The sequence below is a fragment of the Trichosurus vulpecula genome, chromosome 4 (genome assembly GCF_011100635.1).
Source record: "Trichosurus vulpecula isolate mTriVul1 chromosome 4, mTriVul1.pri, whole genome shotgun sequence".
Taxonomy (NCBI): Eukaryota; Metazoa; Chordata; class Mammalia; order Diprotodontia; family Phalangeridae; genus Trichosurus; species Trichosurus vulpecula.
Genome location: NC_050576.1, coordinates 60,761,071 through 60,986,019, shown reverse-complemented (window position 1 = coordinate 60,986,019; position 224,949 = coordinate 60,761,071). Strand labels below are relative to the sequence as shown.

The window sequence follows — 224,949 nt, the reverse complement described above, 5'->3', positions numbered from 1 at the left end:
CAGTGACACTTAATGCTCATGTGCCAGTCCTTGCCTATACACTTCAAAGGCCAGATGTGGTTTCTGGGTCAAGCAATCATCAAGTGATTCCAGTTTGTACTTTGTTTTGCTTGAGTGTCTTCTGGCTTTTCTCTTAGTTTTTCCAGATGTCAACGTACCATTAATTTTTTCACTGTGTTGACTCTCAGAGTGGTCTAGCTGCACATAAATGACTGAGCAGTGCAAACAGAAGAGAAACGGGATTAAGGTTTGGAAAAACACACAGTCCCTTGTATTGGTACACCTTCAAAGACAAAGATAAGTGAGAATACCAAATTCCAAGGCAAAGATTATTCCCCTTCAAATGTCTTTTTAAAAGTAAAATTTCATTCCATATTATCACCAAAGAGCCTTTTGCTCATGTAATGGAAAATAAGAACACAAGATCATGGTTATAAGTGACTTGTTATAAAACAGATAAAAGAACCATCCAACACTAATAGAAAAAAGTGTTATCCAGAGGTACAACCAAATGAATGAACTATGAGTCATTTCATCCTCAAGGTCACCTAAGAAATTCACAGAGGGCTCTATCACAAAGACTATGAATCTGGCTCAAATCCATTTAAACTGGTATGATTATAACTCACAAACACACTACTTCTTTACCAAAAGACCTATGATTCCCGGTTTTAGACTATTTTGTTTCTACTTTGAAAGAGAGAGTTAGCAACCTCAACCATCACCAATAAGTTAAGAGGTTGAGGATACATGTGGACTCTTAAATGCATTATTATAATCAATATTATTATTGATTATTATTAATCAATAAACCTTTAAGAAAAAACATCCTCTAATTGGAGTTACATTCTGAATATCTATTAAAAGGTAACGTAAAACAATATGAATAGCCAAAAAATGTATGAATAGCTATGATGAACAATAACAAAAAAGACTATTTTGTCCAGTAACACACTATCCTGTTTCCTGAGAAATCCCTCTCAAAACAAATCAGTATAGACTTGAATTTTGTTTTTCACTAGTAATCAATGGTTAACAATGAGTTTCTGGTTGAAAAGAAACCCAATTCCAGATATCCCATCCTTCTGCCCATCCTCATTTCCCCCACAAAGAAGCAAACAAAAAACCCTGAACCCCTCATCTTTCTATATCAAGTGACTTAGGGGTCTAGAAAACACAGAATCGTGATTATAAAGAATCCTTTAAGTTGTCATGGAGACATCTGTAAGGAAAAAGATGGTCAGAGAAATTCCACATTTCTGGAGCAAGTGTCACACTCCAGACTAATTTTAACGTGCACTTATTGACACATTTTAAACATCTCGTAAACATAAGATACCTTAACATATCTTTTCAAATGAAATACCTACCAATCAGAATTAGTAGTCTAAGTAGCCAAATTTAGTAGTTTGGTGACCACAACAAACATCACTGTTTAAGAGATCTTTTACTACCAGCCTAGAAATCATCGAGTTAAGTGCTAACAGAGAAGAAAGTCAAACATGAGGAACATTAAATATAATACTTGCTGATAGTATCAGACCAAAAAACCTGCTGCTATATGTACTAACAGGCAGGGATGGGGTTGGGCATGGGGGAGAAAGGAGGTATAATTTTTAAAATACTAGGGGGACATCTCATGGTCTTTCATGACAAAGAGCTACAATGATCTGACAGATGCCACTGGAAAAATGTGAAGGAAAAAGATGCTCTGATTTGCAAATATATTTCCAGAAGCCACCTGGTGGTATGTATAGATCTGGTTTAGATAGGAGATCAGTCCAAAGGACCCTAAAAGACATAACATAAAGTTTCTGGTTCTCTTTAGAAAGTGCCTGTGGGAAAAGAAAGCTACCAGACCCACTCTTAATCCAAGGCCAGTCTGGGAATAATTATCAAGTTAACTCTAGACTATCAAGATTCTGGCCCTTAGGTTTGCTTTGGAAGCAAAAGGCTTCAGGATTCATTGTGAGTGAGAAGGATATAATTTGTGAAGACTTCACAGGGTAAGAATATAAGGGCTACTCTCTTCTCATATTTCTGGAATGGGGAATATCTGAGGGAGTAGGAGAGGCTTGGAATTTAACCTTGTAGTGACTTAGAGATAATGGACTACCTGTGAGATATTTGTTCTCTGCTCCAGGAAGATCCCCCTTTCCCTCCTCATTCTTTCTCTTTGCCCACATTAGTAGCCAAATAAGGAGTCACTGTGACCTGCATTGAATGAGGCCGAAGGAATTGATCCCCTCCCCTCTCCTCATTTCTTCTCCTAGACTTTTGGATGCCACCAGTTGAGTTCCAGATAAAGAAAGCATGAATAGACCGGCTCTACCTGGTTTCCTAGTTCTCTGTTTTTGCGCCTAGATTGTAAGCCTGCCTCCCAGCCAATGGTGAGAAAGGATAGAGGTGGGCAGGAATCTTTGTACTAACAGTATATCTGTCCCTGCACTTCCTTTTTACTTTGCCTCCCCCACTAGTTTCCCTAGAGGAGGCAACGCCCAAATCTTGCAAGGTTTGTAAAATAAATTCATTTTGCTTCTCCTAAAGATGTCTCTCCCATTATTTGAATTTTCTGTCCCATACAATTGCAAATCTTCAAATTCACCCTAGTTCCTAATAAGAATTAAAAATTCCAAATAAAACAAAATTTTCTAAGTAGATTTCTGGCTCGTTTTTTTGTCAGTGGTTGATTGCACACTCATTGGCTTTATGTAACTAAATGTACACGTAACTCTAATTTTCCTGGTTTACATAAGCATGCTACTTCAGTTCTACTTGGGGGGCATGGGGAGGGGAAGGCCCCTCAGGGTGGAGAATTATCCCTAATATCTCTGACTCTGTACTGTACTTTGCTGTCCTAAGAACAAAAAATCAGGAAGGTGAGAAACAAGGAAGAACAAAGAAAAGGAACCATCCTATGGAACATTTGGATAATCCAAAGTTACTGTATAAAAAAAGCTAAAGAAGACACAAGGCATGTTAAGACATGTATAGAATGCATTCTAGAAAATCTATATGGCCCCAAGTGTTATAAGCTTAGAATTCTCCAAGCATTAGAGGAGTGATTTCCATCAGTCAACTAGCATTTCTTAACCAGGAAATTGCTAAGTGCTCAACATACAAAAAGGTCCAAAAACAGTTCTTGCTCTCGGAGAGTTAATGATCTAAGGAGGAGATGGCACGCAAACACCTAACATTCAAACAGGACACATACAGGGGAAGTTGGAAATCAACTCAGAGAAAAAGCCCCCAAACGAAGCAGGGCTGGGAAAAGCTTCTCCTAGAGAAGGGGAGATGGAAGTTAAGACTTGCAAGACAGACAAGCTCTACTGCTAGCACACGACCCTCCACAATCTGGCAAGACCTTATCTTTCTAATATATCAACTATAATTCACTCCCATATACTTTATGCTTAAAGCAACTTGGGCTAGTTTGTTCCCCAAACACATCTTTAGTCTTTTTCTTCTTCAAGTTTAATACCCTTCTTCAGAAGTTCCTAATATAACATCATCATCCACAAGCATTTATTGGGTGTTCACTATGTGCCAGGCACTGAGCTAAATGCTGGGGATACAAAAAAAGGTTAAAACTCGGCCCCTTCCTTTCCTTCAAGGAGCTCATAGTCTAATGGAGGAGACAACATGCAAACACCCAGGCACATTCAAGAACTACAGAGTGTATGGGAGATCTGTGTTGTTTGTACTTCATTTTGGAAGAGGACCAATGACATCATGGGGTGATTTCTTGACTTGAATGCGAGTTCCATTTTAGTGAGGCAGAGTGCACAAAGTCATCGGTCTCACTCTCTCCTGAGTCATCAGAGTCAGCAGCAGGACACATAACAGTTATAAATGCCAACTTTATGGCAATTCTTTTCTCTTTTTTTGGATGGGAATATTGTTTATTTGAGACAGAATTGCAACTGTGGTGATATAATGTGAATATGTATATACATAAATATACATATATACACATATATGTGTATATGTGTGTATGTATACATACATTTTTTGGGGTAGGGCTATCTCCCCAGGTTTTTTACCAAGTGCCTTGGCATACCATAGCTCCCCTATTAGTTCACAATAAACCTATGCTTACATGTACATGTGTGTATATGTATACATACATACATATATTTTATATACATGTATGTGTGTGTGTCTGATAAGCATATATTGTTTCCTATTCCCCAGGTATTCGAATTGCAACAATGGCCAAACCTTTACCACTCTGGAACTCCGGTTTCAGCCAGCTTGTACAGAGAGTTTTATGATTTTTTTTACATAGGGGTGTGGGAGGAGGTTTTTGGCTCTGAAGTCACACAACCAGGAGGAATATTAACTAGATGATCTTTCCAGGTCTAAATCCCATGCAACTCGTTTACTGTACAAAATCAGCCCTGGCATCACATATTTCTAGGGGAAAAATGATAAAAACCAAGTCAAATGTGGTCACAATTTTTAAAAGTATCAAAGCATTTTTCAGGCATATTTGGTTACATTTGGAATGCAATGGAGAGCAGCTATTATTTAACAAAATTTGTATAATTCTGTCACATCCATGTTCGCTGAGATTTAAATCTGTACAGGTAGAGTATGATAAGTGGTTGTGGTGACTAGTTGCTCCTCATAAAATGAGGCCTGATGCAGTTACAAATCTGGATTAAAATGTTAAATCTTTTCAAATAAGACTTGGTTTCTCCATGCTTTTCCCAGAGCCAGTGATGATATTTCTTGGTTTCCAAGATGGATCTGCTTCCATTTCTTGATACAAAAAATTCTTTAAGAGTCATTGTCATATTTCCCAATTCCATGCAGTTTGATTGGTTACCTCCATTGTTTTATCAGACAGTAATCTGAAAATTTGATTTTTTTGGCTCCAAGATCATAAAGGCCGAGAGGCTTGAGGAGTTCTAATCCTTCCTTCCAGTCAGCAGTTCTTGCCATGTCGGCAGAAGGGTACTTCTCCAGAAACTCCCAGAGCATAGGCATTGCCACCTTGCCTTTAGACCTATTTAGAAACTGAGTCTTTGCACAGCCCTCCATCACTTAAATCCAATTCATCTGCATGTTAGAGCATCACCTCCCAGATGTCATGGTCCTCTTCAAGAACAAAGAACAAATAGCAGCAGCAATGAGGAACTTCCATGCAACAGGAAAGAGTGTTTCTTGGATAACATTAAAATGGGATTGAGGTGGAGTACACTTTTTAAACAGTTTCTGTCATGGTGGACTAAGGGCTTCTTAGTTCTGTTTGTTCAAGAAATACTGTCTCGTTTTCCTTTTCTCTACTTGTGTTCGTTGGATGGTATTTTCTTGAAATGTCACCACAAAAATCAAGTCTTTTTCACCCCCGGGAGCTGCTATTGTCTATTTCAAATTACATTTTAAAATATAAACATACAAATGCTCCTTATTTTCTCCAGTTTATATAAAGGTGTTTTTAGATCCTACAGAAGTACACCCACCTTTCTCTTTATATTCTGAAACTTCGCTGGCATATAAAGTATTTTCTGTGCAAGAAGTTACTTGCACAGTATGCACTTGGGAATATGAGCCTAAAGTAAATATTTTATTTATCAGTTCCTTTTCTTCTTCATCTGTCACCATTACATTCTTTGTCACCTTTTCCATCATCAGAACAGCACAGGGATCTCTTGAGGTGATTGTCTTGTGCAACGGAAAGAGCCACAGGAGCTTCTTTACTAGATGTTGCCCTCTTTTGTCTTTGAATGCAGCCAGAATGATTTTTCCTGTCTTTTTCTTAGCTCCCTAAATGTGACTCCTCTGTGCAGTTGTTGCCTTTCCAGTGGGATTTCTATGATTCTGAGAGTCAAGGACATCAGCACTCTTCTGGAGCCTGTGGCTGAAAGTGAAGAACAATAGTTCACTATTCTGATCCTGCACCTGTGAAACCTTCATGGGGGAGGAATTCCACTTCTTCTCCTGTGAGAGGTCCTAAGCTTTTGCTTTGGGCTCAGGCATTTCTGCTCCACCTGGAACTGTGCTGCCAGAGCTTCTATGCTGTGATGTGGGTATCTTGATGGAGTATTACTCTTGGGAGAGACCTTGAAGTCAAAATCTTCTGGCTTAAAAAGAAGTCTTTCCACTTTTGTGAAGGTAACATGCAAGTGTTACAACAATGCTGTCTGCAGCTGCTGTGGAGGTGTAAGACCAACACCAGCACACAGAAGGGCTGCTAGCACAGGTTCTTTGATCTGCTTTTCTAAAGAAAGCAACTTTAAGGGGTTTACAATATCACTTTAGTTAAACATATGTATGTCATTCACTTAGTTCAGGAGAAAAAGTCAGCACCCTGAACTTCAGAGAAAACATAAACAGAAATTACAAGCAGAAATTATATAAACAGAGCAAATAAACACAAATCAACAGACAGGCTTCTAAGTGTCTGCTCATAGTAATACCACCAGAGAGAGAAGCACCAACATGGGTTTTCAAAGCTGGGGGGGCTCCTTAAAAGCTACCCAGAGTCTCACCTGGCCAAATCACAGGAATGTTCTTCCAATGAGTGAGCCCCGAAGCAAAATGCTAATCTCTTCAGGGTCAGAGGGTATCACAACCATGTGACTCAAACTCATGTGACTTAGGCTTTCTTGTGACTTGCAGGTCATCAAAGACTCTTGATTCAATCAAAGACTCAATCAAAGGCACTTGATTGCCTTAGTGCTGAGAAGTACTCCAAAAAAGAAAAATAGTAAAAAGTCCCACTTTGCTTGCCATTACAGCAAGTAAACTTCTAGACCTGAGCTTCATTCCTTCAGGGCTCATAAAATAAACATCATATTTTCCAGCAGCTTTTCTAGGTAATCTTTGTTTCACAATCCTTTCCTATCCACAAGGGAGAGACTTATGAGTGCTCCATGACAGCACCACCATGGCACTGAGTGCTGACATTAGGTTCCTGTAGCTAGAGAGCTATTTCTTCTCTTCTTTCTGTCACTATATCTCATCACCTCAAATTTTTTCAACTCCTGGGATTTCAATTTCTTCACAGGTGCCCCTAGGGTTGTGCTCTTAGTTCAAGATTATGGGGAGGCAGCTGAAGAGGGAAGCAAATCCTGCCGCTAGCAAGCCCAGAGGATCCATCAAGTGGGGAAGAAGAGGGACACAAAGAGGAAGCTCCAAGCAGGGCCAAGGACCAGGGGCATAGAGGACAGCTGTGCCCACTGGAGTCATGGGGGTCTGGAATCACACTTCTGCCTCCTGCTGAGACACCCTCCCACATTCAGCTGGGGGGTAGTCTGCCTGTTAGTTCATCCTCCCTCTTCTTGAGGGGCCCCTGGGAGGTGCCATCTTGAACCACCTCACCAGTCAACTTGATGGCAATTCTTAATGGTCTAGAAATCTGCTAGTATTCCTCTTCTTGACTACCCTACTGCCTGCTCAGTCTCTAGGAATCTGATTTCCTATTTAAGAATGCTTAGATGTTCTATTTCCTCAATTCTTCCTATTTCACTACCAGCCCAACCCATTCAATTCTGAGCCAACAATACTGTTCATATGTAGTGCCCATCCAAGATATGGGCACTCATGAATAATCAACAATCTCTTAACACACTCTTCAAAGAATGGGAACTTGTGAATGAACAAAGACAACGAAGAAATGCATGACAGCTCTAAGTAGCCTGCAATATGTGTGAAACAACAGATATCAAGTAAACATAATCTGAATAGAAGGTGGCCTGGTAATGTAAGATAATCAAGAGATTTACATATATAGTCTACTGCCTTGGTCTTTAAAAAAACATTGAGGGTTTCTAGCATGTTTGATAGATGTCTTTGTAGGTTTTATGGGGGAACATGGACAAGAATCAGAAAGGATGAGAAAGAAACAATGAGATGCAATCTATTTTGGCAGTAAGGTGGCAGAGTGGATAGAGTGCTAGGCCTGCAGTCAGGAAGACTCATCTGGCCTCAAACACTTACTAGCTGTGTGACCCTGGACAAGTCACTTAACCCTGTTTGTTTCAGTTTACTCATCTATAAAATGAGCTGCAGGAGGAAATGGCAAAGCACTCTAATACCTGCCACAGAAACCCTAAATGAGGTCACGATGAGTCAGACACAGCTGAAAAACAACTGAACACCTCTAATAGATTATGGTTGAAGGTATACCCACATCAATGACCAGTATAGCTGCGTCACAGATATGTATCCCTAGTTATGAAGAAACTTGGACGAAAACATAGATGGCTCAAAACCACAAACTACCAGTAATGGAAAAACAATTCAAGATGTATAGCCTGACGATAGATCAACAGTTCTTGTTGATCTGTTTTCTAAATACATCTATTTGGAAAAAAATAGCATTAGTAGCAAAAGTGAAATTACCTGCCCAGCAATTCTAATCTTGGAGTAAGCCCCAATATGGTCAAGAAAATGTATACAAATGGGCAATAAAAAATTACAAAATCGCCACTCAATCAACTAGACAGTAACTTAATAAAAAGGCTTTTTACTGTCATAGACAAAAAAGTATCAAAAGGCCATATCTTTCAGTTTTGGTAAGACTTCTGGCAAAATACTTCACACAGCCAACTTCTCTGTTTGCTCATAGAGAAGACCAAAATGTCAAGGACTACTTGGACTTCCTCCTAAAATGTTATAAAGCATTGTTATCTTCAGGCATGATGCAAAGGGGGGTGGGAAAGGAACGAGGAAAAGGGATAAAACAGGAAAAAGAATACTACTTAAGCAATATAGACACATACCCCACTTAAGCACAGTAATAGCTTCCACAAAAATAGGACTTTAAGTGAAACACTACAGGGGGGAATTAGTTCCATTGAAACAATGTTATAAATGAACAACCAGCTGACCAATATTATAATGGGATTTTTGACTTTGCAGATGAATTCAGTCATAATATATTAATTGTATCACTGAGTACCAAGTTCTACATGATAGGTAAGAGCATGTGAAATGCTTCTAATAAAGCTTCTTTGACTGGGTTCAAGGCAGAACTGGGGAGGGAAAAAGAGAGGGGAAGAGGGAGAGAGAGGAGTGGGGAGGAAGAGGGAAAGAGAGCAAGAACGCATGAGCAAACCAGCAAGGACAAACTGGGCTCAAGTTCCTTTCAGACATGCTGGCTATGTGACGGGGCAATCACTGAACCTTTTCTAGGGAACGCTCTAAGGCTGTAAATTGCTGTTAAGTCGTAAAAATAAGGAGGTAGAAATTATCTCAAGTTAATGAGAAGTTTATTGATTGTCACATATAGTACCCAAGATGTATATATGTATGCTGAATACACGTACGTGGGTAATCCATCCAAGAGACTACAAAACTCCCCCAAATTATCCCAGTTTTTACACCCTCAATCAAACAACACTGGCTTCTTCACTTTACCACTTATTGTTCCCCAGTTGACATAACATAGATGCAAATTCTTTTTCTTATCCTGAAGACATTCTGTTTTTGAGACCACCCAGAAGTCTCCTGTAAGGCAAAAGGAAATTACCTCAACAATCAGTCCCCAGTTCCTATCCTTTTTCTTTATCATCATATTCATATTCTCTAATAACCCAATGATCTTGCAGATAGCAACTAAGACAGAAGAAAATATACATTTCTTCCTTAGAGAATTCAGATAAAAAAAAACAAAGACAATACATACACATGTTTAATAAAAAAACATGGCTTTTTAAAAAGACTCTCCAAAGTACATATGCATAGCACTAAAAATCAAAGATAAGAGCAACGACATGGTAGCTTAAAGCAAGGCATGCTTATGTGGAGAAAACTTAGGGCATTTCGATAAACTTATGGGATAGGAAAAGGATGCAACAATGTTCTTCAGAGGTTGCTTATACATCACCTTTTTGCAAATAAAATCATAATTTAACATAGGGAGAATTGTTGTTTAAAGAAATTACTAAGGTTTTTTTTTTAAAGCACATAAATGATCTCTCCCTAATTTATTTTCTGTAAGTACAAATTTTCATATGGCCTATATTGGATTTTCTTGACATAGAAGATTTTCTACATATTAACATAACCACTACCAAGGTAGAGTGCAAAGCATGTAGTAAAAGGCTTAGGCTATGCAAAATGTTTACACAAGTCCCTTTTTTCCTAAATTTTCCATATTTATTTTAGCAGCAACATCCTTCTCTAAGTGACAACCATAATTTATGCCAAAACACAGGTGAGAGAACAAAGAACACTTCCCTAAAACAACAATCAGAAAAGTATTTTGCTATTTTAAATAGTGAATAAGGAATTAGTAATGAGTTGGAGAACATTTTAGCCACATTGTACTGATCGATAAGGACCAAGAGTTATAGCCAGTGTTCCTAGAAAGCACTTAGTGCCCGCTATAGCAAGTAAGCACAACATGACCGATTTAAATATGTAATAACTGAGCTTCCAAATCCAAGGTCCTTACAAGGAGTCAGCAAATGTTAGCTACATCTCTGAAGAGCGGCTTCCCTTTAGAGAAAGACCATGGCAGCACAGATACAGGAACTTCTGAGAGTCCCATCCCCAACTGGCTGCTAGATCTGTGAGAGCTTGAGCATCACAGAATGTCGGGGCTGCAAAGAGACCTTAGAAATACCCTAGCCCAACACCCTCCTTTTGCAGATGAGGAAACTAACATGAAGAGAGCTTAAGTGACTTGCCCCACACCACCCGAGGCCAAGCTCAAATTCTTCCTGATAGTACACTTAAAAAAGGCATCTCAACTTTAGATAGGAGGAAGAAAAGGTGAATTGAGTTTAGGGACTGCCATTAAATTTCTAGAGTAGGAGACTTTTCATTAAAAAGCAATGTCTGGAGGTAGAGCCATGATGGAAGGTGTGGTAGAACTAGTAGGGCCCAACTTCCTCCACGAAACACCTCTAGACGGATCTAGAAAAGTCACCAGACTAAATTCCAATGGAGAAATCCAGAAAAAATCACAGGAAGTCACGGGCTCCTCTGCATAGGTAAATAGACAAGGAAGCCTGTGGACGCTGAGAGACAGGAGTATGTTGTGCATGAGCACTCCAGCAGCCTGGGAGAGGCTGTGAACCAAAGACAGGAGGAGGTTCCAGATCCATAGCAGGGTGCAGTGATAAGAACAGGTAACAGCTGACAACTCTATCACCTATTACCCAGTTTCATATCACAGACTCAGGCAGGGTAGGGAGGCCTGGATGATGAACCAAGAAAGGAAGAAGTTCAAAAGCCAGAAGCAACAGAAGCATCACTCAGACCCCAGACACAGAGCAGGGTCTTCCAACATCTAGCCCAGCCTGCCAAGGAATAACTGGGGCAGGAATTCCAGACCTAAGGGGAATCTATAATTCCCCCACTCTGAACTAACAGTTTTCCATTTGGATGATAAGGGATGCATCCAACAGCAATCTACTTTTGCTCAGACCCAGACCCATTTCAGGAACTTGTAGAACTAAGACCTGGAAAATAGCCATCAGTCTTTGTCCAGGATCAGAGAACTGAAAGCTTGTGGCGCTCTAGCCTGTCGTTGAGATCCTAGATAACATAATACTCAATACTCTTAAGAAAGCAACAACAGAACCATTGCAGACATTTCCTCCAGAAGTGCACAGAGCCAAGCCCTGACATAGAATCCAAAGCCAGGACATAGGCTGGAATGAGAAAACAAAAAAGGAACCCCATAAGAAAGAGCTACTATGGTGGCAGAGAAGCTCAAGACACAAAATCCAAAGAAGAATGACTCAGGGCACTTAGGTGGCACAGTGAGTAGGGCACCAGCCCTGGAGTCAGGACAACTTGAGTTCTAATCCAGCCTCAGACACTAGACACACTAGCTGTGCGACTTTGGGCAAGTCACTTAACCCCAGTTGCCCAGCCTTTCCCCCTCCCCCCCGCCCAAAAAAAAAAAGAATCATTCCAACATATCTACAAGCAAAGCCTCTAAGAAAAACACAGCCTGGGCAAAAACTCAACTAGAGTTCCTGAAAAAGATGAAGCAAGAGCCAAAAAAAAAAAAAGCTTCAAAACAAATTTTAAGTGAAATGGGAGAGCTCGAGGAAATAATCGAAAAAGAAATGAGAGCTGTGGTAGAAAGAACTGGAAAGGGAATTAACAGCTTGGCACAAGAGATACAAAACTGTACCCAACCAACAAACTCCCTCAAAATTAGAATGGCTCAAATGGAAACCAATGACTCCATGGGGCAACAAGAAATATGAGAACAAAGACAAAAGCATGGAAAAATAGAAGAAAATCTAACATACCAAAAACAACTGACTTGGAAATCAGGTCAAGGAGAAAAAATTTAAGAATCATTGGACTGTTGAATGCTATGACCAAAAAAGAGCTTAAACATTATATTTCAATAAATTTTAAAAAGAAAATTGCCCAGGCCTCTTAAGACTCAGAAGACAAAGTAGAAACAAAAAGAATTCATCAGTATTCTGAAAAAAACCCCAAAATGAAAACTCCCAGGAACACCACAACCAAAATTCAGCATTTCCAGGTCAAAGGAAAAATACTGCAAGTAGCCAAAAAGAAGTCAAGCACCAAGGAGTCAGTTAGCAACATATATGATTTAGCAAGCACCACTATAAAGAAGCAAAGAGGGGGATTGCTAGGTGGTGTAGTGACTAGAGCACTGGGATGGGAGTCTGGAGGATGTGAGTTCAAATCTGACCTCAGATACTTGACACACACTAGTTGACACACACTAGTTGTGAGACCTTGGGCAAGTCACCTAATCCCAATTGCCTGGCCCTCCCCGCCTCCAAGGGAGAAAAAAAAAACAAAACAAGAAACAGAGGACTTGGAATACATTACTCCAGAAAGCATATTTCTTTTATTTATATTTCTTTTCCATTCCTTACAGTGGAACCTAACAGAGAACTTAAGATTTACATGGTAGCATTCCGGAAAAATCCAGACAAAACATCTAGAATCTAACTGATCTGGGGCATTTCCAACAGAAGCAGTCTCAGTGCCTGGAGGAAAAAACGTTTTGATTCTGCCAATTAGTGGTCTCCTGAAGTTAAAGAACCATCAGTTCATATCATTACTCATCACATTACTCACATCAAAACAGATTTAAATACTAAAGATCCAAATATGCGGAAGGGTAACAGTCCCTTTAATCAGCTGCACCAATTTTTGTGGCAAAGCTGTTAAAATGCGGTACTTGGAATCAGGAAGAACAGGATCTCAGAGAAAGGTTGGGAAAATGCCCCTCTCTCCCTTTAGTGGAGGACTGAGAGGAGAAGGTGGCAGACTGAGGGTACAGAATATCACACATGCTATCAAGGCACAGCCAATGGGCTGACTGGGTTTTGAAACTCCTTATGTTTTTCTTTTTCATTTTAATCCCTACTACAAGGTACTAGGGAGGGCTTGCTGGGGGTGGAGGAAGGAAGGAGATGGAGTATTATTTGTAAATGAATGAGATTTTTTTCTTAAAGTTATCTGTGGGAAAATAAGATAAAAAGATTTCCTGCTAGTTCCTACGCAAGTCACTGGCAAGAGCTGGACAAACCTGGGTTCAAATCCTTGTCTCAAACACATACTAGCTACACGACATGGGGAAGTCCCATTAAGCAGTTTCCTCATCTGTGAAAAAAAAAGATGATGATTATTATCTGTAGCACTAAACTCAGAAAGTGGTGTGAGGTTTAAGCAAAGTAATTTACCTAGGTGCTTTACAAATCTTTAGGTAATAGATAAAATCAACCATTCTTATGATTTCCTCATCACTAGAGGATTCTACAATTTTACTCAATTGGCTGCCTATTGGTTCCTACTCAAGCAATTGGTGGGAGCTGGACAATCAACCACCTAGGATGTTGTGAATGGGACTTATGCTTCAAAAGGAGTTGAACAAGATAGTGTCTAAGGCAGAGGTTCCCAAATTTATTTGGCCTACCGCCCCCTTTTTTAAAAAAATTACTCAGTGCACTCTGGAAATCTACTTTCTTTAACTCCTTAACTTTTTTTTAAATTTGTGTCATTTCAAAAAATATATAAAATATTTTAAATGATGCCTCTTATATTTAATAATTTATTGTAAATTTATGGAGCTTTTTCCTGCATTGAAATTTTGATGATGCAATATTTCATCATGTAACTGTATAGCATCATGTTGTAAACAAGTCATTACATGCACATATTCCTGCTGATGCATGCTGGACTTTGCAAAAATTTGAGACATGCTAGCCTGCAAACACTTGCTTGTTGTCTGACTTAACCATTGATAGGTTATAACTTGCATTTTGTGTGTTTATTTGGAAAGTAATGTAATCACTATGACTTCAACTCTATTACACAACAGATGAAACATGTATGAATGGTTTTTCAAAATTTTCTCTTCTCTTCTTTCCTTATGCTTCCACCACCTGAAGCTACTACCACCCCACTGGATCAGGCCAGAGCTCCACAGGGGGCAGTATTGCCTACTTTGGGAACCTACTCTGGGAACCTACTCTAAGACCTCTTTCAACTCTAGCATTCTAAGCTACTTCCCTGAAACTAATTATTACCACTCATCATATGCAACTTTATCATCCAAGTCCCACAGTTCCTGTCTGAAATACAAACTTCTGATAAATTATTGAAAGGGTATAGATCACTTAAAAAAAAATCAATTTCAAAATGGAGTCAGGGCTGTTCAAAGCAGCCTCAAGCACCTTGGAGCTTGGCAATCTGAACTGTAAGTGAACTCCTCCATCCAACCCTGGAGCTTGGAATCAAAGTGTACCTCTCTATTTGTACAACAAATGTATAACATCTCTGAGCTAGCAAATATTTTGTCTAGTTTGTTACTGAACCCTGCTGACATCACAGCAGATGTGCAAAAAACTGCATTTGTCCATAACATTGCTTTTTGTTTGAGCACTTGTTCTTTGTTCAAAAACTATATTTAAGTACTGAAAATGGAAGAGAATTTTGGAGACTCTTAAAGTCTACCTATGGGCTCACATTCTGGGTGATTGCTCTTGCAAAAATCTTCAATAAAACTTTCATCTTTTTTCCTCAAATATTTATGGTGTGAGGTTTATGAGCCATCACTACCATTACAGGCTACTACTAAAGGTCACCTGGAGAGAAGGATTGAAACATAACAACCACCAGAAGAACATACACTAATTCTTCATTGTCAAGTGACAGACAGTCATTCCCTGATTTATAGTCAATTTGTACAAAGTATCTTATCTTCATCAGATTGTCAGTTTCTGGTGGGCAAAAAAAGTGTCCAAAATAATGATCAACATTCTGCATATAAACCATTTGCTGTCTAAAATTTAGATTAATAAAGTTGAAGAACTATCCAATTTAAATATTACAATGATTTATTGTTACCTTACTGTTGGCTTCAAAAGTTGTTAGATTTCACCAAACTCCTTTCAATTACAGATCTAACTTAATTAACTCTAGAACTGAGGTAATGTGATATAAATGATACTTTGAGAAATAGCTGAATAGGAAAAAAAAAGTCACTCCATTTAAATAATTTCTTACCAATTAACTCCCTTTACATCAACCAACTTGAAGAATGAGTGCCATTAGAATTTAACGTTAGAGAAAGTTAAATTAAGTTCTCAAGAAATTCATTGCCTGACTAAGTCCTCTTCATCCCAACTCTTGTCTTTAAATTTGGGAACTTCAGTATGGATGCTGCAGCTCCTTCAACCACCAGTTAATCTCCCAGTTGATATCCTCAGTTCTCAACACCTGCTTGTCTTCACGCCAGTTCAGCTTCCTTTTGGGACAGTTCATACCAATGATCTTTTCATCAGCTACAAGTGTTCAATCTAATTCTCTCAGCAGAGTTCTAAAATCCCCTCAACATCTCTCCTCCTCTGCTCTAGTCTCTGAAATGGTGGCCCTTCTTGGCAATGGCAGCACTCCTACTCATGTCTTTGATCCCATTCCCTCCACAGTCTTCTCTAGGAGTTTGCCTGTTCTATCATGCCCTATCTCCAAACTTCAATCTCTATCCACTGTCTCCTTCCCTGCTACAAAACAGCATGCTTAGATCTACATTATGGTTAAAAATCCAATATCAACCTAAACCTCTTCTCCTTTTCACAGCCAAGTTCCTCGAAGAAGCCTTTTACATTCCACGCTTACTCTTCCTCACTTCTCAACCCCCTGCAATCTACTTCTGACTCTACCAATGGACAAAAACTGCTCTCACCAAGGTTACCACGGATTCAATTGCTGAATCCAGTGGATTTTTCTCAGTACTCATTCCTATCAAGTCAATCAGCGTTTATTAAACACCTACTATGTGCTAGAAACTGTGCTAAGTGCTCAGGATACAAAGAAAGGTAAAAGTCTGTTGTCTAGCTCACATTCTAATAGGAAAGACAACATGCAAACAATTGTGTAGAAATAAGATGCATACAAGATGAATTAGAGATACTCTCTTCAGGAAAGCTCTAAGGTAGGAGGCCTGGGAAAGATCTTTAGCAGAAGGAAGGACTTTAGCTAAGACTTGAAAGAAGCCAGAGAAATCAGGAGGGAGAGAGTTCTAGGCATGGGAGGACAGCCAGTGAAGATGCTCAGGCCAGAGTGTTAGGGTCAAGGAAAGACAAGGGGGCCAGTGCGACTGTATCACAGAGCACTTAGAGGGGACCAAGGCACAAGAAGACTGAAAAGAGAGGAAGGGGCCAAGTCATGCTGTACTATAGTTATGCTAGAGATTAGGATTTAAACTGACTGGCATTTCTGGGGTGAGCAAGGAGGATGTGAGAAAATACAAACTTAGGTCCAACTATGCCTCTTTGGAGAAGCCACATCCTCCACCAGTGATCCTAGTGTTCCAGTTAATTTGAAGGCATTTCCTAAAGAGCCATTCATTCAAACATTAAGCACTTACCATGTGCCTGACACAGTGTTCTAGGTGATGGTCTGTCCTTCACTTTTGAGGTGAACCAATAACATCGAAAGTGATTTCCTGACTTGTGAGTGAATTGAATTTTTTTTTTTTTTGCAGAGTTGCACAAAGTCATCAGCCTCACTCTCTCTTCCTGAGTGATGTTAAGTCCAATGGCAGGACAAAAGTCAGGACAAGTGGTGATGGCCCAGGATGCCCTTGGCATCTTCAATGTCTGACCAATATCTAAGCCCTCCACGGTGCCTTGGAACAAACTTTTCATCTACTTATGGGGGGGGATCTTCACATGTTTGGGGTAGATATCCCCCAACTCATTGACAGGTTTGAGACCCGTAGATTACCCACAGCCTGGTTTAGCCCATCTGCCCAGAAGTTTTACTGGGATGTGGCCACTGCACATGCTACAGCTTCTTGGAGACGCAGGTGAGGGTTGGGTGAAGGTGGACACCAATGGTGGATAAACAGCCCTATAAAGGGCTCAGCAAGCCCCCACACTAGAGATGCTAGTCCTCCCTGAACACCCCATACACCCACGGCGCTAGGTACTGGAGATTGAAAGACATCCTTCTTGCCCTCTCTACAGCATAACCTCCCCTCCCCCTTAATACTCTCCTCAGCCACTCAACGAGCACCTACTGTGTTCCGAGGAGCCACAGTTCCTCTCCTCAGCCCTCCCTGGGTTTTAGCGGCATTACTCTTTCCTAGTCATCCCTTTTAACTGACTGCTCTTCAGTCTTCAGATCATCATCCATTTCCTGGCCCATAAAACATCAGTGCTCCCAGGGGGCTCCATCTGGCTTTCCCAGGGGGTACTGCATCTAGCTTTCTACTCTCCCTAAACTCTCTCAAGATAATCTCTACAGTTTCTGAGGATTCATTATCTCTATTCAAATAACTTCAAATCCACTTAGCCAGCACACAACTTTTCTCGAACTTCCCGCTGATTTCTCTCTCCACCGGAATGTCCCACAGGCATCTGAAACCCAACTGGTACCAAAAGGAATTCATTATCTCTTCATTATCCCTTGCCTCTCCCTCCCTTGCACCCCGCCCTCTCCCAAAGTGTCAGAGACAAACACCGGGACGCCAAGCTTCCCGACTCAGGGTCCAAGGAGCCCTGGTGAGGACAAGGGGGAGAGGCGGAAGGAAAAGGGGAAGGAGAAGACTAAGAGAGAAAGGAAGTATGGGGACCGGGAGAAAGGGCGGGGGGCAGCAAAAAGAGGGAGGGGAAGGGGGAAAGAGACAGGGGGAGGGCATACGACCTCAGAAATCAATCGAGTTTTCAGGCTTCATCCCAGCTCCGCTCCTTAAGGTCCGGCGAGAAGAGGGGGATCACTGTCCCCAGAACCTCGGGAGGATGAAAGGGGAGCACGTGCAGACTTCCTCGACGGCGGGGTGGGATGGGGCTAACACAAGCTGACCAGCCTCTTTCCTCGCCCCCTCCCCAAATGCCAAGTTCCGGGTACTGTCAGGACAGTGGGGGCCCTTCTCCGGCCCGCGGTCATTTACTGAGCCCCCGCCAGCCGGAAGCCCCAGGGCAGTGACCCGAGGCGGAGCGGGTCAGCGCCCTTCGCGCTGCTGCCTCCGGGGCTCCTTCAGCCCCTCTCAAGGTCCCCCAGCCCCCCGTCCCAACTTCTGCATCTCGTCCCGTCTGGAGCCCGGGCCCTGGCCAACGCCCTTAGTGGGCCAGCAATTGGAGGAGAACGGTCAAACATACCTTATCCCTGGGGATGGGACTCAAGGTCGTGTTGCGAGTTCTCGCCTTCGCTTAGTCTTTCGTGTCTTTTTCTGAGTTACTCCTTTGGCACTGTTACCTCTCTCCGGGAGCCCCTCTTTGGATATTCGCTCGCTTGAACGTCTTAGAAAGACCTTCTTGCCTCTGCTCAAATATCGTGACCCGCAGCCCCTCCCAGACCCGGCCAAAGTACATTGTAAATACTTTGTATTTACTCTGTGCTAGCTGTCTTTTCGCCCCCATAATCTACCTGTCTCTGGCTCATAATCACTTAACATATACTTGTTGAGTGAATGAATGTTGAAGACGGGGGTGGGGTGCGGGATGATGGTCAGACTAGGTGCCCCATCCCCCAAGGCAAGCCATAGAGAGAGGCAGAATGTCTATGATATTCAGCTCCAAGGCTTGTTCACTATGACTACAGAAAGTCATGAAATTCCTCAGTACAAATTCATGTGTGATGAGATCCCACATGTCATAAGGCCCATACACAGTGAGGGCTGTCCCCTCCACATGTAGCATAGGGGTGTCTACATACATCTTTAGCCTCTTCTCCCCTCACTCTTCTCCTAGGGAAATATTAATTCTTGCTAGGAGGGGAGGGAGAAGTTGGGGCCAGAGGCTGACCACTCTGCTCTTCTCAGAGACAGGGTACTAGGTCAGAATTATATCTATTCCTTTAAATATTATTTGTCTATAAGAAGTGATTTTCAGGTTCAAGCTAACTTCTGATAACTGTTTCAATACTGAAGGGAAAGCAGGACCCCAAGCTTCATATCTGAGGCTTGAACCCCCTACCAAATACCAGTTTCACAATGAATAAACAATAAATAGCAATTTTATCCAAATCATACCAAGCAAAACAAATCAGAGAAGGTATACAAATGAGAATATATACCAGACAATACAGAGTAAAGCAGCTTTCTAATTGGGAAGAAGCTCAACCAAGAGAGGGAGGTTCTAGTTCTCACCAAATCAGAAGTTCTCCAAAGTCTCTAGTACAGCAAGCTGAGGATAGGGACATGCTGGAGACTGCCAGCTCCTCTCACATTGGCTTCTTCCTAGAGTCTTTTCCTTCAACAACCTTAAGTGAAATTGGCCCCATTTATCTTCTCTGAAAACTGGAAGCCAAAAGCACCCAAAGTTCACAGACCTAAAGAGACGAGACTAGAAGCCTGAAGAAAACTGAGGAGACTCTCTCTCTCTCTCTCTCTCTCTCTCTCTCTCTCTCTCTCTCTCTCTTTTCAACCCTGCCTTGCTTCTGACACAGGCATTGGATATTGATCTCTACCATTAAGGAAAGAATCCTCTACCAATAGGCTTTGGGACTGGGGTTACATTCCTCCCCTAGGAGAAAACTGTTTGCAATCCCTTGCAAAGATCAGCTGGGGCAAGTTAAAACCTGTAACTATATGGTATAAACACAAAAATCAGTGCTTTAAAACAACAAAAATTATTTTCATGCTGTCCTAGGTAACCAACCTTTGGTATTATTAAAATTGAAAGAAAATAAATGTACACTAACAGTACATGGCACTATGCAGAGCATCACCTGGGAAGAAACTGCAGTGACAATATGCCTAATTACATACAGGTCTAAAACATGCACATTTCAAACACACAAGCATATCCACAGTACACAGCAATCAATCAAAAGTAATAATCATGGCTAATTAACAAAGCCAAGCTAGCTAGTTACAACAATAACACTATAAATAGGCCTACTTATAAAGTATAACTTACTTATAAACATTAGTATATGCACAAAACAATCAACAGACACTATGGTATGAACATTACATAAGACATACTAAAATGAACATTATAGCAAAATTAAAAACAAGCATGCTCAAACATGCAGTAATTCACATGGATAGCAGTAACATATCCAGGTACATGCATGGCACTTTTCACATGGTCAATCTCTGTTGCCTAGATATTCAGGTTCACCTGTAACATCATATCAGTCTAGTGACAGGTCTAATATATCTAATTCTCTTGTCACCAAATGATCTCTCTGCTCTTATGATGGAGCTAGTCATTGGTATGGGCTGACCATCAGGATCAATATAAACTTGTGTGTCTACACCTGGGCTGGCTACCATGTCAGGTTGGCTATCAGTATGTTTGAGTTCTGTGGGATGAATATGTATCCTAAGGAGTCTCTGTAGCAGTTTTGGGCATGAAAGGAGTTGCCTCTGGATTCATTTCTCCTGCACTGTAATAATATACAGTTTCCTTTCCTGGAGGCATAATTTTTAGTGCCCATATCTGGTTCACAAAGTCTTTATATAGCTGGTAGGCTGTCTCTTTTCCTCAGCCTTTGCCTAAGTGGATGTCGATCAGTTCTCTCCACCTGCTCATTAGAAAGTCCAACTAACTCTCCCAGGGGCAATAATAGGTAATTGTGGTGAATAGTCTTGATAGAGCTCCCTCCATTCTCTGGGGCAATTTTGTAAAAGGGCAAATTGTCCAGTCTCTCAATTAGTCTGTATGGGTTAGCTATTTTCATCAGGCAGAAGCTGGAGATAGGGACAACTGCCAGCCCTTCTCATGTCTTCCCAGAGTCTTTTTCTTCAGCAACTTGAAGGAAGATTGGGTTAGTCCATCTTCTTTCTTTAAACTGGAAGCCAGAAGCACTTGAAGTCCAAAGAGACCTGAAGAAGCTGGAAGTCTGAAGAGAACTTTCTCTCTCACTCACCAATTCCACCCTGCCCCTGATACATTGCTCTCCACCAATCAGAAGAGAGTCCCATCCCACTGGGCTTTGGATCTGGGGTTAGACATAGTAGATAGCTGGTGCCTTACTCAGGATTCATAGGATTTAGAGCCAAAAAGGATCTTTGATGGCATCTGTTTTATAAATTGTATAGATAAACTGTAAAATTCTATAAACCCAAGACTTTATAGATGAGAAAATTGAGTCCCAGATGAATGATGTAACTTTTCCAAAGTCACAAAGGTAGTGATGGAAGCAGAATGTGAAGCCCATTCAACCCAAAATACACAGTTTCCTTTTGCCTTTGGACAAATAAGACCAATTCTAACAACCCCTTTATTTGCCTCTCCAATGGGAATCTGTAAGCCATTCTTCCATTTAGCTGCAATTTCCTTTTGTCTTCTAGTTTTGTTTATGGCAAACATTTCAAGATTGATGATGTTATCCAGGTCCTCCAGTAGTATACCTACTCATTGGTCACTAGACAAGGATTTCACATTTGGAATCCCAATAGGTAAATTCATGTTTATCGGCCATCTAAAAACTTAGTGATTCTTACCCCACCCTTTCTGCCCTTCTCTGCTCTACAAAGGCAGGCATCCCATAGGAATGAGGGCTATTTCATGTTTTCTCTCTGTTTCATGGCTTGCCAAGGCCAAAGGTTTCATCAGAAAGTGGCTAGCCTAGTGGAGCTAAGCCTCTTCTTCCTCAGCTAAGCTGAGCTTCATAAAGGAGAGAGTCTGTGGTTGGGATAACACTGAAAGCCTTTTGAACGGGGCTAGTGTTCTCTGGTTCATTTCTCCGCCTCAATGAAGGGTCAGAATAAGGCTTTGTCATCTGGATCTAAGATACCAATTGGCCATTTTATACTTCATTTATAAAAAAAATAAAAAATGAGGGAGAAGGCAGGGATTCATGGGGCACAGAGAAATCAACTGGCTTTATCCACCCATAAGAAAAAATGGACATTATCTCTCCCCTACATCTTATTTAATATTTTAAAATATGACACCCTGAAAGTGCATCTGAGAGAGACAGAGTCAAGACAGAAGTGAAGAGAAAGGAGGTTTATAAACAGAGGTGGCTTGTGGTACAGTGGAAAGAGTCCTTAGATCTGGATTTTAGAAAACTGAGGTTCAAATCTGGGCTCTGCTACTTATTATATGCAGATAGATGCATACCTACATGCCATTTTGACTACCTATTTTTAAAAGTATCAGATATCTTTTTGTGTATAAGGAATCTCTGCAAACATGTTAGCTAGGGCCTTTTGATGCAGTGTATTTCTCTACACTAAAAAATACTACTCACCATACTCAGCCTCTAGTTCCATGCTTTGCACACAGTGAATATTCAATAACTGTTGTTGACTTGCTGGCAGGAATTTGATTTAAGAACACTACAGGATTTTGCAGCTTCAGAAAATTCTTTTTCTAATGCAAGTATGGTGAGCGACGCTGAAGACAAACAGGAACTGGCAAATAAATATGAACTGTGGATTTTTTTTTTTTACAGAGAATCAGGAGAGGATCAAAGGAGTTGTATAGTATCAAGTAGCTCTCTGTGGATGCCATCATCAGTGGGGATCTGTGAGCTGGGTGAATGGGCTAAGCCAGCCTCTCTCACTTCCTCGATTCCTACCTCCCATTCTGGATCTGCAGAATCTGCTGCAGGAGGAAAAAGAATGCCAGGACCAATGCTTGGTGGTGGCTAGGAATCATGGAAAAGCGTCCAAGACAAACAACAAAAAGCTTTTTCCTACTTTTTAATACCTAAAAAAGTAGCTAAAGAAAAAGTATCCTTAAAAGCACTGTAGCTTTGTTGAATTTAAAAGAAAAAGAAGAAATCCAAGCATTTAATTTTGGTCATCCATCTGAGTCAGTAAAATGATCATCACACCTAACAGGCACTCACTCCATTTGATGGCAGGACTGAAGCTGCCTAGACATATGAGAATCCAATTTTTAAAGGTCCAAAGAACCTGGCTTTTTTTTTTAATTAGGTTTTGTTAAACAAAGTAATCTCAGATCTAGAGCACATTAACATCTCTAAGTTTGTTCTATTATTCCTGCACAGAGTGGAGGTTTATGAAAGAATGAAGATTGCATTTACTTAAGACAGTTTTCAAATAAAACACAGAAGGGTGGAGACAGAATACTTTAAAATGCTAGGGCTCCCAAACTATAATTTACTGCTTGTCAGGCTAGTATTCATCGTTGGAAGATAGATGAAAAATCCCAGCTGGAAGCTGGCCCACCCAGGCCAGGTTCTTCTAACAGGCTTAGGTATGGCCTATCATGATCATTCAAGTAAACACACACATTTATCTGCACACATATGTTCTGCGTGCAGATTGCAGGGCTTGGCACTAGCAAGACTAGTGAGATACAAAATTTAGGGGGGAAAACAATCTTTGCCCTCAAATAGCTTATAGACTAATAAGCAATTATACGCAACCACCGGAATGCCCCAGTAGCAGCTGACTTCCCATTGTCAAAAGTTTGGAACAAATACTCATCAAGCCTTTTTAAAAAGCTTAGCAAATTCCAGAAAATAGGAAGGGAGGTTCCCAACTCTCAGCTTTTGATGCTGGTACTTTTTTAATTGATCTCAATTTATTCCAAAGAACTAACTGTTCCTTCTGCAGAGAGAGGGTAGGGCTGGGGTTTGTGTATTTCAATGTGAAGAATCCATTGGTTATAGATGGGTCTGAAGGCTGCATTTTGGACAGCTAGGCCATATCCAGGAGATATTTAAAGATTAAGGAATCAGTTGAGGGAAGAGGTATTAAATGAAAAAACCCAAATCCCTGCGATGTTCCTTGGTATTGTCCAGTGTCCACCTCCGGAGCTACCTTCCTTATTCATTCAACAAATAATTATTCTGAGGTCTACTTTTGGGTAGGAAACAGGAAAGAACCCTGGAAAAATGGGTTCTAGTGCCTGTTCCTTGATCTCGAGCCAATCAGTTCCCTTCTTTGAGATGGGTTCTATAATCAGTAAAATGATCATCTGGGAGCTAGACATCTGGGAAGTCCCTTCTGCTCTGATATTCTAACTCTAAAACTGAGTGAGGTGCACACCATAGAAATGGTACAAAACACACTATGACAAATTAGAGGATGGAGAGCTCCCTTCCTACCTGGATTAGTCCTTCTTTAAGGAGGTAAAATTGGAGCTACATCTTTGAAAAATGGGTATTTTGGTCATAACTTAGAAGATGGAACAGAGGTCAGCATACCAGGTGGAGGGAAAGATTAGCCCAAAGAAAGGCATAATGGTTGAACAGCACTTTTGCCAGGAGGTGAAAGAGTATGAGTAAGGCGGAAAGGCAGGTAGGAAGCCGATTTTGAAGAGCTTTGGACAGCAGTTTAGTTGTGATGCTGTGTTAAGACGACATGTTACTTTAGGAATGAATAAACCAAAGAAAAGTGGGAGAATTAATGCCCCCCATTAAGACAATAACCAATCTTGACTCCAGTGGCAGAGCAGTGGGTTATAGGTACAAGAACACGTACTCTACTGAGCTGAAGCACCACCTTTTACATGAAACGTTCTGGATACCGCCCCCAGCGGTTAGCAGTCAGTGAACTAGAATTCATAAATACTCTACTAAATTCCAGATACCATGACAAGCGCTGGGCTAGATACCTCCCTCCATCCTCCCCGTCACTTTGCATTTATTTTTAAATTATATGATAAATAATTATGTACATATTGCCTTTCCTATATAGAATGTAAGCTACTTGAGGGATAGACAAATGCTGGCTGATTGACTGTTGAAGGAATTTGCTTTGCTTAATTGTAATTATTTGCTATAGGAGGGTTGGGGAGAGAGAGGATTGATATTGGGAAATAATAACATTGTAAAAACAATCCCCAAAAAGCTTTAATAAAAGTTCTTTTTAAAGAATACATGCTCTTCTGCAGATCTAGAATTCAATAAGGGATGAAGTTTGCAGTCTGGCAAAGGGTCAGAACAAACTATCGAAGTGAGTCCTACCTAACCAAAAGACTAAGTGGAAAGAAATAATAGCTCAGTTTTAAAAACGTTAGTAATTGCACCTTGGCTGTTCTCAAGTCATTAGTCTCTTTTCTTTTTAATCCAGGGGGGAAATAACCCTTGTTAAAATATTGCTTCTTTAGAAACCTGAAAGAGAGAAGGAAGGATTTTGGTTAGCGGTTAACAAAATGCAAGAAGATGCGACTACCACCAGGGGGCTCCAAAGTTACAATACGAATCACTAGACTTCTTTATAATAGCAAGAAGAAACCGTGTGTGCTGGCTCGTTGGTCTAGGGGTATGATTCTCGCTTAGGGTGCGAGAGGTCCCGGGTTCAAATCCCGGACGAGCCCTCTTTTCTTCCAATTCACAAGATTAAAACACTTTGAAATTATTTACTGAGTCCCATATCATTTTTAAAGGCAGACGTTAATCTCATTGAAATTCGTAGCACTGGCGGGATAGACATTTTGCGGAACCTACACTCACCCTATCGGTATTCCTTTCCTTTTAGGCCTCCCCTTCCTTGCCCTTAGCAAACACGGGATAAATACAAACCCTAACCCACTCTTTGTTTAAGGGGGAGGCGTCTTTTATTTCTGTCGGTCTGTCTTTGAAGGGGGAGGGCCCGTCCCCTTTGCGTTCATTTCTCACCCTCCTCTTGTACTAGCCCCTTGCCCGCACCCTTCTCCCCACACGCAGTCTGTGATTCCAGCTCCCTCTTCTGTGGGGTGTCTCAGCCCCCTGAGGGGTTCCTATTAAAGACAATTAAGGCACCTAACCCTGGGCCTACGAACTTGCAAAGGTAAGCGAGTGTGTTAAGAGTGCGCACCAGCAGCGTGGCAGAGGAGCCACGCGTGTCTCGAGAGAAACATGTGTGGAATGGACCAGATCCTCTCCGCGGTCCCCACCGGGTTTCCCCGCCACGACTCCTGGCCCGAGGCCCTGATCCGATGCACGAGCCCGGAGCTCCTGGGCCAGAGAAAAGGGAGGTTACCCGAGCGCGTTGCGAGCGCTCGGAGCTTCAAACCTTGCAGTTAAGGGGAAAATACAAAAAATTGAAGCGGGGGCGAAAAAAACCTGGGCTCGTCCGGGATTTGAACCCGGGACCTCTCGCACCCGAAGCGAGAATCATACCCCTAGACCAACGAGCCACTTCTAACTAAAACTTCCCCAGCTGCTCCCTTCAGCTTCGCCCCGCCCCGCTCCTCACTCCCGCCCCAGAAGGCCGGGCTGCCGCCGAACCCCTCCCCCTCGCAGGCCCTCTCCTACCGGGCCGCGCCGGCCCAGCCACTCTGGACCCCCGGGGGCCGCCGGGGGCTCTCGAGGGCTGCGTCGCCCCTCCCCCTCCCCACAGGCCCAGCACCCGCCGGGTGGGAAGGGAGCCCCACTAAGCCAACTCCCGCGAACTTGCGTGTCCCAAAGCGCAGGAATCACGGACCCCGCGGCGGCCGCCCCCAAACCCAGCCCCCGGAGCCGCAGGTCCAGTGGACGCATCCGCCGGTGCCAACAGTAGCCTCCAAGTGCCCAGACACAGAGCCCTCGGGTCAGGACCCCCTCCTCTCTCCTCTACCCCTCTTCCTTCTTTCCCCTCCCCTCCCAACTCCCCTCCTCCCTCCTCCCTTCTCTGTTCTTCTTCCCTTCTTCTCTTCTCCCCGACTCTCTCCTCCCCTCTTACTCCTAGCTCCCCTCCCCTCTCTGCTCTTATCCTTGACTTTCTCCTCCCCTCTTCCTCCTAGCTCTCCTCCCTTCCTCTGTACCCTTCCTCTCTCCTTCCCCCCCCCCCCCGCTCCTCCTCTCCTCCCCTCCTCTCTCAACTCCCCTCCTCCTCCCTCCCCTCTCTGCTCTTCTCCCCTACTCCTCCTCTCCTCTTCCTAGGTCTGCACCCCTCCCTTTTCCCCCCTCTCTCTCCCTCCTTCCTCCCCATTCTGGGCCCTTCCTTTCAGCTCCTCCCCTCTCCCCCTCCCTCCTCCTTCCCTCTCTGCTCTTCTCCCCCCCCTCCCCTTTCTTGCTCCTAACTCTGATCCCCTATCCTCCCCTCCCCTCTCCCCCTTCTCTTTCCTCTCTCCACTGCTCCTCCTAGCCCTGCACCCCTCCCCTTTCCCCTCCCTCCCTCCTCCTCCCCCTCCTGTCCTCCCCTCCCTTCTTCCCTTCCCCACTCCTCCTCCTCCCCTTTCCTCTCCCCCTCCGCCTTTCTCCCTCTTCTAAGTGCTCTCTTCCCTTCTCCTCTCCTTCCCCTCTCTGCTCCCCTCCTCCCTCCCTCGCCTCTCTCCTCCCCGCTCCTTTCTCTGCTCCATCTCCTCTCTCCCCAGAGAAGTCACAGAATCTCAGAGCTAACTTGGTGAACTTGGTGGCTGGACCTACCCAGCACCTACTACAAGTCACTGTGTTAGGTTCTGAGGATACAGACAAGGAAACAGCAGCCCCAACCTGTGGGAGCTGACATTCTCTTTGGGGAATACACCATGTAAACAGATGAGTATATGCTAGATAATGAAGCAAGGAGAGCATTAACAACTAAGGAGGTGCGCATGAGGTAGCAGATTAGCTGAGCCTTGAAGGAAGCTAGAGGGAAAAAAGCAGAGGTGATAAGGGAGACTGTATTCCAGGCACTGAGGCAGGAGATGGAACAAACGGATGGAGGTAGCCGCAGGTCGGCCACTTTGGCTAGAACCTAGAGTGCAGCAGACCTGGAAAACAGGCTGGAGTCAAATAGTGAAGGGCTTTAAATGCTGAGCTAAGTTTATATTTTGTCCTGGAAACAACAGGGAGTCACGGAAGCCTCTTGAGGAGGGGAGTGACATGGTCAAAACTTATGTTTTTGGAAGATTATTTTAGCAACTTTGTGGAGGATGCATTGGAGAAGAGAATGGAAGACGTAAATCTAGTTAAGATTTTTTTTTTTTTTGCATTGCAGTAGTCCATTTGAGTGGGGAGAAGGGGACAGATCCAAGATACTTTGTGGAATTAGAACCTATTGGATATGGGGGATGAGGGAAAGGAAAAGAGCAGGAATGACTGAGCTTGCACTCCAAGATGACTTGAAGAATGATGGTACCCTCAACACAAAATAGAGGAAGTAAGAGGAGTAGGCTTAGGGAAAAAACAGATTCCACTTTGCACATGTTGAGTTCGAGATGCCAATGGGACATTCTGGTTGGGGATGTCTAGGAGAGAAAGTCTCTGCTTGCTTGTATTTGTGTCCCCATCACTTGTGCCAGGCACATAGTAAGCGCTTAATAAATGCCTCCTGACCTGGAGTACGTATTGCGATACCTTCTTCCCCGCCCTCCAATGTAATCTTCTTCCGATCCATCCTTTACCCCACCAATAGGTTAAATTTTCTAACAATCTCATCCCCGTCATTCTACTGCTCAAAACTCAGAACAAAATCCTACCTTGATATCTCGGCATTCAAGGCACTCTCCTCACTGGACAATTTGCTCCAAACTTTCTTGCCTCTACGTGTTTGCGCCTGGCTCTGCCCTGCTCTCTCCTTCCGTCTCCATCAACTGGTATCCTACTCATCTTTTACGATCCGGTCCAGATACCATCTCCCCCATTCAACTGAGTTTCTCAAAACCTCTGCCTACAAAGTACGAGCTAGGATAGATCCTACATACCTTAAGGGCTTCGAATACGATCCCACAGTTAGAGTCTGCTTTCTGAGGACCAGCTTAAATGGAACATCCCGCCCTCTTGTAGATGGACACTTTGCTTACTGAAAGGGGCTGAAAAAGGACATCTGTGGAAGGAATACCACCTCTCCATTAAAATACCGTGCAGACCGATTGGGGAACGACTAGAGAAACTGTGGTACATGAATGCAACAAAATATTGCTGTGGATGAACACAGAGAAGCATGGGAAGACTTCCCTGAACCGCTGCACGTTGAAAGAACCCGGTGAACAATAAATGCAATGACTTCAACTTAAACGGAAAGAGCGACCAGCACACCGCAATCAAAAGTAAAGTTGCCAATTGAAAAAGAACAAACCTAGCCCCACAGAAGAGATATGAGAAGGCACCCCTCCCACCCCCCAGAGGTGGGAGGACCAAAAATGTGGAACACTGGAAAATACACAACATAAGCCATTAAAGATCCCGACTGCAGGAAGACTTTTGGAACACCCTGTATTTTCAGGCTTTTCTCAATGTATCAATTTATAACTTTTTTTGAATCTTCCTTTTTTTTCCCTTAAGAAAAATATTCCTCATAAGAGACCAGGATGGCTCTCTGGCAGGGGGAGGGGAGGGATACTGGAGGAGGTTTTGGTCAGGTTAAAGCATCGTAGACCTTTAAAACTGACGTCCGAGAAGAGACACAAACTGTCCTGAGGACCTCCCTCCACACCTCCCAGTCCCCCAGGATGAGTATCCCTCGTTCTACCAGATGCTCTTTGCTCTGCGGGATGGCTCTCTGGCAGGGGGAGGAGAGGGATACCGGAGGAGGTTTTGGTCAAGTAAAACACCAAAGGTGGGGGAGCCTCGGGGGGCACTCGGGGAGGCCCGGGCGGGAGGGCGGGATCGGGGAGCGAGGGGGGCGCGGCCTCAGAGGGAGGAGGCCCAGGGTGGGGCACCCGGGGCGAGGGGCGCGGTGGGACCGGAGGGGAAACTGAGGGAGGGGGCGGTCGACCAAAAGCAGACTGACGGGAGCCGGCGTCAAACCTGACAGGCGCCGGCCGCGGCTGCTCTCCGCTTCGAGGCCCGTGCGCGAATGGGAAGAGAGTCCCTTCTCTGCCCGCCGCTGATTGGCTGTAGCCCGGCGGGCCTGCCCTCTGGCGCCTCCTGCAGCCCGACAGAGAGACCGTGCCGCGCCTTGCCCGGGCCGCCCTCCACTGCCCCATCTTGGCTGGAGAGGGAGGAGCAGGGAGAAAGAGAGGCCGGACGGGCTCCGGCACTTGGCTGCCCCGGGGTGCGCGCCCGCTGCCGCCTGCATCCCGGGGGCGTCTGACCGACCTGGGGGTCAACCTGCTGGTCACTCCGCGCGCAGACGTCTTTCTCTGAGCGTTAGAATATTTGTCAAATGCTTTGCCACCCTTAAAGTGTTAGATAATTGGCCATCACTGTTAGGGGAGGCAGCTAGGTAACTCAGAGAGTGGATAGAATATACTGACTAGACTTGGTGTCAGGAAGACCTGAGTTCAAATTCAGCTTGAGACATTTACTGCCTGTGTGACCTGGGCAAGGCAAACTGAGGATAATAGCACCTACTTCCCAGAGTTCTTGTGAGAATAAAACGAGATAATATGTGTACTTTGTACATCTTAAAGCTCTATATAGATGCTATTCTTATTAATATTACCCTGTGAAGAGCGACTATGTGCCAACTCCTTTAGTAGCCCAAGAGTGGCAGAAAAGCCTTGTCCATCTGGATAACTGTGAGGACCAGAACAGGCACAAATAACAGAGTAGGGGGGTTGCCTTACAGTTGGTGCTCGATGTGTGCCGGCTCTCTGAAGCCACTCACCTTATCAAGGACGGCCTTCTAGGGTTGGGTTTCTCTGGGCACCTGAATTTCCCTACTCATATGCCTCCCTGTTAGATTTCCATAACTGTCAAACCAACACTGTGAAAGAATTTGTGGAAGAATCTGACCCAGATTTTTGGGTGGAGTGTTAATATTTTGCAGTTAGATGGTTCAGTGGATAGGGTCGCTAGATCTGAAGTCAGGTAGACCTGGGTAAAATCCTGCCTCAGACACACTTACCTGCTGTATTACCCTGGGTAAGTCACTTAATCTCTGTTTGCCTTAATCCAATTTAGTATCCTTGACAAGAAAACCCCACGGACAATATAGTCCACGAGGTTACACAGAGTTGGGTAGGACTGAATAGCAATATTGATATTTTGATTATTCCTGCTTTTGCCTTCTTTGAGTGCTATGCTTCTTCTTGCCTTTGCCTTCTGTTAAGTAAATGTGTGTAAATGGTATAATTATTTCTGTTCTTGCTTTCTCTTGAATGAATGTAATTGTTCCCAATTTTGCTTTCTATTGAATAAATATTATTTATTCCTGTGAGATCTACCAGTAGGACATACAGAGGGAGATACAGGTCTAGAGCTTGGAAAAGATATTTCAGCTGGAGGTGGGAGTCCTATGCATAAAGGTGGTTGTTGAAGTCGCAGGAATGCATGACATGGCAAGGAGAGAGCACATATAGAGAAAGAACTGGAACAGCTGAGTAATTGTTGGTGATCTTTGGAAAATGTAGAAAATAGAAGATTGGCTAAGGGACCAGGAAGGGAGAAATCCCTAAATAAAAAAAAAAAAGTAAGAATGGATCCTTGAGAGCGGGCATGGCTTTGTCAATAACAAGTTATGCCAGACTAATCTCATTTTCCTTTTTTGATAATGTTGCTGGATCCTCAAGGGAATTCCCCAAAGACAAAGCTAAATATTGGACAGAATTTCTCGTGCTAACCTCTTGGGTGAGATGGAGGGATATGAGCTAGATGTTAGTACAATCAGGAATATTTGGAATTTGTTGAATTCTGTTGAAGACTGAAAGAAAAGCAATGAATGTCCTGATGCCAGCTTAGAGCCAGTCTTTAGCAGAATGTCTCCTCCATTGAGGTTGTTTAACATTTTTTATCAGTTACTTGAATGAAGGCTTAGATGGAATGCTTACCAAATTTGCAAGTGATAGGAGGGAGAGCTAACATGCTGGTTGACAGAATCAGGATCCAAAAAGATTTCAATTAGCTAGAATGATAGATGACATTTAATAGAGAATAAAATCCTACATTTGGGTTAAAAAAAATACACTTCACAAGTACAGGATGAGTGGTTGGGTGTGGTTTGACAGCAGTTTGTGTAAAAAAAAAAACTGAGGGTTATACTGGGATTCAAACTCAATATGAGTCAGAAGTGTAAGAAACCACACCAAAAAAAGCTAATGACATCTTAGGTTGGCTTAAGAGAGGCAATATTACTGTCCAGAGATGGGGTAGGATAAACTGATTATGCTCTGCTTGGCTCAGATCAGTCCAGAGTATTTCATTCAGTCCAGAAAGATGACTAGCTGGAAGCCCTAGAGGAGGGGAGAAGGATGTATTATAACTGGTCTGTGTTCATGTCCTGTTCTCTCGGGAAACCCACTAAGGACCCCCTACCCCCTATTAAAAGTGCTTTCCAGACTTCCTTGAAAGAAGAAAACCTTATCATTCTTAACCAAAATTCTAGAAAAAACAATGATCTGCACTAAATCCTTCCTTCTCCCCCACCTGAATTACCCTAAGCCCTAACCAGTTTTTAAAGGGAAACTAAATTAAAGATCAGAGAGAGCTAGGTGGTTCAGTGGATAGAGCACTGAGTTCAAATATGACCTGAGACCCTTATTAATTGTGTGACCCTGGTGTTTGCCTCACTTTCCTGATCTGTAAAATGAACTGGAGAAGAAAATGGCAAACCACTCCAGTAGCTTTGTCAAGGAACCCTGCCCTGGAAAATATTGGTGTGCTGTGGTCTGCAGGTTCAGGAAAAGTCAGACACAACCGAATAATAACAAATTAAAGATCCAGAAGGATTTAGGTTTCCCTCCGAAGACAGAATTAAGACCAACAAAAGTGAGGGATGTGATTTATCCACTTTAAGAGAGGGATCTTCATTCTCCAAAGATTAGGGTAATGAGTAGAAAAGGAAGGAAGAAGTCTTTAATTCATTTACTAAAAATGTTTCTTGCCTTCACCTTTGACTAAGTGGATGAAGAACCCACAAAGGAAGTAGTAAAAGCAGTTAAATTGGAATCAAATGATTTAGGAAAATAATTCTCTAGGGTGGGTCAATATTATAATTGTTTATGGTTATGTCTGATGAATCAAACTGTTGATACAACTGTTATATAAACAACAAATGTTAAAAATTGTTTTTATATGTAATTGGGGAAAAATAAAATATTAAAATAAAAAATAAAATGAAAAAACTCTTGATAGAACTGTTATTATATTTTATCTTGTCAAATTTTGTTAGTTTTGGGGAAATACTATAAAAGACTATTAAAAATGGCTTGGTCAAAGCTATCAATAGCCACAGGAAAAAAAATTCTTCAAATGACTAATAATTGGAGAAATTCAAATTAAAGTTACTCTGAGCTTCTACCTCACAGCTATCAGAGTGGCAAAAAGGGAAAATAACAAATACTGGAGGGAGCACAGTAATGCACTGTTGGTTGATCCAAGCCATTTGGGAAAGCAATGGAACTATGTCCAAAAAAGTCATTAAACTTTGACTTAACAAATAGCTCTACTAGGCCTATACCTCAAAGAGATCAAAGGAGGAGGAAAAGGACCCATACAGACAAAAATATTTATAGCAGTTCCTTTTTAATGACAAAGAACTGGAAATGAAGGGGCCACCTATTAATGGGGGAATTGCTAAATAGAGAATGGTACATGTATGTAATGAAATACTATTGTGCTGTAACAAATCGCCAAAAGAATTTGCAGAGAAATTTGGGAAAACTTGTATGAATTTATGCAGAGTGAAGTGAACAGAATTAGGAGAATAATTTATATGATAACAATTGTAAAGATGAACAACCTTGATAGACGTAAGAATGCTGACCAATTCAATGAACCAGTCACCATTTCGGAAGACTGATAACAAACTATACCAACCCACCTTCTGATGGAGAGACAGTGGACTTAAGATGTAAAATGGACATACATTTTTGGACATGGACAATGTGAGAATTTGTTTGGTCTGACTATGCATGTTTGTTGCAAGGATTTTTTTAAAATTAGGGGTGGAGTCAGAGGGAGAGAAAAATAAAATTAAAAGTATCTCAGAGAAATTTTCAAAGGTAATGGGGAGACTCAGGTTTTTTCTGACCTTTCTCAAAGCAGAGATGCTTAGAGTTGTAATAAAAATGACCTCTGACAGCTTGAATCCCACAGAGTACAGGTTTTTCTTTTTCTTTAATACTACTCAAGAGAATATAAGTTCCATGAGGTCAGTTTCTCCGTCACCTAGCACAGAGTCTTGAAGGTAAGAGAAATTGAATCAATATTTGGTGAATCGAACTAATACGCAGTAGAGCCTAGTTCAGTGTAGGTTTTTCCTTCCTTTGACTTGGAAGGACACTCCCTGAAAGGAGGAAGAGAGTTTAGTCACCTTGGGTCAGTTAATTATATGTCTCTCTCTGCTAATATGACTAACAAGAAAGGCTTGTCCAATAACAAGACAGACTTGTCCACTGCCTTCCACACTGTGCACCAATACACTGATAGGCCACAGCTGTCCTATGGGAATAGCATTGCTTTACTCACTACCAGCTTCATTCAGCTCCAAAATGGAAAATTGGATCTGAATGAATGTTGTCCTTGTTACTTTCCCCCTTAAATTCTAGTCCTATTCCCTACAATGGCTTCAACTGTTTCTGCTTAAAAACAATGTCTGTCTGGGATAGTCAAAGATATTTGATGTTTTTCTTCATCAAGGGTTGTTTTTATCACATCCCTCCCTTGCAATTTTACAACTGCTTTGCCAGGCCACTACCAAGTTCTTGTAAATGCTACGACTTTGTTTCCTTTCTTGAGTATCCAGTCTATTTAACTTTTATGACCTTGGGGAGATGGTACAACTCCAAGGGTATGCAGAGGAAGAAGTTCTTACCCAGGAGTGCATCATTTCCCTGAGAATCTGTTTAATACAAACAGAAGCTTGAGCTTTGTTTGTTATATGTGTTAATAGAGGAAGAGGAAAAACATTTTTAAGATAAAACTTTTTTTAAAAGCTCAAAATTATGCTCCTTTAAGAAGATCTAGATTCCCATGTTTAGGTTTTGATTGGATGGAAAGAAAGGCAGAGTGAAAGTAAAGGAGGCCCTTCTGATTTTTTCATGTAATATCTTCAATAATGCCTCTACTATCAAAGTACAAACCTTCAAAGAGGGTTTTTTTTTTTGCATGGCACCATGTGTTGATGAGCTCTATGAAGGTCTTCTAGCTACTTATACGCTATGGGACTTTAGCTGAAATTCCTATTGTTTGGAGGGAGTCATCTTTATTAAAGGAGTCTTTGTTGATAGACTGAGTGCCTTACCCAGTGGAACAAACTTGTTGGGTGCTGAACACACAATCCATATGTATAATGCTATTTATCTAGCACTTGAAAGTTTGCAAATCAATTTAAATACTGATTTCATGCGAGCTTCACCACAAGCCTGTAAGGCAGGTGGTGGTGGCCAGTTGTTCAGTTGTGTCCAGACCATATGGTCCAGCAAAGGTACTGGAGTGGTTTGTCAATCCCTTCATTAGTGAATTAAGACAAGGTAGGTACTAATCAATTCATTGACAAGCCACTTATTAATCACTTCCTATTGCCATTGGACTTGGATGTCTCTGGAGCTTGGTACAATTCTACCTCTACCTTCTTAAATTGAAGTCAGATTTTGCTCTTTCCAACAGATGAAATAATGCTTTTATTCCAGTCGTCTTTCTCTCTCCTTCTTCCCCTTTCTTCACCTTGGGACATTAAAGACAGCGTTCCCACAGCTCCCCAGACACCCCCTTCCCCTTGCCCCCTCAGGGACTGAAGGATAGAGCTGGGTTGCCCTCCATAACTGTTCATCCTGCAAGTCTGGGCTAGGGTTGTTCTGAAAAATTCCTAGTGATCATGCTGACTTAGAAAAATGGGAAGGGAAAAATCTTTGACAAAATTGTGAGCCATCTGTTCTCCTTTGGGCCCCCTTTTTCAGTGGTGTGCCAGCTACACTACCACCGGGAGAAGTGGGAGATGGTAGGCACGGACTGTTACATTTGATACTATTACAGCTACTATGTTGGTCGGGTTTATTTGTTTCTTTGTTACAAAGGACAGGCTCACTAGGTGAATGAGTGGAGGCTGTAACTGGGAAGTTTAATGTGAGAACAAAAGGGTGAGAACCTAAGTTTTTAAAAAAATTTTCTTCTGAAAACAGTTTTTCACACAAATGACAAAGAAGACTTGAAGTCTCGCTTGCCTTTTTACATGACAGGAAGACTCATGACAGAGGAATGGATCTCTAAATGTAGAATTTCAGGCATCCTGGAACAGGAAGAGGAAGAGATTTGGCAGGCAGCATATGGCTAAAGCTATGCCCCTCACCTGTGGCCGGGCACAGGATTATATTATAATTTAATTAAATTAAGATCACCCACAAATTCACTTGTCAACTTCAACAGTCAGTGCATGGGCAGGAGCCAAATAGGATGGGTCTCCTCCACGCCCACAGGCTGATAATTTGGGAGTCGACATAAACAAAGTCATGCCCCAAACTGAAACTAATAAAAATCAGCATAAAATAGAGAAAGATTAACCTGGTAGCAGAAGTAGCCTATCCTCAGAGATTGTGTGTAATGGGTTATTGATAAGATTAGAAGGTCTCCTGAAAGTTGCTGAAATGTAACTAAGATAAAATAAATACCATGGGCGGGCGGGGGGGTGGGGGGGGGGGGGTGGGGGGGTAGTAGCCAGAGAAGAGGGGAATGAAGGAAGGCTGAGCCAAGGAGGTAACACAGAAGCAAGATAAAGATTTTTAAAAGATAGAGTTGAGGTGAGTCTCCTTCAGCCTGCTAGAATGCCTAAGGTGGGAGATGGAATGTTGAACTCATACAACATTGAATAGGAATGTTTTGCTGGAAATTAGAGCATGTGAAGGGGGCAGAAGGATGTCCCATGGTGTGGTAGGAAAAGCACTGGGTGTAGAGTTAGAGTATGTAGGATTTGAATCATAGTACTACCACCTATCTGACCTTGGACAGGTCAATACCTCTAAGGAAAGTGAGAGGATCAGACTAAGGCAGGTTTCTTCTAGCTCAAAAGGTGTTACTCTGTGAAAGTAGGATTAAAGCTGAATTCTGGAAGGCCTCAAATACCAGTCTAAGGTGTTTGCTTTTTTTTTTTAACTTAGAGGCAATGGGGAGCCCCTGAAATTTTTTGAGCATGAGAATTCACTGGCCATACCTGTACTAAATTTTTGATTGTTTCTTTTGACGGCTGTGTGAAGAATAGACTGAGGAAGAGAGAAGTTGGAGGGAGGGTGACAGGTAAGAAGATTCATACAACAGTTCAATGATCAGGTCCTGAACTAGACAGGAACCACAGAAATATAAAGAAAATGACAAATGCCAGAACTGTTGTAGAGAGAGATTTGGTGGAACTTAGGAAGTGAGTGAGTATGAGGGGAAAAAGAAGAATCCAAATTGAATCAAACTTGGGTGATTAGGAGGACGGTCAAAAGAAATCAGGAAGTCGGGAGGAAGGCTGGCTTCAAGGATAGAAAGCTATCAAGTTCTCTTTGGAGCACAATGACTTTAAAGGTTCTGGAGAACGGTGCTTCTTAACTTGTTTTGTGCCGTGGATCCCTGGGCAGTCTGGCAAAGCCTACGGCCCATTGCTGAGCATACTCTTTTGAAGGCATAAAAACATCCATAGGATTTACAACAGAAACCCAAAAGTTGGTGAAAAGAAAGATGAGTTTTTTCCCCCTTCCAAGTTCATGGACACTCAGGTTAAGCACTCTTGCCCCAGATGGAGCTGTCCAGCTGACAAGTGCAGATGCAGGACCAGGATTGGGGCTGGATATAGAAATTTGGGAGTCATCAGTTTAGAAATGATAATTAAACCCACGGAAGCAAATGAGATCACCTCAAAATGCTATAGAAAGGTCAAGATCAACGAGAGTTAAGAAAAGGCCACTAAGTTTAGCAACAAAGATTGTAAGATCACAGATTTAAAGCCAGAATCCCCTGCAATCCAAACCCTTCCTCTCACAGATGAGGAAACTGCTCCACAAAGGAGTTAAGTAACTTACCCAGAATCATACAGTCGATAAGTACCTGAGGTAAGATCTGAACACAGGTCTTCCTGAACCCAGGGCTAGTACTCTATCTGCTACATCCGTAGGTGTTAGTCACTCAGCCAACTGGCTCCATGCAGCCCATAACACTCCAGAGTACTTTCTGAACCAGATTAAAATGTAAGTGGTAAGTATTTCACAAAATAAATAAAAATACAATAAAACATATGTGGTTTTCTGAGTCAATATATGGCCTGCTTGGATTCTAATGTACAATTTCAGTTGTTCAGTCATTCATGACACTATTGGGGTTTTCTTGGCAAAGATACTGAGATAATTTGCCATTTCCTTCTCCAGCACATTTTACAGATGTGAAAATTGAGGCAAACGGGGTTAAGTGACCTGCCCAGGGTCACACAGCTAGTGTCTGAAGTCAGATTTGAAATCACAAAGATGAATCTTCCTGACTTCACACCAGGTACTCTATTTGGTATGGTACCACATAGCAGCCCCCAAAGGTTTGTGACATGTTTACCTAAATGGTTTCATTTAAGACCCATAACAACCCTATGAAATAAGCACTAAAGTTATTATTATGCCTGTTTTACAGATGGGGAAACAGAGTCTCAGAGAGGTCAAGTCACTTGCTTGTAGTCACAGAGGAAGTATTGGAGACAGGATATAAACTCAGTTCTTTCTCAAATGAAAATTCAGCACTTTTCCCAACATCCCTCCATATGATTACGGAGATCATAGAGCTAGAGCTGCAAGGGACCTCATAGGCTACTTAGCCTAACCACCCTCATTTCCAGTGGAGGAAACTTACCCAAAGTCACAAAGATAGTAAATATCTGTGGTAGGATTTGAACTCAGATACTTGGACTCAAAAGTTGGGGCTCTTTCCACTGAAGGATGCAGACTTTATAGTTTAGTAGAATCATGAAGCTGAAATGCCCTGCACATAGGTGTCCATCAATAAATACTTGTCAAATGAAGGAATAAAATGTATCTGCCTCAGCTGTTAGCATTTATCAATGGAGGAACAGTGGGAAAGATACAACTGGGGAATAAGTAGAAATCCAATCTCTGTGTCTCTGACATCTAGCTAATTTTTTGGTTTCAGGTTCCTGTTACTTTATTATCTCCATTCCCCATTCCCCATCTTAATTTGCAATTCTCAGAAGGAAAGCACAGTTTTCTTTTTATCTCCATATTTTTTATTTCTTCTCTTTTCCTTCCATTTCATTTTGGGGAAAGGAATAGGATAAATCTTCCCCTTCCATCACACACACTCATACATATGCACATGTGTCTGAACTCTTAAGCACATGTGTGTATATGCAGTAATACAGTTGTGCACACCCTAAGACAGGCTGGGTCAGAACACATCCTAGCTGACCCACTGCTTTTTTAACGACAAGGTTATTTTTAAAAAACAATGTTAGCCCAATGCTAACTCTTTCCAGAAATCAGAGAGAAGATTGACTAGGAAGAGAAAAATCAATGGATGGGGAGCAACCTCCGACCCTTCAGGCTGGAAGGTCATTTTCTAATATCCGAAGACTTCCAGTGTGAACCCCACAGAGTCAAGATTCCACTGAATTAGCACTTTGGGAGGCCCCAAAACTCAAGTCAGACCCAGGAGCAGCTCTGCAAAGTGCAGATTTCTTCTGGCCAATGTCCTTTAGCCTTGTATTTGAAGTAAGAAGTCAGTCTCTCTGCCTCATACAATCCCCTGTTAATGCAAAGATATACCCTGTAGAAATACATTCTGGGGAATGACACTTCTCCATGACAGAGTATCCCTCACTTACTGCTTCAAGAAGTTCAATTTGAAATAGTGGCCTTGATGGCATTTCCAAACAGCTAATAAAAATGATTACCTTCATATAGTACATGTGTACGGAAGACCACAAAGCATTTACTTGGCAATATCTGGAACAGCAACACTTATCCTCACCTTAAGATGTCATGCTGGTAGAGGGCAGGTTTTGTTTTTCCTTTGTGGCTGAGGAAACAGAGGAACAAAGGATTTGACTTGGCCACACACTGAGTTAGAGGGAGGGAGGGGAAGGAAGAGGGAGAAAAGGAGACAGGAATGAGGTCCACATCTTCCGATTTCCCATCTGGTGCTGAGGACATCCTGCTTTTCTGTTGGAGAGCCTACCTCCTCAGAACATGGCAGAAAGGGGGTGTAGCTAGGTTGCTCTGGTAGTCATAAGCTAGGAAGACCGTTTCCAAAAGGGAAAGCAAGCTCAGGCTCATGGACTAAATATGGTATAGGTTGAAACAAATGTTTCAACACTTAGCCCATCTAGAGTTTAGTCCTTGAAAAACTGCTCGGCCATCTCAAAAGTGGGTAAGCTGAGAGTTTGTCTCAAAAGTTCTGATTTTTTTTTTTAAAGAAAGACTGTGTCTTTTATGATTTTGAAAGATTCACATTATTATTCACACTAAAACATTCTTTTTCCTGTATTTCATCCCCACCTATCCCTAAATTTGTTTTTACTTGTATATGAAAACTGTAAGAATTTCAGAGAATTACAAAGGTTACAACTCAGACATAGGCACGTCTGATGAACTACATCAAGAAATGACTCAAAAAAGTGTTCATTTAGAGCTCAATTGCTTGAATAGGCAGTCCCCTAAAATCCAGACTGGGTTGACTCCAGGTTTGGTGGTGAGAGGTTTTGAATAGGTTTCTTCTACAAAGTCTGTTGAGGAACATCCCACACCAAATTTCTGTTGGTGAAAAGCCTTTTACACTGGGATCCTCTCTTCCCACCCCTCTAAAGAACATTACAGCCTAGAAGCCATGAGGCAACAGTGATCCTCTCTGATTTTAGGCTGATTCTATATCTTTGGCATTCCTGATATCCCATGAGCTCCTAATGGAGTGTCTCCATTCCTGGCAGGTGCTGTTGCTGCTACTTCCAGCGAGATGACTCCAGCAACTTCATCAAGGGTGGACAATAGAGCTCTTTTTTTTTTTTTTTTTTTACATTTTAGTATCCTGTACTATGGTACCATCCTGGAGAAAGATGAGAAAAGAATGAATTAGGAAAAAGGGACTGGGGAAATCTTGACAATACTTATATGATTCTCCTAGAACATAAAGTCCAAGTTCCCTTGCTTTCTGTTTGTGGCTCTCTCCACAATATGGTGCCATTTTGCTTTTTTATGTTATTTTGATTTTTGCCTTAGTCTGGTACGGTGATAAGGCACAACTACATTCAATGACTCCTGGTATTATTATTGTGAATATTGTCTCTTTTTGTCTTTAACCAATGCTATGACCAAAAAAATGCATCACCTTGTTTACTGGTGATGAATTTCTTTGAATTTAGTCAGCTTGTCCATGAATGACTGACATGAAGTCTGTTGAAAGGCCCAACAGGTCTTACCTATGCTATATTTCAACATTTCTGTGATTCTTTAAGAATCTGTGATTCTCTGATATGTCTGGACTACTAGCTATTTCTCATATATAAAATTCTCTCTCCCACCTCTAGGTCTTTACACAGGCTGCGACCCATGCCTGGAATGTATTTTTTCCTCACTCCTGCCTCTTAGAATCCCTTGCTTCCTCCAAGATATACCTAGGTCCCTTCCAGTTGTTAGTACTTTCTGCCTCTTGAAATTAATTTATTATTAAGATTTACTTAAATACCTATAGCAACAGTAGAATGTTACTTAAATACCTATCGCAATAGTAGAATGTAAGACAGGGAGTCCTCATCTTTGTCTTTGAATATCTAGTGCCTAGCATTATCCTTTGCACCTAGTGCATGTGAGATGCTTCTGAGGAGGAAGGAAAGGCATCCTTTTAGAAACATATTGTGAGGCCGACATGGCAACTTTGTTCTTTGGTGATGGTGGTGGGGGCTACTTTCTGGCTGACCACCTGCAAGAACCAGGATGTAAGCATTAAACAAGTAACCTGTCTAAGCAAGCAACACAACAAACTACTGAGCCTTCCATTGCAGGAACCTAAGGACTTATATTTTCTTTTATCACAGAATGTAAAGTTCAGTTAAATGCCAAAGAATGCTGCTAATTGGCTGTTTACTGGAAGCAGACCCAAAAATCTGCATAAGCCGAGGCTGGGACTCTACAGTCTGAAGCTGCCCCTACAGAGCCACCTTCCTTTCCATGCTAATATATTTATTTTCCCTTCTGGTTGGTTACTCACTTTATTTGACCACTAGTTTTTGGAGCCACTACTCAGGGAGATTCTTCCTGGACTCTCTAAGAAACCAGATTAAGAAATTCTGAGTGGCCACATCTGAGAAATGAGGCAGCATTCTGCACTCTTCACCTCTTGTGTCTGAATTGTAGGAGGGACATATGCTCCAGTATCTTTTTGTTCCCAAACCAAAACTGATTATGAAAATTACCCAGAAAATAGCTTCCTTTTAGTGATCTTTTCATTTATGTGATTGCGATTATAGTACATCGTGGAATGGTTAAACCAAGTCATACATGCATCAGTGGCTTATTGGTGTATCCAGCACACATTTCCCTGGCCCTGTCTGTACTTGGACTCCAGTACTCAAGACTACCTGGTGTCCAGTTTCTTGAGTTTGGAACCAAGGTGGATTCCTTTCTAAGCTTTGGAAACCAGACAGTCACTAGGGATGCATTGGCTGAGTGTGTCAACCCTTCTATGACTTTATCAACCTCTGTGGGATTATGGGTAATAGATTTTGAGCTGGAAGGAACCACAGAGGGCATAGATTCCAACCCCTCAATTGTCTGATGATTGACTAGCCTGTGGATACTGAGATGGAGAATAGTGACAAACTATATAATTGACCAAGGAGGGTAACCAAGATGGCAGAGTCATACAAATCCACAAGAGGATGGGTTGAATGGAATCTAGAAGAAAAAATGTGCAGGACTTTGAGGGGGTTGGGGGTAGTAGTCTCCTAACATTTAAAGGGCTACTAGATGGAAGCTCCATTGGACTTATTCTGTTTGGCCTTACAGGATGAAGTTAAGAGTTATGAGTGGACATTATGAGACAAATTGAGCCTGAAATTAAAGACTTCCTGAAAATTAGAGCCTACCAAAAATGCAAAATTTTTTACTTAAGAGGCAGACCAATTACTGGAGGCTGGGAGTGAAGGCAGCATGAAGGCAACTTCTCAGAGTTGTAAACCCAAAGGCCAATTCCAATCTCATTTCCCACAGTAATTCCTCCAAACATCATCTCTCATTTCTCATTCATTCATTCATTCATTCATAAATCCAATGACCTTTTTTTTGTTCTCATTCTTCTTTGATCTGTTGATCTCTCCTTTTTGCTATATATTATCTCCTCCTTTCTCTTCTACCTAATCCTTACCTCTCCCCTTCACTGACTTCTTATCTTCTCACAATCACTTAATGTAGATCTTTCCCAAGGGTCATCCTTGGACCCTCTTCTCTTCTCTTCTCTCTTTTAAATTTATGGAATAAAACAAGCATTTCCATAATATAGAACAACAAAAAGATGATTGTACATGAAACTACAAAAAAAAATTCCTCTAACACTTAAATGTTTGTTGTATTGAATTGAGAAGGAACTCATGTCACCCCCATTTATGTACACTATATTTTGACCATACTAGACTATTCTTTGCATTCTGGTCATACTTGGCATTCTCACAGTTCCATATCTTTGGTCACTGAAATGCCCCTTATTTCTCTCTTTTCTTGTATGTATGTTTATCCAACTTTTTAAGCCCAATTCAAATGGAGGTAAGTACTTTTATTATCCCCATTTTGCAATGAGAAAATTGAGGCAGGCAGGTTTAGTGATTTGTCCAGGCTCACATAGCTAGTAAGCGTCTAAGGCTAGATTTGAAGTCAGGTATCCCTGATTCCAGGCCCAGCTCTTTATCCATTGTCCCATCAGGTGCCACCATGTTGCTGAGCTGTCTTGAGGACAGGGGAGGGATCTTAAGGCAACCAGGAAGGGCTTTAGATGAGCAAAGACCATCTCAACCAACCTCATTATTTCGCCTTAGTGCCCCTGTATTGGAGATTTTGAGTCAGAAGGGACTGTTATGTTCTGCTATGAGGAACCTGGGTTCCAGAGCAATTCAGTGACTTTTACAAAGTCACACAGCAGATGAGCAGCATAACTGGGATTTGAACCCCGGTTTCCTGACTCCAAATTCCTTTCTCTTTGCATCACACAGATGTATGGCCACCCAGGGGATCTTTGAGGAGTCCAACATGAGTCTCAGGATGCCCTGGCGCTGCCTCTGTCCTAGCATCCAGCTGCCTTGGGAGACATACTACCACAATGCAGACTGGTATCTCTCATCTATCTTAAAGTCCATACTGTTGTATTCATTCAACCATGGAGGTATTTACTAACGTGTTTAGTCAATCACCATCTCCTTCCTGAGCCTCTAGGTTGGATCTTCTTGGACACTTGCTGAAGAAGTGAGGGAGGAGAAAAGAATTAAGACAATGCCTATGAAAATCCAAAACCAATAGGAACCATTCTTCAGGGCTTAGATCAAACCTCACATGAAAGTTTTCTTGACCACCTTAGTCTACTATGACTGATCTGGCCTGTTATGTCACTCATAGTCTCATTCCCCTATTTCAGCCTCATATGCTGCCTGGTATTCTTATTTAATTTCTCAAGTCTGTAAGTCTTGGACTGGATCTGTGATTTCATCCTCATAGAGATCTCCAGGTGCCAAAACTCCTTTTGATAAAGATTGGCACCTGTTCTACAATTTATAGACTTAGGGAACTGAGAAGTTCTGACTTGTCCAGGGTCACATAGAATGATTCAGACCCAAGCTTGAACCTGAGTTTTCCAGAGTCCAAGGCCAATTTTCTATCTACTATCCACAGCTGCCCTTGTATATCCCTCATCCCTCAACTGTTCAAATATTTGCCTCATAAAGGGGCTGTAGAGATCTCTGAGCTAATCTCTTATACTGCAAATTGATCCTGAGTGCTTAAGAAATCCAAGCATCCCTTACTTTAGTTAACTGAAGAGTCAACTATGATTTCAGCGTAGCATATATTATAGAATGTCAGAGTTAGAAGGGATCTCAGAGGTCATGTAGGACCATCCAAACTGAATTCATGCATCTCTCTGATCCATAATACCTCTAACCTCTGCTTGAAGAGCTGCAATAATGGGAACTTAAAACTCTGCCCCCTTACCCAACTCCCGAAGGCAAAGTGTTTGGAGAGCTTTAATAGCTAGGAAGTTTTCCCTAATTTTGAGCCAAAATCTGACTACCTATAACTTCTACCTGTAGATACTAGTTCTGCCCACTGGGGCTAAGCAGAAAAATTTCCGTCTTTTCTCTACATGTTGTTGTTCAGTTGTGTCTGATTCTTCATGACCCTATTTGGGGTTTTCTTGGCAAAGATACTGGAGTCATTTGCCACTTCATTCTCCAGTTCATTTTACAGATGAGGAAACTGAGGCAAACAGGGTTAAAGAATTGCCCAGAGTCACACAGCTAGTGTCTGAGGCTGGATTTGATATCATGGAGATGGGTCTTCCTGATTCCAAGCCCAGTGCTCTACCCACTGTGTCACCTAGCTGGTGGTTTTTTCTACATGACAGATCTTCAAATTCCTGAAGACAGAGGGTGTATTTTCTCTATGTTTTCTCATTTCCAGGCTGTTTTCTTCAACCAATACTGGGATGGCATGGATGTAGTCCCTTCATCTTGGCTGCCCTCTTCTGGATACTCTCCAATTTGTTATTGCCCCTGCGAATTATGGTACCCGGAACTGAACATAGTGCTATAGCTATGACCTGACTGGGGCAGGACAGCAGGACTATCACATTCTTTACTAAAGTTTCAAATAACCACTTCGACTTCATAGCCATGTGGAGAGCAGAGGAATTTTACTAAATGACTTTTTCCCTCATTTTCCCCGTGTGCTGTGGCTGGACTTCAGGGCAGTTAGAGCAGATACAATTTGAGAAGCCCTAGAAAGTGTCCTTCGCTGCCTTTCCTTCACTGCCCATCCCACCTCAGCTCCATCCAACATCTCCCTAGAAAGTGTCCTTCCTTCCCTGCAAGTGTCCTTCCTTCACTGCCCACCCCACCTCAGCTCCATCCAACATCTCCCTAGAAAGTGTCCTTCCTTCCCTGCAAGTGTCCTTCCTTCACTGCCCATCCCACCTCAGCTCCATCCAACATCTCCCTAGAAAGTGTCCTTCACTGCCTTTCCTTCACTGCCCACCCCACCTCAGCTCCATCCAACATCTCCCTAGAAAGTGTCCTTCCTTCACTGCCTTTCCTTCACTGCCCACCCCACCTCAGCTCCATCCAACATCTCCCTAGAAAGTGTCCTTCCTTCACTGCAAGCGTCCTTCCTTCACTGCCCTCCCCACCTCAGCTCCATCCAACATCTCCCTAGAAAGTGTCCCTCACTACCCACCCCATTTCAGCTCCATCCAACATCTCCTTCACTTGTACCTGAAATCTCATAGAAATGCTGCTGCCCATCAGCCCTAGGTTTTAGATTCAATTTTGGGGCTTCTTCTTACTCTTTCCTAATGCTTCCCAAACTGCAAATCCATCTGTACTTCGTGGTAGCTGGGTGTATCTGAGTGGCTAAAAGAAAGAAGTGTGTGAGCTTAGGGCAGAGCCATCACAAGATGGCTCTGCTCCATCCTTACAATGTAGACCTAGCCAGCAGGTGTCAGGAATAGGGAATTACTGAGGACCAGTTACTTTTCAGGCACCGGGGTGGAATCACTTTTGTGTGAGTAAAAATTCCATAACCAACACAGATAAGGAAACAAATGCAAAAATACCATCTTATCTTGTCCTTGTCATCCCTCAGAGAAGAATGACCCATTCCCCACTCTAGCAAGGCACAAGGCCAGAGAGGCTGGCACCTTTGTGATTTCACAATGAGGAAAGTTTATGAATTTGTAAAGAAGTACGCATGCGATAAAGGAGGCATATGATAACTAGCAATACTACCAATTTACCTCTGCACTGCAGGTTGATTGCATATTTGGGGCTTCACTGGTGGTCTCAGAATCTGTTGCTGGCTGAGAATGCCCTGTTCCAGCATTGCATTCTTGGTTGTGTGTTTTTTCTTGGTTGTCTATGTTCTCAGAAATACTCTCCTTTTGCTCATTCTCTTCTTTATCTTTTTCTGACTCGGTGGTATTTTCTCCTGCCTTCTCTTTGGGGGTGTTTTGGGGCCTCTCCTCATTTGTCCCTGTGGCAGTACGCTGTTTTGGTTCCCCATCTTTAGCCCCTGTGTTCTTCTGTCCAGGTTTCTCCTCTTCATCTCCTGTGCTTTTCTCAGATGTTTCCTCTGTCTCTAAAGTAGGGTCTTCACTTGTCTTTTCCTTTTTATCCCCTCCAGAATCCACTGGAGATGTCTCCTTTTTATCCTCCTTTGGGCTCTCTCTTTTTTCCTCTTGATTATCTGTGGCTCTCTGGTGTGATTCTCCTTCAGCATCCTCCACTGTACTCTGCTGTTTCCCTTCTTTATTTTTCACAGCATTCCTGTATGATGTGGCTTCTTCCAAGGCCCTGCTCCTTTCCCCTGGGTTCTCGGTCATACTGCATGACCTCCTTAGCAGAGGTTTGTCATCAGACTCCAGCTCTCTCCTCATCTCTCTGCTCATTGCCCTAGAGAGGGGAGACCCCAAGGCTTTGTTCTTGGATGTGAACACCTCATCACTGTCCTCTTCCTTGGCACCATTCTCCTGAGATGATTCAGCTGCCCCCAAATCTCCCAGATCCACCCCACAGTCTGACTGTGATCGTCTGAATCTTCTGGAGGGAGGTCTCCTCTTTATTGACCCTCGTGTCCGCACCTGCAAGATGAGACCAACAGAGAAAAGTGTTATGACATCCGATGGTGTCTTGGCCTTGGCATTGTCACCCTGTCAGAATAGCTTAGACACACCTTCTTCCTCCGGTGGATAGAGCACCAGCCCTGGAGTCAGGAGGACCTGAATTCAAATCCAACCTCAGACATTTACTAGCTGTGTGACCTGGGCAAGTTACTTAACCCCAATTGCCTTGCCTTCCCCCGCCCCCCACGCCCGAAATAGAAGCTCACACTTCATGGTGTGGTATAAAGAAGGATGAATGTAGAATCAAAGGGCCTCGATTCTATCCTGTGCAACCAACCTCTCTGAACTTGTAGATAAATGACTTTAACTTCTCTGGACTCAGTTTTCTTAAGTGTAAAATTCAGGGGAGAGGTAGACTAGATAACCTCTAAGGTCCCTTGTATCTCTAAAGCTATTATTCTATTTCAAGAAATTCCATAGCAAAGCCTTTTGCAAAGGAAATGATTGTTTTCCAATTTTTATCTATTTTATGTGGCAAGATGTCACCAAATTGAGCTTTCTTAAGGCAAAATATAGAACACTACTGCTGTCAAGGTCAGTGAATAGTACGTGGAATTTATCTCTTTAATGAAGACTAGAACGATTCATCAAACAGCTGTCCCTGCATAAATGACCCTGAGTAACTGCAGTCTGGGAGGCTATCCTGTGTGCACAGATTCATCAGAACATTAGCCATCATCTTTGGTTTTGGATGTCACTTTACATAGCTGGAGGCAGTTTTAACTCCCCTCACTCCTTTTTTTGGGGGGAAATCATAGGGGGAGGGGGGAGGGGAGAAGATCGTGCAACTACATTCTGGCAGTCGAAGGAATGTATGTACAAGAGAATCTTTAGAAGGAAGGAAGTAAACATTCAAACATTGAAGTAAACATTCAAACTTTACTACAGAGAGCGCAATTCTGATGGGCTGGACATGTTTAAACACCAAAGGTACACTTGCCTAAAAGACTATTTTATGGAGAACTTACACAGGGTAGGGGCTCACAATGGTGGTCCGAAGAAGCAATACAAGGTTACTCTCAAGGTCTCTCTTAAGAACTTCGGAATTGATTGTGTGACATGGGAGACATTGGCACAGGGTCACCCAGAATAGCATGCCTTAACCAGAGAAGCTGCCATGCTCTATTAGCAAAGCAGAATTGAAGTAGCTCAAAAGAAATGCAAGATGCGCAAATTTAAAGAATCCACCCCAAATGGTCACCTGAACTATTTGTGCCTGACCTGTGTTAGACCATTCTGAGCTCATATTGGTTTGATCAGCCACAGTTGGACTCATTGTAACTTGCTTTAACATAGTGATGTCATTTTGGTCCTCTTCAAGAACAAAGGACAACAACCAAGGAAATAAGGGAGGAGAAGGGATGAGGTAAGCAGGTAGGATCGAATATATTCTCACTTCTAGTCCATGGCTAGTCATAACATTGGTTTCTCATGCACCTCCAAATGGTTGTTGCTTTTTCCTAAGTTCAAATTCTCTCTGGATAATAGTAGAGCTTGCAGACTTTCTGTCCAAATTCAAGCTAAACCAAAGGCTCACTTCTCCCTTTTAAAAATCTTATTTTTCATTAATATCTTTTGTTTTTACATCACCTTCCTTTCCAAATAAATCCCTCCCCTCTTCCCTTCCTAGTGAGGCATCCCTTGTGACAAAAAAGAAAAAAAAAGCAATTCAGCAAAACCAGTCAACACATCAATCGTGCCTGACTATACACAATAGTCTGCATGCGTTGTTCCCCACATCTACAAGGAAGGGAAAGAACTTTATCTTTCTCAGCTCTTCTCCAGCATCCAACCTGGTCACTATAATTACCCAGCGCTAATTTCATTTATGCATTCACTGTTGTAATCATCTGTAGTTATCGTGTATATTGTTTTCCTGAAATGCACTTGCTTTGCTTTACATCAGTTCAGCTAAGTCTGCCAGTCTTTTTCTAAATTCTTCACAGTCATCCTCTCTTCTAAGCACAGTAAGATTCCTTTGTATTCATGTGCCATAACTGGTTTAGCCATCCCCCAGCTGATGGCCAAATGGCTACTTTTCCCCAGATTACAAAGCAATCTTTTGGATTTGAGACGTACCTTATTGTAACAAGGTAGATGGCTGCCTTCAGGGGGTTGGTCAAAGCTGACTGGCACCTCCTCTGGTTCAGTGGACCTGGATCTAACACTTGGACTGCTGGGGGTGGAAGGTGGGCTATGAAATGGAGACACAATGGCCTTTAATCCAGGACTTTTAGGTGAAGCCCCTGGCAACAGGGCAGCAGGATCAAAGGCTAAATTGGCCTGTGGAAAGAAAATGAGGAATTTCATTGTAGGGTGGGGAGAGATTCTTTCTTCGTCTGCCAATCACCTGGCAGAAGTGGTTACAAGCAAGGGCTATGTCTGTTTCTCATATTACCGACAAAGAATTAAATTGGTTCTCTCATGCTCTATTTGCCGTGATTTTTTTTTCCCTCTCACCCATGTCCCTGAACACTAGCCACGGCCAACGAGCATCCTACCCCATCAAGGTACCAGGAGGCAGCAGCATGGACCTGGCAAATGCTGTTTTTCCAATAAACACTAAATTATAATGTCAGTGGCTCAAATCGGGGATTGTCATCTACATACCACTAGGGCGTGAGGGGCCCTCGAAGCTTTAGAGATAGTCACCCTCTTCCTCTCCCTAGACAGTGACAGTTGCTTCATCTTTCCCCATTCTAAAGGGGCAGGGAGGTAGCAGAGTGGATTGCAGCATAATCCACTTTGAATCAAGAAGACTTGAATTCAAATCCTGCCTTACACACTTCCTAGCTGCCTTCCTTAGCTTCAGTTTCCTCGTCTGTAAAATGGGGATAATAATAGCACCTCCATCCAGGGTTTGTGAGGGTCAAGTGAAATAACCTAGATAAAGGGCTTTGCAAACCTTAAGGCACTTCATAAATGCTAGCTTATCATTATTATTAGAAGTATGGGCGTGGCAGCTGTCAGAGCCATCCCTGGACAGGTGAAACCTTTATACAAGTAATAACTGATTAAAAGCAGCCTTGAGGACAGCCTTGAAGACAAAAAGAAATAATTAAAGGGAAGAAAAATATAACAAAAGAGCATCTGGAATCTGAAGGCTGTGTGGAAAAGAGAGGCTGTGAGGGTGGGAGAGGGCACTGATGCTCCCACACCAGCCCTAGCCCTGTGCCTATAGTCTTGGGAGGTTGGGTTAGGGGGGGATTATTTGTTACGAGTATTTCAGGTCAGTTTTTTTTTAACATCCACTCCTCTACTATGTGGCAGAGAAGTTCCTTGGACTAACCATATTCTCCCATGTGGTATATCTTGCTGAACATCCTTTAACCTTTCTTTTTTGACCAGGATTATGATTTTACTAATACAGAGAACTCTTTGAATCCTCTCCACAGACTAGCAACTAGTCTGTAACTCATAGTTTCAGAGACTTACTTAGGGTACTGAGAGATTAAAGGATTTGTCCAAGGTCACAAAGCCCATATGGCAGAGAGGTGGGGCCCCAACCTAAGTCTTTCTGACTTCTCTCTCCGTTACACCACTCTGCCTCCCTTTAACATCAGACCATAGAAATGTTGTTGTGTTTGTACAATTGATTTATTTCATTTAGAACACTCACTGTGTTATAATAGCCAATATTACATAGTACTTTAACACGTCCAGAAAAATTTCCCTCAGTCTTGTGAGGTAATAGTGCAAATATTACTATCCCCACTTCAGAACCTAGCAGATGAGAATGGAGTCTCAGAGAATTGGAGGGATTTGTTCATGTTCGCAAAGGCTGGTAGCAGCAGAACTGAGATTAGAATTCGGGTCTAGTTGATTTCAAGTCCAATGTTTCCTCCATTAACAGCTCAACTTATTATCAATGGATTTGTGTGGTTCCATGATTCCACAGTGGAGTTTTGGCTTTGATTTCATTTGTTTACCCTAAAAAGCTTAGAAGAAATAGTACACCATGATTCTTAAATAACCACCGAGCAGCTTTGATTTGGACACATCCTGGAGACAGCTCCCTCTCTATCTCCTCCCACCCCCTTCTCTTTCTTTGTCTCTGTTTCTCTTTGTCTCTCTTTTTTATGCCTTTCCCTCTCCTTCCTTCTTTCCTTCCTTCCTATCTTCCTTCCTTCCTATCTTCCTTCCTTCATTGCTCTCTTTGTCTCTTTCTCTCTCTTTGTCTCTCTCTCCCTTTCTCTCTGTGTGTCTATCTTTCTCTGTCTCTTTCTCTCTGTTTCTCTTTCTTTGTCTCTTTCTTTCCCTCTCTTTCTTTCTTTGTCTCTGTCTCTCTCTGTGTCTATCTCTCTCTTTCTATTTTTCTTGTCTCTCTCTCTTTGTCTATCTCCCTCTCTTCCTTCCTTCCTTGCTTCCTTTCTTTCTGTCTGTCTCTCTCTTGGTCTTGCTCTCTCCCTTTCTCTCTCCTTTCTGCCTTTGTCTCTCTGTATCTCCTTAATAGTAGTTCACCTTTATATAGTGCTTTAAGGTTTTCCCAAAGAACTTTCTTCACGGTGCAGGCCGTTGTGAATGGAATGGTTAGAGGTCACTCTAAAGTTTAGCATCCCTTCATACAGCTCTCCCTCAATTATTTTGTGTTAACCACCATTAACACAGGCTGGAGAAGCTCCTTCCTCTGGGGGGGGGGGGACAATTTAGTCATCAACTAGTTAATAGTCACTAGCTCAATAACGAGGGTGGTGGTGAGGACTTGCATTTAAGGGAGAATCCATTATCAGTATAGGAGGTAGCGCCTAATTAGCAATGAGTGGTTAAAATACCAGAAGGTCAAGTCCATTGCACCTCCTCAATCCCAACGCACTCTGAGGCCCAGTCCACTGTGATACTGACCCTCTCTCCCCTCATGGCATGAACTCGTCTCATAGCCTCCTTTCAGCGTCCACCCCATCCAATAGCACTGAATTGTGCTGCCTGCCCTGGCACAAAAATTGCTACTTATAGCTCTGATGGTTGTACAGGTACCACAGGCAAACCATCCCCCAACAAGGATTGGGACAAAGAAGGAAGTCACCACCTGAAGAATAAAAAGCAACCATTGGGTGATGGTAATAGAGTAGCAAATGCAAACCGTACTTACCTGTAGCTTCTCAATCAAAGGGGAGTTTTTCACCTTGATTTTGGGAGGGTGGCCCGCATTGGGTGATGGTTTCTATAAATCAAATAGACCAAAAGAACACTATGAGAATGAAGACAGGGAGAATCGCTTCTGGATGTAACCCACAAGGCAGAGGGGAAAATAAGAAGGAGAGAAAAGTGCTGCTGTTTTGATTGCTTTGTTTCAGAAGACTACCGGCCTCAAGTAGACAGGCGTTCAGTGTCCTCATCTCTAGTGAGACCACCTGGGTCTGAAAATTAGAGAAGGCCCTTCTAGTTGAGAAGACACTTCTGCTTGGAGGAAAACGAAACTCTGGGTCTTAGTCCTTATTTTTCAAAAAGGTGGGTTAACTAGACAATGATTAAGAAGGGTGAGGTAGAGAGTCTCTGTGGATACATCACCGAACCCCACCCTTAACAAATCACATTTTGGGAAGATATACTTTTAACACCTCGGTGAAGTCAGCCAATGACATCCTATAGACAATTCCACGCTCTAAAACATTGTGCGTGTGTGTGTGTGTGTGTGTGTGTGTGTGTGTGTGTGTGTGTGTATTTTTGGTCCTCATTTAACAAAAGAAGGAACTGATGTTGAGCTGAATTAATGAAATCACAGGTCTAGACAGTATCAAACTGGGCTACAAAACCACATCTCTTGACTCCAGATCCAGAGACAGTTCTTTCTACTAGGCTCTGTAGCCTCTCTGTTGAGCACGAATGGTTACCTAGTCAAGTCAACAAGAACTTAGTATGCACTAACTATATACTAAGCATTGCGCTAAGTGTTGGGGATACAAAAAATGCAAAAAGAATGCTGATTTTCCTTCTTTCAATAGTGTGCTTTTCTGTCCATCTCCTTAGGGCCTGGTTGGTTTTCAGTACTTATTTAGAAGGCACTGAAGGCCTACCCATGGAATAAATGGAGAGAAGCAACCGAAGATGGCATGTCCCTGGTTCTATTTCCCCCTTTTGGTCTTCAATACACAGTGGCCTTGCAATAAGCATTGCTCAGTGAGGGAAGGACTAAGAAAAAACACACACACATACACACCAAAAACAAAAACAACAAAAAATCAAAACAAAACACTGTTGAATGGAATTAAATCAAAAAGGAACTAAAACTGAAGATAAGCAGGCGCAATGGTGCCCAGAAGCTGGCAGTAGATGGCAGCATTTTCTTTCACAAGGTTTTCAACATGGGGCACGTGCTATAAGACATTGCTGGTTGTGAACAGAGAACAAGGAGAGAAATAGCTTGATAAGAGCATTTTGTGCTAGTCCCTGGGACGGTGAAACCTGAGAACGCTTTGAAGTGCTTGGCTGTTCGGTGTTGCTCACCAAGAAACGGGAGCAACCGCGTCAACGTCACTGACTTCTGCAGGGGAGCTCCTTCCTCCCTCTTCTCCCTCCGTTCTTTCCTCCCTCCTTCCTTCTTTCCTTCCTTCCTTCCTTCTTCCCTTTCTTCCCTTCCTCTTTCTTTCTTTTCCTCCCTTCTTGCCTCCTTCCTTCCTTTTTTCCTTCCTATCTACCTTCCCCTCCCTCCCTTCCTTCCTTCTCTCCCTCTTCCCTTTCTTCCTTTCCTCTCTTCTTGCCGACTTCTTTCCTTTTTTTCCCTTCATTTCTACCTTCCTTCCTCCCTCCCTTCCTGCCACCTGTATTTATTAAAGTACTTGCTATACAGAAACCAGGGCACTAATTATGGAAGATGCAAAAACAAAAACAAAATAACCTCAAGGAGCTTACATTCTAATAAGGGGATACTTCATGCACACAGTTATGCAAACATATGCAAATTAATTTCACAGGGCACTAACAGCTGGGGCAATCAAGAAAGGCCTTGCTTTAGGAAATTGTAGGTGAGAGTTGGTTAAAATTAACCTCAAGGGCAGCCTTGAAGGCAGAAAGGCCTGAACCCTGAAGGAAGCCAAGCATTCTAACAGGCCAAGGTGAGGAGACAATGCATTTCAGGAACAGGGAGACAGCCTATTCAAAGGCGCAGAGGCCGGAGATGGCACTTCAGATCTGGAGAACAGAAAGTAGGCAATTTGTCTGGAACACAGAGCACATCAAGAGGAATGATATGAAATTCCTCTACCTCCAGTCCTCTTAGAAATCACTGGACCTTAGAGGCCTCCAGCTTCATCCTTTTATTTGACAGATGAGGAAGTCACTGAAAAGAGATAAGAGCCAACTTGCCCTAAGTCATCCAGGGAGCTGGTGTCAGAACCAGGACCAGAACAAGTTTCCTCTCTCTACTGATGGGCTAGCCGGCTGCATGGGCTTGTGGGTGTTAGGATAGTGAATTTCTGCTGAAGCCTGTCAGACTGATCATGACATCATAGGATCTCTGCCTTCAAGTATTTAGTTCATAAGAACTAATGGTTATATACAAAAGAACCTCAAAGGCCACCTGGTGGGATGCTTTTGTTTTTACAGATGAGGAAACTGAGACCCAGGGAGTTTAAGTAACCTGTCCAAAGTCAGGCAGGGAGTATAGGACGTAGGTGATGAACCTGGATCTTTTGACTCCAAAGTTAGGGCTTGGCCCAACCCTGCTCATCCCCACACTTCTGCTGTCCTTTCTTTCATAGAGTTCTGGCATTGATAATTGTTACCAGAGGCAATGAGTGGGGGGTTCAAATCCCTTTGGTGGTTCGCTTTGCCAGACTGCCTGTTTAAAACTGCTTGTCTGGCTTACTTTTATGTGAACTTCAAAGTCCTTGAAGATGCTAGGCAAAGGAACCTAAACTACATATCCTTCCTTCTGTTGAAAAAGAGTTCCTTCTGTAAGGGGGGGGGTGGGAAGGGGGGTGGCGCAGTTTTGTTTCCACAGAGTTGAAAGTACTCTTCTTCCTCTCCCTTCCCCCTCAGCTTTAGCAGAATGTAAGTCAAGTGACTGGGTAGAACTAGTTCTAATCAAAGCTCTGGGGTGAAAGGTCAGAGGCTTGTACGCATGCTTAAACAAGCCATTTGAGGATGGCATGACGTAGGCCAATGAAGAGCCTGGCTCGAGATTTGAAGGAAGGGTCTATAGAAGGACTGGCGTCCATCTGAGTCCTTTGTACTCTCCTGTACTCTGTTCAGGGGCAGTACTCGTTTATTCAGACTGAATAAATGTAAAACATAATTAAAGAGCCCCCGACCTCTACCGTTTGGGTGGCGTCCTTTCTCATGAGAAAGAATGATAAATGCCTTTTCTGATTTTGGGCTTGGACTCTGAACTTTTTATCATGTTGTCGAACACACTTCCTTAGCAAGCCACTTGGCTTTCTATCCAAGAGTTTCATCTCTGCCTCACTGAGCCCTTGGCTACTCCATTAATAATAGCTGGGAAGTGGGACTGATAGCCAAGTTAGGGGCAGTCAGGTGTCACACAGGATAAAGAGCTGGAGTCAGGGATATCTGAGTTCGAATCCAACCTCATACACTTCCTAGCTGTGTGACCCTGGGCAAGTCATTTAACCTCTGTTTATCTCAGTTTTCTCTTCTCTAAAGTGGGAATAATGACAGTATCTCCTTCCCAGGGTTGGTGTGAGGACCAAATGAAATAGTAATTATGAAGTGCTTAGCACAGTGCCCATCATATAGTAAACACTATATAAATGTCAGCCATGATGATGACGATGATGATTTTCTTCATCCCTCTCCAGGCTCCAGTCTTTTCTCTCCAGACTATCTCCATCATACTTACTCACCCCAGAAGTTCCCTCTGTCCCTCTCGTCTCTTCCTCTGATTGGCTGGTTGCCCTTGCTACCCCCATTTTAAAGAAAATGCTCAGGCTAGCCATGTCTTCATTCCTCTCCAAGGTTTACTCTTTACTCTATAGACTTTTTCCTCTATGCCTTCTCAGAGTACCTTCTTCCTACCTGCTCCCTTTTTGATTTTTCAGTTCCTTCTATCTTCTCCCATTAGAATGTAAGCTCCTTGTGGCCAGGGACTGTCTTTCCTTTTGCTTGTATTTCTATTTCTGGCACTTAGCACAGTACCTGGCACAGGGTAAATGCTTAATAAATGCTTGTTCACACTAAAATGGTGCAATCTTATTGCAAATATGCTCTCCCCAGGCTTTCTCATTCTATCTATACTATTAATTTTTCAAAATCCTTTTTGGGGGTTCATACCTATAATATCATTGGTATAGAGAACTCCCAGTAAGGAAGCTCACAAGACACCAATGCAGAACGACAATTGTTCTGCTGCTTTTAGTCTTGAGAGCTTCCTGGGGCTATGAGAAGTGAATCACTTGCCTAAGATCTCACAGCTAGGTGAAGCAGTGGATGGAGCACCAGGCCTGGAGTCAGGAAGTTCTGAGTTCAAGTCTAACCTCAGACACTCACTGTCTGTGTGACCCTGGGCAAGTCACTTAACCCTGTTTGCCTTGGTTTCCTCATCTGTAAAATAAGCTGAAGAAAACAAAGAAAACCCCATTGGGGTCACAAAGAATCAGACATGACTGAAACAAGTGAACGACACGGTCACACAGTGTCAGAGACAAAATTCAAATCCCGGTCTCTCAAGTTATAGTCCAGTGTAAGCTGGTTGATCCCAATCAAAGGTTCAGGCTAGGTGGTAGAGGCAGGATCCTATAGAACTGAACTCCTGTGTTGACTTTATTTGCTTGGGGCATTTCTGGTCAGATGAATGAGTTAGGGCTTGGTCCTAGTGGGAACATCACGGGGGAGATCTAAGGGGCTGCCTGTGTCTCCCTGGATACGGTAGAATCATTCCTATTAACTACCACTAGACAAATAACAACAGGTGAGTGTGTAAGTGCTGAAAGCTATTATTAGCTCTCCCTATGATATCAGAGCCTTTATTATGTTGGTAGCCAGTTATTTATATCCTTGGCATTCCTCCAGCTATTCAAAACCATGGCCAGTCTTAAAAAAAAAAACAACAAAAGATACAAGCAGAGCCTTTGCATTTCTATTATTATGATTATAACCTCTGACACCAATTTACTACTGTGTATTAATATAGTGCTTTCTCTTAAGTGTTCTTTTCAGTATAAGACTGAAAGTTTTTTCCCAATGCTACTCAAGATGTGAAAACGGAGATGAAACCAGGTCTCAACTCTTAATGCAATACACCCTTCGCTAAGACCAGCCAGTTTTCATCTTGTATAGACCCAGTGTCATGAAATGCATTTAAACAGAAGAGTTTGTGATATAGGGGTCTGTTTTCCACCTTTCCCACTCCTAGCCCATCACCTTCAAAACTCCTAAAAAAGATGCATAGAAGGGTGGGAGGAGAAAGGAAGGGACTCAGGAGAAGTTCTGGGGGGAAAAGGTTTCCTTTCTATGAATTATTGTACTATGTATGGGTTACAATGACATTTCTGGGCTAAAGACCATGGCCCCTGAATGCACACTGGTCTCCTGTGTATTGTTTACACAGAAGTAGATGACAGTCCCTCGGGCAGAATATCCTTCCACTTCCAGAGTGACTTTCAAGTACCATCAGCTTTACTTACCTCCTCACCATTCTGGCCCATCTCTATCTTGGGGGGGAACAGGGAAAGGGAGCAAGGTGGTTTCCTTCTTGTTGGTTTATTGGCTGGTGGCTGGAGAGGGGGCCGACAGACACACAAGAGAGAAAAAGGGAGAGAGAGAGAGCTAGTTAAGTAACAAAGAGGAAGAGGAAGGAAGGGAAACCCATCCCATAGGGTATCCAGGGATATCTTCAGCTAGTGCAGGATTCCTCTTGAGAGAGGATGGGAGAGAGGCAGAGGATCAGGCATCCCTGGGAGTTCCCAGGATTTATATTTCTATATAAAGTCCTATTTAACTATCTAGCCATTTTAAACTTTCATCTCTTCTTTCTCGTCACTTTCCTGCTGATGGAATTCCCTCTTTTTCCTCCGCTTGAGATCCATCCATTTTTAACAACAGCTCAAGAAAATACAGAAGGTGACCCCCTTCTAAGTGATAGCTGGCTCCTTGTGTCATTACCATTTCAATCACCCTTATGACAACTCCACCAGGGCTAGAAATTATCAACCCATTTTCTACATGGGAATATACAAGAGCAGTGACAAACTGATGTGTCTTGTGTCAAACCTTCTGTCTTTTAGCTTCCATGCCCCTGTTCCCCATTCTTTCAATGAGCCCCCAGACTATAGTGAGCCTACCATTTCTTCCATTGCAGAGTATCATGAACTAGTGTAAATTAAACGCAAATTGTTCCAGGGTTGGCATATCCCATCTCAAAAGCTCAGCCCTAGAAAGGCTGAATCTCCTATTCACACCCACTGGTCTCTCCCTCTCTCTAAGATCACTTCCTTTCTCGAGCTTCACTGACTCCCTAACTTCCTATAAAGCAGCCTCTCTTTGGCCTTTTGCTCATCACTAAATTCCCAGTGCTTCAGCAGCTGTTTCCCTTGCACTTCCTGCTTGGCCTACATAGCATGGTTACCAGCCCCAGATTTCCTAGACAGAAGGCCCTTCTGGAGAGAACAAGGGGGAGGTTTTGGTTAGTACTATGTAAATATTAATTGATGTTGAGGATGAGAATGAAGATAGAAATGACTCTGCCTTAAAACGAATCCAATTTTCCATTCCCCCAGTAGACATATGTGATTCACTGTCTGCACAACATTTTCTATGTCTCTTCCCCAACAGGGTCACTAGGATCACACACCAGACATGCATCCACAGTCTTTGGATTCAGATTAAACTCCTTCCTGGGTTCTCTTCTCATCTCAGAGACTTCCTCGTCTCCTCTTCACCTCCTCTCCTACTTAGATCACACTGGCCTTGACTCTTCCTTCTCCCACCAAAGATGCCATATTTCCGAATTATAAATTAATTACTCCTCACTTACCTCCTTAGCTGAGACGGCTGCTGCCTGTTCTCTGAATCGGCCTGCGAGCTGAGCCACAGATGGGGATGCTGAGTTGTCGACACCGGCATTAGTGTCTGCCGGTCTTTCCTACGAAATTAAAAAGAAACAAAAGCTTAATCAAGTATGCACTGCATTCTTACTATGTGCCCAGTCCTGGGGGAGATACCAATAGCATGTAAAGCATGGTCTCTACCCTCAGGATTCTTACAGTTTAGTTGGGGGGGAGATTACTGACGAATTTTGTTAACATTTTCAAAATGTTTTAGAGGTACTGTATGTGACGACTGACGTACCGACCTCCCTGTCACTATCCACAGATTTACCCTGAACTCCATTTTTAAAATGGAAGTACACCAAAATGGGTTTGAAGCTAAAATCAATCAACAATAGGAGAAATAAATGTGAATTATTTACTATTAACTATTAACTACAGTACATGCATAACAACATAAAGTAATAGGCCAGGTGCTCAGAAATGCTCACTAAACTTGGTCCAAAAATTCTGGAAAGGACTTCAGAATTATGCTGAAAAAAAAGGGGGGAGGGACCAAAATGTCCATATTTTATTTTTTAGCACAGAGATCCCAGTGCTAGGCATATATTCCAAAGACAGGTAGGAGAATCTTAGACATCAATTGATAGATAATCAATAAATGTTTATTAAGTGCCTACTATGTGCCAGGCACTGTACTAAGCACTGGGGATACAAAAAGAGGCAAAAGACAGTCTCTGCCCTCAAGGACCTTATAAAATATTCATAGCAGCATTTTTTTGTGGCAAAAAAAGAAAAAGTAACAAGGTAGATATCCACTGAGTGGAAGTAAAAAACTATGCTGACGAATATAATGGAATATTGCCACGTTATTTTAAATGATGATTATGAAGAATTCGGAGAAGAATCTGAAGACTTCTATGAACTGACGAAAAGTGAAGTAAGCAAAACCAAGAAAACAATATATAAAAGATAATAATTTAAACAGAAAAAAGGTAAACAATTTTAAAATAAAACAAATATAATCTTTAAAAAGAGAGAAATGGTCCTCAATGACACTCATGATAAAAAATATACAGAATGAGAATGGCAAACAGAATCCACTCAGGTAATTCGCAGGCTAATTTTTGAGAGGCAGTGGTTTACTACTACTAATCACTCTCCACTGAGTGCACACCTTGACTTGGAGTCAGGAAGACCTGGGATCAAATCCTGCTTCTGATGCTGATTAGCTTTGTGACCCCTGATAAATCAACCTTTCAGAACCTGAGTTTCCTCATATGTAAAATGGAGGCAGTAATTGTCCTTACCTCACTGGGTTGTTTGTGAATATCAAATGTTACTTGCTTTGCAAGGCTTAAAGCATTCTCTAAGGGTATGTTATGACTATTACTCCTAAAATTAGGACTTGCTCCTTTTCCTACTAACCTCCGTTTGATCTATGGGCTATAATTCCATAGGCCTTTCTTCTCTGTGTATCTTACATAGAACTTTTCTTTCCCTCTCTGTCTCTCATCAACATGGGCCACAACTATTTATTGAGGAAATTATGGTCCTATTCTTCAATCATCAAAGAGGCTATTTTTAGATGTTTCGCCCTAGAACTATGCTACCATACCATTGACTCCTCTTGTGACTGTCAGCAAATTGCTTAACCTTTCTAGGTCTCGGGCTCCTCATCTGTAAAATGAAGGGGCTGGACTAGATGACCTGTAAAGGATGATCAATATAAGCCAGTATGGAAGGGTTCATTAAGAACAAGTCACATTGAACTAATCCCATCTTTTCTTTGTGGTCCTAAGCGATGCAGTGGACTTTGAACTGGGAAGACCTGAATTCAAATCTAGCCTCAGATATTTCCTAACTGTATGATCCTTGGCAAGTCACTTAACCTCTGTTGCCTTAGTTTTTTATCTGTAAGATGGGTGATAATGATAACACCTGCCATTCAGGGCTGTTGTGAGAATTGAGACTGTATCTTTAAAATGCTTTGCCAACCTTAGAGTGATATATGAATATTAAGCTATTATAATTATGATTATCCAAGATGACCAAGGTAGTATGTAGTGGAGCCAGAATTTGGACCCAGATTCTCTGATTCCAAATCCATAACTCATTCCCAAGTACTGGGCTGCCTCCATGTCTGTTAAATGGCCACTCCTGAGATAGCTTCTGTGATGATGACGGTGATGAGCTTTGCACATCGGAGAAATTACAAAGACACAATTTCCTTACAAACAAGATGGAAAAGCATGGACTCCATGATAATACAATTAAGTGAGTTTGGAACTGGAGAAATAACTGGACCAAATTAGAATGCTAATTAATGGCCTAATGTCAGCCTTTCCAATCTGCAATGAAAAGATTCATGCACCTAGTCATCTCCTAGGACTTGGTTGACATTTTAAATACTACATCTGTAAATGTTTCTTAAAGTCAATAGAGTTAATCATTCCCCATCTTATAGAATCCTGGTCCTGGCTGAGAAAGAGATGCCCTAGTAAGATACATCAGTTGTTTTTTCTCTTCTAGTCACAAATTCCCCCCAAATTCAACTTAATTAATTTCTTACTTACTTAACATCACCAGCATAATTAGTACTGTGCCTCGGTGACAGAAGATGGAGACTTGTGAAAGCTATGGTCCATCCTTCCAGGAGCTTAAGATCTCGTTGAGGAGATCAGATATATCTATCTTAAAACTGTTCTAGAAGTATGTAAAGCAATACATGATTAAGTGTTGTTATTCAGTTGTGTCTGACTCTTCTGATCCCATTTGGGGTTTTCTTGGTAGAGATACTAAAGTAGTTTACCATTTCCTTCTACAGCCCATTTTACAGATGAGGAAACTGAGGCAAACAGGATTAAATAGCTTGCCCAGAGTCACACAGCTAGTAAGTATCTGTGGGCAGATCTGGACTTAGAAAGAGGAATCTTCCTGATTCGAGGTCCAGCCCTATCCACTGCACTACCTAGCTGCCCCAACATGATTAAATACCAAAACATATAATTCAAACAACAGATACTATGGGATGTCAAATGAGGGAAACAACTTCCTTAGCTCTGCTACTCTGCCCCTTCATAGCTAGGAGAACCCATCAATCTCCCCTATTCCTCTTCCCCATCACTCCTTTAAATGTTGCTCCATTAATGGACTTTCTTACCCACTCTGCAAGCTGCCTCACTTACGCCCTCTCTCCCAAAGGAAGGCCTTAGGTTCTGCCTCATTGGAGGTTTTAATCAAAGGCTAGATGACCACTTGCCAAATGTGCTGAAATGGGAATTCTTTTGTCAGGTTCCAGTTGGACTTGATGGTCACGGAGGTTCCTTTCTGCTCTGAAATTCTGGGATTTGTATCAAAATTCAAAAACAAAAAATAAAAGCCATCCTTCACAATAGAACTATAAACTAATAGCATTCATACCTCATAACAATCCAGTGAAGTGGATGTGTAGGTGGTGCTAGTCCCATTTTACAGATATGATTATTGAGACTAGTAGATAGAAAAGCAGGAATTTCAACCAGACTCCAAGTCCCACTACATGACAAAGCAGGAGGTTGTCTAACATTCATAGAGCTAGAAGAGATCGGTTTGCCCAGGTAGTCAAGCCAAGGATATTTCAAACCCCTATTAGTGCAGCTGCCTCTGGGTCTAAGCACAACACCTGTTTAAATATCCTCACACACCAAATTAGGAAATCCAGAGATTAATATCCTATCCTCTCAGAACAAGAAGGGGAATTGATGGAGTGAGGAGGGTATGCTTAGTTGAGCTTCCCCCTGGCTAGGGCACTAGACAGATCAGTCTGTCCATCTCTCTGACTCCTTGCCTGTCTACTAGATCTGCTAGCCTCCTTCTATTATTACTCACATAGTGCTGGCAATGCATTTACCTCTGCCTCAAAGGCGCCAATCATTAGTAGCTTGGGAAGGCTCATTCAGCTAAAAATATATTCTGTAAGAGAATCCAAAGCTCCTCCCCCACTTCCCCTTCTTTGAAGCTGACGTTGGTGGGTGGCTAGATGGGAAGGAGAGAGAGAACCATGGGACCTGTGGAAGTCACTACAGCTACAAAGACAGGACATGGAGGATGACAGATTAGAGGAAGAGATCTCTAGATATTGGAGAATCGTAGACCATAAGACTCGGAAACGATGTTAGTGACCAACCCCTCATTCCACAGATATGATGAGTCTCAGAGAAGTTAAGTGAGTGAAATAACTTACATGATAACTCGCTAAGTGGCAGAGAAAGGAATCACAGACTCCCAGAATTTCAGAGCCAGAGGAGACCTCGTTGTTTAGTCACTTAGCTATGCCTCACTCTTCACGACCCCATTTGGGGTTTTCTTGGCACAGACGCTGGAGTGGTTTGCCATTTCCTTCTCCAGCTCACTTTACAGATGAGGAAACTGAGGCAAACAGGGTTAAGTGACTTGCCCAGAGTTACATAGCTAGGAAGTATCTGAGGTCATATTTGAACTCAGGTCCTCCCAGCTCTAGGCCCAGTGCTCTACCCACTGCACCAGGGGACCTCGGCAGCCACCTAATCTAATTCATATTCCAAAAAGAATTTTCTTTCTATGATACATCCGCTAAATGGTCACCCAGACTTTCCTTGAAGACGTATAGAGGCTGTCCATTCCACTTTCACATGGCTCTCATCATTAAGAAGTTGTTGGATTTTTTTCCCCTGACAATGAGCCTAAGTTTGATCTTTGCCTGTTGTACCCATTACTCCACAAGGAAGACCTCCACCACCTCCCTTGTCTCAAGCAAGCTATTTGACATCAAAAATAGAACTCTGAGGGGATGACCTATAGAACAATATGCTAGAGATAGAAGGGCCTTTGAAATAATCTAGTAGAATCGTTGTTTAGTCATGTCTGACTCTACGTGACCTCAAGGCAAGGATACTGGAGTGGTTTTATGGATAAAGAACTGAGGAAAATAGAAGTGACTTGCCCAGCGTTACACATCTAGTAAGCGTCTGGGGCCATATTTGAACTCAGGTCTTTCCGACTCCAGGTCTTGTGCTCTATCTACTACACCATGTATCTGCCTCAGTAGAAGCATTATATTACTAATGTAATGTACTAATAATGCTATGCAATAGTATTAATGTTACTAATTAAGAAAATGAGGCCCAGAGAGGTTGGGACTTTGCCAAACTTATGTCTTCTGAGTCCAAGTCCACTATTCTTTCCACATCATGATAGAGCGTGGAGACAACTCCTTCAATTATGCCACATAGCTGCTTTTCTCTTCTCTTCCCTCATCACATTTGCTTTCTTAGAATTTAGCAAGTGATTCTTCTTTAGCACTGGCCAGGGTCTCCACAACAATTCTTATTGCTCAACCCTAACAAATTCATTCCTGTCTTACTATCCTATATGGTCAACAACTATAATTATTGCCATTTTCCTGCTGGGTATGTTAAGGTGCAGAGAGAACAAGCGATTTGCCAAAAACCACATAGTGAAGGCAGAGAGAGTAGGGGGTAAATCTCAGAATTCTTGATTACTAGTCCTCTGCTAACCTATCCACACAGTCACTTCTTTTTCACCTCTTTTGATATAGTGGTATGGGGGAGATGCAAGGTCCTTGGTACTACCTTCGACTAATAGAATGGTGTTCTTGGCTTCCTGACTCTGCAGTCTGCTTAACCCTGACAGGCACACATAGTTAACTGTGATATGCAGACTTAGTCTCATGCCATATTCTCATCTTGGTCAATGGAGATCAAATGAGTTCTCACAAAGCTTCCTGTTCCTGGCTTCTAGACTTCAAAACTATGCTGTCTCATCCTGGAACTTGCCACAGAGCCTGGAGCCTCCTCATCCTGGTATGTCCAACTATCCATGTGGCCTTCTCAACCTGGAATATCCCTCTGTAAGACTTGCCCTGTTCTTCCATTGGTGATTTCCTCCTAGATCCTCCATTTTTTGTAAGGGCCCAGGCTAGTCTCCACTCCCCTCCTGGCCTTGTTCTTAGCTTTGAGACTTCAGAATCATGCTCCTGAACCAGGGACCTCCTAGATCAGGGACCAGGGTTGTTGTTTTTTTTGCTTCCCTTTGTATGTGCCTTCTTCCATTAGAATATAAGTTCCTCGAGGGCAAAGATTGTGTTTCTTTTTGCTTGTATTGGTATCCCTAGCACTTTGTGCAATTCCTGGCACACAATAATTGCTTAATAAATGCCTCTTTCCTCCCTTTTTCCTTCCTTTCTTCTTTCGTTCCTTCCTTCATCCCTCTTTTTCTCCCTCCCTTCTCTTCCTTCCTTCCTTTCTTCCTTTCCTTCCTTCCTTCCTTCGCCCCTTTTCTCCCTTCTTTCCTTCCCTCCTTTCTTCCTTCCCTCCCTCCTTCCCTCCTTCTCTCCCTCCATCCTTTCCTTCCTTCCTTCTTTCTTTCCTTCCTTGGCCAAAATTGAATCTGCACTGATACTCATCTTCTTGCTCTGATCTTTGTATTTCTTATTCATATAATCTATATTTCTTGCTCATGATATCACAAAAACAGAGTACAATGGAAAGAACATTGGCTTTATAGTCAAAGACTACAGTTCAAACCCTGGCCTCGCCATGTCACCTATGTGATATTAGGCAAGTCACATAACCTTTGGACCCCAATTTCCTTGTCTGTAAAAGGAAATGAGGGCTTGGACTGGTTGACCCCTAAAGTCTCTTTCAATTCCAGATCTATGATTCTATGTTTCTATGTATGACTCTTAGTGGCTAAGTATCTCACCCTTGATCCCATTATCCCAGTAGCAGAGTCTCATGGGTGTTGCTAGCTATTCCTGATGCTTATGGTTTCCCATTCAAATTTTTGCTGATTGCCTGCTTGGATCTTGACCAATCATTTCCCCCATTTCTGTTTGTATTGATATCCCAGATCTTAGACTCTATCTTGATTTTGATTCATGGGTCATGGGGTTCAAGGGATGTTTACATCCTGCCTATCCTTTTTCCTTGGACAGATTTCCTGGTCTCAGATTTGCTTTGTAGACTCATGTTTCTTTGTCCTTCCCTAGCCATGTTCCTATTTTTATGTCTTTGTGACCCTACAGTTTTTCTTCAGTTCAAAGCCTTGGCTTTCCTTGTCTAGCCCAGCCTATTGCTACCCCCGTCATCTCATGACAACTGGCTTGAAACCTTCCCTTTCCTCCGTCTTGTATCAGCCTGTATTTGTAGAAACCTGATGAAAATAACCTCCAAAATGTACTCTTGTTTTTTATGCTTTCTTTTGAAAACTGTGGAGCCCTTGTGTCCAGACTGAACAGAACCTGCCAGAAATCCCTGCCATAAAGCTTCAAGAAGAGTTAGATGTTGTGGTCTTTCCAAATACTAGCATCTTTGTTCTTGAGCTGGGGTCCAATCCTTACCATACTGCCCTGGCTCCAACTCCTTCTTCCCCACCCTTCATCTTGGCTCTAGGCCTGGGCTTTTGGTACAGTCTCCAGGCCACAGTGATGCATGAGAAGGTCTCTCAGGCTGTAGCTGAGGGTGGAGTCTTGGAGAAGGAACACTCATAAATGGTACTCAGAGATGATGGATGAGTGCCCTAGGACAGAAAAAAGGCCCATTGCATCCCCTGTAACCATTCATAGAGACTAAATCCTGAGGGTACTGGGGTTTGCTCTCTTTTTGCTTCCCCAGTCTGATGACTTAGAGTAATAGTATTGGGAGAGAACTTCAATGGCTATTTGGACTCCCCAGACTCTTTTAGAAAGAACACTGCTTAAATCAGCATTCCAGGTCATCTGTGTATAAGGCCTTGTGGCTCTAAAATTCTATTACTACTGATGGGAAATTCTTCCACATAGCTAATCTAAATGAATAGGATCACAGGGCTGAAGATTTAGAAGCAGAAAGTACCTTAGACATTGTCTAATTCCCTCATTTTATAGATGAGGATTCTAAAAAGTTTCTCTTGTAGTAGATCATGTTTTTTCTCTTATTCTGGTATAGGAGATTATTCACAACCAAAAGACTTCCCCTTCACGAGATTCTCCCCCAAACTTTGGCTCAGGGGTCATATTATCAATCTAATACCCCTTCCTACTCATGGATGGGAAGAAATATCTTGTCCTTTAGCATTGCTGGGCAGCTGGAGTGGAGAAAGGAAGGAGGAAGGGAGGAGGAAAGAATTAAGAGAGAAAGGCAGGAAACAGGCTAGGCTCAGGGGAACACTGGACAATAGTTCACAAAGAGTCAGAAAAACTCCCAAATCTCCATGTCAGCTCTCATTTTCTGGTTTTTGGGGGTCTGAAAATGACTAATTCTTGTCCTCCTATGCCCCCTTTCCTTCATCCTAATAACTAATAAAAGTTATTATAACTAACGTAATTATAACTAATATAAATAACTAATATAAGTCTCCGGCTCCCACAAAAGAAGACCCTGGAAAATGTGACCTTCTGTGGACTTCTTTCCTATGAGCACAGTCTACAATTTGACCAGTTCACCAGGCAGCGTTGTCTCCTTACCTCTGTGGCCCTTCAGGATGCAACTCTCCAAGCAGAAAGACACTTATCTTTGTAACGGCAACCACACTGGCATACCCAGGATGGCTGCTAGTGCAGGTTCTTTTATCTGCTTTACTAGGAAAGCACCTTAAAAGGGGTGAAGGATCTTCTTTAATTAAACAGAAAAAATACAGAGAAGACAAATAAAAGACCAAGAGACTGCTGCCTGAATCAAAACAATACTGCTACATATACTTTACATTAACCACCGGACCAAGATAGCCTTTACCTCTGAGTAAATAGGGCCACTCAGAGTCTTGACAAGGGAATCACAAGATCCTTCTTGTAAGCGAGCCTCCAAAGCAAAATCTCACCTCTCAGAATACATACTCTTTCAGCTAATAGGCTCAGTGCCTAATTAGAAATTAACAAAAGGTGTGTAAGCTCTCCTACAAGCAAGCAAGCTTCCTTTAATAGGCTCCACACAAGGCTTATTGATGGGCGGGGAAGATCTTATTCCCCATTAACCCTACAATCTTGTTCAGGGAGTGTTCTTAAATTATGGCTCATGATGCCTAGTTAGAGTTCAAAGTTCCTCCGAAGTGGTCCACAGGTTAGTCCAAAATATTAGGGAGTAAATTCTAGCATCTAGAGGAGGTTCCTGGACAGCCTAGCTTCAGTTCCCTTAATGTGTTCAAAATCATCAGGCCCAGCCAAATTTCATCCCATGGCACTAAAAGTGACTTGTGAATGTGATTGCTGAGCTATTGGAGATCATGGAGAAACTATGGAGAATAGAAGGGGCATTGTTGCTATTGATATAGGCAAATAACACTGTGAAGAACTTTAAAAGCTAAACAGAAGAGTTAATATTTTAGTCTAGAAATTATAGGGAGCCATGGGAGTTTATCATATAAAGGGCTGGGGGGAAGGGTGCAACACGGTCAATCTGGGTTAAAGGGAAATCACTCTGGCAGCTCTATGGAGGATGAAGTAGATGAGGAGACGCTTAAAGCCCGGGGACTAGTCAGGAGGCCATGGTAATGGTCCATGTGAGCATGATGAAGGTCTGAGCTTACAGAGTAACCGGGTGAGTGGGGAAGATGGGAGGGCTGTTGTGGAAGTAGAAACAGTAAGATGTGACAACTGGTTGGATATATGGGATGAGGAAGAGCGAGGAATCGAAAATGACAACATTAAAAACTTGGGAGCCAGGAATGACGGTGCCCACTACAAAAATAGGAATATGAGAAAAAACTTCACGGGATCATAGATTTGGGAGTTGGAAGGAATGTTAGCGACCATCTCATCCAGCCCCCTCATTTTACAGATGGGGAAACTGAGGCCCAGAGAGGTTATGACTAGCCCAAAGTAAAATGGAAAGTCTGGTATTTGACCCCAGGTCCTCTGACTCCAAATACAATACTTTTCCCATTGGACTCCTTCATAACACTGAGCTATATTCGTAATATACCTAAACTTAAGGATGCAGCAGTCACTGATCTCACAGTCTCTTCTCACCTCTAACTAGAATCTAAACCCTGCCCCTGCTCACACCTATCCTGTTTCTTTACTCTTCCAGTGAGAAAAAAGAGAGTCAGGTAGCCAGGAAATCAGCAAGGTCAAGAGGCGCTCCTCCAAGGTAGGCTTTTTTTTTTTTTCCTTTTCCCTAGCAAGAATTCAGAATAAGTAACAACTACAATAAAGGCAGCTAGGGGACTTCAGCGGATAGAATGCTGGGCCTGAAGTCAGGAAGACTCATCTTTGTGAGTTCAAATCTGGCTTCAGATGTTTACTAGCTATGTGACCCTGGACAAGTCACTTAACCCTGTTGGTCTCAGTTTCTTCATCTGTAGAATGAGCAGGAGAAGGAAATAGCACAGCACTCCAATGTCTCTGCCGAGAAAAGCTGGAGAGTAGGACATGGCTGATGTGACTAAATGAAACAACAATAATAATACTCTACTACCACCACCACCACCAGCATCATCACTACTACTAGTACCACCACCACCATCACTACTACTACTACTACTACTACTACTACCACCAGTACCACTACCACCACCACTACAACTACTAGTACTAGTACTACTATCTCATATATATGCATATATATGTATATATGTGCATATATGTAAGCAAGGCAAGAGGTCCGTGGAGTCTCTTGTCTTGACAATAATTTTAGTGGATCAAAAATATGAGAGCTCCTGGTTTAGTGAACAGGTCATTGGAGAAGCAGTCAAAAACCACATGTGACCTTAAGTGTCTCACTGCCTGGGGTGAGTCATTTCATCTCTGCAGCCCAGTAGAAAACTTGCTGGTCTCTGAATTGGGATACCTGGGTTTGTTTGCTCGCTGATTCTATTCCTTCTTAGCTATGTGACACTGGGTAAAAGTTTTCATCTTTTTTAGAGCTCCAGCTTCCAATGCAGTCTATAAACCTTAAAGGGCTATATAATCATAAGCTATTGTTATTATCTGTAAGATGTGGGTAATAATCCTACCTATATCAGAGGGTTGTTGGAAATAAACCATTTTATCTTTATAGAAATTGTGAGCTTTTATTTCCTTTTCCCTAGTGGAGGTTCAGAAAGCTTTCGGGTTCCCTGGAGACAGGGTGTGTGTGTGTGTGTGTGTGTGTGTGTGTGTGTGTGTGTGTGTGTATGTGTTTCCTCGTTTCCCAGGGCAGCTAGGTGGCACAGTGAATAGAGGACTGGCTTGGAATCAGGAAGACTTATCTTCATGAGTTCAAATCTGGCCTCAGACACTTACTATAGCTGTGTGACCTTGGGCAAGTCACTTAACTCTATTTGCCTCAGTTTTCTTATCTGTAAAATGAGCCGGAGAAAGAAATGACAAACTACTCCAGTATCTTTGCCAGGAAAATCCCAAATGAGGTCACAAAGAGTCAGACATGACTCAAAATAACTAAACAACAAAAACAAAATTCCCCATCTCACCCATGCTGAAGTACAAAGATTACTCAGGGACTTGATGCCACCACTGCTGAGCATAGGAAGCTTTGGCTTAATGTGAATATCCAGTTAATATAGTCCACTGCAGCCCAGAATTCCCAACCTCAAGAGACCAGCCAGTTTCAGTCTCCCTGGTAGCTGAGCTTACAGACATGTATCTCCATGACAGGCAACTCAGGTACAGTCTACAAAGACCAGGCTATGTTATATTCCATGCTAGTCCTATAATACCCAGAGAGTAGTGCAGAAAGCCTTCTCAATTCTTCAGTCATCTCCATGGTATTTCAAAAGAAAGAAATATGCCTTCCCCCCTTATTCAGAAATGTTTCATTGGCTGTCCCCACCTCCATGATTGAAATGCCCTCCCTTCTCCCTTCCACCTACTGGCTTCCTCCAGGAATGTTCTACCTCCTGCTAGAGTCCTCTCCTGGTCCCTCAGCTTTGCTCTGTTCTAATGCCTTCCCTCTGAGATTCCCTTGCATCTATCCTGTATTTACCTTGTACGTCCACAGTTATTTAAAGGCTATCTCCCCCATTAAACAGGGATTGTGTTTTTGCCTTTCTCTGCATCCTTAGTGCTTAGCACAGTGCCTGGCACATAGTAGGTGCTTCTTCTTCTGGCTGGGGGCAGATATCGGCCTGAGACTGGGGTGGAAAGCCCATAAATGATGGTTGTTGAGCAGCTTCACTTATAAGGTAGAAAGAAGAATTGGAGCTACTCCCACAAATAAACAATAGATTTAGTGAAGTGTGCCCCTTGTCTCCTGTGGTTTCAGTATAGGATCCTTTTCTTTTTTTTTTTCATTTCCTTCCGTAACTATACACCCATTTTAAAAGTCAAAGAGGAAATGGAGCCTAAAACCCTGCAGAAGTCTGAATCTCTATTCAAATCGTTAGATGGATTTTGAAGCAGCTAGGTGGCCCAGTGGACAGGGCATTGGGCTCGCAGTCAGGAAAACCCGAGCTCAAATCCAGCCTTGGACACTTAGGAGCTCTGTGACCCTGGGCAAGTCATTTGACCTTTGTGTGAGGAGCAAAAGAGTTAATATTTGTAAAGCACTTTGTACAGTGCCAGGCCCATGGAAGGCACAATTGAAATGCTCCCTATTATTATTACAGATATGTCTTAGATGAAGAGGCAGAGCCAACCAGTGATTACTGAGGAGCCGATCATCCGTTTTATGGACTCTTCAGCCTTTCCTCTTCTCCTGGTTTCTCTCTCTTTTCCTCCCTCTAGTCCATTTGTTGACCATTTCCATAGCTGGTTGATGCCCTCCATCAGAGGGTGTGCAGGGGGAGAGAGAAGATCAAATTCAAGTTTTGAGACTTGTGAGCTGCTCAGGTTTTAAAAAAGTAAAAAAAAAATTGGTGGGGAAGGTTGGGAGGGCGATAGCTTGGTAGAGTGAGGAGAAATGCTGGATTTAGAGTGAAAAGGCTTGGGTTTGAATGGTGCAGTGGATAAAAAACTGGGCCTGGAGTGAGGAAGACCTGAGTTCAGATCTGACCTCAGACCCTTAGTAGCTGTGTGACCCTGAGCAAGTCACTTAATCCTGTTTGCCTCAGTTTCCTCATCTGTAAAATGAGCTGGAGAAGGAAATGGCAAAACACTCCAGTATCTTAGCCAAGAAAACCCCAGATGGTGACTGAAATGACTGAACAAGAAGTCTGCCAGTTATTAGCTGTATGACTTCAGATAAGGCGCTTAGTTTCTCCAACTGTAATATGAAAGTGTTAGGCAAAAATATCTCTAAAATTTCTTTCATATATAAATCCAGTGATTCTGTGAGGTTGTCTTGATTCTGGCTCTAATATTTAGTAGTTGCATGATCATCGCCAAATTACTTAATCTATTTGACTTTATTTACCTCATCTGTAAAGTGGGGACAGTAACATTTGTACTAGCTACATCATAAGAGTATTGTAAGAAAATCACTTCGCAAATCTAAAAATTCTATATAATATGAATTATTGAGTTATTGATGATGAAGATATGGACTAAATGTGGGGGTTTGGATTATTTATATTTCATTCACCTAAACCAATGTAGGAAATCAATGGCTCTCAAGGTAATTTCAAAACCCTTTTTCCCCTTTCTCTGCTCTCCTTACCTGCTTCCTCCCTCCCCACCCTTGCCCCCATTAATTGAATAATAAACCTAGCCTTCTGCATGCTTGGGTGGCATGAATTTAAGGATACCAATCCCTAGGTATCACCCATCCTGCCCTTTGGGGAGATTGTGGTAATAAGTGATGTCATGAGCTTTCTTTGGGTGACCTTGGTTGGACAAGATAAATCAACTCTGGGCTTCCTTTTCCTCTTTCGTAAAATGAAGAATTTTAAGTAGGTGATACCTAATTTCTCTTCCAATTCTTAATCTATGACCCTATGGTTTGCCTCTGTGATATGACTGCCCCTTGATTTAATAAATGTAAACACATTTGGTGTCTGTGCATTTGAATGTGAGATTGTATGTGTGTGTGCACGCGTGTGTGTGCGTGTGTGTGTGTGTGTGTGAGTGCATGTGCACGCACGTGTGGGTACAGGGCTAGGTTGGTGACATTTGTCCTTCAGGCCACAGGAAGCCAAGATCACAGCATTCTAAGATTAGAACAAGGAGGCCAAGGGGCTGAGGCCATCTCCACTGTCAGCTGCAGTCTCTCAGGTTACATGCAGTTTCACAACAGGAGAATCCATTTTTTGGGTTACTCTCCTTCTCTCAGTAATGACAGTGCATTCCTTGGCAGGCCTCTGATTCTGCTGCGAGGGCTCCAAACAAGGCACCCACCAGAATCCTCCATGCTCATTCATTTATTCTTTTATCTGGCCAAAATTTACCACCCATCCACAAAATACAAAGCACTGTGCAATATAAAGAAATATAAGACTTTGAACAGAAAGACTTCTCTAGCATGAATCCTATGTTTGTGCCAGTCACAAATCTGTCAGCCACCATACTGCCAGTACGTGTAGTCCCCTCCCTGAGTAGATGAAAGTTGTTGGCTCCTGGAACTTTGGACCAATCTATGTGCTTGATCTTTTAAATAACTTGGGAGAAACTTTTGGCCTTCAGTTTGATAGACTTATTTGTCCAGTGAATTGCACTTGGGTTTTTGTCTGTCGTATATTAAATTTGGCAGTGGATGTATCACTATAATTCCATCCAATAAGGCATTAAGAGGTTTTGGTATCAGCTTATACTAATAATGGCATTCTAGATCAGAGATATCAAACATGGGGACAGCATGTGACTTATAACACTCCTATGCTGGACAGAAATCAGAGATTAAAAGATTAAAAGGAAATGTTTAATAAAATATATAAAAATACATTAGGACATAGGTAATGTTAATCTGTAGTTTTCTAAGTCAATGAAACTCCAGGGATCTGTTTCTTTTTGTTTGACAGTACTAATGTAGATGATGAAATGACTATCAATCTCACAATTCTTCAGCTATTCTAGGGAGAGCAGATCTACAGGGAAGTTATTTATGGAGGTAGCTACACTTGGTCTACTTTTTCAAGATTTTTTCTTTATCACAATTGGTAACCAATTGAAAACAATTGGTAACAATTGAAAACCAATACTGTACGTTTATACTAGAGAAAGCTCATAATGAATAGGATTAAAGGAACTATCCCAACACATATGCTCAACTTTATAGGTAAAAGATTGATTCTGTAGGAATTAGGAGGTACTATTCCCTCTCTACTCCCATTTCACCAGTTCCCACAAAGTGAAATCCTAGAGTTAAACTACTCACAGTGCTAATATGGCTCCTTATAATTTTTTAAAATAAAATTATTGAGCATTTATTTTCCCTCTCCTCCATCTCCACCTGTTAGTGGAAAAAAATAGCAAAGAAAAACAAAACCCTTGTAACAAATAAACATGCATAGTCAAGCAAAAAAATTCCCATACTGGCCATGTCTAAAAATGTGTCTCATTCTGTAAATGTAGTCCATTAGCTCTCTGTCAAGATGGAGCAACTTATAAATTGTAATGCAGCCTTGCTAGTAAAGCTGTGAATGTATATTGTTTGTCATTAATCCTCGAAACTGTATCAACGTCCAGCTTATTACTTGGATTGCCTCAGGTTCAGGCAAGTTAGAATGCCTTGTTATGCATCAACAAAACAGAAATATGCACCTTTTAAAAAAAGTTCCTCTTTGCCCATAAAAGAACTTACAACCTAACTGGAGTCTCAAGACATATGATGTGTGACTAAGAAGTGAGGAGAACGTTCTATAAACAATCCATTACTTTATTGCTGTAACTTGTGCTAACAACTGACATTTATATAGTGGAAGGGTCTGTAGTCAAGACATTATGAAGGACAAGAAGAGAAGTGGCTAAGATTAAGGCATTACAAAGCACTTTCCTCACCCCAATCTAAGGAGGATGATCCCCGGTTTACAAATGAGGAAAATGAGGATCAGAGATATTAGGTGAATTGCACATAGTTACACAACTAGTTAAGGATCTGAGGCAGAATTCTAACCCAAGTCTCCTGACCCCAAGTCCATTTGTCTTTCCACTTATCCAGCTATACACACTCATTAGATTGTGAAATCCTCCAAGGGGAGGGACTATCTTTTGCCTTTCTTTGTATCCCTAGCACTTAGTACAGTGCCTGGCACATAGTAGGTACTTAATAAAGGGACTGGTTGACTAAATGCCAAGATAAGGCAATGTGCTGCTACAATGTATTAGATTATAAGTGTTATGAAGACAGGGACTATATAATTTCTCTTTGTATCTTTATCACCTGGCACAATGCCTTGTATATATAGTGGACATTTAATATTTGTTGAATTGAATATAAGATTAAGTGTCAAAGAAGAGTGAGAAATCACTATGGCCTAAAGTGGTAAGGAGAGGTGTGGTGCATGACTTGAGCTAGCTTTTCAAGGATAGGAAGGATCTGGATAGGCAGAAGGGACATAGAATTTCAGGATGGGGACACAGCATGAGCAAAAGTTTGGAGGTGGAAATGAGCAAGCCATTTTGGAGAGCAATAAGGATGCTGACTCAGCAGATTTGTGTTGGCGAGTTGTGTAAAATAAATGTTTACCTTCCCCGGCCTCTCTTAATTCTATTGCCTTTCCTCTGTTAGTTATCCTACTTGTCCTGTATGTAGCTTGCTTTGTATACATTTGTTGGCATGTTGTCTCTCCTTTTAGATTGTAAGCTGCTTGAGGGCATCAACAGTCTTTTGCCTCTTTTTGTATCCCCTAGAACCAAGCACAGTGCTTAGCATATATAATAGGCACTTAATAAATGTTTGTCAATTGGTTGGTTGGTTGATGATGGTGACCCTGATTGTGGGGAACCTTCAATGCCAGGTTGTATGAATCAGTCAGTCAAGTCAGTCAGTCAACAAACATGTATTAAGCATCTATGATGTGTTAAACACTGTGCTAAGTGCTGCTGTCTTGTAGGAAGTGCTCAGCCATAGAATACTGAAGTACATTCACGCTTTAGGGCTGCCACACTTTAGGAATTTTTTATATGACATTCTGGGGCCATAATTCAGAATGATCACATCCATCTTGCAAATGAATAAACCGAAATACAGCAGAGATTGGGGAACTTGTCTGGAACCAAGGATATCACTGGCTCCTCCATGACCAGAATTCCTTGAGAGTCCAAATTCCCAGATCCATCCCTTCCCCAACTAAACTTTGTTTCTTTACAGTATTGGCCTCTTAAAAACAGCAGGAATTTGGGGGTTCTGGTGTGCTAAGGCATTCAGTTGAACGGTGATCCTGGTGAGAAAAATCGGGTTCTAGATAAGATTAAACTTGATAGCTATTTATTTTATCCCTGGAGAAGGGATAAATTTAGTATATATATTACATATATATATATATATTTAATATATAATTTAAAATAAAATAAAATTGCTCAGTCCTTGGTTTGTTTATAAACACTGATTTGACTATTGGTACTCATAAATATGAACTCTTTGGCCAGAGAAAAATGAATTGACATATTTTTAGAAGAGTTAATTGACATGAATATTGGCATTCTAGTCACGAATGAAACCAGAAGATGAAAGAAAGCTGCTTACACATTCTCTTAGAGATGCAAAGGAATTGGTGAAGTTGGTTTCATCATGTACGCAAAGGTTTACAATTTCTTGGGACACTTGTTCACCTGGCCTTGGAGAACTCATAATGAGAAGCAGAAAGATCATCATCAAAATATTAATTTCAGAACATGAAGAAGGAGAGGAGAGTCCCTGAAGAATTTAGTAAGCCCTTGCATACAAAATCTCTGATAATCTGTGACAATGTGAAGGTGGGCACAGCGGGAGATGATGAAAAGGATATTGGAAACCCTGCTTTCTTCAAAAGGGGAGTTGGAAGGTGCTAGTAGACATGAAAAACACAGGAAAGAAATCATACAAACATTGAATTGGTTATTTCTTCATGGCTTGGACATGTAGCAAAGTGTACATTCTGATTCAACACCCCAAAGATACTCAGGGCTCAAGCTTATATAAAGTTTTAGACAAAGAGTTGACGTGACCCTAATAGGAGATTGCCCCATTACCTATGAGAGGTAAGGCCAGTGGGGTATTCCAGATGCCTGAAATCAGGGTATTTCCTGAGTTGCCTGATAGGGAATGAGGAATGAGGGGCAAGGACCCAGGAAACTTAAATCTAACTGTGGCACAGAAAATAAGAAAATGAGGAAGGGAAGAATGCCCCATCTCTAGATTGGTCAAGCCTTAGCATACATGCACGATATGGGACCATACCAGTCAAATCAATTTTCACTAACTCAAAAGAATGGAAAAAATACAGATTGTATTATTAATGCCCCCTCCTCCTGAAAAAAAGATAAGGGCAATATCAAATCATAGATTTTGAGCTGGAAGGTACTTCTCCTGGTTTTCCTTCTATTTCTCTGACCCCTCCTCAGTCTCCTTTTCCAGATCTTCATCCAGGTCACACCAGTTAACCGTGAGTATCCCTCAAGGCTCTGTTCTAGACCTTCTTCTCTTCTTCCTTTACACTATCTTCTGCTTTAGGCATATGCGTTATGTGCCCCACTAATGTGCCTCTACGCTCTCGATGGTATTGTAAGTTTGTGCCCACTCACCCTCATGGACTGCATATATTAATGGCAAAGTGCGTTTTAGATTCATGGGCAGAATGCTATGCTCTAAATGTTAGCCTTCTGTTTGGTAAATATTCCTAAGAATTAATGGTATCATCTTGGCTGTTTTGTTAAATGGGAAACACACCAGTAGGGCCTCAGGAGCTAAAGCATACTGTATTCCCCCTCCCCTCCCAACAACATTACCCCATGGATCCTGAAAATGAGTTGTAACAGTGTGGCCAGTCCTCTGGAAACTCCCAGTCTGCTAATATGGTTGCATATTGGGTGAACAAACCAAGCCAGAAAGAGAATAAGATTAGGCATTGTGCCTACCAAGCTAGACTGGGAAGACAGCAGTTATGTTCCACCCCTCTTTACCCCAAGACTTCTCTAGTCCAGGATAAACATTCTCAGTTCCTTCAACAGATCCTTCAATGGCACAACCTCTAATCCCTTAAGCATCCTAGTTATCATCTTCTTGGATATACTTGAGTTTATCAATGTCCTTCCTAAAAAGATTGAACACAATATTCCAGATGTAATCCATTACTTCCCTTTCTACCCCTCTTGCTCCTCCAGCTGTGCTGAACTTCTTCACTGAAAGTTTAGATAAGTTTTATAGAGCACAGCAACTTGATTATTGTGGGGGGGAGGGGCAGGGTAGTAGAGAAGAGGGAGGCAAAGAGGAAGCATAGGATAAGTATGTTTGAATTTCAGCCTGCTGTGACCAGACCTTAAAGAAGAAGGCTGTGTCTTCTCTAGCTACTCCTTTCCCTTAGGGTACCCGTACTGCTCTCAGCCCCTGGCTTTCCCACCAGGAGCTACTCTTGAAACCAGTAGAATAATCCCTCCTCATATTTGTTCTGAAGGGTTTGGGGTTTCTTCTTCCAGAAGACCCACTGCAACATTAAGGTGCCAGCTTTCATAGGCATCAAGCGTGAAGAGTTGCTGAGGTTGGAAGTCAGTATTTTCTGGCATCTGCCTGATGCAGCAGGCGTTGGCAGCAAGGTTGATACCTTGGGATGCTCTTCAGAACAAGTACCCTAGTAGGCAGCTAGGCTTTCTCCTTTAATGCTGCTTCTTGGGACTCTTTGCAGTTGCCAATTTGAGCATGAACTACAGAAAGGGGATGGGAGTATGGAAAGTTATGTTGGATCTCTTTTCTGCTGGCAAGTTTTTATCCTTTTTTGCCTTACTGACCCAGCTAGCAGACAGAAGACATTAACCTCATATCTTAATATTGTGTGGAATTTACACATTCAAGTCTTATGAATCACCCAAAAGGATGGACCAGCCAGTCAGTCTGATTTAGGTCAATATGGTTTTGGACTAGAGCCACAGGGATCATAGCTCAAGGCAGAACCATTCTTACACTGGGGCCATTCTGGGAGGTTGTGGAAGGCAGATTACAGTGAGGATGCCTTATCAGAGAGGAAGCTTATTAGCTTAAGCTAGAGGTTCCTAAACTTACTCAGCCTGCAGCCCCTTTTTCAAAATAAAAATTACTCAGTGCCTCCCCTCCAGAAATCTACTTTCTTTAACCCTTTAACAGTTTTTGAAATTTGCATCATTTCAAAATATATAAAATGTATTTTGAAATGATGTGTCTTAAATTTAATAATTTATTGTAAATTTGTGGTTTTTTCCTGCATTAAATTTTGATAGTATCATATTGTAAACAAGTCATTAAATGCATGTATTTCTGCTGATGCATGCTGGACTTCCTGACATGCTACATGCTTGCTTGCCAACACTTACTTGTTAAGACCTGTTGGTGACCTTGACCGGTGATCTGTTATAACTTGCATTTTGTGTGTTTATTTGGAAAATAATGCAATCACTATGACTTTAACTCTGTTACACAACAGATGAAACATGTAGTAAAAGTTTTTCAAAATGTTTGTATCTTTTCTTCTTTCCTTGTGCTTCGCCCCCTCATTTTTATTCAATGCCTCCCAATTGCACCTGAGGCTACTATTGCCCCCCTGGGATCATCCCAGCACCCCAGGGGGCGTGATTGCCCACTTCGGGATCGTCTGGCTTAAGCAGACAGAAGAAAGACCTCTTCTGCTTTATGCACAGAAGAGAGAATTCCGCTTCATCGAAGTCATGTAAACTGAGTGTAAGCCCTATAAGTACATTGGTGTATTTGAGGGAATGGTCCTCAGTTGGTTCTAGCAATGCCTTAAGTGATTTTTGGAGCCACTCCAGAATCTCAAGGAGCAGGTCATCAAATATGGGGATTCTAAGCAGAGTAATTCTCTTGATTACACTGTGATGAACAATGCCCAGTTCATTATTGTCCTGGGGAAATGGAAAGGATTTCCCTATATCTTTTATTCTATCCTGCCAAGTCCGAAAGGGAGGAATCAGGAAGTGAGTGGTGCTGGGAAAACAGAGCTGAGAACTTTGGGTCCTAATCAACTAAAACAAACACTTATTTAGTATCTGCTTCATACAGGTTTGGTGTTAAGTGCTGGGGGTACAAAGACGAAATAAGACAGAGCCTGCCTTCCAAGAATTCACCATCTAGTATCTCAATCTGGATGTCTCTCAGAGAACTTAAACTCAACTGGTCTAAAATTGAACTTGTTATCTTTTGGCCAAAACCTTCTCTACTTCCCAACTTTCCTATTATTGTCGAGGGGACCGCTACCCTCCTAGTCATTCAGGATTACAATCTTGGTGTCATCCTCAACCCTTCACTCCTACTCACCCCACATATCCAATCTGTGAATGTCTTTTTCTTTCTACCTTCACATCTCTCATATAGGTTCCTTTCTATTTTTCCCTATTGAAATGGCTTCCATCTTAGCACAGGCCCTCATCACCCGCCATCAGCATTATTGCAATTATTACTGGTTGGTTTCTCTGCTTCAACTCTCTCTTCACCCCGCTCCATACTCCTCTCATCTGCCAAAGTTCCTTTCCTAAAGCCAATTTCTGACCATGGCATGTGCTCCTTCCATCCTCCTCTCCCCTCAATAAACTCTATAACATCTGTTGTTTTCAAGAAGAAATACAAAATCCTCTGGTTTTTAAAGTCCTTCACAACCTGGCTCCTTCTTACCTTTCCATTCTCTTCTACCTTACCCCCCTTTGCATTCTCTACTACTCAGAACCCTGTCCTCTGCTGTTCCTCATGTTGGACCCTCCATTTCCTGATTTGGTACCTTTTCACTCACTGTTCCCCCATGCCTGGAATGTTCTTCCTCCTCACCTCTGCCTCCTAGTTTCCCTGGCTTCCTTTCAGACTTTTTTCAAATTCTATTTCCTACAGGAGACCTTTTGATTCTCCCCCTCTGCTAGCACCTTCCCTCTAAGAGTACCTTCATTTTACACTGTATATATTCACTGTAGATTATGTATGTACCATTTTTTACATGTTGACTCTGTTCATTAGAATGTGAGTTCCTTAGAGAAATGTTTTTGCCTTTTTTTGTGTCCCTAGAGTTTAGCATAATGCCTGGTATAGAGTAGGTGGTAACTCACTAACTGAATGGGTAGGGCAATAGATAATACAAATACATAAATTACTCAATTGCAAATTATAATGTATAAACAACACATTTAAAGCAGCTTTGCACAGTGAATAGAGTGCTTGAGGTGGAGTTTCAAGACCTGGGTTCAAATCCCACCTGAGATAGTTACTAGCTAGGTGACCTAGTTTCCATCTCCTTATCTGTAAAATGGAAGTGAAATACCTGTAGCATTTCCTTTATAAGGTTGTTGCGAGGCTTGAATGAGATTAGTATGCAAATCACTTTAAAAATCTTACAGGTTCCTATAGATGTCAGCTATTGATCCTTCTTTCATTTCTCTCTCATCTATCTGATATCTACCTATCTATCTCCTTCTCTGTCCGTCCATCCATTCATCCATCCATCCATCTATCCATTTATACATCTATCCATCATCTATCTATCCATCTATCTATTTATCTATCTGTCTATCTATCTGTCTGTTTGTCTATCTAATGGTGGGGGAAGCAAATTTATGATTTCATTGGTATAGGGAATTCCTGCTGAGGAAACTCCTACCAATGTAGGTTAGTATCTGCTCTTCAGTTTATAATCTCATAGCATTGCTGTCTAAATCAAACAGTAAAAGAGGCCACTAAAAAGTATATCCCAGAAGGCTGCATATTGACTTAGTTTTAACATATAATCTTATCTATATTTTATTATATTTGTATTTATTTTGTTAAATATTCCCCAATTAGAGGTACACATGTGAGTATTGCAGGTGCATGCTCCATGGGTTTGACATCTCTGATTTTAGAGAGTTGACTGGGAAATGGAGAAGGTCACACAGTTAGTGTGTGTCTCCTCATCTGTAAAATGATGAAAATGAAGGCCTAGATGATCTCTAAGATTCCTCTTAACTTGAACCTTCTATGAGTCTAGGGCTAGATAATTTCAAAGGTCCCCTCCAGTTCTGACATCCTATGGTGTTACTATTTTCATGAAGAAAGTTGGAGGCAAGGAGGATAATTTTCCAGACCAAAAAAATGAGATAAATAACCTAAAAAAGATCATCTCAAGATCAGCAGCAAGCCCTAAGAAAAATTCAAGGCTGAGAATTATTCTCCATTAGCCACCTGGGACCCAGAGTGGACATCAGTTAAACTTTGCACCTTAATTCTCCTTTCTCGTCTCCCCTAGAAAGAAATTCCAGAAGCAGATATTTTTCTGCGATGCTGTGAACCCCCTTTTCCTTCTGAGCCTGAAGTGTACAATCCTTTCATCACAAATTAGCCATCAGGAGGTGCCAGTGGAGCAAGAGGAGAGCAGAGTGCCAGGAAAAGAATGATATGGCTTATGCAGCAGAGCTGAAAAGCAATTGGAGAGAGAGGTTGAGAAAAGACCGATCGATGAACGCTGTGACCAAGATGAATGGAGGACAGCAGGCTGAATCACAGTGTAATTTTAAAAAGAGGCTTGAGGAAAAGGGTGAGGAAGACGGAAGGTGAAGAGGAGGCTGTCGCTGCTGCTGTTTCTGCCCAACAGCGTGTAATTTTCCGCATTCTCCCCAAAGTGATACAGGAGAGGGAGGAGTTGAGTGGTTCTGCTTTCCCCTTACACAAATTCATTCGACTTCTTTTTATTTTGGTTTCCTCATTCTGTGGGTTATTGGGCTGCCACAATCCCACGATCCACACTCTGAATCTTTAGGTGACTTCAGAATCTTTGGTTCTAGCCACCCTCCTGTGACCTTGGGTACATTACTAACCTCTCTAGGCCTCAGCTTCCTCAGCTGTATAATGAGGGAATTTGATTAGATGATCTCTAATGGCTAACATCCTGGGCTAACATTCCACGTTCCCTCCCTTCACTCTGGTGTCCAGTAACACAAAGGCAGACCCTAGGAAATGGATCTCTTCTCCTCTGAAGATTCTCTAGATCTCTAGGACTAGACTTAACCCAGAGGGCTCCCGCTCAAAAAAGATTGAGACTTTCAGGGGCAGGTGTTCTCTGGTCCCAACCAAGCCTACTTTGGTGGTTTCTAATGCTTTTGAAGTCAGACCAGGGTTAATGGTGCAGGCTAGTGCTTTCAGTAGCAAATTTTCTTTAGAAAACCTTCAGCAAGTAAGGCTGGGAGGGTCACTGAGACAGGGAAAGAAAATTTACTTCATTCCTAAGAATATCAACAAACGGAGCAGAGGTGATCCAAGGAATAGGGCTCAGTTTGGTCTGTACGTTACATCCCTAGAAGGAAATTCAAGAATGGTCATTCCAAGGGATGTTGGGCCCTCAGCCCAAGAAACAACAGAGACAAGATTTAAGATGGGAATAAACAAAACTGCCCTTGCTACAGTAACCTTCTGTCAGAGTATCTCTACCTCCACTGCCCAATAAATCTCTATGTTGGGATATAGGCCAGTCATTTATTTAAGTAGCACTTTGGGTAGATTATCCAGCCTTTTGGTTTCTTATCAACAGTGGGGAATTGGACAGCCTTAGTAATAACAACACATCCTCCTGGTGCTCTCCCTTCCTGACTGCCCCCCACCTTTGTCTCTGTGCCCAACCCCCACCCTCATGCTATCGTACTTAACTCAAACACCAGACCCTCCTTAGATTGAAGTTGCTGTCAATTTGGTCACACCTCCAGCCCTAGGAGATGGCCAGTTTTAAACCCTTTCTAGACAATTCTCTGTAGTGCTCTAGGGCACATCCACACAGAAAAACTAGATCTGAGATGAACTAGAATCCTTGGAAATTTCCATTAGAAAACAGGAGCTCAAATAGCCAGGTCAAGGATGGATTATTATGTTCACCTATGGTCCACACTGTTGCCCAGGAGTTGGCATCAGCGATGATGTTCTCGTTGCAGACAGGCTGCAGTACAGGGGGCAAATTGGCTTAAATTTTTTTTGTCTAATGGTGCTATGGAGTAGTTTATTCCTATCTCTATTGGCATGATAACTTTCCTCATCTGTAAAGTGAGCTGGAGAAGAAAGTGGCAAATCACTCCAGTATCTCTAGAAGAAAACCCCAAATGGGGTCATGAAGAGCCAGACATGACTGAAAATGACTGAACAACAACCCCAGACATGGTACAGGCCTTTATTACCACCTGCCTGTAGTATTTCAAGAGATCATTCCTCTTCTGAACTTCCATGTTACTCTCAAGAGTACCACCCTTCAGTCGTTCAGGTTTGCAACCATGGCATCATCATCAATGCCACACTCTCCCCTGACCCTATACATCCTATCAATTGCAAATGGTGTTGTTTCTATCCCCACAGCACCTCTCTAACCTTAGCCTTTCTCTCCACCTTTGTTTTCTGTCTTTCATAGAATCATCAGAATGATCCTTGTTATGCATAGATCTGGATAGGTCTCTCCCATACTCAAACATCTTCATTGGCCCCCTTTTTCAAAATAAAGTTGTAACTCTGCCTTGCGTTCAAGGCTCTTCACAGACTGGCACCTGGCTACCTTTCTAGCCTTATCTCATATTACTCCCCTATGGACACTCTGTACTCCAGCCAAGTTGGTCTGCTGGCTGTTTCCCTTAAACTGTTTGTTTGCTAAGCCTGGGATGCCCTTCTCTTATGTTTTATTTTTCGAATTCTTACCCATCCTTTAAACTTCAGCTTAGATGTCACTGCCTCCATTAAACTTTCCCTCTGTTCCCTGTTTCATAATGAACTTTTCTTTTTTTGACCTCTCATAGAACACAGCATCTTGGGATGAGGTCATGGAGAGATAACTTTCTAATGCACTTATTATGTAATATTTGATGTTATATTTTTATGTTTTGTGCCTTATTCTCATACCAAACTGTTAGCTCTATGAAGGCTGATCCATTCGTGTCTTATCTAAACTTTCTATTTCCCTTAGCGTCTAGTACTATGCTTTACACATAGCGGACACTTAAATGTTTATTCAATGTGTAAATGAATGAATGAAGAAGTAAATACTCTGATTGTAGCTACACCTGGACTTGGACCTGTACTGTGGTTCAGAAAATTTCTCAAGGTTTGTAGTTGTGGGTTGGTTTTTTGTTTTGTTTTGTTTTGTTTTACAATTTCCAAGGATCTGTTTACCCTTCTTGGTTTTTTAAGTGACACACTTCCATTTGGTGGTCACATAGCATAGTGGAGTGACCAGGATGATGAAACTGAAAGCAAGAGACTGGGATTCACACACTACAAACTCTTACTTGCATTGCGATCATAAGCAAGTCGTTGGATCTCTCACAGCCTTAGTTTTCCCCATCTATAACATGGGGCCAGCAGTCACACTCTTTCCCTCATAAAGTTGTTGTCAAGAAAATGTGCTGTACAAATATGAGCTATTTTTATTACCAGTGCAGGGAAGATCTTAGAAAAACCAATCAATATATCTCGAATACTATTTACAAAGCATTATGGGGGATACAAGAAAATATAAGACATGGTCCCCTTGCATCATTGTCTTTTAGCTTCCACTTTCTCTCCTCTCATTTACTTCTCAGTGCCTTGCAATATGGCTTCTGACTTCATCACCCAACTGAAAATCTCCTCTCCAAAGTGAACATTGATCTCTTCATTGAGAAATCTAATGGTCTTTTCTCACTCTTCATCCTTTTTTTAACCTCTCTGCAGCATTTGGTCCAAACAGAAGTCATTATCTTTCCCCACCACTTCTGGACATGTTGAGTTGGAGGTGACAAGAAGAAGATCCAGTGTAGGAGACTGAGAAGGAGCGGTCAGACTGGTAGCGGGAGAAGCAGGAGTCACCAAAAAAGCAGCAAGGGGAGAGTAGTTTCTGAAGGTGCTAAGATTAAGGAGGATTGGAAAAGGCTTCTTGCAGTAGGTGGGATATTAGCTGAGACCTGAGGGAAGCCAGGGAAGCCCAGACTCTGAAATGAGGGAGCAGAGAGTTCCAGGCATGGGCAACAGGATGGTGAAAGCTCATAGTTTGCTGAGGATACATGAGTTCAATAACTACAGAAGACAGAAACAGGAAAGATATCACAGGACCATGCAGGATTGACAAATAGATAACTACAGCAAGAGTAGGAGTGGGAAGAAAGATCCCTGTGGGTTGGAATGGTTAGGGAAGGCTTCAATGGCAAAGAGGGAAGATCTGAGTTGGGCCTTGAAAGGCAGAGAAAACTTGAAAAGGGCAAAGAGAAATTTGGAGGGCATTCCTCAAATAAGAGGACTAGACACCTGTAAAACTGAAAAAGGCATTATTTTGTGGGATGATGAGTCAGTTTGGCTGGAGGAGCAGATGATATTGGAAAAGGAAGGTGGGACTAGACTTCGAAGGGCCTTTGAAGTTAGACCTTTTGAACAGTATATAAGCAATGGCTCATGGCAGATGATGTTGGGAAAGAAGGGTGGGTTGTAGTGTTTTGAAATGGAAAAGATCGGAAAGACCATCTATTCAAATGCTCTTATTTTTATAGAAGAGGAAACAAAGGCCTAGAAGTTAAATGACTTGCTTAAAGCCACCCATGTAAAAAGCTATCAAAGCCAGGATTTGAATCTAGGTCCTCTGACCCCAAACCCAGCAGTCTTTCCACTCTGCTACGGTGTTTCCATTAAAGGCCTGGATTCCATCTGTGCCCCATAATATATCATTTCTTTGGCTCACATTTCCATGGTGTTTTAAGGTTTACAAGCACTTTCATAACACCTCATCGAGGTGGGCAGATCACAGTGGACACTGAAGGGAATGCCCCCAGCTATCCCCTGGTACCTCAGTCATTCTTGGAGACAGGATCTTAAAAACCCCAGAGAGCTGCTAGCATAGGGAAAAATGTGAGCGAACAGAAGGGTACAGATCAGGGGCACCAAGACTTCAGGGACATTCCACATCCACCCTACCAGAAAGGAATGACAAAATATAGAAGAGGACTGGGAAAAAGAAAGAAGGACTTCCATTTAAGGAGCAAGTGGTGGAGGGGGATGGAAAAAGGGAAAGGAAGAAAAGACCAAAGGAACCAGAGGAGAGAGAGAGAGGGAGAGAGAGACTCAGAAAAATTCCAGGCCAATATCAGCTATACGATCTGGCCAGTAAATGGTCACATGGTCCAGTGGGAGATGTGATAAGGTTTCCTGAGATGCTCTTCTGAATTCCTACACTTGGCCCTGCAATGCATGGCATTTTAAAGGCACAGTGAGAGTGCTCAGCTGAGTCAGAAGTATAAGCCCAGAGGATGGGACAAAAGAACATTGCAGAATTATTTTCCATAATCTTTAGGATGGTTATTTTTGAATATGACCCATCATTCAATTTACCTGGGACTTAAGGATTTGGAGTTGGAAGAGTCTTTACAATCACATAGTGTAGCCCCTTCATTTTACAGATGAGGAAAGACCCAGAGAATTTAAGTCAATTGCCTACAGTCACACAGGTAATAAAGTTGAAAAGGTAGAATTTGAACCCAGGTCCTCTGACTTGAAATCTAGGATTCTTTTAGAGTCTATCATAACCAAATACTAAATCTCCATATTTGCTGGTCACACTCTTGAGGCAGAAGAAATGATGAGGTCATCAATAATTCCTTACAGAATATCCAACGTAAGCATTTGTATGTTAGAATTGGTTCCTGAAGAATTTAAACCCAATACAATTTAAGTGAGTTTACCAAATTTGTATTAGTTTCATATATGCCTTCCGTCTCTCTCTAACCCACTCCCTTTGCCTTCTACAGAACTTCACATCCTCTGAGCAAAGGTCAGCTGATAGCCAAAAGAGATTTCCTCTGCAGGCACTGCTTCCTGTGGGAGGGGAATCTTTAATAACAACAACAAATAACCTAAAGGAAAATAGGATGAGGCAGAGAATATCAGATTTCTTTTCATCTGATAGCCTGATAGCATGACTTCCTTTTGGTCTGATTCATCTATACCTTTACATTACCTGGATTCAGATATATACTATCTTCTTACTTAATCTTTTTCTTTATCAAAGGACAAGGAAAGAGATACTTGCCTTGGGTGCAGAAAACATCAGGAAGCAGAAATATGTAAAATATGCATCTAACATCCTAAACTATATCCATGCTATAAGGATGGGTGCGGGTGTGCACAATCTTATATTTTTGGCTCAGGTGGAAAACTAGCTGCTTATGGTATTGGTATTGATCCATAGACTTGGATTTTTAAAATACCATTTATATTGTTTAGGTAGGGCAGCTAGGTGGCACAGTGGATAGGGTGTCAGGACTCTTCCATAAGTTCAGATCTGGCCTCAGACACATACCAGTTCTGTGACCCGGGGCAAGTCACTTAACCCTGTTGGCCTCAGTTTCCTCATCTGTGAAATGAGCTGGAGAAAGAAATGGCAAACCTTTCCAATATCTTTCCCAAGAAAATCTCAAATGAAGACCTGAACTCGACTGAAAACAACTGAATTTGTTTGGGTGAGTGGTGTTGACATTTGGTTTGTGTGGTTTTGGAGGACACTTCTCAGTCTCAGTCTATTTCTATCTCTGCCCTTTAATGCACCTCTCCCCAGAGACATTAGGTGCCCAAGGAAGGTGGTGCCTCTCTCTATAGTGCGGGTTGAACTTCCAAAAAAAAAAAGGAGGTTCCCATCAAATAAATGAGACCCTGCTCTGACAAATCTAATCCTGGTTTATTTTTGTGATTTCTTGCTATGACACTGTTTTGTGGGAAGTCGTAACAACTGACATTTATATGTCTTCCTCAGATTTGTAATACATTTTATATACATGACTTCAAGTTTCCAAACAACCCTATGAGGCAAGCTATCCCTTTTTTATATTTAAAGAAACTGAGACTTGGTGAGATAAAATGACTTGCCCATGGTCATACAGGCAGCAATTGTCAGGATTCTTAACTCAAGTCCAATGTATTGTCACTGCTCCAAACTGCCTCTCCAAATAATTCACATCCATGTAGTGCTGTACAAAATGCTTTCTTCACAACAACCCAAGGAAGTCATAGGAGCATAGATTTAGAAAATCTGGAAGGAGTCTATAAAGTTATCAGATCCAACTTCTTCATTCTATAGATGAGGAAAATGAGATAGAGAAAGGCCAGGTTGCATGCCCAGTGTGACAGCTGTTGATAGAGCACGGACAACTTCATTAGGCAATGAAGATGATCTTTCAGGGCAAGATTCAAATTCAAGGCTTCTTGGCACCAGACCCACGGCTCCATCTACTATACCACCTGTAGATAGGGCAAGTACTATTTCCATTTTACAGAAGAGGAAATAGAATACAGAGGGATGAAGTCACTTACCCAGGGACACACAACTAGTACCCAGGTTTTCTGACTCAAATTCCATGCTTGTCCTCTGAGGCCCAGAGAGGTTGGTTAAGTGACTTGCCCAAGGACATACAGGTAGTAAATGGCAGAGTCATTGACAAGTCCTCTGACTAAAATCCAGTGTCCTTGCTAAAATTAATTTAATTAAAATTTTTTTTAAACCTTGAACAGAAAAGAAAAAAAAGGTTGTATCTACCTCTATATCAGAAGAGACCACTGTGATGGATTAGAATTGGGAGGTATATTCTTTAGGTATGCAATTTATTAAAGAATAGAGAAGGGAGAGGTGAGAGTCATTGACAGTGGTGTAACGAAAAGAGGAACAATGAGACAATAAATGAAATAAAATTTAAATTATTTTTTAAAAAATGAAATAAACAAACTAAAAGAATGCAGGATTACTTAGTGGCTACAGTGAGAGACGCATCCCATGAAATACTACATAAGACCAAAGACTTCCTTCTACCATCTTTCTACTTTTAACCTTTTATCCATAGAACATATTCCTTGAGGTAAGAAACCTTTTTTGTCTTTGATTCTCACCTACTACTGACACTTAGTAGCTCTCTGACCTTGAGTGCATCTTTTAGCCTGTCTGATTCTCACTTTTTTCAACCATAATATGGATATGATAATACCTCTACCTACTTATCTTGAAGGATTGTGATGAGTCTCAAGAGAAATAAGTAATGGCACTGGATAACTAGACTATTATTGTTCAGTCGTGTGCGACCCATTTCGGGTTTTCTTGGCAAAGATACTGGAGTGGTTTGCCATTTCCTTCTCCAACTCATTTTACAGATGGGGAAACTGAGGCAAGCAGGGTTAAGTGACTTGCTCAGGGTCACACAGCTAGTACGTGTCTGAGGCTGAATTTGAACTCAGGAAGATGAGTCTTCCTGACTCTAGACCACGCACTGTACCCAATGCACCACCTAGCTCCTCTAATTAAGCTACAGTGGGAGGTTAAATAAAGGAATGTTTGCTGAGTTTGAATAAATACATCCTAAAATAAGGAAGACTTCCTTTTTCCTTCCTTTGTCCCTTTGCAAACAATGAGTACCAGCAACTGGCTATAATCATTCAGGAGGTCTTTCTCACTGTTGGAAAGCAGGAGGAGCAGAGACTGGAGAGGGAAGAGCAATGTTGGACTGGCCACCTTGTTGGCCCTGGATCTGGTTCTGCCCTTCCCAATAGCAGCACCATAGGAAGCACCTGCAGACACCAGGAAACCAGAGCAATTAAAAATATCTGCCAGCTCTCATTTCAAAAAGAGAAGGAAGAAAGAAATAAAAGAAAAAGACATTCACCTTTCTTAGTAAGGAAAACAAATGATGTCATTTCTTGTTTGGGCATCTCTTGTCTACATCCATGTCTCTCCTTAGGAACCTCACCCCTCTCTAGGCAGAGGTGTGCCTGTGGCTGCAGCAGAGGAGGGCAGCAGCCCAGGGGTGGGGTTTGTATGTCAATGCTGCTTTCAAAATGTGCCAGGGAGCGAAGTTTCCAATTAGAAGCTTCTTTCCATGGAAAGAGTGTTTCTGGGAGGCCAAGCTCATTTCCTTAGGGAGAGGTGGTTCGCAGACTCTAACACACCTACCTTAACAAATGGTCTTTATGGCCCTTTAAAATGTTTTTAAAATTCATTTCATTTTTAATTTATGGGATAAAACAAGCATTTCGATAACATAATATGATAAAAAAAGATCACACATGAAACTGCAAATCTATTATGTACACTGCTATTCCTTTTAAATATATAATAAAGCTATTGTGTAAATTCCTTTTATTTCTTTTTTTTCTTTCCTATCCACCCTCTCTCCACCCTAGAGATGGCTACCATTAGAAACAAATATATATATATATATATACACACACACACACACACACACACACATGCACATATATGTGTGTGTAAAATCATTCTATACATACTCCTATTTATCAGTTCCTTCTCTGGATGCAGATAGTATCTTGCTATATGTCTTTGTTAAGGTTATCTTCTTAAATCCAGTCAGTCTATCAGCTTCTGGGGCCCCTTAGGGCCAGTGGGGCCCCAACTGGAAAGACTATGGAGGACTGCCTGACAGAGAGGTGATGGATTTGGGGTACAGAATATATTTAGAGGGTAATAGCTATTTTGTCCAAGAATCTGAATCTGGAAATAGCCTTTGGAGTGGGAAAATCAATCATTGCCTACTCTATAAAGAAGCATTTAGGGGCCAGAGACTTTGATTGTATTAGTAGCTTATTTCTGGATCCTTAAATGGTCTCAGTTTCCTTATCTGTAAAAATGAGGAGTTGGACCCAATGATCTCTAAGGTCCCTCTCAGATCTAACAATCTATGAATCTATGTGATCCTGTCTCTCAATGTCTGAGTGAGAGAAGCACCCCATTCAGTTCTACCTTTCCAGCTCCCTAGGAATAGGGTGCCAAGAGGAGACAAGATTCTTCTTCTCTCAAGGCCTTTTTCTCTGCTTTAGAAGGTATGTAGGGACTGGGTGTGATGGTACCCATGCGTAGCTCAGGAGTGCTGAGCTCCAGTGGGCCACACCAGATCAAGTGTCCACTCTAAGTTCTTCAGCATTAATGGAGGAAGTCCCCAGAAATAAAGGGTGGGGAGGGGAAACCAGGTTGTCTAAGGATAGGTGAACTGGTCCAGGTTGGAAATAGAGAGGGTCAAAACTTCTTTGCTGATCAGTCAAGGGATGAAGCCCAGAGGTAACCCTGTACTTTCCAGATTTCCAACCTAGTCAAGTTGGGGAGACTCAGTCTTTAAAAAAAATATAGGAGGGAACATTTTGCTGTTGTTCAGGCATGTCCAACTCTTTGTGACTCTATTTGGGATTTTCTTGGCAAAGATATTGGAATGGTTTGCCATTTCCTTTTCCAGCTCATTTTACTGATGAGGAAACTGAGGCAAACAGTGTTAAGTGACTTGCTCAGGGTCACACAGCTCGGAAGTGTCTGAGGCTGGATTTGAACTCAGGAAGAGGAGTCTTCCTGACTTCAGGCCTAGAGCTCTATCCACTGTCACACCTAGCGGCCCTGCACATGTTATGAACATGTAATCTCCTCCAAGAGAATGTCAGCTCTAGGATCATCTTATTCTTTGTATAGGTATCTCTAGTCTGGTGCCTGGAACAAGGTAGGATTTATTGACTGATTGATAAGAGGGAAGGGAACAAGTTTATGTATTAAGCAGCTATAATGTGTAATCTTATCTCGTTTTACTCATGCAGTGACTCTGTGAGGTAGTTTCTATTATTTGCAGTTTCAGGAAACTGAGGAAGGCAGCAGGTAAATGATTTTCCCAGGGCATCTAAGTGGTGCAGTGGATAGGCCACTGGCCCTGGGGTCAGGAGGATTTGAGTTCAAATCTGACCTCAGACACTTCCTAGCTGTGTGACCCTGGGCAAGTCATTTAACCCCAACTGACTCTTGAAAAAAGAAGAAAAAAAATTTTCCCAGGGTCATACAGCTAGGAAAGGTCTGAGTCCAAATCTGAACTCAGGTCAACTCTGTTCAGTTGCATTGTGGCCAGTCATCCACAAGGACCTCTAGGAGGCAGGTAGTGGCACAGTCGAGAGAGTGTTAGATTTGCATTTAAATCCTGGCTCAGATACTTATTAGCTGTGTGACCCTGCACAAGTCACTTAACTTCTTCCTGCCTCACTTTCCACATCTGTAAAATGAGGATAATAATCGCACCTACCATCCCAGGATCAAAAGAGATGAGATTTTTAAAGTGCTTTGCCAACTTTACAGCAACATATAAACACTAGCTATCATCATTATTATTACTATTAGGGAAGAAAAACTCACCTAAAAGGAGAAAAAAAACCCCAAGAGTCTGAAAAGGGTCTGCTAGGGTTTTGTGTTCCCTAGGACCTAGGACCTATCCTAGGGATGGAAGATTCCTCATTTTACTTGTCCTTCTCATTACTTTCCACCTTTAGATTTCCTTCATCTAGGGTGCCAGATGGTTATTTCAACTCCCTATGAGGATTAACAAATCAAGGGGCATTTACTAAATGCCCTCTACGTTCCTGGGCATTAGGGTCTGCAAATATAAAAGCGAGACAGTCCTTGTTCTCTTCGACCTTATTCTACAAGATACAAAACACACATACACACACACACAAACACACACACACACACACACACACACACACACACACAACCCTTGGAGCAGAGTCTAAGGTTCCAGTGAGAGGGGGATGGATGAGGATGCCAGCAGAAACACAAGTAGCTTAGTTTGAAATTGGCCAGGAAGTGGCATCTGAAGTTTTGGCTTGATAACGTCCCAATTCCTTCTTTACCTCATTTGATTTCAACAACAACAACAACAAAAATTCAAAGAAGGTTCATTAAGCCACTCACTGTGTGCCAGGCACTATATTAGGTACAGGAGTTACAAAGACGAAAAAACAGAACCATCAGTGTCCTCAAGTTGCTTCTAGTCTTTTAGGAGAGATACAAAAGGCAATATGGCATGGAAAGCTGGCCTTGGAGTCCAGAAGTCCTGGATTCAAGTCCCACCCCTGACACATACTGACTGTGTGATCCTGGGTAGGTCACTTAAGCTGACAATGCTCTGAGGCTCTAAGTTGCAGAAAAAGAGAGGAATTTCCTTCCCAGGGAAATCACAGGTTTATCATTTTGGCAGGGACACAGACAAGTCTAAGGTAGGGTGTGATGGAGTAAATGGAGAAAGGGGAAAAGCAAGATGATAGGTATTTATATAGTACCTACTATGTGCCAGACACAGTGACAAAGAAAGACATCCACTAAGTATTCTAGGAAAATCTGAGGAGGGAGCAACCACTTACAGGATCCAGAAGGCTTCACAAAGGAGGTAGGCCCTGAGCTAAGCTGCTGATGGAAGAGAAGGATCTTGTCAGGCACAGATGAGGAGGGAGTGTACATGCCCCAGGCTTGTGGGATGGCCTGTACAAATCTTATTAATGCAAGAGGTAGAGCAAGTAGCCCAGTTTGGCTGAAACACACAGCATTTCAGAAAGCAGAATTGAGTTCTTAAAAGTCTAGAAAGGTAGGTGGAAAGCCAGATCTCGGAGGTTCTTAAATGTCAGGCTAAGAAGTCTGCATTTTAGTCTAAAGGCTATGGAGAGTCACTCATGGGTAGGAGAATAGCATGATCAGGCTTGTGCCTTAGGAAGGTTGTTTGGTCGAAGCATGAAGGGTAGATTGGAGAGAGAAAAAAGGGGAAAGGGAGGGGAAAGGAAAGGGGAAAGATAGGGAGGTCAGTCTGGAAGCATTTGTAATAGCCCAGTCAAGAGGTGATAAGGACCTGATCTGGAGTGGTGGCAGTATGAGGGGGAAGAGATGATGGGAGAATGGACAGGACTTCACAACTAATCAGATAGAAGGGAGGAAGGAAAGGAAAGAATCAATGATTCTCAGGTTTAGAAAGATAATTGGAAAGGCAATGATGGAAAGACAAATAGAAATGAGGAAGTATGAAGGAGGGGGCAGAGGCAGGCTAGTTTAAGAGTGATAGTATTTTACTCTCAAGGGGAAGAGTTCCACTTTGGATATGTTGAAGCTCTGGATATGCTGAATGTAAGGGGCTACCAGAAAATCATAGTGGAGATACCCATCAGGAAATTTAGGACTAGATTCAGGATTAGATTCAAGTCAGATACTCTATACAGAGTTGACAGTCATATGCATAAACGTGACAAATGAGTGTATGGGTAAAGATGAGATCATCTGGAGAGAGGTAAGTGTCGAGAATAGAGCTTTGAGAGATCCTCACATTTCAGAGGCAGGGTGAAGATGTTCCTTTGAAGGAAACTGATGGAAAAGAAGGAGGAGGAGAACCAGGAGTTAGTAGAGTCTTGAAAGTCAAGAGTAGAGATGCTATGAAAAAGAAGGGGAGGGTGATAGCGTCAAATGCTGCAGAAAGATCAAGGAAGATGAAGATGAAGAAAAGAACATCACGTTTAGCAATTAAGAAACCATTGATGACTTTGGGGAGTGGTCAGAGTGGTGGGATAGATAGTCATTAGTAATAAAAACTCACATTTAGGGGAGCCAGCCTGGTGTAGTAAATAGAGAACCAACCTCAAGATCAGGAATACCTGGGATCAAGAGCTCCCTCTGGCTGTTTGAAACAGGTGAGTGACTTAACCTTTAAGTCCCCAAGCAATCCTTTAAGACTAAGTCACAGATTTGCATTGAGAGGTAGTTTCCTTCACTAATACGTACACAGGTTCAGTCCACAAAAAAAAAAAAAAATCCTACCCTCTTTTCATGTATGTAACTCTAAGATTTACAAAATATTTCCCTCACAAGTAGAAATATTATTATCCTTATTTAATGATGAGGAAACTAAGGTACAGAGAAATTAAATGATTTGTCCACAACAAATCTTGTGACAGGTTAAGGCTGAAGCCGGCTCAAACTATGTTTTTCCTACTTATTTCAATACCTGGTCCTCCATGGCCTTAGTGGTCTCTCTAATGCAACCAATAAGAAAAGAATCATCAACAAAGATAAAGATCTAGGACCAACCAGAAAGATGGGGAAGTATGTTTGTCTCCCAGCCATCACAGCTGGGAAGACTAAGGCAAACTCCTCTCTTCTCTTTAAAAGATGCAGGACAATTGTCTGAATGAGAGGAAACATCTGGAACCCACTGCCTAGATAAGGGGCCAGAGGAGGGGAACAAACCTGAAACAGATTGTTCAGAACAAAGGTCAGGAAGAAACCTCCCCCTCTCTCTGTCATGCATAGAGCACAATAGAGAGGGATCCTACTGTTGGTAGAAGGGATCTTAGAGATGCTCTGGCTGGACGCTTCCCAGCGGGGCTACAATCCCTTCAAGGGGCCCTGGGATCCATACACGTCAGGCATTGTCAGTTTGTCCTTTCATATTTCTCAATCAACAGACACCAATAATATAATTACTATCTTGTGGGGGCTCCATGAAATTTTCAAACATAAAAATAATGATAGCTAACACACACATATATATTTTGTTGTAACTGTTGTTCAGTTGTTTCCAATTCTTCAAGACTCCATTATGGTTTTCTTGGCAAAGATACTACAATGGTTTGCCATTTCTTTCTCTGGCTCATTTTACAGATGAGGATACTGAGGTAACAGGGTTAAGTGAATTGCCCAGAATCACACAGCTAGTAAGTGTCTGTGACTGGATTTGAACTCTGAAAGATGAGTTTTCCTGACTGAGGAAACTGAGACCAAGAGAGAAGTGAGTTCCCCAAAGTCACAAAGCTGAACCCTGAGGAACTAGAAACAGGAATTTGTTGGGGCTTTTTTGTATCATGCCTCTTGGCTACCAGTCTCAGGTAATGTGAAACCAATGCCCGAGCCACACTGGATTTATGATGGGCTTAAAGATGCTATGCTGCCTTGGTTGACCTCCCACTCAGGAGGTGATTAACTGCACACCTTTCCCCTTTGCTTTGCCTGTGTAGACCTGACAACTACAGAGTTAGAGCATTTTTTTAACGACAAGTATCAAATCTGTCCCATGTTAAGCAGACACAATCACTAAATCGTAATGCACACACTGACATATACAAAGCACTTTTCAAACCTTAAATTGCTCCACAAATATTAGGAAAGTAATAGCAGCTTATTTACTTCTTTACTTATTCTTTATTTTTAAATTTATCTTTATTATTTTATGTTATTATATAATATATTTAATATATAATATATTGGCGTTAATATATTAATTTTATTATTGGGGATGCTATGCCCACAATTTTGGGGCAACTATTAATATTAATATTAACTAATAATATATTAATATGATTATATTATTATTTTATTTTAACGAATATTCTTTACTTATCATCAAATCAATTGATTAATTGATTGGCTGTTGTCCTTTCTTCTGGAAGAGGGCTAAAATGATGCTACTAGGTTGAAGTCAAGGTACAGTGTGTCTAGCCATGGACTATCAAACCAAGACAAGCTCAAAAGGTGCTACCACAGGTCTTGTACAAATAGCCCATATAAACATCTGGAGTGGAGACATCTCTAAATTTGTGCATCTCACAAAATTTCAGTCAATTAATAAACATTTATTAAATGCCTACTATGTGCCTGGCACTGAACCAAATACTGGGCATACAAAAAGAGGCAAAAGATAGTCTCTGCACTCATGGAGCTTATGATCTAATCTAATGAATTCATTCATTCATTCATTCAACAATCATTTATTTAACACTTACTTGTTAGCAAAGATATATATCCCCTACTTTCTCTTTGCACAGCCTCTTCAAGGCAGATTTCTGACTTGTAGAAGGGTACGAGGGTTTGCGCCCTATCTGGAGAATATGAATTTTCCTCCAACTACCTAGGGGATAGTCGTCTACCAGGGTCTTGACTCTGGCCCACCCATCACTTGTATCATGCCTCTTAGCTATGGGGCTCAGAGGAGTACAATGTGATCGGGTTTGGCTTTGGGATACATTGGACCCAATGGGAAATGTGTTTTCAGTATCCCTAGAATTCCACTTCTGACTCCACTGCCATGATTGTCTATTGGAGGAGAGTACTGGGAGCATGGTGTAGAAGCTCCAAGTCTCAGAGTTGGAATGGATGGGATTTCAGTGGCCATTTATGCCAATCCGTACCTGCCTCCCTAAAAAATCCTTTTTCCACATGGCCAGCTGGCCAAATATTGGGACAGCTCTAATGTTAGGAAGTTTTTCCTGACACCAAACCTAAATCTGCCTGTTGAAGGAGGTGGGGCTTAAGCAGAGCCTTGAAGGGAATGAGGAGTTCTCCAAGGTAGAAGTGAAGCTGGGGAGTATTTGAGGAATGGAGGACAGCCATTTGTTTTACCAAAATCATAGTAAAGGAGCTTAAAGGAAGGAAGCTTGAGGAAAATCTAGCTCAGCTCCCTCATTTCACAAATGAGCAAACTGAATCCCAGAAAGTTGAAGTGATTTGCCCAAAGCCAGACAACTAGTTAATGAAAGAGTAGGGTCCAATATCTATATCTCCCGATGGCCTGTCCAGTCTCCTTTCCCCTGTTCCATGGTGACCAGTTTCATTTTTATTACCCTTATTTCTTACTTTTGTTTCTAAAATTCAGTGACAGGCTTCTGAACCCTGGGAGGTAACAATTATGTCAACAGTTAACATTTACATAGCACTTTTTGGTTTGCAAAGTGCCTTACATATATCTCATTGTACCCTTACAATAATAACAGTTAGAGGGCAATCTTTCCAAGTTCTTGGAGGCAGGCCTTTCTTCTGACTTCAGTATAGAAAGGTACGATAGTGATAAATCTAGTGTGTATAGCAAGATTCATGATGCTCCCTAACTATCCCACTGTCCCCCCAGCCCCTCCACAAACAACACACTCACCCCACCACTTCCTCCCTGTGCCTGTTGCAGAGTTTGTCTGGGCCAAAGCTCAGATCCAAACCAGGGGAAAGTCAGGAAGTACAACCCTCTCCTCCTCTTTCCCCTCCCCGCCAGGTTTCCTCTTTGTGGTTTCAGATTAGCCCATGAACACGAGAGATCTTAACCTAGGGCCCCACCTGGCCCCCTGTCTAGAACAGCTGCTACCAGTTTCAAAGGGAAGCTGGCCATCAGAAGAGAAAACAAGACCCACACCCTCTCACTTCCCCGCCATACCTCAACTCCCAGGCCGAGCAGGGAGAAGAAGTCCGCCCACTGCTCACAAGAGAGGGGCTACTTTTCTCTAACTCAGACTTCTCCCAAACATGGGTAACAATACCGTCTTACATTTGTATAGCACTTTATACTTTTCCAAGGCACTCACTAACGTGGACTTACTAGATTTCACCAATAATCCTGTAAGAGATGTATTTATTACTCTCATTTAAGAGATGAGGAGAATAAGGCATGAAAATCAATTAAAGTATTTGCGCCCAGTTAGTGGTGGGACTAGAGGGCAGATCTCTAGATTAATACTCCGTTATTCCATGGCTTACCTCTCCTTCTCTTCCTACAGACTCCATAAGGAAAAGGATTGATTTTTGTTAACTTTAGGGGATGACTTAGGTTGGGCTGAATTCTTATTTTTGAGGCAATGGGCACATAATGTCTGTATTTCCTAGTGTTTCCCTTGGTAATGAGGAGGAGGAGAGGGACAGGTGGTTCAATAATTAAGTAGGATTGTGGATGTTGTTCAGTCATTTTCAGTTGTGTCCAACTCTTCATGGTCCCATTTGGAGTTTTCCTGGCAGATACCAGAGTGGTTTGCCATTTCTTTCTCCAGCTCATTTTATAGATAAGGAAATTGAGGCAAACAGGGTTAAATGACTTGCCCAGGGTCACACAGCTAGTAAATGTCTGAGACCAGACTTGAACTCAGGAAGTTGAATCTTCCTGACTCCAGGCCTGGTACTCTAGCCACTGCAGTAGCTGGCTGCCCCAAGATTGTGGGCCTAACATCCCCAAACCCACTATGCAACCAGACTTTCTGATTGACTAAAATTGAGTCAAGGATTGTAGAAAAGCAGGATGAGCTCAATCCAATATACCCCAGTGAGTAAATCCCAAACTACCTTAGACACATTCTGGTGTGGAACCCAATTCTGCTTTGAGGGACCTCAAGGGAATGGAAAATCCAAGTTGAGAGACTGTCATGACAAGCCAAGTTAGGCCCAGGAAAGGCTGTTGATGGACAGGAAATCTTAGGAAGCTGAAGTGCCATCTAGTCTGGGCCTGGGTAGTTTTCTTTCATTTGGATGTCTAGTTATCTTATTCAGTTGTTTCAGTAGTGTCCACTCTTCATATTTTGGTATTTTCTTGGCAAAGATAATGGAGCAGTTTGCCATTTCCTTCTCTAGCTCATTTTACAAATGAGGAAACTGAAGTAAACTGGGTTAAGCGACTTTCCCAGGGTCACACAGTTAGGAAGTGTCTGAAACCAGATTTGAACTCATGAAGATGAGTCTTCCTGATTCTAAGCCCAGTGCTCAATCCACTGTACCACCCTAGCAGCCCATGTAGCTGTATTACCTTGGCTTATTATCACTGAATTTGTATATTCCCTTTTCCCTTGTAAATAAACTCTTTTGTGTAGAATGCCTTGAGAAGTCTAGAAAGGAAAGAGAGGACTCTTGCCAGAATTCTGCATCTAGTGACAAAGGCAACAGGAAAAGGAGTGAGGAAGGGTAAACTAGGGATCAATGGTGGTAGAACTAGAACCCTGGAAGGTAACATTTATATAGCACTTTATGGCTTGCAAAGCGCCTTACAAATATCTCATTGTATCCTTACAACAACTCCAAGTGGCAGGGTCTATTATCAACCCCATTTTACAGGGAACTGAGGTTAAATGATTTGCCAAGAGTTACACACCTAGGAAAGTCAAGGACTTGACACGGAGTTTGGAATTCAGGGAGAATTTAGAACATTGTGTAAGAGGAAAGCCCGGATTGGCTAATACCTCAGCATAATATCATACTTGTTTTCTGGTTGCCGCTGAATACCCCTGCTCCTCTTGAGCCGATAGGCCACTGAAATCCCATAGGTCTTTTTTCTCACGAACTCTTATTCAGCCACATTTCCCCCCACCCCCCCATTCTGTGCTTGTATAGTTGATTTCTTAAAAATTTTTTTCTTTGATATCTTTTGTTTGTCCAACCTTTCATTTCAAAATACATCCCTTCTTTGACCCTCCCCCAGAGCTGTCCCCTGTGACAAAGAATAAAAAAGAAAAAAAGGTGTGTGTGTGTGTGTGTGTGTGTGTGTGTGTGTGTAGGTGGAGGGGTATGGGTGTATGTGTGTGTAAGTACTTCAGCAAAATTAAAGGACCCAACAAATGAGTCTGACAGTATATCTCATTTTCTATACCTGTAGTCCCCCACCTCACCAATAAAGGGTAGTTCATTTTCTTACCTTTTAGGGGCCAAGTTTAGTTATTCTAATTAGACAAGGGGGGTTCCATTTCATTTTGTTGTTGCTGTACAGCTGATATTTTAAGCTCAATGGCACTGACAGGGAATGAGTGGGATTTCCTACAAAATTAGACTGTTATGTCGGGGGACAAAATTATATTAAGAGACTAAGGCGACTCCAGAAGACAATGATACTCTTTTAAGTAGTGAAATCATTCCCTTTTCTCCCCCAGGTTTGTTGGTGTTGCCGCTGCTGTCCTGGAGCTCATCTCTCTTTCCTATTTTTGTGCTGTCGTCGGTAGAGTCTAATGGTCCTGGTAGAAATCTCTCGGGGTTGTGTCACTTCCCAGGGTGTCCACACCCTCCCTTCACCAGCTCCCTTCCCCTTCTCTCCTTTCTTTTCCACTCTTGCAAAAGTTAGAATGGTATTTCTGCCGATGACCTATGTAGAAGCAAGAGGTTATGCCTCCTATTTTCTGTTTCCCCCATAATACCTAGCAAGCCCAACAAAGTGCCTTGCATGTGGTAGATGCTCAATAAATATTTATTGAACAAATGAATGAGGACTACCAAGCTGGGTCTTCCTAATTCTGGACTTGTGTAATTTACTTTTTGAACCTAGACGGAGGACACTACGTTTAGGTCTGTTACATTTCATCTTGTTGGTTTCAGTCCAGTACTGCTGTCTGTCAAAATCATTTTGAATAGTGACTCATCTCCTGTATAATTGACCCTTCTGAACATTGATCCCTCAGCAAATGTGGCAAATGTGGCCTCTCTATTTTCTTCCAAATCATCCATAAAAATGCTGAACAAGACAGGGTCTACAACAAATCCCTTTGACTCACACTAAAGACAAACCTCTAAGATAATGATATCAAACTCAAATAGAAATGGGGTCCACTAAACTGCATATATGGGCAGTGAGGTGGTACAGTAGACAGAGTGTTGGGCTTATTATAGTCAGGAAGACTCATCTTCATGAGTTCAAATCCGGCCTCAGACACTTACTAGCTGTGTGACCCTGGGTAAGTCACTTAATCCTGTTTGTCTCAGTTTCCTCATCTGTAAAATGAACTAGAAAAGGAAATAGCAAACCACTCCAATATCTCTGGCACAAAAACCTAAAAAAGGGATCTGGAAGAACAGGGCATGACTAAAAAACAAACTATATATAAAGATCTTTGATGGCCACATATTGACATAGAAAACCACATAATAACATTATATATGTTCCATTGTATTTTTATTATTTTGTTAAATATTTACCAATTACATTTTAATCTGGTTTCAGTGGGGAGTGTCACAGTCTGATTGCCGAAGTGTGTGACACCTCTGCTCTAAGACAATGAATTATTCATCAATTTAGGTAAAGTTATTCAACAATTTACAAGCCATCCAACAAATTATCATTTTGTGAAATAATCGATGTACCGGTTTGGTAAATTAAGATTTTTTTTTTCAGACATCAAGTTTGCCTTAAATAACGTTACCATGAAGCCATCCTTAGACAGGTATTGTCAAGGTTAAGGTAGGAAAGGAAAACAATGGAGGAAGATCTACCTCTGATTAAATACAGTACCTTTACTTTCTAATAATTAACAACTATCCCAAAGTGGAAAGTGTTGCCTTGCCAGGTAGTGATTTCCCTGGCAATGGAAATATATAAGCATAGCCTTGATGACCACTTACTGGGGAAATTCCTGTTCCCAGGATGGGGAGCCAAGACGGTAAATTGTGCAATATGTTTGGAATAAAGAGAATGTGGGTTTAAATCTTGCACCTAACACTTGTGACCTATGTGACCATAGGTGAGTCATTTAATATCTCTGAGCTTCAGCTTCCTCATTTGTAAAATGAACATAATAATAGTTGCATCTATCTCATGGGGTTGTTGGGAGAATGAGCTGAGATAATATATGTCAAGTGATTTGTGAACCTTCAAAAGCTACTTAGATGCTAATGTTTAGCATACAGTAACACATAAGATTTTTTTAAATTTGTTGGTTGATAGTAATTATTATCAAACCACTTCTGAGGTCTCCCGCAAGATTCCATGTACTTCCCGGATTTTTCCCAATTCCCCTCACCATCCATAAGTCAACCCACTAAATTAACATGGAGTTGTACAGGTGTTTTTTCCCCAGGTGTTAACCCCAAAACTCTACCTTTTCTTATAGCTCTTGCCTACCTTGGACGATGACCTGTCATGCTTCCTTGGATCCATAAATTCCTTACCTGGATTATTGCAATAGCCTGCTGGTGGGTTTTCCTGCCTTGTCTCTCTCTACTCCAGTCTATTCTTCATTCAGCAAGTAACATGATTTTCCCAAAACATGGGTCTCATCGTTTCACCCTCCCTACTCAATAAACTCCAGTCACTTCCTATTGCCTCCAGGAGCAAATACCAAATGCTCTGCTTGACATTTAAATCCCTTCATAACCTAGCCCCCTTTCCAGTCTTCTTATACCTTACTCCTAGACATAGACACTTCTGATCCAGTGACACTGGTCTCCTGGCTGTTCCATGAACAAGACACTCTATCTCTCAGCTCCAGGCATTCTCTCTGACTGCCCTCCTCACCCCATATCTGGAATGCTTCCTCCCCTTTTCTTTGACTGCTGACCTCCTTGGCTTCCTTTTAAGTCCCAACTAAATCTCATCTTCTACAGGAAGCCTTCTCCAACTCTTCTTAATTCCAGTGCCTTCTCTGTTAATTATCTCCTATTTATCCTGTATGTAGCTTGCATTGCATATATTTGTTTAAATATTGGTCCCCCTACCCCAATTAGATTGTAAGCTTGTTGAAGGCTCAGTTTATCTTTTTCCTCTTTTTATATCTCCAGCACTTAGCACCAAGCCTGGCACATAGTGGGTACTCTATAAATGTTTATTGATTGGTTGATTGAAACTCTGTTGGCATCTTCTCTGAAGACCAGTTTCCTATAAGAGGTTACAGTAAATATTTACCAAGAGTGCTTATGCACTTTGTAGCATGAGCAGTCTTCCTAACAACAAAGAATCCTAGGATCCTGGGGCTGGAAGAAAACTCTACAGGTTACTTTGTCTGCCCCTCTGCTCTCTGCCAGGACTGCTCTTAACCTTGGATTATCCCTTTTAAAACTGTCTCCCAAACACATTTGTCTCTCTTATATAAACCTAACATTCACTCACTCCTTAATTCAAAAGCATTTTCTGAAGTTTCTATAGCAAAAGTTCATAACTGTGTGTTGTGTGTTGTGTTGTGTTGTGTTGTGTGTGTGTGTGGTGAATACCTTTGGCAACCTAGAATAATGTTCAAATGTCTAAAATAAAATGCATAAGATTACAAAAGAAATCGATTATATCGAAATACAGTTTTCAAAATATGAAAAAAAAAAAAGAGCTGAGTTCACAGACTCCAGATTAAATGTGCCTCTGTGAGCAAATAACCATACTACAATTTGTAGAGGTTTTTGAGGTCGGTCATTTCAATCATGTCCAACTCTTTGGTGACCCCATTTGGGGTTTTCTTGGCCAAGATACTGGAATGGTTAGCCATTCCTTTCTCTAGCCCATTTTACTAATGAGGAAACTGAGGCAAACAGGATTATAAGACTCTCCCAGGGTCACAATTAGTGTCTGAGGTCAAATTCGAACTCAGGTCTTCCTGACTCCAGAAGTTAAAAGAACACTAGGCTGGATTCAAGGCTTGTCTCCATCCCTAGTTTGGCTGTGTGACTTTGGTTAAGGTTCTTAACATCTCTATGTCTCTTTTTTCATCTGTAAAGTGAAGAGGCTTGGATTGATGTTTCCTAATGCTCTTTCCAGCTCTAAAATTCAATTAGTAATGAAACACAATAGAAGACAAAGATTCTGCCCTGCAGGAACTCCAAGTGTGATTGAGAGAGAAGATGAACCTACGAGAAAATGACTGGATACATAGATAATGCTATAAAAATGTAAGGCTTTCGCTTATTGCTATTATTACCCAGAGAGATGAAGTCTCTTGCTCAGGGTCACATAGCCAGTTAGTGGCAAAGAAGAGAAATAAAATCCTGCAATTGCTCATAGCGTGTTTCCCTTTTGGCACTTTCTGATTTCTAACAGACCTTAAGCACACACATAGGGCTTATTTCTGTGGCTTAGGTATAGGAATTACCATGATAAGTATTGTATAAATACAGATAAGGATATGGATTTCCTGTTCACCTTTTGATCTGACCTTGTATGACTTTCGAGAGAGAAAGGCATGTGGATAATCCAGGATGGCTGACCCTATTTGACTGACCCTATTAGACTGACAGGCTCATTGCCATTGAAAGGAGAGTAACAGACTTTGGGGCCCAAAGATTACCTTGTCTGTAATAGTATCCCTGGGAGCTGGGTCAGGGTCCCCTCAGAGTGATGGCATACACCATTCTGGCAAGTGCTATGTAAGCCAAGTGTAAAATGGAATTGCCTTCATGTTCCTTTTTTGTTTTTCTCCTAGATTTCCTTGCTTTTGAAGGGAAAGCCTTCATCTTTTCTTCCAATCCTACTCACCTTTCCCACTTTTCCCCCAAAGGAATGAGAAACAAGGGCTTAAGATATATTCGAAGAAAACGTTCTTTGTGTGGGGCAAGAGGCTCAAATTTCGATAGATTACACATAAGAACTCTGCCGACCCAGAGAGTTGTATGAAACAAGGGTGAGTCTTTGGGGCATAGGGACGGAGCCATACAGATCTCCTTCCCCCGGGGGCCTTTGAGAACAAGGAGATAATGTATGGGAGGAGTTGGCAAAATACAAAGCAAGAATTATTATCCATCCAGATAAATATATGGGAGCGGATAGGGGATTGGTGTTGCAGTCAGAGAGACCTAGGGTCAAGTTCTTGTCTTTGACACAATAGCCGTGTGACTATAGGCAAGTCATTAACCTTTCAGTGCCATTCTAAGACTGTAAAGTTACAAATGAGTTCCTTACACTCACGAAGGAAGTCCTATGTGCAGACCCCCTGGCCCCTCCCCCAAAACAAAACAAAATCCATTAGGGTATAACAGTCCAGGGGTGAGGAAGGGGTGGACAACCTTCAGCCTTGAGGCCACATGTGGCCTTCTAGGTCCTTGGGTGTAGACTTTTGACCGAGTCCAAGTTTAATAGAACAAATCGTTTTATTAAGGGGATTTATTCTGTGAAGTTTGGATTCAGTCAAAGGGCCAAACTTGAGGACATAGAGGGCCACGTGTGGCCTGGAGGCCGAAGGTTCCCCACCCCTGGAATCCTGCTAGGACTTCTGGTAAGCAGAAGTTTAGACAAGATGAACATAGAAGGCTCCTACTCATTCCAGGAGCCCTTGTCTGCTTCACTGTAATGATACTAATAGAATGGAAATTCCTTGAGTGGAGGGAGAAACTGTCTCACTTGTGTACTTTATGCCTAGTGCTTAGCATTGTACCTGGCCCAAAGTAGGTACTTAAAAAATGTTTTTTAATTGCTTGCTTGAGTAGATGAGGAGAATTTCTGACTAGAAGGCTCTAGGGAAATGACCTCTGCTCGCAAAGGGAGGAGCCCTACCACTCTATTCCTATCTTCCTCTGAACAGGAAGGGCCATGGTCATGACCAGGGTGTGTCTAGAGGAGATGGATGTGTGGCAAGTAGGCAGTTTAGCCATCAAAGAAGTATTGATGATGACTTTAGGACAAATTTTCTTTTCTGCCTTGTACTCTGTATGATCCTCATACTCAGAGGGTAGGCAGAGAGGTATTGGATTGAGAAACAGGAACCTTCCAGCCATCAGATGCAGCATCAGTAAGAACAAACCAGCTTCTGTGATACAAATATCAGCCAAGTTTGTCACATGTCAATGGTTGGCAACGCCAGAACCCTGGAAATTTGGGCTTTAGAGCAGACTGCCACCAACTTGCCCAAGGTGACACTAGGAACAAGTGGTAGATTCCACTTTCTCCTACATTGTACTATTTGAACTATCTCTGTTATCATAGAAATATATAACAAACCTGCCTTGTCTTTCTTCTGGCAAGGGAAGGCCTTGGCAGAGCAGTACTAAAGTTGCCAACATACCTCCAGTGAGGCACAGAGGTAGACAGCCATCTCCCCCACACAAGGACAACTTTCATTGTTTCCTGCTCCCTTGGGTGGGGTGTGTCCAGGGTAGGCCCAGGGCAAAGAATGTTTCAAAATGGCATCAATTGAGCCATGTAGGTATTGGAATAAACCTATCCACACGTTTTAAAATTCAATTTGCTGAAACAAATATTCATTAAGAGTCTTCCAAGTGCAGAGCACTGTGTTAGGGAGAAATGAGGTTTAGATAAAATCCTCCCAGCATTTGTGGAGCTAATAAGCACTTGTACTTGACCTATGCCTGTGGTCACACCCACCACACCCTTGCTATGATGCTGATTTATTGTCATTGTTACTTAGTTCTGCTTGACTCTTCCTGTCCCTGTGGACCATACTATCTATGGGGTTTTCTTGGCAAAGATGCTGGAGTGGTTTGCCATTTCCTTCTCCAGTGGATTAAGCAAAATAGAGGGTTAAGTGACTTACCCAGGCTCACACAGCTATTAAGTTTCTGAGGCTGGATTTTAACTCAGATCTTCCTGACTCCAGGCCCAGCCCACTATCCACTGAGCCACCTAATTTACTCCTATTATTCTGATTTAAGGGAAAGGTATTAATCAACCAACAAACACTTATTAAGCACCTACTATTAAATGGTACAGTGGATAGAGCATCAGCCCCGTAGTGAGGAAGATCTGATTTCAAATCCAGCTGCAGATACTTACTAGCTGTGTGATCCTAGGCAAGTCACTTAATTCTGTTTGCCTCAGTCTCTTCAACTACAAAATGAGATGGAGAAGGAAATGGCAAACTGCTCCAGTATTTTTTCCAAGAAAAGCCCATGGACTTTATCATATAGAGTTGAACATCTGAACAGCAACAACATGCACCAGGCACTGCGCTATGTGCTAATGTCTGACCGGCTGATGTCCATACCATTTCCATGCAATAAAGATATGACCTTCGCTTCTGTTCCAAGCACTGGAAAGAAAATGAATTCTTTTAGTGAAGGAAGAGGGAGCAAAAGAACCCACAGAATCATCTACTGATGGACCAACTGTGTATAATGTGCAATGCACTCTGTAAATACCGGCATTAGTAGGGCTTATATAGGTTACCCCATTCTCCCATTATTTGGGAGAGAGGTCATATTCTTCTCCTGAAGTTGATCACCCATAATCATTTTCATGCCTTGGATCATAGATTTGTAGCTAGAAGTCATCTAATCCAGCCCCCTCATTTTAAAGATGAATAAACTAAAGCCAAAAGAGGAAAACTGAATTGCCTAAGGTCAAGTTGGTGGGATTTGAACCCAGGTTTTTTTGACTTTGACTCCAGGAAGAGAACTCAATGCCACTATACCACATTCCCTCTCTCAGTATGTGTATGGGTTGTATGAGATTGTCCTATATTTGAGGAGGTTGTGGTTATTGGGGCTACTCCTGTTCCCTGAGGGATGTCACATGCAGCCAGTTCACATGTTAATAATGCTCTAGGGGCCATCTCCAGTCATCCTGATCTATATCTGGCCACTGGACCCAGATGGACCCAAAAAGTGAGGCTGGTGACCTTGCACAGCCTCCCCTCACTTAAATGCAATTCATTTGCAAGTCATGGCATCATCTTCCTGGTGTCATGGTCCTCTTCAAGAATGAAGGACAAACAACAATAATGATGTTTTGTCAAGGTGTGGGGCCCCAAAAAGCAGGGAGGAGAAGGCAAGGAATCTTAAAGCTTTCTTAGTATTCCTGTTAGATGGCAGCTCTCTGGGAATGCCACCATGCCTCAGTTGCCTTTTCACCCTGGAGGATCCCTGTGCCCTTGATGCCCCCTCCTCCCATGAATGACCTCCTTCTAGATACTCAATTTTGAGGAAGGGGCCAGGTCAGCCATCCTTCACTCCTTTCCTGACTCTCTAGAGTTCACTGCCAGGCTGGGCACTGTTCCGTCTTCTCCTTCCCCCTCTTTTCTTCTGACTTTCAGATACTGTCTTCCCATATTAAAACATAAATTCCTTGAGGGCAGGGAATGTCTTTCCTTCTGCTTGTCTTTGTCTTTCCAGCGCTTAGCATAGCGCTACACACAGAAAGGTCTCATAAAACCACTTCATAAATACTTATTGACTTAAACTCTAGGGACTAAAGTCAAAGCTCCTGCAGTAGGGGCAGAGGGTGCTGCTTCCGACAGCTCTGGCTGCATGGCCAGTCAATGACTGGGCTGTTTCCTACAGTCTGCTACCCTCCAGTTTACAATCCTTCTCCGGCTTTCTCAGCTAAATTCCAGTGGCCAAACCTTTGCTACTGGAAGTGATATCAATAGCCAGGGGAACACAGATGGATTTTCAGAACCTGGTGGAGATGGGCAGCCAGAAGAGATGATAGTAGGTCAAGAAAAGAGTAGGGCTGGGAACAGGAGAAGCTGGCAAGATTTAGAAAAAGGGCACTTTTTCAACCAAAGGAACCAAGGGTTTGTGACCTCTTTTTAAAAGATTTACTTTCCAGCCTGTGCACCTGATCCTGGGGTAGGTTTCAAATTTATTTTCTATCCAGAATCTTTGGGGTGCTGGCGCCAGGCAAATTTTATTGGCCACACACTAAAGCAATAAGTCTGAGATATTGTGTGTGTGTGTGTGTGTGTGTGTGTGTGTGTGTGTAGGTGGAAGTGGTGATTTTTGAAGAGCCCTGATTCTACAGCAGGGGTTCTTAATTATTGCCCTAGAACCAGAGGACTTGGGTTCAAATCCCACATTGTATAATTACTACCTATATCACTTTGGGCAACTCATTTAACAACCATAAACCTCAGTTTCCTCAACTATAAAATGAGGGGATTGACTTAGATCACAGAATATCTTTTTTTTACGACTATGTTTTCCTATCTTGTCCAGGCTGGAAGTATATTAGCCACTCATGGGTGGGCAGGACCCCAGCACTGATTGGCATGGGAATTTTGGCTTGCTCTGTTTCCTGCCTGGTTGGGTTCCTTCTCCTTAGCCAGCCTGTTGGAACACCACTCCTGGGGCGATGGTGGTGGCCATCATATTGCCTAACTTGGTATAGGTACTTAACTTAGCATGAGCACTTAACAGTGTGAACACCAGAATGATTTTAGGTGTATTGAAGCTCAGAAATCTTGAGCTTCAAAGATCCACCAGCCTCAGCCTCCTCAGGGGCAGGGGTTATGGGGGTGCTTAGTTTAGATCAGGGTTCTTAACCTTTTTTGTGTCATGAACACCTTTGGCAGTTTGGTGAAGTCTATGGATCCCCTTCTCAGAATAGTGTTTTCAAATGGACAGGATTATAAAGAAAATTGATTATGTTGAAATGATTATTAAAATATTTTTAAAAGCAGGTTCATGGGGGGGGGGGGGGGGTGGGGGAGAGCCAAGATGGCAGCTGGAAAGCAGGGAATTGCCTAATCTTTCTCCCAGGTCCTGCCAAACACCTGTAAAAAATGACTCTGAACAAATTCTAGAGCTGCAGAACCCACAAAATAACGGAGGGAAGCAGGGCTCCAGCCCAGAAAAGCCTGGATGGTCACGCAGAAGGGTCTATCACATGGAGCTGGGAGCAGAGTGGAGCACAGCCCAGCCTGGGTCGTGCCAGGACCAAACAGATTGGGAGCTGGGTGGAACAGGCAGTAGGGCCCTGAATCATTGAGCTGTGGCAGTTACCAGACTTCTCAACCCACAAACGCCAAAGACAACAGAGAAGGTTAGTAGGTAGAACTGCTAGAACAAAGTGAAAGGAGTGCACGGTAGGTCCCAGCCCCTGAGGCACGGAAGTGGGGCAGCTCTGGGGCTGCTTTCAGCTGCAGTTGCTTCCGGCCCCAGGCCCACCCAGTGGGAGGAATTAGGCAGTGGATCAGGGGGGAGTGCAGAGCCTGCTTGGATCTGAGTCACAATCCTGGTTGGCAGTTCTTGGGGGAGGAGGAGCGCTGGTATGGCAGAGCTTGCTGTGCAGAAATAGCTCTGAAAACAGCAGTACAAGGCCCCTGAAGCTTGGGACAAAGTATTCTCTACTCTACAAGCAGTCATACCTTGACAAAAAGCTCAAGGGTCAGGTAGTTGGCTGAGAACATGAACAGGTAGTGAAAACGGACCCAGATTCAGAATCTGACTTCGGAATCTTTTTTTGGTGACAAAGAAGATCAAAACATACAGCCAGAAGAAGTCAGCAAGGTCAAAGAGCCTACATCAAAAGCCTCCAAGAAAAATATGAATTGGTCTCAGGCCATAGAAGAGCTCAAAAAGGATTTGCAAAATCAAGTAAGAGAAGTAGAGGAAAAATTGGGAAGAGAAATGAGAGCAATGCAAGAAAACCATGAAAAACAAGTCAATGACTTGCTAAAGGAGACCCATAAAATACTGAAGAAAATAACACCTTAAAAAATAGACTAACTCAAATGGCAAAAGAGCTCCAAAAAGCCAATGAGGAGAAGAATGCCTTGAAAGGCAGAATTAGCCAAATGGAAAAGGAGGTCCAAAAGACCACTGAAGAAAATACTACCTTAAAAATTAGATTAGAGCAAGTGGAAGCTAGTGACTTGATGAGAAATCAAGACATTATAAAACAGAACCAAAGGAATGAAAAAATGGAAGACAATGTGAAATATCTCATTGGAAAAACCACTGACCTGGAAAATAGATACAGGAGAGATAATTTAAAAATTATTGGACTACCTGAAAGCCATGATTAAAAAAAGAGCCTGATATCATCTTTCAAGAAATTATCAAGGAGAACTGCCCTGATATTCTAGAGCCAGAGGGTAAAATAGAAATTGAAAGAATCCACTGATCATCTCCTGAAAAAGACCCCAAAAAGAAGACTCCTAAGAACATTGTTGCCAAACTCCAGAGCTCCCAGATCAAGGAGAAAATACTGCAAGCAGCCAGAAAGAAACAATTTGAGTATTATGGAAACACAATCAGGATAATACAAGATCTAGCAGCTTCTACATTAAGGGATCGAAGGGCTTGGAATAGGATATTCCAGAGGTCAATGGAGCTAGGATTAAAACCAAGAATCACCTACCCAGCAAAACTGAGTATCATGCTCCAAGGCAAAATATGGATTTTCAATAAAATAGAGAACTTTCAAGCTTTGTCCATGAAAAGACCAGAGCTGAATAGAAAATTTGACTTTCAAACACAAGAATCAAGAGAAGCATGAAAAGACAAACAAGAAAGAGAAATCATAAGGGACTTACTAATATTGAACTGTTTTGTTTACATTCCTACATGGAAAGATGATGTGTATAATTCATGACACCTCAGTATTAGGGTAGCTGAAGGGAATATACATACATACATACATACATATATACATACATACATACGCACGCACACACACACACACACACACACACACATATATATATATATATATATGTACATATGTATATAGACAGAGGGCACAAGGTGAGTTCAATGTGAAGGGATATCTAAAAAAAATCAAATTAAGGGATGAGAGGGGAATATATTGAGAGAGTGAGAAAGGGAGAGCTAGAATGGGGTAAATTATCTCGCATAAAAGTGGCAAGAAAAAGCAGTTCATTGGAAGGGAAGAGGGGGCAGCTGAGGGGGGATGAGTGAATCTTTCTCTCATCAGGTTTGACTTGAGGAGGGAATAACATACACATTCAATTGCATATCTTATGCCACAGGAAAGTAGGGAGAAGGGGATAAAAAAAGGGGGATGGTAGAAGGGAGGGCAGATAGGGGAAAGAAGTAATCAAAAGCAAACACTTTGAAAAGGGACAGGGTCAAGGGAGAAAATTGAATAAAGGGGGAAGGATAGGAGGGAGGGAAATATAGTTAGTCTTTCACAACATGACTATTTATGGCAGTGTTGTGCATAATGATACATGTGTGGCCTATGTTGAATTGCTTGCCTTCTTAGGGAGAGTGGGTGGGGAGGGAAGAGGGGAGAGAATTTGGAACTCAGAGTTTTAAAAGCAGATGCTCAAAAAAAAAAAAAGGTTGTTTTTGCATGCAACAGGGAAATAAGATATACAGGCAATGGGGCATAGAAATCTATCTCACCCTACAAGAAAGTAAGGGGAAAAGGGATGGGGGGGATGGGAAGGGGGTGATAGAAGGGAGGGCTGACCGGGGAATGGGGCAATCAGAATATATGCCATCTTGGAGTGGGGGGGAGGGTAGAAATGGGGAGTAACTCAAAATCTTGTGGAAATCAATGCTGAAAACTAAAAAGTATTGAATAAAAAAATCATTAAAAAAAAGCAAGTTCATGTACCTCAGGTTAAGAATCCCTAGATTAGGTGATTGCTGAGAATCTTTCCAGATCTAGATTTATAAACCTATACAATTAGATCATACACTCTTTAAGGATAGATACTGGTTTATCTTCTATATCTGTAGAAAACAGATCTCTATGTTTAGAGCAACTAGATGATATAGTAGATAGAATGCTGGTCCTGCAGAGAGAGAAGACTGAATTTACATGAGACTTCAGATACTTATCAGCCATGTTACCCTGGGAAAAATCATTTAATCTCAGTTTTCTCATCTGCAAAATGGGGATAAATAATAATATCTACTTCACAGGGTTGTTGTGAGGGTAAAATGAGATAATATTTTTAAAGTTCTTTGCAAAACTTAAAGTAATTCATATAATCATTAGCTACTATTATTATATGGGATATTGCAGGGGAAAGACAAGGAGTTATAACAGCCTCTGGTGATAGACACTTGTCTCCTTGGCTTAGGTAACTTTAGTCATATACTATGCAGGTCCCCCAGCTGGTGCTAAGGAAAGTGAGCAAATCAACCCTCAAATTTGTTCCTCTCTTCCCTCTCACCTTGGTGTCTAGGGGCCAAGAGCTGGGAGGGAGCGGGTCCCTGTGGAGATGTCTAAATGCCTGAGACTTTACACCAGAAACAGCTCTCGTCCATGGTCTCCAGACTCTCTTAATTCAATTCATCAAGCATTTAAAAAGCACCTACTATGCGCCAGTCATGGAGTTACATGCTAAGGATGGAAGGACCAAAAAAATGAAAAATGAGAAATCGTTCCTGACTTCAAGGAGTTATATTTACAGGCAAGCAAAACAAGATAATTTGGAAAAAGGAGAGAATATTGACAAGGAGGGAGAATTAGGAAAGGCTTCACAGAAGGGAGGACACCAGAGCTGAGAAAGAAGCTCAGGATTCGAAGAGGCAGAGGTGAGGCAGGAATACATTCCAAGCTTTAGGGACAGCCTGTTCAAAGGTACAGAGATGAGAAATAGGATCTCCATTTCAGAGTAAAGCAAATAGGTTCAGTTGGCTGGAATGTAGAATGTGTGAAGCAAAGTAATGCGAAACAAATCTGAAAAGAGGGGCTGGAGAAAGAGAAGGGCTTTTAATATCAGTCAGTCAGTCAATAAACATTTATTAATCACTTACTGTATTCCAGGCACTGTGCTAAGCACTAGGGTTACAAAAAGAGGCAAAAGACAGTCCCTGCCCTCAAGGGGGAGTCAACAAGCAAATATGTACAAACAAGCTACATACAAGATAAATAAGAAATAATCAACAGAACGAAGACACTAGAATGAAGAGGAGTATGATGTGGGATTTTGGCTGAGACTTGAAGGAAGCTGAGAAAGCCAGTAGGCAGAGATGAGGAGGAAGAGTGTTCTAGCTATGAGGGACAGCCAGCTGGAGAAAATGCCCTCACTCTATTGAGGAGTTTACAGTTTATCCCAAAGGTAGTAACATGGTCAGAGCAGTGCTTTGGGAGTGTCATTTTGGAGTTGTGTGGAAGGTGGATGGAGTGGGGAGAGACTGGGAGCAAAGGAAGGTATGTTGGGTTGAAGGGCCATTGAGGGCAGGGCTATGTAAATGCAGAGAAGAGGAGGATACTAAAGATGACGATGGCATTGACAAGACCCAAGAACTGAATGCTTATGAGGGTGAGGGAGAGGAAGAAGTCAAGGTGAGTTCAGAGGCTAACTCCTGAGGAACTGGAATTGTGCGATAAGGCTAGGCTTCTTTCCCAGGTCCCACCACAGAGATGGAATTTACCCAAGCATGCAGGGCTGACTGTGTGCAGAATACCTTGTTGGTGTAGTGAGTATCACAAAGGTGAGTGAAGGAAAGGGTTCCCAATAATCACACAAAGGACAAGGAGACTTTTCATTCTTTCGAGGCTGGACCAAAGGAAACAGGCCACTAATTTATACAAATCAATCCATTTCTCTGGGGCCTGCCAATCTGGGAAGCAGGAGAGGAGGCTTATTCCAAAGTCTTTTGTGTCCTCTGTATTCCTAGAGCTAGTTGACATCCCAGATGGTGAAGAGGGATGGCTTCAGAGTGTAAACACAGCATTTAGAGCCGGAAGGGATTTTAGCGGTCACCCCCTCAATTTAAAAAAAATCTTCTTTTTCTTGATTTTTTTATATTATCTTTATTTCTGAATGTGTCCTGGTCTCCTCCCCTACCAGTGAATCTTTCCTCATGAAAAGACTTTTAAAAGTGAGGTAAAAAAAGGACACCAGCAAAATCAAGCAACACGTCAGCTGTATCTGACAGTATACACAATGCTCAATACCCACAGTTCCCCATCTTTGCAAAGAAAGTGATTAATTTTTTTTAATAGATGAGAATATAGAGCCCCATGGGAAATATCTGGTTCGGCCAAAGGTCCCATGGGTTGTAAGGAGCAGGGTCGGGATACAACCTTCGGTCCTCTAACCCCAAGTCCAACCGCCTTTGCGGCTGTTATCCCACACAGAAAAAATATAAATGTATATATACATATTTAAGTTGGAACACTAGAGTGGGTAATGTGGGCAATTTTTTAATCCTCACTAAACTGAAGCCTGGTATCTTTCTTTTTCTTCTCATCCCCTAGGTCTCTCTCTCTCTTGCCTTTTAAATGAAAATTTCCCTGGGCAGGTACATAGAGTCATCAGTGGGTCTTCCAGTAATTAGAGAGGAACTAAGTCACCAAGTGACCTTGATGTGTTTCTATATCTCCATTTTCTATTCTGTACAATGGGGATATGTTCTTGGGAAAGGAGTCTTCCTAGGGGAGTGAAAAATCAGGACAGAACCTTGAGATGTAAAGATTCTGGGGGAAAGGAGGAAAGGAAGATGTGGGTGGCTGGCACGGAGCTGTCTATGGCTTGCTCAGAGAGCATTATTATTGGAGAAATGCAGTTTGCCATCTCTGGATTCCTCTGGAACGAAAGAGCTCTCTTTTGCCGCCCTGATAAGATTACCCTGTCTGCTCAGCCACCACAGCCTTCAGATTTCCCACGGACTGATCTCTCTCTTACTATTTGGCTTGCTATGGTATGAGGAGCCATGTTGGGGATAAGGGCCCTGAAATTTGACTCCAGGCCAGGAATGTTAAATCACAGCCCTCCTGCCTGCCTGGGCTCCAGTTTGGGTCATTACAGCATTACAGTCTGACTACCTTAGCCACCACCCCCCTCCCCGCTGATTCAATCTGGCCAAATGAAAGGTGCCTGGTAAATGGAAGCTATTGTAATTGGAAGTGTTGGCAGATAGAGTGAGACAGCCCAACACAAATTTGGGTGTACAGTACTTAGAAACCTCCACAGGCTCAGCAGTGCCAAACTCCTCAACTTGAGGCCCATCCCTCCCTATTCCAGGACCAACCCCCCTCCCTTGTATCCAGGAATTCCAAGAAAGGCACGAAACATGTGGTTCAGTGGGAGACATAAGATAAGGACAGAATTCTGTTTTTAGTTCTGTGAATGGGTGAATTCTATGATTCGTTTAAATTCAAAGTCATTTCAATTGAACAAGCACTAAGTATCTGCCATAATTAAGAAACCATGCTAAGGATGTGGTGTTGAGGTAGGAGAAGGGACCAAAAGATGACTGAGGTAGATCTGATCTAATTGGGAGGAGAAGACATACTCATAAATATGAAACATGAGAAAATGTGATAAGTATAAAGTGGAGGGTCAGGCAAAGTGCTTTGAGAAATTTGAAGCGGGAACAAGGCATCCCTTTCATTTGGGAGGGAGAAGGGTCAGAGAAGGCTTCTTGCCATCCAAGAAGATGATGCATAAGTTAGACCTTCAGAGGGGAAACCTGAAACATATAGATAAAGGGAAAGTCCATCCAAAGTACGAAAGAAGATGAGAGCAAAGGTGGGGGAGATTAATAAAAGGGGATGGATGAAAATGAGGAATGGAAAGTAATCTAGTTTGAATGGAACACAGACTGTGAAGGGGAGTTGTATGAGATAAGCCTATAAATGTCATTTGGGGTCAGATTTTGGGGGGTCCTTGAATACAAGAAAGAGTTTATACCTTATTCAAGAATCAATGGGAAGCCCACTGAAGATTTTTGAGTAAAAATGTAACATGTACAGACTGATACATTAAGAGATTTTCTTATGGATAGATTGGAGAAGGGATAGTCTGGAGGAAAGAAAACCAGTTAGGAGGCTATTATAACTCCAGGGGAACAGAGATAAGGGTGGGGATGGATGTTAGAGATACTATTGACCGAATCAATAGGATTTGGCAAATGAATTGGATGTAGGTAGTGAGGGAGAGGGAAGACTCAAAGATGTCTCTGAAATTACTAGACTAGGTGTGTAGGAGGCTGGTGGTATAATTGGTAGACATAGATTAGTTTAAGTGGAGAGATTGTTTTGGGGAGAAGATGAGGGGTTTAATTTGGGACCTGTTGAATTTGAGATGCCAATGGGACATGGAGGTGTGGCTATTAGAAGATGTGTTATTGGAAGTGTGGGCAGAAGTTGAAGGTAGAGATAAGACATTTTGGAGGCATCTGTGTGTAAAAGAGACAGTTGATGCTATGGAAATTGTTGAGAGCAACAAAGAAGAGAGTATAGAAAGGGAGAAAAAATGAAAATTCCAAAGATGGAAACTTGAGGGAAATATCAACTTTTAAGGAGTGGGAGTAATGACAAATGAACAAAGGAAATAGAGGAGTGGCCACAGAGATTGGAAAACCAATGTCAATCAATAAACATTTATTTAGTGCCTACTATGTGCCAAGTATTGTGCTAAGCACTGGGGATACAAAGAAAAGCAAAAGTCAGACCCCGCCCTCAAGAAGCTCACAATCTAATGGGAGAACCATAGAGTTTCAGTGTAGCAGAATCCAAAGGAGAAAGAATCAAGGAGAGGAGAGATAACACCATAAAATGATGTTCAGCAGTAGCCAAGAAGTCAAGAAGAGTAAGGACAAAAAAAAAAAGGTCATTAGATTTAACAAGCAAGCAGTCATCAGTGACCTGGGAGAAAATTGTTTCAGAAGAATGTCATTTGGAGACAGATTACCAAGTCAGATTACCAAGAGTCAGGAGCCACAGAGATCTTGTCAGGCTAGTACAATGGGCTGAATCTAAAAAGATGACTTTTAGTAGAGATCAATGTGAAGTCCCATGCATTGGTTCAAAAAATCAGTTTCACAAATGCAGAACGGGGGAGATGTCTTGTTAATTCACATGAAAATGATCTGGGGTTTGAGTAGACTTCAAGTTCAGGATGAGTTGATGGCAACATGGCAGCCAAAAGTATGAACATAAACACAGTCTGCCTTTAGGATGAAGGGGAGAGTCCTAGAGTATGCTGCCCTCATCAGAACACACAGCACCAAATGTTCAGTTCTAGGTGCCACATTCTAGAAATGACTTGGGGAAACTGGAACACTTCCAAATAAAGGTGGGATACGATGGTGAGAGGATGAGAGACTAAAGACCCAAAGCAGGACTGGCTGGTGAAACTAGGTATGTTTAGCTGTAGAAGAGAAGAGTTGGAAGAACAGGATACCTGTCTTCAAGTATTTAAAAGGTCATTGCATACAAGAAAGTTTCAACTTGTTCTGCTTGGTTGTAGATGGAGCAGAAAATACAAGAGGCAAATTTCAGGTAGAAGTAAGGAAAGACTTCCTAATAATTGGAGCTGACCAAAATTAGCATGGAAGTCATAAAATCAGGAGCTCAAAGGGGCCTTAGATAAGACCTAGTCTAGTACCCCCTTTGTACAGATGAGGAATCTAAAAGCCATAGAAGTTAGGTGACTTGACCAGAGTCATACAGGAAATCTATAGTAGGGCTAGGATTCAAAGCCACATTCTCTGACTTTTGGTGCCAGGTTCTTTGCACAACACCATGCTGGCTCTTTTAGTTATGGTTGCTTATCAGGAAAGTTGCAGAGGAAATTCCTATTCAAGTATGAGATGACTAGATGGCTAAGGTCCTTTCCAGCTCTAAGATTCTATGATTTCTTGGGTGCAGGAGGAATTGGATGGTGAGGAAATGGAGGCAGTGAATGTATACAATTCTTTCCATAAATTTGACAGTGAAGGCCAGGGGGGCGGGGTGGAGAGAGAGACAGAGAGAGAGAGAGAGACAGAGACAGAGAGACAGAGAGAGACAGAGACAGAGAGACAGAAAGACAGAGAGACAGAGACAGAGAGAGACAGAGAGAGACACACAGAGAGGGCAACTTAAGGAACTATCAGGATCAAGGAAAGGTTGGAACTTTTTGTTTTGTTTTTTAAGATTGGGGAGCCCACATTTCCAAAGAAAGGTAGGATATGATGGTGAAAGTGAATGTTTACAGGTCTGGAGTCAGAAGAAAGAAAGGAAAGGTTGAAGATGCATCATAGTGATGGTAGAACTGTAATGGAACAAGGTCATGGAGGAGACAGAAAGGGTAGGGCCCAGGGCACAAAAGATTGACTTAGCAAGGGGAAAGTTCACAACTTCCTCTGAGATTAGAAAGAAGGAAGAGAAGATGGAAGAGGATATTGAAATGCTTAGAGGAGCAGAGGAACTCCTTGTTGGATGGTATCTATCTCCTTAGTAAAGAAAGAAGTAATGTTATCTCCTGAAACTGAAGAGAGATGAGGTGCAGTTGGTGGTCTGAGGAGAGGAGGTAAGGGTTAGAACAGCTCTGGAGGGAATGTAATAGGGAATGGATGAGGGATGGATAAAAAGGATTGATATAGAGGAGTGAAGACCCAAGTGAGTTTAGAGAGACTCCAAATCCTGTACTCTAGCCACTATAACATTGTTGTTCGGTCATTTCAGTCACGTACAACTCTCTGTGATCCCATTTGGGATCTTCTTGGCAAAGATATCGGAGTGGTTTGCCATTTCCTTCTCCAGCTCATTTTACAGAAAAGGAAACTGAGGCAAACAGGGCTAACTGTTGACTCACTCAGGGTCACACAACTAGTAAGTGTCTGAGGCCAGACTTGAACTCAGGAAGATGAGTCTCCCTGATTCCAAGCCCAGTGCTCTATCTACTGTACCACCTGACTGCCCACTATAACATATGGCTTCTTTATGCTTAGTGCAACATATAAATAATTTTGGGGGGAGGAAAAATGTTTAAAATACTGAAGAGAATGCAATTTTCAACAGACTTCTACTCTGAGGTTGTTGAGAAGTATCTACTTAGTTACAAATAATTAATATGCCAAACTGGCTCCCTTCTTCACACACAACATTCTATCATCAATCTCCATGACATTGCACAAGCTGTATGATATGCCTAGAATGCACTCTCTCCTTGCTACCTCTTAGAATCCGTGGTATCCTTCAAGATCCAGCTCAAGGCCATTTCTGATTTTCCCAGCTGCCAGTGTCCTCTCTACAAAAGCATCTTCTATTTATTTTGCATATTTCGATATCACTAAATTAACAAATTAATTAATTAATTAATTTTTAGGTTTAGTTTACAACATTCAGTTCCTCAAATTTTTGAATTTCAAATTTTCTCCCCTTCCCCACGCAAGATGGCATGCAATCTAACATAGGTACTACATATACCTTCACACTAAATATATTTTCACAATAGTCAAGTTGTAAAGAAGAACCCTGACCAATGAAATGAACCACAAGAAAGAAGAAACAAAACAGAAACAAAAACAAAAAAAAGAGAGCAAATAGTTTGTTTCAACCTGCATTCAGACTCCAATCACCTAATTTAAAAAGCATTTCATTAAGCACTTATTATGCTTCAAACACTGTTGTGTACGTACATATTGTTTTCCCTATAGAATGAAGGTCCTTTGAGGGCAGGACAGCTTCGCTTCTGTCTTTATAGCCCCAGAAGTCTAGCCTAGTACCAATAAGTATATGCTTAATAAATGCTTGTTGGTTGATTGATAATGTGTTAGAAAATGATTAACTGAGTAGAAGAGGTCAAGGAAGAAGGGCACTGAAGAACAAGAAAGATGTCAACAGAGGGAAATCATAGAATTTAGAGTTGGTAGGGGCCCTAAAGGCCATCTAGTCCAACCCTTTAATTTTACAGTAGCAGCCAGGTGGCTGTTTCAACAATCTCGCTAGCAGCTGCTGTGGGAGGGGTAAAACCAACGACAACTACCTCACAGAACTCTGCAAAAGCCCAGGTTCTTTTGATCTGCTTTACTAAGGAAAGCAACGTTAAGGAGTTAAGAAGCCTACCTTAATCCAGCATACAAATACCATTCACTTAGTTCAGGGGGCAAAGCCTGCACCCTGAACCTCAGAGCAAATACAAACAAATTACAGACATCGACAGACAGGCCAAATACAATTCATAGTTACCAACATCTAAGTTCAGCCCAGGAGCTCATAACAAGGGCTGGTCACCACTGCTGTGTGTGAGAGCTCAGAAAAAGAGAAAGCCAACCCCTAGTTTTATATCTTTTTCAGGGTCAAGAGTGAGTCACACATGCAATTCACTCATGTGACCTAAAATTGTCACAAAGAGGTGACTTAAACCCATGTGGTCTAAAAGCCTCCAATGTCCCAAACATGACACTCAAACCCATGTAAACTAGGCCCTCCCCTGAGGCAAGGAGGTCACCAAGGACTCCCAATCTAATCAAGGAAACGAAGGCCAAACTCTTCAAGGGCACTTGGTTGAGTGCTAAGAGCCCATTTTGATTGCCAACCCAGTGGTACAAGGTATAGAGAGTTAGGCCTGGAGTCAGAAAGACCCAAGTTAAAAACCCAACTTCAGACACTTAATAACAGGTGACTTAATCTCTCAGCCTCAGTTTCCTCAACTGTAAAATAGGGATCATTATAGCATCTACCTTCCAGGGTTGTTTCAAGGTTCAAATGAGATAATATTTATAAATTGTTAAGGATATAATTAGGCACTTAATAAATGCTTGTTTCCATCCTTCCTTTAGGATGAAGAAACAGGCACAGAGAGGTTGAATGACTTGCCTATGGCAACACATGTAATAAATTTCAGAGGTAGAATTTGAATCCAGCTCTTCCTGACTTTAGGTCTAGCATTCTATCTACTGCATTAAGCAGTAGAAAATGAGGTCCAGTTGGGTGAAGTTGCCCAAGGTGGCTTGTAAGAAATAAAGCTGGCACTTGAAAATAGGTCGTTTGACTCTAAATCTAGTCTTCTTTCCTCTACATCCATATTGGAAGGTAGGGCTGAGGGTGGGAGCTTGATCCAAGCACCTTGAAAGACTCAGAAGTGGGAAAGGACAGGATAAGAAAAAGCTGGATGTCCAGCATGGCTGGAGGTTAGGTTAGTGCATCTGCCCTGTGAAACAGGACTGGAGTCAGAGACTGATCATGATCAAAATGGGCTCCCTGAGAACTTTAGCCAGGCACCAGTTGGAATGAATGAATGAATGAATGAATGGGCCTTGGTGCTCTAATTGGGGTTACCCTATGTCCTTGAAAATGACAAAACTGTATTTCATTAAAAAATAAATTATATAATTCCTGCTGTTCACAGATTCAGTCCTGGCCGTCCCTCTAATTAGTTAGGTTATCAGGACACAACATAACCACAATTCCCAGCCTCACAGATTTAGAGCAGGAAGGAATGTTGGAGTCCATCTAGTCTAGCTCCTTCGTTTCACAGAGAAGGAAACTGAGTTCCAGAGAGGTTAAATAACTTACTTAAGCAACACAAGGAGAAAATGGCAGAGCCGGGATTTGAAATCTGGCCTTTGACACCAAAACCAGTCCTCTCTACTTTTGCCGGGCTGTCAATATTTGCATTCTGGAGTCACCAGCAACTTTCTGCAAAGGCAATTTACCCTTGGTGGTGAGAGACCCCTTCTTTTTCACAAAGATACAAACACTTGCTCAGGCAGTAGCTACTTAGCCCGGGCCATTCAAAACCTGACCTCGTAAAATGAGTCCTCTGGGAACTCTGTCCTGACCTGCCTTTGGCCCTCAGGCAACAACCTGCCTAAGAACCCAGAATTGGCCTCCTCTTATCTCTCAGCCATTTTTTTTTTTGCTAGGGGATTAGACAGGTCTTTAAGTGGGAGTAGTTATAAATCACAGTGAGCCACCGCAGGGCCCAGATAGAGCTTACGAGAGATCCCTTCAAGGAGGAAAAATGAACCCTCAAGGCAGAGGCCTTTTCACCCAGCCCATGAGAAGTACCACACAACTTTGTTCTCCCTAGGAAACAGCTTAGAGACGAGGGTCGACTTGGCCTGTTCTTGCCTTGCTGATGTCTGTGGTTTCTGAACCGTATCTGGGAGGTACAGAGGGCCACTCAGACTTGAATCTGCACCAGCAGAAGCCCCCCAGGTCTTAAAAATGAATGGACCGACTCATTTCGGGGCTGAGGAGCCTGCCCTCTCCTGCCCCCGGTACTGTCTAGGTTTGCTCATTCGGAATCAGTCTCCAAGGGCAGCCTCTTAGAAGTCCTTAAATGACCAAAGCTCCTTTCTGCTTTTTAAACCTTGCTTTAGGGATCACCCCATCTCTGCAGCCAACAGCAGTGGGACCAACCATAGCACCGAGTTACAAAATGAGTTTGTGGAAACATTGGAGTATTGCACATTAAACCTCCAAGGTGACTCAAGGGAGCCTTAGCTAGTTTTGGAGTGGGGGTGGGGTGGGGAGGTGGAGAACAGAGTGCTGGGAAGACCTAGGGCTGCTTCTAGTTTCGTGCCTGTAGGGGACATCATGATAGGAGTGTGGCGGAGTGGAAAGAATCTGAACTTTGTTTTAAGAGATAGGCTGGTGATCCTGGCTCTGGCCCATTGTAGAAATGGTAAGTCACAATGAGAAAGTCACTTCAACTCTGTGAGCTTTGGTTTCTTCATCTGTAAAGTGGAGATAACAATACTACTATGGAGTTGGAGGGAAAATCAAGTCAAGTCAGCAAGCATTTAGTAAGTCCCTCCTGTGTGTCAGGTACTGTACTAAGCACTGGGAATACAAAGAAAAGTAAAAAGACTGTCCCTGTTCTCAAGAAACTGACATTTTAATGAGACAACATGCAAACCATATACAATCAAGATATATATAGGATAAATTGGAGATAATCTCAGAGGGAAGACCCAGGCATTAGAGACTGGCAAAGACTTCTTGCAGATTGTACCACTAGTGAAATGGAAAAGAAGTTAGGAAAACCAGGAGGGAGAGATGAGGAGGAAGAGAATTCCAGAGACAGGGGACAGACTACTATTGACAATTCCTGGAGTTGGTAGGACTGTTGTGTTCAAGGCATAGCAAGGAGATCTGTGTCATTGTATCATAGAGTTTATGGAAGGGAATAACGTGAAGAAATTGGCTTGAAATCCCCCTCAGTCCCTCAATAGCTGTACAACTTTAGGCAACTCACTCAACTGTCAAAGTCTCAGTTTGTTCATTTGCACAAAAGAGTTGAAAATATATGTGCCACCTGCCTCATAAGGCTGCTGTGAGGAAACTATTTTGCAAACTTTGAAGCATTCTATGATTGCAAGTTATTATTGTTGTTAAACACCTACCCAGGATATTGTGAAATTAGGGAGTGATCTACAGAAAGACTGTACGGTTCGTTAGAAAGTATGGTATTTCTCCCCTTAAACCTGTCCATGTGGAGCTCAGGCTGGAACATGCCACTGGAACGGAGAATGTGCAAAGGACAGTCCCCGGGGCCAGCTGGGCTGCTGGGGCTACTACGCACTGGTACCAATTTTCAGTCCCAACATGCTCTTCTCTTATCTGCTGATGGAGGTTAGATTTGACTCTCTTAGCTGACCCCTCCAGGGATGCTCATTCTACTGCTCTATCTTTCCCTTGTAAGGTCCAAAGCCCTACTTAATATTACTTGAAGTCAAGAATCATGGTGATACCATGTAGACATTAAGAGAAGCCACAAAATCGGAGTGAGGGGAAGGGGTTGAGTAAAGGCAGCCATCACATCACTGGCTATGGGACTTTTGATACCCCTAGCTGGGGAATTACCACTGACATCAATAACACACATTTATGAAGGGCATTATGAATTACAAAGTGCTTTTGTGATCGGAGCAGGGGATTAAGAGTTGGGAGGGAACGCCATTCTCACCTCTACCTCCAGTTTCCTTCAAAGCTTAGCTTAAGTTCCTCATAGGAGGCCCTTCCTGATGCACTCAACAAGAAAAAGTACTTTGTAATTACTTTGCATACGCTTATATGTATATACAAATAGGATGTAAGCTTTTTGAAGAAGGGTAGTGTTTCATTTTTGTCTTTCTACTCCCATGCCTAGCACAGTGCCTGACACAGAGTAGATCCTCAATAAATGCTTGGTGATTGACATTCCAGCTCTCCTTTTCAGATGAGAAACATGAAACCAAAAGTTAAGTGACTTGTCTGAAGTCACATGGAGAGGAAGTGTCAGAGCCAGAATTCTAACCTCAGTTTTCTGATTCTAAATTAAATGCTTTTTTCCATCACACTCCCCTTAAGGTAGGTAGTGTTTCTTTTGGTCTGTTGAATTAATCGGTCTTAGGACCTTTCTGTGTTGAAAATCCCTTTACCAATGCAGGTGGGTTACTCAATAGTAATCTGCAGTCTTAGTTGTCTGAGGAGTTGAGATTTGTCCATGGTTACAGTCATATCAAAAGTAAGATTTGAACTGACATCTCTACCTAAGTGAGTCTCTATCTAATCCTCTGGACTACCTCTCCATGACAGGTATAATTATCTCTACTTTACAGATGAAGAAACTGAGGCATGTAGTCAGAGAGCTAGTATGTGACAGAGCTCAAACCCATGTCTCTGTTAATTCCAAATCTGTAAGTTTCAGAAATAGTGGAGAACATTTCAGAATTCATCTAGGAAGGGGTGGGGCAGAGAAGCACCAAGCCTTTACTACTGTCCCTCTCCCCGACATGTATGGACCACACACTGAAAAGGATTATAGATTAGTTTTAGGATGCATAAGCAACAGTGAGTGTCCTCTGACTGCTTAGCTAAGGGGGATTTTTCAGGAAGTGATGGGGGAGATGAGGTAGAGGAAAGGAAAGACTTCAGAAATGATTTTAGTGACTAGTCCCCAGTCTGCAAAAAGAAGTTGTGTCTCCAACAAGCTTGCATCAAAGGGAAGTTTTTGCCATTTGTTTCTGTTTTAGGACCCATCCCTGCAGACTCTGGGGCTTCCGCTTTCTTTCGAGTCCCTCTCATGTGCTCGCTGCTTTCTGCTTTAAAAAATTCCACAGGCATTGAGATCGCTCTTCAAGAGGTTCAAAGCCCTTAGAAGCTGTACCCTTCTCTTTCCTGACCCTTCCTCTTTTTCTGCTGACCCCCTGCTCCATCCCCTGGGAGGAAATGAGAGTCCTTCTTGTCCAGATTAGGGGGTTGGGGGTGGGGGAGAAGCCCTAAGGGTCTGTATAGAATATGTCCAGAATAGCAAGTCCTTGCCCTTCTCCTATGGCCAGCTCAGAATGACCCTCATATGACCTTCTGTCTCCCCACCTTCCCCTTCCCGAGAAAGTACCATGTGAAGTGGAGGCAACATTTAGTCAATCTATGAGTCAGTCATATACTGTGACCTGCACTAATCGTGAGAAACCCGGATACTAATGCACACACACGATTTTAGGCAACAAACTCCCATTACCTCCATGTCTTCCAGGTGTAGAATCAGTGTCTGCTGTGGAATCCCTCGTACGGAGGTGCCCTGATCTTCGTGGGGCTTGCTGTATTTTCCTTTTTCTTAGCCCTGCCTAGGCAAAGTTTCTTTCTAGCCCCGGGCACTGCACGAGGGCAGTCGCAGAGCCCCAGCTCAGCTTGAGAACTGACAGAGACCAGAGTGGCTGTGTACCAGAGAACAAGGAAGGAGGGAGGGAGGGAGGGAGGGAGGAAAAGAGGGTGGGGAGAGGAGGAGAGGAGGCAAGGCAATCAGGGTTTAAATTTAGACACAAATCTAAACAGATACTGTCCCTCCCAGAGTGCAGAACTCAAGAGAAGGAGCAGCAAACTCCATTAATCTGCCCAAACATGGGGATGAGATGCTTGCATTTTCTCAATTTCCCTCTTCATTTTTACTGCCCACTTTACTTCCATCTGTCTGCACTTATTCTCTTTTCATTCTTTCCCATTGTTTTTATTATGCTATCTTTTGGTCCTCTAAAATGTGCGCTCCTTTCTCCTCCTCCTCCTTCCACTCTTCCTCCTCCTCCTCCTCCTCCTCCTCCTCTTCTTCTTCTTCTTCTTCTTCTTCTCCTTCTTCTCCTCCTTCTTCTCCTCCTTCTCCTCCTCTTCCTTCTCCTCCTTCTCTTCCTCCTCCTCCTTCTCCTCTTCCTCCTCCTCCTTCTTCTTCTTCTTCTTCTCTCTCTCTCTCTCTCTCTCTCTCTCTCTCTCTCTTTTTCTCACTGTCCCCCACTATCTCCTTTCCTTTCCTTCCATTCCTCCCTCCCTTCCTCAGTCCCTCCCTCCCTTCCTTCCTTGCTTCCTCTCTCTCTCTCTCTCTCTCTCACCCTCTTTCCCTCCTTTTCCTTCTTTCTCCTTTTATCCTTCTTCCTTTTTATTCTTTGTGCCTGGATTAGTATTAGAAAAGAAGTAAGATAATGTATCACTAGCTGTGTATACATTTCTCTGTTTCTCTGTAGGTACTCTTACTGCTATGGAAAGAGGTGAAGCAGTGAGTACCTATTAGACAAACTTCAGGGCTATGTGGAGAACAGGACTAACATTTTCCATTTCCATCCCTTTTTCCGTACACCTCCCAGACACAGATTTTCAGGAAGCTACTTTTCCCTTTTTTATTTATTTATTTTTTTAAAGAAAAGTAAAGGATCCAAGAAAAGTTTTCCAAGTTCACTGTAATAAATCTTTCTTCCTCTTACTCCTGATTTATAGTGTTATAGGCATTGCATTTTGCTGGGAATTTCAGCTTCACAAGCTGTTAGCTCTCAGCAAATGTTTTTTCTCCATTCCCATCCAAATCAGTAAAAGGCAAAATACACAAAATTCCCATCAGGCCCATTATAGTAATCATTCCACAATTCCTCCCTAGATAGTCTGTCCCCTCCCCCACAGGGAAACCAGGGAGGCATTGAAGGTGGGGGTGGGGTGGGAGGGATGAAGGGAGAGGAATTTAGACAGGGATCCTTCTCTGCTGCCAGTTCTATGTCCTGAATCACAGCCAGGAAGAGCCACAAGCCCCAAGGGCTGCTGCTTCTGTAGCTCTGCTTTTAGGATGGAGATGAGAAGGGGAGAAAAAATTTTTTAGAAGAATACATATATATATATATATATATATATATATATATATACATATACACACACATTCAGATATTAGTATACAAAATGGGGGATTTCTTTTACTGAAATAGATTGTTCAATGGCTCTTTCTTGTCTCAGCCAGCCCAGAAATGGGACTTCAACTCAATGCAATGGGCATTTAGAAGCCCACTATGTTTAAGTCTCTGTGCTAGGTTTTGAGGCTACAGAGACCTGAAAAGGGAGGGTGAAGGGGGGAAGGAAAGGAAAGGGATAAAAGAAGAGAAAAGAAAAGAAAAATAGTCCTGTACCCATGGATACTTACATTCTATAGGTGAATAAAACATGTAGACAAAAAAGTATATAAAGTAGAGTAATAATCAATCAATCAATCAATCAATCAATAAACATCTAAGCACCTACTATGTGCCAGGCACTGTTCTAAATAGTAACAACTAGGAGACTCAGGGAAGGTTTCCCATATAAGGTGGCACCTGAGCTGAGCCATGAAGGAAGCTCAGGACTGAGTCAAGTCAAGTCAACTCGTATTTAGGTACCTGCTGTGTGCCAGGTACTATGTTAAGTGCTGGAGATACAAAGAAAGGAGGGAAATGGTCTCTGCTCTCCAATAGTTTACAGTAGAATGGGAAAGACAACATGTCAACAACTATGAACAGATAGATAGATATGTAGATAGATAGATAGATAGATAGATAGATAGATAGATAGATGGAGAGAGAGAGAGAGAGAGGAGAAGAAGAAGAAGAAGAAGAAGAAGAAGATGGAGGAAGAGGAGGAGAAAAAGAAGGAGGAGGAGGAGGAGGAGGAAGAGTAGAAGAGAAATAAAATAAAGGAATGGAACTTAAACATATTTAAGAAGTTTATCAAGTATGAGGGCTTCTAAGCACACTCAGTTTAGGGAGTCCACTTCTTCCAGTACTTTTTCTCAGGCTCTCCCCTCTATTCTCTGCTCTGAGAGGGGCTGCCCCAACCCATGTTTCTCACTTGACAAACATCAAGGAGGAAGTTGCCTACCCAAAGGAAACCGTTAGGCAGAGATAGTATCGATCTTCCCCTGCTCTGACATCAGCCAAGGTGACTTGCAGCTGCTGGCCTCTGCCTGGGCCAGGTCAAGCCGTTTCTGCCCACTAGGCTGTCAGAGATCAGATCTTCCAGCCCATAATGGAACACCCCTCCCTAACTCCCCACCCCCACCCCAGCCCGATAGAGGAGGCACAGAAATCAAAGTGAATTGAGCTAGAGGCCACTCCAGAATTCCTTGGGAGCAGAATGGAAGGCTTCACCGTAAGAAACTGAAGTGTCAAGGGGGAGAAAGGAAGAGAAAAATGGGGAAGAGGAAAAGAACAGCATTCACTGCAGCATACTCTCCTCAAAAGTTGGGGAGCAAATTTTAGTCAATAAAAGACTGGGAGGGTGCCATTCCTTTTCTTTCCCTCTTTCCCTCAGGCCCTAATAGAGTAAGACAATACCGTTAGACTGTTCCCAGAAACAGAAGACTGGAGCAAGCCAAAGCAAGCCTAGAACTGGACTCCCTCTGAGCTAGCTGTCTGGCTTGTGTTTCCTGGGGTTGTGACCTGTCAAGAAAAGAATCACTCTTGGGGAAGGAAAAGTGGCTTGCCTTAGAGGCTGGTCTTCCTTCCTTCTTTTAGAGAGAACAGGCCTAAGAGGACCTCTCCTCCCCACCCCCATCCTACCCCCAACCCCAGGACACCAGGATCAGGATGCATGCATCAGTGAAGCAGGGCAGGTCAACAGAAGTTTGAGAGTAAGCAGGGTAGTGTGAAATTATAATGACCAAGGTGGGCCCCAAAGAACAGATATGAGAATGTACTTTCCTCTCATCTTTAGGGTGGAGGCAGGGTTGTGATGGAGGAACTCTAAGGGTCTGGAACTCTGCATGTAATGTCAGACTGTGTTACTAAGTTGGTTAGTTCAGCTGTTTTCTCTCTCTCTCCCCCCCCCCCCTTCTCCTTCCCTCTCCCTCCCCCCCCACCCCTTTTATTTTCAACAGCTAGGTGACTCAGTGGATAGAGCTACACTTGGAAACAGGAAGATGAGTTCAAATGTGGCCTCAGAAGCCTAATAGCTGTGCGACAGTGGGAAAGTGAATCAGTCAGTCAATAAGCATTTATTAAATGCTTACGTTCTCTTCCCTCTGTCCACATAGGGTATCATACCCTTACCTGAGGGTGTTCTGCTCTCAATTTTGATCTCTGAAACCTTTTTTTTCTGGCTCTCTCTGATTGGCCAACAATAGGTCCCCACCTGGTCGTTGCTTGGGACCTGATTGGCTCAGAGTGAATGTAAATAGCAATTGTTTCTGTTTTGGCCAGAAACCTTGAGAGTCTTCCCCTCCCAGATTGATTTTTTTTTAACTAGGTAAAAGAGGCCATTCTTTGCCTCATTTTTTATTTAGCCTTAATTACTGAATGGGCATTGCCTCTATCGAACTGAGACCTGGAAAGGCCTTTGCTTAAAAAGGCCAAGGTCTTCCACTGCATCCAGGGCCATCTCCAGTCATCCTGATCTATATAACACCACTGGATCCACATGGCTCTGCAAGAGAAAGTGAAGCTGGTTGCATAGCCCTCCCTCACTTAAATCCAACTCACTTTCATGTCATGGTCCTCTTGGAGAACAGAAGGACAAACAACAACATATACCAAGTACTGTGCCAAGTACAAAGAGAGGCAAAAGACAGTCCCTGCCTTCAAGGAACTCACAATTTAATGGAAGAGATAGTAAGCAACTTATACAAACAAGATTTATTAGGATAAATAGAAAATAGTTAACAGAAGGAAGGTGCTAGAATTAAAAAGAGCTCAGAAAGGCTTCCTGTAGAAGTTGGGACTTGAAGCAAGCCAGTCATTTAACTGCTGCTTGCTTCAGTCAGTTTCCTCGAGCACCTACCTCCCAGGGTTGTTGTGAGGATCAAATTAGATACTACTTGTAAAGTGTTTTGCAAGCTTTAAAGTGGTATATAAATGCTAGTTATAAGGGATGACTCTCTGCAGGGGGAAAGGGGAAAGTTGCATTGGGAAATGTAGGTTACACAAAAAGAAAAGATCAATAAAAAGTATGTTTATGCATTGAGACTATACCAGTTTCATGATGAGGTAGGGCTATTTGGAGGAACAGGGAGGCCAGAAATACATGGGGCACTATTCCTATAGAATAAAGACTTTAGTGAAATGGATTATTGCCTTTTATTCCTTTTTTTTAAATCACAACTGGAGGACTTTTTTCCTATGTAGGGCTGCAGGGGAAAAAATAAATGAAGGGGCCATATCAGTAAAAGGTTTTTTTTAGAGAAAAATATAACGTTACATACTTTTTAATGACTCCAACCTCCTCTCTGGAACAAAGGATCATCTTTTTAGCAACAATATTTTTCTGGGGATGCTATATGAGTCATGGAATACCACAGTCCCTAAGAATTAAGATTGGGGTCACCCAAAGGGCAAGAGAGAGGCTCATGGTGGGCATAAGCAGGCTGGGACATATTACAAATGAAGAATTGTGTAGGGAAGCAGGATAAAGGATGTCATTGGAGAGATGTCAAGGCAGAAAAGAAAATTAAGCAAACCCTATGTGAAATTGAGAGATACCAGCTAGATGAGTTTCATTGGTATCCATATAATGTCATCAAAATTAGAGACAGGCTTCCATCAAGTTGGGTGGATCTCTGGGGAGAACTTAAGGCAGGTACGTAAAAGAGTCACCCATGATGGATGAGTTCTATTCTATTTTATTTATTTAAATAATTAATTTTTAAATTAACATTTATTATTTATTTGTTCTTCATATCATTTTTAAAAAATCTGAGTGCCAGATTCTTTCCCTCCCTTCTACCCTACTCCCACCCATTGAGAAGAAATTTTATATCAATTACAGATGTAAAATCATGCAAAACATTTCCATATTAACCATGTTGCAAAAAAGCAAGAAAAATAGAAGGAGAAAATTATGCTTCAGTCTATTCTCAGACTCCATCAGTTCTCTCTCTGGAGGTAGATAGCATTTTTCATCATTGGTTCTTTGGAATTTTCTTGGATCATTGTATTGATCAGAATAGCTCAGTCATTCACAGTTGATCATCGTACAATATTGCTGTTTCTGTGTACGATGTTCTCTTAGATCTGCTCACTTCACTTTGCATCAGTCCATATAAATCTTTACAGGTTTTTCTGAAACCGGAATGGATGAGTTGTAATCTATATCCTTAGAGGGAGTCCACACATGCTTTAGATCACAGAGTCACTCAAGCATCGAAGTGTATTGGTTAACTAATTCTTGAACACTTACTTTGAGCTCAACATTGCTATTCATCTATCTTTTAAATTAAGAACAGGTAACAATTTTTCAAGATATTACTAATATCCCAGTGTTCCTGTCTCTGGGTTTATATAGACCTAGCCCAATCTTGGGACAGTCTCCCCGCTCAAAATCACTTTATTTTTTTAATTCGATTTTATATTTTTCATTGCCAAATTCTCTTCTTCCCTCTGCTTGCTCCCAACCCTTATTGAGAAGGCAAGGAAAAACAAAATCCATTATAAAAATGTATAGTCATGTAAAACAATTTCTTATATTAGCTCTTTCCAAAAAGAAAGAGAGAGAGAGAGAGAGAGAGAGAGAGAGAGGAAGGAAACAAGGAAAGAAAATGTTCTCATTTGCATTTTGAGTCCATTAGTTCTCTATCTGGTGGAAAAATAAGCAAAGAAAAAGTCCTACCAAATTCCTTTTATGACACATAAATATGTTGCTGATACCCCAAATAGGAAGAGCCGAAACAGAGAAAGAAAATTATAGATCAATTTCCCCAGTGAATATTGATGCAAAAATTTTAAATAAAATACTAGCAAGGAGATTACAGCAATATATCACCAGGATCACACACTACAATGAGGTGGGATTTTTACCAGGAATGCAGGGCTGGTTGAATATTAGGAAAACTATCAGCATAATTGATATTTGATAATTGATAATCAGAACATCAAAAACAAAACCAACAGAAATCATATGATTATCTCTATAGGTGCAGAAAAAGCTTTTGACAAAATACAGCACCCATTCCTATTAAAAAAAACTAAAGAGAATAGTAATAAATGGAGCTTTTATTAAAATGATAAGTAGTGTCTATCGAAAAGCATCACAAGCATGATCTGTAACAGGGATAAGCTAGAAACCTTCCCAAAATAATCAGGGTGGAGCAATGATGCCCCTTATCACCTCTGTTGTTTAGTATTGTACTAGAAATGTTAGCTATAGAAATAAAAGAAGAAAAAGACATTAAAGGAATTAGAATAGGCAATCTTTGCAGATGATGTTATACTTAGAAAGTCCTAGAGAATCAATTAAAAAATTATTTGAAATTATGAACAATTTTAACAAAGTTTCAGGATACAAAATAAACCCATACAAATCATCAACATTTTTATATATTATCAACAAAGTCTAGCAGTAAGAGACAGAAGGAGAAATTCCATTTAAAGTAATTGTAGACAATATAAAATACATGGGAGTCTGTCTGCCAAGACAAACCCAGGAACTATATGAACACAACTATAAAATATTTTTCACCCAAATAAAGTCAGATCTCAGCAATTGGAAAAATATTAATAATTAATGGGTAGGACAAGCCAATATAATAAAAATGACAATTTTACCTAAATTAATCTGTTTATTCAGTCCCATACCAATCAAACTATCAAAAATTATTTTATAGAGCTAGAAAAAAATAACAAAATCCATCTGGAAGAACAAAAGCTCAAGGATATCAAGGGAATCAGTGAAAAAAAGTGCAAAAGAAGGTGATCTGGCAGATCTAGCAGATCTAGGTAGCAGTTCTCAAACCATATTATAAAGCAGTAATTATCAAAAAATCTGGTCCTGGCTAAGAAATAGAATGGTGAATCGGTGGAATAAATTAGGTACAAATTATACTATAGTAAATGACCATAGTAATCTAGTATATGAGAAACCCCAAAATCCAACCTTTTGGAACAAAAACTATTATTTGACAAAAACTGATGGGAAAACTGGAAAACAGTATGGCAGAAACTAGGTATAGACCAACATTCACACCATATACCAAGGTAAGGTCAAAACGGGTACATGATTCACACGTAAAGGGTGAATCATGTACCCAAAAGCAAATTAAGAGAACATGGAATAGTTTATCTGTCAGATTTATGGATAAGGGAACAATTTAGGACCAAAGAGAGCATTACAAAATATAAAATAGATAATTTTGATTATATAAAATTAAAAAGTTTTTGCACAAACAAAACTAATGCAACCAGAATTACAAGGAAACCAGGAAACCAGGGGGAAAACTTTTACAACATATATCTCTGACAAAGGCCTCATTTCTCAAATATATAGAGAACTGAGTCAAATTTATAAAAATACAGGTCATTTCCCAACTGATAAATGGTCAACGGATATGAATAGGCAGTTTTCAGACAAAAAAACCCAAAGCTATTATAGTCATGTAAAAAAATGCTCTCAATCACAATTGAGTAAAGAAATGCAAATTAAAACAACTCTGAGGTACCACTCACACTTAACAGAGTGGCTAATGTGACAAAAAAGGAAAATGTTGGATGTTGGAGGGGATGTGGGAAACCTGCGACACTAATACACTGTTGGTGGAGTTGTGGACTGATCCAACCATTCTCGTGAGCAATTTGGAACTATGCCCAAAAGGCAAACAAATTGCATATTCTTTGATCCAGAATACCACTACTAGGTCTATATCCCAAAGACACCCCCAAAAAGGGGAAAAGGACCTATTTGTAGAAAAATATTTATAGCAACTCTTTTTGTGATGACAATGAATTGGAAATTGAAGGGATGCCCATTAATTGGGGAATGACTAAACAAGCTGTGGTATATGATTGTAATGGAATATTATCGTGCTATAAGAAATGAGAAGCAGGATGATTTAAAAAAAACTGTAAAGAATTACATGAACTGATGCATAATGAAGTGAACAGAACTAGGAAAACGTTGTACACAGTAACAGCAATATCGTTTGATGAAGAATTGTAAATGACTTAGCTATTCTCAGCAATACAATGATCTGAGACTATCCCAAAGGGCTAATGATGAAATATATTATCCACCTCCAGAGAAAGAACTGATATTGATTGAATACAGACTGAAGCATGCTATTTTTCACTTTCTTTCTTTCTTTTCTTTTCTTTGAGTCTTCTTGCATAAAATGGCTAATATGGAAATGTTATACATAATTGCACATGTATAACCTATATCTGACTGTTTACTGTCTCAGGGAGGTGGGAGGGGAAGGAGGAGGGATAGAATTTGGAACTCAAAACTTTAAATAATAAATCCTCTTCTCATTATAACTCTGCCCTACCCAGGCCCCCCAAGTAACTAAGCCACTTAGTGGGGCAGAGACAGGCATTTCAGAGAACTTAAATTGTTGATTTGGAGCAAAGAGGAGCAGGCTTTTAGCTGACCCTTCATATTTAGAACAAAATAAGGTACAAAGGAAACAGGATGAAGGGAGACAGGGAAAAGCAAGCCCAATTTGTGCTGTTGGGGATGGGTGGCTCAGTTCAGAGAAACTGAGTCAGGGGCTAAGTACCCTCAACCAGGAGGGCACTGAATAAACTGACAGTTCAAGTGGCTGTCAGGAGAATGGTTTTTGAACTGACAATTGAGAGTGCAGGTTTGGAGACCAGGGTAGAAAACTACCCTCCTTCTTTTCTGGCATAAGAAACTAGAAGAGGGGCCTCAATCTAGGTCTAGTGATTAGAGTTATGGGGACTAGTAAGAAAAACAATGATACATAAAGATGACAGCCTCAAAAAGGGATCTTTGAACTAAAAAAGAGTGTTGATTCATGAAATATATGGAAGAGAGTTTTTAGATTTGGGGGATACTATTATCTCAGGGTTCTCCTTCTCTCTGTCCATTCCTCCTCAGTCCCCTTTGCTGATTCTTCATCGACATCACTACCACTAACCATGGGTGTTCTCCAAAGCTCTCTTCTCTTTTGCTTCCATATTATATCAGCTCCTATGGATCCATTTGTCATCTCTATGCAGATGACCCTCAGATACACTTATCCAGCCCTAATTACTATGCTGATTTCTTGTCTCACATCTCTAGCTACCTATGGGACGCCTCAAACACTACATGTCTAAACTCATCTGCCCCCACCCCACCCCAATTTTCCTAACTTCCTGATTACTGTCAAGGGAACCGCTACCCTTCCAGTCACTCAGACGTGCAACCTCGGTGTCATCCTCCACACCCCACTTTTTATCAATACTTCCCTGCCACCCCACTGCCATTTTCCCCGTCCTGTTAGTTATACCTTCCTATCGTCTCTTGTATATGCTTCCTTCTCTCTTCTACCCCTCCCCCCCACCATCCTGATCCAGGTCCTCATCACCTCATCCCTGGGCTATTTCATTGGCCTTTGGTTTCCTTGTCTCAAATCTGTCCCCACTCCAGCATATTCTCCACTCAGCTGTCAAACTGATCTTCCTGCAGTGTAGTTCCAACCATGCCACATATACAACTCCCCTCCCCTCCATTCAATAAAGTCCGGTGGCTCCCTACTGTCTCCAGGGTCAAATATAAAATCCTCTGTTTGGCTTTTAAAGTCCTCCAGAGTCTGGCCCCTTCCTACCTTTCCAGTTGTTGTTCAGTCATATCCTACTCTCCGTGACACTAATTTGGGGTCTTCTTGGCAAAGACATTGGAGTGGCTTGCCATTTCCTTCTCCAGCTCATTTTACTGATGAGGAAACTGAGGCAAAGTTAACTTGAATTGCCCATGTGTTGGATAACAGTTTAGGAACCAGATATTGCTGGAGATGAAAAGAAATGGGGAAAGAGGATAGTTGGGGGAAAAAATAAAATATTAAGTCAACTTTTAAAAAACAAAAAAGAAAGAAGGGGGATAAAAAGTGTGGGATCTGTGGATGAGAACTCAGAGAATCACAGAATCTTTGAGTTGGATGAAGATTTGGAGGCCATTGAACTCAGCTCCTACCTGCAATAAGAATTCTCTCTCGATATCTGCAACAAGGGGTCAACCAGGGTCTGCTCGAAGATCTCTGGTAACAGGGAATTCACCACCTCATGGGGAAGCCCACTCCACTCTCAGTCAATTCTAATTATTGGGAAGTTTTTCCTTGTGTTTAAACCAGAATCTACTTCTCTTCTGTTCTCTCCTCTGCTTCTTGGACTTCCTGGTTCCTCAGCCCAGGTGCCGCCTCCTTCAAGTGGTCTTTTTAGATTCCTCCAGCTGGTAGTCATCCCTGCCCCTTCTTCTGCAACCCAAACCCCAAATCACTATATTTATTTGTACTAGGCTTATTTTCCTATGAATCTGTTGTGTCCTCCCAGTAGAATGTCAGCTCTGAGATTCCAGGGACGAACTCACTTTTGTATTTGTGAAGCTGATCTATTTTAAGTGGCCATGGACCTCCTTGCAGAAGCCCTCCAGAACTGTGCTGTTCACTAAAATCAGAACAATGACATCCACGGCCAGGAGCATCTGGAAGACCTCACCACCTATAGGAAATCCTTTTCCCTTTGATGTTGGTGCAGGAAATCCTTCATGACAGTGGCAAATACCATTAGCAATCAAATTCTCCCTGTTTTATGCCTCACTTGACACTAATAAATCAGAAGTGTTGAATAGAGTTATCCTCGTGGTCGCATTTATCAGGAACTCATAGCGTTTTAATGTAGATACAAAAAACCCCTGTGGGACAGGGGCCTTTATGGTTATATATTGTTCTACGGAAGCACATTTTGGTTGTTGTTTTAAATCAAGGGTCAACAAACTATGACCTACTATTGCTAGCTACTTGTTTTTATGCTTCACCAAGCTAACAATGGTTTTAATATTTTTAAGGACAGTAAAATGCAATTTAAAAATGTAAAAACCATTTTTAACTCCCAGGAAGGCCATACTAAAATAGTCAGCAAGCCAGATTTGGCCCACAGGCCATAGTTTGTGGCCCTGTTTTAAATAATAAACAAATATGAGAGAATAGCACCGTGGCTAGGGAACCAGCCTCACTGGCCAGAAGACCTGGGTTCAGATCTCACCTCTGACACATAGTTGTTGTTCAGTTACATCTGACTCTTCCTGACCTTGTCCTTAATGGACCTTGTCCGTGGGGGCTTCTTGGCAAGATACTAGAGTGGTTTGCCATTTCCTTTTCCAGTGGATTAAGGCAATTTCAGGTTAAGTGACTTGCCCAGGGTCACATAGTAAGTGTCCGAGGTCAAATTTGAACTCAGGTCTTCCTGACTCCAGGCCCAGTGATCTATCCACTGAGCCATCTAGCTGTTCCTGAAAATAGTAGGTACTTAATGACACATAGAAGTACTTAATAATAAATACTTGTTGACTGACACTTCCAAGTTGTATGACCTTGGGCAAGCAATAACTTTTCAGTGCCCTAGGCACTTCTCCAATAAATCAACAAGCATTTATTAAGTTCTCACTATATAATGCAAATAATAATAATAGCTAGCATGTACATAGCACCTATGTGCCAGGCACTGTGCTAAGTGTTTTATCAATATTATTTCATTTGATTCTTACAACAATCCTGTGAGGTAGATACTATTGTGCGTGTGTGTTTTTTAAACAAATGGAAATTCCATTTAAAATAACTAGACAATCTCAAATATTTGGGAGTCTACCTGCCATACAAATCCTGAAATTATATGAGTACAATTACAAAAACACTTTTCACACAAATAAAATAAGATCTAAACAATTGAAAACATATCAATTGTTCATGATCAGGTCAAGCCAACATAATAAATATGACAATTATTCCTAAATTATTGCATTTATTCAGTGCTTTACCAACCCAACTACGAAAAATATTGTATAGGGCTAGAAAAAGTAACAACAAAATTCACCTGGAAGAGCAAAAGATCAAGAATATTATAGGAATTAATGAAAAAAAAAGTGAAAGAAGGTAGTCTAGCTGAACCAGATCTCAAACTGTATTATGAGGCAGTGATAATCAAACCTATCTGTTACTGGCTAAGAAACAGAGTGGTAGATCAATGAATGGAACAGATTAGGTACACAATATATTGTAGTAAATGAGCATAGTAATCTAATATTTGATAAACTGAAAGATTCAAGCTTTTTGGACAAAAAACTCATTATCTAACAAAAATGGTTGGGAAAACTGAAAAATAGTATGGCAGAAAGGAGGTATAGACCAACATCTCACAGCATATACCAAGATAAGGTCAAAATGGGTACATAATTTACACATAAAGTGATGCCATAATCAAATTAGGGGAACATCGAATAGTTTACCTGTCAGATCTAAGGATAAGAGAAGAATTTATCAACAAATAAGATATAGAGAGCATTATGAAATGTCAACTGGATAATTTTGATTATTAATTAATTTATTTTTAGTTTTCAGCATTCACTTCCACAAGATTTTGAGCTCCAAATTTTCTCCCCATCTCTCCTCTCCCTTCACCCCAAGACAGTGTGCATTCTGATTACCCCTTCCCCCAATCTTCCCTTCCTTCTATCACCTTCCCCCTTCTCTTGTCCTATTCCCTTCTATTTTCCTGTAGGGCAAGATAGATTTCTATGCCCCATTGCCTGTATGTCTTATTTCTCAGTTGCATGTAAAAACAATTTTTAACATTTTTTTAAAACTTTGAGTCCCTTCCTTCCTCCCCACCCACCCTTATTGAGAAGGCAAGCAATTCGATGTAAGTTATATATGTGTTGTCATGCAAAACACTTTCATAAGAGTCATGTTGTGAAACACTAACTATATTTCCCTCCATCCTGTCCCATCCCCCATTTATTCTATTCTCTCCTTTGACCCTGTGGTAGATACTATTGTTATCCTTATTTTACAATTGAGGAAACTGAGGCAAACAGATTAAGTGACTTGCCTAAAGTCGTACAGATAGTAAGTGTCTAACACTGGATTTAAATGAAGGTTTACCTAACTCCCTGCCCAGGTGCTCCATACATGGCACCACTTGGTACTATTCTATGGCCTGTGGATCCAAAGACAGAAAAACAAAAAAAAGAAAGAAACAATCCCTGCCCACAAGGAGTTTATATTCCCGGGGGGGGGGGGACGGGACGACACAGTAGGTGTATATATATATATATATATACATATATATATATACACACACATACATATATATACATATACATATATATGTATACATATACGCACACATATATATGTGCATACACACACACACACACACACATATATATATATATATATATTTATATATAATAAAAACCATACACAACTCTGAAATCACACATTTCAAAACAATTGACAATCCACGTTGTTAAAGGGAATTTTTTCACAGGGAGTTTTCTACATCTATGAAATTTTAGATCTAGTTTAAAAAAAAAGGCCTTGTGAAATTTCGTATTCTGTATACCTTTCAGTCAACTGAATTACAATGAAGATGTGGTCTACTGTAGAAAATAATTTCCAAAAGCCTACTCATCTCCTTCTCATGAATGATTCTATAAAGATGAATCAGTACATACATGAATCTCTTCTTATAGATGCCCCCTTGATTCTCTCTTTTTTCTTTAGCAAGGTAGTCCATACTTATTTTTTAAATTCTTTTGGTATCTTCTCTGAGATATCTTGTAAAAAATACTTCAATGCTGCAATGTTGTGCCTCTAGCAGAGATTTCCTCTGTATGTGCTTGGTCTTGTCCAACTACTCTTAACCCTTTTTTAAAAAAATTCTGGAGGGAGGAAGGCAGGGCAATTGCGGTTAAGTGACTTGCCCAAGGTTCACACAGCTAGTGAATGTGTCAAGTGTCTGAGGTCAGATTTGAACTCAGGTTCTCCTGATTTCAGGGCTGGTGCTCTACTCACTGCACCATCTAGCTACCCCAGCCCTTCTTTTCTTAAATGGCTTTGCTTGTTGTTTCAGTCATTTTTTCAGTTGTGTCTGATTTTCCATGATCCCATTTAGGGTTTTCTTGGCAAAGATACTGGAATGGTTTGCCATTTCCTTCATCAGTTCATTTTACAAATGAGGAAACTGAGACAAACCAGGTTAAGTGACTTGCCCAGAGTCATATAGCTAGGAAGTATCTGAGACCAGATTTGAATTCAGGAAGAGGAGTCATCCTGACTTCAGGCCCAGTACTCTCTTCACTGTGCCACCTAGTTGAGATTAATACACATTTGTTTTCTCTTCCTCTCTTCTCATGGAAAAAAATACCAAATCCTTGTAACAAATATGCATAGTGAAGTAAAACAAATTCTCACATTAGTTGCATCCAAAAATGCATGCCTCATTCTGTATCTTGTAACCATCACCTTTGTTAGGAGGTGAGTAACATGGTTCCTCACTGATCCAGTGAAGTTGTGGTTGGTCATTGCATGATTAAAGTTCTTAAGGTTTTTAAAGTTGCTTACCTTTATAATTTAGTTGTTACTACATAAACTGTTCATCTAGTTCTGTCTACTTCACTCTGCATCAGTTCATACAAGTCTTCCCAAGTTTCTCAGAAATAGTCTTTTTTGTCATTTCTTATGGCACAATAATATTCCATTACATTTATATTCATATCCATCATTCCCCAGTTGGTGGGCATTTTTCACTGAAGACTGTGGTGCTGAGTCTGACTATGATTCCATCCTCCTTGATGATGAAAGTAAATCATTACAGAAATGCTGACAAATCAATTTCATTTTCTTTCTACTTGTTCTCCCTTCCAAATTCATCTATAAATGTTCTTGGTATCATCTGACTTGGGCTTCATTAATAGATACAGTTTCTGGAGCCAGAGAAGTGAGCTATAATAGTCCCATTCTACTTTGCCATGGTCAGAAAGCAAAGGGAATGTTTTATTCAGTTCATTAGAGGGACATGGACAAACTAGAACTTTTTCAAAAGTTGCTTAAGGGACAAGGTAGGATGAGAATAGATTTCTGATTCTATAGGCCATTGCTGGAAATATCCCATGTCCTACTAATGCCCACCATAGCTCTATCCATTGACTATTGGCTTAATCGCATATTTAATTCTTCAGAAATAGTACTGTTCTATGACATGTAACAACAAAACTTCTCTGGACAAATATTGGTGTTTAAAAAATGGGTTTTCATATCATGGAAAAACTTGGGGTCACAGAAAGCATGACATAGTTTCCCCAATGCAATCCAGTCTGCTTCCTTTCTTCTGCTCATTTCTCAAGCCAGCCCACAGTTAGTACTAAGGGACTCACTCAATGGACTGCTCTTTTGGCTGTGGGTCACAGTTTGAGCAATAGATATTTTTTCATCCACTTAGTTTTTCCTGACGGAAAGAGACAGAGAAACAGAAACGGCAGGAAATACAGACACATACAAAGAGACACATACAAAGAGACACACACTGAGACACACAGAAATGAGAATAGAAAAAGAGACGAAGAGAAATAGATACATGAAATACACACTGTGGGGTAAAAATCTGAGAACCTCAGAATTGGGAGGGATGTCGGAGCTTGAACAAGAATCCCTCCTATAACCTGCCCAACAAGCATGCACCCCACCATTGACTGAAGACTTCTAGTGAGAAGGATCCTTCCTAAGGCAATCTATTCCACTCTTGGACAGTTCTAATTATTAGGAAGTTTTGCCCTGCATTAAATCTAAATCTTTGCCACTTTTATTCATTGCTTCTTGTCTTAACCTCTGGAGCCAAGCAGAACAAGTGTATGGGTCTCTTCCACATAATATTCCTTCAAATACTTGATAGATATATTACTGCCTACTGTTCAACTGATTTATGGAATGGTCTTAAGGTCTGTCTGTTCACTCACCTTTGGATGCTTTCTTACTTTTCATTGTTGGCCAAGAATAGACATGATAATAAGTTATGAGGAACTTTCCCTGGGGCTAACATCTGCCTCAATAAAACTGGAGGCTAAAGCAGTAGGAACTGCTATGCTATGAGAATGACATTTTCATCCCATTTGGAATAAAAATTTCACCACCATTCGGGGTGATTGGTGACTTCAACTGCCCAGGTCACTGGGGACCAGGGCAGTCTAGAAAGTAGATTTTGATAGGCTAGGGATTGATTTAAACATAACAAAGCTGGCAACAGCTGCTAAGGGACTTCCCCTTCTCTCACTCCAGGTAGATTGTACCTACCTACCTACCTACCTACCTACCTACCTTCCTTCCTTCCTTCCTTCCTCCCTCCCTCCCTCCCTCCTGCCTTCCTTCCTGCTTTGCTTTTAAATGCTTTTAATGTTTATCAAACACTCTCTGTATATTTGTTCCACGTCAAAATTTAGCACCAGGTTATGGTCCTAAAATCTTTTTTGGAAGTCAAGATGATAGAATGGTATGGGGACTGAATCTGAGGTCAGAAAATCTAGGTTTGAGTCCCAGCTTCATTATATTACTAGCTAGGGATCTTAAGTCTCTAAATATCAGTTATCTCATCTGTAAGGTAGAGATAATAATAATGAAAAAATATCACATTTATACATACCTTAATAAATGCTCCTTGACTGATACTTGTCAGCTTACAGAGTGCTTTCTTCACCATAGCCCTGTGAAAGCAGGAGTGTATTACCACCTGTATTTTATAGATGAGGAATCTGAGGGTAAGAAAGGTAAAAGTCAGTTTTGTCATCTATATGTAACCTGGGGCTCAAGCTCATCTGCATAAGACTTTCGTCATTGGTAGAGGAATGATTACTTGATGCTTCACAGCTGTGTCAGGTAAGGAGTTGTTGAGAGCTCAGGAGAGGAGAGGTCAGAGTTCTTTTGGCTTCAAGAGAAGAGAGATGAAGATCCTGATTCTCTTCAAGGAGAGGTCCCTAAAGGGAGAGATAGACTCCAAGAACACACTGATAAACTGAGGAGCTGGTGCCTTGATCACGTCCCTGTCCACAGCTTACCCTTACCATACTAGAGACTTTGGGGCAAAATCTGGGACTCTCTCTCTCTCTCTCTCTCTCTCTCTCTCTCTCTCTCTCTCTCTTTCTCTTTCTCTCTCTCCCTCTCTCTCTCTCTTCCTCTCTCCCCCCCCCTTTCTCTCTCTTCCTCCCAGTGATAGAGCTCTTAGCACGCTACTTGGCACATAGGCTTAGGGCTTTTAAACTACCTTTTGAACATCTTTGCTTCTACCTCAGCTACCACTCCCTGAACTCAGTTTGCTGTTTGAGTTGGAGTGATGCAATACTATAAACATTTAAGTGCCTACTATGTGTCAGATACTATGCTAAGCTTTGGGAATACAAATTAGAAAGAGGAAACCAGTTCCTGTGCTCAAGACGTTTATAATCTACTGAGAGAAGACAATACACAAAGGGAAGCTGTATGCGTGTGGGGCAGGGGGGTAGTGCCAGAGGCTGCTTGACACAGGAACGTGATGAAGATGATGATGGAGTTGAAACTAAGGAGAGCAGCTGGTGGCAGATGAAGAGTACATGGGTGAGCGTGTTCCTTTCAATTCCCATCGTGCCCTTGGTCACTAGCTTGTGTCCGTTTAAATCACCTCGGGAGTTTTCCTTAGAAAGACTAGTGGATGGGCAGAACAAACAACCTTTTTACCTGTCTTTTGGCAATCCCCCAAACTGAGTCTCCCCTTATACAGGAACATAGATTTAGAGTTGGAAGAGAGCTTGGAAAACATGGAGTTAAACTCCCTCATTTTACAGGGGATGAAACTGAGGCACAGGAAAGATAAGTGACTTGCCCAAGGTCATATAGCTAATAAGTATCCAAGGCAAATTTTGAACTCGGGTCTTCCTGACTCCAAGTACAGTACTCCATCCACCATATCACCTAGCTGCATCTATATACATGGAAATTTAACAACAGAAGACTTAAGTAATACTAAAATAAAATCAACAGCCAACCACACATAAAATATATTACAGAGAAGTATATAATTCCGTTTCCCAAAGGAATGCTAAGGAATGCCATGAAATTCACAGGAGGAAGAGATTTCTGTGGGATGGAGTAGTAGGGAAGGTTTCATAGAGGAAATGGGACTTGGACTTTGAAGGAAGGAAAAGATTTTGATAAGTGGAGGAGGAGAAGGAGGGAATTCTGAAGAGGAGGAATAGTATACAAAGGGGGAGAGAAATAGCCAAGAAGTGGCAGAGGGACACAGAAAGAGAATCATAAAGGCATCAAAAACAAATTTGTAAAAGACCCTGAGTGCTGTTCAAATTTACCAGCATTGAGGCACATTAGACAAGTCTATTTTATCAATTCATAGTTACCTTCTTTCATATCTAGGTCTGATACCCAATATAGGTGCGTATAAGCATACATGTATGAAAAAAGTCAATTTCGACATGATGTATCCAAAGCAGTCAATTTCCAGTGTGTTGTTCTAGGGGTATTTTATATTTGTTAGATATACTTGTGATATACTGTGAGATTTGGATTTGAGGAAATGGTAAACTTTAGTATAACAGATCATAGCTTATATTTTTTACTTCAAAGGTTGATGGGGTGTAGAGGAAGAATAGGGGATTGATACTCATCCAGTATGCATATGAGGATTCTGAAGAATAGAGAAAGAGATGTTATTCAGAGGGTCATAGGACCATAGATTTGAAGGTGGAAATCTATAGTTTTGTCAATTAGACCCAGACTGGTTTTGTGTCCAAGGCATACAGATAATCAGCAGCCATGGTAGTAGGAATGACATTTGTTTTTATGTAGGCTGATTAAATTCCCTTTTGAGGGTGCAGGGGATATCTTTAGGATTTGTTTGGTCTGGGGCTTCCTTAAGCACAGCTGGTGGGAAATTGGTGTTACTGAGATTTGGGAGAATTCACCCTGCCCTGCAGGATGTCTTTCCGATCCAGCATTGATTGCTACCTTGGTGAATAGGGAGCAGTATGTGTTTTTAGTAAATTACATCCTTTTAATAGTATTGCGAGTAAATCTATTTTTATTGCAGTCCATGAGCATTTCATTGGATTCTAATCCTGAGCTTTAATCACTGGACTGGCCTAAGCTTAGCCAAGCCCGGAATAGCAGCAGGGTACGAATTGGACTGCAGGTCCTCTGACTCCCAATGTAGCACTGCTGTTTCCATGGCATAGTCTTTGACTATAATTCCACACTCTCAATACCTGCCTGGTCCACCTTCTATTCTACTCAGGTGCCCGTATCTGGCTTGCTTCAGATTCATTCAGTCAGTTGTGGCTGGGGAGGTTCCTCGCCCCATTTTGATGCACTCTAAAGGGTAGTGACTCCTTTGTGTCCTTCTTGAACATAAAGCAATCAACTACCAACATCCAGATGTCACTCACGGCCAATTTAAAGTCCTGTCAGAGCTAGCCCATTCCTAGTTGGATTTCACAAGTGCTGTAGCATGTCTTGAATCAGGAAAGGGACACAGGTGGCTATGTCCCAGGCTTGCACACAACCTCTCGGTATCCATTATTCTGATGTAGAATGTAGACAGAGCAACTCTACTTAAACCTAAAAGAACAGCTAGGAAATGGGAGGGGCAGGTATGTGGATTGCAGATAGTAGAGACACACTAGGAAGATGCCCTGTCCCACTTTCTCTGTCTTCTAGGTCTTTCTTTCTCTGTCTCTAACCCCTTCCCTTCTTCTCCCTCTCCTCCCCCTTTCTTTTCTTTCTTTTTCTCCCCTTTCCTTTCTTTCTCTCTTTTTCTTCCTTCTTTCCTTCCTTCTCTCTCTGTTTCTGTTTCTCTTTCTCCCTCCCTTCTCTCTTTTTTCTTTTCTTTTCCTTCCTTCTTTCTTTCTCTTTTTCTCTCTTTCATAAACCCATTTATCCAAGTCAACAGCAAAATAAAAATAAGAAAAAGTATACAGTTATCCCTTCCATATTGTGACTTTCTCCATCATGGTTTCAATATATCATGGGCCAGCATAAGAAATTGAATGGGAATTTTTGGGAAGTTTTGTGGAAGCCTCAGATGACACGTGAAGGCCAGCAGATGACAAAGAAAACATTTAGAAACTCAGAAGTGCATAAAATATATGCATAAATCAACCCAAATTTTATAAGGTACTATAAAGACTCCCCAAAAGAAAAAGAAAAAAATCAGACTTCTTTGGTATAGAGGGCCAAAAAGTTTTACATATATTTTCCAGATTGTAGGGTCACTGTGTCCCTAACCCCTACCATGTGAAAGGGATAATACCAGACAATATGTAGTGATAGAGCTCTCCTATTGGGAGCAAAATAACACAGATATGCATGTACTTTCCAATCGTGCATGAGTTATATACTGTAGGTAGTTAGGTATGCTGTTACTGGAGTACGCTCCCAAATGAGGCTCTGTATAGTACTACATGTGCTATCAAAGTGCAGGTGTTTTATTTGAGTTACAACTGTAATGAAGGTTGGTTACCAGGGATGCAAGAAATTACCCTTGTTTTAGAGCATTGATGTATGTGTTCAGACTGTACAGTTCCGTGTCTCTCTCTCTTTTCTACGTCTGTTTCATTGGTCTCTTGTCTTCCATAATTCATCTGTGGTAGAACTCAGAACAGTTTTCCAGCAAAGGGTTTGCCCCAGCTGGCTTTTTCACCACTACTGTCCTCAGAACCCAGGGATCCTGACCCTCACTTTCGATTCAAGCAAGCTGCTTAACCACTGTCCATTTGTAGTTCCTTATATGATAACAATCCCTATCAGCTCTGCAAGGATGTGGTCAGGAATCACTAATCAAAACGACCCAAACCATTTCTTGTTCAGTTGAGTACAACTCTTCTTGACTCCAATTGGGTTGTTTTTTTTTTTTTTTTTGGCAGAGATGCTGGATTATTTTGCCATTTCTTTCTCCAGCTCATTTTACAGATGAGGAAATTGAGGCAAACAGGGTTAAGTGACTTGCCCAGGGTCACACATCTAGGAAGTATCTGAGGCTGGGTTTGAACTCATGTCTTCCTAACTCCAGTCTCAGTGCCTTGCAGCTGCCCTAACCAAACCTTAAAAAGCAATAATCATGTCCAAGTGTCTCAGCCATCCTCCTACTGAAGAACAGAACCCAGACCAAGTCTGGTAGTACTTGTACAGGGAATTTAGCCTCTTTTAAAAGAAAGGAAAAGAAAGACGCATGAGGCTACAGTGAGAAAGAGGGGGAAGAAAGAATTTGTATTACTTGGCTTAATCAGCTCTAAAAGCTAACATCCTGTTTTTGTGTAGGTTGGGCACATTGGTGTCTGGAAGCTTCTGCTACAATGACCAGCCTACAGGAAGTCAGTGTCAACAGGCTTGCATATGGGAACCTTGCTTTTCTGAACCCACGTGCACGTTGACCAAGTCTGAAAAATAGATCCCACCCCCACCCCAACCGCTCTGCTTCATTCTCCCAACCCTCCCCAATCTCCAGCCCCTAACCTAATATTGCAGGCTCCAGGCCTCACCCCCTCCTCTCCAGAGAGTTTATCAACAGGAAGTGAAGTCAGCTGGAACACTTTGTTCTCTTGACATTTTTGTTTTAATTCTGCAGCTGTACTGAACCCTTGGTGGACTATCTCTCTGGCCCTGGGTGCTTGGGTCTGCCTGTCTGTCTCCTCTTGCACACACATGGTTATCACAAAGCTGGTGGGCTGAAAAGAGGGATTATGGGTTAGTAGAAATGAGAAGATGGTTAAAAAAATAAAAGGCCCAGAAGGGGCCTTCTGAAAACACTAGAAGTTCTTCATTACCTCTGCCTTCCTCTTGAGTCAGTATCTTCTTGACCGGCATGGCTCTGCCTCCTGACCCCTGTCCCCCACTCCCTATGCCAGAATTCAGCACCACTGGGGGCTTGAGGCTCCTGCAGGTGAGTCAGATGCTTGGGGTCATACTCTGCCCCTCTCTTCCAGGTCTCAACATGGCCTCCTATGCCAAGGTATGATCCTGCCCCTCCAGGTCAAAGCCAAGTATGGCCGCTGAGCACAGATGAGCTGCCACTGCCCCACTGTCCTGGAATAAGAGCGCTGCCGATGCTGGGGCCCGATGCGGCCTCGCTCTGGCAGACCTAAGTAATGCCATGGGTACTGCCTCTGCCCCTTTGTGACAGGCCAGGAATACTGTCATGGCCTCGGCTACTGCTGGGGCTGAGCTCTGTCCTCCTCTCCACTCTGGGGTCAGCAATGACCCACTGTACCAGGGCCCAACACTATGTTCCTGTACCAGGCTGAGCTTGGCCTCCTTATGCCAGGCCCTGAACCCTGACATGGAAGCTACTATTGCCCCCTCTGCACCAGATTCACTCCACCCACAGCTAGTAACATAGGTCAGGGCATCATTGGACCTGAATGATCAGCCAAGTTGATGAGGTCAGGAATGGCCCCATGGGATGGCTCAGCTGACTCTAAGGGGCTCTGGCCAACCAGGCCAGACCTTGAGTCCCTTCTCATGTTAGTAGTCATCTCAAATTCTTCCTACTGACAGTCAGCCCTGACTGAAGGACCCAGGAGCTCCTGATGGCTTGAATGCACCAGACTTGCACCAAGACTAGGAATGTCCAGCTCAGGATCCCTTACCTAGGTTCAGAGAAAGAGGCATAATGCAAAAAAAGGTATCTAGAGACCTTTCTGACTCAGTAAATGGGCTCTACTGGACAGGTACAAGCTGTCACCGTTTCTGCCAGAGTATGGGAAGGTGCCTGGGCCCTAAGTTCTATAGGGGACCCTCACCCACTCACCCCTCATTGGAAGTCGGCAGGGAGAAGGAGGGAAGGAGGAAGAAAGAGACAGAGAGAGAGACAGAAACAGAGAGAGAGAGAGAGAGAGAGAGAGAGAGAGAGAGAGACAGAGAGAGAGAGAGAGAGACAGAGACAGAGACAGAGACAGAGAGACAGAGACAGAGACAGAAAGACAGAGGGAGAAACAGAGAGGAAGAGAGAGATGAGAGAGAGGGAGCGAGGGAGGAAGAAAGACAGAGGCAAAGGGAGAGAGAGAATCAGAGAGGAGAGCGAGAGAGGGAGAGAGAAAGAGAGGAGAGACAGAGAGGGAGAGAGAGAGACAGAGACAGAAGGAGATAGAGACAGAGAGGAGAGAGAGACAGAGGGAGACAGAGAGACAGAGAGGGGAGAGAGCGATGAAGAGAAAGAGAGAGAGAGAGAGAATCACAGATCGCAGTTCTAGAGAAAAAGTGGATGGTATCCCTTTTTTAAACCAGTCTTTGAATCCTCTTTCTCATTTTTGGTGTGGAAATATTCATTTTTTTACAAAGTCTTGAGGCGATGGGTGCAATGATTCATTGATGTGGTACTATTTTTTGTAAGAGTGATTTTCAAATCTGTTCATTTTACAATTCCAAAGGTTCCCATTAAAAATGCTATTACATTATTGTTGTTCAGTCATGTCTGACCCTTTGTGACCTCATGGACAAAAGCAAGCCAATGCTGTCCGTGGGGTTTTCTTGGCAAAGATACTGGAATGGTTTGTCATTTCCTTCACCAGTGGGCTAAGGAAAACCAAGGTTAAGTGACTTGCCCAGGGTCACACAGTCAATAAGCATCTGAGGTCGGATTTGAACTCAGGTCTTCCTGACTCCAGGCCCAGCGCTCTATTCACTGAGCTGTCTGGTTGCTTCTGTGGCATAGGTATTAATTACTTTAACAGTGTTCTTCCCTTTCACCTTTGATTTTAGAATGCTGAAGTCAGTCTCAAACTAATTTAGCCATTGTCTTCTCTTTGTTATCTTTATGCCTCCATGATCGAATATAAAATCCTCTGTTTAGCATTCAAAGCCCTGTATAACCCGGTCCTTTCCCACCTTTCTGGTCACGAATAAGACATTTCATCTCTCGGCTCTGGGCATTTTCTCTGGTGGTCCCCACGCCGGGAGTGTTCTTTCCCTCCTCATTTCCTTACACTGCCTCCCCTGACTTCCTTTGAGTTCCAGCTAAAATTCTGTTTTTCACAGGAAACCTTTCCCAACCACTCTTAATTCTAGTGCCTTCCCTCTGTTCATTATTTGCCCCTATTTGTTTGCATGTCATAAGTTCCTTGAGGACAGGGACTGTCTTTTCCCTCTGTTCATTATTTCCTATTTGTCCTATATGCAGCTTGTTTCTTGTATATTTGTTCGCATGGGGGTTTTTTTTGTTTTTATTTTTGGCAAGGCAATTTAGGGTTAAGTGAAATGCCTAGGGTCACACAGCTAGTAAGTGTCAAGTGTTTGAGGTTGGATTTGAACTCAGGTCCTCCTGACTCCAGGGCCAGTGCTCTATTTACTGTGCCACCTAGCTGCCCCTATTTGTTTGCATGTCGTAAGTTCCTTGAGGACAGGGACTGTCTTTTGCCTCTTTTTGTATCCCTAACTCTTAACAGCAGTACCTGATAATAGGTGCTTAATAAATGTTTATTGACTGACTAACTGACTGATTTCAATAGAATGGGAAATGAGGTGGATGTCCATACCCCAGACATAGAGGCTGTAGGGATAGACATATGGGACCCACATCACAGAGACAGGAGGGTAGTGTTACAGATATTGTCGATGGCTCCTCTTGGAGAGAGGATCCAGACTGCAGAAAGTAAGGCTATAATCGAGGACATGGGTACCGGTCCCAACTTGGCAACTTCCTACTTGTCAGACCTAGAAAGGTTGCATGGTAGATAGGAAGATCGCTGGATTAGTTGGAGGATCTAGGTCCCCATCTCACCTCTGTCTCTTGATATTTGTGTGACCTTGGGCCAGTCATTTAACTTCATCTGTAACGAGAGAATTGGACTAGGAGGCCTCCCTAAGGTACTCTCTATCTCTAACTTTATGGTCCTGTGTGCTCATGATCCCTGGCCAGATCTTATGATCACTTAGCTGCTGTTATGGTAGACTGGGCTAAGAAGTATATGGTAGCCCCTGGATGAACCAATTATCTTCCCAGGGACTTATATTATATAGTGCTTTTTTGTGGGATTTTGGACAAATGCTGCGATTTAAATGTTTTTATAATGCTAAGTCACTTTTTGGTTGGTTAATAAAATTTCTTTCAGGACAGCTTATCTAGTATTTGACTTGGTCGCTGTCCAATAGAGAGATTTTCCCAGGTTTCTTGAGGGAATATTGGGCTAGTAAAGTATGATAGTCCTGATTTTTGTGTAGTCCTTCTCTGGTCTCTAGGAATCTATGACACGAGAGTGACAGAATCATAGATCTGGAACAGGCCCTTAGATTCACAATCTCAGTACTGGAAAGGGACCTCAGAAGCCACCTGGTCTAATCATACCAGAACAAGAATCTTGTGTACAACTTACCTAATAATATATGTGTGCCTGAAGATTTCTAATAAGGGAAAACACCTTACCTCCTGAGGTAGCCAATTCCATTTCTGAATAGTTCTAAGAGAAAATATCTCCTGACAGCAAGCTAAAATTAGCCCCTCTGCTGCTTCCACGTCGTGCTCCTAGGTGGGCTCTAAGAAGCCTGACAGAATAGGTCTAGTAGTCCTCTTTCCATATGACATCTCTTCAAATACTATATGACAGTCTTCATGTCTCCCCTAAGGATTCAATTCTTCAGCCCCAGATTCATCAACAGATCAGAGTATATAGTTATTCCTTCCACGTGGCAACTTTGCCCATGGTAGTTTCAATATATCACAGATCAGCATAAAAAATTAAATGGGAATTTTTAGGGAATTTTATGAAGCCACAGATGACATTCAGAGGCCAGCAGATGACATAGAAAAAGTTTAGAAACTCAGAAATACAAAAAGTATATGTATAGTATTGTATACTATCAACACATTTTATCTTTTAATACCATAATAATTCAGACTTCTTTTCTGGTGTGAAGGAAAAGCCAAAAGTTTTTCTCTGGATTTTCCAGATTGTGGGAGCACTGTGCCCCTAACCCCTGTGATGTGGAAGGGATGACTGTATCATGATCTGAAGTCCCCTCAGAATCCTAGTCATTTTCCTCCGGATTTCTTTCTTATCAATGATTTCTCAATTGTCGAAGCTGATGGCTTTTTCTCAGCCCTCTTCCTTCTTGACATCTCTGCAATGTAGGACATCATTAACCATGCTCTCTCTAGATACCCTCTCTTCTCTGAGTTGTTGTGACACTGCTCTCTCTTGGTTCTCCTGTTTCTTTGCCCATCCTCAATGTCCTTTGCTGGACCATTGCCCATGTTATGTCTCTTAATGCCTGTTATGCCTGTGGATGTCCCTCAAGGGTTTGTCCTGAGCTCGCTCTCTCTCTCTCTCTCTCTCTCTCTCTCTCTCTCTCTCTCTCTCTTTTCTCTCTCTGTCTGTCTCCACTCTGTCTTGCTGATCTCATTTTCTCCCATGAATTCAACTATCACTCTATGCAAGTGACTCCCAGATGTATCTATCCAATCTTAGTATCTCTACTGAGCTCTAGTCCCATATCACCAACTGTCTATTGGACATTTCCAATTGTATGATCCACATAAATGCAACAAGTCCAACTCAAAACACATTAGCTTCCCCCCTCCCCAGAACCATCAACTTCGCCATTTCTATCAAAGGCACTTTCATCTTCCCTGTCACCCAGGTTTACATTCTTGGAATCATCTTCACCTCTTTATTCTCCCCCAAAATGTGCTGTAGCCTGGATCTAAGAGACAATTGTTAAATTTTTCAGTGTGAGCATTTAGATTTCAGAAATTGTCAAATGCTACAAATCAGAGCTTGATCTATTATTTTGTTGATTGTCTAGACTTAAGAAAATGATGGTGCAGATGTAATAATGAAGACTCAATTTGAAGGGTACTGTTCATGTACTTCTTTCCCCTAGAGAGCTAGTTGTTAAATATTTAAGAGCATACTCCTGTTTATGCCCTATATCTAACCAGTTGCCAAGTCTTGATTCCACCTCCACATCTCAAGCTTCAGATCTCTTCTCTAATCCTACAGCCACCATCCTATCTCAGACCTTCATCGCCTCTCAGCCTCCCAATTGGTCTCCTTGCCTCAAGTTTTACTCCACCAAAATCCATCCTTCCCATCGCTGCTGGATTATTATTCCTAAAGCATAGATCTGATGACGTCAGTTCCCTTGAACAAGAAATCTAAGATAAAATACTAACTCCTCCCTTGGGCATTTTAAGCCCCTAAAAGCCTGGTTCCAGCCTTCCTTCACTGGCTTACTAAAATGCAGGTAATAACACCCTTTCATAGTATCACCCTTAGACCTGGGTATGTGGATACCCTGCCCTGGTCTTAAGCCTCAGGATGCTGCCCACCTTCCCCATCTTTGGAAAACTCTGTCCATTATAGTCTCAAAAAAAAAAACCCAAAAAACATGAGGTGAGCCATCATGGTATAAACCAGAAGTGTCAAGCTTATGATCAACAGGTTCAAGTGCCTGCAGAACCAGATTAAATGTAATTGGGAAATATTTAACAAAATGAATAAACATACAATACAACAATATTAATTTGTTGTTTTCTAAGTCAATATATATGGCTAGCAGGGATCTGTTTATATTTGAGTTTGACACCATTGGAGTAAACCATTCTCCTAGAATATCTTACAAATGATATTTTGAATGGTTGGGAGAATGGGATTCACTCTTCAATCATTGATCATGAATGCTACACAGAACTGTAACATGAGCAGTCACATATGTAGGTTATTATTGTAATCCAAACAGATTTGAGCACTTATCAGCAACAGGGCTGGCATCGATCGCCACAATTCAATGATTTTCATATAAGGAAGAATTTTCAGGAAATGTACCAAGCAACTTGAGCCAAATCTTTGTAAATTTCCTTTATAGAGATGACCCAAAAAAACCTGGATTATAATACAATCACTAAAGGATTAACAGGGCTCATATACATTGTCCTGTATTTTATAAAATCATCCATCCTCTCTTTCAAGATCCGCTGTCTCCAAAAAGTTTCTCAGGCAGCCAAATTCTCCAGTAGTTTATGGGTATGTTTTAATGCACAAAGGAGACCAGCAATCAAGTGAGTTTTGATTTTGTGTTTGGACACTTGACAGAAAAATGTGAGATTCCAGTTCTACTCACGGCTCACTATAACTCTATAGTAGACCATTATTAAAATACAATTTTGTGGTTTGTGCCACATTACCATAAGAGGAGGTCACCAAAAATATAAACATCATTATTAGCAAATGTCAAAACCCTAAACTTTTATTTTGAAAAAGGTTAAAAAAAACCTTGGAAACAATAATACTTCAAGAATTTTTATGAAAACTCATGTGGAAACCCTATCAGACATACTAATCAGCAGTTGCATGATAATAGAACCTAGACCTTATAATATTGAGTTCCTTATGGATAGTTCTGGTATACCAGTAGCTATGCTAATACGTATTACTGAGATGATAAAAGTACCAAGTGCAAATACAGGTATATGTGAAGGTGCTTTAGGTAAGGGTTCTAAAGCAGACCAAATTTTCTCAGTTCATTCTTGTAGATAATAAAAAGTATTGATAGTAACAAAATATAAATTTATATTCAGGTTTTTAAAAGTATTCTGGACCTCATTTAGTGACATCACTCAAAATTGTAGGTGAGAATTTTGAATTCTTTAGAAGAAATATTTTTGAAACTGTATTAAAATTTAGTTTTTTATTTCTTGTATTTACTGCAATTTACATTATAATGTAATGATAAATCAATATAACTCATATAGATTCCTGAATTTTGTAATATATTTTAAAATTAAATTGGGGCTCCACATACAAAAAAAATTGTCTCAGGGCTGAGCCCACACTAGAGGTGCACCTGCCCACCCATAGTCTCCGGTCTCCCTGACTCAAGTCTTTTTCAACTCTTCCCTGCTGGGCTGATGGCAACATTCAGCCTGTAATTCTGGCTCCAAGGTCACCATGGCTCAAGCTCCTGGGTCTGGGGCCTTCGCTATCTGTACCTAGAACTAAGAAATCAGACCATATCCTTTTCTCAGGGTCTCTTGGCTTAAAAGGAGAGAGAAAAACATAGCCCTTCTGGTACTCAACTTAGTGCTTGGTACCCATGGATGCTTCATCCTCTGGATACCACTGGAAAGAGTCAGAGAGATACTGTCCTAGTCTGGTAGCTTTAAAGACAGGCTACACAGCCAAAGGAAAGAGGTTAGGGTTGGAAGGACAATGCAGAGTGTCTTCTCCCAGAAGCAGATCCCTGGCATCTACCACATAGGTACCTCCATCTTGAGTCACCTGGGTGTGTGTAAGCCCTGTTAAACCTCATTAGGTTGTAAGCTCCTTGAGGGCAGAGTCTTTCTTCTTTTTTTCAAATGTGTATCCCCAGCACTTAGCACAGTGCCTGGAATGTAGTAGGTATCCAATAAATGCTCACCTTCCTTCCTTCTTTTAACCTGTCACCTCAGCTTCAGTTTTTTTCCCCTTCCTTCAAGACTCAATTCAAATCCTACCTTTTCTAGGAAACCTTTCCTAGTCCTCCCAGCTGCTAATGCCTTCCTCTTTTAGGTTACCTTCGTATATACTATGTGTATGTCAGATAGATAGATAGATAGATAGACATAGATATATAGATATATTTGTTTCTCCCCTTGCCCCCTTCCTATTAGAATGTATACTCCTTGAGAGTGACTATATTAACTTTTTAAATTTTTTTTGCCATTTTGTACCCTCAGTACTTACCACAGTACCTAACCCATAGTAAGCTCTTAAATGCTTGTTGACTAAGTGATTGCCTATGTTCCAGCCAAGGATCAAATGAGATAATACACATGAAGTGCTTTGCCAATTTTAAGCACTATATAAATGCTATTGTTATTCAGCTATATTTCTTTCTTCCTCTCTATCTACCTGTATCCTGAACGGGAATGCATATGGACAATGAGCTAGACCAGAACTGAGTAGGAGGAATGGGGCTGGATTGAATTGGAGAAGCCACCAAGCGCATTCAATGATCTCAAGCTGTCTGCTGCAAAAGCCCACCTCTTGAACAATGTTTAACTGATGAATCCTTTAGGTCTGTGAAACATGGAGTGCCACATTTTTGTAATTAACAAATTTTCAAGTAACTCAATGAAGAAATTTGTAGTGGGTGTACATATGCTACAGCGTATTGCCAATGATGACTTGTATTCAAGGAATGGCATAAAAGACACTATTGAGTCCATGTATTACTGGAAAAGGAGCTGGGATCATCATGTGAGAAGAAAAAGAGGCAACAGATGGGTGGTCTAAACAATATTTGTTAGCCTAGAGTTATTAAAAGAGCTAGAGAAAGACCTTCAGTGAATTGATGGATCTTCTATGAAGGAGTTATGGTAATGCATGAATGAGATTCATGTTAGACATGATCTATACCACTCTAGTCCTGTCCATCATCACCTCTTGCCTAGTGTAATGGGATAGCCTGGTCTCCCCATCTTCAGTCTCTCCCCTTTCCAATCCATTTTCCGTATAGTTGCCAAAGTAATATTTCTAAAGCCCAGGTCTGACCATGTCAATTTCCTGCTCAATAAAATCCAATGACTCCTCACTGTTTCTTTGATCCAAAATAAACTCCTTTATTTGACATTTGAAGCCCTCCACAAGCACTCACTAGCTTATCTTTTCAGGCTTATTACACGCTGCTTTCCTTCACACACTAAAACCCCGCTAAAGTGGTCTTGCTATTTTTCACATATGGCATCCTATCTCCCATCTCCATGCCTTTGAAGAGTTTGGTTATCCTTTGTGGCTTTCACTGTTCTTATCAGAGCTGTAGGAACTGAAGTGTGATTGATGTCTGCCTCTTTTGCACTGGGGCAATAGGTTCTTGGGTTAATTCCTCTTGTGTAAACTGATGAGCTAAATGACGAGGTAGATGAATATAAATGCACCATCCAACCCTATTCTGGGAATGACAAGAGAATAGTGATCAGACTGATAATTCAGGGATGAAAGACCCAGTTGGTTATACTCTATGCCAAGTTCTTTCCCCATCCTACATCCATTTCTGACTCAGTCATATGATGCTCTGTTTTAGTGGAATTTTCAAGAGCCAACTTCTCATTAATAGTGGTATGTATAATGGTATGTGTACATGAACACAAATACATGTGTAGTAGATAACATAAAGGACAATGGAGAGGTTGGCACACTGCCTGGCACATAATAGGCTTTTAGTAAATGAATGAATGAAAAGGCTATGGATATTACCCAGAAGTACACACACACACATACATGCATACAGATAGATAGATAGATAGATAGATAGATAGGTAGAGAGAGAGACGTCAACTGGGGAAGAGGTCATAGATTTATAGGGAAACTTTAAAAATCTTTTAGTCCAACTTCCTAATTTTTGAAATAAAGAGGTTGAGACCCAGGGAGGATGAATGACTTTTTAAAAAAAATAACCAAGTTTTTTCAATTAACAAGCATTTATTTTTCTCCCTCCTCCTTGTCTCCCTCCCCCACACACACTAGAAAAGAAAAATGAAAAACAAAACCCTTCTTGCAATTAAGCACAGTCAAGAAAAAAAAATCCGTATTTGCCATGTCCAAAAATGTGTATCTTATTCTGCATGTTAGTCCATGGAGTTAATTCCCTGTCAGGAAGTGGGTAGCATGCTTCATCACTGGTCCTCTGGAATAATGATTGATCATTATATGAATCAGAGATCTTAAATCTTTCAAAATTATTCATTTTTATAATATTGATGCTAAGGTATAAATTATTCTCCTGGTTCTGCTCATTTCACTTTGCATCAGTCCATATGTCTTCCTAGGTTACTCTGAAACTGTCCACTCATTTTTCGTAGCACATATTCCACTACATCACTATGTCATAATTTGTACAACCACTCCTCAGTTGATGGGCATTTCCTTGGTTTTCAGTTCTTGGAGACCACAAAAAGAGCCCCAACATTTTTGTAGATATAGGAACTTTTCTTCTTCATTTGATCACTTTGGGGTATAGGTCTAGTGGTGGTATTACTGGATCAAAGGGTATGCACAATTTAGTAACTTTTGGAAAGGTGGCTTCCCAAAATGGTCGAATCAATTCACAGCTCCACCAACAGTGCATAAGTTGTTGTTTTCTCACAGCCCTTCCAACATTTGTCATTTTCTTTTTTGGTCAATGGGTGTGAGGTGGAATTTTAGGATTGCTTTAATTTTCATTCTCTATTTAATCTTGATTTGGATCATTTTTTTTTCTTATGGCTATAGATAGCTTGGACTTTTTCTCCTGAGAACTGCTTGTTCGGACTTAGGTGTCTTGCAGCAGAAGGAAGGCACTAGCATTCTGGTAAAAGTTTCTTGAAGAAGATGGGACTTTAGCTGAAACTTGAAGGAAGCCAAGGAGACTAGGAGTCAGAAATGAAGAAGGGGAGAGTTCCAGGTATAGAGGAACGCAAGTGAAAATGCCTGAAGTCAGGAGACTGAAGCGTCTGGAATGAAGAACAGGAAAAACGTCAGTGTTACTGAATTTCAGAGTATATGGTGGGATAAAGGTCTAAGAAGACAGGAAAGGTGGGAACAAAGAGTCAGTCAAAGAATGGCTTCAAAAGCCAAACAGGAATTTATATTTCACCCTGGAGGCACTGGAGTTGATTAGATGGGGGTGCTGGTGACATGGTTAGAATTGTGCTTCAGAAAGATCAATCTGACAGGTGAGCAGAAGATAGATTGGAATAGGGAGACACAGGGCAGGGAGATCAACAAGCAAGCTGCTGCAATAGTCCAGGTGTGAAGCGATGAAGGTCTGCACCAGGATGGTGGCTGTGTCAGAAAAGAGAAGGGGGCATATATGGGAGATGTTATGAAAGTAGAGACGACAGGATTTGGCAACCAATTGGATATGGGGGTGGTGTCAGAGAGAGTAAGGACTCGAGGATGACACCTAGATTGAGGGATGGTAGTATCCTTAAGAGTAATAGGGAAGTTAGTATTGGGAGAAGTTTTAAGGGAGGTATAGATAATGGGTTTCATTTTGGACATGTTGAGTTTAAGATATCTAGAAGACAACCAGTTTGAAATGTCTAATAGGAAGTTGGAGATACAGGATTAGATTCCATAGGCCATGTTTTTTTTTTTTTTTTCCCACTATACCAAACTGTTTTACCCTGGAAAGGGGAGAGTTAGTTCAATTCTTGTAAATCAAGTCAAGTCAGGTTTCTTTGTTATCCTACCACCATAAAGAGCTGACCAGGACAAAAGACTAAGCTGGGCATTTCATGTTCAACTTCATAAAAATGAGAATAAAGTGAGGTCAGAAAAGAAGAAGTGGGGGGAGAGCAAAAATTTCTCTTTTGATCTGATTGCACAAGGGGAAACTGTGACCCAAGGCCACTTGCAACATTCTGAAGAAACAAGTTTGGAGAAATGAGAACTCTTGGCTCCAAGGATACCCTTATAGATAAGGTGTCGTCCTTATAGGTAAGGTGTCATTAAGAAGACATTGAGGTCACTCTGGGTGTTAAATATTCCTCCATCACGAAGTCACTTGATCACTCACCATTTAGCTTGCTTTCTCCATTCACAATGGGTCAGAGTCAACAAGAGAATAAATTTTTAATTTTTCTAGGAAGTCTGGAGGGAAAGACAGACAGACAGGATGGATAGATGAATGGGTAGATGGATAGATGGTTGGATAGATAGATATACATAAATAGATAGATATATAGATGTATAGATATCTAGATGGATAGATACATAGATAGATACATAGAGATAGACAACCAGAGAGACAAGAGATATAGATATATGTTTCTATATATTTACAGAACTGAAAGTGTCCACAGAGGACCTCTAGTTCAAACCCTCTCATTTTATTAAAATTCAGGGAAAGTTAGAAATTTTTCCCAAGTTCACACAAGTAGCTAGTGACAGGGCTGGAGATTTAAACAAAGTCTGTGAGATTCAAACCCAGTCCTTTTCTTATTGCACCATGCTTCATCTTCTTCAATGAGTAATACCTATGATCTTTGAACCCTTAAAGTCCAACTTGCCGGTTCAGGAAGTATACTGTGACGGTATATCAAATATAGCTATCTTTCACCCAAAAATGTGTTATAGTTTTGTACTCCAAGCATTGGATCCAGATCCACGAGACTTGAGTTTGAAGTGCAGTTCTGACACTTAATAGCTACGTGCACATGGGCAAATCATGCCATCTGTCTGAGCCTCACTTTGCCCATCTGTATTATGGATATAACAATTTTTCCCTGAACAAGATTGTTTTGAGGAAAGTGCTTTATTATTCCAACTGGCAAACGAATGGCCAGAAGCATAACTAGCTGGTCTTGCTAAACTTGTTCAGGACACCAGAAAATCCTGTCCCTTTCAGTCAACCTGGTAAAGACTGGGCCATGGACAAGTTCTCTTCCACGTTCTCCCTGTAATCAGCCCTGTAGGGCTAACTCTCTGAAACAGAACTGAACGTTACAGACCACAGTAACAGCCCCCTCTTGTGTTGGCAAGGAAAAGGACAAGCTACAATGGAATCGAGTTGATTCAAAGAGAAGTTGGGACATGGAATCCTTGTTGGTGATTTTCTATTGTTTTGAACCATTCTAAGAAAATATAGGCACCTCCAGAATTCTAGAGGAGCAGCAGAGTATAGTGTAAGAAGTGCTAGATTTGGAGTCAGAGGACCTGGGTTCAATCATGGCTTTGTCCTGTGTGACCCTGGATAAATCACTTAAACTCTCTGGGCTTCAGTTTCCTCAACTATTAAATGAGGGGGGTTCAACTCAGTGGTTCCCAAGGCCCTTTCCAGCCCTAAGTGTAAAACTATGATCCTATTACTATTAATAGAAACTTTGTTAAGTCCCAGAACTAACCAGCAAGAGAAGGACCAAAGAGAAAAAAGACTTGGACTGGCCTCCTTATTTAAGGGGATCAAATGCAAGATGTCATCTGGGAAAGTCCTGGGTTTGACTTTTAACCCTTCTGGCATGTATGCCCCAGATGCCCAAACATTCATCTCTATGTTTTTTTTCCTTCACAGGGTCTCATTCCCTTACTTTTCCTCTATTCTTCCCCCAATTTCTTTTTTCCTTTGTTTTTCCTTCCCTTCTTCCCTCCCTCCCTGTCTTCCTTCCTTCTTCCCTCTTTCCCTCTCTCCCTCCCTCTCTTCCTTCTTTCCTTCCTTTTCCTCTCTTTCTTTCTTTTTCTTTTCCTTCTTCCTTCCTTTCTCTCTCTTTCCTCTTTCCTTCCTCCCTTCTTCCCTCCTTCCCTCCCTCTGTCACTCTTTCTTTTTTTCCTTTCTTCTTGTCCTCTTCTTCCTTCTCTGGGAAAGCGTAAAGAATAGACCCAAAACCAGACTGTGTTTTTGGTCCAAACACCAGCCTAATCTTGCAGACAGACTCTGAGCCCAGAATTCAATCCAAGATACCACTGTAGATGCTTAAAAGGTGTTTACTTGATTGGATGATGTTTTTAAATAGCACTTTGGAAGCTATTTTCTGAGATAAATGTTATGCATTATCTTGAAGGAGGCCTGCTTCTACCAATCACTGAAGTAATTTTCCTGCAGTTTTCACTATTCTAGAGTAGCTAGAAATGTGAGTTGTAGATTTAAATTGACCGTGGAGATTGGAAGCAATTTCAGCAGGTGTTCCTTTATTTCTACTATTCATAACTCACGAGTGGCCTCTGAGGGATTTCGGTGAACAGGATGAAAAGGGGTTAATTTGCCCATACACTGAATGTGCCTGAATCTTGGCAAACAGAAAAACTGTTTATTTAAACCTAAGTGGAGCTTCAGATAGCTAATCAGCTTATGCATGATGATCGTGGGGGCTTTTGATTGTATGAAGGAACAAAGCTAGACTCGTGGAGAAATTGCTTTTTAAAATGGCAATGACATAGAGTCAAGTAGGCCCATGGAAGCGTTTCCAAATCTCCCCCTCTTCAATCATTTCTTTTTCTTATATAATCCTCCTTGTGTCCCCTCTTTAAAACAAAAACAAACAAAGTCCACTCAGCTCTGCTGCTCTCTGTCCTCAGAGCTGGAAGGGATCCATTGGAGGCCATCTGGTCCAAACCCCACCCCCCTTTTTACATATGAGGAGACTGAGGATTAGAGAGGAGAAGTCATTTGCCAGGGATCACAGAGCTAGTAAGTGACCAAAGCGAGATGTGAACTCTAAATCAGCTTTCCACATTGCCGCTTAGTTTTCTCCCAAATAGCCTATTGGCAGGCTCAGCTGCTCTGCTCCCTAAAGTCAGAGAATAGATTATCTTCTTGGTGGAGCCTCAGCAGACTCAGCCAAGTCAGTTACTTCTTTTTACATTCATGCTCTTCATGTATTCAACCAACATAATTCACCAAATAGTTACTAAGCACCTGCCGTATACAGAGCACAGTGCTAGGTGATGAAGGCAAGTCCAAAGATAAAGTGGTGCCAAGATTGATTCTCTGCCCTCTTGGAATTTACTTCCTGCCAGGGTAGTATTATGGGCTGAATCTACTAAGATGATATTTAATAAAGATAGATTTAAAGTTCTACATTTTGGCTAAAAAAAAAATTCAACCTCCCACTAGAAATGTAGCTAAACAAGAGCTCTTGTGAAGGAGATGGTGGTATCAGTAGATGGCCAAGTTAAAATGAGGCAACTGTGATCTGGAAGCCAGAAAATACACTACAATATTGGTCTCCCTTCAGAGAGGCAGAATTCCAGGAGCCAGGAGCAGACAATCCTGCTCTTCTCTGCCCAGATCAGACAATACCTGGAGCATCAAGTTTGGTTCCAAGCATCACATTGAAGAAAGGACCTGGAAAAGTTGAAGAGCATCCAAAAGGGTGTAACCGGAATGGTGAAGGACCTTATGTCTGGACCATATGAGGACCAGTTGAAGGAATCTGAATCCCTTCTATATCTTCAAGTACTTGGAAAGCTGGCTTTGGAAAGAGGGATTTGGGCTTGTAGCATTTTTGCCCCAGAGGGCAGGACTTTGAGCAGGGCGTAGAAGGTGCCAAGATGTTGTTGTTGTTCACCCTTCATTCTGAAAGAGGACCTGTGACATCACATCTTGACTTGGCTGTGAATTGGATTTAAGTGAGGCAGAGCTGTGCAAAGTCGTCAGCCTCGCCCTCTCCTCCTGGTTTTATTTACCAATTTAATTTTTTCCATTTTCTGTTTTGTTTCTGCTTCTACCTTTATATTTTTTAAAAGCCATTTTTACTTTGAACTTTTGATTTTATGCTTCTCCAGTGTCTTTAGGTACACACTTAATTTATTTCCTCCTTTTTTTCATTAATTGATGTAGGTACTTAGTGAAAGATATACACATATATTTATATATTTTTATTGATATCCATATATAAAATTACCTAAGTGGCAGAGTGCATAGAGCTCAGGGCCTGAAGTTAGGAAGACTCATCTTCCTGAGTTTCAAATCTGGCCTCAGACACTTCCTAGCCATGTGACCCCAGGCAAGTCACTTAACCCTGTTTGCCTCAGTTTCCTCATCTGTAAAATGAGCTGGAGAAGGAAATGGCAAACCACTACAGTATCTTTGCCAAGAAAACACCAAATAGAGTCATGAAGAGTCGAGAATAAGTGATAGTAACATAAAATTGCCTCTGAGAACTGCTTTCACAGAATCTCAGAGCGAGAAGGAACCAGAGGCCATATAGTCTTAACAGTTCCAGGGATGGGGAACCTGTGGCCTCAAGGCCACATGTGGATCTTTTAGGTCGTCAAGTACGGCCCTTTGGTGGAGTTTCAGGGCCACACTTGAGGACCTAGAGGGCCACATGTGGCCTCGAGGCCAAAAGTTCCCCACCCTTGGAATGAGAATCCCCTCTACAAGACACCATTGCTTGAAGACCTGGGGTGGAAGGAAACTTACTACCCCCAAGTGAGTCCAACCCACTTTTGCATAACACCAGTGGTTAGGAAGTTTATTTCCTTATATCAAGCTTAAACTTGTGACTTCTACCCCCTTCTTCTAGTTCTTCCCACTGGAGCCAACCAGAGTCTAATCTCTCTTCTACATGACAACTCTCAAATGCTTGAATGCAGCCATGATTCCCACGCCACCCCTAACCTCACCCTGAGCCGGTCTTTTTTAGGCTAAATATTCTGAATTTCTTTTACTGATCTTCATTTGTCTTTATTTCAAGGACCTTTACCATCTTCACTGTCTTCTGGCTTTTTAATGTCCTTCCTAATATGTGGCACACAGAACTGAACATAATGTGTTATTCAGTAGTGTCTGACTCTTTGTGACCCCATTTGGGGTTTCCTTGGCAAAGATACTGGAGTGGTTGGCTATTTCCTTCTCCAGCTCATTTTACAGATGAGGAAACTGAGCCAAACAGAGTTATGTGACTTGACCAAGTTCATACAGCTAGGAAATGTCTGAGGCCAGATTTGAACTTGGGTCTTCCTGACTCTAGGCCAAGTGCCCTATCCACTGCACCACCTACTGAACATAATACTCCAAATGTAATACAATGTATTCACATTGCTGTGCCAAATACACTTCCTGTATGATAAAACCCATAATTCTTCTAGCCCCTGGATATTTGGATTAGGGCCTATTTCACGTTTGTGTGAACAGAAATAGCCAAGTTGTCGCTCTGGAAGTGTGGGGTAAGGGAAGAGAGAATGCCATGACAACAGAGGGCTGGGAGATATGTGTCTCTGGTCCTTGCTGTTCCTAAGGGAGATCTCACCACCTAGGAAAGGGACATACACATCTGGCCCTTTGCTCCAAACCTAAAAACTTAAGTTTATGGCCCCTAGGTTTCCCTATATATTACCATTCCATTCTCCACCAAACCTAGCTTTCCCTTCTAGTTTACAAGGAGATCGAAATCATGACATCACTGTTAAACACATTCTGGTCATAGATGGGGACCTCAAGACCCTAGAGACTGAGTGGGGTCCATCCCCCATTATAAGTGTCTGAGTCTCTAAACTGGGCTGATTCTGTAAAGGGGGCTCTGCTCTGCTGGATGGGCCTCTTTCTTCCAAAGCCCCAGCCAGCTCTTCATTGTATTCCTTCTATTTTTTTCTCATTCTGCAGAATCAGCCCCTTCTCCAAGATAACTCATTATCTCAGAGAGGATATATTTGGCAGCAATTTGCCTGCTTAAGCTCCTTCACTGTCGCCCCATGCACGGAGGCTTCAGCTTGTATTTCAGAAGAAATTTTATCCCTTGATAAATTTCTTTAAGCTTTTATAATATAAAGTTTTATAATATAAAGTTTGATAATAGTTTGCTTTTGGTTTTGTTTTGGGGTTTTTTTGTTTTCTGTTTGGGTTTTGTTTTTATTTGTTTGTTTGGGGGGTTTTTGGTGGGAGTAGAGCCTCTCACTACGAACTAAGTGAGGAGTAGGGAGGACAAGCAGTTTTGAAGGGAGAGTGATGAAATCTCCTCAGCTTTAGGAGACTGGGAAATCTCTAGTTTATGGATGATTGGTGGCCCTAGTGAGTAATCCCATTGCTTTTCTAGGGAAGGGGCAGGGCTCTGTATTCCCTGGCTGACTGTGTTGTGGAAGGGGAGGAGTGGGAGAAGACTCAGAATTGGAACTCAGAACCATAACTACAGCAGGGTGACTGGGGGGTTTGCCCGGGGGTCTATAGTCCTAGGAGTGGGGCAGAGACTCACTTTCTCCAGAAGCCTTGGAACCATCTACAACTTACAACTTCCAACTTACAACTTCCCACTCTGCTGCCCCATCCAAGGATGCCAGCTCTCAAGCATGTCATGGTTGTAAATGACCTCTCCTGGGTCCGTGCCTCATGGTGGTGTGAATACCTTCTGGGGCCAACTGTCCACACAACATCACTGACCACTCTCCCTTCTTTACAGTGGAGCAGAGAGGGGAGGAGAGGGAATGCGAGTAGGCCACTATGAGAAAGTTTTAAGCTCTGATATTGCTTGGTACTGTAAAGGGAAGCTTAGGATTGGGGATCTGCACTGCTTTTCACCAGGTTGGGCACTGTTGTGGTAAGGTGCCAGGTGACTCTGCTAAGCTTTGATTGGATTCTAGGACCTGGTTGAGCAAAGATCTGAAATGTTGGGGATGACACTGAGCTCTAGGTGGGGGCTGGGGACAAGGACAAAACACTTTATACACTGGTTGGAGAGGAAGAAGGACTGACTCCCAATCCCCTGTCTGGGGCCTGCTTGTGGGTGGTGGCTCAGGATCTGATGTGCCTAGGAAATTGGAGTGCAGGAAGACTTTAGCAACTTGTGGGTCCTCATTTCAAACAGGCATGAAGAAGGGAGGTGGTCTCTTAGGGAGCTAAAGGTGTAGGGTGTATTAGGACTGGCAGTATCTTAGGATCAGAGGAAGCCTCTGGACCCCAGGGTAGCAGGACAGCATAAAAGAAATGATTACAAAGTTAGCAGCAATAGCCACATTTTTTCTGATCTCCTCACCCCCTTTTTTGTTGTTTTGATGTCACAGACTTGCTACCAATATTTCTAAACTCTCTAGCTTGTCTTTTTAGCCTAGGAGACTAGAACTGAAGAGAACTCAGCAGAAAATGCATCGCCTCTGGGTTGAGGACTCTCTCATTGTCAGAAGTGGGGCCTCAGCTCTAGTGGAAACTTGAGTTTTTGTACATTGTATCTTCCTCACCAGATGCATAATTTTCTGAGCTATTGCCTACCTCAGTCTGGCTATACCTAGTAGACAGTTGTTACATTATTGGGTTGGTTTTTTTCTTACATAGTCCAAGAAAAGAGTTGAGTGATGTTTCTATATTGTTACGGGATTTGGGCAGAGGTGTCTTTTACACAAGGAAATTGAAGGTCACAGTTGCTGTCCTTGAGAAGGACTTAGGTCTCAAAGGAATCAGATTGAGAGGCTGGCTGCGGATGATTTCTGTGGGAGGAAAGGATGAGTTCAGAAAAGGGGCCAGGCTGGGCTGTTTTCTTCTGGCAGGCACTGCCAAGTTCCATGATGATGAGGAGATGAGTGTGGAGGGACCCTCCTGGGGACATCAGGATAATTTCCGAGCTCCTCAAGGACCAAGACCTTGTTTTCTTCATACTTTGTCTCTTTGGCACTTTGGAACTGATTTGTTAGTTAGCAAACAATACTAGTTTTCTGGAGGAGATAAACTTGACCCTTAAGGTATTATAGGGTTCATTTCCTGGCTATCTGAGCAAGCACAAGACCATCCTCTTAAAGGAGAAATGTCAAATGTGCATTCTCTGGAGCATCTTTGATGCTTAAAGCCAGTATTTGTGTAATGGGGAGCAGAGGGGGTCCCTATCCTGGGAGCCTTAGCAGGGCCTCTGCCTATTTCTAACCCAAGTAAAGAGGAGAACAGAAAGTGATCTTAGAGAATATCTAGTCTGATCCCCACATTTTACAAATGAGGAAGAGGAGGCCTAAACAAGGTAAGCAGCTTGCTTGAGGTCTCACAGTCAAGTGTGGCAGAGCTGAGCTTCATCCCCAGTCTCTCTGATTGCAAATCTATTCTTCAAGGGTCACTCTCACCTGGTACAACTAGAGGCTGTACTCTACCTCCAAGATTAGGAATCTGCATAGGGAAAATAAACTTGATTTCCTTTTGAAGCAATCAGAATTAAATGGCTTACTCAGGGTCACATAGCTAGTAAGTGTCTGAGGCCAGATTTGAACTCATGGCTCCTGACTCCAGGGCTAGTTCTCTATCCACTGCACCACCTAGCGATGAACTTGAAATGTTATCATACAAATGATCACTTTTCTTTCCCCTTCCTCCCTTCCCTTCCCCTCTCTCTTTCTCTTATTCGGTGTGTTTCTCTGTGCTTGTCTCCCCCGTTTCACAAACTCACAGGATTTTACAGAACAGGTGACCCCAGAGAATTTATAAACCAGCCTTCACCTGCACAAAGGTCCTCTCTACAACATACCCAAGAATTCCAGGGTGGGGAACCTTCGGCCTTGAGGCCATGTGTAGTCCTCTACGTCCTCAGCTACAGCCTTTTGACAAGAGTCCAAGTTTTACAGAATAAATCCTTTTATTAAGGAGATTTGTACTGTGAAGGCCAGGTTCTGAGCAGGGTGTTAAGAGACTCTAAAGCGAGGATGAAAATTTGACCCTACCATACTTAGTGTGATGAGGCTGATGACTAGAATATAATAACAACTAGTGTTTATATAGTGCTTTAAAGTTAGCAAAGCACTTGACATGTGTAATGTCATTTTATGCTGGCTTTGGAAGGATCTACTTTATTCAAAAGAAACAAGAATAAGTAAAGTAAAAATTCTGATAGAAAAGGAGAAGAAAACAAGGTAAATAAATAAATGGGTCAAATAGATTTCAAAGGGTCCAGAGAAAAGCTAGGTAGAGTCCCAAGAACCAAAAATATATACTTACTAGTTGTGCAACTATGGGAAGGTCATTTTAATCTGTCTATTTCCCCCATCTGTAGAACAGGAATGGGCAGGTAGGTGACACAGTGCATAGAGTCAGGAAGACCTGAGTTCAAATGTGGCCTCCGACACTTACTAGCTGTGTGATCCGGGGCAAGTCACTTAACCTTGTTTGCCTCAGTGTCCTCATCTGTAAAGTGAGCTGGAGAAGGAAACGGCCAACCACTCCAGTATCTTTGCCAAGAAAACCCTGAAGAGCTGGACCCAACTCAACAACAGAATAGGAATGATAGTACCTACCTCTCAAGGTTGCTAAAAGATCGAAAGAAATAACCTGTAAAGCTCTGCACAAACCTTAAGGCACTATGTAAGAAGGAGTTGTCCAAAGATTTGTATCTAGTTGGATAGTCACATCCAAAAGGTAGTCATTAATGGCTCCATGTTGGAGGAGACAAGGGGTTTTGCCAAAGAATTCCTTTTTATAAAAACAGGTTGAACAAAAAGTCTCACAGGTTTCAGACGCATCGTGACCTGTCTTTGAACCCAGCCACTGTGATTCTCTTATTTGTCCTTGTGTGTTATATAACACCCAAGTGTTGAACCATCAGTTAATACATGTTGTGCAAGACCCAACTGCTGACATCAGTTTGCAGAAAAAGGAGACATTTCATATGAAAAAGTGCTGCTTTGCCCTAGCAAGGATTCTTGAGATGCAGGGAATTTCCCCATAAAGCTGCTCATGCAGGCTTATTTATCAGACCTCCTTCCCACTCCCTAAATGTAAATTCTCTCTCTCTCTCTTGTTTTTTCTATCACTTAGATAAAATTGTCTTTTACCATTTACGCTTTTCCCTAATAATATGAAATGTATGCTGTAACTCTGGATCTATTTCCTCCAGTGATAACAGATCACAGCACCTCTACTGTTGCCTCTTTTGTGTGATTCTTGCCTGCATTCTTCCATCCATTTCCCACAATTCTCATACGGCCGTCACAGGGGATCCACCAAATTGCAGTAGACCTTCCTTTCTCATATACTTTTATTATGCAGACGCCAGTGGTGACATGATCTTCCAGTCCATTGGTTTTTTGGGGTCATACCTTTTTTTTCTGATGACAGGCATCCTTTACAGTGCTGCACAATTCTTCCCTGTAATGTGCTCTATCCTGCTTGTGGGCACCATGATGTTTTCCCATTTCCATACTGTAATCCTCAACTTCAGTCTTAGAGACCCTAATACTGTATTCTGTGAGCTGCAGCCACACAAGGCTATTTGGCATTTAGGATGCTCTTTGCATTATGATGTCCTCCTTAAACAGTTGTGCCCAGAACGGATCACAGTGCTCCAAAGGGATGTAGAAACAGTGATTACTCTGAGACCATCCATTCGATCAATTGGAAATATATCTAATTGTATGATTGCCTAGTCTATATCACTCCATCTTTTCCAAAAGAATAATATGAGAAACTTTATCAAATCCTTTGCTAAAATCTACACAAAATATAACTATACTATTCCCCTGATCTACCAGCTTAGTAAGCCTTTCAAAAAAAAAAAAGGAAATACACTTAGTCCAGCATGACCTATTCTTGTTGAAGCCACGTTGGTCTTTGTAATTATTGCTTCTTTTTCTAAATTTCACTAACCTATTTAATGACCAACTGTTATAGGAGCCATCCCATGGAGCATGTGTCAGAATGAGCCTGCACTCTGGCCTCTTCTAATGGGTCACATGTACTCTGGCTTCTAGCTAAAAAGAAATGCATTGACTACACATGTATAACCTATGTCAAATTGCTCACATTCTCAGTGAAGTGGAGAAGAGAGGAGGGAGGGAGAGAATTTGGAACTCAAAATTTGAAAGGAAAAAAAAAAAGAGAATGCTAAAATTGTTTTTATATGTAATTGGGAAAAATAAAATATTAAATAAAAAAAAGAAAAAAAATGCATGACTAGTAGCTCCTGGTTTGTCCTTGGCTTCCTGTGGCAAGGACAATGTCACAGAGGCTTGATGACTAAACCAGGAAAAACTAAATGTCTCTTGCTTAAACAGAAAGCAGTACAACTTTTAGCCTCTTTCAAGACAGCCTCTTGGTTGGGACCAAGAGCCAAAGCCAGCTCTTCTTTGGACTTCCAGAGAGGGGATTTCTCACCACCATTCCCTGGGAGCAATGCCAACTGCATGCATATGATAGTGAGAACACATGCATGCCTAGGCAAATCTGACACTTGGACTTCAAAGTCCTGGCTCCCTCTTACACTTCAGGTTTCTTTCCCTAAGCACAGAGGACTGAACTGTGATATTGAGAGAGAGAGACGCTTCCAGCCATGGGGGGTTGCATTGTGAACTTGGGAAGTTGAGAGTTCCTAGCTACTTCCTGTAACTGTGCCACTTCTTAGAGGAAAAGAGAATTACCACTAGGAGGATTCTGTTTCCAAAGGGCTAAAGTCCATGTCTTGGATGGCCAGGAGATCTGGGACTTATGAATTATCCAGGAAATACAGGTTAGAAGTGAAAGTGAAACATCTGTTTGGTAGTACCACAAAGTGTTTCATGTGTAGTGAGTATGCTCAGGCCCACTATCCAAGAGCCCCATTACACATTTCAATTATTTCTTAAGATGTGTTTATAAGTCTCTTGTATTTAAGCATTTATTTTGTGGTAGAGGAAATAAATTATTATCCTATGCCTTATATAATAATAATAGCTAACATATAGCGCTTACGATGTGTCAGGCCCTGTGCTAAGTTCTTTGTAAATATTATCTCATTCTCTTTGTACGTTGATTATCCTTTTCTAGAAGGGACCATATTAATCCCTTTTAGGGCCTGAAACCCTAAACATAAACCAAAGCCAAGCTTTGTTTAAGAGATTTTTCTCTAGAGCTCCATAGTTGGGACATAATGAGCCAGAGAGTATAAGAAATAGTTTGACTCCCTTTCTTTGTTATCAGACTCACCCAGGACAGAACCTGGTCCTCCTGAGCCCAGAACCAGAGCCCCCTTAAGGGGTCTCTTTACCCCAACTACAGATCCATTCTGTAATTTTTCCAGGAATCAACCAGCCTCTAATTTACATTCTATTTTCTCCCTTTTAGTGAAAATGGGGTGAGCATCTTCTTTTCTCTAGTCCTGTGGGATCCCTTCTGTTCTCCATAGCCTTTCAGATATCACTGATAGCAGCTCAGTGATAACATCCATCAGTCCTTTCAGTATGTAAGTGTTTGGTTCATCTGAACCAGATGATGTGAATGCATCAGGGCCCTTTACTAAGTTTTCTCTTACAAAAGCAGGGGCCCTTCTTTGTTTATTTTGAGTATCATCTCTATGTTAGCCATTTTTGTTGGGTTACCTCCACTAGCAGGGATTCTCAGTGGTAGAGAACTCAAAACCAAAACAAGACTTGACCAATTGTTTCTTGGCTTTCTTGTCCACAATCACCACGCTCAAGAAGTGGTCCTAGCCCTTCTGTGATCTTCTTTCTCCAATATGACTTAAATAAACCAAAGCCATAAACTTTATTGTTGTCTTTCATTTTTTTCACTAGTCTCGGACCATGTTAAGCTTAGCACAGCTAAACTTATTTTTATAAGACTGAGCCATTCTCTTACTTTGATGCTTTGTTATTTGCCTTTGCTTCCGTCCTTTGGATATTTACTTTTTAAAAGTCTAGATGGATTGGTGAACTCCTAAACCTGCCCAAAAAATATTTGAGCATAATCTATAATGACATCATGGTGGTCTTTTTGCAAATGAGCATTTATCATGAGCATTGCAATATAAAATGATGAAATATCCCATAAAGTACCATGGGTACCTTTGGATACACAATAAAACCTGTTCTTCCAATTCTCATTTGCATCCAAGAAGAATTTGCAAGCCATCCTTCCACTCAGCAACTTCCTTTAAGTCTTTGGGTACTAGAATACTCTAGACCAGACCACCAGGTATCATGCCAATAGTCTCTTAGACACTCAGATGTGGAATTTCAGCCCCAGTGGCTGAGCTTTACTGGTTAGTAGATAAGTGAATGGAAATTCACCTAACCCACTATATCTAGTCAGCCTCACAACAGACTATGGTTTACATCTCATCCAAACATCTTCCCTGGACCACCCTTCCACTCCAGCTTTCTACCTTCTACTCTGGAAAGAGCACATTAATGAATTGCCTTATGGGTCAACTCACTAACCCCAGTGACTTCATGGCCCTAATCTCCCTTCCTCAGTCACCAACCTCCTCTGAGTTCTGTCTCCTATTAAAATGTAAATTCCATGAGAACAAGGACTTATGTATTTATATTCCTAGGGCTTAGTATATCATGGTAAGCACTTAAAAAATGCTTCTTCATTTATTCACTCAATTGTGCTTCATTTGTAGTGAGAGCACCAAGATTGATTCAATGCCATTCCTACAGTAGTATATCCATTTGTTGGTCAGGACCTTGCATTTAGAGTAACAACGGCTAACTTAACATTTTAGAAGGTCTAAAAACTGTGAGTCTTATCATCCTCCGCAACCTTCTCCACCACTGTGCCACCAACACTGAAGAAACAGAAGAAGACCATCAGGACTGGGGACATTGTGTATATTTCTTTGCTTCATGGATTGCTAGAGTTCTCCAAAAGTCAAATGATTTGCCTCAGATGACAGTAGGTTTTCCATCATTGGAGGTCTTTAGGCAAAGACTGAATGATTACTTGTTGGAAATGTTGTAAAATGGATTCTTGTTCAGGTATTGGTTGGATTAATTGGCCTCCAAGGTCTATTACAATGCTGTGTATTTTCAGTATTGGCATTTAACTAAACCATTGGATCATTGATTTCAAGCTGGAAGGGACCTTGGAGGTTATCACATTCAACTCTCTCATTTTTACAGATGAGGAAACTGGTCTACCAAACAAGAAACAATAAGAAAATAATACATTAATATGTTGATAAGTACCAAAAATCTGTGATAAAGTCAATAAATAAAGAACACTTAGCCTCCCTAGATAGTCAGTTTCTAACATATTCATAAAATTATGAAACTTCTGGGCTAGAAGGAGCAACAGGGATCCTATAGACCATCCTCTTTATTTTACAAATAAAAAAAAAATGAGGGGCAGAGAAGTTGTGACCTCTCTAAGTCCCACAGCCAGTTACTGGAAGGGAAGGTCCTAGAACTAAGATCTCCTAACTCCTAGGCCTAGGCCTAGTTCCAGATTCACTGTATTATTTTAGTCTTGCTTCTGGTTCTTGGTGGGTTAAAGCAGCTTGCGACACAATTAGAATGAAATGCTTTACACAAAGGAGGCAAGCAACAAAAATGTGTTAATCAGTTAAATATTTCTTGATAAGGCTAGCCCACTTGACTTCCTTCACCATTTTGCCTCAAGTATTTGGCACTACATGAAAGTACTTCTATATCCAGGCAACTAGATTTTTATGTTCTTCATAAATCCTTCACTAACAGGTACTCACCCTCCTTTTAACTGAATGCAGAATCTAGTGGGCATTACCTTTGGGGTGGGGCACTAGAAAATGCTACAGACTAGTTTGAGTGAGGTTATTACTGCTATTAAATATCAGGAACGATGGCTCGTCTAGGGTCATTGATCTCCAATTTTTTTTTGACCCAGCACCATCACCAACCAGAAAAAAAAAATGTTGAGCCCACATACCCAGTAGTTGTAACTATAAAATATACGTTTTTACTATTGTATTAATATATTATGTACATTATAAAACATACACGAAATAAAAATTTTAAAAGAATGTGAGAAAAATAAAATAATAGTTAATAGTTTAAAAATTATTTTTGTTACTGGTACAAACTCTTTTAGCTCTTATTAAAATATTATTAGTAGTAACATTATTAAATATACTTCTTTAATTTTTAAAATCTTGGTTTAATGAGATTACCACTGTCAAACCCTCCATACTAGGGACTCCCACAATGTCAATACATGTATTAAATTTTAGAAAGGCTTTCCTTCTTATTTTTTTTTTTACCACTACTCATAATTAATTTTCCCCACAAGTATACAGACACCAATCAGACCTTTCTCATATCATATCCTATTAAAGCACCTGATTTTCAGTAAGCAAACACTGGGGTGAGGTGAAACCTGGATTGCATTACCACTGGCAGATGAGAGACATGGGGTAAATGGACAGCATTCCATTTGCTTGAAGAAGTCATCTCATCAGAATTCTACTGTGTTAACCTCTGTCTGAAATATGCATTGAAGTAATCATGCTGGAACATTGACTTGGGGTGCACTTACAAAGAGCTCTTCTTAAAGTATTGTCTTCTGTGTCCTAACTCTTTTCAGAGTTGTCAAACTGGCCTGCAGGCCTCAAATGCAGAGTGCTGCCCAAACGAGATTAAAATGTAATTGGAAAATGTTTGATACCGTACATAAAAATGCAATACAACATAGATAATGTCAATTTGTGGTTTTCCAAGTCAATATGCAGCCCACAGGGATCCATTTCCATTTGAGTTTGACACCACTCTTTTAAATCATCTGTAAATAAAAAGGTAGTCACAATTTTTGAAGCTCTTTTTTTTCCTTTAAGAAATCACATTTTTTTGGATACACTTGGTGGCTGCTCAGATTCCAAACTTTTTCCTTCAGTCACAGAAAGTTCCGCAGGATTATTTTCATCTTGGGCCACATTTCTGTCTTTCTTACGTTTGGGATCCCAAGATATTTGAGCTGTGAGAGTGTTCCTCCTTAACATCAGCATGTGAATTTAGCTGCCAGATCTAGTTCTTCATCCAAATGGGCCACAGCTGACTGCAATAGGGCTGTGATTTCCAGACAAGCCTCCACAAACACGTCCTGAATCCATCTTTACCTGTGGGCACTGGATGTCTGGCAATATCAATTGTCACATCATACTGGTAGCGAGGGCCATCTCATCTGCATACCCAGTCCTTAAAAGTCTTCTATTTTATTCAGTTTCATCTATGGGTGCTCTTGACAGCATGTAGGGCAGTCACTTGGACTGAGGAACCTCATAGATCAAGAGTGATAGAATCATTTTACTGGTTGTCCTCTATGCCAGAAATGCTCTCCTACCTTCTGGCTTCCCTAAGTTGCTTTAAGTCGTGGCCAATGAAAGATGAAATGATGGAGGAAACAAAGGTTCAATCTTCTGAGCATTTTGAAGATTGGACAAAACATACATGTTTAAGTTTTCTTGGTTACTTTGGTGACATGTAAATCTCCCTTCTCAAAATAAGCCCATTGTGAGCTAAGTATTTCGATCTGTAACCTGACCTACGTAATTCTGATTATGAATATGTGAAAAAAAAACTTATAGATTTGGCTTATAGATAAGTGATCCATGGAGGGAGTGGACTGCTCACTTCCCCACAAATCCAAAGGGGGAAAATTGAGAGAATTGGGATAGCAAGTGGTTAATTCTGGGAACTGAGTGAATTACACTCTATCTTGTGACTCAGTTCTGGAGCAAACTATTCAATTATGGTTTTAGTCTCACTTCTGTCTTGTGAGAAAACTTGATTTTCTCATGTGGGCATTGGGAGATGATCTTATTGTTTTGTTTGTGCCTTGGCCTTCTTAGCTGGGAAGCTGGACCACCCCTACCTGCTGCTTAGAGACCCTTAACTGAGGAGCTTGGTTATGCTGACTAGAAACTCAGTCAGATCCAAAGACTGATGCAAGGAGTTTTGTCACAATTGTACATCTCAAGCAACCCATGCGTCTTAACTGAAAACTGGCCCCATACTGATTGATCATTGTTTCCATGCTCCTTTGATGGTTTACAGATACTTGGGGGAAGTGGGACACCTCCTTTTCTGATTTCAGGGAATTGTACCTGCTCACTTTTCCCCTCCCAATATGGAAAGTCTCTAATCTTTTTTCCAATAGAAATCAGATTACCGTATTTCCCCATGCATCCTTTTCCGAAATATTTGGGGTCTAAAAACTGGGTGCGTCTTGTACAGTGGTTGTAGATTTTTTTACTTGCATTTCCTGCTTTTTCACGTTTGTCTTTGCGCTCACTGTTTTGCATTTGTTACCGGTATATTAGGTTACGTTTTGCCACGTTCTGCTCAGAAATGGCTCAGAAAAGATTTTCGTACAGTGATGAATTCAAGTTAAAAGTGATCCAGTTTGCAAAAGTGAATGGAAATCGTGCTGCTGAACGTCAGTTTGGTCCTCCTCCAACTGAGAAAACAATCTGAGACTGGCTAGGGGAAGAAGAAACCCTACTCAAAGCGCCACAGCAGAAGAATGCCATGAGAGGCAAGTCAGCAAAATGGCCTGATTTAGAGAAGGAGTTGAAGATTTGGATTGAAGAGCAAAGAGCAATTGGAATTCCTGTGTCCACAAAGATGGTTCAGCATGAGGCAAGAAGAATTGCTGATGAAAAAGAAGTTACTGATTTCAAAGGAGGACACAATTGGTGCTTCAGGTTCATGAAATGGAATGAACTAAGCATGTGTACATGCACCAGATTTGCCCAAAAGATGCCTGAAAGCTATGAGCAGATGAATAAAACTTGAGTTCAATAACTTTATGTAATACATTTTTTTTCAAATTTTGGGCCCCCAAATTAAGGTGTGTCTTATACATGGGGAAATGTACCTAATGTTAAATCCTGGTTGTTTCCTTTTAATTAATTGGCCTTATTTGATTAACTGTTTTTAATGTATGAAAGTCTGTCTCCCCCAGAATTCCAGGTCCAGACTTAAGCTGAGGAAGGGGCCTGGTCTCCATTTGTTGGGCAGTTGCAATGCATTGCTTAATAAATTGATATGCTCCGAAGATCAAACCTTTGTTTCTTCCGTCATTTCATCTTTCATTCTCCACAAAGTACCAGCTAAAATCCAACCTTCTACCCAGAAAGTCATTGCCAATCACCTTTAATTCTAGTGCCTTCTCTCTGTTGATTATTTCCAATTTATCCTATATAGCACTTGTTTGCATAACATCCCCCCCACCCCCCGCCCTGCCATTGGCCTGTGACCACGGACTGATTGTCTTTTACCTTTCTTTGTATCCTCAGTGTCTTGCTCACAGTAGGAGCCTAATAAATGTTTAGACTGACAAAGGGCCCAGAACAATAATTCACAGCTGACACAGAGGTTTGAGATCTGTTAATCAGTCATTCAACATGCATTTATTAAGTACCTACTAGGTACCAGGAATTGTGGTAGGAGCTTGGGATACGAGTACAAAGAATAAAATTCTTAAGAGTGAAGGTTTTTTAATAATTAAATATCTCATTAAAACTCTTTTTCAATACAATCCTAGCTAGAGACCATCTTTTCTTTGGAATGCCACCATTCATTGTTATCTTGCTCACCAATTTCCTGTATCATGGTCACCTTTTACAGGTGTGTTGGGCTCATTACTCCTGGCTGCCACCCTTCTCCTCTGCAGCCCAAGTGCACTGGCCTCCTCAGCCTCCTGAGCTCTGCCCTCCTTGGTCACTGACGCCATCTCCTTTGTGCCCAGCTCCCAAAGCTGCTCCTGCACCCAGCCAGTGTTCATTGAGCTACTGCCACCCGGTATCTGTGCCCAACACCACTGCTAGTCCTTGGAGGAAGGTGGGAAGGGAGAGAGCAAGCTGCAACCTTCTCTGTTACAGCTACTGTCCAGATGGTGCCCCCACCAGAAATAGGCCTCAGCAGAAGAAGGGAGGTCCTTATTTTCTTTACACACCCTCATTTCTCATGGAAACATACACCCTCTGGGGTGCATGCAAAACCCTACTTAGGTAAATAGAATCATAATCTCATACATCCCCAAAGGAAACAAATTCTATAAGTAAACTAAGTCAGGTTACAATTTGAACTACATTTAGAGGGTTCACTTGCTTGGTGTTTGTCCTTCTTTCTCGAAGAGGACCATGACATCTGGGAGATGACACCATGACATGCAAGTGAATTGGATTTAAGGATTTAAAGAGCTGTGCAAAGTCACCAGCCTCACTTTCTCCTCTAGAGCCATCTGGGTCCAGTAGCCAAATATGGATCAGGACGACTGGAGATGGCCCAGGATGCAGTGGGGGACCTTGGCCTTTTCAAGCTAAGATCTTTAACAGGTCTCAATTTGACTGAAGCAGCCCCATTCGGTGAGTAAGGCTTAACAAAAAAAAAAAATGAGGCAAAGAATGGCTTCGTTAAAAAAAAATTCATCTGGGAGGGGAAGACCCTCAGGGTTTCTGGCCAAAATAGAAATAATTTTTATTTACATTCATTCTGAGCCAATCAGGGTCTGAACAGTGTCCGAGTAGGGCTTGGTCTGGGACCAACTGTGATTTGGGTTAACAAAAGGGCTGAAGAAAAGGATTTACATATCACCTAAGAGTTTGGGACAATTGAGATTCTTCCTGTGGCTTCTTATCTAAGGAATGCTTAAGGCTCTTAAATTAGTTTTTACTTCCTTTGGAACACATTTTGGTCTGGTGAAGTTAATATATAGACTTTTAGTTAACCAAAAAATTGCAGGAGGAAAGGTTGCTTCTGAGTGCCAAATAATAGTAATCCTCAATTCCCATGACAGGTCTAACTTTTGCTCACATCCGCATTGCTGTTACTCATGTTACTGGTTTGTCCCCACATAATAGCATTTCTCCATCTCTGTAAAAAGCAACTTATGAACAATATCACAGTTTGAGCTGCTTTTACAAGTTGGCAAACCTCCTGATCAACACCTACTATATTAACTTACTAAAATGGCTGAAAAGACAGGGAGGGGCTGCTACATGAAAGCAGAGTAAAAAAGACGAATACTTTTCCGAATGAAAAGATAAAGACTAAAGGGGAATCAAGCTTCTAATTATGAAGAGGACATGAGCTTGTTTATTTCCATAACAAGACTGCCGCATTACAGGATTTTAGAGCTAGAAGAGATTTAAGAAATCACTCAATCTAACCCTCTCATCTTGCAGATCCTAAGAGATGAATTGACACACCTAAGGTCGCGTCAACAGATCTATGATCTTATGTAGATGGAGGCAGTCCCTTCACACTCTCTCATACTATAAGGTGAGTTTTTATCAAGATGTGGGAGCCTCTTTTCTGGATCTTTTAAAATGTTTTTAAAGTTACATTATATTGAGGTCTTTTGTCATTATATTATGGTTATTTTCTACCATGTTCTGAAGAACTTAACTATTTCAGTGCCAATAACTCCCACTGTGGGGGCCCACTATCTTGACTGGTGGTTGTCTTAGTCACCCCCCTATATCTAGGCCCAGCCCAAGCCATGCTTCATTACACTTGGTAGGAGCCAGAAACTATGCTCTGGAGCAGTGGTGCCAAATTCAAATAGAAACAATCTTCAGATCACATATTGGCTTAGAAAACCACAAAGAAATATTATCTATGTTTTATTGTATTTTTATTTTGTTAAACATTCCCCAAGTACATTTTAATCTGCTTCTGGTCCCACTGAAGGGTTTTGGTAAGGAATTTGACAACTCTGCTCTGGAGGGTTTAACCTATTGCCCACAGCACCTCCTTTTCAGATCAATCAGTAAATTGACAAGCATTTATTAAGCACTTACTGTGTACAAGGCATTGTGCCAAGCCCTGGAACCATAATCAAATCATCTCTACCATTGCTCCTGGAAAGGAGATGTGGCTTTACCCCTCTATGACTCCATGAACATCCCTTAACTTTCCAAACCAAAATGTCCCTTCCTATCCACCACTCCCTTCTCTCTGTAGTGTCCTCCTATTATAACATAAACAGGGAGGGCAGGGACTATTACCTCATACAGATTTGTATTCCCCATCTGTATTAGCATCCTGTCAGCCTCAGTGATGACCTCTTTGCCTCTCTTTGCTTCATTCGTGAGACCACGCAGTAAGGAGAAGGACTTACAGCCAATATGGTCCCCTGAGAAATGAGCTTCAATCATTTGCCTTTTCATTGATTTTTTTCCCTTCTTAGTGAAGGGAGTGGAGACTCCAACCTTCGTTGGGAGAACATGCCACAGGAACCTGGTGGTCAGCCTCCGGTATGGTTTTGTAGTCAGCAAAAGCCCCAAGGAACAAGGAACAATCTTTGGGAATGACCTCTATACCACTTCACTTGGTGATCTCATCAGCTCCCAGATTCAGATGACATCTCTATGTCATCTATTCATCCAGTCCTTCCTCTCTGCTGACCTCCATCTTTCAGACCTTGTGAACTAGCTAGAACGCCAGGCCTGGAGTCAGAAAGACTCACCTTCCTGAGTTCAAATTTGACCTCAGACATTTACTAGCTGTGTGACCCTGCGCAAATCACTTAACCCTGGTTTGCCTAAATTTCCTTGTCTGTAAAATCAGCTGAAGAAGGAAATGGCAAACCACTCCAGTGTCAGTATCCAGTATCAGTCACACCCACTTTTCATGACCCCATTTTGGGTTTTCTTGGCAAAGATACTAGAGTGATTTACCATTTCTTTCTCCAACTTATTTTGCAGATGAGGAAATTGAAGCAAACAAGTTAAGTTACTTGCCCAGGGTCACACCACTAGTTAGTGTCTGAGGCCAGATTTGAACTCAGGAAGATCAGATTTCCAGATTCCAGGCCTGGCACTCTATCCACTGAGTCACCTGGCAGCAACTTGAAGTACATATCAGCTTTTAAAAAAAGTAAGTAGTACTTTATTTTTTTCCAATTACAGTTTTCAACATTCATTTTTTATAAGATTTTGAGTTCCGAATTTTTCTCCCTCCTTCCCATCCCCCAAGACAGCAAGCAATCTGATATAGGTTATATATGTGCAATCGTGTTAAACATAAATAGCAGCTTTCAAAAACTTCTTGATATTAAGTGGCTAAATTAAATTAGGGACTAGTCACGCCTCCTAACAGTGGAGGGGGAAAAGAAGAGGGGAAGGAAATAGGCAGTGGGGGGCTAAAGCCAGTGTCATCAGAAAAGAGATGCCTCTTTCTCTAACCTGAGGGGTGTTACAGCAGTCTGGCCCTGTGATAGGGGGGACAGAGCCTACCATGCTATGCTGGCATAGTGTGGAACTGAGTCCAGCAGTGGAGGTTTCCACATTGGAGAAAAAGGTTGCCAGTAAGAGAAGGAGCCCAAGCCCTGGCTTGGCTAGCCTTGGGCTTTGAGGGCACTGGGCAGAATCAAGATGAAAGACAACAATATTCGACATTCCTGCAAACTGTTTGCTTTATGTTCTGATGAAGTTTAAGAATCAACTTCCTAAGATTATGTTGTCATTCAATCATTTTTCAGTTGTGTCAGAGTCTTTTGGGGTTTTCTTGGCAAAGATATTGGAGTGGTTTGCCATTTCCTTCTCCAGATCATTTTGCAGATGAGGAAACTGAGGCAAACGGTTAAATGACTTGCCCAGGGTCACACAGCTAGTAAGTATCTGAGACCAGATTTGAGTCTTCCTGACTTCAAGCCTGGCACTCTATCCACTGTGCCGCCTGCCTAATAGTATAGCAGTAATTACATATTAAGATACTGAATCCTGTTAAAAAAAATTTTTTTGGTCATTGTATGCTTGTGAGTGCAATGTGTTAGCATTTCTCTTGTATGTGGCAAACAAATGCCTGTTCTGCACTTGATTCATATTATACACTGATGCTCTCCCATTTAGAGAGACCCTAGACATGAGGCAAAATATAAGCTTTAAGTAAATTTTCTTTAAGGGGCATGGGAGTGGGAACATAAAGAGACAAAGAAAAGGAGTCTGATCCTTTTTCTAGGTTGTTAGGCTCCCTCAAAGGAACCTAGTCCAATATGATACATGGGTTCAGGGCAGACAAGTCCCTTAATGGGCAAGAAGAGGGCAAAATGCCAATGTCCTCTTGGACCATTTGTGATTTTAAATGTTAGGTATGCTTCATAGACGATTATTTGTATCAAGAAATATGCATGAGGGGCTACAGTTTTCCTGATTTTTTGTAAGAGTAACGAGTTTTATTTAAAAAAAAAACAACCCTTTTTCTAATTAAAAAAAAAAGGAAGTCTTTGCAAAATTGTGTAACAATATGGGGTGGAGCATAGGGCAACTATATTATTGCAAAATATACTGGCTTCCTTGTGTTAAAGTACTTTGAATGTCATTAGAGCTAAAAGAAGAAGCTGTTACTTTTCTTAGTTATAAAAATGAAAATCAAGTAAATTCATTCTATAACAAAAATTTCCTACTGTGTATTTGGTACATAGTTCTTGGGGGAAAAACCCGAGTATTTTAAATAAATCAAAGCAAAATCTTCAAATTCATACTCTGTTCCAGAAATATAAAGTGAATAACTTTTTCAAGTTAGAGCTCTGAATAATAAATTTATAAAATAATATTCTTTATACACTTCAAAATTTACAACATCCTTTGCTCAGAAAAGGAAATAGGAAGCAATGAAGACCTGCTTATTAATCATTTGACTGGCCTGTAAATGCAATTTTCATTTTGCTTTAGAACCTAGATTTTCCAAAACATGAATGGATAAGGAGCCTATTTGTCATAGACAAATAAGACAGTCACTGGAATTTATTGAATGGAGGAGGTGTGTGAGTCATGGTTAGATCTGCCTAAAGGAAGATTAATATTACAGCTGGTATGGACTGGAGTGGGAAGGGTCAAATCAGTCAACAAACATGTATAAATTGAATACTTGTGTTGGCAAGCAAAATGGGCTCTTAGCACTTAGTTCAACAAATACCCTTAAAAAGTTTGGTTTGTTTCCTTTGAGTAATTCAGTGTAGTTCATTGAGCCTTACTAGGTGCTAAGCCCCAGGCCCAAACCTCTATTAGGTGTAAAACCTATGTGGGTGTGGATTGATAACTAAGGTGGGGCCCAAGCTGGGGCTAACTCAGGGGAGGGCCTAGTTTACAAATGAGTTTGAGTGACAGGTTTGGGACATCAGAGGCTCTTAGACCACGTCTTTGTGATGATTTTAGGTCACATGAGTGAGTCTCATGTGTGACTCACCCCTGACGCTGAAAAAGATATAAAACCAGGGGTTGGCCTTCTCTTCTTTGGAGCTCTTTCCCACAGCAGTGGTGGTGCGCGTGACTCTGGGCCAGCCCTGGTTATGAGCTCCTGGGCCGAGGATCTAGATGTTGGTAACTATGAATTGTATTGGGTCTGTCTGTAATTCGTTTATGGCTCTCACTCGAGATAGTGTTGATGCAGAGACTCCTGGCAGCTGTAGCTAAGGGTCCTCCAGCTTTTAACCTGGATACTGAGACTTTGTTAAACTCTGGTAACTATGTATTGGGATTTGAATCAGACAAGGTCTGTCTGTTGATGTTTGTAATTTGTTTGTATTTGATCTGAAGTTCAGGGTGCTGACTTTTTCCCCTGAACTAAGTGAATGATATTTGTATGCTGAATTAAAGTAAGCTTGTCAAACCCCTCAATGTAGCTTTCCTTAGTTAAGCAGATCAAAAGAACCTGTGCTTTTGCAGCGTGCTGGTAGCGTTCTTGTTGTTGGGCTTTCACCCCCACAACAGCTGCTAGCTGGATTGTTGAAACAATACTATGTGCTAAGCATCGTGTTAAGCACTCTGAGTTTCATTTCCCTCATCAATAACCTGAGGGAGGCGGGCTAGTGAAGACCTGAGGGTCCCTTTCAGCTCTAGGTGTATTACTTCAAATCCATTCCTGTTTTCACTGTACTTTGAAGGGACTTGCCTGCCTTAAGTTACACCTTCATTAAGTGGTGGATATGGGACCTCTTTGAAGCACTTATAAAGGTGATTTCAGGAGAAAACACTATTTCACCCTCTGGCTAATAAACTTGGAACTTCAAGCCTGAAGATGTACAAAAGGTTCAGATCAGAAATTAACTTGGGCTGCTTGAACTCCTCCACTCTTAAAATGACTATGATCTAATTGGTTTCCTTTTAATTCTGTTTTATTTTATACATTTACAAACATTACCCTGAGTGGGGGATAGGAGAGATTCACCAGACTGCTTAAGGTGTTCACAATCCATCCCCTTGCCCCCAAAAGTTAAGAATCTCTGGTTTAGATTCAATTTTTTCTATTCAATAAACATTTATTAAGCGCCCACTATGTGCCAGGCACTGTGCTAAGCCCAGAGGATACAAAAAGAGGCAAAAGAGCGTCTGCTCTCAGGGAGCTTCCACTCTGATGGAGGCGACCAGGTACAAAGCAAGTGACGTAGAGGAGAGATGGGAAGTAACTGACAGAAGAAAGGCGGGCATTGAGGGGCTGGGGAAGGTGCGTCCATGGGCGGCCCACCTTCCTCGCCCCTGACATCACCAAGGTTGCCCTCGAGGCCTCCATTATCCCAGGCCGGACTCCTGGGCCCATCACTGTGCCCCTGTGCCCGGCTGCCCCGTTCAGTTTACACCCCATGACTCTTCGCCTCGCCCAAGGTCGCATGCTGGCTGGGAGCCCCAACCAAAAGGGCACCGCTGCCCACATTAGATAACAAGTCGGCAAGCAATTATCCAGCGCCCACAGTGTACCAGGCACTGAAGGGGGCCGGTAGGGATACACGGAAAGGCCAAGCCCCCAAAAGGGCAACATCCCCTCGGAGTCACACTCTGCAGGGCACCGAGAAAGTGGGAAGGGCCCTAAAACAAAAATGCTGACACCCGAAATCCCCGCCCCGCCCTCAGGGGGCGTGGCTTTGAGTCGCTGTGAAGAGTAAATAGCGGGTCACGCGCCCCGCGAATGCCCGCCCTCCGCCCCGCCCTACTCCCATTCTCGGCTCCGATTGGCCCGGCTCGGGGGCGGGGCTTCGCGTGGCCCGGGCCCGGCCGGGCGATAACCTAGCGCGCCGCCTCTCCTTGGTCTGGCTCCCCACGGGTGGCTGACAGGATGAGGCTTCGGACTGCGGCGCTCCCGCCCCTGCTGCTGCTACTACTGCTGTCTCCGCCGGCCTGGCCGGCCGCTCCGGAGGCCACCGAGCTGCCCCCCCGCGAGGACGTGGCGCGCGTGGCGCGCTTCGTGGCTCACGCCTGCAACTGGGGCGCGCTGGCCACCGTGTCCACGGTGCCGGCCGTGCGCGGGCGGCCCTTCGCCAACATCTTCTCCCTTAGCGACGGCCCGGTGGGCCAGAGCAGCGGCGTGCCCTACTTCTACCTCAGCCCACTCCAGCTGTCCGTGGGAGACCTGCAGGTGAGGCCGCGGGGGCGGAGGTAGGGCGCAGGCCGGCCCAGGGACACCGCCCCCACTCGGGCCTGGGCGGGGTGGGGGGGGGAGGAGCGGCGGGGGAACTTGGGGGGGGGCGGGGAACCTCCGGGGGGGGCCCCGGGGATCCGGAGGCTCTCCTCGTCCTGGGGCTTCGGAGAGAGGCGAGCCCGAGCTCATGGGTAGCCCGGGGCTAGTGGGGGTGCGGCTCTGGGCAAGGGATCCTCTGCCTTCGGGGCCCGAGGGAGGGAGGATAAGCTCCTACTATGTACCAGGCACTGTGCACACGTTACAAATACTGTCTCATTTGATTCCTCACAAGAGACCCGGGAAGGTAGGCGCTATTATGATCCCCATTTTACAGTAGGGGAAACTGAGGCTGGGAAGTTAACTGACTTGTCCAGAGTCCCACAGCCCGTTAAGAACCCGGGTCTGCTTGACCAACTCTAAGTTAAGTACTCCATAAATTACCGACAACTTGACGTTTGGATAATTTCCCACACTGATAAAACCACAAGTCCAGATTCCCCTCTTTCGCCCCTCCCCCCAAAACAAATTGTGCTGCTAAATAAGACACTTGTTCCGAGTCCACTCATCCTCCAAGATCAAATTCACATCTCAATTCTCTTTTATGAAATCTTTCCCAATCACTCTAGCAGCTGGGGTGACCTTTAATCGTCATTATTATTCTCTAATTCATCATCACATACCATGTGACATCGCATGCATTGTATTAAAGATTTAACTTTTCAGCCCTTTAGAACTTGTCTTCCAGCTAGAGGGCTTCTTGAGCGCAGGGGCCTCACCAGCACCTTTAAAATTAGTGCTCAATAAATAGTTTTTGTTTGATGGAAAAGTTGGATCACACAACACTTTGTGGCCTTTGTGGTAGTTGTGACTCAGGGCCTTATATTGGCCCTATGTTTTTGGAGTGGGTAGGGTGGGAGATCTGTCTCTGGCCTGGTGTCCAAGTTACATATACTCAAAAGAGTCTGTGCAGAAAGCCTGCACAGTCTGAGACCCAAACTCTGACTTGTTTTTTTATCTAGCAGTAGCACATTTTACTAGCCTCGTATCCCAGCAGACACAAGGTGTGAACTGTACTTACATAGCATTTTGCAAATTTTAGTCTTAGAAGAGCAGGTTTTATCTGGATCTTATAACTGGAATAAGTAGTTTCTTCTATTTTAAAATCACATGACAGGTTCTGCTAGCCTATGCTATCCACAGTGGTGATTCAGCTGCTTTGGACTTCGATGATTTTTATAAAGAATCAGCTGCTTGAGTAACTTCTCTGAATATTGAGTTTCATATCATCATAACCTCATGCAAAGAGAGAGAGAGTTATGGCTAAAGATCTAAGATCCTTAAAGGCATGGACTGTCTTTGCTTTTCTTTGTATCCCCAGCACTTTGCACATCCACAGGCACATCAAGTAAATGCTTAATAAATGCTTGTGGATTGATTAAAGACTAGAACTAGACTCATTAGATTCATAAACAGCACTTTAAAAGTTTATTAGTTAGGGACATGTGTTTATTCCTATTGCAGTTCTTATTCCCTGTAGTCCTAGTTCCTGAACTTGCTTTTTTTCTGTTGTAATTATTACTCCTTAATGAAGTTTGTTTCATTGATTTCAGCAAGACAAGAGTTTTACAAATATATGTGAATTGTACAATCTTATTTCTTATTAGAGACCCTGCCTTGCTACTTTAATATTAAATAGAACCTTATTTAATTTAACTGATGGAATATCTCTCATAAGCCCAAAGGATTTAGAGTGGAAAAGAATTTTTAGATAATTCAGCTCAACCTCCTCATTTTATAGATGTGGAAACTGAAGCCCCAGGGAGTTAAATGATTTTGTACAGTTTTATAGGCTGAAAACTGAAGAGACAGAATTTGAACCTGTGATTGCTTGGATGAGGAAACTTCCCCCCCCACCCACAGAGCTCAGAAGGTCTTAGAGAGTGGCCAGAGCAGAGGCATCCAACTCACCAGAGAAGATGTCCTTGGAAATGTTTAACACAGTAAATGAAAATACAGCACAACATAGAGAATGTTAATTTGTGGTTTTCTAAATCACTGTGAGGCCATTTCTGTTTGAGTTTGACACCACTGGCCCTGAGTAGTGAGAGGTCACCCAGCTGGTCTGTGGCCTGGTGCTCTGTGCACTATGGCGCCTCCCAGCTGCTAGTATTACAGTGAAACAGCTTGGTATGGTGGAAGAGAGCTTAAGATTTGGAGTCAAGGATCTGGGTTCAAATGCTGGTTCTGTTCTTTGTGAACTGCTTGGCTGTACCTGAGTTTGTTCACCTACAAAATGAGAAGGTTGGACTAGATGGCCTCTGAGGTCCCTCCAGCAATGAAATCTGTGAGCCCTTCCAACTGTAAGTTATCAACTACCTCATTCTGGACTCCATTGTGTTCTTAATGTGGAAGCAGCAGCAGATTAGTCTGCCTTGTCATGTTGTTGGGCAGGATGAGTTTGGAGCCAACTAAAACCCCTCGATCTTTTTCACAGGGACTCTTGTGTATCTGTGCTACTTCTGGCCAGTAGTTGTAAAGTTGACATTTGTGAATCTGCATTTAATACTTGACATTTATTTATTAAATTTCATCTTATTCCGTCTGACCCATTGTATTAGCATGTCAAGTTCTTTTTGGATCCCAATTCTGATCCCTCTTAAATTCACGCAACCTGAAAATTTAATGGCATATCATCCATGACTTCATCTTCAGATAATTGATAAAAATGTTGCAAAACACAGGACTAATCATAGATTCCTGTTCCATTAGACATCTCTGTTCAAGTTAATATTGACCCATTATTCTTTGGGTACAGTCATTCATCCATTTCCAAATCCACCTATTTATGCTATCATCCAGCCCATACCTCTTCAGCTCATATACTGAAATCTAAATAGTATTACATCTACAGTATTCCCATGATCCACAAGGGTAGATGCTCTGTCAAAAAAGAAAATGAGGGTTAGTCTGTCATGACCTGGTCTTGAGGAACATAAACTACCTTTTAACTGCTTCTCAGAATCTATCCATTTTCTATTTTTGAAAATTGGGACTTTGTTGTTCTCCAGCCTTGTTGTAGCACCTCTACCATTTTCCATGGATCTTTCAGAGATCACTGACTAGGCTTAAGAAGCGCACCTGCCATGAGTAGAAGATGCTGTCTATAATGGTGATAATTTGAAGCAAGGAAGTGAATGGAAGTGACTATTGAAAATGTGCTATAGTGTTGGGGTTACATGGCATCTGTGAAATTTATTCCCTTTGCGGATATCATTTAACAGAAAGATTTCAGTCTTCGTTGTCATTCTGCAGGTGAATCCAAATGCCACTTTGACAATGTCTTTGGCACAGACTGATTTTTGCAAGAAACATGGATTTGATCCTCAGAGTCCCCTTTGTGCTCACATAATGCTGTCAGGAACAATCACTAAGGTAAGTCATTATTCCATAATAAGAAAGACAGACAAAGTAATGTCATTTTATTTTTTAATCAAGTAAAGAAGAGCTTGGTGAACTTAATTATATTGATTTGTGATTAAGATTGTAGAGAGTACTGTAGAGGAAAAGCATCCTAACATAAGGTTGTAGGCACAACATAGGTTTCAATCCCTGGGATTGAATTTGAAAAATAGTGAATGATGGCCAGGAGGGAAATGGAGAGACAAAATGTGGAGGAAACTAGGTAAAATGTCACCATCTTGATCTTAAAATTACTTATACTGCTGGGCTAACAAACCTTCTTTTTAGCACTTTGAGTTTTTTTTCACTTGAGGCAAGCTTTATTTGAAGAGCAGTTGGGAATCACCTATGAGTATTTAATTGCTGAAAGGAGAAAATGGCAAAAACAGCAGAGGAAAATTGGATATCCTAAATGTTGTTCAATCCGATTCCACTCTTTTAATAAATGTTTTGTTGAATTTTATTTAAACATTTTAAGTGTTTATTTCCAAATTTATGTTAATTTTGTCTTTTGTGTTCCTTCTTCAGATGTTATCTGTACTGTTAACTGTCTAACAGAAATGTATTTTTTCTGTTTAGTCAAACTGTGTATATGTAACAAACTAATTGTGCATGTTTGGTTTAAAGATTCTAAAGGTAGAAGTATCATAAATTTTACTGTTGTAACTAGTGCCAGTTATTTAACTATTTTAAGAAATACCATCCATTCTCCAGGGAGATAATCAGTTCTAATAGTATTTTCCCACTACTTTATATCTATTATAGTGACTCACAGATAACTTTAGTATTTTAAACACTGAATTTTTATTTTTAAATTTCCCTTCTTCCTAATCCCCTGACTTCAAAAATCAAGATTTACAACTGAATCATTCTGTAGATTTTTGGAACTACATATTCTTAATAGATTAGAGAGTAAAGTGTTAAAGCTGTTGTAAGGATTTTTATTTCCAACAGAGAAAAAATACATTCTTCTTTGATAATTTTTAGGTGAATGATACAGAAATCGCCTTTGCAAAAAAGTCATTATTCAGTCGTCACCCTGAAATGGAATCATGGCCTTCAGATCATAACTGGTTCTTTGCTAAATTGGATATAACCCACATCTGGGCCATAGACTACTTTGGTGGAGCCAAAACACTGACACCTGAAGAATATTATAAAGCCAAACCTTAGTAAGTACCTGCCTTCTTTCTGATAATGTCACTGTTTCTAGTAGTCTACACACTTGTTGCCTGAGCCCGCAGAACTGATTAAAGTTTAAAGCCAGTGTTGGGGTTTTGTTACAGACAAGGGAAGTTTGAAACATCCCCCTGCCCCCCCCCCCCAAAAAAAGTATATCACAATCACCAAATGAGGAAAGGGGGGGGAGGTACTTATAACTGATCTACTCTTTCTGACTCTTCTAGACTAGACTCATTCTCAGCTTCTGTTTATATCCTTAGGGCAGTCCTTAGAGACCCAGGTGTTTCTAAAACTTTTTGCTTGTTCAGTGAGCCTACAGTAAAAATAGTGAGTACCTGCTGGGAGATGTGGGTTAGTGTATCAGGAAATTAGGATATTGGAACAGATTGGGGAAGAACCGCAGGGGAAAAAAAAGAAATATGGGAGAAAGTTGGATGAGGAGAGAGTCCAGGGGAAAGGGAGAAAACATTTTGGTAGAGGGACAGGAACTAGGGAGTGAGTTCAGATTCCATGGAGGTTAGGGAGGGGTTGGTGTGATCATGTTGAAGGAAAAGAAGAAATGGAGACTCTCCAACTTAGTGGGATCTTCTTCGGGAAGCCTTTCCTGATTTCTTCATTGATCAGTACTCTCTCCCTCTTGAAATTACTGTTATATACTTGGTATTTCCTTAACTTATGTACATGTTTTATCCCTCGGTAAACCAGAAGCTTCTTGAAGACAGGGACTATTTTGTTTTCATCTTTGTATCGCCAGTGCCCAACACAATGCTTTGCATATAGTGGGCATTTAATAAATATTTGAGCTGAAATGAATTGAATTTTGAGTAGCTGCTCTGTCAGTTACAACGTTTTTTATTTGAATCACACTTTATTAGTACTGTTATAACAAAAATAAACATAGAACACTGTACATTTTACAAAGTACTTCAGACACCTCTCATAACAGTCCCTGGAGGTTGGGAGTATGAGTGCTGTTATTCTCATTTGTAAATGAGGAAATGGAAGGTGAGAGGTTGGCATGGGCCCGTGGTTACAGGGTTAACAAAGAGTGGAGCCAACCCTTAAGCCCAGGTTTCTTGACTTCAAGTCCAGGGCTCTCTCCACAATATCACGCTGCCTTTTCACATTATAGAATTGTTTTATATGCAAAAGAATTCAACTGGAATAGAAATCATCTCAGCTCTCGGCAAAAAGATGCATAGGGACTATGATTTGGCCAGCGTGGCAGGAAGAAAATTTAAGATTAATTTAATCCTGGGATAGTAGTTCATTGTGATGTAGGAAAAGAGGAGAGCAAATATTTTTGCGAGGGCAAGTTAATCTGAAAAATTGGTTGTTTAAAGATGTTTTGGGGGGAAATATAAACTATATTTGTAAATGCTCAAATCATTCCTCCTCTTTCCATGCACAAATATTGGTCTTAGGGAGGTATGTTATTTTTTTCAAATACCAAAAAGCTCTTTAAAGTAGAATTTAGTTTTGCTTACATGTTATACTTTCAGAAAGATTTACCCTGTAATAATCTCCATAGGTGCCATTTGCCAATACTAATACTGAACTTGGATGAAAGGAAGACTAAGGGTTAGGTCAAGTCAACAATTTATTACGCACCTATATAATTATCCCTTCCACACCTCAGGGGTTAGGGGTACAGCACCCCTATGATCTGGAAAATCTGTGTAAAATTTTTTGGCCATCCCTTCATAGTAGAGTAGAAGTCTGAATTATTATGACATTAAAAGATTAAATATGTTGATATTATACAATACTATACATACATTTTATGTATTTCTGAGTTTCTCAGGTTTTTCTGTGTTGTCTGCCAACCTTCACATGTTGTCTGTGCCTTCTGCAAAACTCCCCCAGAATGTCCACTTAACTTATTATGCCAACCTATGATATATCGAAACCAAGATGGGGAAAGTCATGATGTGGAAGGGATCAACTGTACAATGGTTGAGGCACTAGTGGCCTAAAGAAAGGCCAAAGATTGTCCCTGCTCTCAAATATTTCACAGTACTGTAAGGAGAGAAACAACATGCAAAAAACTGTACACAAAATAGATATAGGATAAATTGGAGTTAATCAAAAAAGGCATTAAGGCTAGGGAGAACTGAGAGAAGCCTCTTTGCAGAAGGTAGGACTAGCCCAAAGGTGCAGATGAGGAAGGAGGGTGTTCTTGGCATGAGAGACATCCAGTGAAAAGGCAGAGTTGGAAAATAGGATTTGCTATTTTAGGAACTGCAGGGAGGTCTGGATCCCAGCATCCACACAGGGGAGTGACGTGCACTAGAGAGGTGGGAGCCGGCCACCTTGTGAAGGGCTGTAAAAGCCAAATAAGAAAGACTTTCTATTTGATCCTGGAGGTGTTAATAAAGTAAAGCTATTGAATGGGGGTATAATGTGGTCAGACTTATGTGTTAGGAAGATCAATTTGGCAGCTAAGTGGAGGATGGACTTAGAGTAGAGGGAGACTTGAGGCAGGGAGGCTTTTGCCATGGTGTAGGCATGAGGTGATGAGGGCCTTCCTGAGGCAGTGTCATTGTCAAAGGAGAGAATTGGATAAAGATGTTGCAAAGTTAGAAACAATAGGACTTGGGAACTATTTAGCTGCGGGAGCAAGAGAGAGTGAGGAGTTGAAGCTTGCCATCAATTCGTTTCATAGCATCCTGATTTTTATGGACTAGAATTTTTCTTTGATATCATAAAGGAAAGTGTATGCTAAGATCCCAAGGCAGACTACTCAAACATGGAAGAAAAAACATATGATTTTTACTATTACTAGGTCAGCATGAGTCTTGCTTACCAGTATTGCTTACCAGACCTCATTTTTTCTGGAATGATGAGTCAAAATACTCTAGAACAGGGATCAGGAACCTATTATTGTAGGCAGCTCTCCAACAGAGAAAATCACATAAAAGTAAAAGCAGGGAAATTTTGTTTGAGGAACAGGGAGAAATAAAAGATTTCATTTAAAAATTAAAACAAAATAATATTTTGTCCAATAAATTCAATAATTTAAAATATTTCAGATTCAATATTGCTAGTTAAAGTGAGGAAGTGAGAAAAGAAAGGGGGAAGAAAAGAGGAAAAAGGAACAGGTGTAAACAGCTACAGAGAGAAGTAAAGAGACACATAGAAGGAGAGACCTGGACTTAGAGGAGCGTGGTAGAATGGGAAAATATATTGGATTTAGAGTTAGAAGGATTTGGGTATCAATCTCAGCTCTGCCGCTTACTGTAATTCCTCATCTGTGAAATGGGAATTTATTACCAGCTTCTTTGTTACTAAGTATGAGTTATTATTGATAGTTTAATAAACTCTTCTTATGTCATGCTTCTTCTCCATTATCACCTATTCATTGCCATTCAGAATATTAATTAGTAGTCTATTTAACCATTGCTCTCACCTAACTTTGAAAGGGATTGCTTTGAACCAAAGTTATCAGAGCAGCTCACCGGCTGGGAAATAATCTTCTGGTATATAATAATAACCAAAGCAGTATTACTTCTCAGACTAGATGAACTTAGGCTGGAGGTCTAGTGCTTCCTTTGGGTTGAAGGTTCCCGGCTTCTGTCCTAGAATAAATTATTTTAAAATATTTGTATGTGTAAACTCAGTTTAATAAAAAATTCTTTTCTCCCTTCCCCAGGTGAAGAGGAATATGGTCAATTCCATAATTCCATCAAGATGCTTGAGTTTTTGGGATACATAGGGAAACTGCTTTAAAGTTTTTTTGCAAATTTTATAAAAGAAAAAAATGCTTATTTTTATATGCTTGATATTTAAATCAGAGGCTTGCTGAGAGAAATTTAGATTTTAGTATTTTTATGACATTTTAAAATTTGGGTTTTTTTTTAAAGAAAAAATATCATTAAGGAATTCTGGTTTCACTGAATATTAAGGTAGTTTTCCCAGAAACAAAAGTTGCAAATTTAAATTGGCCTTTGAGATTGGAAGCTATTTCAGCATGTGTTGTTTATTCCTGGAAAGTCTCTGCTTGCTAATTCACTACCAACGAGGCCTCTGATAGTTTTATCTGAACAGGATGAAAAGGGGTTAATTTGCCCATATATTAAATGTGCCTAAATCTTGCCAAACAGAAAAACTGTTTATTTAAACCCAAATGGAACTTCAGACAGCTAATCAGCTTATGTATGGTGATTGTGGGGGGTTTTGCTTGTTAATACAGGAACAAAGCTAGATTCAGAAGAAATTGCTGTAACAATAATATAGAATCAAGTAGGCATGTGAAATTTTTCCCAAGTTTAATTTTACCCATTTTATTTGAAATTTCTCCCTTCTTATGATTCCCTTCTCCCCTTAAAAAATAAATGTTTTATCTATTGAATGGAAGGACAGGGAATTTGTGGATAAATACTGAGATCCTTATTAACCAGATGAGTCCATGGTTTCAGGTGCCGTATCAGAGCATAATTTTACCCATTTTACAGTGTCCTTTAATTGTTGTTTATACTTTCTTACTTTTAACAAATAGGGTCATTCAGGCTTTTTTAGTTGGCTTTTTTAAGCCCTCTTGAAGGAAGCCATGAGAAGGGAAGATCATATAAAGAAAAGGAAATATTTTTTCCTCAAAATGAAATGTAACGGGGGCCATTATTATTAATGATTATAATGATTATAAAAATAAGTATGAATACTTTTGAAAAGCATGAAGAGTGATTTTCTTGAATGTTGTGAGAGATAGTATGGTGGAGAGGCCAAGAAGACCTGGGCTTAGATCTCATCCCTGAGACATACATACAGATTGTAGGACCCTGGACAAGTAATTTTACTTCTCAGTATCCTAGGCAACCCTCTTAAAGCTGTAAGTTGCAGAGAAGGTGCTGACCTGCCATTGGTAGAAGAAATTTCCTTCTCTGGGAGTTGCGTGCAACAACTAAAATCACAGGTCCAATTCCTGTCGCCTGTTTGAGTTGTATAAAATTGGTTATTGTTTTAAGATTATTTTTATTTTTCTTCCTAAATATCATAAACTAAAATATTCTTTTCTAAATCTGTAATGTCATTTTCAAACAAAATGCTTTCTTTGAAAGTGTGTGTAAGCAGTAGCCACAGTGACACCGTACTTCTTGAGTTCCCTTCATATCTCTGTTATTGACTCATTTTTAAAAATGCTTTATTACTGGTTGTTTAAATCAACATCAAGGGAACGAAATAGGAATAAAACCTTATAAACATCATATAAGGTCCTTTAGAATTTCATTAAGTAAGATCAGGTCCTATATAGATTTGCCTTACCCTGAATTCTGTCTTGTAATGAATAATAGCTATTCTACAAATATTTGTACTGTAAATTGATTGCTCTTTGAGGGTCCAGTGAATTTATGTAACTCAGGGAAACACAATGCTTGAAAAGATTTTGGGAGCTCTTTAGATGAAATCAATTTTTAGAAGCCTACCAGCTATCTTTCTTAAAATATTATAAAGAAAAGAAAATTACTGTATGCAGAAATACTTTCAGTAGATTCTTCAGGATTCCTTTGTATTATGTCTTGGAAGTTAAGTTCTAAATTTAAAAACTGCAAAGTGGAAAAATGAATTTATTTGAAAACTATAAAATTGACTTATAGTATTCCATCATGCTCAATTAATGCTTTAATAAATGTTTTCTATAAAATTTCATCATGAGGTTGGTCTCTAAATAAAGTACTAATAATTAAAATTCTTTAATGAAGAGTGTTTGATTTATTGTCTTACATAAAGGTCTTAATACAGATTTTTGCTCTCTTTTCGGCTCTGTTGCCAGTCCCTTCCATTTTTGCTTTCATTTTAGTCTGGCTGCTACAGTGACAGCCAGAGAAGATAAACTACTATTTCAAAGCTTGGCTGATGATCTTTTGATTAAGTGCAGGATGCTTTCCTTCCCTGTTGCCAAAAAGCTAATCATATCCTGAAATTTATGGAAGAGCCAGAGTCCAGCATGTCGTTATGGAACCTTGCCTCTAGTAAAGTTACCTTACGATACAAATTAGGATGAAGATGACCAGCCTGGTTATCTCCTTCTCATTTATTGTTAGCTTTGCCTCAGAAACTTCTATTTCAGTCCTTTCTTTCTACCATATAAAAGCCCTTTGGAACTCATTTAAGTTCTCATTTTTCTTATAAAAGTAAAGTGAACCAGCAGGTGCTTGCTTTTTTTTTTTAATTAAATGCAAAGAGCATTAAAACCTGAAGCCATACATTCTTATTGGCCACTAGAGGGTACTGTAGACTACAGTTTTTGAGTAGATGAAAGCATTTTATGCGAGATTTGGGGATTTAGAGCTGAAAGGGGCTGTAAAAATCATTTAGTCTCACCATCTCATTTTTTCAGAGGTTTGTAGCAAAATATTGAAAGGTAAGGATGCTAAATAACTCTAAACTTGGTTCAAAGGATCGTTTAAAGACAATGCAGTGATTTAGAATGGGGAAAAATAGAGGGGTATCAAAGTTGGAACAAGATAGAGAGCATGGTATGATATCCTCAGAAGGGGTGGGCTGTTGTAAGACCTTAATTCTCTTCCTGTCCCATTTGCTACCTACCTCCAAATCCATTTTCCACATAGTTGCCACAAAAATCTTCCTAAGGCACCCAGAAACTCAGGTTTCTACCCAGAAACCTTGAGTAGCATCCCATTGCCACAAGGATGAAATACAAACTCTTGAGCCTTGAATTTAAGGCCCTCTACAGTTTGGCTCCTACCTACTCTCCTCTTTGTCCTCCCCAATTATTTCATATCACTCCTTATGCTTGTAGTTCTGGTCTAACAGGACTGCTAAGCTGTTTGCCAAACTGAAACATCCCATCCTCCTCTAAATTTGCCTTGGGTTGTCTCACGTGCTTGGAACGTACTCCACCCCCATCCCTGCTCTACCAGTTACAGGAAAAAATATCTTCCTCCAAGGTTCTGGAGTCTCAGGTGGCACCTGAGTGTCTCCTATGGATCTTTCCTTGATCCTCTCATTTTTAGTACTCTCCCTCCTCAATTACTTGACTTTTCTGTGTATGTTCTATCCCCCCACCTCCAGCAGGCTATATAATCTTCCCAGCGCCTAGCAAAGTGCCTTGCATAATAGCAGGCATTTAGCAAGATTTCCTTGAATCATATCCAATTTATAAATAGGGAAAAGACCTCAGGTGTTAATTCAGCAAACACATCACATGTGAAGTACCTTTATTTGTTAAACTCTTGTCCAGGTTAAATGACTTGCCCATAATCAGTCCACTGCATCCTGGGCCATGGCCAGTCATCCTGACTTTTGTCTTGCCACTAGTCTTCCATGACTCTGGAAGAGTGAGACTGACCTTTGTACAACTCTGCCTCTGCTAAATCCAGTTCACTTAAAAGTCACGTTGCTCTGTAATGTCATTGGTCTGCTTCAACAATGAAGGATGAACACTTAGTACATGTCAAAGTCAGGACTTAAAACTGGATTTTTTGAGTCCAGGGCCAAAGCAGCTGCTTTTTACGCTGGATAGTTTCAACTTGACCAAAATACTTAGCTGTTTAAAAGAGCCTACTAAGAGGAAAAACAAAAACAAAAACTTTTATCTGAGAAAAGATGATAGACTGTTTTGGGACTCCCACTAACCACTTTTGAATATGAGTCTATGCACTTTTATAATGCAAAGCAGATCTTAGAAGTCTTGAGCTCTGAAGAAAAGTCACTGTTTTGTTCTCTCTCCTACTTGGTCAGCACCAACAGAAATAATGGGGAAGTAGTTCTCGGGTACATCCTGTTCATTGGGAATCTTTGATGGGAAGAGTTGAGAAGATGGGTGCTCATCTTTCTCTACCTCATCCTGGGAGATCTTTCTCCCCTGAAGCTGGTGGGGATGTAACTTTCAAAAGGTGCCTCCATGTGGTGTTATGTGGATCCATGTAACAACAATGCTGCTTGCCACTACTGTGGCTGTGTAAGACCGATAATACCAACACACAGAAGGGCTACTAGCACAGGTCTTTCGATCTGTTTTTCCAAGGAAAGCAACTTTAAGGGGTTAACAGTCTCACCTTAATTAAACATACATATATCATTCACTTAGTTCAGGGGAAAAAGCCAACACCCTGAAGTTCAGAGAGTATACAAACAGAAACTACAAGCAGAAATTATGTAAACAGCAAACACAGAGAAATCAACGGACAGACCTCTAGCTGTCTGCCCAGGGAATTACGAAGTTACCAGAGAGAGTCACCAACATCTGGGTTTTCAAAGCCAGAGGGGCTCTAACAGCTACCCAGAGTCTCATCTGGCCAAATCACCAACATTCTTCCGATGAATGTGACCCCAAAACAAAACATCAACCTCAGATTTTATCTACACATGTCAGGGCCCTGGGGCACTTGATTACCTTGGTGCTGAGAAGCACTCAAACAAAAAACAGCAAAAAGACCCACTTTGCTTGCCATTACATTTGAAAGGCAAGACTCATGGAAGGTACTTGATTGCCTTTGCATTCCAAAAGAGAAAACAGGAAAAAAAAATAGTCCCACCCTAATTACCATAACAATCCAATGGGCAAAAATGCCCAGGGAAAACCTTGAAACACTTAATCTTCCTTACCAGGACCCTCAGTACAGTTAGGCCAAGATCATAAATCCCTCATTGAGACTATAGAACGTAAGTTTTGTAGGACTTGGGCAGAGGTGATTGTTGATTGCTGATTACTTATTCCATGGTTTTCTTTGCCTCGTTCTTTCCTTTGTAGTTGTCCAACTATTTTCTCCCAGTTATCATCACTTTCCTCCCATCCTTCCTTCTCTTTCTTGCTACTTCTCTGATATTTTGGGGTTTTAGGGATAACTCTCAGTTTCTTACATAGAGTTTCTGGGAAGTAAATTATTAATAGATAAGAAATAATAAAACACTGTGTTGCCATGGATAGAGTGCCAGGCCTGAGGTCAGGAAGACACATCTTCATGAGTTCAAATCTGGCCTCAAACACTTCCTAGCTATGTGACCCTGGGCAAGTCATGTCGCCTTGTTTGCCTCAGTTTTCTCAACTGTAAAATGAGCTGGAGAAGGAAATGGCAAACCACTCTAGTATCTTTGCCAAAAAAATCCCAAATGGGGTCACAGAGAGTCAGACATGAGTGAAAAACAACTGAACAACAAATATTTGAAGCAGAGTATATACAGAGATCCTCCTTTAAACTACCTACTTAGCTTCCTAATGATGTATATTTTCTACAAGGCAATGCCAGTGAAACTCAAACTTTGTCAGGACCTGCCAGGTTTTTGAGCATGCTATCTAAAACTTGCTTGGAATAGAATACCTGCCAAGGAACTTTGACCTCTCATCCTCCAAGGAAAGGAAAGCACTTTTCTTTAGAAATACCCACTTAATGCATCTGATTAATGAGTTAAGTCAACAAGCATTTTTCAAGCAACCAAGCACTACACATGGGGGATGCAGAAAGGCAGAAAGACAGATTGTGTTTACTGGGGAGACAACATCCCAATAACTATGTACAAACACGATATGTTCAGAATAGACTGGAGATAATCAAGAGAGAGAGAGAAGGCACTAGCATTAAGGGGGATCAGGAGTGGCTTGTAGAAGGTGAGGTTTTAGCTGGGACTTGAGGGACGGGTGGGAGGGCAGGAGACAGCTGAGGAGGAGGAGAATTCAAGAAATCTAGGTTGGCTAGCTGTTAGGTACCAAAGGTGTGTGTTCTGGGTGGGCTGGGATGCAGTTTCTAATTATGAAAATAGCAAATAAACATGAGAATTTGACATTCTTATAGTGTTTTGGAAGGTTGAACAAAACATTTGTTCCTCAATTTATGCCTTGCTTACTCAGCTGCTTACTAGTGTGTAACCATAGACAAGTCACATAGCCTCTCTGTGCTATGTATTGGCTGAAAAAAAATGGAAATTAGAATACCCACCATGTGCACCCCATGGCTTGTGAACAAATGAGTTTATTTAGAAAACAGCATGATAGGGGGAAAAAAAGAAATTTGTGTTATTTTATTATATGAAAAGGAATAGCAGGTTTTACATAGTAGATTTGCTGTTTCATGTGCAATCATCTATTTTTTTATTATGTTATGGAAATACTTGTTTTATTCCATAAATTTTTTTTAAAAAAGAAAACAGCATTATGTAAAGACTGAATTGTTAGAGAAATGTAAGGCCTAATTATTTTCTTGTTAGGTTTTAAACTAGATGCTATTTTCATTTTACTAAGAGAACTTTGTGGGTCAAGGATTCCTATAATGAATTCTTTTATAAAGTGAATAATCGCTACCTAATTATCTTTTAGGAGTAAAATGGAGATTTTAATATATGGGGTTTGCTTAAAGTGACCTATACTGATGTATACACCCTGAGTGCAGAGATGGTCTTAATTTATTTTTATAACTCCGCGAGTGTGTAGCAGAGTGTGCCTCTGCATATTGCAGATGTGTCATTATTTATTTGAATGAATGAACCGAAAGCAAAAGTACACGCTGAAAGATAATCTAGATGTTCTCATAAAATAACATAGCCTATACTTGCTCTTAGAGCTTAAGACTATAGAACATATATATATTTCAGGTATGCTGGAGATTATAAAGCCTTGTATGCGTTGGAATTGCCAAATCAACATACTTCCAATGCCTTTCTTCAGTATCATTTGGTGGTGAGCTTTTTCCCCTCCTTAAAAAAAGTGAAATTTTCCATTCTTAGTTCAGATAAAACAAAGTTCTTTTAATTATGGAACTGGTAGATCAGTGCTCTTTGAGGTAATTCCAAAGTATTTGTCAACCCCCGTGTAGCTTCCAATGCCAATTATCTTGATATATTAATTAGTTTCTTATTGTTATTACTTAGTATTTAAATAGTTGTACTGAATTTATTTTTAGGATGGTTATGGACTTTTGTTACTTTAGTAAGGTAATATTATAAAATTAGTAACATGGAGATTTTATAACAAGTTAGACACTGGCTTGGGACAGCTAAATGGTGCAGTGGATAGAGTGCCAGGGGCTGAAGTCAGGAAGATTCATCTTGTTTAGGTCACTTCTTGGGCTACACTAGGCCTATAGACATGTAACTTGTATACAAGCCTAGAATTGTCTGCTAACTTAGAGACATCAGTATTTATTAAGTGTCAAGCTAGGGTGGTATGGTGGATAGAATACCAGGCCTGGAATCAGGAAGACTCACCTTTTTGAGTTCAAATCTGGCCTCCGACAGCTACTAGCTGTGTGACTCTGGGCAAGTCATTTCACTCTGCCTTAATTTCCTCATCTGCGAAATGATCTGGAGAAAGAAACAGCAATCCAGTATCTTTGCCAAGAAAACCCCAAATGGGGTCACAATGAGTCGGACATGAGTAAAAAATAACTGAGCAATGGAAGATACAAAATAAAAAGAGTTGGGTGGAGAAGACAAAGTCCTGGCACTTAGGGAACTTGGGAATTATCCTGACTCCCCATCACACCCACACCCACCCATACACATACACATAGGAAGGTGCCTCCATACCTGTCTCACTATCAACACATTAGGACATAGCCATATCTGGTATCCTGTATACCTGAAGACAGCAAACTGGCCCAACTCCATCTATTTACTCATCCTTCCCAGGAATCACCTGTAACCAAGCTCTTCTTTAAAAATATTTTTATTTATTTCATTAAATATTTCCCGATTACATAAAATTTTTTAACATTCATTTATTTAAAAATTTGATTTAATGATTTTTGTTTGATATTTTTTAGTTTTCAGCATTGATTTCCACAAGATTTTGAGTTACACATTTTCTCCCCATTTCTATCCTCCCCCCACTCCAAGATGGCATATATTCTGATCGCCCCATTCCTCATTCAGCCCTCCCTTCTATCACCCCCCTCCCTCTCCCCTCATCCCTTTTCCCTTTACCTTCTTGTAGGGCAAGATAGATTTCTATGCCCCATTGCCTGTATATCTTATTTCCCAGTTGCATGCAAAAATAACTTTATTTTGAGCATCTGCTTTTAAAACTTTGAGTTCCAAATCTCTCCCCTCTTCCCTCACCAGCCACTCTCTCTAAGAAGGCAAGCAATTCAACATAGGCCACACATGTATCATTATGCAAAACACTGCCATGAATAGTCATGTTGTGAAAAACTCACTATTATTTCCCTCCCTTCTATCCTGTCCCCCCTTATTCAATTTTCTCCCTTGACCCTGTCCCTTTTCTAAAGTGTTTGCTTTTGATTACTTCTTCCCCCATCTGCCCTCCCTTCTATCATCCTCCCTTTTTTATCCCCTTCCCCCAACTTTCCTGTGGGGTAAGATACCCAATTGAGTGTGTATGTTATTCTCTCCTCAAGTCAAATCCTGTGAGAGCAAGATTCACTCATTCCCACTCACCTGCCCCCTCTTCCTTTCCAATGAACTGCTTTTTCTTGCCACTTTTATGTGAGATAATTTACCGCATTCTATCTCTCCATTTCTCCCTCCCTCAATATATTCCTCTCTCATCCCTTAATTTGATTTTACTTTTTTAGATATCATCCCTTCATATTCAACTCATCCTGTGCCCTCTGTCTATGTATATGTATATTCCCTTCAACTACCCTAATACTGAGAAAGGTCTCATGAATTATACACATCATCTTTCCATGTAGGAATGTAAGCAAAACAGTTCAACTTCAGTAAGTCCCTTATGATTTCTCTTTCTTGTTTACCTTTTCATGCTTCTCTTGATTCTGGTGTTTGAAAGTCAGATTTTCTATTCAGCTCTGGTCTTTTCACTGAGAAAGCTTGAAAGTCCTCTATTTTATTGAAAGTCCATATTTTGCCTTGGAGCATGATACTCACTTTTGCTGGGTAGGTGATTCTTGGTTTCAATCCCAACTCCTTTGACCTCTGGAATATCCTATTCCAAGCCCTTCGATCCCTTAATGTAGAAGCTGCTAGATCTTGTGTTATCCTGATTGTGTTTCCACAATATTCAAATTGTTTCTTTCTGGCTGCTTGCAGTATTTTCTCCTTGACCTGGGAATTCTAGAATTTGGCAACAATATTCCTAGGAGTTTTCTTTTGGGGATCTTTTTCAAGAGACGATCAGTAGATTCTTTCAATTTCTATTTTACCCTCTGGCTCTAGGATATCAGGGCAATTTTTCTTGATAATTTCTTGAAGATGGTGCCTAGGCCCTTTTTTTGATCGGGGCTTTCAGGTAGTCCAATAATTTTTAAATTATCTCTCCTGGATCTATTTTCCAGGCCAGTGTTTTTTCCAATGAGATAGTTCACATTGTCTTCCATTTTTTCATTCCTTTGGTTCTGTTTTATAATATCTTGATTTCTCATAAAGTCACTAGCTTCCACTTGTTCCATTCTAATTTTTAAGGTAGTATTTTCTTCAGTGGTCTTTTGGACCTCCTTTTCCATTTGGCTCATTCTGCCTTTCAAGACATTCTTCTCCTCATTGGCTTTTTGGAGCTCTTTTGCCATTTGAGTTAGTCTATTTTTTAAGGTGTCATTTTCATCAGTATTTTTTTGGGTCTCCTTTAGGAAGTCATTGACTTGTTTTTCATCATTTTCTTGCATCACTCTCATTTCTCTTCCCAATTTTTCCTCTACTTCTCTTACTTGCTTTTCCAAATCCTTTTTGAGCTCTTCCATGGCCTGAGACCAATTCATATTTTTCTTGGAGGCTTTTGATGTAGGTTCTTTGACTTTGTTGACTTCTTCTGGCTGTATGTTTTGGTCTTCTTTGTCACCAAAAAAAAAAGATTCCAAAGTCTGAGTCTGAATCTGGGTCCATTTTCACTGCCTGTTCATGTTCCCAGCCAACTACTTGACCCTTGAGTTTTTCGTAGGGGTATGATTGCACATAGAGTAGAGAGTACTTTGTCCCAAGCTTTAGGGGCTGCACTGCTCTTTTCAAAGCTACTTCTACACAGCAAGCTCTGCCACACCAGCACTTCTCCTCCCCCAAGAAACACCAACCTGGACCACAACTCAGATCCAAGCAGGCTCTGCACTCCCCCTCTGATCCACTGCTTAATTCCTCCCACCGGGTGGACCCGAGGCGAGAAGCAACTGTAGCTGGAGCTCTAGAAGTAACTCCAGAGCTGCACCACTTCTGCACCCCTGGGGCTGGGGCCAACCACACACTCCTTTCACTCTAGCAGTTTTTCACACAAACCTTCTCTGTTGTCTTTGGTGTTTGTGGGTTGAGAAGTCTGGTAACTGCCACAGCTCACTGATTCAGGGCACTAGGGCCTGTTCTTCCTGGCTCCCGGTCTGGTTGGTCCTGGTGCAGCCCATGCTGGGCTGTGCTCTGCTCTGCTCCCAGCTCCATGTGATAGACCCTTCGCAGTGACCATCCAGGCTTTCCTAGGCTGGAGCCCTGCTTCCCTCTGTTATTTCATGAGTTCTACAACTCTATGATTTGTTCAGAGCCATTTTTACAGGTGTTTGGAGGGAGAGCTTAAGCAAGTCCCTGCTTTCCAGTTGCCCTTGGCTCTGCCCCCCTATTTAGAATTTTGAATTCGAAATTCTCTTCCTCTTTCCCTTTCCCTACCCCTTGAGAAGGTAAGCAATACAATATTGATTATACATTTTAAGTCATGCAAAGCATTTCCACATTAATCATGTTGCAAAAGAAAACACACCAAAAACCCCAAAAAAAATAAAGTTTAAAAAGTGTACTTTAATCTGCACTCTGAATTCATTAGTTCTCTCCCTAGAGGTAGATCCCATTTTTTATAATGGGCCCTTTGGAATTCTCTTGGATCGTTAATCTTGATCAGAATAGCTAAGTCTTTCATAGTTGAGGATCATTACAATATTGCTGCTCCTGCTTCTGCTCACTTCACTTTGCATCCATTCCTATAAGACATCCCAGGTTTTTCTGAAACCATCTTGCTTGTCATTTCTTATGGTATAATAGTTTTCTATTACAATCATATACCACAACTTATTCAACCATTTCCCAATTGATGGGCATCCCCTCAATTTCCAATTCTTTGCCACCACAAGAAAAAGCTATAAGTATTTTTGTACATATAGGTCTTTCTCTTTTTTCTTTGATATCTTTAGGATACAAACCTAGTAATATTATTGCCGAGTCAAAGGATATGTACAATTTTATAGCCCTTTGAGCATAGTTCCAAATTATTCTCCAGAATGGTTAGACCAGTTCACAACTCCACCAACAATGCATTAGTGTCCCTATTTTTCCATATCTCTGACAGCATTTTGTCATCTTCCTTTTTTGTCATGTTAGCCAGTCTGATAGGTATGAGCTGGTATCTCAATGTTGTTTTTAATTTTCATTTCTCTAATAAATAGGGATTTAAAGCATTTTTTCATGTGACTATTGATAGCTTTGATTTCTTCTTTTGAAAACTGCCTATTCAAGGCAAAGAAGAAACTAAGTTATCATGATGATACACTTAGAGAATCCTAGAGAATCAAGTAAAAAACTACTTGAAATAATAAACAACTTTAGCAAAGTTGCAGGATATAAAATAAACCCACATAAATCATCAGCATTTCTACATGTTATTATCAAAGTCCAACAGCAAGAAATAGAGAAATTCCATTTAAAGTTACTGTAGACACTATAAAATATTTTGGAGTCTACCTGACAAAACAAACCCAGGAATTATATGAACACAATTACAAAACACTTTTCACACAAATAAAGTCAGATCTAAATAATTGGATAAACATCAGTTGCTCATGGATAGGCTGAGCTAATATAATAAAAATGACAGGTCCACTTAAATTAATTTACTTATTCAGTGCCATACCAATCAAACTACCAGAAAATTTTAGAGCTAAGAAAAATAATATAAAAATTCACTGGGAAAAACAAAAGGTCCAGAATATCAGGACAGTTAATGAAAAGAAATGCTATAGAAGGTGGCCTAACCATACCATATCTTAAATTGTATTGCAAAGCAGCAGTCATCAAAACTACTTGGTATTGACTAAGTAACAAAGTGGTAGATCAGTGGAATAAGTTAGATACACAAGACACAGTAGTCAATGATTATAGCAACCTACTGTTTGATAAACCCAAAGACCCCAGCTTCTGGTATAAGAGCTCACTATTTGACAAAAACTGCTGGGAAAACTGGAAAATAGTATGGTAGAAACTGGGCATAGACCAATATCTGATATCGTATATCTGTATTAGGAGGGCAGAGTTTATAATTTCAAAAAGAATCATATATATGTCTTAAAGGTTCGGAACCGTGAGATATAAGGAATCTTCAAAGAAGGAGGCAAAAGAATCAAAGCATATATTTAGGCTCCACAGTAACCAACCCACAAACCAGCGTCCCCATTTTGATATTTTGATCAAAAGCTTCCAGGCCCAATAAGTCCGCCTCACAAGAGTAACCAGGAGGCCACAGAGAAGCATGATGGTATAAAGCAAAATCATATACATGCTTCCCTTCTATGGTAAAAAGATTACCCACTGGCCTCAAGTCCTTGTTCAGCACTCCTCAATCCTCTCGTAGGTCAGCTCTGCTACTGGCAGCTCCTGCTTCAGCTTCGGCTGTGGCTGTAGCTGTAGCTGTAGCCTCTGGCTCCAATGGAAGCTGTTTTTAACCATCCGGCTTCTGCGGGGGTGTAAGGTACACCGGGGAAAGCACAGGTTCTTTCGATCTGCTTAAGCAAGGGAAGCAAGGTGAAGGGACTGACAAGCTTACTCCAATCCAATATACAAACAGCATTCAGTTAGTTCAGGGGAAAAAGCCAAATTATTCAAGGGCACTTGTTGACTAAGTGCTAAGGAGACCATTTTTGGTTACCAACACAATACCATATCTTAAATTGTATTGCAAAACAGCAGTCATCAAAACTACTTGGTATTGACTAAGTAACAGAGTGGTATATTGGTGGAATAAGTTAGATACACAAGACACAGTAGTCAATGATTATAGCAATCTACTGTTTGATAAACCCAAAGACCCCAGCTTCTGGTATAAAAGCTCACTATTTGACACAAACTGCTGGGAAATATGGAAAATGGTATGGTAAATACTGGGCATAGACCAATATCTGATATTGTATACCAAAATAAAATCCAAATGGGTACACAATTTAGGTATAAAGGTTAATACTATAAACAAATTAGGGGAGCAAGGAATAGTTTATCTGTCAGATTTATGGAGAATGGAGAAATTTATGACCAAACAAGAGATAGAGAACATTATGAAATGCAAAATGGATAGTTTTGATTACATTAAATTGAAAAGTTTTTGCACAAACAAAGCCAATGCAACCAAGATTATGAGGGAAGTAGAAAACTGGGAAAGAATTTTTACAGGTAGTATCTCTGACAAAGGCCTCATTTCTAAAATATATAGAGAACTGGGTCAAATTTACAAGAATACATATCATTTCCCAATTGATAAATGGTCAAAGGATATGAACAAGCAGTTTTCAGAGGAAGAAATTAAAGCTCTCTATAGTGATATGAAAAAAAATGCTCTAAATCACTATTGATTAGAGAGATGCAAATCAGAACAGCTCTGAGGTACCACATCACATCTATCAGATTGGTTAACATGACAAAACAAGAAAACGATAAATGTTGGAGAAGATGTGGGAAAGTTGGAACAATAATTCATTGTTGGTGGAATTGTGAGCTGATCCAACCATGTACAGAGCAATTTGGAACTATGCCCAAAGGGCTATAAAAATGCACATTCCCTTTGACCCACCAAAGTGCCTTTTCTAGGGCTGTATCCTAAAGAGATAATAAAAATGGGAAAAGGACACACATGTACAAAAATATTTATGGCAGTTCTTTTTGTGGTATCCAATAACTGGAAGTTGAGGGGATGCCTATCAATTGGGGAATGGCTGAACAAGTTGTGGTATATGAATGTAATGGAATACCGTTGTGCTATAAGAAACAATGAATAGGCAGACTTCAGAAAAACCTGGAAAGACTTATATGAACTGATGCTGAATGAAGTGAGCAGAACCAGAACATTGTACACAATAACAGTCACAGTGTACAATGACTGATTTTTATAGACTTTGCCCTTCTCAGCAATGCAAGGACCTAAAACAATTCCAAAGGACTCATGATGGAAAATGCCATCCACACCCAGAGAAAGAACTATGAAGTTGGAATGCAGAGTGAAGCAGACTTCTTTTTTGTTTTGTTTTTCTTTCTCATAGTTTCTCCCATTCGTTATAACTCTTCTATGCAACATGACTAAGGTGAAAATGTCTTTAATAGGAATATATGTGTTGAGCCCATCCATATCAGATTGCATGCCTTCTTGGTGGGGGGGGGGGCGGGGAGAAAATTTAAAACTTATGGAAGTGAATATTGAAAACTAAAAATGAATAAATTAATATTAAGAAAAAGAAAACTGCCTATTCATATCCTTTTATCAATTAGAACAAATCAATTAGAGAATGGCTCTTATTTCTTAAAAAATGATTTAATATTTTATTTTTCCCCAATTACATGCAAAAACAATCTTTAACATTCTTTTTAAAAAAAAAATTTGAGTTCCAAATTTTCTTCCACCCCTTTTTCCCCCGTTGAGAAAGAAAGTGATTTGATATAGGTTATACATGTCCAGTCAGGCAAAACATTTCCACATTAGTCATGTTGTAAAACACAAACCAAAAAAATAAAAAAGGTAAAGAAGGCAAAGAAAAAGTATACTTTGATCTGCATTCAGACTCCATCAGTTCTCTCTCTCTCTGGAGAGAGATAAAATTTTTCATCACAAGCCCTTTGGATTTATCTTGGATCGTTGTATTGCTGAGGATAGCTAAATCCTTCACAGTTGATCACTTTATAATATTGCTTTTATCGTGTACAACATTCTCCTCATTTCTGTGCATTTCACTTTGCATCAATTCATGTAAGTCTTTCCAGGTTTTTCTGAAGGTATCCTCCTCTTCATTTCTTATAGCACAATAGTATTCCATCACAATCATATACAACAACTTGTCTGGCCATTCCCCAATTGATAGACATCCCTTCAATTTTCAATTCTTTGCCATCACTAAAAGAGCTGCTATAAATATTTTGTACATATAGGTCCTTTTCCTTTTGATATTGATTGGTCAAAAGGTTTGCATGGTTTTATAGCCCTTTGGGCATAGTTCCAAATTGTTCTACAGAATGGTTGAATCAGTATGCAACTTCACCAATGATGCATTAATGTCTCAATTTTACCACATCCCCTCCAACATTTGTCATTTTCTTTTTCCGTCATATTAGCCAATCTCGTAGGTGTGGGGTGGTAGCTCAGAGTTATTTAACCTGCATTTCTTTAATCAGTAGTGATTTAGAGTATTTTTTCATATTATTATAGATAGCTTTGATTACTTTGTTTGAAAAACTGAGAATGGCTCTTATTTTTTTATATAAATTTGACTCAATTCCTATATATTTGAAATGAGGCCTTTATCAGAGAAACTTGGTATAAAAATTTTCCCCCCAGTTTCCTGTATAGCCGATCCAACTTCCACAAGATTTGGGCCCTTCTCATGGACAGTGACAATGACTGCTTTGCATGGTAGAGTTGAGTCCTCGTCAAGAGATCTTAGACAATGGTGGAATCAGCTTTGTCCTGATCCCTTAACAGTTTAAAAAGACTGTTTAGTATCTTCCCCATACTATTGAAAAAGAGAGGGAAAAAGGAAGAGAAAAGAAAAAAAATAGAAAAATTGTGGATATAAATGACTATGGATCCCAGTTGGTTTTGGAGCAAGGGATCATGAGTTGCTGAGGCCTCCCAACTACTAACATACATAGTAGCAGAAGGACATTAGGCCTGAAGCCCCACACAAGTGGCAGGGGATCTCCATGTAACCAGTGTCCAGGAAGCATATTTTTGAGTTGAACCCCCAGCCTGAGCTGAGGAGAGTCCCCAACGTCTCAGTCTTTTGCTTCATTGGGGCCCCAGAGCCTAATCAGTTATACGTAATTACCTGGCACCCTACCATAGAGGTACCCACCTCGGCCAAAGGCAGTGGGACTTAGGTACTGCCAGGTCTGTTGCATCCTTATCCCTTGCCATCCCAACCATGAGGGTCTTTCCCTACTTCCTCTCTCCATTCCCATTTGGGTTGAGGGCCTGAGTGGCTAAGACCTTTTACCCCAGCTGTCACTGCCTCTGTTGGCCTGGGTGCCTCAGGCTTGGGGCAGCCATGCATGGGCAGGCCCCAGACAGGTGGCAGAGAATCTCTTTGCCACCAGAGCCCAAGGAGCCTAGCTATCTGACCTCAACCCCAAGTCCGAGCCCCAGTGTGGCCCTAGAGCCCAATCAAAGCTTCATGGAGCCACCTTGTGCCAAAAGCAATTTCTTCAGAAATGCCAATCAGAGGATGCAATGATGGTGAAAAAGTTTGTGGAATATATTTGTCACTGTTAACATCCCTTTTGAGAAGTGAACGCATTCACCAGGGGGAGATCCTGAGGGATGATAAAAATCTACTGAACAATGATGAGCAGGGTGAGGTTTTAAGGGAAGGGATGATGGGGAGAGGGCAGAATTGAGGCTTTTCACTGACCACACCTCTACCCCTCCTCAACTTTATTCCTTTACTACAAATATTGAAGAATGCTGTGATGCTTACAGTCCGCAGACCAAGCCCAGGCTTCTTCAGAGCTGGCTGAGGTCCTGCTTCAGTCCTGGAGGTCCTGTGACCCGCAGGCTTCAGGGCTGAAATAATGCAAACAGCAATGCCACGGTTGGGACCTTTAGTCTCCTTGTAATGAGATGGGGGATAGATCTGTGTCTTCGGGGGAAGAGAGAGGTAAATGAGGGAGGAGACTAGGGGTAGATACTTAGATGTTTGTAGTGCAGAGGTGGGACCTGTGTCTGTGTCCTGAATGGTGAGGCTAGAGAGGCAGAGTGGACTAATGCTGGGAGCCTGGGTTTTCCCAGAGTCCCCTCTCTTTTCTCATACTTCCAGCATAAAAACATGGAGCAGGCTCTAAACCTGGTATTCAGTGGCAACAACATAATGGCAGGGAATTTGGGAAGGAATGAATTGGATATGAGCATCTGAATATTCTGAAAAACTCTCCATCTGGAGTATTCTGGGTATGACATCTAGTAAAGACGTTAAAGATTGCCAGAATGGTGAAGGGCATGCTCTGTGGATTTATTTTTCATCATCAGGGTGGCCATTTGCCTGGTGCTGTGCAACAGTAAAAACCAGAAATCAGCAGTCCAACACCCATCTGAGCAGTTATTTGTACCACTAAACATGAGAGGTCTCTCAGGGAAAGTGCCAAGTTCTCTGCTCAGAGAGCTAGAGAATGCTACCCTTAGCGCCAGACCTTTTTTTTTTAATTTTTTTGAGGCAATCTGGTTTAAGTGCCTTGCTCAGGATCACACAGCTAGTAAGTGTCTGAAGCCCGATTTGAGCTCAGGTTATCCTGACTCCAGGGCCAGTGCTCTATCCACTGTGCCACCCGGCTGCCCCCAGGTCACACCTCTCATGAGTAGGGTTGTGTTGTCTAAGGATTTATCCATTTAATCTATTGGCTCAATCCCTGTCCACTTTGTGGACTCCTTCCTCTTTCCTTGCTGATAAAGTTGTTTTTTTTTTTAACTATCTCTTCCCCCTCTTATTTCTATTAATATTTTATTTTTATATCACCTTCATTTCTGAATATATCCTCACCTATCCAGTGAACTATCCCTAGTGACAAGGGTTAATAAAAGAAAAAAAAAGCAGCTTAGCAAAACCAACATCAACCATATCTGATTAATGCAATGTCAGCATATGTAATATTCCACACCCATAGACCCTCTTTGTAAAGAGGATAGAGAGGTACATTTTCTCATCTCTAGGGCCAAGCTCAGTCATTATAGTGACAGAGATTTCATTTTTGTTTTGTTGTATTTTTACGTTGTTTTGATCAGGTATATTGTTTTCCTGGTTCTGCTTACTTCACTTTATGTCATTTCATAGAAGTCTTCCCACGCTTCTCTGAAATCTTGAATTTGTCATTTCTTATAGCACAGTAACATTATGCTCATGGGCCACAGTTTATTGAGACATTCCCCAACCTATAGGCATCTATCTTATTTCCAGTTCTCTAGTACCACAAAATATGGTAAAATGTAAACTCCCAGAAGCCAGGGACTATCTTTATGTATTTGTATCCTTTTTTCTTAGCACAGCACCTGGAACCTAGCAATTAAAATATTTATTCATGCACTTATTCATTTATTGATCTCCTTGGGGAAGGTTTTTTTTTTGTTGTTGTCGTTGCATAGTTCCAAATTGCTTTCCAGATGGTTGGAGCAATTTACAGAAACACAATCAGTAAACACCAAAGTCTACTAGTCTTTCTGCTACCCCTCCAAAACTATTTCCATCTTTGCCAATTTACTTAGTGTGAGGTGAATCTTCAGAGATGCTTTGAGTTAATTTCCCTGAGTATTAGTGATTTGGCGTAATCTCATTTTGTTATTAGTAGTTTGCATTTCTTTTGCATTTCATATCCTTTGGGGATTTTTAAAAATATTTCTGGGTTAACACACTATACCTTGCATACCAGATCCTTATGAAAAGTATTTCACAGGGGCAGCTAGGTGGCGAAGTGAGTAGAGCACCTGCCCTGGAGTCAGGAGGGCCTGAGTTCAAATATGGCCTCAGACATTTGACACATGTACTAGCAGTGTGACCTTGGGCAAGTCACTTATCCCCAATTACCCTGCCAAAAAACCAAAAAATATTTCATGCAAAAATTTTTTCTTCAGTTCCTGCTGTTTATTCTTATTCTAATAGCATTGATTCTGTTTATGCAAAAGCTTATCAATTTCATGTAGTTAAATTTTTGTGTGTTTACCTCTATTCTTTGGTTAAGAATTCTTTCCCTAGCCATAGATGTGAAAGATACCTGATCTAGCTATTTTCTCATTTTTTTAATGAGAAAAAGTATTATATTCAGGTCATATATCCATTTTGAGCTTATTCTGGTATATGGCCTAAAATAACCTAAACCTAATTTCTACCAAACATCTTTCCTACTTTCCCATGACGCTAAGTTTTAATAGACCCCAATCAAATGAGCATTGTAATAATGATGTCAATCATACAAGCATAGTTTGTGTTATACAGCTCTTTACTCATGCCCATATATAAGTAAAAGGATTACAACCAAATATATCAAAATGACTACCATGTGGGATTTTCTCCCAGATCTATATAGCAAAAAATTAATCTGTAGTTATACCCCAAATCCAGAAGTTCCAGGGACACATCTCATGTACTTGGACTCAGACTGACCTACCAGCCACTCTTGCTAGGAGCTGGCAAATGGCCCCAGTACTGGAGCTCACAACGGCTCCCAGTACTGTTCCCATTTATGACTTCCTGGAGGATTAATACCCAGTCAGTTGAAAGAACCGAGGACTTAGGATACAGAGCCTTCCTCTGGCTGCTTTTCTTCCCTAACTGGCTGGACCTGCAGATGCTTCCTTCCCATTGCTTCTATTGTGGCTGGCTCATTGGCTAGGCCAGGAGTGGGAAATTTGTGGTCTTGGGGCCACATGTGACCCTCTGGGTCCTCAAGCGTGGCCCTTTGACTGAATCCAAACTTCACAGAACAGATCCCTTTAACAAAAGGATTTGTTCTGTAAAACTTGGACTCAGTCAAAAGGCCTCACCCAAGGACCTAGTAGGCCCCACGCCTGGGCTAGGCTATATAGGAACCCAATTGCTCTGTGAGGTTCACTCATTTGCTAGTCAGTCAGTGAAGAAGAATAAATAGTTGCTCAGGCACAAAGAAAGGTTTTCCAGGCCTACCACTGCTTCTCCTTGTCCATTCCTGGGATGTTCACCCAGCTGCATTGTGTCATTTCTGCACCAGCCTTTCGGCACTTTTAACCAAAAAGAATTTATAATAGGTATTCAAGACTGTTCACCATTAGAAAAATGACCAAGAAAATATAGCAGACAGCCTTAAAACCAACCATATGATTGTAACAATAGGTGCCAAAAAAGTCTTGATAAAACCTAACTTTGTTCAATTGAAACAAAAGGAATCAATTATTAAATCAATGCCCATTACTAAGTGCCTATTAAGGACTCATTCTAGTCTTGAGTAGATTAAACCATCCTTTCCCAAACCCCTCCACCACTACCTAAAGAAAGAGTAAGGATTAAGGATTGTCTTTGTTCCTAGACTGGAGGCCAGTAGCTAAAACAATGACTGATGGATGATAGTCAGTATCCAAGAAAGATTTTGACAGGTTAGAGCATCTAACTAAATCTAATATGATTAAATTCAGTAGGGATAAATATAAAATCTTACACTAGAATTTTAAAAATCAACTTCGGAGGTACAATAAGGGGGAGATATGGTTAGGCAACAGTTTGAAAAATATCTGGAGGGATTTAGGAGACCTAGGCAGCCAGGTGGTGCAGTTGATAGAGCCCCAGGCTTGGGGTCAGGAAGACCTGAGTTCAGATCTGGCCTGAGACACTTACTAGCTGTGTGGTCCTGGGTAAGTCACTTATCCTTGGTCTGCCTCAGTTTCTACGACTGTAAAAATGAAGTTAATAATAGCATCTAGCTCCCAGTGTTGAGGATTTATGAGATAATATTTGTATAGAACTGACAACCATGCCTGGCACATAGTAGGTATTTAATAAATGCTTGTTTACTTCTTTCCATCATTATTTAAGCCTATCAAGATCTTTTGGGATCCTGTGTCTTGTTATATTTGACCCCACCTGGCAGGGAGGCTGTTTACTCCTCTGTTATAAGGACCTGAGGGGAAGACCTCAGTGTGTTCTAGGGAACCTCTCAGAGGACCTTGACCTGAGACATGTAAGTGCAGAGTCATAGGCCTAAACAACTAGAGATCAACCAGGGTCCAACTATGAGAGCGAGGGAGGCCTGCCAGTTCAATAGCAGAGAGTTAAACAGTCAACCTCAAGTAACACCTAAGTGGGAATCAGGCTAAATCAGGACCCAGTTCAAAGAACCATGTGAACAACACAGTGATCAAAGGTAGGGTATTATTGATCATGGCAGCCTCAGACACTTAACTTCCTAGTGTTTGTTAGCTCCCCTTCTGAGCTTGAGGGCACAACACCGGCCACACCTCCTTATTCTATTTGGAAGGCTGCAGCTTCTATATTAAAGGGCAGTGGAAGGTATATTGATTGCATCTTACAATAGTTTTCTCTAGAAATCATTGATACAAATGTGAGACAGGGTCCAAAACTGTCTTAAGACATTACTTGAGCCCTCCAGGACTCATTCTATTAATTATTGGTGAAGATAGCTGTTTACCCACGAATTAAGTTAATTACATAGCCCATGCATCTTCAAATTGTCTATAAGGATAGCATGAAAAACTTTGTCAAATATCTTGCTGGAATCAGTTATGATGGCGAATCTATTAAAGGAGGAATAAAAGGATTGCCTTGATGTACTGAGGGTCTGGTTGAAGTTGGATGACATGAATGTGTAGTGTACCCAGACCCACCCTTGATGACCATCACTAACAAGTGCTCCACTTCCTTGATTGAAAACTTGGACAGTCGTCTATCTGACCATAACTTCCTGACATTCCACCTCTCCCCAGCTATTCCTCATCAAGACCTCCCCTCAGTACTTTTTTAGGCCATTACCCCTGCTCTGATTTAAGTGTCCTCATTTTCCAATCTTGACCCTGTAGTTAAGCAGTTCAACTCCACACTATACCCTGTTCTTGAATCCTTTACTCCCTTGTCCAGTTGCCACTCATCTCTGGCTAAACCCCAGCCTTGGATTACTCCCATCACCTGCCTACTCTGATCCTGCTCATGTTCTTCTGAACAGAGCTGGAGGAAGTTATATAAACATGCTGAGTACCCAATGCATTTCTGTTATCTAATGTGAACTGGGTCCTCACTGCAACAACATACTCCTCTCTAATTGACACCCTCATCACAGAAACTACAGTATTGAAAACTTCTTTTCTCTCCTCAAGCCATCTACACTTCCCCTTTCCCTGCCCAACTACTTTATAAGACATTTGAGGCCATTCAAAGTGAGCTAGGGAACTTTTCATTTCAAAACCCCTTGATATTAGTGCTCCCCCTCTTGCTTTCCTCCAGTCTCTGATGAAGAGACAGCCCTTGTTCTTGCCAAGTCCAACACTTCGGGCAAATTCCATACTCATCTGTGACCCTTCAATTACTGCCCCCCCCCCATCCTTATCTTCTCCCTATCTACAGATTCCTTTCCTACAGCTTTCAAACATGTACAAATGTCCGCATTCTAAAAACAAAACAAAGCAACAGCAAAAACTTCACCAAAGCCTACCAACCCCTCAAGCTATCATTGTAAATTTATCTTCTTTTTCTCAACCAAACTCCTAGGAAAAAACTATCTATATTTATCGCTTCCACTTCCTCTCCCTCTCATTCCTCATACTTTTGCAAGCTGCCTTCCAACCTCATCACTAAACTGTAACTACTATCTCTAAAGTTACCAATGATTTCTTTAATCGCCAAATCTTAGGGTCTTTTCTCAGGCCCCATCCTTCTTGATCTCTTGGCTGCATTTGACACTGCTGGTCACCTTCTACTCCTGGTTACCCTTTCCTTTCCAGGTTTTCATGACACTGTTTTCTCCTGGTTCTTCCACATATCTAACCTGTGTTCAGGCTCTTTTATAGAATCTTCCTCCAAGTCATACCCAGTAACAGTTTGCATCCCCAAAGGTTCTGTCTTAGACACTCTTCTCCATACTCTCTTGGTGACCTCACCAACTCCTATGGGTTTAATTATCAGCTCTATGTAGATGATTTACAGATCTATATATCTGAGCTTCAGTCCCTCATCAGCAACTGCAGTTGGACATTTTAAACTTCATGACTCAGAGTCATCTCAAACTCAACGTGTATAAAGCTCATGTCTCCATCTCTCTCCTAAATTCTCTATTTTCATTGAAGGTATTATCATTCTTCTGGTCTCCCAGGTTCATGACCTCAGCATTATACTCAACTCTCCCCACCACAAGGGAGTAGTCTTTGCCTTCTCATTTAAATATATCCATCTGTAATGGCATCCTGATTGGTCTCAGTTCTCCCCCATTACATCTATCCTCTGAAAATTTCCCAAAGTGGATTTTCCCCAAGTGCTCATCAGACTAGGTCACTTCCTCACTCAGTAAATGCTTAGTCACAATCTACTTAGTTCAGGATCTCATTGCTTCTCTATCTCATTCATACTAGTGGATCTCACTATTGAGATGGCCTTTTTTTCTTTTTTTTTTAGTTTTTACAAAAGGATATTTACTAAAAAGACAGAGTAAGAATATTTGTGCAAACACTTTCCCCCAACACTTAGGGATACCACTTTCCCTTTACCATCTGGGTCTCTGGGCTGTTTCTGCGTAGCATTTGCCCCACCAAATTACTTTCCAAATGCAACACAGCTGATGGGGGAATGAATGTACACCTCTACTAATGCTCAGTTAGACCAGGCAGATCAATCAGGACTTTGTTCCTAGCAAGTCCCAACATGGACTACTCTTCCAGACTTCAGTTGGCTCATTGTCCTGACCTTTTGAAGTTCACAAGGTCAAAGTCATATCCAGTCTCCTTCACCTGAAAGCCAGAAAGAATGGATACAACTGAAACAAAGGCAGCAACAAGACTATGTGCTCATAGGCAACATGGCCTTGATGGAAGGATAAAGGCCTGAGGCTTCTCTCCCCACCATGAAGGAGTAGTCTTTGCCTTCTCATGTGAATATATCCAGGAAGGAATCTGTAATGGTCTTTTAGTTGGTCTCTTTGCCTCAGTTCTCTCTCCATTGCAATCCATCCTCTACAAATGTGCCAAAGTGATTTTCCCTAAGTGTCTATCTGACTAGGTCATTCTGGTAAATCCTGGTGGCTCTCTAACTGCCTTGAGGTAAAATAGAAAGACCTTGGTCTAGCTTTTAAAGTCCTTCACAACCTGGCCCCCTCTATCTTTCGAACCTCATTATATATTATTACCCTTACCATATTCTATGATTCAGCCCAACTAGCCTCTCTGTCCCTCACACATGGCATTTTGTGATTTTTCTTTCCATCTACATTGTGTGGTCTTTGTCTATATTGTTTGCTTAGTTCTGATTACTTTGCTCTGCACCATACCATGTATATCTCCCCATGCTTCTTTGTATTTATCATATTCATTGTTTCTTATAAGGTATATTCTAGGAATTCTTATGTTCAATTACAGTCACATGTCACATACCACCTTCCCCTAACTGATGGGCATCTGCTTTGCTTCTAACTCTTTGCTACCATAAAAAGTGCTACCATAAATATTCTGTAGTATGTGAGGACTTTCTTCTTATTGATCACCTCTTTGGGGGTAAAAGATTAGTAAAAAGAATTGCTGGGTCAAAGGGTATGAGCATTCTAGTCATTTTATTTGCTTAATTCTAAATTGCTTTCTGAAATGGTTATACTGATTCACAGCTCTATCAAGGGCATAGAGGGAAGGCAAGACAGTGCCCCCAGGGCAATGCCAGAAATAGATAAAGGGCTGTAGGGGCAGGGCTTGGCTGGGATACAGGCTTTTTCAGAAAGGAATAAGACAGGGAAAGCAAGCCATGGGAAGAGTCTATCTCTGCACATTGGCCTGCCCTTGAGCCTGGCTTTGTTTTTGACTACTAATAAGCAAGCAACAAGAATTGATCAGGGGTCCTATAATTCTTATCCAAAGAGCAAAGCTAGGATTGAGTTAAGGGAATTATAAGCCATACTAGTCTAATTGTGTAAATCTACACACCACAGTCTTGGAATAAGGGACAACTGCTATTCACAAAAGGTGTGGTACTAGGGATAGAGACAGTCAGCCCTTCGAAAGCCACAGAAAGCTTGATGTTTCCCTGGATCATTCTCTGGTGTTGGGTTGAGTGCATCAGTGCTTGGGGGAGGGGAGAGAGGAGGTGAACATGAGACTGGTCCTCCTGACTGAAGAGAAACCGGTGCTTGGTCTATCCTAGAGATTAATCTTGCTTTTGAGGAGCCTACCTTGAGAAGATAAGGGATAGGGTTAGCGATTGGACTTGGAATCTCATTGATAAAGGGGATTCTTGGATAAGGATATCTCCTCTATCACTGTAGGTCTGGGCAATTCATGATCCTCCAGAGTTGCTTGTGGCAGAGGTGGCAGACACCAGCCAGCAGCTCACATGTGGCCCTGGCTGGATTAGGATGTGATTGAGAAATAATGAAAAAAATAAATAAGAGCACAATATAACACAGATAATGATAATGATGTGGTTTTCTAAGTCAATATGTAGCTGCAGGAATCCTTATGTATGGTTTAGCTGCTCCGATTTCTATGTGAGTTTGACACCACCAGCCCAGAACACAGAGAAGTTAAGCACGGTGCCTCGAGTCACCCAGTGAGTGCTTGTCAGAGGCAGGATGGGGAGGCGGGGGCACAACATGTAAACAGATGTGTGTGTACATGACACTTTGAGGAGGAAGGAGCAAGCTCTAACGTCTTCCTGTGTGAGATGGCACATGAGGTGAGCCTTGAAGGAAGTTAGAGATTCTGCATCTTGGTCAGGTCCCTTCTGGCTCTTTCAGATGTGTGTGTGTGTGTGTGTCTGTGTGTGTGTCTGTGTCTGTGTGTCTGTGTGTGTGTGTCCCAGGGACACAGCTTCCTCTGAGTGTGTTGGTCCAGATAGCTTGAAGTCTCTGGGATAAAAGACTGGATGACTCTGATGAAATCAGACAGCTCTATCTGAGGAGCTGCTCCTAGGTTCAAACCCCAGTGCCAGCAGTACACAAACTCTAGTCCTTTTATAGTGTGTAAGTCTTTGAGGTTCTTTTCTGTCTACCTATGGATTCAACTCTCTCACAATTTTGGATGAATGTGAGAAAAGACCATCTTCTGTTCACTTATAGATAGTTGGGATAATTCCACAGGTCCAACCCATTTGAAGAGTGATATTGTGTTAAAAGAGAAACATTCGAGTGTCAAAGTAACAACAGGGACATCTTTTTCTTCATTGGATACAATTTCTGAGTGTAACTTGTGGCCCAGAACCAAAAGCTTTGAGTATTATAATCTGAACTTAGTCTTGGTGGCTTCTCAGTAATCATACTCTCTCTTTGGTTTGTGACCCTATCCAAGGTTTACCTGGGAACATTAGAGTTGGGCTCATTCCTTGACCTCCATAGAAAGGAAAAAAGACTTTCAGCTCCAATGCAAGCACTCAGGTTAACGGCATATCATATAGAGGACAGGCTTTAATTTCACCTGAAAGAAAATTCAAATAACCCACAATTAACCCATAAATAGTCAAGAGAAATTTCCTTCCCTCTCTGGTGGAGCTCCACCTCTCCCAGAGATCTATACAATCTTCAACACTTAGAGTACTTCCCTAGAGTTGATGCCTCCCTAGAAACAGAAAGCCTGAGGAATCTCTAGACAGTTAATACTTCTCCCTTGGATAAGCTCCACCTTCCCAGGGATTTACATAGTCACCTCCAGATCTTACATAGTCACCTCCAGACTTATATCATTATGTTTGTTGAGGTCCCTCCAGTAAAGATAAACACTGAGGGTTGCTAAAAAGTGAAGCAACCCTTCCTTCTAATGAGTCTCACCTTCCTTAGAACTTATATAATCTTCCAGAATTATAATATTACCCTTGTTGGGTTCCTCTCAAAGGAGAAACAGTTTATAGAAAGTTGGCTTCCCCCTCTCCACACCTTTCTAAGTCCACATCTGTGCCTCATTGTTCCTTAGCTGTGGCTCCTGCTTTGTCTGGGAACTCCTCCTCAATGTCCAGGAAGCTCAGTCCAATCATTTTACTGCTTATCCAGGAACTCCTCCATCACTCTACCACTGCTGCCACACTGATGCCAATTGAGGTCCTATAGCTCCTGCTTGGTCCTGGCTTCTCTTCTATGTTCCACCATTGTCTCCATTTGCTGCCATCCCAGAGATTACAAGGTTCTCTCTTCTGTTGGGGCAATGTGAATCCCTGATTGCCTTTGTTTCCTAGAAGGGCTACATTGGCTTGCTTCTAGAGGACCAGAATCTTTCTATATAGCTTTTTAAATCTCTGTTCCTCTCTGTATCACTACAGCTCTCTGGCTCTCCTAATTCCAAGGTCATTGGATTTTAGCCATAGCTGTTATTAGCTATAACTCAACCAATGATTCTTAAAGTGGCGTTAAAATACCAAAATACCAAGGGTCAAGTTCACGACTTACCAAGGAGACACCATCCCTGCCAGTGCCAAGACCTTATCCATGTTAATTTGGTTAACAAGGAGTTAATCTAGTTATGTAAATGACATAGGAAGGCATTACTATCTTCTTCCTAAAGTACACGTCCCTTGGTCTCTAGCCTGAAACCCAGACACTGTCACTCTTGCTAAGCAATATGTAGTTAATAGCAGTGATTCCAAAAGCTATTTAACTTGCGATATTCCCAAGACCATTGTAATTCTGGTTAAAGCAGCCTTCAGTCTTTCTCAGTCAAGAAGATTCTGTGGAAAACAGGTCAGTTCTGTAGGCAGGTTATGACCCAGCTTCAATCTAATCCAATCCTATCCAGTCCAATCCAACAATTATTATTAAGCACTTTTTATGTGCAAGTTCCTGGGTTAAGTATTAGGGCTATAAAGACAAAAACAAAACCAAACCACACACAAGTTCCTGCCTTCAAAGAGCTAACACTCTGGAGGGAAAAAAATAGACTATATGATGTAGGGCTGGATGTCTTGGAACCTGTAATTGGAACTTGTGCCTAACATCTAGAAATTGTCTATTTCAACACTCTTATTTTATAGATGAAGAACAGATTCCCAAAGAGGTTCGGTGATCAGACTAAGGTAATATAGGTGACATTAATGGAGCCAGGATCTGAAACTGGGCCCTTCAAATCTAAATCTACCTTGCTTTCTACTGTACTGCCTCCAGAATAATGACTTTCAAGAGTACCTCCAAATGACATACTACTATATACTGTGAAAAGTGACTCAGGAAAGGTCTAGATATGTATGTTCAATGAAAACTGACCTCCCTCTCCAATACCAAGTTAAGACTAATCTTGCTGGAATGTACAAGGCTATGAAACATTCTCCTGTCCTACTAAAACTCAATTCTCACAAATCCTTGATGAAACTTAGCCTGCCTCCATTCAGTATCAGAAAATTGGGACATTTCTCCAGATCTAAGCTACAAGGTTGGGACCGGGGCGGGGGGAGGGAATCAGACCTGTCACCAACATCCCTACTGTCATGTTGGAAAGTGTGGAAAGGGTTGGTGAACATGATTGGGGGTGGGGGAAGGGGAATAGTGTCTCTAAAACTTATCTTGAAGTGGCCGACTCCTTTCTTCAAAGTGTACTCTGCAAAATATAAAATCTGATTCATTGATGTCAGTTGGTTCCTAGCCACCCAGCAGTTTCTGTCAGTCAGATGAGCACAGAAATTAGGA

General features: G+C 41.4%; 2 protein-coding genes, 2 non-coding genes and 1 pseudogene across 6 annotated transcripts; 2 read left to right on the top strand and 3 right to left on the bottom strand.

The window, feature by feature from the left end:
- Positions 1–4,671: 4,671 nt before the first annotated feature.
- On the bottom strand, positions 4,672–30,152 carry LOC118846739 (annotated as a pseudogene).
- Positions 25,587–25,658, top strand: TRNAP-AGG. Its single transcript has one exon. It is a non-coding gene; the product is annotated as a tRNA-Pro (tRNA).
- TRNAP-CGG lies at positions 26,388–26,459 on the bottom strand. The gene has a single exon. It is a non-coding gene; the product is annotated as a tRNA-Pro (tRNA).
- A 9,139-nt stretch (positions 30,153–39,291) lies between the features above and the next one.
- RCSD1 (RCSD domain containing 1) lies at positions 39,292–128,121 on the bottom strand. Of its 2 annotated transcripts, XM_036757474.1 has the most exons (7): positions 127,928–128,121; positions 59,876–59,983; positions 58,527–58,616; positions 53,036–53,107; positions 50,026–50,229; positions 47,062–47,904; positions 39,292–41,118 (listed from the first exon to the last, which is right to left on the bottom strand). In XM_036757474.1, the coding sequence occupies exons 1-7, from the start codon at positions 127,931–127,933 to the stop codon at positions 41,086–41,088; spliced, it is 1,356 nt and encodes a 451-aa protein (XP_036613369.1). In that variant the 5' UTR covers positions 127,934–128,121; the 3' UTR covers positions 39,292–41,085. The 2 variants fall into 2 exon arrangements, with proteins under 2 accessions (XP_036613369.1, XP_036613370.1); XM_036757475.1 differs by lacking the exon at positions 58,527–58,616 and having other exon boundaries at positions 127,928–128,111.
- Positions 128,122–187,460: 59,339 nt separating this feature from the next.
- Positions 187,461–198,234, top strand: CREG1 (cellular repressor of E1A stimulated genes 1). Of its 2 annotated transcripts, XM_036756758.1 has the most exons (4): positions 187,461–187,857; positions 191,212–191,331; positions 192,346–192,530; positions 196,193–198,234. In XM_036756758.1, coding segments are annotated over exons 1-4 (606 nt in total). In that variant the 5' UTR covers positions 187,461–187,557; the 3' UTR covers positions 196,194–198,234. The 2 variants fall into 2 exon arrangements, with proteins under 2 accessions (XP_036612653.1, XP_036612654.1); XM_036756759.1 differs by lacking the exon at positions 196,193–198,234 and having other exon boundaries at positions 187,497–187,857; positions 192,346–192,531.
- Positions 198,235–224,949: the final 26,715 nt, after the last annotated feature.

Bases quoted from the DNA above. Each gene is read 5' to 3' on its own strand.
- RCSD1 (XM_036757474.1), bottom strand. The intron at 50,230-53,035 runs GTAAGTACGGTT...TTCTTTCCACAG, and splicing joins CTTTGATTGAGAAGCTACAG to GCCAATTTAGCCTTTGATCC. The intron at 41,119-47,061 runs GTAAATTGGTAG...ATCTTTCTCCAG, and splicing joins AATCAACCTGCAGTGCAGAG to GATGGTACCATAGTACAGGA.
- CREG1 (XM_036756758.1), top strand. From the start codon at position 187,558: ATGAGGCTTCGGACTGCGGCGCTCCCGCCCCTGCTGCTGCTACTACTG. The intron at 187,858-191,211 runs GTGAGGCCGCGG...GTCATTCTGCAG, and splicing joins TGTCCGTGGGAGACCTGCAG to GTGAATCCAAATGCCACTTT. The intron at 191,332-192,345 runs GTAAGTCATTAT...GATAATTTTTAG, and splicing joins TGTCAGGAACAATCACTAAG to GTGAATGATACAGAAATCGC.